At 48.5% G+C, this 288,358-nt stretch overlaps 1 protein-coding gene across 3 annotated transcripts; it reads right to left on the reverse strand.

The window, feature by feature from the left end:
• Window positions 1-64,197: 64,197 nt before the first annotated feature.
• On the reverse strand, window positions 64,198-202,270 carry OXNAD1 (oxidoreductase NAD binding domain containing 1). 3 transcript variants are annotated; one of them, XM_069648903.1, is made up of 8 exons: window positions 202,110-202,270; window positions 158,574-158,685; window positions 158,157-158,223; window positions 136,484-136,590; window positions 113,344-113,485; window positions 112,067-112,309; window positions 65,200-65,308; window positions 64,198-64,654 (listed from the first exon to the last, which is right to left on the reverse strand). In XM_069648903.1, exons 2-8 carry the CDS (start codon window positions 158,657-158,659, stop codon window positions 64,497-64,499), a joined length of 912 nt encoding a protein of 303 aa, XP_069505004.1. In that variant the 5' UTR covers window positions 158,660-158,685; window positions 202,110-202,270; the 3' UTR covers window positions 64,198-64,496. The 3 variants fall into 3 exon arrangements, with proteins under 3 accessions (XP_069505004.1, XP_069505005.1, XP_069505003.1); XM_069648904.1 differs by lacking the exon at window positions 202,110-202,270 and adding an exon at window positions 201,731-201,861; XM_069648902.1 differs by lacking the exons at window positions 158,157-158,223; window positions 158,574-158,685; window positions 202,110-202,270 and adding an exon at window positions 155,683-155,796.
• Between the last annotated feature and the right edge of the window lie 86,088 nt (window positions 202,271-288,358).

Genomic DNA, 288,358 nt, shown 5'->3' on the forward strand with positions numbered 1-288,358 from the left:
GCTAAAGAAGAAACCCCACCAGTCAAGCGCTAAAGTAGAGGAAACCCTGCAAAGTCAACTGGTAAAGTGGAGGAAACTGTTCCAGCTAAAGTAGATGAAAACCCCCAGCCAATCACTAAAGTAGAGGAAACGCGCCCCAGCCAACCACAGAGGTAGAGGAAACAGCAGCCAAGCACTAAAGAAGAGGAAACACCCGCAGCCAAGCGCTCAAGTAGATCAAACAACCCCAGCGAAGCACAAAAGTCGGGGAAAACCCCCTGCCAAGCGCTAAATTAGACGAAACACACCCAGCCAAGCGCTAGAGTAGTGGAAACAACCTTAAGCCAAGTACCAAAGTAGAGAAAACACCCCTAGCTTAGCGCTAATGTGGAGGAAACACCCCCAGCCAAGTTCTAAAGCAGAGGAAACGCACACAGACAAGTTTTAAAGTAGAGGAATCACCAAGCCTAGCGCTAAAGAAGAGAACCCCCAAGCAAAGCGGTAAAGTAGATGAAACACCCCAAAACAAGCACTAAAGTAGATTAAACCCCCCAGTCAACTGCTGAAATAGAGAAAACGTCCCCTCAGCCAAGTGCTTAAGAAGAAGAAACCCCCCAGTAAAGAACTAAAGTAGAGGAAGTCCCCCAGCCTAGCACTAAAGAGTAAACTCCCCGCAACCCCCGCTCCCACAAATTTTCTCCCCCAAAAATGTTGCCTATGGCGAGACAAACAACCATATGTACGGTGATATTTTTGGTGGGGATACTATGTAGGGATAGCGATCTGTGATAGTGAAATGCCGGGCGGGAGTGCAGAGGAAGTTGGCTGGCACTCAGAAGTACAACCAACGATGGGCAACAAGCAGAGAAGTGCCAGGGCACTGGGGTGGGGGGACTCCCGAGGGACTTTGAGGCACTGTGTTTGGAGAAGAAGTACATATGATGAGGGGGTGGACTGTTGGGTGAGGGGTGTTTTGATCTGGTAAAGGACTCACATTCTGGGGGGAATATCTCAAAGGAGTGTTAAGGTTTCACCAAAGAAGGTGGGTACCAGGTTGGGGGGTGGGGAGATGTCCTTGGCTTCCCTGGTGACCTGGATTATACCAGGGGTCTCTATTATTTCCAGGGAGTAGAGATTATCGCTGGGGGTAGTTTGAGGTTTTCTTTTTATTCTTGTATGGAAATGGTTTGTCGGAGTTGGGGAGTGGAGGGTGGGTGGCTGGTGTGGTAAGTAGTTCTAAGAAAGATGATTTGATGATAGGCTCAGGTGTTGGTACTTACAACAGAAAGGGTGATGGGTGACCACAGTACTGGAGTGCTGATGTTTGCATCCCTGAATGTAAAGGGGGTGAATTCCCCTACGAAGAAGTCACTGTTGATGAGGGAGTTTTCCAAAAGTAAGGTGTCTGTCCTAAGGGTTGAGGCAAGGGAGTCTCACAAACGTATTGGTCATCAGTGTTGCAAAAGAAGAGGGGGTGGGAATCATGGTAGTGAGGAACATCTTGTTAGAAGATGGGGTTACAAAGACAGATCGAGAAGGGAGACTCCTCATGGTCAAGGCGAGAATACAAAATTAGAAGATGATCCAAGTGTCATTGTACGCTCCGAATAAACAGCAGTTTGACTATATGAAAGGGACACTGGAGCATGTGCCGCAGAAGGTATCGCAATCATTGGGGGAGACTTAAAGAACCTAATAGGGACAGGTTGACTATGGATACTAGCCGGGATGACTCGGAGGGAACAGAACTCCCCACTTTAAATAATACTTAAAAGATTATTTTTGGTGTAAAGCCTGTAGGCAGCTTTACCAAGGTGACGGGGGATGCAACCATTCCTCTTGTGTGCGCAGGACCTACGTGAGAATTGACTACATCATAGTGGAAGGAAAGAAGTACATTTTGAAGGAAGCCGACACAGTTCCGGTATGATGGTCAGACCATGACATGGTGAGTTAAAATAGAGCTTGAGATCCCAGGACCGGAGTAAAACAAGGTGACCATGCAATGATACGTTATTTCAGGACAAGGTGTTTAAGGAAGAGTTAGTTGATGACTGAGATACAGCAATTTGTTAACAGTTAATGATACTGGAGAAGGCAGGTCAGAAGTGGTGTTGGAAACATCCAAATCCACTATGAGGGGGCTCCTCACAGAGGTGCCATCCAATGGAGTTTACAGGGACCAGCTGCAGAGAGGTGAGAGATCTTGACAAAAGGTACAGAGAAGGATTGGGGGATAATGTGGAGATCTTAACGAATATTCACTGTGGAAGAAAAGCACTACGGGAACACGACCTTAGAAGTGTCTATCAAGACTTGAAAACCTTCAAGCAATAGTATTATGGAAGGGGAAAAGGGCAGGATCATTGTTGGCAAATAAACTCAGGACCCTTAGATTAGTGAGGCAGGTAGGTGTGCCAATTGAGAGATGGCGAGGGAATGAAGTAGGCCGGAGGAGGTGGCAGAGTGTTTTGCCCGCTGTTATAGGACACTCTACACCTACCTTGAAAGTGCAGAACTTCCCAGGCTGAGAGTAGAGCAGGTCTGGGGTCTGTAGAAGGACATTACACTGCAAGGGATTACGGGTGCAATTTGAGGCCAGAAGGTGGGAAAAGCGCAGAGGGAAGATGATGTCTCGGCTGGATTTTACAAGATTTACAGTGATGTCTTTGCATCATTTATGGTTCAAATATTTTAACTACATTAAAATGGGTAGTGATCCGCTGCCATCCTTCACAAAGGTGATTATAATGGCGATTCCAAAGGAGAGGACGGATGGAGTGCTATGCTCTTCTCATAGACCAATCTCCCTACTGAAAATTGACGTGAAGATTCTTACAAGAGTCCTAGCATCCAGATTGGCGGATTCCTCCCGGAATTGGTTTATGGAGACCATGTGGGCTTTGTGTGCGGTAGACAGGGGGCGGACAACCTGAGAAAGACTCTGAATCTTCTTGTGCTACCTGAGGAGGACCGTGCCGACTTCACGGTTGCGGTGCTGGATACAGAGAAAGCATTCAACAAACGGGGTCAACTGGCCCTTCCTGAAATATACCTTGCTGCGCTTTGGTTTTGGGTTAACCGGATCTCGTGAGTGACCAAACTGTATTCCACTCCTATGGCTAAGGTGGCAGTGAATTACATTATCTTTGCAGAAATTCCATTAGAGCAAGGTGCTAGACTGGGAGGCCCTCCGACACCCTTTCTTTATACATTAGTACTGTAGTTAGACTTTCAAATAACAATGCGATAAGAGGGTTCACTTGAAGAGGGGAGGCCGAAATCCACTCCTGCTCCCCCATCCCCCAGACGCATGAACAGGAAGAAGAGCAGAAAGGATAAGGAACACACTCGCCATTCTGCAACAATCCCACGTGCATCCATGGGTGACAGAATACTGAGAGATACCCACTCCACCGACCTTTCATCCCAAAAAGCAACACAAGCCTTGCTCAGAGTGGATGAAGAGCCTCTGGGTGCTGTCAGAGACACTTCAAGTGACAGTCTTGACTAACCCGCTATGAAGCCATGCATCATGCCATTAGGGCCCTCATGACATAGCCACGTTAGACATGAAGGACACGTGCCATTCGCACACTGAACCGCTCACACAAGTGATTATATGAAGAACATGGATGCGCAGTTCAGTAGTTTGAAGACAGAAACACACACGTACTTTCATTCCTTTTATTATTTTGTCACTTACATACAGGAAACCGCAAGAGATGCTTACATGCGAATAACTCCATGGAAATGTAGAAGTGTTTGGACGACCTCACAGCGCTATAACTAATTAATTCATGCATTGTAAAATGGCACAGTAGAAGACATGTCTGGCTTCAGGAAAATTACAGCCAAGTACACTTGTCTCAGTAAAGTTAGGAGGCACTGGGACTCCGCGAACAATAGAAATGCACCTCGCAAATCCAGCCTCTCAGCCAAGTTCTTGTGCTGAGATAAGATTCCCCACATTGACCGGCAGTAAACTCTGGCAGACAAACATAATTAAATCTTAAGTAAAATATGAGTAATTCAGAGCTGGAAAGGCCCGGGTTTTGAAGCAGCACACGTGGTTCAGCAGAACTGACAGCAAGCCAAGATTTGTTTCTGGGAACAAAGGACAATTTCACAAAGCCCAGACATGGTTTGAAACACAGTGTAACAAAAAGGCCTGCATGTCACATTAGAAGCAGGTGCACTCAGACACAGTGGTGGTTCACACATAATTATGATGCAGAAAAGAAACGTTTATTCTTTCTCCTTGGAAAAGTACATGTCAAGCTGAGACCAAATTATGTCTCAGGCCTGGGGCATCAGCTCTAAACCAATGAGAAGACATTCACACTGCAAAATTGTAGAAACTAGATAATTGGGGAACAGCCAGACCAACCCCTGACACTGTAGGACCAATGAAAATAATTTCTATAAGAGAACTATATGTGGCCAATCACTCAGCACCCAATCACAGGGTGAGATAGGTTTCTGGGAACTCGCCTAAACTGTGATGTCAGCAAGACACTGTTGCCTTAGAAGAGAGCCTGCAGCCAAGCTCTCATGGACCTTTCTTCCGTGCACAGATCCCTATGTGTTTTTGGCCAAAATAAACCACAGTTTGAACTTGTTGTTTGTTTGGGCCTCTGTTCTTTTTTGTCAAAGAGAATGTGTTGTGCCTTCCATGAGTTCTGGATCCATGGACTTCCAGTAGCCCTATCCTACCTGGGGGTTCTCACTTATCCAACACACTGTTCAAGGTCAAGAATATAAGTGGGCTTTGTTTGCTGATGATGGTTATATATGATAAAATCCAGTGCAATCCTTACCTCATTTGCTCACAGAGATTGAGGAGTATGGGAAACATTCCGAGTTTTAGGTGAATGAGTCAAAATCTACTGTTTTACCAATGGGTAACCTATCCATGGGAACGGAGTGCTATGTTGGTGCGGCAGGCTTAGTTGCGGCGGAAAAGGGTATTCAGTATTTGGGGATTACATGTACCAAGGGCCTTAATGAGATCTTTTCTGAGAACTATGAAGGGCTGTGGCTCACGGTCAAAAAGGGCATGGAAAGGTGGCATAGAAGAATGCTACCCTGGGTTGCATGTCTGAACACTGTAAAAATGAACATATTCCCCAAAGCCTATTTATCTCTTCCACATGTTGCTGGTAGTAGCGTTGCTTATCTTCCTGTGTGATATCAAAAGAGAAGTACAGCAGTTTTTATAGGGTAAGGCGAAACACAGGATTAGTTACGCAATCTTACTGCTACCCAAAGACAAGGGATGTGTGAATTACCCGGACTTTGAGTCATACTACAAGACAGCACAACTATTTGTATGGTTGATTACTTGGACCCAGCATCTGAAAAGCGGTATTGCACACAATTAAAATTGCAGATTAGCCATGGGTACCACAGAATAATTTGGGACCATCCTGTACTGGCAGAATTGTGGGATTTGTGGCTGGAAAGGGCAGATACCAGGTGGTTTTCTATGTGTCCCTCGTCGTTGAGTTGTATATGAGCACCCCACCCCCATTAGAAATGGCGTAGTTTACCAGGATAGGTTCCAGGGTTGATATGAGCAGGACAATTATGGACACAAGGGGAATTTCTCCCTCTTGCTCACTTGCAAGAGCTATTGAACATAGGGCCACTGTCAGTCTTTCAATATCTACAACTGAAGGGGTGATGCAGACCAGTAAATAGGGAGGATAACTTGTGGAGAACCCAACGCCCTTCTCTTTGAACAAGCCTTGATAACTACTAGGATGTTAGGGGGAGGATCTCATAGCTCTGAGTTACTAGGGGCAGCAGTCCCCCAAGAGCCTCTGAAGGTCCGTGAACACTGGCAGAAGGACCTAGGATGAGACATTGATGAGAGGCTTTGGAGGAAGATGTGTAGAGGGGTGACCCAGAACGTCCATAGCATCCCAATACCAGTTGCATGCATTGCAACTCAAACACTGGTGGCAATACACTCCGGCAAAGCTTTCCCGCATGTACCCAGGCACCAGCTATCTCTGTTGGTGTGGATGTAAGGGGGAAGGCTCTATTGGCACATGTGGTGGGCCTGTGGGAAGGTACAAACATACTGGGGTGAGGTGCTGTCCAGGTTAAAGGACCATAACCATATAGACCGGGTGCTAGACCCATGGTTGGTTCTCTTTGGGTTAGATGGCGTTGAGGGATTGCTGGAACCCTTGAATTATATGACTCAAAACCAGCAGCCACACTTAAGCACTTAGTGTGGCTGCTGGTGCGCAAGGGCAAGGGGGGGCACAAAAGGGCATGCGATTTGTTCCCAATGGAGAAGTTGACCTATTTACTTAGGGAACTGCCATGTAATATTGACTTGGAGTGTTTTCCCTTTCTGCCGAGTCAGGATGGAGCTATGGTATGAAGGACAAGGCAGGGAGCTCATGTGGAATCTGCACCAAAGACTGGTAATTTCCATGCAGGGGGGGGCAGCACTTTGGGAGAGGATTAGACAGCTTAACTCGTGGGAGGATAGGGGGGTCCCTTTTATGAATCATGTTTGAGACACAGTTTAACAGAGTTAAGGTTCACTGTATTATGTTTTTCACAAAGCCATTCATCCTCTAGACTAGACCATTTGCCATTGGATGACATAATGAAGTTGTTTTGTGTTCAATTGTCCTCCCTTTCATAAAAGCCTGTACCTCTGTTGACATAACCGGAACCCCATTATCAGGCAGTATTTCTAGCGGGTAAGCCTCTTTGTTGAACACATCTTCCATAAACCTCACTATCTTTTTGGTGGTAACAGCTACTTCTACAATATCCCACTCCACCCATTTGGATGTGTAGTCCAACAATACAATGATATAGATTTTCTGAGCCTGTAAAGTTTCATAGTGTCCCGTGATGTCTATGGCTAATTTGGTCTAGACTGAATGTGGCACTTCAACTGGCTTGAAAGGCGTAAAATTCACCTTTTTTCCTTTGTCGCTAACAGCACATGCTGTGCACTCTTTAACTAACTCTTCCATCTCATACCACATGCCAGGCCACCAGTAGTTCTCTCTCACCCTCCTTTTTGTGCCTCAATATCACTGGTGGAATAATACGATCCCCTCTATAGACACACATGGCATCACTTGAAATTTCATTTCTTATCTGGATGTACATCTCAATAAACCAATTGACTTCCTACCAATCACTTTGAATGGCTTGTCTCAAATATTCTTGCTCAGAATCTTCAGTCACTGCTTTAGTCTGCTTTAGTTATGCTTGGATTTATGTGTGCAATAATACACTCTGCACTATGTTCATCATAAAACCCCTCATAGCCCTCATTGTGTTAATCACAATCCCAAGGTAATCTCGAAAAGCAGTCTGCTACAATGTCCTGGAGTGTATTTCACACTTACATTATACTGCATAATATCCAAAATCCACCTCCTGATCCGGGGCGACACCAGATGGAGTTTAGTACATGAATCAATGGTTTATGATTTGTTCTCAACTCAATTGGCAAACCCCAAATGAGGCTCCTAAAGTGTTCTAATATCCACCTCACCCCCAATGCCCCTCTTTCAATAGTGGGATAGGTTATTTCTGCTCCTCTTAGTATTCTTGATGCAAATGCAATCGGTACTGTTCTGCCCTCCTGAACTTGCTCTAGGACACCCCCCAATCCAATGTTACTGGTGTCCACTGAAATTATATTTCGAGCATTGCAATCAAACATCTTTAACGTCAGTGCTTTATTCACACAAATCTTTATTTGTTCAAACTCATGCTTGCAGTCATCCGACCATGTAAATCTTGCAGATTTCTTCATTTGTTCTCTCATATTGCTTGTTTTATCTGTGTAGTGCGATATACATTTCGAATAGTATTCAGTTAATCCTAAAACACGTCTTAGCTGATCTTTATTTGTTGGTTCAGGAATATTCAAGATGGTGTGTACAATATTTTTCTTTGTTTAATCATTTCAGCATTTATACGGTGCCCTAACGATGTTACTTCATCCTTTTTAATCTTGCATTCCTCGATTTTCAATGTCATTCCTTTCTCTTGTATTACTTGCAGCACTCCTAATAATTTTGCATTTTGCACTTCTGTCAATTCTGATATCAAGATGTCATCTTGAAAATAGTAGACACCCTTTAAACCACCAAACAGTTGGTGCATTAACCTTTGAAATACGGCCGCTGCTGACGCTAAACCAAACAGCATCGTTTTGTACCTGAAAGCCCCTAACGGTGTAACAAATGAGGGCAGATGTCTCAATTCCTCATTCAACATAACTTGATGGTAAACTGAAGATAAATCCAGGGCTGTGAAAAATGTTGCTTGTTTCATTGTTGTTAACATTTCACCGATGTTAGGTAAAGGGTGTCTGTCTACCCAAACGTTTGCGTTCAATTCTCTTAAGTCCACACACATTCTAATGGAATCATCGGGTTTGCGTACAATCCCAATCGGGGAAAGCCACTCTGAACTTTCAATTGGTTCAATTATGTTTTGTTCACACAGCCTTGTAAGCTCCTTCTGTAATGCCTTCATCATACCTATAGGGATATTCCTTACTTTATGTGTAACTGGCTTGTCACCCTTTTTTAATATGATCTTGTGCTTGAATCCTTTTAGTACACCAGTGGTTTCATTGAACACTCTAGGAAAACTCTTTGCTAGCTTCTCACCCCTGTCACAACTATCTTCGGATATGCTCAAAATGGGGACATTCTCTCCAGAATGTATACGGATTTGTAATGCAGCTTGCTCCCACCAGCCTACGACAGATGAGCCATTGACTGCAACATACAGCTTGCAGTATGTTTTTCTTTCTTTGAACCATAGATGTACCAAAGTATATCCAACGATGTTAATGGGAGTCTTGCCGTATCCCGTGGCCCTCACTCTTGTTACTTGAAAATCTTCTTGCTACCCTTTCAATTTGTTTATATAAGTCTCTACATCTACCATGGTATATGGTTATCCTGTATCGACCATGATTTGTAATGACACTCCATGTATTTGCATGGGCACCCAAGATCCTACATTGTTTTCACCTGATGTGAGAGTTAGGATCTGAACCTCCTCCTCTAACTCATCTGTGATTGATAGTAAACTGCTAGGACCTCCAATTTCTTCCAATGCTTTGATACATGGGTTATTTATAAAACGACTTCCTTCATTCTGTGTTCTGCTGGTAGAATATGACACAAATCTTCCCCTGCCTCTGACATTCCAACAAACTTTGCCAAAATGCCATGTATAACCACACTTATCACATTCAGCGGAATTTGCTGGACATTCTTTCTCTAAATTAATGTGTCTGCTCCTACCACATTTTTAGCATCAACCTTGACTTTGTATTTTGTTGGCAGGTTCCCTCTCCCTCCTGGAGTTTGGTTTGAAGTTGCTCATCGTTATTTTCTTTACTAACGCTATAAGTGTCTCCTCATTGTTCTCTTCTATTTCCTCCTGAACACATTTGATTTCTTTATTCTCTACTTTACTCTGCATTTCTCTCATACATTTTTCACCTAGTTCCATCGTTCTGGCTATCTCAATCGCCTGTTCCAAAGTCGGGTCCTTTGCCTGCAACAACCTCTGTTGAATGCGGGGATCTGCAACATGCAATACTAATTGATCCCTCAGGTACTCATCAGGTAATCCTGTAAATCTGCATGTCAAAATTAGACATCTCAGCACAGCAATGTATGTGTCTACACTTTCTTCCTTGTTCTGGCGTCTGGAGAAGAAATGGTACCTCTCAAGGACAAGGTTGGTCTTGTTTCCAAAGTGCTTGGACAGTTTGGCTAGGGCACTTTCATATTTCCTATTGCCGCTTGCAGTAGATGAATCTCCTGATCCACCTTCTATATCTATCTGGTCTGGCAGCGTGGGGAATATTCGAAAGAGCCTGCACAACTTCACAATTGAACAAGGTAGCTTCTTTCAAATCATCATTAAATTTGGCACCACCTATTGCTCTTAGGTACACCTGGAATCTGTCTATCCGTAGCTCACACGTACTGATAGGGTTACCCGGGTTTGAGAGAAATTGAACAGGTGCTGGAAAGTTTTGCTTGGTGAGAGGTCACACTGTAAAGTCCTTCTTGCAATGTCTTTGAAATCTTTGTTTTATACATATTAGCAGGCTGAGAATTTTTTATGTTCTTCTCTATAGTACATTCAAAACACGGCTATATTTCTATTCGTAATTGCTTTTGCTGCTATTCATTGCAGAACTCTGAATAATTGCTCATACCATCTCTTGCAGATTGATGCATATTTCTTTCTTTCGCATCTGTTTTTTTCTTCATTTGTTTCCAGAACTCTGGATCATTGCTTCCATTTATTCACCTTCACACAGTTCTTGTATGTGTATCACAACTATACTATTTGGTTGTTGTATTAAGTTTCCTGAGATATGGATCTTGTTACAAAAAAACGAACCGTCTTCTTCATTACACTCTAATATTGTCGTGCAAACAACACCAGAACTTAAATGTCCTTATTATGCTTGTGTGCTGCCTCTCAAATCTCTTTAATCTGTTCCTATGCCATTGAGTCCGGTTGCCATGACAACACTTGACTTGTTTGCAAAATGGCCACACGTAAAGGACATTTCTTGAGGTTCTTTCCTTTAAACTGCTGTTGTCTGCGCCCGATCACAGCTTTCATAAAATGCAGTAAGTGCCATTTGAACTCTTTCATCAATAAGCATTTAAATCTCGTACAGTACCTTCCCAGAATCTTTGTTACTGCACTTAATTTGCCAAACGATCGCTGTCCGCTTCATTTGCTTCCTTGTACTCGGAAACCCTTCCTTTTGATCTGGAAACACACATAGGTTGGTAGATTCACCATTATAGTTCCCTTGCTGGGGACTCTCTTCCTCTCTGCCTCGCAGCAAACACTCCTGGTCGCCAATTTGTCATAAATGAAAAGTTGCAGACACAACTTTGTTATTTCATATTCAAAGTATTTATTCAAGTGAGAGTCCCCAAGTGGGTACACCCTCTGATCATCTCAACTCTGTACTCGTATAGTTCTGGAATTATGGGGTTCCAGAACTATACCGACCTCAACAACATCGCATTACATCATAGTTGAGATGAGGTACTATCAACATAACAGTGGGCAGGGGACTTATTGAGGTTTTGGATTACAATGCTGGAATGTTTGGTGGGGGAGTATTAGGGGGCTGTAGTCCAACTTCCAAATGCATGAGGTCAGTGACTGTACTATAAGTGATGTTTAATGAAAAAAACAATCAAATTGGATTTAAAAAAAAGAAAAGAAAAACATTGCTATGGCTTTAATTAAGTGCTGCCGTGACAGCTGGAATACGGCTATGCTGACTCAAGTAGCAGGCATTGTGAGGTCACAAATGAAGCATAATCAAAGATTACAGAACAGTAGTGGCGTCATTTTCTTATTACAGCTCAGTGGTGATGTCCCAACTAGACTGTAATAGGGAAATTATTTACAGAATATGGGTATTGCAGGCTGCCATCTATTATGTATTCATGCTCACAAACAGAAACAATCTCTTCTTTGGGGGTAGGTGATTCTGACCTTTCCAGTGCCCCCCAGTGCTGAGTGGAGCTGCAGGTAAGTGTCCCCATGTGGGCAGTTTTCCTTTTGCTCTTTTTTCTCCTCTGTTTTCCTGCTCCTGTGCCGTCTTTCCCCTTGTGTTGTGGTCCCATGCCTTCCCCACACCCACCTCCAACCCTAACTCTTGCCAATCGGCTGCTGGTCCCCCCATGTGACTGTAATGGGCCTTTATTACCAACTTCCCTGGGAAGCCCAGGCAGCCATCGGGTAGGGGCCAAGGGCAATGGGCAGCTCCCTGTTAAGGATACCAATCAGGCGTCACACACTGGACCAGGACACTTGGTTTTAGCCTGGGATGTGGTGCTCAATAGGAATGTTTTTTCTTTAATTTCAATAAATTCAAATTGAGCCGATACCCACCCGTCTCACACCCCCTTTTACAAATACCCCCGGTCATAATGGACCAGGAACCAGGCCGGTTGGTGAAAAATATAAAATTTATTTTGAAAATTCACAAAAAAACCACACAGATGTTAATATTGGCCAGCAATCACCATTGGGGTGATAATTACAATGGGAATGGAGGCAATGCATTTGGTTAACCTTCTAGTAGAACATATCCAAAGCACAATTGCATAGGAGCACTTTTGAATTAGGATAGATAGGACCCAAGTTAAGGTTTTCCCCTGCAATGTTCCCCAACCCACAAATAATCGAATTCTGAAGGGATAGAAATAAGCAACATGTAGTCAGGGATAAGAGACAGAAAAAAGGAATCAAACCATTAAACCCTTGCCAAAGGCCTGAAATGACACTCAGATTTTGATAAATAATTAATTATATGTGTGTTTAAATAATGCTATGCATATGTTTTATCACAGTATCAGGGATGTTATAGCACTAACAACCATCAGGCAAAGTATCACAGAAGCATACAGTTCACAAATCAAGTTAAAATTGAAAACCCAGTGCAGCCAAATCACATGTTGGAAAGTTGCTTTTTTACACAGAAGCAGTTTTAAATGCAAAAACGTTTTTTAAAAAAATGGGTGAAAAACACTGAATTGGAATGCAGTTTTTGGGTAGGGTAATATAGATGGACAGCACAGGGACAATATAGCGGTGAAAGGAGGAGTATAGGTGGTGAATTGAGAGAGATTTAGAAGGTAGAATGAGGTTCGTTTTAAGGAAAATATAACAGTGAAAAAGAGAAAATCGGTTTTAAAATGAAAGGCAAATTTTACTTAAATTAGATTTTATGGCTAAGAAAAGAAGAACACCACCCGGGAATATCAAAGTTATGCTGCATTTGTACCCCTTCACGCAGTGTACCCCCTTTCTTTAGGGAAAATGAATTTATTTCATCAAAATATTGCTGACATGATCTATGAAGGACAGAATTAATAGAGAAATGACACTGGTACTTAGAAAGTCAAGGACATGGTGCACAGTTTTAACAAGGTACCAGTGTAAGATATGATTGCTTAGAAAATAGGATAAAGGCAAAAGGGTCAAGATAAGGTAGGCTATGTGTTTCTATGTGGTGGGGATTTATACTCACAGTCCACGCTTAAGTCTAGGGATTTTGGACACTCAACAGGTTCTGGTCACAAAAGATTCTGGTCACCAAATGCAGACTCTCCTGGCAAAAGACAGCTGGGCAAGGTCTGGCCGCTGGATGCTAAGGGTCAGCGGGCATGCAGGTCGTGGCAAGAAGCCGGTCTGGTTTCAGGATGCTTAAGGTACCACAGATTTCAAAGGCAGGATGTCAGATTTATGATGCGAGTTTTACAATGCTCAAAACCTCCCACAGTTACTTTAGCTAAAATCCAGTTTTTCCACAAATGGTACATTTATACAGTTGAAGCATCATTGCAAATTACATAAGCAGGTTCCATATTGTATGTGGAGCATAGCAGTCCAATCCTCACAATGGTAGGACCTTGCTTCACCCTTTTACCAGTTTTACGCCCTTTTCAGTGAGACTTATATTACTTACAATTCTACAACTTTACACATGTATATAGATTATTAGACATCTCGTTCTTAAATTGTACAATGGCACCATGTACCCTTTACTCAGAATATCCACTTCTTTGCCATTTATATTCCCAACATGGCAGTGGCTACCATGTCTTAAATGAAAACCCACAAAATTACATTAAAGCTGTTCATTTTTTAAATGTCTGCAAAGTCCAGTTGCAAAGATGAAAATCTTACAAGTTCTATTTATAAAATAGTCTTTGGAAACAAATATTCAGTATTGTTCCCCATATACGGGCATAGCTTCCAAGTTACCCCCTCAATCCAGGGTTGTCACAGAGATTTCCTTTGAAGCTTCCTGTAGAAGTCGCACATCCGTGTCCTGAAAGTTCCATTGTAGGAAGGCACAGCCCAGACCCAAGAATGATTAGTATGTGAAGTTTCTTTGTCCTGGTCAGTCAAAGTTTTCCAACCTAGCAATTATCACTTTTGTGTCATCGGAGTTTACGGTGGCTCCATTTGGGGGAAGCCTTAGCTCTGACCAACAGGAAAAAAACCTGTTTGTGTAGCTTGCAAAAACCAGCACATACAGTTTAACAGTTTTATTTTCTTTTATATTGTCCTGGATCAAAACAAACCTGCTGGATAAAACACCCCCTATATATTCTACAGCAGCAAACCCCTTTATATTGCTAGGCACAGACAAGTTTTTGTTCAACATCGCACTTTTTAAAAACAGGCATTTATTTATGGTTTGCAAAAGACCATTTCTCCATGTGTAAATGTTGCTGGGATTTCTCTTCCATCTACTTCCCAATGTTGTTCTGTAGCTGTAGCCAGCTTATTTTACACAACAGTCTGTACAAGGCAAAGGTCTCCTGAAATTGACATGTGCACAGAGCTATGATTTCTTTTGCAGTGTTTATTTTTGACACTTTGTGGCACAAAGTCAGACGCTTTTCTGTATGGCTGAAGGAAAGCTTTTGTTATTTTCCCAGCCTTGTTCTGACACAGCCTGACATTCAGGGGTCAAGCTTTCTTCTGCTGAAGCACCGCGGCGATAAGAATGGGCATGGCAGGGCCTTATTAATAACAGTAGTTTGATGAGAAATCAGAGGAAAAGAGCATCAAAACAGCACCAGTTTTAACTGGAAATATTTCCCTTTTTCAAATGGGAACTTTGGCTTGCAGCAAAGCAGCGCTGCTTTTTCACTACCTTTCTTTGGTACATGGCAGAACATCACGGCAGGCTTTGCCAGTGTGCCCCCTGGTTTCATCCTGCCCCATATGTGCTTGGCAAGATGGTGCAGCTATCTTTTTGTTGTTGCAAAATGCAGTTTCACCATGAGGCAATGGTGCTCACAGGAGCCAGCGCAGCTTCTGCTGAAGTGCAACTTTGTTATGGATGAGAGTACTGCTGAGTGGGTCAAAGAAGCCCACATCCCAACTGAGCAGATCCACTCTGTGTTTGCCCATGTTCGCTAAGATGCCTGCCACAGAAGACCTACAGTGACTGATAAGTTAAGTCTGTGTGGGATATGTAGGATTATTTAGCATGTTTTTGGAGTGCAGCACCAATGCATGAGATCAATGTATTGCTATAATGCGGTACAAGCAATTGCACCATTTTTATTTTCTACTGAAATGCCTCTGTTGCAGGAGACACATTAGAGGATTAATGAACTAATATAATTAACAGTACTAACATCATAATGTGTTCTCCAGTGCAAAATGAGGTGGAAAAAAACAGGCTCTGAAAGTCATTTTAAACGTGCACTTGGATTCATTTTTTTTTCTCTGTTCACTGTGTTAGCTGGATGCGAAATCTGCATGCCAGGAAATGAGTAGATACAGTTTCTAAACCGTATACGTCAAGCCATTGTTGAAAGAGGAGGATAGATTGTGTATTTTGATTGGTGACACGTCACCTTAAGGGCTGTAACAGGTTTCCTGAAGAATCTCGGGGAGAGAGAAGGGCAGTGGACATTTTACACAGCTCCAGGGAAGACCTGGCTGGAGTTTCTATGGGGTTTCCTGATTGAGAGGTACCGTCCCAGTCCATTGCTGACTTTCCCAGGCTGAAGATTCCAGTCAGTAAGCACCGGCTTGAGAGACCGCAGATCAGAACTGCATGTCCTCGCTGGGGTGCTTTGAAGGAACGCATTGAGCCATTTAAAGAAAGCGACCAGTCTGGGGAGTTTGCGTGCTAAACAGCTACAACTCGCTGGTAATTATCTTGTATGAAAGTGAGGGTGCGGTATGTGCATGAGACCTATTTTAATCAGGCAGCGTAGCGATAGCTTTTCACTGTGTTCAAATGACACATTTTAATGTTGCCAGCTGAAGGCAAAACAATGTAATTTTTTCTCTCTTGTGCAAATATGAAATGTAATTTGTAGTGTTCTTGCATTTTGTCTTTCTCATGTTTTTATTTCAGAAGAGGATTGTCTCACGAATGGTAATGTATCATTGTAAAATGAAATTGTGATAACACAGTCTGCCTAAGAGTATTCTTGTTTCGGTTTCATTTGGTGTCTAAAAAAAAAAATATTATGCCATAGAGGGAATAATGCTTAAAGCGCCAAGTTTCTATGCAGATAAAGTAATGTTATGAGCAATTATAAATAGCTGTGTGCGTCGTTCCACTCAGTGTATATATGTGTGTGTGATTTCTGAGTGGAACATAATGAAATAGTTTGCTGGACGTATACGAGTCAGCAGAAAGAGAGGCCTCTGGAAATAGCTTCACTAATGTAAATAAATTAGTGATTACACCACATGTTATTGTGAATACTTTATGGAAGCATAGCTCACTGGGGTAGATAAATCAGTGATAACAGCCATAAGTGGCATTCCATATGAAAATGTGTTGTTCTTGAATAATGTAGAAGCCTGAGGCCTCTAGAGATCACAAGAACAGTCTAAACAAAAGAAAGGGGTTTTGTATGTTGGGGCCACAAATAAAACAAAGAAATTATGCTCATCACTATATCAGAACGAAATGCATACCAACTAAATGTATCTGTACTGAAATAATATAATGCATATCCACTATATTACTATAATACCAAACCCAATCTGAATGCAAGGAGTGATTATTGCTAAATTACTTTATTTTTGGCGGTAAGAAAATACTGCTAGACCCCAAATCTACACAAAATACCCTACAGCAGTGAGTACAGCCATTACTGTACTCCAGTAAAACCCCACTACTCTTATTGCCTAATATCGTACACCACATGCATCTAGCCTTATTGTGTAGCCACATTTCGCCTCTATCCTGAAATATATCGCACTTAGCTGGATTGTGGGGTGTGGGAAATGTATCACACTTGGATGGATTGTGGGGTGTGGGAAATGTATTGCACTTGGGTGGATTGTTGGGAGTGGGCAATGTATTGCCCTTGGGTGGATTGTGGGGGTGGGAGATGTATCTCACTTAGGTGAATTGTTGAGAGTGAGAAATGTATCGCATTTATGTGGATTGTTGTGGGTGGGAAATGTATTGCACTTGGGTGGATTGTGGGGGTGGGAGATGTTTCTCACTTAGGTGAATTGTTGAGTGAGAAATTTATCGCATTTATGTGGATTGTTGTGGGTGGGAAATGTATTGCACTTGGGTGGATTGTTGAGAGTGGGAAATGTATTGCACTTAGGTGAATTGTTGAGAGTGGGAAATGTATCACACAAGTGGATTATGGTGGGGGCAATGTATTGCACTTTGGTGGATTGGGATTGTTAGGGTGGGAAATGTGTTGCTCCTAACTAACCATACTAAAGACTCACCATTCTAAATACTCACCGTCAAACTCTGAACTAAACACAACCATACCTTTACCGCACACGCTTCACAACACCCAACAGGAACCCAAACCATGCACAGTCATACTTCAACACTACATGACAGCTACCAACCAAAAACACATCAATGCTCAGTGACCGGTTTCTCCGAACTCTTGCTCTTCTCCCTCTCAATCCCACTAACAAGCCCAACCCTCCTTCCATTGCAGATCCGTCAGAGCACCACGAGGCAATGCAAGTGGCAACAGTGTGTGATTCAAGATCCATTAACATTAACACCCCTGTTTTGTTTCTGTCACCTTGATCGAAGGCCACACCAGACTTGCTTACCCTTTTTCTTGATGTCGGCAACTTCACTGCCACCATCTCATCCAGTCTACCTTTTGTTTCCTTCTTTATTCGCAGCTCCCATCCCGCAGTGTGCAATACAAAGTCACTGATGCAGTGTGTGTGTATTGAAAGCTATTAGCTTTGAGTATAGTTAAAATAAACATCAGTAATGTTGGTCCAAACAGTTGACATTTGGGCTTTGAAAAGGTGGTGAGGAATTTAACGTCCCTACCAAAATGTGATTGTTTCTGTCACCTTGATCGAAGGCCACACCAGACTTGCTTACCCTTTTTCTTGATGTCGGCAACTTCACTGCCACCATCTCATCCAGTCTACCTTTTGTTTCCTTCTTTATTCGCAGCTCCCATCCCGCAGTGTGCAATACAAAGTCACTGATGCAGTGTGTGTGTATTGAAAGCTATTAGCTTTGCGTATAGTTAAAATAAACTTCAGTAATGTTGGTCCAAACAGTTGACATTTGGGCTTTGAAAAGGTGGTGAGGAATTTAACTTCCCTACCAAAATGTGATTAATGCAAGAGAAAAAAGAAAAGTGAAAAACACATCTTAAACCAACGAGCCAGTCCCTTTTTAATCATCGCAGATGTGTGCCGTTTAAAGTTGATAGATTATATTATTACTTAATTTTCTTCAGATAGCCAAGTGCTTACTTGCTGCACATAATTAACATTAGCACACTGGGAGGGGGTGGTAGCCAATCAGGGAGCTCGGAACACAGGCTGTATTCACTGGTATAAGCCCACGTTGCAAACATCCATAGTTCTGTGTGCCACTCATTCTTTGTCTCCCCTGCTTCCCCCTCTACACCATGTCACCTTTGGCACCCACAAAAAAGCACATTTTTGGTGCCAAAGGCTGAAGCAAACTACAAAAATGAAAAACTCACCTTTGTTCCTGCGACACGCCGTTTCCATGCCTGCTTTTGGTGCTAATAACATCGATTTTATTTCTCTTGCCTGCTTGGATATAGTTTGCATGTGTCCCATTTACATTTTTTAGACTGCAATGTATGGGAGTTAATTCTGAAGTGCATGCCTCTTTGTGACGCAACCACAAATCAGGAACACGGATCTGAACAGATTAGGCTTTCAAGAGGTGAACTCTTGAGCTGTCCCGTTTTCCCAAGAGCTGTATTATTCCTAAGCCTGATGAATGATCTATATATCGCAAAAGCCTGTGAATGCATGACTTTGTTAGCCCAAGGGTATAGCTGAACATTGTCCCAGAGTATCCAGCATCCCCATTAAAGTTCCCCATTGTCCTCAGCCTCCTGCATACTTGTCCCAGTCCCTCCTTCACATGGCTCCAGTAAGTCCTTCCCATACGTGGCCCATCACAGTCCTTTACCCATATGTGGCCCCATTACAGTGCCTCTTCCTATTCCTTATCCCTCTTCCTTGTACTAGTTCCTCTTCCCAGATCATCTTCCTTCTCTCAGAGTAAGGCAAGACCTTTGGACAACCAGACAATAAAAAACAGTCCTCTAAGGGAAAAGGCTTGTTGCACCTCTTTGTAAGGAAAACAAGATTTATTTTGAATACAAAAAGGAAATAGGTAACAGAAGGTCCAGTTGAACCAAACTCACACAGGGCTGTGTTAGTTCAAAGCAGGTACAAGGTTTTTAAGGAAAGAAATTCTCACTGATATAAACAATATACAGTGTTAATCCCCCACCATCATTGGCTCCCACCTATCTACATACTACCAGTCCCTTGACCGACTGGCCACATCCTAATCTATCCCTACCCTCTAACACGTGGTCCCCCTATTCAGTCACCTTGGTTCCCAGCTACTGGATTGGTGAGTTAACTGGGATGTTGCCCGCCCCATCGGCCTAATCACCTGGTGTGCACCTGGTCATTAGGATGTGCTCAGTGGATAACTCCGGGCTATATATGTGCATATATGCAACATGACAGCCCAATCTTCTTGCACATGCCCCTTGGCATGGGTGTCAATAAGTTAAAGCAGTACCTATTCTGTAGGGTCATCAGCTGTATGGCACACAGCCCACTTTTTATTGAATTCAGACCCTGCTTTTTATCATTTGCCAAATAATAGTGCGCTTCTCTTGATACCAGACACGTGGGTGCCCCAGCTGGACTAGATTTGTTGGCATCACCTCTTGCTCCTCTTATCTCAAATTTAAGAATGTTCTTCTCCATGCTCCCCCCAGCCCCCTGATCAGTTGCCCACACCCAGTCCACCTCCTAGCGCTCGCGAGGACCACATTAGTTCGTCAAATTCTAATGGATTTCTGTACTCTGTTTTCCAGCTGTCTGGCAGTTCAAATAGGATGGCCATTGTTCTGGGTGGTGGTAGTGCCCTAAATCTAGACCAAGCCTTTCGACAGCTTGAAACCTCTAACCTGGCTGCCATGGTTTTATCCTTCAGAACAGGTGCAGCCCTGCTCTTGCCATTCACATTCCATTCCGGTCTCGCAGGCCTGCAGCCTGATACAATTAACCCATTATCTGTTTGGCACAAATTCAATTATTCACGGCTTCACTACAAGGGCTTAGGAAAGGGAAAATGGTTTGAACTCTTCATTGTGTCTCACTGCTACACCTCCAACAGAGAATCCAAAATGCTAAGCCTCGCATCCAATATGGCGATGCTTCAGTATTTCCCGCACCCAGGCCCTGTGTCTACATCACCATCGTTACACATTATAAGTCACTACTGCTACACAATATCACCCGTTCTGTATATCTGGGCCTACCTACACTTCTATGACTACTGTAAAACAAATACATTTGTTATTCCCATTGGCACTCTCCACCCCCTGCAGCCATGCACCTTCACTTTCACATGCGCTAATAGATTTTTCTAAGCCTGAATTATATGCGCTGTTTGGGAGAATCTTGGTGCAACATCGAAGAACCATATGGCACATGCAGAATATTACTAGCATGAGCAACACGATAGGGACCAATATCTTCACTGCTATTGCTAGCCAAGTTGGGGCCCAGGAGAACATGACATTGAACCAGTCCTTAGCTTCCACTCCTGCTTCTGTCTCCATGCTGGTCTTCAACTTGTTTAGGGCCCTTGCTATGTGGGACAAGGACCCATTGTCTACATCATTTGGGGGCTATATATGTGCATATATGCAACATGACAGCCCAATCTTCTTGCACATGCCCCTTGGCATGGGTGTCAATAAGTTAAAGCAGTACCTATTCTGCAGGGTCATCAGCTGTATGGCACACAGCCCACTTTTTATTGAATTCAGACCCTGCTTTTTATCATTTGCCAACTGGATCATTTCCCACTGCACTATCTGCAACCACTTAGCAATGGCTGCAGCCTGGATACCTGGCCCTAGAAGAGAGGCAAAGAACATCTCTGTCTTCTTATAGAGGTGGCATTTGTCTGCAATTGATTTCAGCAGTTTGGAGGATTCTTTGGACAGGTAGTTTGATCATTTTTGTCATCTTCTTCTTATTGAGCGTTTCTTTCTTTTTACTTGGAGGTTGGGGTGGCTCTGCTCTGGGTGTGTTTGCTAGAGACAAGTGTGCATCAGGAACCACTAAGACAGCTGAGATCATGGTAGTTAGTGAGCAGGTACCACTCCATGATGGCCGGAGATGCATGTATGCTTGCTGGTCGCACACCCAGAAAATGTCCATAAGAACAGCTGTTCCTTTGTTGAGATCAGGAATGAACAATGTCTTGTTGCACTTGCTGTTGGTCCCTGCACGAATGGTTACATTTCCTCAAAAAACAAATTCATTCTGCAGTTGCTTGTAGCTTCTCTGGAGTCTCTTTTGCTTCCATCCACATTCGTTTTGACACATATGTTCCCCATATGGCAAGACAGCTCTTGTTCACCTTCCAGGTTACATCTACATCAAACCCTGCCAGCCCCCTTGTGGCACAGCTTACTACTGCCACCTCCCATCTATTGGCCACAAACACTCCTTCCATATTTAGCAATGGGCATGTCTTGCACCGTGGGTAATTTTCTTTCTTTGCACATTTTGCATCATTTCTGCTCATCAGTATGATCTGTACTACTTGCCCTTGTAACATGCTTCACACCCTTCCCATTGCCAAGTGACTAAACACTGCACTTCCACAGGTGGCATTTCTTGGGGTACTAACATATCGGGTGCCCCGATGCATGAGATGTGAGAGCAGACATAACAGCTTCCATTTGACCTCTCCTTCCCCACTGAGTGCATGTGGCTATACCATAGATTACTGAACTCTAGAGGGTGCATGTCAGTCGTTGTATCAAACAGCACCCCTTTCAATTGGTCATACTCCCTCTCTTCTTCAATCCCCGTCTAATGCGCCATTTTCTGATCCAGGTTCTGTTATTCGAGTTCTTTTCATGTTAACCACATCATTTTGCATAAGATTGTTTTCAAAAATATTCTCTGCACACCATGTACACCCCCTTTATATGTCCCAACCATATAACACGACCCAAAGAATATATGAAAAATCCTACCACAAAACCTAAACATATATACAATATAGATATTTTTACACGTTGCTTCTGCAACACCTGTAGGGGGTGAGAAGAATGAGACAACCATGCAGTCAGTGATCACCATCTTTTTCATACTTAAGCATTAAAACAAACATATTATACCACTGAATGGAGACGGTCCTAAAAGGAAAACACATCCTGTACTAAAAACACTGTCTGCAAGACGTCTCCTTAAGTTCCGGAAGCTCCTCAAGACCCTCCTTTTATCCTCCTCCTTCACTCTCCCGCTCCCCTGTGAACACCTATTTCTGCCTCAAATGACTGGATGCCTGGTTCCCTCTGAATAATATAGAGCCCCACTCCCAGTCCACCCTCCCCTTCCCTGCACTTGCCTGCATTCCCTGGCCCGTTGGCCTCCCCCTAGCACTTGCACCTTGCCTCTCCATCCTTTCCCTTCTCACCTGGGCACTTTGTTTTTGCGCAAACCTTCACCCTGCCTCCCTCACACTTCTTGTTCTGCTCTTGCATGATCCGAATGTCATAAGGCCTAGTATGACCGTTATTGTACCTTTCTCCCTTGCTCTCCCCACGCTTTTTGTCATGTGCCGCCTTGAAACACCATTTGTTGTGTAGGCACCTTACAAATATCCAAAAGATAAATAAAATGCTGATAATCGTACCTAAACAGGTATATCTTTATTCTGAAAATCACTGGTTATTCTGATACTTGCTGCAAGTCTGGCAAAGGGGGAGCTGTATGAGGTGCCTTCCATATATCAGAAAGGTGAACCCAATGCCATGCCTCCTCTACCTTCACAGCGAACAAAGTCACAGACGACTGTAAAAGGGCCATTAAACCTCAGTTCACTTCAACACTATAAACATTTCAGATGTAAATGGTGTCTATGAAATAGTTGCAGGGGTGGTAAGCTTTTACAATGTTGGGCACTGTACCATCCCCCAGTTCTTCTCTTTTTGGTGCAATCTGTTGAGAGAGAACGTAAATACCCTGTAAACTCCCAAAATAGTTGCAGCCCTGTGAGCATCAGATACACTACATATAGGTGAAACAGGCATGTGCAATCTTGTGAGGTGAGAGGTGATGGTCGTTGCAGGGTTGCGTTCTCAAACTGAACAGGGCCAGGGGCAAACAGCGGGCCCAGTTCTTTTTGAGGGTGACATGATTTAGATTACTTCCCCTTGAGAAGTGCATTAATTCGCTCAACACGCTTGAGTGTGGTAAATGGAACACATCTTGTGCCTAATGCCTAACAGTGCTATCTCCTTAAATAACTCATGAAGAAGTGGGTGCCATTATCAGATTTCAGAACTTTGCACACTCCCCAGCATGGGAACACTTCTCGTACTAGAATTGTGGCCACTGATTTAGCATCTGCATGTGCACAGGGGGCTGCCTCAAACCACCGGGAGAACAAGCACACAATAACAATAGGATACCTATGGGTATTTCACTGCTCACCCATATCATCAAAGTCAATGTGGAGCTCGTGGAACAGTCCACTGGGGCGGGTTAAAGTGCCATCTAGTGTCTTCAATATTTATCCTGTTATACAGGTGACATGTCGGGCAATTGGCAACAAAAACATTCAGTATTTCCTGCAGGTTTGGTACAAATCAGTCCTCCTGAATGTCTGTGGCTATATGCTGCTTAGACATATGTGATGGATGATGCAGCTGCTCAAAGGGGACTAATTAGTACTAGCTCTCGGGGCATTACTACTTTGCCTGTGATGACCTGTCTCCATATAAGATTGATAGAAGATTGCATACAACCCCTCTTTTGTCTAAACTCTCTCTTATTGGGGGTGCCTGTCCCATCAGTTTGATTATTTGGATAATTGATAATGCAGTGTATGTGACCTCTAATTGCACTTGTAAAGTTGCTACTTATGGGTAGGTCGCAATGTCTGGCACTGGGAGATACGCTGCTATTTCATCTGCTGCCTCGTTACAAAGGGAAATTGGGTCTATATTCTCAGTAAGGGCAGTGCACATGACCACTGCGACAATGGTAGGCTAGGACATAGCATATATCAACCTCTCCTAGGGCCGCATGTTGCACTGAAGACCCATCAACCCTCCAAAACCCCCTCCTCTTCCAGCAGGATAATCCCGAGGGTACAGTGGTGGTGACATAAGCTGAATCCGAATATATGGTCACTCGGCACCTCTGGGACGCCTCTGGCAATTCAAATAGAGCAATAGGCTCTGCATCCTGGTCAGAGTAATGCATGGGCAATCTTTTCTGAACCAATACCTCATGCTCTCCATCCACCATGTGGACCATTGCCGCACCACTATGCCTCTTGCCCATCTCCTGGTCAATGGGCGCTTAACCATCAATGAAAAAGAAACCCCCCCCCACCCCATCAAGAGCACAGTCCTTTGACTTGGGTATGTCATCCTCAGGGCCCTCATAGGTAACAGTCATGCACTTCATCCTCCTCAGTAATTGTTTCAGTGACAAACGAGGTTGGGGGAACAGTCTTACTCCTCACAATGTGGATGGACTGGCTTGATAAAATCAATGTTTATGCTGATATCTTCTGTGTAGTCAGTGTGGATTTGGACCTCTCAAGAATTGCAAAAACTGCATGTTCCACATATGTTACTGAGCAACCCATTGTAATCGTGACAGATTTCTCAATGGAAAAGGCTGCAGCTGTCAGAGCCTGCACACATGGGAACTGATCCTGCATCATTGAGTCTAACATTCCACTGTAGTATGCTAAGGGATAGTGGCCCATGGTACTTTTCTGTGTCAATACTGTTGTCATCATCTGTCCATCTGAATGGGGAAACAAATACAATTCCTCTGTGTACTCGGGGGCTGCGAAAACTGGGGCATTACTGATAACCTCCTTGAGCTCGTGGAAGCGGACAGTCATCTCATCCATCCATGTAATGGGATTCTTTGATTTTTGTGCCTCTTTCAGTCCTTGTAATAATATTCTCATGTATGTTGTGGAGTAAAATATCCATACAGTAATTGCACAACCCCAAGAACTTTTGCATGTCTTTAACTATCACTGGTTGCGGGTTGCTGCACGCTCGGGTGTAACTCTCTTGCCGTCAACAGAAATCAGTTGTCAACCTGAAAATCAACCCAGGAAAGACAGAAATCATGATCATATCCAAAGACCAAGAGAACGAAACCACCATCCCATGGCCCACAGAAATGGGAAACGCACCAACACCATCGAAGGTAGTAAAAAATCTGGGAGTCCTAATGGACAACACTCTTCTGTTGCATTTATTTGTGGTTCCAGGGTTAAAGAAATACTTTTTACTCCTCCACACGGCAAGAAGAATTCTACCTTTCCTCTCCTTCACGCACAAAACACTCACTATCGTCGCCCTAATCATGTCAAAAATCGACTATGCAAACAGCCTCTACCTCGGAATACCAGAATACCTCCTGAAGAAACTGCAACAGATCCAAAATGCAGCAGCAAGACTACTCCTCAAACTATCCAGAAGAGACCACATCACTCCAGCCCTAAAAACACTACACTGGCTCACAGTAAAACATCGCATCACCTTCAAAACAATGTGCATAACGCATAGAGCAATCAGCGGACAAGGAGCAGAATTCCTACAAAAGAAAATAACAGTCTACAAACAAAAGAGACCCCTACGATCAAGCAACGAAATCCGCCTGGAACTCAAACCATACCTTAAGAAAAAAAGTGGAGGCACCTCCTTCTACCACTTAGCCGCAAAAACCTGGAACATCCCAAAAGAAATAAACACTGATGATCACCTAAAATTCAGGAAACCACTAAAAACCTGGCTCTTCAACACCACAGACTAAATCTGGAAACCAAAACCGGAAAAATGGATGACTAAACCCGGAAAGGAGATGGACATCCCCGACCCGAGAGGGTAACTCCCATGGAACCTGGACGGGTGACACCGGACAGACTGGAACACAGGCGGCACGCACGGAGACCGAGTCAACTACCCCAGACAATCCCACCAACACTTCGCCAAGCCCTTAGTTACCGCCAAGTACCACAGTGGTATGGAATTGTCGAGATATTGGCAATCACCACACTACCTGAGAGGTTGACAGTGGCAGATGCACTGGCCACAGGAGTATGAAAGGAAGGATAAGGAGAGCTATGAGAGAGCATGTTAGAGGTGGGGGCCAGAGGAGTAAGGAACCTTATATGCCAGTCGGACCCAGATCAGGACAGAGCCGCATCAGGGGAGACCACGCAAGCCAAGCTCCTCAATTCGGAATAGAGACGCAAACTAACCAACCCTACTAACAATTTCCCTTTCTGCATACACCTCTCAAAATCCAAACCAAACACAACCAAACCTACAGCACAACAAACCGCACAAACTTCACTACACTGCAACAACAAAACAAAAACACACATAGTCTTGCACAACAGTACACGACGACTACCGGCCGCAACCACCCCAGGGCCCAGCCAACGGACCCACTGGGCTGGGGCTGCCAACAGCACACCACTGCTCTCTTGCACTTTTCCTGCTTCCTCCCACTAACTCAACCTTCCCTCTTTCAGAACCGCCAGAGCGCCAGGGGACCACTCCGGTGGTGATAGAGCATGGTACAAATGTCCTTTAACATTAATAGAATATGAAAAGGAAGTCAAAGAAATAGGTAAGAAATTCTTGGATCGAGGATACACCAAAGAAGAAGTGTTTGCAGCAGAAACACGTACAGCCACTCAAAACAGGGAAGATCTACTGAAAATGAAAACCAAGAAAGACAATGCACCTCCACCAGTGTTCGTGTCTAAATATTCGAGATAAAGCAATCATATCAAAACCACCATTAAAGAACACTGGAACACAGTGACATGTGACCAACGAGTCGAACATTTATTCAAAGACATTCCCACATTTGCCTACCAACGGAGCCATAATCTCAAGGATAAACTTGTCAACACCAAACCAGCACAAAAAAAGAAGATCACAAATCGAATTGGTACTTTTCCCTGCTTGAGTTGCAGTAATTGTGGCTACATTATGAAAGGCGAATCGCTTAAACATTTCTACACAGGAGAAACAATTAAATTAAAAAGTTTTGCTACATGCAATTCCCACAACGTGATATACACTATAAAGTGCCCTTGTGGCTTATATTATGTTGGACAAACACTGAGGATGGAAGAAACTAGATGGAATGAACACATGTCCTGTATACGAAACAACAACAAAAATCCGGCTGTGGCCAGACACTGGGATGACAAGAAACATAACCTGGCCCAGATTCGATTTGTCATTCTGGAAGTAGTAGAAAAAAAGATCTTCACAAACATTTCCAAAAAATAAATGGACCAACGTGAAACCTTTTGGATTGACCGTCTTAGTTCTCTTATACCAAAGGGGCTTAACGAGGAGATTAACTATATGTGTTTTTTATAAAATTCATGCAGCCATAACTGTTAAATCCTAAAATATTCTTATTGATTTAATTAGGCAATTTGCATCTTTGCACATTGCGCCATAGACTGTTTTCTTTCAATTCAGATTGCAGCCATACCACGAAAAATTGTTTAGATCTTATTTGTTGACATTTTGCGATTTTCACATTTGTGCTTTTCGACTTAGACCCATTGTCTTCGGTACAAGCCTTTAGAGTATTTACAATTGTTTACCTTTGAAGAGCTGTCTGTAGACACAGGAAGTTTGTTTTATATAACCTCTCCGATCCTTCACCCCACGAGAGGTTTGTATAGCACCAGGCATTTAATGCTCAAGTACAATATAGGAACACATACAATCATTGTTACATTATGTGAGTAGAGCGAATTGAATCTGAATAAGCTTTGACAGCTCAACTGTCATTTACCCTACCTTAGCGACTAAAGCAACACAGGGTTGCCATGGGGACATCGCCACCCCAGGGTGCACACCCGGGGGTGGGGCACGAGGCATACGTGCTCCGGCTTCCCAGCTGGACCACGGCGCCTCGCACCCATCTCCATGGCGACACTTAAATGCAGCTCTCAAGCCTGTGCAAGCACGCATCTCTGCGGCTCGCAGACCAGCAGTCCTACTCGAACGAGAGGTGAGCACTGGCGTTTTAGCGCCGGTTTACTTAATGTATCAGATACATAGAGTGAGATTAGCTAAGGGTATGTTTGTTTTCCCAGCAGGGACAGTATTGTTACATGCGTTCTTATGCGCATTTGCAAATTAGAATTACAAGCGGCAGCATTGCCATATGCGTTTAAATACGCATTCGAAAATCAGAATTTCATGCGATCAGGTAGGACAAATCTATGTTCCTTAAATCCTGAGATCACGGAGTACAATACATTGGAACTAAATCGTACATTCTTGTTTGGTTTCTTCTTTTTTTCAACTTTTGGACAAACCGTTGGACATCACAATTAATGGTATGTGTTAACCTGCTGATGTATTATATATGTTTTGTTGTTGACAATTATGTTCTTTATAATGTACATCTCATTTAAACTAGAATAGCTTTATTATGTGAAAAATAGCCAATGTACATCCCTGATGAAGGTTTTTTCCAAAATGCATTGGCAATATGTACACCGATGGCATATTAAGATGATCGCTCAACATAGTATATTGAGAATAAGTGCACATTTTTTCTAGTACGGAAATGTGAATAAAACATTCCTAGCTGTAACCACACTGACTCAACAAGTGTTTAAACAGATTAAACAAGTGGAGTACAAACACTTTGGGCAAAGATATTTTCTTTGAAGTTTTCAGCCCCTAGGAATGGGGGCCAACTGAGAAGCGCCAGTTATAATAAGGTGAAGCAGCCTTATTTTTTGTTCTGTGCTACTTTAACATTGACATAAATATAGCACTGCCTGTTGACAGTACTGCATTTTGGCCCTGTCCATCTTGTATCCTTGGTCTGCTAACAGGTTCAATAGTGTGATGGAGTGCTCTCTACACTGCTGTTGGCTCGCACTACACACCAATAAATCGTCAACATATTGAATTATGATACTGGGTACTTGTATGTTCTCTAGGTCAGTGTGGAGTATCCTATTAAAAATATTGGTGGACTCACAGCAACGAACTGGCTACAACTATCTACAGCAAACCAACAGATGTGAACAGCAAACCAACAGATGTGAACAACAAACCTACAGATATGAACAACACATTACACTATGCTAGCTTCCATCTACAACATTTGAAAGATTACCTACTACTCAGTCAATACCCAAGGATCAGAAGGATACTCTCGGGTGAGACTCTTTATGAGGAAGATACACGGGTTGTGACAGATTCAACCAAAGAGGCTATCCTGAACAAACATTGGATAAGGCTAATCAAAAATGTGACACACACAAGAAAGGTTCTCCTTGGACCTAAACAACATAAAGACCTCCTCATTAATACATCTAAATACATTTTTCCAAACAAAGTGCACAAATCTCATGCTTAATGAAAAAGAATTGGAAAATTCTGCAACTTGATACTCAACTAGGCAAACTCTTTCCAAGACCTCCCATGATGGCATACACAAGAGGGAGAACCTTCAGGGACACCCTAATAAAAGCAGAGAGTATATCCACCTCAAGACAGCTATTTTTATCAAAACCCATTAAAGGCACATTTCCGCACGAATTTCATCAGTTGCAATAATATCCAGAAAGGCAAACATGTCAGACACCCATGAACAGGATGTAAAGTGAAATTTAAACATTTTGCGACTTGCGACGTGAGGAATGTCATATACGGCCTAATCTGCCCTTGTGGAAAATATGTTGGACAGATCATAATGAAAATCAAAGACCGAATCACTGAACACAACTCCAATATCCGTACGAACAATCAGAAATCCCAAGTAGCAAGACATTTTGCGGCAAGGAAACCTAATATCACAACTATGCTCACCACCCGGAGGAGGTAATTTTAATGAGCTATTATCCAAATGAGAGATGTACTGATTCACAAATTGGACTCACTGGACCCCGCAGGAATGAATGAGGAATTCTCTTCAGCACAATTCCTATAATTGCTTAAACACTTAGACCCATACAAGACAGATGAATGATCGTCTATTGGATGACAGCGTGAAGGACTATTTTAGCACTGTATCTACATATATTAGGGAGCAGGGTATAATCTCTAATAAGACCTCATACAAAAGGGCTATTGCCAAACCATTGTACATACAACTTTCTTAGATAACACGACTACAATGCAATTGTCTGAAGAATTGTAATTGTGACAGAATTTAATTGTGAATCATGCAACATACTTTTTAGCTTTGTAGAGATTTAAGGAACAAAGTGATACAAAGTGCCATGACTTATCAATAGTACCTTTGATGAATATTACTGATGCATTAACCAAGAGATGGGATGATATTTGTACCTAGTGCTGAGCTATTAATCAACAAAGATTTGAATCGTGAAACCTAGATTGCATAAAATGAATACTGAGGAGCCACATCCAGCTTAGGTTACTTTTCAGCACTAGACATATATGTTACCTGCACAACTATTCTAACATCAGATTGAGTTAAATTGTCTCTGTGAAAAGTGTCTCTTTTGATATGTGGTTTGAATGTACAAATAACATTAGAATGTAAATATGGATATCTGTTTCTATTCAGCCCTAGATTAATGGGCTTGACCAACAGAATTAGATGGATACAGATCCACATCGATTTAGACAAACAGGACAGTAGACCAACATGCATGGAACGTACCATGGAAACAGTCTATATATCATTTAGTGTTGCCCAGTTTACCTTATGTCCACATCGTTTTTGGATGTTAGTGTGTTGAAAATCAGGACCCTCCTGAACTTAAATTCTCTCATAAGAGGTATGCATTGTGTTATATTCCCCAGATAAGATCTAGTGCAATCAATGATCTATCAGAAACACCACAAACTGAGCATTCTTCTTATTTGTTGAACGGATACTGAACTTATTTGAGAGAGAGATCAAGAAACTGAGTTGAGAGATTGATCTCATCTTCAGCCCCAAGAGAGTTTATCTTGTGGACTTAGCCACCATCAGAGTGAGCCAGGTGAATAGGAACAGAATACCATGTGAAGATACCAGTAAAATACTGTTTACACCTGGAAATGTGTGAATTAGATGACATTGATTATCCGATTACTTACTCCATAGATAATTGAAGCACTCTTGAAGATTCATAATATTGAAATTTCGCTTCTGATGAAGGGAATACCCGAAGCGCGTTCATCTTGTTTATTTGCTGTTTTTACCCTTATGAATTAAATTTAATTTTTGCTAATTATATTTCCATAAGTGATGATTTAGCTTTTGACGCGGCATTATTTTTGACTGATTATTATCCATATTAATGGTGCGCAGGGGACGGCAGTGTCCATGACTTAAGGACCCTTTGTTGATTCTTGCCTACCATTAATTGCAAGGACCTGGACATTTTATGCGAATACTTGGATTTTCATGGCAATGCCTAGCATCTGATTAGAGTGCACTGCCATTTGATGGCAAAACGTGACATATCATTTGAGTGTCTGGAATTTGATGGGAAGGCCTGGTATGGAAGGCGTATATGGGCATTTTGTGCGGGTAGCTGACTCACGATAACACCCTGCTGCTTTATTACAAAACCTAGTATAGATTTTCAGTACCTGAGCCTATTCTGTTAATCTGCTTTTCTACTGCCCTAAATCACCGCCGCAATAGTTTTAGAGTACCTAGGCTTGCCTGCGGAGTGGTGTGCTGCTCCGCCGAACAGGGTATCCAGACCTTAGTCTGTACTGCAATAGTTTCAGAGTACCTAGGCTTGTCTGTGGAGTGGTGCGCTGCTTCGCTGAACAGGGTATCCAGACCTTAGTCTGTACTGCAATAGTTTCAGAGTACCTAGGCTTGTCTGTGGAGTGGTGCGCTGCTTCGCTGAACAGGGTATCCAGACCTTAGTCTGTACTGCAATAGTTTCAGAGTACCTAGGCTTGTCTGTGGAGTGGTGCGCTGCTTCGCTGAACAGGGTATCCAGACCTTAGTCTGTACTGCAATAGTTTCAGAGTACCTAGGCTTGTCTGTGGAGTGGTGCGCTGCTTCGCTGAACAGTGCATCCACACATTAGTCTGCACCGCAATAGTTTTAGAGTACCTAGGCTTGTCTGTGGAGTGGTGCGCTGCTTCGCTGAACAGGGTATCCAGACCTTAGTCTGTACTGCAATAGTTTCAGAGTACCTAGGCTTGTCTGTGGAGTGGTGCGCTGCTTCGCTGAACAGTGCATCCACACATTAGTCTGCACCGCAATAGTTTTAGAGTACCTAGGCTTGTCTGTGGAGTGGTGCGCTGCTTCGCTGAACAGTGCATCCACACATTAGTCTGCACCGCAATAGTTTCAAAGTACCTAGGCTTGCCTGTGGAGTGGAGTGGTGTGCTGCTCCGCCGAACAGGGTACCCAGACCCAGTCTGCAGAAGGGAAGAAAGGGTGCAAAAGGAGGATAAGAGGTGATGGCAATGTTTGCCATATGATGTGTACATCTTGCATTTGAGGGCGCGATCAGGCATGTGACCAGAGTGCAAGGTATAACACTACATGCAATGCGATGCAAGTACCTGCCTTTTGATGCCAATATCTTCTTGCATGTGACGCGAGAACCTGTCATTTAGAGGGCCTAACCCAGCACGACTACTTGACATTTGCCGGCAGCCAAAGAGATGTGATGTGTTTCTGGGCATTCGACTGAAATAACTGACATCCCCGAAAACGATCTCGCTGCTAAATAATAAATAAAACAACCGGTTGACTTTGCCAATGGTTGTTTACACATGTACATCACATCGTGGTAGATAGAAAGGTAAGAATAATGTACTATTACACAGGGACGATGTTTGCCAGTCATTTCCATAGTACTAACTGCCCGGCAGTGGCAGATTGAAATTGGTGCACGTACCTGGCATATGATAGCAGTGCCTGGCAAATGCTTATCTAATTCTTATGCACAAGTCAAAACTGTTGGCTTTTCTAATGCTTGTTTTTAACAGGACTTCAGTGAAGGACATGCATACTACTTATAAACCAAGTGGCTAAAGGCAGATCTAGCAAAGACATTTTTATTACACCAGTAGCACGTTTACAGCACCAATCCGCCATTAACCAGCCATGGGCATTATTTGATTTAGTGTGCTACTTGTCCACTTCTTCCTGTGCTCGGTCAGAGATCACTCCTTCACAGGGTTTGTGATTCCTTGTTTGAGTTTTTTTATCCAAAGAATTGTATACATACGAGAAAATTGCGTGTTGAAGTTTGAAGACAGGCAGGTATGTCTCCATTCCTTCAGCTGACCTTTTAGTGGGGTCATGGTCTATCTTTTTCCTTCCTTTCCCGCAGAGGATATAGTGGCTGTCACTAATAAATTGAAGTCAGCATCGGGTCCATGTGTTAAAATCGCAGTAAAATTGGCCGTGGACACAAAATATAGCCGCCGCAATCCATGTAAAGGATGCGGGGGACAACCCCACAACCCCCGTACCCATTATACCATTTAAGGGAGCGGGGGACACCCCCACAAACCCTGCTCCCCTTAAATGGTGTAATGGGATACACCTTTAACGGGTCAAACCACAGCATTTTTGCTGCGTTTTTTGTACAGCCACATGTTTGCCGTGATTTTATCAGCATCTTGTCTCGATCCTATTCCCCTAGCTATTCTGAAAGATGGGATGCCTGTTATTGCCCTTTGGGTAGTACAGGCAGTTCATTCCTGTTATACAGGAATTATTCCTGCTGAGCTAAAGCATGCGCTGGTAAACCCTCTTTTTAAAAAACCCTCTTTGGAGCCTTCTATTCTTTCTAATGGTTAGCCCCATTTCACTTTTGCCTTTTCTTATGTAGTTGCCAAGAGTCTTTGATTTCTCCTTTGCCTAGTTCTTTTCTTGAATCCACTCATTTTTCTGACTTCTTTCAATCAGGCTTCCGGCCCGGCCGGGCACGGAGAGTGGATTAGTCTCTGTGGTCGACGACCTAGCGGGTCTTGCGGATCAGGCTGGAGTGTGGACACAGATGCTGTTCGATCTCTCCGCTGCCTTTGGTATGGTCGACCACTCCACATTGCTTGGTCGCTTAGTCAGTGCAGGTCTATCTGGACGGGTGATTTCATGGTTTAAATCTTTTCTATCGGACCGTGCCCAATCTATTTTTCTCTCCCCTTTTTACTCTAAATCAGTGCCTCTGTCTTGCGGAGTCCCTCAAGGCTCAGCCTTGTCCCCTATTTTATTTAACATCTATATGCAGCCCTTGGTTGGGCTCATCCACTCCCATGGCCTCTGATACTACTCCCATGCTGCTGACACCCAAATCACTGCACGACTGGATTTGTCCCAGCAGAACACTGCGTCTCAGCCACGGGGGTGCTTGGAGGTTGTGGGGTGTTGGATGAGCAACAACTGGCTTAAGTTAAACACGGGCAAGACAGAGGTACCGGTTATGGGCTCTTCTGCTCTTTCTTCCTTGTGGTCTGCAGACTTTTGGCTATCAGCCCTTGGGCTGTTGTCTATTCCACTACCGGTGGTAAAGGATCTGGCTGTCAAATGATTGGCGTCATTGTCAATGGAAGTTAAGGTAGCCTCTGTCAAAGTGTACACTTTAAATTGAGAACACTACGTAAGGTCTTGCCTTACATTCCCTTTCAATTCCATGCTCTGGTTGTTGCCTCTCTAGTTATGAGTGGAGGGGACTACTGCAACTCACTTTGCCTAGCCGAGCCTGTATACCCGATTTGTCGACTCTAACTCTTGCAGAATGCTACAGCAAGAGTTGTGGCACATACTCCCCTTGACGCACACATTTCTCCCATCGTGCGTCAGTTTCACTGGCTCACGGTTGATAAACAGGTCCAATTTAAATCTTTGTGCATTGTTCACCGTACCTTCTACAAGACCGGGCCGAGTCGTTCTCTAACTTCAAGTGCCTCGCGTTTGACGGGCTTGTGTAGGAGGCCACACCTTTTCTGTGGCGTCGGCCAAGCTATGGCATTCTCTCCCTGTGGTTCTACGTGCCACCGAAAATCATGTTTTGTTCTGCCACTCCTTGAAAACCATCCTTTTTTTTTATTTCCTTCAAGCTATCTGCCTGTGGGCTTTTTGGTGAATGTTGTGCTTAATAAATGTTATTAACATAACAGAAGATCAGTTTGAAAAAACGCTCCATCTCATCCCGACATGCTCCTAGGTGACTCTGGACTGCTCTGTGAAAATCTTTCCATTTGTTATTTTCCGTCAAGCTGATCGCTAGCGCCATCGATAGATCTGCAGCGGACGCGGCAGCAACGGTTTCAATGGATATGGCGGGCGGTAGTGCGTTGGCAGTGACGTAACTTATGTATTCCGCATCGCCCTGTCTTGGAGTGTGGTTGCCTGCTGGGTGTCTGGAGAGATAATCTGCGGGTTGTGCTCACCCCCCGGTCGATGGATGATGTCGAAGTCATATTCTTGTAGGCGGATGCCACATCTTTCAATCCTGGGGGGCATTTTCGTGTGAGGATTTCCAAACAGTGATAACAAGGCTTGATGATCCGTTAATTAGTGTGAACTTTTTGCCAATGATGAAATTATGGAAATGTTTGCACGCCCAGACGGCTGCGAGACTTTCTTTTTCCGACTGAGAATATGCCGATTCCGGTGGAGCTAGAGCTCTGCTGGCGTATGCCACAATGTGCCTCGGGTGAGTGTCTTGGCCACTGGTCTGCGCCAGAATTGCACCTAGGCTTACCGGACTTACGTCTACCACTATCTCGGTTTTCCATTCCGGGTCGAAGTATGCCAGCTTTCTTGCCTCCGTCAGAGTGTGTTTGATGGTATTGAATGCCGCCTGACACTCCTCAGACCATATGAACGGAGTATCCTTTTGGAGCAAACGCCCGAGTGGTTCAGTGATGGAAGCAAAATGCTGGATGTACCGAGCACAGTATCCCGCCATCCCTAGAAATTACCTGACATCGGCGATCTGGGAAGGCTTGTCAAGGTGGAAAATGGTGGATACTTTGTCCGGGTCCGGAATCATGCCATCTGCTGAGAATATATGGCCAAAGAACTTGAGCTGCATTTTGCTGAAACGACACTTGTCAATATTGAGGGTCAGTCCTGCATCCTGTACTGCACGGCATGCTGCACGGAGCGCTTCGTTGCGTTCACTGTGAGACTTTCCAAAAACCAAAATGTCGTCGCTGTAATTAAGAGTTCCTTTGATGGGATGTACGACTTGTCGAATTGTTTCCTGAAAGATTTCGGCTGCCGAAGAGATACCGAAATTTAGCCTCTTGTAGCGGAATAATCCGTCATGCGATGCAAATGTGGTAATTGGCCGTGACTCGGGGTGAAGTACCAACTGATGGTACCCTGGATTTAAGTCCAATTTGGAGAAAAGGACAGCTTTGTTTAGTTGGACTATCATGTCCTCAATCTTGGGTCCAGGGTGTCGCTCCCGTTGTATGGTGGTGTTGGCCACTCGCATGTCTACACATAATCTCAGGCGTCCCCCTTCTTTTGGGACAACTACAAGAGGGGATACCCACGGGGTCGGTCCTGTGGCAGGCTCAGTAATGTCATCTCGGAGTAACTGGTTTAGTTCTTTGGACACTGCCTCCTGTAGGTGAAATTCTACCCTACGTGGGTGTTGTGGAACCCGTTGAAATGCCGCGTCTATGTGTAGCTTTATTGGTGGGCCCTTCAGCTTTCCTAGACCCTGACACAGTTGCAGAAATTCTTGGACAATGTCATCCTTGGTGATGGCTTCGGTGTCACGAGACGTCACAGCTCGAACCTGATCTTGCCGTGTGACTTGACCATTCGATGATCTGACGACATCTCCCTCACGAACTAGAATGTTGATTAGTCCTAGACAAAATGCCGTTTTGTAACTCAGCAGGCATTGACCCTTAGTGGGGCTTCTGATGACATGGATCACGGTATTGGTGGTTTTGTCAGCAAACATTAGTCTTCTTTTGAACGATCCGATACTCTGCAGCGGAGTGTCCGCCCCCCCATTGGTAGATTTTGGACATTGACGAGTTAAGTGTTGGTTTATGGCCGAGTGTTAGGAATTCCTTTTCCCCCATGACATTTACTGTCGCTCCAGAGTCAATCAGAAAACAGAATAGTTTGTCGCAAATATCTATGGCTATTCTAGGTGCTTCCTGGGCTTCCTGTTCATCCATTATGAGATTGACAAACTCATGTGCATGTGGGTCATATGCGTCGTCATAGACATGGTCTCTCGGAAATTCAGCGAACGACTCGCGGTGTGCCACTGGCGGTCCATCATATTCATCAATTATTTGTGCAATTTGTCCCTGTGGCATGTATTCCTAACGGTCATCTTCTGGGTATGCTTCCTCTACCACGCGCACGTATCTCCTTGGACTCTGTTGGTAGAACCGTGACTGTTGAGGTGGGCTTGTGTAAAACCTTTGAGCTGGCCTGACTTGTGAGCTGGCTGTTCCACGTGGGGTGGGAAATGGCTTTCCTTCCCTGCATACAGATTGAAAGCGGCCTTCCCTACCGCAGTCGCCACACTTTTGAGAGAGAGCTGGGCAGGATCCTGCGTGCGGAAATGCCATTCCACACCTGTAGCATTGTCTCTGCATGCGTGGGGTCAACGTGTTACTTGGATTGATGTTTTTATTTCCAGCGTGAATCGCAGCTATCGTGTCGTTTTTGACGTGTTTCCCAGTGGCGTTGCTGGCTATGTGCATAGCTTGCATTTCCACCCTTTTGAGTATACGTGCCATTTCACTCACTTCTTCGATCGTGACGGGTTTCTTTAGAAGTTGTTTCTGTAGTGTCGCCGATCCACAGCCCTCAATTACCCTGAGTCAAAGTGCTTCATCAAGCGAAAATGCGTCAGACTGGCAATGTGCACCTTTGACGCAGAGTCTTGTGAGGAATTCATCCACTGTTTCATCACTGCGCTGTGAGCACTGGTTGAAAACTTATTGGAGACGATTACGAGGCGTTTGTTCAGGGCCGCTATGAGGGCATCAAAGTCAGCCATTTCCATTGGTGGAATGGTTTTGATTCATGTTTTTATCTCTCCCCCTGATGTGTTTATGAACATGCTGCGTAAGCGAGGGGAGTTTTCTTCCCCTGCGGGTTCAATGAAGTTATTAATGTCTAACCACTCCACCCACCTTGCTCCTTTGTCCGCTTGTGGCGTCATGGAATACGGGGGTGGCATGCGCCATGCTGTGGATCTCGCGATTGTTGGCGCTGGTGGGGGTTGTGAGCTGGATGTTGCCTGGGCAGCCATTGTACTCATGGTGGTGGCAGGACGGGACCACACTGGCGAGTGGGGTGCTGAGGGTCGTCTACCGAGCAGGTTTGCTCCTGTCCAAATTAGTACTCGGACGAGCAAGGAGGTCGCAGCAGAATGAGGATAAGTAATGTGAGAGGGGAAGAATTTTTTTTTTTTTCCACAATAGCTGGCTGGCACTGGATATAGTGTGGGTGCCTCGTGGTGGCACTCCCACTGATGGATGGCAGTGAGCGCTGTATCTTTCCAGCCTCAGGACATGTGGTTGCAGCGGGAACCGCAGGGATGAAAAGCACTGCGGGATCGCGTGTGCGAAGGAGGAGAGGATGAGGGCGGCGCTTCTCCGGTTGCGCACCCTCTCCAGCAGCGGGGATCCGCTCGTTGGTGGGATCACCGAAGGAGGACCGCTGGCGTAATGGAGAGTCCTCGTCGCCAAATGTTGGGGGTTTCAAAGCCCTAAATGATACGCGGGACACCAGCGGAAGGAAATCACAACTCTTTATTCATAGTACAACTGGAAGTGCCTCCGTGTAACGCTCACTTGACTCCCACGGAGGCGCTGGTCTGGTCTGGGTTGCTGTGGCCTCTTCAAGCGTGATGCGCAGAATTCGGACCACCGATTGAACAGGACCCCCAAATCTTGCTTGTCTGGCCCGTAGGAATATCCTTCTTATGGTTTGGAAGGATGAACTCTCCTTCCTGCTTCTGATGCAGGGGCGCGCGCTCGTCCAGTTACTTCACTGGTTTTCAGAATGGCGCTGGCAAATCCACTTGACTTTACTGAGCGATACGCCGTAAGTAGGAAGATGCAAAAGTTCAAGTGTGAGCTGCCTTTTATGTTGTCTTTTTCTGTCCTTTATTTCAGGTGCAGAACAAAAGCGATGCGTTGAGGGGTTAAATTGCCGGAGTAAAATCAGGTGAGTCAGTGATGAGGGCGACCCCTCTAAATGTCTTTATAATTCCCCAGTAATGTCTTTTGTCCTTTCCCCATAGGGGCCGGGGTGCGGTACCTGCCAGAGATGTGGCGCCGACCCGAGATGTGGAATGGCTCACCAAGAATAGCCGGTAAGTAATATGGCTGAAAATCCAGCTTTCCTTTTGTGTTCCCTGGCTCACCTTTTGTCTCTTCTTATCTCCCTTAGGTGCGGTGCAGAGATGTGGCGACCGGCACAGAGAGCCGCAATGGAGCCGGGCGGCGTCTCGGGAACAGGTGAGTGAAGCGCAGCGCTGCAGCGAGCAACGCGGTGCTTTTAAATGGGAGTCTTCCTTCAGGAATGCTGGCGTGACAATTCCGGATTCAGGTAAGAAGATTGAAATAGTTCTTGGTTTTCACCTTTCTCTTCTCTTATTCCCTTACAGGTGTTCCAGGTTCGAGGCGGGCGTGGCTGGAGTCCAGGTGCAGCAGCAGATACGGTGAGCCTTCAGCTGCTGGGATGCAGAACAACGCGAAGCACGTGTGGCTGTCCGGGTGTGGCTTAAATAGCCTTGGAAGAAGTTCCAGGTGAGTATTCTTCCACAGCCCCACCCAACTAACAAAATAGTTCCTTCAGAAAAATAGTCCCTCCTAAGCCTCATTTGGCTTGGTTCTTCATGCAGCATGGTCTGCATCAGGTGAGTGTGCAGCATGGTCTGCTTCAGGTAAGTGCACCAAACACTTCCCTTTATGAGCCTGGCGCCTATGGCGCCAGGACTGATGTCCAACATGAGCCTGGCGCCAACGGCGCCAGGACAGAGTCCAAAGAGCCCCTATAAAGGGCCGCTGGGCTTTTACCCGGGGACGTGATGCCTGCTCCCGGGGGTGCTGGGTCTGGCCTGGTGCTCCGGGGGTAGGCATCATGACACTCCCCGGTAAACTTCCTTCCCCCCCCACGTCACATCCACCTGTGACGTTCACATTACGAGTGAGATGCCTTAAAGGGCACTCACCCGCGACAGGCACTTCGAGCGAAAAGTTTGATGGTAAGGGTTGATAAAAAGCGAGCTCAAAAAGATCCCAGGAGGCTGTGTTTTGGGCAGGAAGTGGGTGGGAATGGCCATGGCGATTAGCATGGTCACGGACAGTCAATGGTTGGGTTAGTAACCAAACACCTATAGCACTGTACCCCTCCTCATTTGGCATCTCTTTCTAGTTATAATCCAATGCATTCCTTCTGGTTTATTGGGGACAGTATAGCGCCATCTCATAGCTAAAACTAAAAATGCACTCGACAAGCTGTACTAAACCCAGGCTGTTGGTCTAGCTTTTACCCAGACTCGTCTGTTACTGGCCCTGGCACCCCCCCCTCTTTTTACATAGCTGCTTGCCCCACCCATGTTTCCATTTTGTCTGCTCCTGAATTAGCACCTGTTTTTCTATTGGTTCTGTCTGGGCAGGAGCTTTGTGTTGTATGGGTTTTTCCACTGGGGTGTGATGAAGCCACGGTTTAGTAGAAGGCGATGGTCCGTGCATTGTATCCAATGATCGCATGTTAGACAATTAACATAATGCTTTGCATTTAATCAGTGACTTCCAATGGGCACCAAAATTAAAACTTTCTGAATATGTGACAAACTGAACCTCTGGACCTGTGACATTAATCCAGAGTATTCCTTTTTGTAACACAATGGGAGGAGGAATATTTCAGAATGAATCAGCCGCCACTGCATACACCAACAAGTTAATCTACAGCTGCAAACCCTACTGGTCGACTAAATTATTTTGCATTTTTAAAGCGTTCACACAGCCCACGGGCATCGAGGCGCTGTTACAGGAATTGTTTGTTTTTTAGTTGCGTAATTGTTTTTTTTTGTCTTAGTTATGTATTTATAACGCGATTAAACACAGAGGTTTCTAAGCGCGGACCTGGGGATCGAACCTGTGTTGCTTCGTGTCGTCTAACTTCCAAGGCCACACGTTGCCGGGACTAACAGTTGTCTAACTCTCGCCAGAGCCTTAGCTTTGTCAAAAATTGACTATTGCAACACACTCTTCTTAGGCTCCTCTGAACTTAACCTCAATAGGCTACATGTCCTTCAAAATAATTGAGAGCAGCACTCGGCCTTCCCAGAACCTGCCACATTTCTACTCTCCGACGCGAGGCCAATTGGCTCTCAGTCCGTGATAGAATTATTCTCCGCACCTTGGCAATTACACACAAATTTCTTGCCAACACAGCTCCCAAATACTTATCAGATAAATTCTGTAAGCACCAAACATCTCGCACCACCAGATCCACCCGCTCATCTTCTTGCAGTACCCAGATTCCACCTAAAAACTGCGGGAGGAGCCAGCTTCCCAGTCTAAGCAGCCAAATGTTGCAACTCTATGCCTCTTCCCTTCAGACAAGAACCATCCTTCCTCACATTCAAAAAGGGAGAAAAAAAAACTCGTTGATCAACAAACCTTTACAATAAGACTCCATTCATCTGCTTTTGCTGCCACCCCGGTGCTTCCAACATATGTTATCCCAATCCCTTGCACTTATCTGCAAATGTTATTTACTGTCATCAGACCATCTGTAACCTCTGGTCCTCTAAACTGTCATTTTGATTCTGCATCTCTATGTATGTAACTTTTAAGCTTTTTCAGCGCCCAGTTACCCCAGGGTTAGGTGTGCGCTATAAATAATAAACAAATGCAACAAAAAAAAATACAAAATTTAACACAGCAGCACCGGTTTTGTACAAAACTCTGAATATTGTTAACATTTTGATTGCATTGACGGAAGAATATGTAACCCCATCCCACCAAGTAGGTATGAGCAGTTTAGAGGATGTTTTTTTTTTGCATTCTAGAATTTGCAGGTCTGTGTATGGTGAAAAAAAACTACAAGTCCCAGAATGCAAAGAAAAGCGATGGATGACCTCTTCACACTTCACATGGGCTACTTGAGATCTCGGAGACATGGAACTACACTTGAATTTTGATTTAGTATGTGTGGATGCTCCAGAAAAGGGACGAATTACCAGCCAAACTAGCTTATGTCATGTCCTCTAAAGCCCCTTTGACGTTGTGTCCAAACCCCTTAATCTGGGTGCCTGAGGGGGCGGGGGTGGGGGGGGGGGTGGGGAGTGGAGGGGGTGGAGGGGGTGGAGAATGGCCTGCATACACCTGGGCTGGCTCTCCAGTCTTTAGTCGGTTTTGAACTAAAACTCCCCATCAGTCCAAGACAGCATAGTCCAAAACACCTGCAGGGAGGCAAGTGGCAAACCTCTGATCTTGCCTTCAAGATTGTACCATGGGAACAAGGCTGCACCTGGCATAGGGGCAGCATCTGGTCATACGAGGTTACATATAGCCCATATATCAGCTACCAACAGAGGGACCTCAAACTCACCTATACTCACAGAAAGGAAATTCTCGGTTGAACCAAAACCAATAACTCCATAGGACCTCTCCTTTTTACCCTCAATCACTCTACCTTGATTAATAATGCTAAAAAAACATCTCGGTTCATACGCTTTCCTAAACTCGATAATCATCCCTCAATCCCCCTGCCCATTTCCATTGTCAAGCTCCGTAGTGGATCGACACCTCTTCGGTTTAATTTTCAAAACATGAATCATGTGACGCAATACTACAGTGACAATCCTTCCATCTTCATTGTTCACTGCCAGTACGCCTTACATGTTTTGACCACTGTGCAGACTTCTTCAGGAGGTCTTGAGACATAAGTGAAATAGACTGGATTTACTCATTCCCATGCATGTAGCAGGTCTAGTCCTGCTTAGGACCATGCCTGGTATGGTCTAGGATCCTGGAGAGAATGCTTAAGAGTTCAGTATCCTCTGGTGGTAAATTGGATGGTCTTTTGGGTGAGCCTCACACTAAGATGCTGATGGACCTCTAATCTTTAATTCAATTTTTTGCTTTTCTTATTTTCTCACTTTTTTCAAAAATGTGTCTTTATTGATTTTTGTTTTACAGCCAGCCCCTTACCCTGCCATCTCCCCCATCCTCTCTCGCCTTCCCTGGATCCACTGAGGCTCAATTGAAATTCAATTGCTCACAAGTTGCACGCAATACACTAACAAAAAAAGGGCAGCCTGGCCATATGAGTCAGTATACAACCTAACATGACAGTACATGGCCATATGTGGCTGCACTTTAAATGTCATGCAAGTAATTTGGCAGGTAAGCCTATAGTTAGCATATAGCAACAGCGCCTAAAAATGTAGTCTATACGTTGCATACGGGGGCAGTACCTGGCAACAGGATGCAGCGTATAGCATATCAGAACATGGGAAAACGAGACTGGAGTATGTATATAATGACAGTGCATGGTCATGCGAGGGTGCGTCTGGCATACGGTGGCTGTACCAGCAATGTGAGGCGAAGCCATGCATAAGGGAGCGTGCCGAGTTGCATATCATGGCAGTATGTGTTCATATCAGGCTTCACAGTGTCTCGGGTGGCATTGCATGGACATATATGTCATATTAGGCTCTAAATGGCTGCGTCTGGTCTTATATGGCTGTGCTCAGCACTTAATGGCAGAACTTAGACTTCGGCAGCACCTGGGCATTCTGAGACTGCATTAAGCATAGGATGACAGTAGCGGGCATATGGCGGCATAACGGGCTTTCATTGGATCAAACTGAGCACTGAAGACTGTACGGAATATGAAAACTAAGCCCTCGGTCTATGGCGATTCTGCTGGGTATACCCTGGCATATCGTGACAGCACCAATGGCACATCAAGTCAGCATCCTAATTAATATATTGCTAGGAACTAAAGACAACTTTTGTCTGCTTTACTATCTATATTCTGCTCGACATGGGTGACTAGCAGGGACTGGGCCAAACCTACTTACCTTTGCATTGGCTGAAATGCACACACGCATTCTATAACTGACACCATTTCCTATACCTGGACTGGGCGTTCAAACTACAGCGCATTGAGACCATACCGATGGTGAAAGGCGCTATGCAAATGACAATTACATTACATCGTAGGTTTGCAAGTGCTTGATGTCATCCAAGTTGAAGGTCATGGGATGTCACTTACTGTGAGGTCATCAAGCATGTATTGCCACTTCTGCTACCCCTGGCATGTTGGTGAATCAAGGCTCCTGGTTCCCATTCGTGCCACTTGCTGCAGGCGTGATTCCCGCAGAGACAGGCTTCGTTCTCATGTTTTGATGGCCTCCTAAGTGGGACTTGGTGGAGGGTACAGCACTGCAGGCCAGAAAAAAGTTCCTCCATCGCGAGATCCTATGGAACGTTGAGAGGCGTGAAAAAGTGGATATTGGCCGGCTCAGTGTGTGGTGAAAAAGATGAGGACGGGCCAGCCGGGCGTGCCTGTTACGCACACATCTCAGCAGCAGCCCCTCAACTCGCCAAGCTTTCTTACTAGGGCTGAAAAGTATCGGTGATTCAATGTATAAGAATGGAGGGGAACGTAAAAAAAAAAAATGAACATTTTCAGTAAAATGAAAGCTCCCGTGCAGACTACCTCACGTCTGCCCCTGCTGAAAAGCAGCACTTTGTAAACAGCACTTTTCCCCTCCATAGAATCGTTCCATGCAGCCTGGTCACCAGAGACTCCCGCACATCTGCCGCTGCTGAAAAGCAGCACTATTGCCCCACATGCTCGTCCAGCCATGACGCTGGGGCGTTTCAGTCTTTTCAGCTGAAATGAGCCCCTGAGTAGCTGGCCCATGTTGACAGTAACATACTCCTTTAATTCATGACAATAAATGGGTGCTTTGCTGTGCGCATGTCAACGGCCTTCACTTCCCTCTTCTAGTGACCAGCAACGGTGTGATCACCTCGCTGCCTTCCTTTGTGTCCGTTATAATGACCAACAGGTGCCCAAGACTTTTTTGGCAGCTGCAGGCCAGGGGGCCCACAAAGTGTTAAACTGCGCCCCCACCTGCCCCGGCACATCTTCAGCCTGGCCTGGACTCATCTGTGCATGGTTTGTGCCTGATGTGTGAACAGGTGTTGAATGAGTTTCAGGGGTGTCGAAAACGCACAGATCGCAAGATAAGCCGTAAAGAAAGGCATCCGTCACGGAAAGACATTATGGATCTTGAACATTATAGCCGTGACCCGAGCATGAACACGAGGAGTCATGGCGCGGGGTCCCTTTTCACGCCCACTCCATCTTCGATGACTTTTCCTTCCACGCTCCTTCTCGCTCATACCAGGCCTATTCTTGGCCCGCCAGATTTCCGCACACGTGGGCGCCCTGCCAGCCCTAGCTCCGTTCTTCTAACACCTGCTGGCTAGCCGTTAGATTAGCTCGGGTGCTTCGGTCAGTTCCAGAAACCTACAAATGTTCCAACCACGCTGCGCGCGCGCACGCACGCACGCACCACGCTGGCCAGGCAGGGCAACACCATGCGCCTATTGCCTGTAAGGACTCCTGCTGAGTCGAGTGGAAAGAGACCAAAGGGCCCCCTGCACCCGAACCACAACTTCGGTGCAATCCTTACTCCGAGTTCACCCTGGAGCAAGGTCCCCAACCAAAGACCCATCCCCCAAATCCTAACCAATTCCACTCTTCCAAGACTGGAGCAAGAGACTGAATGTAAGGAGCCCGACCAAAGCGCCATCCCCAAATCCTAACCAATTCCACTCTGCCAAGACTGAATCAAAGGGAGACTCACTGCAAGGACACCGACCAAAGTGCTATCTCCAAATCCTAACCAATTCCACTCTGCCAAGACTGAATCAAAGGGAGACTCACTGCAAGGACACCGACCAAAGCGCTATCTCCAAATCCTAACCAATTCCACTCTGCCAAGACTGGATCAAAGGGAGACTGACTGCAAGGACCCCGACCAAAGCACCATCCCCAAATCCTAACCAATTCCACTCTGCCAAGACTGGATCAAAGGGAGACTCACTGCAAGGACACCGACCAAAGCACTATCCCCAAATCCTAGCCAATTCCACTCTGCCAAGACTGGAGCAAGAGAGACTGAACGCAAGCACCCCAAACAAAGCGCTATCCCCAAATCCTAGCCAATTCCACTCTGCCAAGAATGGAGCAAGAGAATGAATGCAAGGACCCCAACCAAAGCGTTATCCCAAATCCTACTATAGGTGGAAGCGGGGACACAGAATTAATTGCTGGTGTTTGAGTTCAGTACATTATGATCAAGCCCCAAGAAAGGCCAGGAGAAAGTCCAAGAGAAGTCAGAAAAAGAAATGCAAAATGACTCAAAGCTTAGGTGGAATTTACCTGCTGTGGAAGAAGAAGAAATCAATAAGGTAATGTTTTAGGCTAAAAAACAGAATTAAAGAAGATCAGATTTGAGCATCCACTAAAAAAAAATAAAAAAAAAAAGTAGAATCTGGTCTAAATAATTTATAAGTGATAAATCAGAGTCAGAAGTCTCATACCAAGTATTTAAGATTTATTCAGGTGATGGGGTGAAGACCCCAGTAAAAAGAATGGATCAAAATTAACAGAATAATGCAATTTCAAATGTTAAAGTTGGCAAAGATCTGCCGGGAGAGTCCGGTTTGGGGAGGTGAGAACTAAAAAAAATAAACAAGTGTCATCTAAAACGCAGACGATTGAAAGAAAAGAAGGAAGAACTTAACCCATGTTTAATGGAAAGGTAACCACACAAGTACAAACCCAGACTGAAGGGAAGAATACAGTCAATGAGGAGTGTGAGGCAGAAAGTCTATGCAAAAGAGGAATACACTTCCGGTGGGTAATTGGGAGCAGATATTTTATTGCAGGAAGAACAAGTCCCCAGGACTGAGTAAATCATTGGCTGTAATACAAGAAGTAGTAAGAATGTACAGTGCAATACTTGTCTGGGACTAAATCAATACAACAGGGGGAAAGAAAAGAGTTCCAAGAAGAACAAGCAACTAGAGCTAATAATGTGTTGAAAAGAGCCATCACTGAACCCATAATCCGGAGTGAAGGAACTTGGTCAATCTTCAGACCATCATGATGTGAGGAAGGAATCAGTGTTTGCGCTGTCGAAGTTATGTATTGAAGGAAAAATCCATACAGAAGATAGTTTGGTTTTAAATGCAGCAACAATTCTGAAACCAGAGATACCAGATCTCTACCTGTTCTCATCACAGGACATAGAATACATACATTTCCTTTACAATGAGTATACAAAAGTAGCAGATATCGGTTGGAAATCTCATCTGGGGGAAATAGCATTGTTGGGGGCTAAAAAACTACAAAAAAAAAGAATTGAGAATTAGGATTGAAAAGACCCAAAAGACCTGATTTCAATAAGAGCCGTATTTGAGAAATACCCTCCTAAAGAGGCAAGGAGTAACTATAAAGAACAGACTCTTCCGCATCTAGAGAAATCAAAACTAAATATGGATGGAGGGCCACGCCTCCAGAATGTTTCTACACCATGGGCCTTGTTACCAGAAATCCTCACCCAAGTCCCCCACAAGTTAATGGAGGTGAAACCGCCTCTCTAGTGAATGGTGAAATAGGGATGCCGAGTTGGAATATGCAGGGTTTTAGAAGTTTTACTAACAGTGCAACATGTAAAGATATATTTGGGAATATCAACCTGATAGCATTACAAGAAACGTGGTTGCTGACAGGTGTAACTATCAATGGTTTTTCAATCATTGATCAGCCGGCAGCCAGAGGTAATGGAGGTAGACCTTCAGGTGGGTTGTGGGCAGCAGTAAATTTACGGAAAGGAACGATGGATCCGATGCAAAATCAATCCGGTTATCCTGGCTGCCAGGTTGCACTGCATTAGAGGGGGAAATGAATGGAATAATAGCTTGGATTTAGTCTGTTTAGTTTATTTGTAAAGCGCAACCGGGTGCATATTCTTAGATACAGGTTACAATATATACAGTATGCACACACAGGCGCATAGTCTATTGGAACTCTGCAAATTCCACCATGCCTCTTATCACAGTTGTCTACAGTTTTATTAGAGGCCAGGTGTCTAGACAAAGATGTAAGAATAATCATAGTGGGGGAATCAAATTCACACTGTCTTCACAGCCACAACAAACTGCAGGAGACAATGGGAAGCGAAGGAGGACTTGTATACAGGACTGGGATCGGCAAATAGCTAATGGAAATGTTAAAGGGGACTTCAATCTAGCCCCAACAAGGAAGAATGGTGTGTCTAAATCAGTCATTGACTACCTAGTATTGTCAAGTGATAGATTTCATTGATGTATACAAATGGAAATCAAAGAAACGGACAAAAGTGACCATAATATGCTAACCACAAAGCTTGCTTCAACAGGTATTGAGGTGGCGGAAAGAATTGGGCAGCAATTGGAAGTGAATCATGGGTGGCGGGGAGGGGGGTAACAGGATCCTAAAATGTAGGGCACGTGGGTCACAATTAAATAAAAATCTAAATGATCTACTTTCAGGTATGGCGGGTCAATCGACTAGAATCAGTTTGTACCCAAGAAATCTTTCTAAATGTAATAATGGATCAGGATAAACCGATATTTATGAGTTATAAAGGTAGATCTACTCAGACATGGCTTTGAGGACATATGGCACAAAGAAGGAATTGTGAAAAAATATCAGAATATTAAGAAATTAAGGTAAAGTGTAATCGGAATTTATACAACTAAAGAAAAAGGTTGAAGTCAGATTATCCAAACTGGGTAAGAGGGTCGAAATATCTGAGGGATCAAAACGATAGGGACTTTATGCTCAATACCTTGGTCAGTAATAACGCTAGACATTTTTGCTCACTTATAAATAAGAACCAATAAACTTAAGTAGAATTGCTGTAATTCAGTGTCAGAAGGGGACTGGATAAAGCACTTCCAAGACCTTTATAAAATTCCAAGATATGGTGAGAAGCAGATGGATTGTAGTCAGTGGTCACTACAACTGACTAGAGAAGGTATAATGAAACTTGAAGTGACAGACTTCTAAAGCTGCAGGACACAATGGACTCACTAATAACCTACTCAAGTCAGATATGGTTTTGTGGTCCCAAATTATGTTGATACTCTTAGGGAACATGCTCTCTAGTAGAAGCTATCCAGCCAGTTGGAAATTAGCAATCATTATTCCAATCTATAAGAAGGGCAATCGGCAGATCCGGAGAACTAATCGCCCAATTGCTCTATGGGATTTGGCTAGCAAGGTAGTCACAAGTATCATCCTTAGAGAGCTACAGGGATGGAGAAAAAAGAATGGGATCCTCTGTAGGTAACATATTGGGTTTAGGAAGGGTAGGGCTACCTCGCTGAACAGACCGGTAATATAATGAGGGGGGAAGGCCTCAACAGGTCATTCACCTCTATGTCGCCTCAGTAGACCTATCAAAGGTTTTCAATAAAGTAAATGGAGGTCGTCTCTGGTGCAAACAGAGATTGGGGCATACCACCAGGCCTCCTCTCAATAACATCTCCATAAGCAGTCACATGTAGTTGCGTTTAGATGGGGAAGGACATTTAACAATATCATTACCAAGGGCGAGATGGGTGTGCATTCTTGAACCCTGCCTCTTTAACCTCTACTTCGCAGACTTGAATAATGCTCTGGAATATCGAGCCTTGGCAAGTCCTAAGGTTAGTGTCCACAAGGTTTGTTGGATCGCATACGTGGATGACATCCTACAGTTGGACTATACTTCCACGAGGCCTACAGCACCAACTCTTGGGTTTGGAAATATGCAGAGAAGGCTTATCAACCTAACAAAGTCTAGTATAACTTGCTTTTAGCAGATGCTTGAAAAAAACAATAGGATATATTTTATTTGTATCGGGCTCATACACATTTTTCAGAGCGCGACGAGGCAAGTGAGGAGAACAAGATAGGACAAAAAAAAAACAATCTTACTAGGCCCAGAAACATTGAGAACGTCAAAGTGCAGGGGAGAGGGAAGGGGAAAAGTGCAAGGGAGAGGTGGAAAGTGCTGAGCAAGGGATTAAAAACAACTGGTTGTGCAGCCAGCATGGTGGCAAGGGCAAGGTTTAAAGCACAGAAAAGGGGTGACCGATAAGTGCAGGTAAGGGGACTGTAGGGTTACAGATACAGACCCAAGTGCAAGGTTTGCCAGGAGGCAGTGCAGGTGTGTTCCTGAGTGGGCAGGGATGGTTCTCCTCAAGTTTCAGAGAGGCAGGGTGGCTGTTCCAGAGGAGGCCCTCACTCGTTGTTTGGAGAAGCGACTGATCCCGAGGGAGTTTGAGGTGGAGGAGCGAAGAGCTTGAGTGGGAAGGTATTTATGGAGGGAGAGTTTAAGGTATTTCGGACCCAGGCCCCGAAAACCTTGTGGACAATGCAGAGGGTCTTGAATTTAACCTGTGCAGCCTCTGGGAGTCAATTAAGAGATTTTAGGGCTTGAGAGATACGATCACAGGGCTTGAGGCTAGGGACAAGTCTCAGTCCTGTTCTGGATGAGTTGCAGAGGGCGTAGAGTGGAAGCAGGCAGATTTAGAAAGAGGCTGTTGCAATAGTCCAGCCTAGAGAGAACCATAGCACTAGAGACAGTAAGCTTCTGGGGGAATGAGAGGAAAGGAAGAATACCTCTGAGGAGGTGCAGTTAGTAGTTTGACTTCTTAGATATGTCAGAGACGTGAGGAGAAAAGGAGAGTGTGGAGTCAAAGATAACCTTCTTAGCCTCATAAGTGGGAGCAGGAAAAAGGAGGCCGACCAGAGAGTGACAGGAAAGGAGGGTGCAGGTGTGCCGATGAGGAGAATCTCTGTCTTACTGGCATTAAGGAATACAGACAGATGAGGGCGGGAGAGGTGTGGCGGAGGAAAGCCTGAAAACGAGCTGAGTGTCATCCGCATAGCACTGAAAGTTGGCACAGAGCAGCAATGCAGTGAGCAAGCATTTACAGGTTTTGGTTGAACAGCCAGTGAGAGGTTAGATCCCTAAGGAACACCACAAGTAGAGTGAGGTGGAGGAAAGGAAGGACCCAAGTTGGACCTGGGAGGGTTGATCAGAGAGGAAAGAGGTCAGCCAGGCCGGGGCCTGATCAGCGATACCCAGGTTATCACGGAGAAAGGTTGGAGAGCAGGTCTTCATGGATGTTCAAGAGAGCAGTTTCCCTGCTTCTGGCAGCTCTGAAGCCAGACTGATGGTCATGAAGACCACCAACAGAGTTGGTGTGAAGATTAAGCTGAGAGATGTCCAGCTTTCCCAAGCATTTGCCCAGGAAAGGAGTGATAGACATCGGGCGATAATTACCTGGGCACGATGGGTCTGCTGTGGGTTTTCTGAGAAGAGGTTGCACAAGCGATTGCTTCAGAGGGGAAGGGAAGGGAAGGCTCCAGATGCAAAGGAATGATTACAGAAGTCGGCCAGAGCTGTAACAAGGGTGTCAATGTAGTCCTTGATGGTTCTGGACAAACAGGGAAGAACCTGTTTTGACAAGACCTTCATAGATCAGACTCATCGGGGGAGAACAGAGGAAAAGATGAGAAGGAGGGAGGAGAGGCAGCAGGCCAGAGGTTTCAGAGAGAGAAGAGGGAAATGGGGGGAGGATGAGAGGGTGGACAGGATGTCCTGTTTTTTTTTTTTAGATTAAATGAGAGGCAAGGGCCTTGCAAAGGGCCTGGGAAGAGACAGGAGAGGTAGAGCCTGCAGCAGGGTTGGCCAGCTCCTTCCAGATTTTAAAGAGTTCGGCAGAGTTGTTATATGCCGCAGAGAGACAGGCTTGGATATGGGCTCTCTTCTTAGTGCAGACAAAGAGCTGGTAATGCATTTGGAGCAGGCGGCAGGCCAGTTTGTCAGAGGATGCACAAGAAGGCCGCCATTTCCCCTCAGCCACCCTACAATTGCATTTAAGGGTAACTAGATCAGAATCGTACCAAGAGTTGCACTTGGCTTTGGGATTCAAGCGGATCCTCATAACATCAAGAGTATCATAGATAGATGAGTAGAGCGTGGAAAGGGCTGTGTCAGGATGTGAGCCAGGTGGAGGAGGGGGAGAAAAAGTGGTAGTGAAAGCCTCAATTGACACACGCTTCAGGGGTCAGATGCCCGAGAAGGTAAGTGGAAGTATTGGAGTTAGCTTGGCCTGAGGGGTAGCGAGAGAGATTTGGGGTGGGGATGGGGGAAGGAAGAGGAGAGAGTAATCACTCCAGGAGAGAGGCATGCTCAGAGTGATAGAGAGGGGGAGGTCTGAAGAGATCAGAGCATCCAGAGGGTGTCCATTCATTTGGTCGAATGAAAACTGGTCCAATGACATTTGGTCGACGCAATTTGGTCGAAAACCAAATGGTCGAATTTTTTTTTATTTATATATTTATTTTTCGGGTTTTTAGTTTTTTAAAAAAAGGGGTTTTTAGAGAAAAAAAAAAAAGGTGGTGGGGGGGGGACCCCCGCAAAAAAATAAAAAAAAGGGGTGAAAATAAAAATAAAAAAAAATTCGACCATTTGGTTTTCGACCAAATTGGTTCGACCATTTGTTTGGTCGACCAATTTTTTTCGACCAAATGTCTGGTAACCCATCCAGAGTGTGTCCTGCAGAGTGAGTCGGGCCAGAGAGGAGAACGTTGCAGAGGTTGCGAAAGAGTCCAGATGAGGGACAGGAAGCATCCAGATGGATGTTGAAGTCTCTAAGGAGGAGGAGTTGAGTGGTTGAGGTCAGGAGGGAGGAGGAGAGGTCCGTCCACTCCGAGAGGAAGGAGGAGAACTGACAAGGTGGCTGATAGATAGCCATGGTAAGAGTGGCCAGGAGAGAGAGAAAAGGCATTCAAAAGAGTAGAACCTGCATAGGAATGACAGAGGCAGGAATTCAGTCCGGGAAGAGCAAGGCTTGGACGCGGAGAGGATCTTGTAGCAGTCAGGGAGAAGAGTGTCAAAGCTTGTGACAGAGCTGGCCCTGAACCATGTCTCGGTGAGACAGAGAAAATCAAGGTCAAGTTCTTCCAGGAGGCAGCATATGTCAGAGGAGTGTTTGACAGCTGAGCGAGAATTGAGATTGGCAATATAGAGAAGGTTGCGATCCTTGAAGGACTTCCGGGGAGAGGTACAAATCAGAAGGTATGGCCTGCGGAGGTGTAGAAGTAACCTGAGGGGGTCAGAAGAGGAAGGAGGAAAGGGCAAAGTAGCCAAGGAGGAGGCAGAGGAGGGGAGACAAGGAAGCCGAAGAAGGAAGAGACGAGAGAGCAGGAGAAGAAAGGAAATTGCTGAGGCGTGGTAAGCGTCTGTCAAAGAGGAGATGGGTGGCCTGAGGACCTTGGACCATCACTGTGCCATTAAGGTATACATTAATAATGACCTTAGAGGAGTGGAAGGGGTCCAGGAGTGCCTCCCAACGGGTGCCACGATTAATGGGTGAGAAAGGAGAGAGCACAGAACATATGACGAGTCCAAAGGTCCTGCGAAGGAAGGACAAAGAGGATGTCGGTGAGGGTCTGTCTGGAGGAAGCACTGGAGTAGGTGTCAGCAAAAGGGAGAGGCAATTGGCCTCTAACCAATATTTTGGTTAGAGGCCAAGATATCCTTTTTTGAACTTCTTCCTGCCAGACTCCGTGAGAAGGGTAGGATAGTCAATGGAGAAATAGTTAGAATAAATGGGAGAGACAGTGCAGTAGGTGTCGTGGGGGGAAGGAAAAAGAGGGTAGCAGGAGGGTGGGAGTAGACAAGATGTGGGGGGAAAAAAGCAGGAAGGGGTAGCACAGGGTAGTCACTGGGCACAGCCAACTTCAAGAAAGCAACAAATGGTAAAAGCAGCGAACGTCAAGTAAGTAGCGGATGGTGCCAGCAGCTGAGTTCAGAACGGTTTATAGTGATTTAGACAGCCATAGTTTTGAATGGCAAAGTTTCAACAAATGGGTCAAAAAAATACATATATTCTTTTTAATGGGGGGGTCCCCCTGACCCCTGTTTTTTTACCCCTTAACACCCATTTTAGTAAAAAAAAAAAAAAAAAAAAAAAAAAAAAAGAGAAATGCATTTTTGTCAAAACCTTTGGCATTCAAAACTATTTTTTTGAAACAATGCCTGGATACCGTTCAGAACAGCCTCAGATGTTACTAACGGCTAAGTGCAAAACAGCAGCAAGTGTTAACGCACAGGCCATGAGCGTGGGAAAAGGGTGAGCTGGGGTGAGGGTGGAAAAATTCAGGGGTGTAGAATAATGAGATAGGGTTGACCAGCAGCGGACAGGGAGCAGACATGGGCTTAGGTAAGAGGGCCTTCTGTGAGGGGGGCCGGCGAAAGCCTGCCAGACCCCAATTGGATGATAAGTACAAGGAGTTGCCCAATGCCTGAACACTCCAGCAGGCACTCAGGCAAAGACTAAAGATTAAGAAAAGTTGGCGGCTGACTGAATTGCCACGAGACAGCAATGGGCAATCCCCACCAGTGCTGAAAAAACAGCTTCTTGACCCTCACAAGGAAGTTTGAGCAAGGAGGGCTGCGAGAGTGTGCAAAAAGGTACAAAGAAGGTGGCTAAATTAAAATGAGCACCTCCAAATTCGTTTTGTTTTTTTTTGTTTCTTTTCCTGTTCACACACGTGTAAACATAAGGAGGATATTCTGGGGATCGCGGAGATAAAATCCTACCTCAGATCGATGATGTTGAAGAGCAGCACAGCCTCTGGCGTGCGCTCAAGCAAACTGATGGAGCCGGTGCACAAAATGGTTTCTAAATGGAGAAACTAGAAATAACTTATGATATCAAATATTTTGGATTTATGTTAAACTCCAACCCGAAAATAGCACTAGTTGAGGATAGACTCATTGAGAAAATCAACAAGATGAGTTGTCAAATGAAAAGCCTGATGAAGATTCTGCCGGTTTTTCTCGAATAGCCCCAATTACATTTTATATGGGTATTCTGACACTGATCTATGGTATGGATATAGAACAGGCATGGCAGTTGGATTGGGTACAACTTTAGGGGATATTATGGAAAAAACTGCTCTCCCCCAGTCGCTGCCAATGGCCTCTCTGAGGTATGAACTCGGAAGGAGCTCACTGATTGTTTACCTAGAGTGGATATTGGTTCAGCTATATGGAACCATACAGCTCCCTCCGGGATACACGTTATATATGAAAATGTTTATGTGATGTTTAAGGAGGGCTCCAGTAGTTATCGGGGAGCCTTACAAAAGGAGGTGTCATTAATACTAATGTAATGTGAAAAAAAACGTGAAAATCTGTTGGAGAATCCAATTGGTGTTAAAAAAGCGTTGTTTAGAGCGGATTGGATCAAGACGATTGATGCTGTACATGCATATCATTTACATAGCATTTGGAGAGGAAAGGGCAGAGTGTTTTTGGAGAGAGTGAAGGTAAGATGTCAGAGGGGAGGCGGAGTTACTAAGCGAGAGGAAGAAACAATTTGTTTTTGTGAATGTCGAGAGCGAATATGAGCGACAGGTTGCTTGCGAGGAAGAAGGTTTCTGGTAAGAGTGAGACTGTAGGCGAGGAGAGAACATCCGAGGGAGTCTTGAGAAACTACTGTGGACGGTGAGGAGAAACAAAGGAGAGCGGGAGAGAGAACAGAGGGAGAGTGGATGAAGAGAAGAACAGAATATTTGTAGTGTACTGTGGGAGAAGATGCACATAGGTTTGGGTCAGAGTGAGGATACCTAAAAACTCTTGGGGGGGGAGGGGAGTCAGCGAGAGAAGCCCACAGGCTTTAGGCATCCCATAGCAATAGTTGACAGTAGGACAACCATTGCCGTAGAGACCCGTCATTTCAGGGAACATCCCAACAGGGGGGCTGGGGCAAGGGTGGCGGGATAACCCACAAGATTGAGCTGTGGCTTTAGGGTACATCTGAGAGCTCTCTAGACTAAACAGAGAGATTGTATTATTCATTTAATAAAGTACACAAACGGCCATCCTGTTGTATCCAGAGTAATTTCTTCATCACCGAAGTCATTGTGGCATCCAGGAAGGGAGGAGTTGCAGGTACAGGTGGATGTGTGAACGGGGCTGCTTCCACACATGGGGCACGAGCTATAAAACCTCGATCACAGCTCTCTGGTCGTAGCTCCCTGTTAACCTGCCACCACGGATGCTAAACTAGTGTAGACCGAGCGAAACAGTAGGAAGGAGGCGATTCTCCTATGAAGGAAGATGGGATATAGCCCAGAGGCGCTCATGGCTCTAGAGTGCCCATCGAATATTATTGGATCCACTCAAGGCTTCTAAGCAGGAGGGGTAATGGTTCTGCATTTATCCCAACACTGCAGCAGCAAGAGGCCTCTTGGATACTATTTGGTGACTGCCCAGATGTGTTAGGAGTCCAACATGCAGGTAATTTGTTTAATCCGGTTCGTCTTACATTAGTGCCGGTACAAGGGCGGAATGAATGCCCTTTGACACACAGCAGAACTGTCTAAATGGAGTACCAATTTAAGAGTTAATTCTTAGTTGTTATAAGGGTAGGTGAATGGATTTTTCCCATTCAAGGCAACGTGGCATTTCTATGAAGTTTGCTACAGACACAGTGAAGGGAGAAGAGGGACTAAAAGCAGAACCTCCATCTTAGACCAGCCCATGATCTCATCAGTGTACGACCCACCATTGCAAGGTTTGGGAACATATGTGATTACTTTGAAACAAAGAACAACTTCATACATGAACAGCGGGTAACGGCAGCATCATACATCTAGTGCAGGTGCCGGAAAAGAGTTGTGGGCTCTTTGCAGCTCTACAAAAAGCAGTCTGAAGGGGATAGCCTGGATGCGAGATGGAACAAGTTACTTACCTGTAACTGTTGTTCTCCAGCATGGGTCTGGCATGGATTCACATGCTCATGAATATTCCCCGTCGTCAGGCTGGGAATCCTCGGTAAAGAAAAAACCAGTATCAGTTTCGTTTCTGATCTGTCTTTCGTAGTAATAACCAATCACTGGTCTCTGCGTCATACTGACCACAGCCAATGACTGCCCTCTACCTAAGCACCGCCTCTGGCAGCCATCTTCAGATTTGGAAGCACGTGAAGTGGCAGTATGACCAAGTGAAGAGCCGCAGAGGGGTAGGCGGGAGGGTTCGCATGTGAATCCATGCCAGACCCATGCTGGAGAACAACAGTTACAGGTAAGTAACTTGTTCCTTCTCCAGCATGGGGTCTGGCATGGATTCACATGCTCATGAATAAAGAATACATAGCAGTACACACATGCACAACCACGGGAGGTGGCAAAGGCTCAACATTAAGCATCACATCAACTCAACATTAAGCATCTTACCTCCTCACCAGGCTCACCTCAGGCGAACAGGTTGCGCAGCACTGCTTGGCCGACCCTGGACTCCTCCCTGGAATCCCGGTCGACGCAGTAGAATTTCGTGAAGGTGTGCGTCGACCTCCACGTAGCAGCCCTGCATATGTCCAGCAGGGGCACACCAGATAGGAACGCCGTGGTAGCTGCGATCGCTCTGGTGGAATGGGCTCTCGGACGGCCAGGCAGCGGTCGGTTTGCCAACCGGTGACAGTACATGATACAGCCGGAGAGCCATCTGGAGATGGAAGCCTTCGAGAGAGCCTTCCCCTGATTGACAGGTCCAAAGTTCACAAAGAGTTGTGACGTCTTCCGAAAACCTTTCGTGCGGTCCACGTAGAACTTCAGCGCTCTAGCTACATCCAGCGAGTGCAAAGTCCTCTCAGCCGGCGACGAAGGCGACGGGAAGAACACAGGTAACACCAAGGGTTCGTTGAGATGAAAGTCCGACGGTACCTTGGGCATGAAGGAGGGGTGCGTCCTGAGCACTACCCTCGTGTCGTGGAAAGTCAAGTACGGGGCCTTGCAGGAAAGGGCCTGGATCTCTCCCACTCGTCGTGCGGAGGTGATGGCCACGAGAAAAGCTGTTTTCCACGATAGAAACTTCAACGGGGCCGAGTGCAGAGGCTCGAACGGAGGTCCCATGAGCTTGGTCAGCACCACGTTGAGCTCCCACGCCGGGGCCGGAGCCTTCACCGGCGGGAACGATCTGAACAGTCCCTTCATGAACTCTTTCACCAGACGATGAGACCACAAGGACGTCCGGCCCGTGGTTCTGGTGTATCGGGAGATCGCAGCAAGATGAATCTTGATGGACGCGTGTGCCAGACCAGCTTTGGCCAGCGTCAGCAGGTACGGCAGTACTTGGGGAGCCGTAATCCGTAGAGGGTTAATCTTCTGTGCGTGGCACCAGACAGAGAACCTCTTCCATTTGTGTCCGTAGCATTTAAGAGTCGAGGACGCCCTGGCCTTTGCAAGAACCTCTCTGCAATCGGCCGGTATGTCGTATCCTCCAAACTCTAGCGCTGCAGGAGCCAGGCCTGCAAGTTCAGCGACTTCGGGTCGTGGTGGAGGATGGCGCCTCCTTCCCTGGAGAGTAGATCCGCGTCCGCCGGCAGCTTGATTGGCGGGGACGCCGACAAGTCCAGAAGGTCCGGGAACCATATCTGCCTCGGCCACGCAGGTGCGACGAGGATCATCCTGCACCGTGACCTCTTGAGCTGGTTGACGAGCCGGATTAGCAGAGGCAAGGGAGGGAACGCGTAGAGGAACAGGCCCTCCCAGGGGAACGAGAAAGCATCGCCCATGCTCCTCGTCTGGGGAAACCTGCTGGCGAACCTCCGGCACTTGGTGTTCGTCGCCGTCGCGAACAGGTCGATCTGGGGTGTGCCCCACCGTCGGAAGAGGCGATCCACCAGATCCTGCCGTAGTTCCCACTCGTGGCACGAGCGCAGCTCCCTGCTGAGTGAGTCGGCGATGGTGTTTTTTATCCCTGCCAGATGAAACGGCACCAGAAGAATCCCTTGGGCGACGGCCCAATGCCACAGGTCCTGCGCCTCCTTGGACAGCGCTGGGGACCTGGTTCCGCCCTGTTTCCTGATGTAAAACATGGTGGTGGTGTTGTCGGTGAAGATCCTCACCACCTTGCCCTTGAGGGACGGAAGGAAGGACCTGAGGGCCCAAAACACTGCACGGAGCTCCAGGACGTTGATATGCAGGGACTTCTCCGTCGGGAGCCAGAGTCCCCTTGCGTGCAGATTTTCGGTGTGCGCTCCCCACCCTTCTAGGGAGGCATCCGTGGTCACAGTCACCTGGTGGGCTGGGGTCTGGAAGTCCATGCCTGCCGTCAGATGCGCGCGGGTGCCCCACCACCGTATCGCTCGTCGGAAACTCTCGTCGAGCTTGATCCTTTCCTCGAAGCTGCCCGTCGTCTGGATCCAGCGCGCATCCAGGAATTCTTGCAACGGGCGCATCCGGAGCCTGCACATGGGAATGAGGTAGATGCAGGAAGACATCATCCCGAGGAGGGACTTGATGGACCTCACCTTGGCCGCGTCGGCCACCAACATCCGTTGCACCTTGCCCAAGATGGTCCTGGTCCTCTCCTCCGACGGGGAGGCCAGAAGGGACACTGTCGAGCCTCGCTCCCAGAAACAGTGCGACTTGCGCGGGCACCAGGTGGGATTTGGCGTAGTTCACGGAGAATCCCAGGTCCGTGAGGAGTTGGACGTGAATCCCCTCGCGGCGCAGCTGCGCCGCCACCGGTGCGAGGCACTTGGTGAAAACCCTGGGTGCCGACCGTAGTCCGAAGGGAAGGGCTTTGAACTGGTAATGACGCCCTTGGACCACGAATCTGAGGAATTTTCGGTGCCCCTTTAGGATGGGAATGTGGAAGTAGGCATCCTCCAAGTCCAACGACGATAGGAAGTCTCCTTCCTCCAGCTGACCCAGGACGTGCTGGAGGGTGACCATCCGGAACTTCTGCGCCTTGATGAACTTGTTCAGGCGTCGCAGGTCCAGGATGGGGCGCCATCCTCCCGTCTTCTTCTTCACGAGGAAGTATCGCGAGTAGACTCCGGAGCCCCGAAGCCTCTTTGGGACGAGTTCGATGGCGCCCTTTCTGAGCATCGCCTTTACCTCCAGGAGAAGTTGAGGGACGTGAAGTTCTTTCCTGGCCACGGGGGGGACGCGCGGGCACCTTCTTTGAAACTCGAGCGCGTGGCCCCGGGCCAGGGCGTCCAGCACCCAACGGTCGGTGGAGATGGACTCCCACACGCTGACGAAGCCCGCCAGCCGGCCTCCCACCGGGGTGCTTCGGTGGGGGCCCGACCCCACGGCCGGTTCAATCCTGCTTGGACGCGGCCTTGCCGCCTTGGCCTCCTTGGCGACGACGGCGGGGTCCGCCAGACTTGCCTCGTCCTCTGTAGGCCTCTTGCGACGACGAGCGGGCCGCTTGACGGTAGGAAGCGAAACCGCCGCCGGAACCTTTGGAGGCGCCCTTGCCTCCGCCGCTCCGAAAGGGCGTCCGCCGTTGCTGCAGTACTCCAAGGGCCCGGGCCGTCTCAGTATCCGCCTTGATGGCCTGAAGGGAATCGTCCACTGTCTTCCCAAACAGGTTGTTCCCGTCGAAGGGCATGTCCAGGACCCTGGTCTGGACGTCCTGCCGAAAGTCCGTAGCCTTGAGCCATCCACGACGTCGAAGGCAAACGCCGTTGCCCAGCTGGCGGAACCCAGTGTCGGCGATGTCCGTCGCCACGGTGATGGCGTGGTCCGAGGCCACCTCACCTTCCTGCAGGATCTCAAGGGCCTCCGCCCTCTTGTCGTCCGGCAGAAAATCCAGCAGGGGAGCTATCTTGTACCAGAGTTCCCTGTCGTAGCGGGCCACGATAGCCAAGGCGTTGGCCGCTTTAATCGTCGTCAGGGCAGAGTTGGAAAAGCTCGGATGCCCTGGCGATCATTGAGTGGAACGATCCAATCTCGTCGGGAGGAGAAGCCCTGGTGGGAGGCGACGACGGAAAATCCTCGTCGTATGCCTCGTCGTCCGTACCCGTCGCTGCCGTGTCAGTCCCCGTATCATCCCCTCGGGTGGACGGGGAGGAGGGCTGGACGGGGCGCGACGGTTGAAAAGGAGGCGGTGGATGGATCCTTCTTTTCTTGGTAGGGGGAACACCAGAAGGTCCCGGTTCTGGATCCCCCGACGGGAGAGGTTCCTCCGTCGGTAACGGTAGTCTCGTCCTTATCTCGGAGCATAAGGACTGTATAGCCAACAAAATGGCCGCTGAGTTGTCTTGCGGCGCTGGCAGAGGGGAATCCGACGGGCGAGCAGGGGCCCCGTCGGTATCCTCGACGATGTCGTCGTCGTCACCTGCGTCGGGGCCCATTCCGACGGGCTGGTCTTGTTCCACGCCTAGGCCGTGGCTTAAGACCTCGATCAGCTCCTCTTCTGAGGTTGAGGCCGAATCTACGACGACGCCCTGCCCCCCCTTCTTCTTCCCCACGGAGGGTTTCACGGGGGTCCTATCGATGGGCACAAAAGAAGACTCCCTCCGAGGAGGCAGGGAGATTCTAGGCCCCGAGGCCGCCACCACTGGTGCAGCCTCCACAGGCTGGGCCAGGGCCGCCGCGACCGTTTCGATAGAGGGCTTGGTCGAATGGATCAAGGCCTTCACCACCTTAGGTGCGCTCACCGCCTTATCCTTGAGGGAGGGGGCACTGCCACGCTCCTCCTCTGCCTTAGAGCTCGACCGGGGCCTCTCCAGGAGCTTCGCCGGGTGCTCGGCCTTCCTCTTACCCGACCCAGAGCGTTGGCTCGTGGTTGATGGTGCCGGGGAGGGTGCGCCCTGCCTGGCGCCCGTAGAGCCCGACCGTTCGGCGCTCCCGGTGCCAGCGGACTCGCGGTGCTTGGCCTTATGTTGGGCCCCCGTCGCCGGGGCGCCCTCAAAGGTCTTAGAAGACCGCTCAGATTTCTTCTTCTTCTCGCCAGACGGGCTCTTACCCTCCAGCCAGCTGGCGAGACGTTGATGGCGGTCCTTCATGGTCCGTTCCGACATGTTGCCGCAAAACGCACAGTCCTTCTCCACGTGCGTCTTGTCCCCATGAAGGCAGTAAAGGCAGAAAGAGTGTTCGTCCTCCTTGAAGACGTTCTGCAGCTGGCATCCAGGGCAGGCCCTGAACAGCTTTCCGGGCGTCGAGCTTCCCTTCTCCTGGGCCATCTCCGAGACCGGGCCTGAGAAGCTTCTGGAGTCCTCCGAAGTGTAGCTCGACGAATCTTCACCCTTGAGGGGCACAGATGAATCCGACACGGGTCCCCGTTGATCGGATGTAGGATCGGTGGAGCTTGAGGCTCTTTTGACCGAAAGAATCGAAGTTTTTGTGAAAAAAGCGCGAAAAAATAGCACTAACGCTCGAGAGCAATAGCACGAGGATCCCAACACATGAACGTGCGGTAAAAATCTGAAGATGGCTGCCAGAGGCGGTGCTTAGGTAGAGGGCAGTCATTGGCTGTGGTCAGTATGACGCAGAGACCAGTGATTGGTTATTACTACGAAAGACAGATCAGAAACGAAACTGATACTGGTTTTTTCTTTACCGAGGATTCCCAGCCTGACGACGGGGAATATTCATGAGCATGTGAATCCATGCCAGACCCCATGCTGGAGAAGTGGCATGCCTGCAGACGGAGCAAATGGAACTCAAGCCATGGGCAGACACAGTGATACATGGCCAGCAAACGGACTACTTCTATGCACAGGCTGAATGGGAGACTTTTCTTTGAGTCCCATCCGTTACTTCAGGTGCTTGCGGCTGATTTACCAAAAAGGTAGGCATTCTCCTTTAAGACGCCCTTCTAGTATCGCGTGCTTTCAGAACAGTCCAATTCCTACCCACAAGCCTCTCCAAAACCATAGACCACATCTGCAGCCGTCAACATATTTGACAATGGCCATTTCTAAGAACCAACAGAGAAGATGGCAGGTGCCAACCACCAACTCTAAACTAGTTCCAAGACTTCCAGACCAACTGTCATTTATCTGCTCTCCCTCTCCCTCTCCGAATCCCCACAATATCCTAACAAACCAAATCCAATTCTGTCTCACTTCATATCTGTTGAGGTAGTCATTTAATGGCTCTCAAAAATGGAAAACTGGATGCACCAAACCACTTTAAAACTCAATGGAGGAAAACCAGAGATATGTCAACTAGGACACACAAACACACACACACACACACCTGCCGAAGAAACAAAACGGTCTACTCTCCCTACAATGCTCTCCAGCTCAGTGCTCACAATAACAGGTCAAGAAACATCTATGAGATTTGGGTTTATACAAGCCCTCACATATCTTTATTCCATAAATTAAGCCACCTCCCTCCTCTACCCCTCCGCAAAATAACAAAATACCTTTAAACTGCACCAGGCTTTCAAATTCACTCAAAGCACCCTTTCAAACCAGAATTCAGTGATCCTCCCACTCTATAGGGGCCAAGGATCACTCAATCTGCTAACCTCCTCCCTCCTAGGAGTCAGGAATCTGCCAAGGAGCTCCAGCAGTGATCCCACCAGATTCACCTTTCAGGATATTCTTAAGTTAGCTTTTCATTCACGACCCACGCGATCCAATACTTTGTGGTAATGACTCTCAGGAGCGCCAGCCCATCGGAACTATTGAGTTTGCGATTACGTGGACACCGCTTAAAGACAAAGGGCGGATGCAGATCGGTTGTGGAAAGGTGAACGAAAATGCATTAGGAATGAAGCAACTATTTATTAAAAATTCCCACACAAGAACTAAAGTTCTTACAAACATACAATGGTGGCAGCCACACGTTATGCATATTAGTGTTAATTATGCCACACAATGGACCCTTTCAAAAGCCAGGGAAAGTGAGAAAAATATATGAAAGGTCTAGATCTTGCTGTAAAGGATCAAGCCTGCCGCACGGCAAAACGCATTGGGAGGGCGCAAAGCGTGAGCAGCGCTGGAAGTGGCAGGAAAATGGGGGAAGTTCTGGGACTGTAATGGGCACTCCACACCAGTACTTTGAAGCAACTTTGTAAAAGTCCAAATGAATAAATAAAATAAAGCACTAGATCATGCGCCAGTGTTAGAGCAAAGCACCTACAACTGTATGTGGCCTTGCCCCATTAGTGTGGCCACACCTCCAAGGATGGACACATGGCCACAACCACGATTGTCTTTAGGCACAAAAGCAGTAATGAAAATCAGATGCAGTCAGTCACCTTTAAATACCAATATTTTATAGAAATTCCAAGGTTCCATTATTGTATTCAAAGCACAGTCAACAGTGGAGTGTGTGTACATAGGAAGAGCAAGTTCAATTCCCTTCAATTCCCTGGGCCTGTGCATTCCTGCATGTATGCAGAATATTCTCCTGCAGCATGATCAGCATCCTCCGCACCATCGCGCAGTCTGCTGAGCACAGACATGCTGCCCGCGATGCTACAGTGCGGACGTTGGGCTCCACTCCATCCTCAGAGTCTACTTTTCCCATTCCACTTTCAGCTGTGGGATTGGCTACCACCATTTCTCAAAACGGATTCGCTCCCTGGGCACCCGCATGCCCTCAAGCTGCCCGCAGACTGCCTCAATCATGGGGGGCGGGCCGCAGATGTAATAGAGGTTATTCGTGTCATGCACAGAGGTAGCAAGGTCCTTTTCTGAGATTCTGCCCTCTGTAAAGAAAAGAAAGGTTCCGTTATACCATGCGATGCTGCATCTTCTTCAGTGAAAGGGGACGCTACAAGAGACGGTAGCGCAGTCTTAATGTCTTTCTTCAGAAACATCTACAGGGGCATTTCATGTTCTTGCAATGGGTCCCGTGTCAGAGAAATGAAAAAGGCACAGAAAGCTTGAAGTGGGGTATCCCACAAAAGCAAGGGCCACACCTGGAACTTAGTCACTGGTAAGATGGGATAAAAGGAGGGAGTGGTGGGGGAGGTGACAGTGCTACAAAGTTGTGTCTCACTAGACGGGGCATTGGAAACACCTCATAGAATAAGGACAGTGACACGTCCAGAGAATTGAGCTGAATGAAGACTACCAGATACAATCCCCCATTCCCACCTTTGAAAATCAGGCTGAGATTCCTGCTGTCCCAGAAAGGACCACGGATCCAATAGCTCCTCTAGGAAAGCAGTCCAGACAGACACCCCACAGCCCCCATTAATTCCCAGCCCCCGGAGTCGAACTGGTGGTTTACGAGAAGACATGGACTCACCAGTGACATAGGGCTGTAGTTCTGTGCACACCTGTGCGTTCTGCTGCGTGACGTGGAAGCTGCAGGCGATCTTCCCAGGAAACTGGCCCATCAACTCGAGGATCTTTTTCTGAAACAGGACACAGACTTGGTAAGACCACAGCATGAACACATTCAGAAGTTTGGTGCACAACCCAAGAATCGAATCTGCGCTGCCCTGGAATCAAATAGCAAATCGTGGAGGTGCGCTGGTGGTTTGGGACAGGAAGAGCGGGGGAAGAATGGAGGAGACTGACATCTCAATCAGGCCTGTACTATAAATAATAGCAGTAATATTATGGTTATGATGGACTATTTATACACTGCAGACCCCAGAGGTGCACCTTGACACCTGTACGCATGGTTAGCTTCACCCAACCAATTGAAACCAACTCGATTCATTTCTGAGCCATGTTCGGCATGCACATGTCTCGGTGACCCTCCTATTACACACACATGTCCACCACAGGCTGCTAGCTCACCAAGCTCCCCAGCAATGTATACAGGCCGCCTCCAACCAAGAAATAATGCTTTACTCACTCATTGTCTAGAACATCTGCAGATACGGATGTCCAACATGAAGTAAACGTGCACAGGGCTTTTCAACTGTGAGACGAACTTAGCAAAGTACTCACTTTAATTAAAACCATGTAGACTTAAGAAAGCCTGCCGTCTCTTAAATCAGTGCCTTTATTAATGCCCTGTTAAAGCAGATCTATGCGTCATGCACAGGCGACAGAGGAGGTGCGCCAGGTCCATGTACTCTGCACACGTGCCTGCTGCAACATTGTAGGGTCAACTTAGTCTCCAGCTTATGCACCCAGAGATCGGCTGAAATCGTTTCATGCTCGGATTAACATCCCACTGTTATGCCCACTGACAAACTAGTGGCAGCAATCTATGGCGGTCAAAGAGAAAGCACACCGGACTGCGGGCTCTTTGTCTGCAATCCTTCCTTACCCTGAGCTGCAGAGTTCTTTTGTCTCTGTGGTCTATTTAGGTACCCAATTGAATTCAAGATTCTGATAAGTGTGACTGGTGTGTAAATGGGGCAGCAAAGACCACATCATGCAGGAAGCTTGTGAGCGTTTTTGCAAGTAGCTGCTTAATGCAGCTCTGGAAATAAAACCCACTGTTGCTCGGGGGGGGGGGGGATCAGCATAGTTGCTGCTTGTGGACTTCAGTGCTCACAGGAAGAGCTTGTACGCAGTGCAGAGGCCTCACGACAGTAGGCTCAGGTGGTGAGACCACATGTTCCGCTTTCTTCCCCCACAACCTGCTTGTTTTGTCATCTCAGAAGAGCAGCTGTGAGAACTTATGAAGTAGGGTGCCAATCTCAGTATGCATGGTCTAGTCCGCGGGGCACAGCGAGGCCTGTGCCAGACTTGCTTCCTGACTAACCCAGACCTGGAATTGTCCTCTAGTTTGGTCCAAAGCATTGCAAGTGTGTAGCAATTGTGACGCCTGGACCTTTTGTAGCATCTTTGAAAGCTGGAGGACGACTGTTCCCGAGAGGTGCCACATGAAGGTGACTGGCTACCCTGGTTGTAACTGGAGGATCGCTGTGGGTCCTTCTGGTATTAAAAGCCCCTCTGTGGACAAAGGGTGTGTAGCAAAGCTGCCAGAGAGACTGAAGGTTATTCTTCTTTGGCACTCTTAAGGGCGTCCTCAACTGCCTTACCGAAAAGGGCATTGGGCTCAATGATCATATTAATAGTATGGCCTGCGTTACCAACTTAAATCCAGACTGCGATAGCCAGGCATGACATTTTATCAACGTGCCCTCAGCTATGATGTGGTCTGTGTTGTCTGCGGCATCCAAGTTGTTTTTTTAAGATGCAGTTAGCCACCTGCTTGCCCTCTGCTAATGTCTTTAGATGTGATTTTAGAGGCTCTGGAACAGCGTCAATTTGTTTTTCAAGCTTGTCCCTTTTGTGGCAGCTATATAACTAGTTAAAAGGGTGGTATTGTTGGCTAGTCTAGTTTGGTAGGCAGCTGTGAAAACTACCTTTCTGCCAAAGGTGTAGATTGTCTCGCTTTATTTATCAGACAGGGTCTCTGCGGAGGCCAGAGGTGTGCCCGTTCTTTCTTGTTGTGGTGACAATTAAGGAATCTGGTCGGTGTGGGCCGGCCTACACACCTTTTCAATACGGAGGTTGACGGCCCTGGTAAGGTTGGGTGTAAGGAGGGAGGGCTGTATGCAACTTCAGACGAACTGCGTGGCAGATTTCTTGTCGCCGCCGAGGATTACCTCCATGAAATGCTCGTCGAGCTGTGCCTCCTGGGTGTCAATTTTAAAATGCTGGGCGTCCTGAAAAGAAGTTCATTATATTGCAGCTGGTTATCAATTAATGAATCAGCTACTGGTTGATCCTAGTTATCTGGGGACTGGATGATGTAGATGTCCTCATCATAATATTGATCCTGGCCACACTGGTCTCCTTGGTCACCCTGGTAACTGGGGTCCTGCCCACGTGAGCGGTCCACAATATAGATGTCTTGAGAGGGGTCAAGAGCCAGCGGAGTGGGCCTGGCTGGAGGTACTAGGCTGAAAGGTGTCTACACGAGGCACCTTGGCAGGTGGTTCAGCCCTGGTTGCCCCTACTCCCTGTGGTAAGGCTTGGGGATTTCTAAATCAGGGAGTCTGTCCATAAAATCTACAAAACAGGACATTTTCCTTATCAAAGCATTCCACTCAGTTGATTTTGGGAAGACTAAGGGGGTATGAGTGTCCTGCAAGGTCGTGGGCTCCTTGAGACGTAGGAGATGGAGATTAGAGACCAAGGAAAACTGGGAACCCCGTGCATTTCTGAAAAGCGAACACCTGTGTGAAAGCACTGAGGTCTGACTTACGCGAAGCGGCCCAGAATGTATTTCCCACAATCCCCGACAAAGTGTGATATTTGGTGGGGAAAAACACAATGTTCACTTTGTCAGGGGTTCTGGGTAATAAATTCTGGGCCGTTTCGCGCAAGTCAGACCTCTGTGCATTCCCACGGGTGTCCTTTTTGGAAATGCATGGGGCTCCCAGTTTTCCTTGGTGGCTTGGACACCCTAGGCCAGTGGTCTTCAAACTTTTTTGGCCTGGGGCCTCCCCTGAGCAAAGTTTGGGCAGGCCGGGCCCCCCCAAAAGTGCCAGATGGACAGTATGTAGAAATCGCTATGAACTTTTGCGTGCCGTCACCGCACCCTACTCCCAGTACAGACCCTGGGCTCTCCCCACCCTAGTCCCACCACTATCCCAGTGCTACCGGCCATCCTGCTCCCACCACAGTCCCATAACACAAGCATACAAACATCCATAAACATTTAAATAAAAAAATAAATCGCCATAAATGTACCTTCTGCAAGGGCCTGCGTGTGGTTGCTAAAATGCTCGGCTTCAGGTTGCTCTGCCCATATGTGTGAGGAGGCGCAGGAGCACCCCCTCACACATACATACATGCAGTGCCCAGGCCAGCATTTCCAATGAGCTGTGGAAGGCTGGCGAAGCAAAACACCCCCAGCGTTGCATGGCTCAGTGATCATGTGCGGCTGGGGAAAGGAACTGTCAAAGGCAAACAGTGCTTCCCTTTGACAGTTCAGCCAGCCCAGGAGCACTCCCTCAGCTGTAAAAGCAGCTGAGGGAGTGCTCAGTGTTTCACTGGGCTGGCTCCTCAGCTCCTCCATAATGGGTGAGGTGGCCGGTGGGTGGACGCTCCCTCGCCCATTATGGATGAGCCGGAAGGCTTTGACTGGCCTATAGGGCAATAGGGCGATGACCGTACCAAAAATGCAAAAGGCTAGTGTAGGCCAGTCAAAATGGGCCACTTTTTTGGCCAATGTGGGCCAGTTTGAGGAGTTACTTCTCTATGCAGCTAGTAGTTTTGACCATTGTTGCTGAATAAATACTCTTTAAATATCACCATTTGTAAAACAACCCCTTGGGTACTATTCAAACAGTCTGACTAAAGGACTGAATATCCATTTGCAACTGCTGGCCATTTTTTCATTGGTGCCTAAGACCGTTTTATGGTCCAGTCTGACCATGTGAGCGGCCCCTTCCCATTTCCTCCAATCTAAAAAAATTAATACATTTTTTTTTTTTTAAATTATGTATTTTATTTTTTACATTTCATGCTGGGCTCAGGCACCCCCCCCCTGGGATGCGGCTGCGCCCCCCTGGGGGGGCACACCCCACAGTTTGAAGACCTCTGCCCTAGGCCCAAATCTGTATGGTGTGCACATGAGTCAAAATTGTACTGTGCGAAAAGAGTTGGGGTTACCTGTGTTTTCGGCTTTGCCCTTTGCACCCCTCACATGTGAGGTACCGTTTTCATCGGGACACATGTGGGAACACGGGAAGGTAGGCCATGTGTTGGCAGCGTGTTTCGGTGGTTGCGCCGGGTGAAATGTGCGGAAATTGGGGGTTTTTCGCCACATTTCAGACTTTGCCAGGGTTTCTGGGTAATACATTGTGGGCCGAATTGCGCAAGTCAGACCTCTGCGCATTCCCACAGGGGTCCTCATTTCGGAAATGCATGGGGTTCCCAGTTTTCCTTGGTGGCTTGGACACCCTAGGCCCATATATGTATGCTGTGCACTTGAACAGAATTCCACAAATTCTGCTGTTGGAAAAGACTTGGGGTTGGCTGCGTTTTCGGCTTTCCCCTTGGCGCCCAGGTAGCTGCAACCACACGTGAGGTACCATTTTCATCGGGACACCTGTGGAAACGTGGGAAGGTATGACATTGGTAGAGTTTGCGTGGTTTTCATAACGTTTCGACCCATTTGCTGGTGCCCTTTGTCACACAACCCTTTCATTTCCCAAATGTGCCCTACATTTAGTCGCTGCTTTAGGCACCACACACATTTGTAACCTGCACAAGTCACCTACCCTTGAAAAGGTCTGCCTGTGCTCTTTCAAAAAATGTATGCTTACCATTCCTCACCACATTTTTCCTGATTTACACATGCTAAGTATGTCTGTTCAGGCCACAAGCATAACACTCCTGTGTACCATGGCTCAGTGTTTGGCTTGTGGTATTGCTTGTTTTGTGAAACACTACAAAAAATGTGTGATTTCCTAACTGCGTCAGCAGAATGTAGCGCAGCATTTTTTTCCTCAAAATTCATAGAAGCCATTGCCGTACCAAGCAAACCATGTCCACCACATACTTCCATTTCCAGTCATTTTCCCGCTTCCCCCCCCCAAAACTATGGAATTTTCCCCTACCTAATTGTTGCTTGACCTGAGCAAATCACCCCTTCCTAAACTTGGAATTTTGTCTACTTTTCAGAAATGTATGCCTTTCTGCCCTCCAATTCGGCTTTCCTACCCTTTTCTTACATTCCGTCCACGCATGTCCAATTGCCAAAAATTGACAAAATCGCCTACCTCTCACAAAACGGTTGATAACCACATCAAAATAATTATTTTTCGTTTCCACTCAACCTGTTCTTGAAAGCCAGGAAATTGGGGAATTCAGCACAGCAAACCACTTGTTCCTAACTCTTATAAGGAAAAAACACAGGCTTCTTTGTACATCTTATTATTGGCATTCTTTGGAAAAACCCAACCTTTTTTCGCCGTTTTTGGTTATTTTCTCGCACCCTCCTACAGCAACCTAGGATTCCTGGGTGGCGTTACGACCGCCTACATGTGGGAAAAAAGCGGCCAAATTTGGCCGAGATCTCTCATGTAACAAATATGTTACAAGGCATTGAATGGCGACATACCGAAATCACCAAAAAAGGCCTTGGTACTGGGAGGGAAAACCCATGGCACTTAAAGGGTTAATCCCTCTTCTGCCTTTGACAGGGCCAACCATGCCATCCTGCACAACTGTCTCCACAATAACCTGTGCATCACCAATCAGACCCTGGCTTGGCCGACGTCTTTCCTCTCCGATCGACCCTCCCAGGTCCAATTTGGGTCCTTCCTCTCCTCCATCTCTACCTGTGGTGTTCCCCAGGGGTCCAACCTCTCTCCAGACTGTTCAACCAACATCTGGCACTTCTTGCCCACCGCATTGCTGCTCTCTGCCCCAAATTTCAGTGTTGTGCGGACAACACTTGGCTCATTTTCAGGCAACCTTCCACCACCTCTTCTCTCATCCCCGTCTGTCTGCTGTGCCGCCAATGATCTCTGCCTTAATGCTAATAAGGCAGATTCTCCTCATTGGCACACCTGCTCCCTCCTCTCCTGCCAGTCTCTGGCCAGCCTCCCCTGGCTCTCTTCCTGTTCCCACCTGTGGGGCAACAAACCTCTGGGTCATCTTCGACTCCATACTCCTCCTCTCCTCACATCTCTGACATCTAAGAAGTCATACTACCGGCTGCACCTCCTCGGAGGCATTCTTCCTTTCCTCTCCCTTCCCCAGAAGCTCACTGTCTCTAGAGCTCTGGTTCTCTCTAGGCTGGACTACTGCGACAGGTTTTTTCTAAATCTGCCTGCCTCTACTCTCCGCCCTCTGCAAATCATCCAAAACAGAACTGCAACACTTGTCCTCCACATCAAGCCCAGGGATCGTATCTCTCTAGAACTGAAATCTCTGCACTGGCTTCCAGTGGCAGCAGGATTAAGTTCAAAACCCTCTGCACTGTCCACAAGGCCTTCTGGGGCCGGGAACCTCAATACCTTCAACTCTCTTCCTAATTATCTTCCTTCTCAAGCTCTTCGCTCATCAGCCTCCAACTCCCTCAGGGTCAGTCACTTCAAGCAACGAGTTGATGGTAGATCTTTCTTCTGCTGGGGCCTACCTCTGAACAGCCTCCCTGCCTACCATCTCCGGTTCCGGAAGCACCTCAAGACCTTCCTCTTTGCTTCTGCTTTCTCTCCTCCCCCCTGCTGATCCCCTGGTTAAACTGAAATTGCACTGGTTACCTGGCTACAGTCTGATATCAGGCCCAGGTCCCCTCCCTGCCAGTTCCACACCTGCACTGTCCCCCTGGCAACCCTTGCACTCAGACGGTTTCTGTATCCCTACAGCCCCCCCCCCATCGGCACTTGACACCTGATGTCTGCACTTACCCTTGCAACACCTTTTATTTATTTTATTGTTTTCTATGTACTGCACTTCCTCCCTCCCCCTTTTCCTCTTTCCACCCTGCCCCTGCACGCGCGATCTCAACGTCACCTGGCCTAGTAAGATCGTTGTCCGTCTTCCCTCTGTCCCCCGCACCCTCCCTCGCTTGCCTTGTCGCGCCTTGAAACACTTGCCTATAGGCACGTTATAAATGCCATATCAGATTCACAAGCCTCAGAAATATAAATATTATACATTACTCACCATTATCATATTTCTGATGCTTGTATCTACTTAGATTCACATGCTATGCATAGGCCGACATCTAGGGGTGGAGTATTACATGATTTGTTTTCGAAACTCAAAAAAATGGATTTCAACTGGGCTCGTCAGTAATGCAATCCCCATGGTCCTTCACGCGTCAACGTCCCTAAGATCGTTTTATTCCGTCATCATAGCCTGACTTTTTATTGTGCATTTGCAAGGCACCTATACAACAAATGGGGTTTTGAGGCACCACAAAGCACAAAAAAAGGGCGGGGGGGAGACAAGTGAGAAAGATAACAAAACAAAAAAAAAAAAGTCCTACTAGGCCTTGTGACATCCGCATTGTGCAAGTGCAAGGAGAGAGGGCGCTAGAGGGCCGACCAAGATGGCCGCTCCCCTGTAAGCTCTCGGCTACCTCCCGCATGAATCCTGTTTAATCGCGGCAATCCTGAGGCGAATCATTAAATTCGCAAGAAACACACTACCCTAGCGCAGAACCTCCGGTGAGAATCGGGCCCTGCCGAAAATCCGGAGAGAATCGGGCTCGCCTTCCACGAGAAACCCACTGTGTGGTGCAGGCCACAGAACCGCGAACGGCGTGGGCCCCTGGAACACCAGCCCGCCTGGCCACAATCCTCCGTAGACGTACAGGAGCCACCTGTGAGACCTACCGAGACAGGCAACAGCGGGAATAGGACTCCGGAGAGCAGCACTGCAAGAATCTCTCGGGACGGGAGCGCCACCTCTCTGGCCCTGCGGAGCAGCTACACGCTCACAGCCAGCAGAAGGACGGTGTCGGAGTGAACAGAAGCACACAAAACAAGCAGGACGGCAAGTCTACGCTACGCTAGTAAGAAAGGGTCGCTCTGAGGCACCCCCGCCATCTTAGCCCATACCGACTTTCCGCACGGCTGGGTCTCAGCCCCTTGCGCGGCACACAGCGGTTAAATCTGAGACGAATTGAGACGAAGAATGATAGACTAAATCCCGGCAAGACTGCACTGCATCCCTACATTCGTGCACGCCTCGTCAGCGCCTTTTCTAAAACTCAAAAATCGGACGCTCCGACACCGCCGTCCACATCACAGGACTACCAACCGAACTGCGCCCATTCACCCGCCAAGATCAAGATGGGGAAGCCTGACAAGTCCCAGAAAAGACTCAATTTTGACGCGGGCCCAGCACCCAAAACGCCCAGGCCGGAACACCGCCCCCAATAATCCATCGGAGGTAGAGCAACTGCAACAGACATACATTAGGGAAATCCTGATGGAACTAAAAAGCCGGGGTAGGTGGCCTGGACAGCAAGATAGACTCGCTCTCGTCCAAGGTGGACCTGCTGCAACACCGTCTCGACAAACACAGTGACAGGCTCGACTCCGTCGAACAGAGTGTGTCAGATCTGGACGACGGCACATCAGCACTCAACTCCCGAGTCTCCACGCTTGAGGGCCAAATGAAAACCGTACTGGCCAAAAATTAGGAAAGTCGGAGTCAGAGAACAACAACTACCAAATAGAATGGAGGAGCACATCGAAAAGCTATGCACTGAGCTATTTGGTCCCGCAGTTCTGTCGCAAATATAAGACCTGCTCCGGGAGCTCCTGCCCGCCCGATCATCGCCAAGATCTTAAGCTACAAGGACAGGGACGCGATCCTGAGAATGGCAAGAGAAAAGGGCAAACTCCACATTGATGGGGACGACATCCAGTTTTACTCGGACTTCTCGCCGTCAGTCCAAGCCCAAGCCCAAAGGAGATCGTTCACCCATGTTAAAACACAGATTGCGCGCCAACTAAATCACGTACTCGATTCTCTTCCCGGCGAGGCTTCACATTCAACTTGAGGGAAATACCCACTTCTTCAACTCCCCCGATGAAGCCACACTGTTCCTAGACAGCCAGGGATATAAATCTGCAAACCAAATGTCCGGAGCCACGAACAGAGAAAGAGCAGGGAGAGTCCCGCCTTGATGAACACCCACGTCACTGATCCAAAGCAAGAAGGAAACAAGCCATCAGGTCAATCTTCGTAAACGGGAGGTTGGGGACTAAGCCGCGGAAGGCCACTTGCGCCCCGTGCACAGCACGCTTTGTGTCCTAGTTGGGGGAGTTCCAAACGGACGAGTTGGGGGTTGTCCGTGTAAGGAAAATTGTTTTATCGTTTTTGTTTGAAACGCGCGCCATGGCCTAACCGCAGGCCTCGTCCCGGGCCCCGCCGCCGCCCTTCGCACGCCCTCCCGCCTGATGCAGTTCCCATGCAATCCAGCCGCCCCAAGGCCCACCGCTTTCTCCGCAAATGGGCTCCATACAAAACATCCTCGTTCCAATTAAAAGTAGCAACTTGGAACATTAGAGGGGGCAACATCCCGGCCAAGACGCGAAAGATCCTGCAATTACTCGAGGTGGCGATGATTCAAGAGACCCACCTTTTACCTCAAGACGAACACCCGTGGGCCCGCGGCTGGGGATGCCACTGCTACTTCTCTTCATATTCATCCTAAGCCAGGGGAGTCGCAATACTTCACACTTTGCTGGGGTTTCGCTTGATCAAAACGGAAAGAGAACGATGGAAGGGCTCTTTTGGTTCGGGGCATGGTGGAGGTAGAGGAGGTGGTTTTCGTCAACTCCTATGCCCCCAACACAGACGGCGCAAACAACTTTGACTGGGTCCTGTCCCGCCTTGCGCAAGTGCAAAACGCTACCATAATCTGGGGAGGCGACCTGAATACTCATCTCAACCCACAGAAAAATAAATCACAGCCAACAACCGCGCACCCGTCCAAGGCCAGCCTACAAGTGCAGGAGATATGCAAAGCATTTGACCTATCAGATATATGGAGGATCCAGAATTGGGAACTCAGAGACTACACATACCACTCAAGTGTCCATAATACGAACTCCCGCATCGATTATCTGCTAGTCTCTGCACACAGCAACGGGCAATGGGGCAGCTGCCAAATACTCCCCAAAACCTTCTCGGACCACGCCACGGTATTACTCGAATGCTGCTTGCCGACTACCAGACCACGCCCCCCCAATGGCGTTTTGAACCCAGATCTCTTGCAGATCAAATATTTGCCACTGAACTAAGCGAGGAAATCAGCAACTTTCTTATAATTAACCATGGCACCGTCAACTCATCCTAAGCCAAGGGTGTCAGTGCTGTGGGAATCACTCAAATGCTATGTAAGGGGCATCTGTCTAGACAAAGAAAACGGAATCCTGAAACTTATCAGATGTGATCTAGGGACCAGCGAAGCACACCTGAAGGAACTGGAAAAGCAGCAAGCCGCTCACAACTCAGACCACATCCAGGCAATGTTGAAAGAAGAACTCCTCAACTTCAAAAACCTAGCTGAACGGGAGTTAAAATTTCTGGGCCACAATCATAGAATTAGACAATATGGCGAAGGCCAGAAGCCTGGGGCCCTTCTTGCTAGTCTTATAGCTGCAGACAGGAGGCCAACAAGGGTGGATGGTATCCGAACACCGCAGGGAAATATGCTGCACAAAGAAGAAGAAGACATAGTCGAAGTATTCAGGGCATTCTATCAAGATCAATACAGCGCCGGGCGCCCGGCAGATACCGAGGCAATCCGGAACTACCTCAACGACACAGAACTGTACTGGGTGGAAAGGGAACTCCGTGAGCCGCTGAACGATCCCATAACGCTGGATGAGATCCAAGAAGCCATTGAAAGCCTACCGCCATCCAAAGCCCTGGGGCCGGATGGGTTAACTGGTGAGTTTTATAAACACTTCGCCAACCCCTCATAGCCCCTCTTCTGCTAAATGTCTTCGAAGAAGCGATCGAATCTGGCATTCTCCCACAGACAGTAAGAGAACCCAACGTAATACTGCTACACAAAAAAGACAAACCACCCGAAGTTTGTAAATCCTATCGCCCCATATGATGAATTAATCTCGACAATAAAATCCTGGCAAAGATCCTCGCTAACAGACTTCTCCCGCTAATGCCTGCACTGGTACTCACTGACCAGGCAGGATTCGTACCTGGCCGAAACACTACATTCGGGATACATAGAATGTTCGGGGTTCTGGCAGCCCTCGACCCCGAACAGCAGGCGGTGGCGGTGCTGCTGGATGCCAAAAAGGCGTTCGACTCCGTTGAGTGGCCCTTTGTTTGCCGTGCTGCAACAGCTCGGACTTGGGAAACAGTTTATTAAGCTGGTTTCACTTCTCTACAATCAGCCCCTATCAGCAATCCCTCTTGGGTCAACTTGCTCGGCATATATTAATCTGCAACGCGGCACCAGGCAGGGATGCCCACTATCTGCCATGATATTCGCCCTTGTGATGGAGCCCTTAGCAGCGGGCCTCAGGGAACGCCAAATTCAAAGGGGGCTCAAAATAGGACCTCACCGTCTGATAATATCCCTCTATGCCGACGACATAGTCCTGTACATGCAAAACCCCAGCGAAAACCTTAACCTGATCATGCGAGAAAAAATAAAGTTTGGGCTGGTATCAAGGTTGAAAATCAATCTAAATCAATCGTTTTTCCCTTAAACACAAAACCAAAATAGTTCACGACGATTTCAACTTCCATTGGGAAAAAGCCCATGTCCGATACCTAGGAATCCGAATGTCCCTGAACCACCACGACATATTCAATTACGAAAGCACACTGAAATCATTAAGAGATGAGGTGAACAGGTGGAAAACTACCACTCACACTCTGGGGAAGAGCATCACTGGTAAAAATGGTAATTCTTCCAAACTCCTGCATCTATTCTCCAACATCCCCATCCTGTTGTCTGGGCGCTTCCTGGGTAATCTGAGAAGTCTAGTTCTAGACCTCATTTGGTCGGGCAAACCCACAAGGGTGGCATACTCGTCCCTCGTACTCCGTCACTAAAGGTGGCCTAGCTCTACCCGATTTAGAAAGGTACTACTGGGCAGCACAAGCCCAGTTCCTCAGTCACTGGTATAAGCGCCAGTTCGTAAGGCCACACGTACAGGTCGAACGGGCACTAGCCTCACCCAACCTACTAAGGGCCGTGATCATCTGCAAACAGGCTGTGCCACACACAACGCTGAACATAGTGCAATCTACTTACACAATATGGTGGAAAATGACCCAAAAGTACAAGATACAGTTTAGATACTCTCCTCTACTACCCGTTAAATTCATCCCCGGGATCCCACTCACCACTGAGAAAGTATATCTGAACTGGGCGGACAAATGCAAAATAAATACACTAGGTGACCTTTTCATACAAGATACCTTCATAACACTGCAGCAAGCGAAGGAGAAAGGTAGCACCTCCTCCCTTGATATTTTTATCTACTTCAGAGTGCGGTACACCCTTCAGGCCCTCATTCCATCGTTCCACAACAACCACCCGAGTTATCCAGGCACAGGGGGAGGGCAAATTGGTCTCATCTATCTACAAAGCCCTGCTCATGGACACTCTACCATCGAACCCCAAAACGAAAGCAAGATGGGAAACCACGCTACAAACACCCATTCTAGATGAAAACTGGGACTATATCTAACAGACTCAAAATGTGGCACTCAACTCCCGCTTCAAACAAACCCACTTCAACTTTCTGCACCAAACCTATTATACCCCCAAAAAAAGAAACAGACATCACCCCGGGTCAAACGCATCTTGTGACAGATGTGGGATCCCTGATGCTGACTTTTTGAACCTGGCGTGGCGCTGCCCAACAGTGACCAAATTCTGGTCAGATGTGCTTGATGAAACTGACGCAATAATCGGCGAGAGGGTGGAGCACTCACCACTAGTGGCACTCCTTGGGCGAACGAGACACCTGTCCCCGCACGTTAAACTGGCAAGCATGCTATTGGTACTGGCACGCAGAAGAGTGGCCATGGCTTGGGGACGTGGTACACCCCCCACACCAGCGAACTGGAGGAGAGACATCATATATTGCCAAGAAACAAACTGAATTTATAAAAACACTACCCCACCACGCAAGACCCCAGATATTGGGGGCCCGTACATCTCATTACTGCGCCTACCGAGCCTCCTGATCAGCCACCACAAACTACACCCGAGTAAAGCAAAAACAATAGAAGCTTGTTGTGAAATGGGATTAACGGGGGGTGGGGCGGCGGTCGTGGGGGGGCAACGGCGGCATGTTGGTAGCCTACTGTTTGGGCTTGTGTGTACACAAGTTTTACTAAAATGCAAAAATAACATTAAAAAAAAAGAATTGTGCAAGGAGGGGGGCGGTCAGCGCAAAGTGATGTGGAAGTGCAGGGTAAAGTGTGCATGAGACAAAAAGGGGTGGTGGAGAAGGAGGGGGGTCTCTAACAGGGATGTATTTAGGAAGTGAGTTGGATGTAGTGGGGTCACAGGCCCCAGAAAGCCTTGTAGGTAATGCAGAGGATCATGAACTTGATCCTTGCAGCAAACGGAAGCCAGCGGAGAGAATTTAGGGTTGGAGAGATGCAGTCCCTGGGCTTGAGGCCAAGGATAAATCTTGCAGGCCTTTTCTGGATTAGTTGAAGGGGACGAAGGGAGGATAAAGGAAGAATGAGGAAGAGGCTGTTGCAGTAGTCCAGCATATAGAGGACACGAGCTCTAGAGACAATGAGTTTCTGGGTAAGGGAGGAGGAAAGGAAGAATGCCCCTGAGGAAGGGAGAGACACAAACTGCTCAAAAGGAGAAACTGCACAATGCAAAACAAACTCCCCAGGCAGCCTAGCAGCAAGACAGTTGCAGACAAGTGAGAAGTGAGGAGCGCAGGACGTCCCAGTTTGCTGAAAACAGGACGAGTAGCTTGATGCATGGAGAGACTCCCCCCCCCCCCCCCCCCTCCCCACCCCTCCCAAATGTTAGAGGTCCCAGTGAAGGAAAGGGCTTGGCTGTCTGCGTGTCCCTGGAATGGCTTCATCAAGCTCACCATGACACTAGGGAACATTCAATCACCAATACTGAGAACATGACATGCTTTGTGCCCTTAAGCACTCTTCCCAGAAGCACAAGTCTATGGTTTTGGTCAAAAAGAAATCCCTTCAGTAACCATGACATTACAGAGGGAACCCCCAAATAAATCAAAGTTGGTTTGCAGGCTTTTCAAGGAGCCATTTCAAAATTGGCAAATTCAGATTTCTGGCATACAACCCACCACAAACAGTGTTGCTGCCCCTTTGGAGAGCAAGTCGAAAGGCTTTGCCATAGATATTTTCGTGGTAGGGCTTCAAAATGCCCAGGTAAAATTAATGAACTATAAAAGAAACTCCATGTATGGAAACCACCAGTTATCTAAAAGAATGAGCCATCACTCTCCCACCAAAAAGGACCTAGGTGATCCTTCCCCTGACCTAGAGGAATAACCGGTCTTATTTAAAAGATCAATGGCACTTCTTAATGAAAGGAAATCATTTTCACCAGGACAGAGTGTTGGGGTGGTCAGGAAGGGTCCCTGTGATTACGAGGGGTTCATGTTGCGCGCACTGTATTGCTAACTGGGGGGATCGCGGCAAGCTGAGCGCAATGTTGCAATTTCAGAGGTTAATCAAGTGTAGTTAATTATGGATGAGATATGTTACTTTAGTGTTCCTGTTGGTCTAGAAATTAACACAGATTAGCTTACATGCCTGCAGAAAGATAAAATGAAAGCATAAAGGTACAATAAAACAAATACATGGTTAATTCATGAATCTCGCAAATGAATCAGAAACGTGGTAGTCGAGCGCTGTTTTGCAAAGTGGGCTTTGAAATTAGTTCTGGTGGGATTTTAGGAGCCAGGGGATAGGTAAATACGTAACTTCATAACCTTTGCGGTTAGTACAACTGTAGAAAATATTAATGAGTTTTTATGGTCTAGATGTAATCGCCTGATGCCCGAGACAGAAGGGGTTTTGTTATTTATTTTGGTCAGTGCCTATGGCTTTTCAGGAGTTTCAATTGTGTGATGAAGTGGGAGTTTTGAAGATGTGAAAGTTTCAATGGAACAGTGACTTGGGGAATGAGATAGCATCACTAACTCAGAGAAATCATTCACCCAGCCATCCTCTTATCGCGGGGAATATGCCTGCGAGCCATGTGCAAATCAAGAGCTAGGGTTTAAACGGCTTAAAAAGGTTATTGCTAGTAATGAATTAGGTTTCAATATCAATGTTTAACCATGTGCTGACGTCATTACCTACTATAGATGAATCCTAAGGGGAGGTGTGTCCTGAATATGAGCTGAAGAGGACTATTCAAGATTAAACCGGGCAATGAAAACACAGGAATTGGGAAAAGATGCAAGTGCTTTGAAGAGAGTTTTGTCCAATCATGTTTGGGGGGTAGATTGCAATCAAGTATTTGGGAGTGTTTTAATGCTTGCAAAACTGTATAAGAAATGTGAACTGATGGGTTAGTTTGGTACTGCAACAACATCTAACTGCTCCCCTGAGAATTGTACAATAGACTTGCTTGATGTACAACCGTGTACATGATGGGCCTTTTTGGGTTAAGGTGATTAAAGGCCCATCCGCACAGAAGTGAAGGAAGGGTCTGAGGGGTGGAGTCCTGTGAAGACTCGAGCCTTGGCTTACAAAACTGCAGCCATTTACATCTTGAAAACAGTCAACCCCAAGAGCAGCAGATTACTTCAATTCCAGAAACGGCGAGTCGGGAGCAGAGGGCGAGTGTGGGTGCAGTGCTGGTTCTGCTAGGTCAACTCATTTTTTGTTTCGGATGCCTAGTGAGAGCTTGTTTTTCTACGTGCCTGCACTAATCTATATTATCTATGTCCTGCCATGTTTTAAAGTGCTACACAGTTAGGATTAACTATGCTACACTGTTGCGTTATGTTATGCTAAGGCATGCTATGTTTTAAGCTATAGAAACAGGTTGTTTAAAGGTCTTGTTCTGCTGAGTCAATGTGTTCCTTTCCCAAAGCTAAATGCAGGTTAACTAGAATCTACCTTTTGGGGGAGGGAGGAGAATATGATGTTGGTTTCCTTTTACACTAACTGGTAAAGTCATGTTATATTATGTTGAGGTTTCGTTTTGTTTTGCTTTATATGTCTAATTTGTAAGGGCCTCTGACGCAGCCACAAGACAGCAGGTAGCACCTTAAACAGGTCAAAAAACAGAAGACAGACCTGGAGATATATTATGTTAAATGGAGCATATGCCACTGTTACTGTTTTGCCCTAACATTCGGATGATGCCCTCTATTAAAAAAGACACAGTACTGAGCCCAGCATGAGAAGGCTAGTCAAGGTTGGATTATGTAAATGAACTCCCAATCAGCACCCATCCTCAGAGTAAGACTATTCCTGTCTCTCAACAATTTAACCATTACCTTAAAGGCCCTAGCAAGACTCTGGAACCTCCAGGGAGGCCTGACTGAGGCTTCCGCTCCCAAGGAAGCTGTTGTCGAAATTCGACCCTCACTTAAATGTGCCCATAGTTCCTTCCATCTTTCTCATCTATTCTACTTAGCTGTTTGGGCCATAGGGGAGTAAGTAGGGAGGATGTGCACGCTGTGTTTTCATGGGCATGGTTTCTACATGCCACAACAAAAAAAGTGCTGGAAGGTTTTGAATTGTTCTGAACCACTGGCACTGCTCTGGGCAACCTTCCACACCACACTTTTTATCCCATTTGCGCCATTGCAAAAGGGGTCCAGCCATATGCAAATGTCAGGTACTGCCATCAATGGTAGCAGCCAGTCTGAACTGCTAGGCCAAGTCCCCTCTGCATGGAAACACAAGCAACCCCAGACATGTTTCTGCCTCCTCAGTGAGGTGCAGGTTGGTTCCCTATGGCGCAGCGAACAAGGGACCCACATCTGGGCATACCCTCTCTCACGTAGGGAGACATGCCTTGGCTCGACATGGCACTGGAAGACTCCAATCTCTGACCAATGCTAAGCCATAGACAAGGGGTGTGCCCTTAAGCACTTTGCGCATTAGCCTAGGGTTTTGGTAACCACGAAGAACCCCCCACTCCCCAAAATGTGAGTATTCCACTCACTTTTCAGGGAGCTGTTTCAAACCTGGCAAATTCGGATTTCTGACACTTAAGCCCTCCCAAACGTTGCTGGCGCCTAGGGAAGTTGCATAGAAGGGCTTTGCTGTGTTTTCTTGGGAATGGCTTTCACATGCCCTGGCTCAGCATGCAGTGAATAAATTCCGGACATATCCTCTGGCGCTGCGAACCGCTCCAGCTCGCCCTCCTTTCAGTACCGCGCCCCATAGAATACAGTTTAGTCCCATGATAAATGTGGTCCAATTGTATAGATAGCTCCTCCATATTTCCTTCTCATGGCGTCCGGAGCATCTAGTTTATCCCTCGCCCCATCCAAACTATCTACCCGACTTTGCTCCTCCCTACCAATGCAACGCCTCTGCCGCTCTTACACACAAAAGCACTTACATGCCATAGACTATGGCAGGAGGTGCTATACAAATGCATGCATGGTCCAGCAAGCACTAGAGGCCTACCTTGGCCTTAAGAACTACAAATGCCAGGTTCCCTGTACAAGTATGCATACCTGTGTTCACTTAACCCAGAATAAGGTTGGGCTGCAGGGCCAGGGTGTGAGACAGACCGCACAAGGGTAGGAATGAGCCAATAAGTCCAACACCAGAGATGTTGGTCATACCGAGTGGTGGAGTCCAACAACCCATACCCTGCCACAAACTCTAATCTTGCTTCAACAGAGGCTGCAAGGCATGAACATACCACTGTAAAAGCACACAGCCTCAGTCTGTCAGTGCAGGTGTTTGGAATAGGAGCAAGATACTGGAAGGTGGGCACAGGGAGCAGGATCCTTCTTGGGTCCGTAGGACTAGAGGGGAGATCCAGAGCGCTGGGCCAGATTGGCACCAAACTGATCACAAAAAGGGTTGGAGCAGGAGCCCAATAATTCGAGAAAGGAGTACTGGATGAGTGAGAAGGGTAGATAAAACACAGCATAGGAGGGTGGTGCTCAAAAAGAGTGCAGAAGGTGCCCAGACCCTTGAAGATCTTAAGGAGGGAAGCAGTGTTGAGGAAGGTAGTACTCAGGGGATTAAAGGGAAAGAGGATGACAGGGTTGCAGTTGAAGAAAAGAAACAACAGTGGGGGTACATAGACCAGTGAGAAAGGAAGGAGGAGCAGGAGAAAGCCTGGGAATTATAGTGGCAGAAGAAAATTGAGAGGAGTAGGAGAGGCTAGATCACTAGGGATCAGGAGGCAATATAGTAGTTGGCCACGAGAGTCAATGCAGGCCCCTTTCTTGACCAAAGAACCCAACATCTATACTAAGGGCAACACACTAGCACTAAGGGCAACACACTAGCACAGATGGTGTAAAACCCAGAGAACGACCACAAAACATGTCACAACGTAGACATTTAAAGAAAGGGGCAAAATCCCTGAAAACCCAGAAAAGTGTTGGGACATCCCAAGAACCAGGAATAAGGATAACCCCTAAACTGGATAAAGGACTTGTTTTTGTGGCTAAATACTTTTTTGCTGTGTTACAATGCAGGAACCAGAAGCCGCACAAATCTGAAGAAAGTCTGTTTGAACTTTTGCTTCCCCTGGGCTCGCATTTGTTCTCATCCCCTGGAACTATTCAGACATATTGGTTGCACCTTTATTCGGACATTATTTTCTGCCCTTTTGGCAGCCAAGCTTCCCTATTAAACCTTATTTAACCTTACGTTTAAATGTGTGTGGCACTTTATGCTTACAAAAATGTTACACTGATTTACAGAGTGGAGGACCAGTGTACTTCCCCAACGGCCGACAGGATGTGGCTAAAAGACCAGATGATGGCAGGGGAGATGGAAACATGAACCTGGGAGGAGGACAGTAGAGCACAATATAGGAACAGAAAAGTGGAGGAAGTGCTACGTTTAGGGTGAGGGATAAGTGCTGTAAATCCTGCTGTCTATAGGACCGTTTGCAGAGTTCAACCCATTAAGGGAGGGGCGTGGGGTGGCCAGGTGACAGGCGGGATGAAGCCACAGAGCAGAGATGGGTGAGAGGGAGTATGGGGGAGTGGAGGGGAGACTACTCCCCTGAAAGGGACTGGGAAAGCCAGGGACAGAAGACTATTTGTGGATGCGGCCTGTCAGCCTGGAATCCGCAAGGACAGCCTTTAGACCCCCAAATGCTATAGGACACAATGTACAGCTCACACAGCAGAGAGTTTGTGCCAGTTCTCAGACAGGCCTGGTGCTCTCCTCCGAGATGGATCTGAAGCATGATCATTAGAACAGAAATCTAGCTTATTAATACCACCCAACGTAATCCTCCATTTGCATCCATGAAAATGTGTGCCTCCCACTTAGCATCCGGTTGATGAGATTACAGCACCACTGCACCTCCCCAAGGCACAAGGGGCTCAAAAGTTCCTCATCTGCTATCAAACGACAGGCATTAAAAATCTTAAGGTCGGGGAGGTTTGGACCAGTGATGCACGAGGACAGGTTGTTCTTATGGTCTCATTGAAGAGAAAGAAGCACAGAGAACAGAGCAAATAATCTCCCCAGTACAAAACTCATGGGTTCAAAGTAGAGGGTGTGTAGCATTGCTGGGCACTCTGGGGGTTGTGGGTTTAAGAGTTGGTAGATGGTCATCAGGAATGGGCCTGGCTGGTTGGTAATTCAACCATTCTTACTGGATTGGCGGAATGATGCAAGGACAACTGGACTCCAGATTCCTGCTGGCGGAGAATGCCATGCAAGATACTACTTCCCACAAAGACGGACACATGGCACCTCTTTTGTAAAGTTAGTTTCAAGGCAAAAGGACCTTCCAAACTTGAACAGTGCTGGTTATCCGTGGGGCTTTATTAGAGAGGCCTGGTAGATTTGCTTGAGCATTTCCCCTAATACCAACCCCCTTAACCCCCAATTTGCCAAAACATACCGTGACTGTGCAAGTCATCCGAACAGCTATACACATCTATGTTTATAATTAAGAGGGGGGGGGCTGGTTGCAGATGAGTTCACACAATTAGGGAAGTAAGAACAACAAAAGGGGCCCCCACTTTAGAAATACAAAAAGTAATCAGATGTGAAAGTATGTTTGTATTTCTTTATATTATGGGATGGGATATGGTACTTTATCTTCTTTCCATGGTGCTGGTTTATTTTGGGGGTTTGTATTGCAGGATGTGCTGACCAGCCACTTCCAGCCATGTACCAGAGGCTTAGGTGGAGAATAAGCGCGGGTGTTCTGGTGTCCAGTGATGTCACTTCTACTGGAGCCTTGTGGCCAATAGAAGTGTACCCTTTCTACCAGTGTCATAGTGATCTATGCATAAAACGGGAATGTCTTGCAGTTCTAACAAAGCGTCCACAAACACAATTACAGATATAAGAAAAACGCTAACCAAATGACAAACCTTTCTTTAAGTAAACAAAAGCTAGTTTGAATGACGCCAACTGGAGTTACTATCCTTATTGTGGCACAACAGGGATCAAACTTGTAAACACAGAATTGTACACTAGCCAAGAATCACACAGAAGGGTCTGAGAAATGGAACGGGTGCTAGATTTTGGATAAATGTCCATCTAGAGAGCAGTAGGCCTTTGATCACAATAGAAGTATTGATCCATATTGTGATTTTTTTTTTAAAAAGCCACCTTCACAGATGGGGCAGGAAATGCAAAGTTAGGTACAAAGTGTGGATATACACAAAACTCCTACACACATCACTTCTTGTTTGCATATTAGTCTTTACTCCTAGTTAGAATCAGAAGGGAATCCAAGAAGTGTTTGTAATAAGCCGTGAATGCCTCCCCTTGCTACGCAGCCTTTCTATATGCGTTTATATGCAAAAAGGTGCACTTGCTTGCAATTTGACAAAATGTGTTCAACAAATACAGCAAAACCATTTGCTACACTGGTTCTCCCGCACAGTCTACCCTAATCCACCCCCCAGAGATGTCTGAGGGCATAAATATAGTAGAAGCATGCTGTCAAAGGTTCAATGAGCCCCCCCCCAATCCTCCATTTGTGAGTATTTGCATTTCATCAAGTAATTCCCCAGAAGCCCTGCCCAAGACGCACAGTATGGAAGCAAGCATTAAAACCACTTTGCATGCATTTTGACATCGCTCTGCACGATCAAGAAAGCAGATGTCCCCCTTGAATGTGGCTGAACGAACCTTGCCTCCCCCAGGGACAGGCTCTTTGGCAAGCTCAGGTCACAGCAAGGCAGGGGCCAAAGCACCTGGAAACGGGTTCTTCGTTCACAGGATCCAAGTTACAGGTTTGGCCAGCAGCCCACCACAACTGAGTAGGTACTCTGAAGAACCCTGCCCTACTCCGAGACTAAAGCAGGGGCTTTTTCACCACTAGTTTTTGAAACCTCCCCTCCCAGTGGGAACATGAGATTCTGGGGAAAGGGGGTACCAGCGTCACAGAATGACTGAAGCAGAAGAACGTGCTATTTAGTGTGGTAAGGTAATAAAGGGATATTAGGTGAAGGGTGATGAATATCACAGACTCTCTCCAAAGTGATTGACAGTATGAACAAATCCGCAAAACAGCTTCATGGGCATTTGACAATGTTTGGGACAAACGGATGCATCGGTACAATGATTGTGGCATCACTGCATCTCCATGCAGAGGTAGAGCATCATCGGAGGCCGGGTAAGTAATCCAAACATGGAATTATTTAAATACAATTGATAAAAAATAGAGTCCATATAGGGGTATGAACGGAACGTCCCCTTCAACTGACTCCCTCTCTTCGTCAACTCAATCCATTCCAGAATCTCCACGCTCAAAGATACTACACATCCCCTTTCCTTTACACAACAGCTACTCAAGGGTCTTCTTGGCTTCAGACGGTTACGATTCTACATAATCACTCAAGTAGCTTGGTCTGAGGCCATCAGCTGTCTAGTTTATTTCAGACTTTAGTTGCTAAATTTGAGGAGTGATGTGCAGGTGGTGGGCACATGGTGTGGGGGCTGGGGAGGATCCGGGAGTTGGGTGAAAAGGTTCACGGTTCAATTCAGAATCAAGCTACTTAACATGATGTCCAAGGCAGGGGAAGAGTCCCTGATGGTTTGATAACTGTACCCAGCTCGATGGGGGTATGGGATAGGACGTATCGACTTGCGGTAGGGAAGGGTGGGCAGGGAGATGGTGGGAGGTGGGCGGAGGGACGGGAGTTCACGGTAGGGAAACCCATGCAACGGAATTCATGTGCTTCAGAGGTCATGCAGCTCATTGGGCACAATAGGAGTAACCGGCGAAGGGTAAAGAAGGGGAATGGTTGAGGTGGCGATTGGTACCCTGAACGCAAAGGGACTGAACTCTCAAAACACACAGTCCTTGAGAAGCAAACTGCTCCACAAACAGAAACTGCGGTCCTCTTCCTTCAAGAGACGCATTATCGGCAGGGGGCCGACTCACATATAAAAAGGTAAAGAGATTGGTAAGAACTTCTGGGCCTCTCACAAAATATCCAAGAAGGGACGGGTATACTGCTCGGTAAGTCCCTCCATTTGATGGAGATTCAGGTTAAGAGGATTCAGGGGGGAGGTTCATGCGTATCAAAAGACACATGAGGGAACACGGATTACACTTGCTACCCTGTACACACCCAATGTGGGGCAGGTGGCGTTCTTGAGCCAGGTGTTTAAGGGGATGACGGATGGGCGGAAGTTGCAATGTTGTTGGGGGGAGATTTCAACTTGATATTGGATCTCAAGTTGGACCGGTGGTCAGCGAAACAGACTGGTATGAAAGGGGCAACCAGGGATAACCTGGCCCCGAGGGACCTTCTGCAGGATCAATTTTGGACAGAAGCGCTGGCCGGGCCCAGGGTGTTTACACGTTTTTCTCTTCCCCGCATCAGACATATACAAGGATTGACCTCCTCCTGATCCCGAATGAGTGGGAGGTTGAGGTTGGAGTACCCAGGGTGGCGGTAATCTCGTGGTCCGATCATGAGCTTGTGGTGGTGAACTGGCGGCGCTTTAGGTGGAGGTGCAAAGACACTGTTGAGGGAATCTGGCATTTAGGGATTTTCTGGGAAGGGAGATACAGGCTTATTTTGAAACCAATGATAACAGGGATGGTATGCCTACGGTGTGGGAAGAAGCCAAGGCCACGTTTCGGGGACTGCTCATCCCGGAGAAGGCCCATAGGAAACACAAAAGGGGGCCGATTTAAAGGAAGCTCCGCGAGGAACTGAAAATGCTGTGCTCGCATCAGCGGGAGACAGGGAGGGCCTATTGGGCAAAATGAGGGATAAGAGGCAGGAACTGCATACGGTCCTGGTTCGGGAGGTTGTAAAGATGAGATACACCTGACAGAGCTACTATGAAAGGGGGAACAGGGGCTGGGGGCGACCCTCCTGGCAAATAGAGTGAGGTGTTGTAGGGTAGAAAAAAGGGTAGAGGGAGTTCAAGATACAGGGGGACGGGTGGAGGAATTGACATTGCGGCCTGCTTCGAAGACTTTTATAAAGGAGTTCTATGCTAGGCCGGCAGAGCAATCTGCTGAGAAAATCCCTAATCTTACAAGCGTGGAGAGCGATGCATTGGAAGAGGTGCTGGGGGCCATCCAAAGGCTCAAGATAGGAAAAGGCCTGGGAGACGATAGCTTTACAGCCAGTTTTTACAAGCAATATCAAGCCCCATTTGTGGCGCCCTTGGCCAAGCGGTTTAACTCAATAGTGGAGCAGGACACAATACCACGGAAATTGTTTAGGCCCTAATAGCAGTCATTTTGAAACCAGGGAAGGACCTAGCCAATTGTGCCTCATACAGGCCGATCTCCCTCCTTAATGTGGATGCCAAGATCTTTGCCAGAATCATGGCGAGGCATTTGGAACCTAACCTCCCCAGACTAATTCACCCGGACCAGATGGGTTTCATGTTATATAGGCAGCAGACAGCATGCAAAAAAAAAAAAAACCCTCCATGTCTTGAGCATGACAACGGCAACAGAGGAGGGGGTGCTCTTGCTATCCCTAGACACTGAGAACGCGTTCGACCGGGTGTGCTGGGCCTTCATGGGGGAGGTCTTCGCGTCCTAGGGATGGGCCCCAGGTTGATATCGGCCCTGTACTCTGACACCACAGCTAAGGTGGTGGTCAACTGGAATGAAGCGTGATCCTTTCCACTGCGGCGGGGCACACGTCAGGGGTGTCCTCTCTCCCCGTTGATCTAAGCGTTGGAGAGCCGTAGGGGGGGGGGGGGGGGGGGGGAGAGCATCGGTCAGGGACAAAGGAAATTAGAGGAGTCACGGTGGGCGGGGATGACCTTAAGGTCAGTCTTTTTGCAGATGACGCCTTGCTGTATGACACCAGGCCATCTCACTCGGGTTCCCCCTTTGCTGGAGAGCTTGGAGTATCACGGGAAGTTGGGGTTCAAAGTCAATCCTCGGTGGCATATGTGGCAGGGGGACTATCAGATAGGGAAAAATAATACATTGAGGGGCTTCCGTTTAAGATACATGGTGAAACTTTCCTATACCTGGGGGCCCAGGTAAAGCAGCATTTTGAGGATCTCTTCCCCAGCAATTTCATCCCCCTTTGGTCCGCCATAAAGTGAGAAATGGAGAGGTGGTCGGGTTCGGGGCTGTCCTGGATGGCGCAGTTAAGGTTTATAAAGATGGTGGTTCTCCCCAAATTCCTGTTCTTATTTCAGATGTTGCCCGTGCTCATATCTGCATCTTTTTTCTCTGGAGGTGAAGCGGACGATGAGCGGGGGCTAAACATAGGGTTACATATGCGACATTAACCCGGCCAAAGGAGGGAAGGGGTGGAGTGGGATTCTCTAATTTGGCAACTTATTACAAGCCGACCCAGCTCCGGGGGTCTTGGTGGATCACTTCAACCCACTGTCAGGGAAGCAATGGATGGAAATGGACAACGCAGTAATGGCCCAGGTCACATTAGATGAATGGTTGTGGGTTCCCAGAGGCCATATCCCGAATAGAGTACTGTTCCAGCCGATCCAAGAGGTCCTGTGGTCCATCTGGAGCGAGGAAGGGGACAAAAGGAGGCTCACAACATGGCAGTCACCTCTGAGCTGCATCTGGGCTCCCCCAGTTAGGCATGGGATCGAGGAACCATTAGCATTCCAACCCTGGTATGAGGCTGGGATTAGCAGGGCGGGACTAATGTGGGAAAGGGATGCCTTCATATCCCCGAGTGGACTGGCGGAGGCCCTGGGTCCAAGTTAACTGTCGCCCTTCCGTTTCTTACGATTGAAGGGGGCCCTTTCTGAGGGAAGGTGGGGGGTGGAAATCTCAGGAGGGACCAGACTAGCTTCGAACAAATGTTGATTACACAGAAGGATCTAGAGGATTGATAGCTGGACTATATAGCCTGCTTCTCCTGTCGATCCAGAGGGGACCCCCCCCCCTCTCTTTGAGAGTCAAATGGAGACATGATCTGGGCAGAGATATTGAGGATACCTTGTGGGCTCGGATGTGCAGGAGGGCACATCACTCCACAACATCACTTCAATATAGACGCCAAGCCCTGAAACTATTGCATAGATGGCATTATCCCCCAGCGACGATTGCCCGAAGGAGGGAGGGATACGACCCACATTGTTGGAAGTGCCATCAGGGAAAAAGGGGAGTACATTCACATGTGGTGGAGGTGCCCAACAGTCCACTCCTCCAGTCTATTCTTCATCCCACCGATCTAGAATATAGAATTCAGGGGAGAGGTTCTGCCGCTTTGTGTGCGAGTGTACCCAGAAGAAGCCACCCGATTAAAGAGGATGCGTCATCAGGTGTCCAAATCTGGAGGAGGCATTTAAAACTTTGGAGCTTTGGGGGCGGGTGCTCTCCCCTCGACCCCCTCTCCCCCCCAACAGTGAAATTCTATGTAATACCAGAAAAGGGAAAGAGGAGATCAGGATAAATGTGTACATATGTTGTCTTTAGATGTGGTGCCCTAAAAAAGATTTACAGATGGCCCTGTATTGTGTTCCTTCATGTTGCTGTAGTAAAATGAGTTCATATCGGCCAGGTTCAGAAACTATTGTAAGAAACAACAAAAGAAGCCATGCCCCCAATACTGACACTAATTGGTCATTGATGATCTTGATGTGTAAAATTATTAGGACATTTTAGTTTCCAAAGATTTAGAACAAACACTGTGTCGTATAAACACTCTGACACAATATGTGAGGAAAAGCAAGAAATTTGATTGTGGTTATAAAAAACTGCGAGATGTTAAATACATTTAAAACTTTCATACAAAAAATAGGAATAGCAAAGGAGGAAGGGAATGGTGAGAAGCAGTGAAAAGGAGAAAAAGGAACCAGTGAGAAAAGTTTCTATTATAAATTCTTTTTCAGAAAAAGTCAAGAAGAGAGTGGATGCAGTTAACAACAAACAGCTCCTCAAGGTTTAAGTGTTGACACGTACATTAATCAAATATTTAAAGGCACTTCATAAATGAAGATGTAAGTTCCTAAGCATTTACGAACTTAACACTTGTGGAACACAATCATAATTTCAAGTGGAGAACATACAAGGAAAAAAAATCAAATGTAGATTAATTTAATTAGTAGGAGGTAATTATTCATAACTCCTATGTCTTTAAGGATTCAAACTGTCCATTCTGATTATGAAACGATTTTCGAAGACAGAGAATCATTGGATCTGACTACGCGACATAAAAGGAAACCAATTTGAGCTGGGATGAAGATGTGGGAAAAGTTCAAAAAGACCCCAGCAGTGGTCAAGTTTCAGCAGCATTCAAATGTGAATGGCCGACTTCTCCAAGGAGTGGCTTGCAGGACCCGTGGGTAACGAAACTCCAATTTTCCACATGCATTTTTTTTTACCACTGCTTACGATATCCATTGTCCCTTCACCGATGGCCCTTGTCAAATCAGACAATTGGAGAATGACAGCATTCAATAATATATTTGCAAAGTCTTTTAAAAGTACCATTTCGAGAGGATGGTGTCACAAATTTGTGTCTTTGAGAAATGCGGTCAATAGTACGGAGCAAAAGCACAACCACATTATCCGTCCAATCACTGATTTTGCATGCGATTTGACTTCAAAGAGATCATCTTTTCCACTTATGAATTGGTACATTTCTAGTCAAGGTGTCACCTGTTGATTCTGAAGACAAATGGGCAGGCTCCTTCATGTACAGCACCTAGTGCAGTGGTTTCTAGTTGGTATGGCGGGTCTGTGGCATCAAGTGATGCATTACTGCATGTGCTGCATTTATCCTGGCATCTTCTCCCAAAGAATTGCCAATTTTCTTTTGCTCTTTGGGTTCCCTTCCTCCATTGCTCTCCATGATGGGTGGCGAGTCTGCCAGTCAGAACCATTGCAGCTGTAGTGTGGCTCTCAATGATCTTGGATGTATGGCTGGGACCTGCGGCGCAGCTTCACACTTCTCTTTTCTGACCGAATTGCATTAGGACGTTTGGAGAAAACCTTGTCTGGCTTTATGACCTTCTTAACAAGATGGACTGCCGCGCCCCATGGAGGTTAACATCTTGAGTAGGACACCAGCTTCATTAGGTCCTTTATATGTTATGTTGCGATGTACTGCTGAGCTGTAATGGAAAGATATCTGAAGAACAGAGTTCTTCAGGCGAATAGAACCCTACAGCATATGGTTGTTCTTGCAATGGTAATTCTACTCAATACAACGCCTCCCAAACTCCCACAAAGACCCGAAGAGCCTCACTCACCCACCACCAGAGTCTATGCCCAACTGTTCACCCATTCTACCATTGAGAGTTCGACAAGGACTACTGTGAAGCCGGTTGCATCTTTCGATTGGCTTCTCAGAACCCCTCAGAGTAGTTTCTGAAAATCCATCTTCGGGTATTTTCAAGCACTCTGGGTTAAGAGACTGCAACCCCCACACTTCTAAAAAAGGAGCCAAAGCAATCAGCCAAAAAGAGCACGACTACCTCGGTCTCTGCATGTCAGGCACTGTCACAGTGAATTCAGTGTCAGGCATGAACCTCCAGGCCAACTTTCCGACACATCAGTCCTTCATGCAGTGAATGTGTGTGGAGCTCTGCCGTACACAATCCATTCCACCACCACTACAATAGATTATCATGCATTCCACTGGCTTCAGAACAGGTGCAAACACGCCTGCGCCATCCATAGGCATCAAGCTGATCTACAGGGCTCGCAATACTGGTTTACATAAACAGCCTTTGGATTTCGCACATGGAGAGGGAAACCTGGTGTTGAAATTTCGGGTCAACATTTCGCCACATGGTCCTAGCCTCTATGTGGGAAACTTGATGAGAAGGGGGGTGAGAGCATCCAGGTCCTCAGAGGTGCAGGAGCACCGACCGCTGCAGGAGCAGTGGCGCCAGCATCCATGCTGCAATCGGCCGCTCAGGTAGGCACTTTGCCTTAAACCCCAACATCGAAATTTTCCCCAACTCTGAGATTGCCGTGTCAGCGCTGCACAATTTGTGGCATTTCAGGATAATATCCTGCCTGGCTTCGACTTGAGCCTCAAAGCCCCATTTTCGTTTTTATCTGCGTGCCACCATTGAAACCCTCGAGGTGAGCCAGTTCCAAGATGGCCGCCAGCACACTCACTTCCTCACCAGCATCCACCTGACTGAAGCGCCCATCCCCATTGGCCAGCCTCCATCTCATCAGGCCAATCGGGCGCCGGCAGGCGAACGCCTGCCCCTTCCCTAAGGATCTATTCCACAAGGCTCCAAGCCTGTCTGAAGCCTGTCTGCAGCCTGTCCGGAGGCGTCCGAGGCACAGGCCACGGCCTTTGCCCTTCGGGCATCCCCAGGAGCACAACAGCATCCACTCCACTCCTGCTGAAAGAACACACGCACGTGTTCCTCAAGACCCTCGGTCTACAATGCATCCGGCTGATGACTACCTTCCTCCTTGGGGAACCAGACCTGAATACCCACACGAGGTAACATTCAACATCAAGCCCCCTGCCACCCACATCTTTGCCAGCCACGCTCGCATACCCACCTAGCAACCTGCCTAAATAACACTCACCACGGCTGACCTGCACCCTCTAACATTCGCAGAACTTCATCTTCTAACTCCCACGCACGTGGCATGTGATCTTATTCCACCTAATGCATTGTACGGCTAGCGCACTTGCACTGCCCCAACCACCAGTAGTCCATGTCCTGTCTATCCTGAAGTAGGCAGCATCTTGCACCTAGTCTGTGCACTGCCCTAGATGCTGCTCAGCTCACAAGCAACATACCTAGTGCTGATTTTGCACTGCCTTAGCTAAAATCGAACCTGCCTACTGTCGATTTATTGTTGATGTATTGCCCTAGCTAAACACTGAACTGCATCTACCATGATACTTAGGGCGCCCCTCCTCTTATTGCTTCACTCTTGTCATCTGGAATAACAATCCTCACTCAGACATGCACACATCCGATACGGCCCACTCACCCTCCGCCACCCGACATTATGTCTCGCCTCAGCCCGGTCTCACAAACATTGCGCATGACGAATTCTGCACTGACACCCACCTCAGGCACCCAACACCTCACCACCGACCTCAACCCCTACCTCAATGACCCGGCCCTCTGGCTTGAACACTTTGCCAGCAAGCCCACGCCGAACCTACCATGCCCCTCTTCTCTCAGAAATAAAAGATTAGGCACCAGATTCCGCATATGCCCTATGCGCTGCAACCTTCCAAAGCAATCACGACACACACTCCTGTGCCTACCAGTAGCACCCAACATCAACAAAACCCCCTCTTCAGAGGTGAAACTGCCTGTCATCAAAGGCGCTCTTATCAACGCCAGATCCCCCCCCATGCCCACGCCTTAGACATAGCAGACCTTATAACATCGTCAGATCTGGACTTCATTGCCATAACCGAAAGTTGGCTACATGCCGCTTCTGGTCCGTCACTATCCCTTGCCATACCGCCCGGCTTCAGCATAATGCGAGGCGACCGTACCTCTGCTTCCCTCGCGAGAGGGGGTGGCCTTGCCATTATCCATAAAATCACTCTGGACCTAAGAGTAATGACCAATACCAAACTTGAGTCAGCTGAACTACTATCAGTCAAACTCACACTAACACCCAACCAAACAGCCACCATCCACTTAATCTACCGGCCCTCAGGCCCCGCACCGACCTTTGTTGGTGAACATCCATCCTCCTCCTTGATAACGCCAAAACTAATTCACAAATCATCATCCTTGGCGACCTCAACTTGGGACTTGGTGACCCCAATGATCCCGCTGCAATCAATTTGGAAAACGCTCTCGCCAATTCCGACTTCACCCTACACATCCTAGGGTCCACGCACTCCAAAGGCAGGACCCTTGACTGGTTAGCCAGTTCTAATTGCAACATCAACGTCCTAGCCACTACCCCTTGCCTTTGGTCAGACCACCACATTATCACCTTTAATATTAAAGCCTCCCCACGCATCCAGACCGTGATAGCACCTGCGCTCCCAACCAGAAACAAAAAGGACATAACCAAAGAGAAACACCTCCCTATACTACTCCCTACACTTAATGCAGCCACTGACGCCTGTAATGACCCAACTGTTTTAGCTGACATCTACAACTGTAGCATGCTGACAGCTATAGATAATATCGCCCCCATCAAACTGAGGAAGGCCAAACCACGTGCACATTTGAACTCCTGGTCCACCCCACAGCTAGAGCACTCCGTAAATCCAAACGCACCGCTGAAAACCGTTGGAAAAGCCACCCATCTGACGTGCATAAAGACGGCTTCTTCCTGGCCTCGCTTACATACAAAGCATCCATTATAGAAGCAAAAAAAGAATCCCTAAATAATCGCATTCTGCATGCTGACTCCAACTCTAAGGAACTATTTAAGATCCTAAAAGAGCTTGACACCCCCGTTACCCCCCCTGACACTTGCATTAAAGACAGCAAATGGTGCGCCAATATCCAGGCAGCATTACTAAATAAAATCACCATGCTTCAATCCAAAATTACAGCCAAACAAATTAACCTAAAATTGGACAATCACCCTCCAACCGCCGCAGGGGCCTTCTCCCCCGACATCCCAAACTGCAATCGATTTACCTTCTCACCGCTCACCAGTGCAGAGGTAGAAAACATCCTGAGGATCAAACCATCCAACTGCCAGGGCGACCCCTGCCCTGCCTCAATTATCAAGGAATCCGCCCACTATCTGGCCCCTTTCATCACAGCCTTCATCAACTCATCCTTTAAAACTGGTACCGTCCCCGACAACCTCAAGGACGCTTGATTCCCCCCCTGCTTAAAAAACCCTCCCTCGACCTCAGCATACCTACCAACTACCGGACAATCACCACTGTCCCATTCCTGTTAAATATCCTGGACCGTGCAGCATACCTGCAAATCTAAGAGCACTTGGAAGCCAACAATCTCCTAGGCCTCAGACAATCTGGCTTCCGTCCCAGACACGGAACTGAGACAGCTCTACTAGACTTAAAAACCCAGATCGAAGTGTTAAAGGACAATGTTACTTCTACTTGACCTCTCTGTGGCCTTCGATCTGGTCAATCACCAAATCCTATGCAAACATCTTCACTCAGCCGCCCACTTCTCACCATCAGCTACGGCCTGGATCAAATCCTTCTTGAGCAATAGATCTATGCGGGTCTTTTCTCAATCTGCAGCTGCAGATCCTTCCCCGATTCACTGCAGCGTCCCCCAGGGTTCTTGTGTGTCGCCAACGCTCTATAACGTATTTACAAAACCACTCTGATGTACTTGACCATCTGGGTGTCTCCTATACTAACTACGCGGACGACACCCAGATACTCATTCCTATCACTGGTGACTACGTGGCGGACACCAAGGCCCTGATGAGGTCTACCTGGCCATCCAAGCCTGGATGGCGCAACACCAGCTATGCCTCAACGATGACAAGACCGAACTCCTCATCTTGGGCACCACGGAACGTCTCAGCAAACTTGACCCATCCTACCGATCATTTATCATCGATGGCAACACCATCCATGTTTCGAAGGACACCAAAACTCTTGGCGTCTATCTTGACGCCACTATCACTAACCCGACAAACAAACGCAGTCAGATCCTCTTCAGCCTACACCTGCAAACTCATTACAGCCTGCAGGCCATTTCTGACTACACCCAACCCTGTCACCCTAGCCAGACCGCTCATCATGGCCAAAATTGACTATGGGAGCGCCCTCTATCTTGGAACGAGCCAAGAGAACTTAAACAAACTGCAAATTACCCAAAATAACGCTATTATAGCTGCCCTAAACATCCCTAGAAACCATCACATCTCAGAATCCAGATCCAACCTACACTGGCTACCGGTCAAACAGAGAATTTCACTGAAAGTCTTAGGCCTCACCCACAAATGCCTAGCTAACCAAGCCCCACCATATCTTTGCAGCCGGCTTTCCAGACACGCGCCTTCCCGCCCACAAAGAATGGCTCAGACCCACTGCCTAACCATTCCCAGGTTCAAACTCCAAAAGGCGGGTTGATCTAGCTTCCCCTAAGCTTTGGAATGCTCTCCATCTCACCATCCGTGCTGAAGAAAGCTTTAACGCCTTCGAATCTAAAACCAAATCCTGGCTCTTTAACCAGTCTTGATGCCCAGACCCACTTCGGCAAACGCTTGCCACAAGCTACGTCTGTATACATGTATATATTGCCTGTATGCCCTGATCACTATGTACTGTAAATTTGTTGATTTTATGTAACTGTTCGCTCATGTAACCATGTCTAATTTGCGCACGGATGCCTCCGGGCCTGATTGTGCGCAAATACAAAGTGGGTTACTATGCAGAAACAATATTTTACACATCAGAAGTAAGGTGTTTATGTAAACTTGTGGGAAAATGTAGGTCACACTTCGAGCAACAATCTAAACTGTAGGCAGGATTTTGTACAAACAAACGAGTGTCGTTCCCATAGGACACCCTCTGAACGCTCGGAGGTTGAAAAGAATGACCACTCTGCCAGATGAATGGTTGTAAACAGTGACTTTCGAAAAATTATTTCAGCTAACGTTTCTGGTGGATGTATTGAATTGTGGGGCACTGGAGGATTTGGGAAAATGTCATAGGAAGGCATTCCAGACTCCTACATAATCAGTGCAGTTAGGACAGAATTCGATTTTTGGGCTTCAGACCCCCTTTTAGGGAATGCCCAAGCTTTCTTATGGTTGTATGAGATCTTTGACTTTGTTTTTGTGAACAAAGGGACTTCTACTGAATTCCTGGTTGCCAACGTGGCTCCTACGACAGGAGTCTTTAACACCCAATTTGATCCCCAGAGTGATGCGAGTAGGGGCGTAACGGTTGTAATTTAGTTTTGGATGCAGAAGAGGCCCAGTAATTTTTAGGCCCTACTCTTGGCCTTGTTGGTTTGGACAATCCCTTTGTGTGGATCACAAGGCATGGCAAAAAAACAGTTGTGCCGGTTGCGATTTACATAGAGACAAGTCTTGCATCCTGTAGAGTTGTTTTAACAGGCCAAACCTGGTTTTCGGCCCCGGACAAGCCCAGCCCAGGGAGTGGATCTGGGTGGATGCCAATTGTTGCATCCGGCTAAATACGAAAATGTGCGTGCATCTGCTAGATGAAATTGGAAGACCAGCTTAGACCATCCCCGAGTAAATGTTTCATCTAGACAGCATGTATAGTCCTTAGATTCAGGCCTGAATTGTTAGATAGCCACGAAGCTTGGCCAGAGCCAATGACTGCCCTCTCCCTAAGCCCCTCCTATGGCAGACATTGTTAGGCAAGATTGTATGCAGTACTCTTTGGGCGCACTACAACAACTCGGACCTCCTGGCAATAGGAACCCAACCTTTGGTCGAAGTCTGTACTTCGCAGGTTGGTAGTGTGGTTGAGTAGCCAGGCTTATCTCAAGAGGGGTCAATGTGAGCTGTAGGAGAATTACACAGAGATTCACAGTGACATGTATTCAAATAAACTGTTATACACAAGGTTTGAGTAAACAATTATTAGTTTATTTACCAGTCAGTTATAATAAGCCTTCTTCAGAAGGGAGCAATAAAAAACAACAAACACACTCCAAAAATACACACTCTTAGTTATCTAAATCAGCAAATGCCCATTTGGGATGACACACAGGCACTACCTACACCCTCAGGTGACTTCAATAGCTAGGGTGCTGTTGGCATTAATATATTACTGTTGCATTTAGAATATTCTTGGGAGTAGTGTTAAAGAGAAGTGAGTTCAGAATAAAACAAGTATTCACACAATTATTCTTAAGTAGGTAAGTACTTTTAAAACAACGCCCCATTGCAAAGTTAGTTACCCCTTTCCTGGAAGGAAGGCAAAACACATAAGCAGAAGAGAAAAGAGTCATTCAAGGAGCCAGGCCATCCAATGTTAAGTTAGCAAAAGTCAAGGTGGGCCGACGCTCTTCTTGCAGGTAAGTAGAAAGTCTTTTCCAATGTTTAAAAAGTCTTTGTAGAATAGAAGCAATCAAAGTATGGCCACAAGCTGATTAGGCTTGTGAAGTAAAGAAGCCAACAGCAACTCTACACATGCAAGCAAGTCGCCAACGAGGACAAGTGGCTACACAACAAGAGCTTAAGTTCTCTTAGACTGAGCAGTACCTTTAGGTTGAAGAAAACATGCAGCAGATTACTTCTGTTCCTGTGCAGCTCTGCAGATCTCGCCGTTCCTGTGCCTCAGTTGTGGGGATAAGAGGGAGGACTTCTGGGACTAGTGCCCTGCGATGGGGTCATCACCGCTCGCAACCGGCAAACTTCAAACAAGTAGATGCTCTCTGTTTCAGCTCCTCGAGTCTACCGCAAATCGCAACACTGTGGATCCTGGCTGTCGAGATGGGCTTTCCTTGCTTTTGGTGTCACACACTCTGTTGAGAGGGCTCAGACCCGGTCAGTCCTGCTTCCTGGGAGTCCAGAGGATCTTCCTGGAGCTCTTGGCCACCTTAAAAGCAACGCACACAAACTGGTTTTCGTCTCCCTGGCTATCCGGTTCCAGCGACGGCAGTGGATACTCGACCAGCTTTGAGAGGATGTCCAGGTGGCTTACTTTGGGGTAAATTGGTCATTCCAACTCAAAAAGGGAGAAGCCTTCCTTGCAGGGGCTTCTCGGTCGATACGAGTTTGGAGTTTCAGCACAGCAGCAGGACTTCACTGGGCAAACCAACGGTCCAGGAGTTGCAGCAGGCATCCTCTTCAAGCTCTTCTTCCGATTCCTTCGTCCAGGGGTCGACTCTGCCTTCCAAGCCAAAACGCCTCACCTTTTATGCAGCTTGCTCCCATTCATCCCAGCATAGCTGTAAGTCACCCAGCAGGGTGGCTGTCCCTGCCGGACAGCCAGCCGGCCGATCACCTAAGAGTGCATTCCTGTTTCATAGGAGACCAAACACAGGGAGTTTCGGGCACCTCCCTTGCTTCCTGCCCCCGCCAGACACCTTGGAGCCAGAGGCGGGCTTCACTCGTGAATCCCGCCAAAGGCAAAATGAACAAAAGGGACCAAACCTGGTTTGGCGCGCAGAGTAAATCTCAAGAAGGACCTTTCCACAAAGAAATGGCGAAAAAAGACGACCATTTTGACAAAAATGGCACCCATGGGTGCTTTACCGTGGCTATGAACACAGCCCGCAGTAAAATCCCATAATGGTAGTAAAAAGTAAACCCCTGCCACCGGCCAATTAGTGAGTAAAGGGCAACATAAAAATGTTACATGAAGAAGCTAGACTAATGTGATACCAAGTAGCCCCTCCAGCACCCTATTGTAAGATAGTGTGTGTTGAGTCTAGAAAGTTACAAATGTAAATAAAGTCAATTTCACCTTACTGCTCTGCGAAACAGTAGTTTATCCCAGAGAAGGTATTTAAACCTTTGGGAAATTTGAAAGACTGCCCAGTGTCACTGCACGGAAGGTGCAGTGTGACCCAATGTAAAAGACGATGCCGATGGAGTTTGTCAGACTCGACATCCAAAAGAAGAAGAAAAAAATAAAAAATAAAAAAATATATATAAAACAAAAAAATCACATTCAAATACATGAGTGGGAAAAAGGGTCTCACTCTCCAGGTTAAAAAAAAAATCAAGTCCTCAAAATCCAGCAAAGTTGCTGGGGGTCTTTAAAGAGGGATGTAGCACATTTCTGAGAATTCTTCCTAACAGCCATCTTCAGATTTGGTAGCACTTAAAGTGGCAGTATGACCAAGAAGAGCCACAGAGGGGCAGAAGGAAGGGTTCGCATGCGAATCCAGACCAGACCCATGCTGGAGAACAATAGTTACAGGTAAGTAACGTGTTACTTCTCCAGCATGGGGTCTGGCATGGATTCACACGATCATGAATAAAGAATACATAGCAGTACAACATTACACAACCACGGGCGTTGGCAAGGCTCAACAGAAGCAATTACTCTCACCTCCAGAACAGGCTCACCTTCAAGCAAACAGGTTGCGTAGCACTGCTTGGCCAACCTTGGACTCCTCCCTGGAATCCCTGTTGACGCAGTAGAATCTTGTGAAGGTGTGCGTAGACTTCCACGTAGCAGCCCTGCAAATACCCAGCAGGGGCACACCAGACAGGAACGCCTTTGTCGCAGCCATCACTCTGGTGGAATGGGTCCCCGGACAGCGGTGCAGCGTTCGGTTTGCCAACCAATGACAGTGCGTGATACAGCCCGAGAGCTAGCTGGAGAGGGAAGCCTTGGACAAGGCCTTCCCATGGTTCACAGGACCAAATTTCACGAATAGTTGAGGAGTCGTCCGGAAACTTAGTGCATGCCACAAAGTTCAGAGCACAAGCCACATCCAGTGAGTGCAAAGTCTTTCAGCCAGTGACAAAGGTTTCGGAATGAATACAGGCTACACCAAAGGCTCGTTGAGGTGGAATTCCGACGGAACCTTTGGCATGAAGGAGGGTTGCGTCCACAGCACTGCCCTTGTGTCATGAAAAGTCAGATAAGGATGTTTGCATGATGGGGCCTGGATTTCACCTACCCTCCCGGCAGAGGTGATTTCCACGAGAGGAACTTGAGAGGGGCCTGATTCATAGGCTTGAAGAGGGTCCCCATGAGCCTAGTCAGTACCACGTTTAGTTCCCATGCCGGGGCAAGCGCTTTCACCAATGGAAACAAATGAAACCGTCCTTTGAGGAACTCCTTGACAAGACGGTGGGATCAAAGAAGACTGTCCTGGAGACCTGGTGCAGTGGGAGAGATCGACCAGACACCTTGACAGAGGCGTGCACCAGCCCTGCCTTGGCCAACGACAACAAGTACGAAGAATCTGTTGGGCTGTGACTCTGAGGGTTAATCTTCTGTGCGACCCGCACCACGTAGCAAAACGCTTCCATGGCCCTGGCAAGGACTTCCCTAGTCCGCTGGCAACTCGTACCCTCCGAGGTTTAGCATCCTGGGTCGTGATACAGGGTTGCCCCTCCTTCTCTGGTGAGCAGATTGGCGACCACTTGTAGCTTGACTGGAAGCGACGTTGAAAGGCTGAGAAGGTCTGGGTACCAAATCATGCCTCGGCCCGAATCTCCCACTTGTGACAAGAACGCAGCTCCCTGCTGAAGGAGTCGGCAATGGTATTCCTGACCCCCGCCAGGTAGAAAGGAATGAGGTACATTTCCTGGGCGACGGCCCAGTGCTACAAGTCCTGCCACATTGCTGTAGAGCGCTGGGATCTGGTTCCCCCCCCTGCTTCCTGATTTAGAACATTGTGGTGGTATTGTCAGTGAACACCCTCACCACCTTGCCCTTGAGACGAAACGCTGCCCGCAGCTCCATTGATGTGGAGATCCCTCTCCTCCGGCAGTCACAGGCCCCTGACGTGGAGAAGTCCGGTGTGGGCTCCCCAGCCCTCCAAGGAAGCGTCTGTGGAGATAGTCTCCTGACATGGAGGCCCTGGAAATCTGTGCCCCCCGGAGAGGTGTTAGCGCACACCCCACCTTACTGCTCGATGGAACTCCTAGTTGAGAGAAATCTTGTCTGCAAAGCTTCCGGAGACCTGAATCCATCAAGTGTCCAGGAATTCCTGAGGGGGTTGCATCCGCAACCTGTAGAGTCGGATCAGGTAATTGCACAACATCACACCTAGCAGCTACTTGATAGGCTGCACGGTGGCGGTCTTCAGTGTCAACAGCCGTTGCACCTTGCCTAGCAGAGCCACCATCCGTTCATCCGAGGGAGCCCCCAGGCAGGAGACCGTGTTAAGTAGCCCTCCAGGAACAGTGCGTTCTGCGATGGTATCAAGCAGGACTTTGGATAGTTGACGGAGAAACCCATATCTGTCAGCAGCCGGACTGTCCTCTCAGTTTGTTCGACGGCCAGTTCCCGTGACCTGGCTCAGATGAGCCAGTCGTCGAGGTACGGGTACACCTGTATCCATTAGAGACGCAGATGGACCGCCCCCAGTGCCAGGCACTTCGTAAACACTCTGGGCACGGACTTCAGCCCGAAGTGGAGGGCCTTGAATTGATAGTGCCGTCCCTGCACTACGAGGTGCAGGAATTTCCAATGCTTTTTGTGAATGGGGACATGGAAGTATGCATCCACCAGATCCAGCGATTTCAGGAAGTCCCCTTCCTCCAGTTGGCCAAGCACATGCTGCAACGGGACCATCCTGAATTTCTGGGACTCAAGGTATTTGTCGAAGTGCTTCAGGACTAGAGTGAGCCTCCATCCCCCGGTTGTCTTCTTTACCAAGCAGTATCTGGAGTCAGAGCCGCTTCTCTTACCATGGCCTGTGCTTACTGCAGGAGCCGAGGCATGTGCTGCTCCTGCCGGGCCACCAGCGACATTCGCGGACACTTTAGTTGGAATTCCAGAGTGTGTCTGTGGGCGAGATCATCCAGCACCCATCGGTCGGAGGATATCTTTTTCCACTCGCTGACTAAGCCCGCCAGCCGGCCTTCCACCGGAGTGCATGGGTGTGGGCCCGACATCCTGGCCGGTTCAATCGTGCATCAGGCCTGCGTGCGCCTTGGGAGAGACATTGGCCACCTCCACCGAAAGGCTTGGAACGGCGCCTGTAGGACTCCTGGGTCGTGGAACGAGGGGGCTGGCGGTACGAAGAGGATCTCCTGCGGAAGCCTTTGGAAGATCTGCTGGATTTCCCTCCAGAGGCGCGAAAGGATGGACGATGATGCTGAAGCGTGCCCATGGCACGGGCCGTCTTTGCGTTGGTCTTGATGGCCTGCAATGATTTGTTCACGCCTTCTACACAGAGGTTGTCCCCATCAAAGGGCATGTTCAACACCCTCGTCTGGACCTCCTGACGGAAGTTGGTAGCTTTCAACCAGCCACGCCGATTTAGCCATACACCGTTCCCCATCTGTTGGAAAACCCTGTGTCTGCGATGTCCAGGGCCAGAGTCCCAGCATGGTCCAATGCTACCTCGCCATCCTGGAGGATCTCCAGTGCCTTGACGCACTTGTCGTTGGGCAGAAACTCTAGCAGTGGGGCCATTTTACACCACGGCTCCCTGACATATCTGGCCAGGATTGCAAGCGCATTTTCTGCCTTGACTGTCGTTGCCGCCGAGTAGATCACCTTTCTACCCACGGCATCCAACTTCTTCCCTTCGCTGTCTGGAGGAGCGGAGGCTGAAGATGAGGGGTTAGATGACTTCTTTCTTGCTGCTGCCGACACCACATAGTCCGGGGAAGGCTGCAAACATAGGCACTTGGGTACATAGGCACTAGTTGCGGACTCCGGCACCCGGTACTTTTTCTCCAGCCTATCCTCTTCGCGGGGATGAGGTGGGGATTCTCATCAATGTCAGGCCTTTCGTCCCAAACGTCGTCCAGGAGAGGCACCGCCAGAATGGTCTCCCTCTTGGCCTCACGCCGTTGGTAAAGGAAACCTTCCTTCCTGGTCTCTTCTGGCATCAGCTGGAAGAGCTTAGACGCTCTGGCCACCATGGCATGGCTCGACCCCACTTCATCCGGGGGAGAAGCCCTCGGTAGCGGTGAAACACTTGTCATCCGTGTGGTCGTGTCCGTCCCAGTATCCCTATGGGGTGGGGGGAGGGCACGTGCAGAGGGGTAAAGCTGCGGTGTAGGGTGCCATCTCTTCTTTGCCGGGGCTGACCCGGTGTTGCCGGAGGAGTCATCGGCATCCTCTTCTGGATCTCGGACACCAGGGTGTGGAAGGTCAAAAGGATGTCCAGCGATACATCCCTCGGAGGTGTCTGGGGAGTAGGCTTGCTGGGCCCGGCACCCGCGTCATCGGCATTTCCGCCGCCGGCGTCGTGCCCAATGTCCTCAGGAACCGTGTGAACGGACACCATGTGTTCCTCATCGGAGGAAGAAATATCAGTGACCTGGAGCACGGTTGAGACCTCCCCGACTCCCCCTTTTTTGCATCCTGAGGGGGTCAGTCTGCGGCTTAGGGATGGCATCCTCTTCTCTGGTCTTTTCTCCACTGGCTTGGCTGAGGCCCCCCCACCTCAGGGTTAGGGATCCTCTAGGCACCCTGCCGGGGCACCCTGGACCGGGTCAGCCCCTTTCGCCTTCGAGAGGTCGGCCGCCACCAGCTCTATTGTCGAGGATGACTTCGCCCTGGGCCGCCTGGGCCTCCAAGGGTAGGTCAGACATCTTTCGCAGAGTGTTCTTCTCCAGCTCCTCCCTCAGGTTTCCTGGGTTAGCCGATTTCCTCTTCGAGGAGGAGCTGGACTGGAGATGGAGGCAGACGGTGAAGATGAGCGCGCCCTGGCCGTCGCTGGACCCGCTTGTGCAGCAACCCCGACAGGAACTGACTTGCGGTACTTCGCCTTTTCGAAGGGCACCCACGGATGGAGCAACCTCAAAGGATTTATAAGCCCGCTCCTCTGGCCAGACAGTCCTGGGTGAGGCATGCCCCTGCTTGCCACACGGGATATAGGCCTTAGTGTTGAGCCACGAGCGCAAACCTACTGTGATGATCCTCGACGTTTCACTTGGAAAACTCAAGGCAGATTTCACAATCCACTTCTTTGTGGTCCGGATGGAAACAGAGGCACTGGAGGTGTTTGTCCTCTACAAACACCTTTCTCAATCCACAGCTGGAGCAGAGCTTGAAGAGGGAGCCTCCCCATCCTTCGCCTCTGACATGGTCTGGCATGTGGTGTAGGCCCAAAGGCCTCCTGGAAACTTCCATGAAACTTTGACGATTCTTGCCCTTGAGGGGCGTTGAGACGCCGACCAACAGATCCCCGCTTGCCGGTCAAAGGAGCGAAAGAGTACATGGCTCAAGAACTTTTTATCGAAAAAAATCGCGCAAAACGTAGAAAAGCTCACGAGGCGAAACACAAGGCCTCCCAACACTTGAATGTGCGGTAACATTCTGAAGATGGCTGCCAAACGAGGGGCTTAGGGAGAGGGCAGTCATTGGCGGGGGAAGTATGACCCAGAGCTCAGTGATTGGTTTAGAAGGGAAAGACAGTTTATAAGTGAAAGTGAAACTGTTTTTTTCTTTTACCGAGGATTGCCGACCTGACAAGAAATATTCCTAAGCATGTGAATCCATGGCAGACACCATGCTGGAGGAGAGCCATTTATAACGCGCCTGTACACAAGTAATTCTAGACAAGAAAGGATAGCGAGAACAATCTTACTAGGTCTTGTGTCATTCATTTAGTGCAGGGGAGGTAGAGGAAAGATGCCAGGGAGGAGGGGATGGGGGGGTTAGTTTAGGGGTGCGGTCATGGCAACATTTGCTCTGAGTAAGTGCAGCCTGGGAAGTCATCTCAGGGCAGTGCAGGAGGAAGGGGACTGTAGGTTACAGAAACAACCCTTAAGTGCCCAGAGGCTCGGAGGCAGTGCAGGTGCTAGCAAGCCAGTGGGAGACTGGTCCCATTTAGTTCTAAGGGAAGCCAGGCAACTGTCAGTGCAGCAGACGGGTCAGTCAGCAAGGTAGAGAAAGCGGAAGTGAAAAGGAAGGTCTTGAGCTGCTTCCGGTACCAGAGATGGTTCCTGCTTGAGTTTGAGAGGGGCGGGGAGGCCATTCCAGAGGAAGGCCCCTGCAGACAGGAGGTGGGGGGAGGGGGCTTAAGAGATCTACACCCCACTCTATGCCTGGAGAAGTGTCTGACCATCAGAGAGTCAGAGGTAGCTAAGCGAAGGGCTCGAGAAGGAAGAAGTTTAGGAAGAGAGAGTTGGATGTAGTGCAGGCCTCTGCCCCAGAAAGCCTGGTTGGGCAGGGCGAGAGCAACAGATGTGGTTGTGGATGTTGTAAAGAAAAAGATGGATGCTCGAAAAAGCAAATGGGTGGAAAAAGTTAATGAGAAACATCCAAGAAAAATAACTGGTCGAGGTTGGAGATTGGGTGCGGATAAGGAAAGCAGTTATTTCTACAAAGGGGAGCCGCTCTACACAGAACCTGTTAAGAGTTACACGAGTGTTCAAAAATGCTGTGTGTGTAGAAAGTGGTCAAATTTGGAGTTTGTCCAGAGTTGCAAAGGTAAAAAGATAGAAGTTTTAGTATCTTTTTAATTGGTATATTTCTCACAATAAAGAAATTTATTTCATAGGAGAGGGGGGTGTGTTGTATAAAGGTTAAATGCATAAGTGTTTTGATTGTTGCTATGGTCACTGCTGCAGCTATGTTTATACTAGACATGCCACTGTCATTCCAGAATGGATTCCTGTCCACTATCCATTCTGGAATGATGTTACTTCATTATGTTTTTACTTGAGTTTAGTCAGTTATACCCTGGATGTTGCGGGTCTTATTGTATGCTACTCAATGTGAGACAAATAAACTGTCTTCTACATACCTTGTCTGATGGCTTCTTTTACAATTTAGAGATAAATGTCTCAAAGCAGTTATATAATCTTCAACAGATTCTCCTTCATGTTGGCATCTCATGCCAAAGTGATATCGCTCCAATACCGTGCTAGTTTTTGACTCAAAATGCTTATCAAGTTTGATCAGCGCCTGGTCAAAGTCATTAGGTCCCTCTTCCAAATCCAATTCAGCAACATCAGGCTTTGTGTCATATATCCTCTGACCTTCATAACCCAAAAAATGCATCAGCATTTCTACTTTACGTTCCACAGACATCCCATTTCCACATGTGGCTTTAACATAATGTAGAAAACCCTTCTTCCAAGGGGCCCACTTAATTTTTGGTGGACCTGGTGTGGGCATAAATACTTGTGGACCGGGAACTCCAGACAGGGCCACGTTTTCTGCCCCCGATATGCTGTGCAGCAACAGTAACTTTCACCAGAACTGAAAATGCAGTATTCAAACAGCTGAGCGTGTCCACAGTATGGATGATGCAGTACTTAACAAGGACCTTTCAATTGGTGAGACATTGTTAGGTTGGAAAGAGCAAAGGGGGATTGGGTAATAAAGTTGGATCCTAATTGTGAAGAACAGGTTCTCAATGTGGTTAACTCTTCTGAATCTAATAGTGACAAAACCAAATGTGAAATGGTAGGAAGGTACCCCGAAGTGGTCTGTAACTAAATGGGATGTCTCAAGGGGATGATACACAAAATTGTGATAAAAGAAGGGAGCAGTCCAGTTGTGTCAAAACTCAGACCGTTACCGCTGTCTATGCGGAAGGCTGTGCGCCATGATTTGGTAAAATTGGAGAAAGAGGGAATTATTGAGCCGGCTAGGCCAGTAGAATGGATATCCCCCGTGGTGGTGGTGGTGAAGAAAAGTAGTGGGCATTTGAGGCTATGCGTCGATTTAAGAGAGCTCAATCGGTGTGTTGTGGCGGACCGCCATCCTCTTCCAAATATGGGAGAATTCTTAAGTAGGATTGGGAGTGCAAAATATTTTGCAAAATTTGACATGGCGAGTGCTTATCATCAGATAGGTTTAGATGCTGAATCGCGCAAATTGACTGCTTTTATTACCCATGAGGGAATATATCAATTTAAGCGCATGCCATTTGGATTAGTATCAGCATCTTCGCTATTCCAAAAGGTTATGGACAAATTATTGAAGGATGTCTGTGGAGTGTGGTGCTTTCAGGACGATGTTCTGATATGTGGGAAAGATGAGAGTTATAAACAAGACTTAATCTGGTTCTTAAGATCTTTAAGGCAAGAGAGATAACTTTGCGTGGCGAAAAATGTGTTTTTATGACTCAAGCGGTTGATTATCTAGGTCATGAAATATCTGAGCAAGGACTCAAACCAAAAAGGAATTTGGTGGAGTCCATTTTGAAAACGCAATCACCAAAGAGTAAGGCCGAATTGAGATCATTTCTAGGTACTATTGAATTTTATCATCGGTTTGTTGAAAATGATGCTGATTCCATAACCCGTTTGAGGGGGTTGTTAAGTAAAGGTGTTGAATTTGAATGGAGCAATGAATGTGAAAAGGAATTTGAAGCGATGAAAAGAAAAATCGATATGGCAAAACCTTTATCGATGTTTGATACGAGAAAGAAAACCATTCTGGCTGTGGATGCTAGTGACACGGGAATAGGAGTGGTGATGTTGAATCCAGATGTTGATGGCACGGAGATGATTGCAATGCATGCATCCCGTATGTTAAGAGGCACGGAATTGAACTATTCCGTGTTGGAAAAAGAAGCTTTGGCGTGCTATTGGGGCATAGAAAAAATGAACTTTTGTCTGGGGTCAAGATTTTACCTTGAGAACAGACCACAGGCCACTTAAGGTGATTTTTGAAGATGAGGGCGAAAAGAAAATACAACAGTGTACATTGGGTCTCTCGGGTTCGCCAATTACCTTATAAGGAATCCCACAATTACTTCTAAAAAAGATTGATTAACCCAGCAGTGCCCACCCACACGCCCCTATACTTTCACCGACCTGGAATGAACCCATAACCATGATTAGCCCATGTCCTGTTAAAATGTTACATTAGGAATCAACTCCACCTAAACGGACTAAAATGGGTACGTGCATGGCGTTGGACTTTATTCTTAAGTCACCTTTCGTTTCATGGAGTTTCACCGGGGCTTAGCCCTTTACTTAGCACGTGTGATTTGTAAGTGATTTTAACAAATCACTCTTACCATAACACACAAATGCCTTAGCCTCTCTGCCCCCTCCTACCTATCCAAAACCATCCAGAAAGACACCTCCAAGGCCTAGAAGAACGCGCCACGCTAACCAGCTGCACATCAAAAGAGCCAAAGCAGGAGGTCTAGGCTTTGGAAAGCCCTGCACCACGCTCTCAGAGCCGAAACCTCCCTCATCACCTTCCGCAAAAGCCTCAAAACGACACTTCAACTAACACTCAACCTTACCTCAGACCCCTCACCTTATTGCGTTGACTGTAACCAAGTATGTTTAACCTTACAGACAGCGGGTTTTTTGTACTCTAGCATATCTAATGCATGTCTCTGTAAACTGTTATACTCCCTGTAACCAGATCCGTTCACTGTAACAGCGCCACGATGCCCAAGGGCTGATGTGCGCTATATAAATGTTAATAAATAAATAAATAAAAGTAATAAGCAACTGAACTGATCACTGGTCCATAGAATTGTATTTGGTAACCATCTCATTTTAGTTCCACCCAGTTCTTGCATTATAAGACTTCCTGGGCCCCAATCTTTGGTAGCCCTCTTGCCATTGCAGGATTGGGAGTGTTCATGTATCAGAACTCTGTCCTGGGCATTACTGTGATGTATTTTGCCACGTCTAGGGATACTTCTCCTCCTCACCTCTCATTGTGAATGAATACCCTTACTGGAGCCCAATTTAATTTTGCAGTGAACCCCAAGACATGCACTACCCAAAGTTACAATGAATAACCGTGAACAGAAGATGAAGGGGAAGGCGACAAAGACAGGTTTATATGTATGCCATTTTATTTTTTAAATACATGTGGAGCTAAAGCTCTCATCACACAGATTATAATGAAACCATTGATAAAATATAAAGTTTGCATATTTACTTATTGAATGGTTTTATAGTTTCTGGAACCATAAAGATGGCTGGATTTTTTTTAATGGGTATTCGGGATTACAAATGGACTAGTATTTGATGGAGAATCATTGAAATACAAGACGACATTTGATCAAGAAGTCAATTTGGATCTTTGCTGACAAGTGGCAAAAAACAGTTTATGCCTGTAACTTTGGAAATCCAATAATTAAATAAAAATTGCTACTTTTTTAAATAAATGGTCCATATAATAAATTATGATGGGGAACATATATGGCTTATTTGAGGACAGAAAATGCCTCTACATTTCCACTAGATGGCAGCACTGACCTTGCTTTTTTATTTTCAATTTAATGTGGGGACGTATGTGTAGCAAGGTCAGTGCTGCCATAGCAGGTGGACATTTTCGGACAACCCCCTAAAAGGTAACATTTTCAGGGAGGGGGGTACTTACTGTCACTTACCTCTTATAAATGATGTGATAGAGGATGGGTTTTTCCAGTGTACCTCTATCGTGTTATCTTTTAGGTTATACATTTTGACTACAACCTGTCCAATGCTCCGCCCTCATTCTTTGGCTAGAACCAGATCTTACCTTATGTATAGATGGTTTCACACCTCCGATAAGAGGTCTGTGCAAAAATGTCCCCAACAGATGTCAACATGCTTAACCAGATTACATTTCACATAGCAGGGCAATTTATGACTGATGCGAGTTGCAAAAATACATGGCATGCCTGAGAGGAGATGGCATGCATTCCACTGGCAGGGTACCCAGGAGATGTGCAAGGATGAGAGGGTAAGAATGGCTTACCTTAAATAACAATTCGCTGGTGTTCTTTGCGCTGTAATGCAGCTTTACTGAACCCATCTGGAAGCCGCTGCCGAGCCTCTCGCGACTGTGGTGAAGGTCGGCCACGTGTAGTAATATGGAAAATAAGGGGTTAATGCCAACGCCACCCGCGATGAGCAGCAGGTTCACAGGAGGGTCGCAAGACTGGGGGTCAAAGAAAAAGTCTCCACCGACGCGGAGCGCGACTTCAGAGTCCAGGGTGCACTGTGGGAAGAGAAGAGCGAGCAAGTCAGCGCCGAGAGGCAGCCGTCATGGGCATGGCTGCAGAGGCCAGGCCGACACTGGAGGGGGGAGAGAGAGTGGCAGACCGGGCGTAGCGGTGCCTACTGAGGCCACGTGTTGAGTAACTAGGCCTCCATTTCACTCTGCAAGAAGGTTGCTGACAGGCGATCTGGGCACAGGCTGGGTTCTTAAGTGAAACAGGCCAGCCTGAAAGCATATACTTGGCAGTGCCCTTTGTCTTTCTTGGGCATAGACTTCACATCTGGGAGCTCTACATCACTGGCGCCCTGACATAGCCTGGCTTGTGGCGGTAGGGCATGGTGTTGCCGTCGGCAGGGTAGTAGCTTGCCCCGAGAATGCCCTTCTATTGAGCCCTTCTCGTATCCTACCCCTAATTTATCGCGGGAGGGCCAGGCCAGTATGGTGGCTGCTCCTCTATCGCCCCCTACAGGGGTGGGAACAGAATATTACAGTTTATTGGAGGGGACTAAAGGCAGCAGATGCTCTGCAGTTACAGCGCCGCACAGTAGACGCTCTGCTTCGGTGAGCTGAGGCTGCAACACCCTGCAGCGAGGGCTCAGAGAAGGCAGTCACTACAGTGGAGGCAAACCCAAGGTTAGTACCCGGGGATGAAGGGCAGTCAGATTCTGGCCATTCAGGGGCCCAGGACAGGGGCAGGCACACTGCACTTACTGTTCATAAAAAGGGAGTGGTTGCCATCCTGTAGGGAGGTGCCAGGAAGTTTGGGGGAGGGGCAAAGAGGTTGAGTATGAGCACTGCAGTGGCTTCAGAGTCAAGGGAAGCAGCTGTCCGACAATTAAAATCAAGAAAAGGGTAAACGCCCTGCATTTAGGGAGACATGGGGATTCAGAAGGAGTGGGCATCCCCCAATACGCAACAGGGGAGGGCAAAAGACAACCATCAGAAAAGGGGGCAGCAGAGTGGATTCAGGGCCAGATAAAAGGGCAGGGCCCGTCTGGGATCATAGAGGGGCAGAGGGTTTTCCTTTGAGTTACCCGAGTGTGGATCCAATGAGCCGGGGGGTGTAAATTATGCTTTACTGCCAACTCCAGCGCCCCCTCTTCTTTCAGCATGGCAGGGCTCGAGCAAATGGAAAAACCACCAACTTTGGGAACGCCAGGAATAAAGAGGTCGACCCTTTGGGAAAGAACAAAAATATTATTTAACATAGAGGCCACAAGAAGTTGAAAGAAAAAAAATAAAATTTGTCAGAACAATGAGCAGGCCCATTCTGGAATAGCAGGCCCATTCAGGGGTGGCGAGGCGTGCACACGAGTCTGGGATCAACTAAGGAATTGTGGGTCCCTTTAGAGCATAACTGACCCACAAGACAGGGCTGCCCAGAAGTAAGGGGGGCCCTCTTAGACAGGGCGACTGTTCAGTTGCTCAGGTATGCTGTGCCCGCCAATTAGTGAGGCCAAGAAGTGAGGTAAAAACTGTTAACCAAATACCCAAGCATAAAAAAATAAAATAAAAATACACATTTGGCTTTGGAGTGGGCTAATGCATCCCTCCACTTTTGTATTGTATTATTTATTTGATATAGCGTCTATACACATGAAAGAGTTTCAAAGCGCTCAAGAACGGTGGGAACAAGGTGAAAAACAGTCGCTCAGAGCCCTTGAAACTGAGAAGATAATAGTCTGCACAGGCAGAGTAATTGCGAAAAATACATTTAACAGTTGAAACACAGCAAATAGGCCTCACAGCGATTCTGCAGTTTTACCAGTGCAATTAAGGGGAGAAGACAAGGGAGGACAGACAGAGGATCATCAGGCCCGATGCATTTGGGTGGTCAAGTGCATAGAAGGTCACAGGGAAGGGGTGAAGGGGGGAGTCAAGTGCACCCAGTCGGTGGAGACTGGGGTAAGTGCAGACAGAGCCACTCTCTTGGGCTATTCCAAGTGCAGTGAAGGTGGGTGGGAGTAGGGACCCAAGGCAAGCGTGAGAGGACTGGCGGGGGTACCCGGGAACAGTGAGACTCTGGTACACCAGGCGGCCAGTTAGCAAGCTGTAAGGAAGGGGTGGGAGAGAGCAGAGGGAGAGCGAAAGAAGGAGGGTCTTCAGGAGGTTCCGGAACTAAAGGTCAGGCGCACAGAAATGTACACAAGGGCGCATCATACAAGCTCCCCTTCTCAGCCCTTTTGAAATGATCCGCTATTGCACTCAATCCATTTCGACCAATCAAACATGGAAGGAATTTGATTTTAGCATAACAAAAAAATACATGTGGCTTTCTAAAAGACTACATGCATCATGTTCTGAAGGAGTTGGCACCCTAGGCAGTACAGACATAATGATGCAGAGTCCCTCACAATTTACGGCATGCAGCATTTGGATAACAAACAGCAAACAGCTGCTATGCCAGCCTAAATGACCTATCTCCAGTCGCACTACTTTTTTTTTCTTTTATTACTTTTCGGTTCGCAACAGAATCACATCTTTTATACACCTCTCTGATCTCACACTGCCATTCAGGGACTTTTACTACCTTGACTCGATTGTCTCCCTGCCTCCTCGTTGGCACCACTGAAGCCAATAAGTATTCAATTCTTCTGTAGACACGGAAATTAAAGCACAACACATAATCACCCAATGGGGGGGTGGAGGGTGAAAACTCTGCTTGGAGGTTTTGCCTCTAGAGTACTCTGGTGCACGGAGTCCAGATGCTTACTGGATGTGGAGACTACCACTTTCTGTAACAGCACAGGGAAGGGTATTGGCTGGCGAATCCCCCGCCATAACAACACTCAAGACAGTGTAGTTCAAAAGGGTTTGTTTTACAGCAGCATGAATGGGCACCTCTGCCTTGCTTAAGGATTGTAGTCCAGCCTCCTCTTGCCTGCGGCCAGATTATCTATCATTTACACCACTGCAAAACCTGTGCTAAGTGCAATAAGGAATGGAGTAAACGAGATTAGTATCAATTTGTAGTATCTGCCTACATTTCAAACGTAGTAGTAAAAAAAAAAAAAAAGAGAATAACAGTTGTAGTAATATGGGCTAGGGCAACATTCTGGATATGATCTTGAGGGGGCCTGGGCTCATCAATATGGATTCCAAGTTTGAATGAACCTACACTAGACCTTCCTAGGTAAGGAAATTGCAGAACTCGTGTGCGACAGAGCTGGCAGACTCAGCCACAACCTCAGCAAACACTGGACTGATGAGCAGCCTAGGGTGCATTTGGACGTCAACCCTTCCTTTGTCCCATCTCCTCAGTGTCATGTATTTGGCTTATTTTTGATGTTAGAAATATGTTTGAAACCGCTCCATTCAGCATTTGGAACAGCAGCAGGGGTATGACATGCAATACTTGCCATAATAGCATTTCTGAGGATTGTATCTGCTTGATTCACATGCTGTGCATTTAGTCCGGCACTAGTGGTAATCGCAGAGTATTGCATCTTGACTTTGAAGAATCGAAAGGGGGCCGTCGACATGGGCGTGCTTGGTAACACTATCCATGACGTGTAGTGTACCAAAAACCCCTCACGCGTCGAGGTCCCTCTGGTTGTGTTTTTCTGCCAAGAGGGAGCCTATGTGTGTGTGAGAGTGTGAGAGTGAGAGAAGCAAGATGTCCAGGTTTCTTCTACTCAGAGCGGGGAGGAAGGGTGAGCGCATGTGAATCTAAGCAGATACTTTAATCAGAAACGCTATTACGGTAAGTAATGCATGTCTTCTGAGGCTTGTCAATCTGCTTAGAAGAACAAGTTAGCAACTGGTAACATTCTTTCGACTGGATGTTCCTCCAACATATTCCACATCTTTGACATTTAATGTCCACAGATGTGCTACTTTCGGAAATTTTTCAGAAGATGGCGTCCTGCGTCGATGGCATCGGGTCGATGTCCCTCGAAGGCCTCCATCGAGGGTGCCGGCACTGATATTTTAAATGGGACGCACGGCGCCCGTAGCCTCAGTTTATGTTTTTTCCTCCATAAAGTGGGACCTGCTCGTACACAATGCCTGCTTGACTGCACATAGCCGTGAGGGAACGCAAGCTGCAATAGCATTGGAAATTCTCCAATGGGGCAGGCCGGGAGGGCGATGTGGAATACTTTGGAGGAACATCCAGTCGAAAGAACGTTACCAGTTGGTAAGTAACTTGTTCTTCGAATGGATTGTGTCCTCCAACTTATGTCACATCTTTGACAGAGTCCCAAAGCAGTACCAGACAGACAATGGAGGAGGGAGAAGAATTTAGAATACCCAATTAAATGGGAGAATAAAGAACCGCTTTACCAAAGGCCATGTCTTGACCATGGAGCGTATCCAGGGAGTAATGTTTGACAAAGGTGTGGATAGAAGCCCATGTAACTGAGTCACAAATATTCCCAATAGGAATTCCCCGCTGCGGGGCTGTGGAAGTAGCCACGCCCCTAGTGGAGTGAGCTCGCAACCCCTCAGGAGGGTCCTTGCCCGCCAATCTGTAACATTCAGTAATGAGGAGGATCATCCACCTGGACGAGGTCTGTTTGGTAACAGCCTAGCCCAATCGGTGTCCAGCGTATCCCACAAAGAGTTGATCGTCCACTCGGACCCTCGACATCTTAGAAATATAGCTCTCCTAGGGTCCAACCTATGGAGTCGCTCCTCTTCCTTACCAAGATGAGGAGGAGGAGGATAGAAAGCAGAAGTACCACTTTCTGGCTTAAATGAAACTAAGACACTACCTTAGGTAGAAAGGACGGACGTACCCTCAGTACAACCCTATCCTTGTGGAACACAGTAAAGGGTGGCTTAGATGAAAGTGCCTGCAACTCACTCTGCGAGCAGATGTAACTGCAACCAAGAAAACCGTCTTGAAAGACAACAGTCTCAAAGGACAAGAGTGTAAAGGCTCAAACGGAGCACCCATCAGGAATTTCAAGACCAAATTCAGATTCCATACCGGCACCTGAAACGGGGACGGTGGAAACACATTAGTGAGCCCTTCAAGAAATTGGGATTAGGAAATCAAAGGAATCTTAAAATAAGAACATTCTTCAGACGACAGACGATCGCTTGAAGATAGACGGCGCCGCCAGGTAACCTTTAATGGTACCTACTTTAAGACCCCTGTGGGCCAAAGAAAGCAAGAAAGACAGAACCATGGGAATGGAACATTGAAAAGGATCGACATTGTGTCCTCTGCACCAGTCGCAAAACTTACTCCAACGGTACAGGAATTTGGTTGCTGGTTGAAAGCAACACCTCCATCACGTCATCAAGGAGGTCCCAATCCTTATATCTCAACCTTTCAGAAACCAAGCACGAAGGTTGAGAGTTTTCACCTTTGGATGGAGAACCCGACCCCCCAGGGGTGGTGGGGGGGAGAGAGAAAAAGGGAGGAGGAAAAGAGAGAGGAGGAAAAGAGAGAGGAGGAAAAGAGAGGAGGAAAAGAGAGAGGAGGAAAAGAGAGAGGAGGAAAAGAGAGGAGGAAAAGAGAGGATGAAAAGAGAGGAGGAAGAGAGAAGGAAGAGAGAAAGAAAAAGATGAGAAAAAAGAGAAAAGAGAAAAAAAGAAGAGAAAGACTCATGAAATTCACTTGAGCATAATCTGGTTGCTTTGGGGTTCCCAACGGCGAAGATATCCAGAAGGTTTCCTGGGCCAACTCCCACTCGTGAGAGATCGTGCTCTGCCTGCTCAAAGCGTCCGCTGCCGCATTCTCCTCTCCAGCCTCCAGCCAGAAGAACTGCCGAGAGTGAAATTCCTTGCCAGATTGCCCAGAATCAGAGCTGCATTGCTTCTCTGCACAACGAGAGTGACCCTACCCCCTCCCTTTTTTTTGAGGTAATGCATGGCCACTGTGTTGTCCGTCATGATCACAACACTCTTCCTCCGCACAGACGGCAGAAAAGCCTTCAGGGCCAGCCTGATGGCTCGCAGCGCTAACAGGTTGATGTGAAGTATGGACTCCGACGGAGCCCAATGACTGCTGGCGGTCAGATAGTCGGTGTGAGCTCCCCATCCTGTGAGGGAAGTATCCATCACTACAGTGACCTGCGGCCAAGGTTGTCAAAATGGCTACCCCTTCATCAGATTCACTTTGCTGGCCCACCACAGAAGATCCTGCGAGACCGAGAGTGGAACCTAAACAGGATCCGACATCTTGTTTGATAATTGGGACCACTGCATCTTGAGGACCCATTGCAGGGACCTCATCCGCAGTGTGGCCTCTGGCACCAGACAAATGCAGGATGCCATGAGGCCGAGCAACCTTAAGAATACGAAAGCCGGAAGACTCGGCATGTTGAAATTTGTCCACCATATGAACAATGTGATGAGCCCTCACCTTGGGAGGCTAACACTTTCCCAAGGACGTGTCCGACACGTGTCCGTCCGACACTGGAGCTGTTGAGGTGTCAGATGCGACTTCTCGAAATTGAGAGAGAAGCCCAGCTTGTGGAGGGAGTGGCAGGCGAGACTGAGCTGATCCAGAGCTTGCTCGGAAGAACATTCTCAGATCAGCCAGTCATCCAGGTAGGGGTAGACATGAATACCCCCCACCCCCTCGCTTGAGATACGCTGCCACCACCACCATTAGCTTGGTGAGCAAGTCCAAGATGGGTCTCAGACCCCAGTGTTTCTTTGGAATCCAAAAATATGGGGAACACCATCCCCTGTCCCTTCTATAGTGCGTTTCTCCAGCAGGGTCAAGATTTCCTGCACAAGGAGCAGATCTGGAAGCTTCAAAAGAGACTCGCCAATGGATTGTTGTGAAGCTGCTTTAGGAAGGGAAGGCAGTAGCCATGGACTATTGTCTCCAGAACCCACCCATCCCAAGTAATAGCTCGCCATTCTTCGAGATGCTGAGACAGTCTGCCCCCAAACAGCGAACCATGGAACATGGCCTCAAACGTTTTGGAGCGACTGTTGCAGCGCCTGAAGGCAATGAGGCTGCTGCTTGAGTGGCTTTGGCACCTCCATTTCCCCGACCACCATGGGTACTTTTTCATTGACCCCTTCGATTGGCGGCTCCTCTCGTCCTACCAAAAGAGTAGTAACGAAAGTAACCTCCCCTCCACTGTTTTCACCTAGGACGAAAAGGCAGAGGTTGACGCACTGCTGCACTCAAGGTTTAGCAGCAGCTTTGGAGGTCTGTAACCTCTCAAAGCTCTCGTCAGCACTGCTACCAAACAAATGAGAGCCATCAAAGGGCATGTTCACAAGACGGGCCTGTACATCCGAAGCAAAACCAGACTTCCGCAACCACGCAAACCTGCGTATAACGGTGTTCACAGCCATGGACCGGGCTAACGCTGTAGGCCGTGTTCAGCCCAGACTGAAGGGATTCACACATGCCATCCTTGCCATCCTGCACGAGAGCAAGGAGCCCATCCCTTTCTCCCCCCTCTGGAAGATGCTCAGCTGCTAGATAGACAATTCCGCAAAGTGTGTGAAAATCTTGTCAAGGCACAAGTGGAGTTGGCTGACTTCAGCGCCATACTACCTGCAGAAAACACCTTGCATGCTCAACCATTGAAGCGCTTGTCATCCCCATCAGGAGGGATGGTAGGGTACGCCGCCTGTCTTGAGGTGGCCAGAGCCGCCTGAACCGCCAAACTCTCCGGAGTGGGGTGAGTGGATAGGTAGCTGGGGTCGCTACTGGAAGGGTGGTATTTTCTAGTTAACAACTTGTTAACCGCCGCAAGAGACTCTGGGGTCTGCCAAGCAGCCGCCACCCTTTTTTGCACAGTCAAATGAAAAGGCAACACTGGGTCAGTGGACAGACCCAAAATATCAGTCAAGTCATCCTGAACAAACGCATCCGGAGGACTAGACCAACCAAGATACTCAGTAACCCTAGCCATCAGTATCCTACAAGAGGATACAGCATGAGGCCCAGCCTCAGGCCTGCCAAACTCCACCTCCGGAGATGTGTCTAAGCCACTGGCATCATGTAATGATTGAGGTAACTCTTCCAACTGACTGTCCCCGGAAAAGACAGAAGCCACATCAGGCTCAACAGGGTCAAACTCCAAATCTGATCTCTCCTCATCCTCAGAGATCATCCAGAGGAAGAAAGAACTCCTGCCTAGGGACAGAAGTGTGTCTGGATTCACAACAGGTTTCACATACTGGAATTTAGCCTTCCTTGGAGGATCCACAGTACCAGGGACCTCCATCAGCAAATGCCAGCAAATTGCCCCAAAAGGGTCGATGGCTCCGGCGTTGACAACAGCGCTGATGGCGCCGAGGGCTGGAGAGAAGGCAAAGCACCAACCTCTGATTCCGACGGACATGGCGCCGGAGTTGACGCAGACCTCGAGCCTTTACCAGATTTCTGCGGTTTCGCCGGGGACGGAGACCAAGACCTGGACATAGCACGTCTCTGGCGATCAACGTGAACCATGTCCGAACAGGACCTCGCCGGTTCCCGATGAGTATCGCGCTGAGGACCCGGAGGTGGGCGAGCATCGGACCAAGACCGTTCCCTGTCGGCTTCTTCCGAAGTCACAGACTGAACTGTGCCTTGGGATTGAAAAATCACCAGCATCTGCTCCCTGAAGGCCTCCCATTCCTCAGGAGTCGAAGATTTAGACGGACAAGCCACTTTCCTTGTGGCGCCATCATCCGACGAGGAAGGCGACCGGTGACGCCACTTCCGTGAGTGCCTAGATGAGGACGAGTGGCGGGAAGCACTCTGGGACCGAGATCCCCAGGACTCCTTCCGATGATGAGTCACCCCTCGGCAGTGGACAACCCTTTTGCAGCTTTTCGGGACTTACTGAGTTCAGTACCCCGACCTACCTGTAACTTCCCCTTACGCTCCGGCAAGGCCTTATGCTCGTTATGTAACCATGTCTAAGTTGCGCCCTGATGCCTCCGGGCCTGATGGAGCGTGTTACAAATAAAACAAATACAAATACAACTTAGCAGTCAGCAACTGGCATTTCGAACAGTCGTCAGTGTCATGTCTCTCACCCAGACACCACAAACAAATGCGGTGGGGGGTCCATAATCAACATCTTACTACAGTCCCGGCAAATCTTAAAGCCAGACCGCGGAGTCGGAGGGGTAAACGATGAAGACATATTCACGAAGAATACACGAGGCGCACAGAGTTCCCGAAGTAAACACGTTGGCAGAAAAAACAGCACCGAGACTACAGGCGCTGTGTGTCCTATTTATATCATCCGGTGACGTCGCCCTCGACGTAGGCCTTCGAAGGACATCGATCTGACGCAATCGACACAGAAAGCCCTCTGCTGAAAAATTTCCGGAGTAGCACAGCTGTGGACATTACGTGTCAAAGATATGGAATACGTTGGAGGGCACAATCCATTTGAATCGTATGCTGTGCATAGACTTGCAAGCAGTACCCAGAGATGATGGTGGGATGTGTGGAGGAAGTGATGTCTTAGTACCGCTTGTCCCACCTGAGAATCAGACCTAGAGCGAGTATCAAGGCAGTAGTGTTTTGTAAAAGGTGTGTACAGAACTCCAGGTTGCTGCTTTACAAATTGACTCAAGATGAACATTTGCAATGAATGCTATGGAAGCCCCAGTGCCCAGAGTAGAGTGTGCTCTAAGCTTGAAGAGCAGATCTCTTTGCAAGATTGTAGCAGTGTGATGCAGTTTACAATCCACGTTGAGATGGCTGATTTAGAGACAGAGTCCCCTTCCCTACCAGCTACGACTTAACGAAAAATGATTTTCCTTAGTGGTTTAGTTTTTTCCAGATAATATAGGACTGCTCTCTTCACATCCAGTGTGTGAAGACTTCTTTCTGCCATGTTAGTGGGTTTCTGGAAAAAGGTGGGAAGTTCTATTGTGCTACCAGTGGGATTACTTCCTGCAATGTTGTCATTCAGAACTTTTGTGGCTTAACAAACTTGTTCGCTGGGCGCAAGTCTAACACAGGGCTCATGGCGAGATCCTTTTTGGGTACAAGGAAGAACACTGAAGAAATACCCTGGTTTACCTGTAGAATGGGGATGACTTCTATTGTGCTCTTTTCTTGAAGGATCTCCACCTCTTGTAGCAGAGTTTTCAGGTGTTCTGGCGATACGCGTCTGGATGTTGGTGGTCGGTATGGAGGTGGTCGGCTGAACGCTATACAGTAACTGTGGGCGACGGTCTTGAGCACGCACTGGTCTGAAGTAACCCCTTCCTATGCATGAAGGAAAGAAATTATTTGTCCCCCGACCAGGGAGGCATGGGAGAGGACCCGGACTGGTGAGTCGGGGCCGGTGTTAGGGAGAATTCTCATTCAATGGCTAATTTCCCTTAGGTAGCGAGTCCCCCAGCAGCTTTGCTGGATTTCTGGAGTTATTTTTTTCCACTTGGTAAGAGTGTGAACTCTTCCCCACACTCTTACCCATGTTTTGCCATGTGTATTTCTTCTGTTTTTGTGATTGTGGACTCTGGAGTACACTACTTCAGTAGCCCACTTCTTTTGTGCGTTACACAGCACCTTCTGTGCAGTGACACGGGGTTGTCTTTTAGACTTCCCACCGACTCCATTTCTGGAGCCGATTACTGTCCCCCAGAAAAGAGTAAAGTTGCCATTAACTTTACCTAGTCACTTAACCACAGATCCAGTACACCCCATCTTACATGGAGTACTGGAAAGGGTTACTCGTTAGCCCTTTTTCTCTGTACCTCCTAGAGCCTTGTTTTGCTCTTTTAACATTTAGACTTGGCTAGTGGCAGTGATATCTACCCCAACTTTTCTACCGCGTTTATACTATATAAACGTGGTACTGTTTTAGGCTATTATATTAGCCTCGGACATAAACCCGCTTGACCAAATACTTTCTCTTTTGGCTCCGGTCGGGTTTATTCACCATTTCTTTTTGTTAAGTCCTTCTTGTGTTTTACTTTGCGCGGCAAACCAAGTTTGCCTCCTTTGTTCACTGTCTTTTGGCGGGCTTCTGCCAAGAAGCCCTCCTCTAGGCGCCTGGGTGTCTAGGTGGGCTGAATGTGAGGGACGGGGTGTAGTCACTCCCTGCACAGGATATCCTAGGAAACCCAAGTCGTACTTTGCCATGATTGGCTGAGGTGGTTGTCCGGGCTGGACAACCCCCCTGCTGCGTGATTGACAGCCAGGCTGTGTGAATGGGGGATTTTCGCATAAAAGGCAGGACTCTTGGGCTGGAACTCAGAGTCGCCACTGGAACTACAAGGAATCGAAGGGAAGCAGAGAAGAAGACGTCTGCTGCAGCTACCCCATCACGGTGAAGCCCTGCTGCAGTCCTGAGCCATCTACCCTTCACCGACCAGAGAAGATCCAGTCCGGAGTCTTCTTCCCTTGAGCCTGGTGGGGTCAACCAGCTCATCTTCCATAGCAAGAGGATCCTCTTCGTGGTCGAAATCGCTGCACACTGCTGTAGTGGTCCAGATAGCCACCTGAAGAGCCTCTCCCGTTTTAAAGGAGCGCACCTTTTATTCACCGTCGCTGCTGCTGGCCCCCTCCAGACATCCTCCTTCTCATCTCCACGACCGAAGCTCCAGGAACCGTGGGTCTGCAGGAAACTACCAGGAACAACTCCTGTGGCACCAGCATCTCCCTTGAATAAGGTACTGTGTTCCGCTTTGAGGAACTAGGGTGAATCCCTTTTCTCCTCTTCCAAGGCTTGTCCTCATCTTCCCTCCTTCTTATAAATTTTGCTTTCTCTGTTGACAATATCTAATTACGCCTGGCAATGTTGAATCTTGAACTGTCCGACTGTGATCCTCAACAACAGGAACCCGGTTCCACTTGACACTGACTCTGGCCTATTGACATTTCTGTCAACGAGCGTTCTCTGATTCGGTCTGCTCTCACAAAAGTATTGCCTATGATTTTTGCCCCCAACTCTCTCTGGTTAACTCAGGTGCCAAGTGTGTTTTTGCCCCGGTAATATTTCTTGCTGCGGATACACGTATCTTTAGTAAGACCGAACTGTCACTACTGTCAAAAAGTTAATCACATATATATTCCCGGTAACATCTTGTTTCACAACACCGGTCCGTTAAAACGTGGGGTACTTACCTCGAGTTATACTGTACCAAGTGAATTGGTTGTGTGTAGTGTATTTTTTGTGTGGTTTTGCATTTATAGAAGTGTTGTGTTTTATAACAGATGGTTTAAAAATATATGTACTTATAATTTTGACCTGGAAATTTGAGTCAGTGTTTGCTTGAGTCACAGTAATTGTGGTCCCTTTGTGTAATCTCTGCTACTGCTCATATGCTCTTGAGATAAGCCTGGCTGCTCCGCTACTGCTACCACTTTAACAGTAGTACAGGCTTGTACCAAAGGTGAACTTGTATTACCACATGTAGTCTTAATTGTGAGTAGTGGTCCCTAAGGGCACTGCACAGGATTCTGCCTAACAGCCGGGGAGCCTCTTGGGGTGGAGTTCCTACCCCTGCCTTTGCCTCTACGCTGACCCCTATGTTGGTATTGTCCACTGGCAGTTGCGTTCTGTCTGGAGGATCATGGTGCATTCCCAGTCCCATACTGGTTGTGGGTGGAACTCTGGGGATTGGGGCCGGGGCGAGGGTGGGCAGCACTGTGCAACTCGCAAAGGGACTGTACAAAGCAGGGGGAAAACACAATCCCACCGGCAAATGTGAAAGCGGGATGTACTCCATCAACTGTTCAAGTAAAGGTACAGGTACACTCTGATAAAGCTGTAAGCTATGAAGGAGAAAAACGACCCAATTCCCTTTGATGGCAACTCTACCGATCCCCAACTCAACATTTGTGGCAGACTCTCAACCTCTTGAGCTAACCTCATTCGAGATAAATACTCACGCCCATGTCAAAGAGCGCGATTGTGATGACATGAGAGGGGATAATACGAGAATACGCGGAAAAAGATCATTTGCAAAGAAACTGCGAAGTGGACTCCTTACCAAGCGATGCAGAGAAAATGTCGAACATAAGACATGCAAATCAAACTCAGGATTATGTAGCAAGCGACGCACCAAACACTGCTATGCATAAAGCTGACGTTGAACATCAAAGCCAGAAAACATTACCACATTTGATAAAAGGAGCTAATCAAAATATGAGCCTTGTAACACCAACATCATCAACTTTGCCAAGTCCATCAAGAGCGAACTTGTAAATCATAGCACCCAATAATCTTGGCAAAAACCCTGACAATAGAAAACAGAAGGATCAAGGTAAGCCCAGCCAAGTGGCTCTGCCCACAGTGGGATCGCTTGCCGTGGCGGAGAAACTGCCACGGGACATTTCTGAATTCCCTCTTCAGCTGGAGAATGATAGAGCAAACAAATTGAGGCAGACCCTGCAAGCTGACAGCGCGTGCAAGAAACCTCTGGTAGTCAATCGTTCAAACAAATGGAGAATGGAGAATGGACTCATACACTCCCCCCGGAATTAACTGTCCACAACCTACAAAAAGAGTTGAAAGAGCAAAAGCAGTGAATGTGTAGAATTCTACCTTGCAATCCAATGTGCTAACCAATATCAATCCTCAAACATCAACATTTTACAAAGAGTCAGTGGCAGACTCTTCTTTAACACAAAGAGAATACCCAACGGTGAAAAGACTTACTACCATTTGAACACAAGCTCACAAAAGCATAAAATCTCATTCGAAAAGGTCAACACAAAGTACATTCAACTAGAATGTCTGCCTTAACAATATCCTTGGCCCAATTCCTAAAAATGTTTGATAATATTAACGATAACTATAAAGATCAACCCAAGATGCACTCAAAGCTACTGTACATAGAATCTTTCATAGCCATGATTCAAGATAAATTAAAAGGCAGATTCTGAGATAGTTAACGTGACCCAAAAGATGCTGTTAGATCAATTAAAAACAAATGGAGAAGAAAAGAGATTACTGGGTGAGGAGGCGCGAGATGCTTTAAGTTTACTAAAAATTAGCAGGAAAACGACTAAGGAGCCATGCAATACCCTCATTACAAATACAGCATCTAGTATAAACGGGCACAATCCAAATTTAGCTTGCATAGAAACAAGCAGCCAAACAGAGAACCGGTACACACAGAAAACACAGTAACAACTTTGACTTTGCCTTAAACGCACCAAGCAATTATACAACAAAAGCTAGACCAACCTGGAAAAGAGATAAGTCCACGTCAATAAATGAGTGATTTTATCGGCATTCCTTCAACATCTGCAGAAGGAGAAGGACAAGTAGGAAACCCCATAGATCTAAGATTACCAAGTGTAGAGATAGCAAATATCATGAGTGGCAACTTCCGACTCTTCCAACGAAGAAAAAAAACAAAACATAAAAACAGCAATTCAGAAAAAAAAACATAAATAAGGGGAACTATCTGAAGTCAAATATAGTTTCTTTGCAACTTGAAGTTTTACTCACCAGAATCAGGAGAGACCATCACGACAAAATGAGACTGTAGCAAAAACTCACAAACTAAATGAAAACCCATCAAAGGGACAAACTGAAAATAGACAAACTGGTGACTATTATAACACCTCTGAAGAAGACATGATGAATATGACAACACATGAGGAAGAACCCTCAGAGATGAGCATAAAGAACGATATCCTCAAAATGTGCTAATTTCAAACGTGTCGGATACTCTTGGGCAAAGGGACAATATAGACTCAATGGATAGACAGGATGTGTGTGAAAAAAGTAACTTCTTTGACGCAACACAACTCGTTACTCACCTTATCCGAAAAAAAGATACAAAAATAACAAATAGTTTAAGAATCGATCACACACAAAGGCATAGAGGAAAATAATTGGAAGTCTATGAGAATTCTCCAACGTAAGTAAAATACGCCCTAAACAGACAGAAAAAGACCCAGTTCAAGTTGTCAATTGATTCTGGTGCGTGTACCATCAATGAATGATGGTCTTATTCTGAACCAACACAACGTACTAGGATTGCTCCACTATATTCTGAAACTTTGTGCAATCGACTGATGACATCACAATAGTAGAATTCATGGAAGAGCAACAAGGAGAGCGACTTAGACTACACATTCAATCAAAAATGATTTTCAACCTGCTACTCGAAGCCTCACAGTTTATATTGCCTATGGCCTTCGATATCATTGAATGCACAACCGAAGCGGAAAATAAAAGGAAGCCCAAACATACAGACAGTGGAAAACGAATATCTGAGCAAGTGAGAATCTAATTATGGAATAAAAAGACCTAAATTTAAATCGAGAACCCTCGATGGAGCATGGCCAAATAATTGAAAAAACAGAAGCGATTCACCACGTACAATGTGGAAGACTTCACAAATCTCCAATATATAAAAGAAGAATTTGTAACGATCACGTTCAATTGTACGAAGGACACAGATCGACGAATGAAGAAAAGTCAGAAATGCCCAAACATTCAGGACAAAACTCAGAATTGGTTAGCAGAGTCATTGACAATTGACAACCACAAATAATACCAAGAATGAGAAAAGACAACTATAATTGGGTCATGAACACCAGGGGATTTATCCACCTATGTGCTAAAGATTAATGTAATTTAAAATGATTCCACATCTTATGCTTACAAAAAACATGTACAAACAAAACGCCAACAACGGATGGCTTCAGTATTTACACGAACCCAGCAATAAGGGGGGGGGGGGAGAGACCAATGACAGGCCTATTGACACTTAGAGACAGAACCATGTGACCGACTCAAAATCCAAGTCCTTGCATACAAATAAGTGTCTTGGACACTGATAACTAAGAAAGAAACTGACAATTCACTCATTTTAATTGACATTTACTGGCAGCACAAAGCAGTTGGATCATCTAGATTTGTAGATCAAATGACGAATACAAAGTGTCAATGGAGAATTCAACCTTCATCTTATGTGTGACCTGAAGATCAACTACTTAGATTCCGATCTTAGAGTAGAGAAAACTACCAATAAAACCTCTTTGGACAAAGGCAATGTTTCTAAGATATGGATGGAATAACTAGAAGAGCGAAAGATCAGAATCCTAAATGTTCAGATCCCAGGGGATACTCTAGCGAAGGCAACGTGGCGAAGGGGGACACCAAAAATACACACTTTTTCTGTTTCAGAAAACGCAAATCAAAAAATATCACTACACGTAATCCCAATGAATAGAGGCAAGCAGAAACAGACTGCACTTGCACCCTATGAACGTAGGCTCGCTGAATAATAAATAACAGGCAATGGGAAATTAAACAGTTGGAGTAGAATATTCATTGTTGTTGTAGTAGGAGTATACGGAAATACAGCAAGGACAGCGAAGGATTGAATTCAAACCGCGACACATCCACGACATAAAAATATTGTTACAAAAAAGGGCTAAGCAGAAAGCGATATGCCATACCATGAAACTCCCAATGGTCGAAGGAGCTACACAGCGGAAAAAGATCAACAAAATAAAACGGGCTCATCTCCCACAAGGGCATAACACAATAACGTGATGGTGAAGCCATGCTGAAAGTACTAAAAACTCAATTTTGGCAGTTACTAAACCATATGAATAACCCACAACAAGCACTAAAAAGCAACATAGTGCCAGAAGATGTTTGGGTGCGATATATGACGATCTATATGGAAAAAAAGAAAAAACCCAAGATCTAGACTTGCCCGTCGGAAACAAATGGAGCATCGAATTTTACAGAGATGATATTCTCTTATTGATCAACAAAGCCAGCAATTCGAGAGCACCGGGTCCTGATGGATTGAGCAACCAGATGCTGTAGGCTGCCCCAGAAGATGGGACAATTTTTGCGTGGCCTTGTTCACAGAGATAATCGAAAGAAAAGAAGTCCCAAAGTCGTGCAAAACATCAATTGTGATTCCAGTATTTAAGAAAGGAGAAAGATCAAACCCAAGAAATGATCAACCAATAGCGTTATTGGACGTAGTTGGAAATTATTTGCCTCCTTACTATTGATGCACATGAGATGTTGGGTACCAAAATGATCCAACTATGACTGTCGGCAGACAGGTTTTGTTAAAGGAGTCTGCTGCGAACTAAATTTGCTGTTTATCAACCTGTTAAAAAAAACAGGTCAATCCATGACGGAAATAAAGTCTCTGGTTTTCATAGACCTGGCTCCTGCTTTTGATAGCATTGATAGAGAATTACTTTGGGCTAAATTGAAAAAATTGAATTGTCCAATGAGCCCTTTGTCAGCCATCAAAGCTCTACATTCAGGAACAGCGGTAAAAATACGACTGAATCAAAGTGGCCCACTGTCAAGGAAATCAAGACCTACAGAGGTGTCAAACAGGGATGTCCCTTAGCATCTCTGTTATTCAATCTCTATCAGATCTTAGTGAGGCAAATGAAAAGTCCAACTCTTTGCCCCCAAAAAATGAACGGCAAACCTTTAGGCTGAATGCTTTACGCAGACAACCTAATTATTCTGGACCAAACTCCCATCGGTCTACAAAGAAAATTAGTTCCTTTCAACAGTTTTTTTTAGTATTGTCTCCAAATTAACATTGCAAAATCTGAAATATTAATCTTACAGAATTTAAAAGGAAGAAAACAACGAAGCTTCTGCTGGCGACTGTGAAAAGAAGTGCTGAACCAGATGACAAAATATATTGGAACGTGCATAAACTCAAGCGTAAACAATGGCCCATAGGTTGAAACCATTAACTCTAAAAGCAAAAACCTTACAGCATACAGCAGTATAATCCACAGGAAAAACAGAACATTTTCTCTTGCACCAATAGTGGGCTTCTATAGACAAAAAGTGGTTCCAACACTTCTACTCTTCAGAGCTGCGTGTGCCCTGGGTTGTTCGTGGAAATTCTTGACAACATTAGAAGGCAACTTCTGGAGAAAAATACTACACTTACCGAGATCAGTTTCTACAATCATCATATCATTGTAATTAGGCTTACCTTCAATGTAAAGTGAGTTTGTTAGCTCTATACAGGAAAATTATCATGGAATCAACACCAAACCAGTTTAAAATACTGCAAACAGAAAGTAAGCATAGCAAGGAACTGATCCTGAAAAAATTGATTGACCAATGTATTAAAATCTCAGAAGACATAGGATGCTCTGCTCAAGTACTAAAAGCAGTAAAAAAAAGAAAATCTATGGAAGCAAGATTGGACAGTTGAACAAAAGCAGAAATACAGGTTACTTGGATACTTGAGTAAAGAGGTAAAATCGCCAAGCACACTTCCCCAAATACTGGAGTCCGAATCATCAAAACATTAATCAGATGTCATCTAAACCCATTTAGCACGAAAGAAGTATTAAAGAGTAGGAAATTAATAAAGTAGATTGTGCTGTAACACCGTTGAAACATTACAGCACTTAATGCTATACTGTCCCACATTGAGAAACTTAAGGACACAGTTCTTAGGGGACTTCATATTAGAGACCACTACTAAATGTGGAGGAATGTGAGAACTTGTTTGCTCAGGACAAAATCAAAAACTCATTTTCGCCATAACCAAATTCGCAGTGGACATTTATTAAATAATTGATAAGGACTCCTAGGGGAAAACTCCAAAACAAGCTTGGAGTAATACTGAAAGGTTGGAACATGAAAATTGTAAAAATAAACTAATGCAATAAACAAAAAAATAATAAGATGCATTACTAAATTTTAATGGTGTCCCCCTTCTAAAAAGTAATACATGTCAGTAATGTTTTAGTATTCTTAATTGAAGGAGTGTAAAAGCTCACCAATAGGTTTTACCTACCTTGAATAACATGGGGGTCTTCTTAAAGTCGAATTGGATTTTGCTCCCACTGATCTGCTTTATACAGACCTAAAACAGTCTAGAACTTATGTGTCTTATGAGTTGCTTGAAGCCCCTCTTAAAAGTATATGGTTACTTACCTTGGATATCTGATGCCCTTCCCATCTTGTAACACTGGGTTGTGCTTCCCTTGAAACTGCTTAGAGCATTCCCAAAATAACCATGGGGTCAATTAATTACCTTGCACTGTGTCTTCCTTAAAAGTATAAGATGGGTTTACTTTCCCTAATTTGCTTAGTGCAATCTTAAAATAGTTATTGAGTGTTCATACTTCCCATTGGGTAGCTTAAGGACCCTCGAGACAGTATAGTTGATTTACAAGCTGTGAATGAAGTTCTAAAAAGTAATGCTGCCAGGAGTATACTTGTAACAGGGTTGGTTATGTGATTTCTTAATGAGCGTCACTGCATGACTGACGGGGTCAACAGCCCTTGAAATACGGACTGCATTCTTAATGTTTATCTAACCTGGTTTTATGCCCCAAGAATAGTAGATTACTATCCTGAATGTATACTCTTACGGTTGTCTCACCTGAACTTGCTTCTTCCTCTAAATAAAGTTATAACTTGGTTTGCATACCATAGGTATTGAGTTGGTTTTGATTATTCTGTATATGAGGTACTTACTAGCCGAGATTTATCTTGGTCTACAAGTATTTAAATAAACCCTTTATTTTTACAATACATAGTTTTTCAGTGTTTCTTTGGACCATATGTATTCTACAATTTCTTTGTAACAAGCTAAAGCCTTCTCTCCCTCCTAAAATAAACCTGGCTGCTCTGTCCATGCTACCACATTTTCAGGTAGTACCGCCTTTATATTAACAGTGGAGCTTATGTGCTGCTTCAGATGTATTTTTTTATGAATCCCTTAGTTGGACTTTAGAAAGACTGTCATAACAATCTGCTACACAGCATGCAGAAGAAATATCACTAGGCATTTTCAGAAACAAGACAGCAGAACCGGCTTGTGAAGAACCCTGGGCCCAACTTAAATTGTATATTTGTTTAGGGTAAGTTTATTGCAATACATGTTTTTGGGATACAAGTCCCATTCCATGTTGGTCCTCTGAGGATATTCCTCCATCAGAAAGAGTGTTTATGTTTTTTTATTCTTTAGGATGCCCACGGCGCAAGTCTCTAGAAGCATTTACATTCTCCAACACTAGACCGAACGCAGTGATCAAAAGTAAACCAGACCGGCCACATTAATGTACTACTTAATCCATCTGGTCCATTGGACACTTGGTTTCTCTGTGTGCCACCATTGGGATATTACCCACAAGTGTAGCCCCAAACAGTGAAGGGGGAGCTCAGCGATCACAAATGAGGTCTGACCTTTCCTTAAACCCAGGTTCACAGTACCTTTGCTTGCTGTGGACCGCTACCAGTCTTGAAGCTAGGATGGGGCTTCAAGACATTTGCAACCTACTCATATGCATTTGGAAGGTTGGTACTGCCAGGCTGCTTTTGGTCAACACACAGTGTTGTTATTCAAGCCGATGGCAGTTATCACCTGTATTGGAGATGGTTTCTATCCTGGGTTGCATTTGTAAAGTTCCAAATTTACCATTTTGGTGCCCTCTTGGCATTAACATCAACGAATACAAAACCCTTTAAACTTACCTTTAATAGCTGGTGGCAGTGAAACTTTTTCCTAATTCGGTCCGCCTTTACCATGGGAGGTTTTCACAGCTGTGGTAAAGGCACCCAAGGGTGCCCCATTTTACCAAAATGGCAGAGTTTTCTTCGCCTTTTTAGTGTTCCTTGTCCTTTCTTGTTCCTTCCCCTGACCACCAGGGTAGGAAAATCCTGTGTGTCAATTTTGTCTTCGGTGGGAATCGGGAGGATTCCCAGCCCAGGCTCCTGAGTGTCTTCCAGCCCGATGCGAGTATCCAGTTCAAACTGGGAGGCTGCCTATCCTGAAATGATTGGCTGGATTCCTGCATAAAAGTGTGATCCTGGAAGCTGAAGCGGTAGTCGACACTGGAACCAAATCTGAAGAGGAAGATGAAGAAAACGACAATTTCCAGCGACCGGAGAGCCTGCTGTGTAACCGGAGCCAGCGGTTACCCATCGTCCCAATTAGCCTGGTTACTCCGAAAACTACGGCCCGAGCCTGGTGAGATCCACTGGACTCAAGGATACCTGCCTTTTAAGACATACCACGTTGTGCTGTGACCTTACATGGCTGCAATACCCCAATATCCTGGGATCGCAAGCCTAAGGCAGACATATTCTAAACAGACTATACAGCAAGTTCGGGGAAGCAAGACCCAGTTGTCAAACGTATACACCTATTCTCTGCAAGAAATAGTGAAGCCAACAGCATTACTTTTTGGGAAAGAGGCACAACCAATTCACAGGTGAGTAAATTAACCAATATATACTTTTCAGAATGGCAAAACACATTCAAGGTAAGAACTTTTGTAACTGTTCACTCAGAGGCACAGTTACCAACCAACACATTTACATTTAAGTAAACATTTGGACAATTGTTCTCTTTTCTAGGCAACAGGCACAATCCTTAGAAAGTCTTTCCCTCATTCTTGGAGCATGAGGTGGCAGAAGGGGGGTTGAGGGTGGGGTGGAGGGGGCTAGATCCAATAGACTGGAATGCACAGAAGTAGCAAATGTCAGAGTCACTAAGGAATACTATTCAAACAAGTAGGGATTTCACTTTAGAGTTAGTTGAGGGTCCCTGGACTTCAGAGAAGACACCCTAGGAGGATTCCAGCAGGGGGGCTGGGTCAACTGGATGAGAGGACTCCCAATCACAAGTACACACAAAAGCTTTACAGAAATCACACTGGCTTAAGGTAAGTTAATACCAAGCCAGCACAGTACCTTAGCACAGAAGAAAAGTACCAGACAGAAAACTTCAGGATCTGCAGCCAAAAACCTGCTCACTGAATTCCTTGTAATGAAGACTGAAAGCAGCACCCTGGAAGGAGTTTTGAAGCAAGGATCAACAGGGAAGGCTCCAGGCAAGGGTTTTTTCACGGCTGGATGCGGTTCTGTGGTTTTGGCGCCCTTTTCAAAAGCTTGCTGACTGAATATCGCTGGTCGGATTCTCGTCGTTTGCAAGATCCAGCACTCTGGCGAGTGGACTTATCAGACTTTATTCATGTCTCTGGAGGTCCAGCAGGATGCCCACAAAGTTTCAGCAAGATTCAGAATGGATCGAGGTATTGCAGCCCCGCAAAGTCACAGCTCGTCGTGGGATGGCTCAAATTACAGGTCTTCTTAAGACTGATTGATCCCACCAGTCTAAGGGTCAGAGTCACCATCTTCGGGTCTCCTCTGTCACATGGAAGAAGGGGTCAGCACAGCACCGGTTACACAGCAGGCATCTTCAGTCACTGGAATCAGCTACAGGCGTCTTTTCTTCCTCATCGGATTCAGCTCCAATGGTCGACCTGTTTTCAGCTTCCAGAATCAGGCCATTTATCCAGGAGCCCACCAATCAGCACTCAAGCTACATTCAGACTTTGGGGTGCTACTGTCTTTCAGGACATCCAGCCTCCCAGTTGGAATTTATTCCAGGCAAGCAAAGGGGTGCAGCATTTCGGACTCCTCCCTCATTTCCAGTCTTCAAAAACACTCTGGAGCCTTGGCATGCTTCCCGAGGGATTCTCGCTGAAATCAAGTCAAACCTCCCACACCCAAGACGGCAGCAGGACCAAAAAAGGGCAAACACACAAGAAATGGAAAGCACACAAGAAATGTTGACTAAAGAAGAAGCCACAATTTTGGGTCAACAGTGACTTCTGTGCATTAACACGGCTGGGCCGACAGCCTGCGAGTAAAAACAAAATCACAACTGCCACCAGCCATAAATGAATGCTTTTAACTGTAACAGAAATGTTACAGGGGCAGTCAGAAAGGGTACAGTGTAACACCTCAGTGTGGTGTGCTGATCTCACAAAATAAAATGTAGAGAGGATAACAAAAATATGCTCTCTATACTTGAGAACATGTGTTCTGCAAGGTAAGTCAAGAACTGTAACAGAAATGTAACAGAACCAGTGATAAAGGGGATACTATGTACCTCCTCATAAGGTAGGGTGTGCTGATCTCACAATGGGGATTGTGAAAGGATAAAAAGTATCCTTATACCCTAGGAACATTAGTTCACACAAGGACCCCAAGAGAAAATATGGCTACATGGAATCCATCTCCACTGTCAAATCGTACTAGGAACACCTAGTAGCTTGAGGTGGGTGACGGTCAGGGCACGTCAGAAATGTTCCAAGGGAAACAAATAGTAGCAGTGAATCCCTAATCGCATGGGGCCCAAAGTAGCGGTAGACCTCAGTGTGCACCTGGCAAAATGGAAGACCCAAGGACCCAAGTAGAGGAGAAATTGCTGATGTAAGCACATGAACTGAAATGTGGCCACAAGAACACATAGTACCAACAGGGCAGTCACATAATGGACCGGGCAGGCTCAGAACATAAGCTAGTGCCCAGTGGTCATCTGTACTAATAGTCAGTGCAGAAGTGTGCCAACCAGAGTGCGATAGGGCAGGCTTGAAATAGAGGCCAAGTGAGCACCCAGTATATCACTAATGGTTAGAGGCGGAGAGACAGGTTAAGGCCTGCCACCTTTTTCCTTGCTGTGTGATGTTCAACTGAGCAACTTCTTCAAACTTGCTGGTTAAGGTGGCATGCACAGTGTTGTGCCCAGTTCTGAATGCCAGAGTGCCCCTGCTTCCTCTTAGTCTGCTGGGCAGCCTAGTTTAAGAAATTAGGACCACGCTGCTAAAGGTCTACCTATAGCTGATGTTCATAGAGTGTGCCTGGTACAGATAGCCATGTTCAGATCGTAAAAGTTTCACAGATTTTCTACCCGTCAGCCGCTCCACACATTGCTCCAAGTGTTTTAACCCCCTCCTAAGACATGCCTCACTGCCAGTCTTGAGAGGCTAATGGGCAGATAAGGATGTTCCTAGAGGGGGAGGTCTACACTAAATATGATCCTGGCACTGCCAATTTAGTAAATTGTCCTTTGCATCTGGGACAATGCAAAAGAGGCCCAAGCAGAGTAAAACCTGCACAGATCCAATTCTACGTAACATGACAGATTTCATCCGAGCTCGAGAGGTCACAGCTTGGAGCAAATGGCTCCGCCCTCCCTAAAAGGGTGGGATGTCCAATAGCTTTTGATCCATCTAGAAAAGTAGACGGGGCTATCCCTGAAGTCTTCAAAGTATAGAATGAGACAACCTGCCAAGTCCACATTGTACAATGCAGAGCTTGAGAGAAATATGGGTAGGAAAGCTGAAATGTTCCCCATTTGGAATCAGATTTTATTTTTATATAGTTTTGCCAGCTCATTTCAAAAGAGAAGCCAGTAAAAGTAAAACACAAAATGCAGCAAGCTAACGACAAGTGATGTAGGACTTCCCCAAGGAAAGCCAGCTCACAAGCTCATGGTGGTAGCAATACAACGGCATCTTACCACTGTCCCGCCTTGAAGGTAAATTCGCTGTTGCCGACGGCCAGCCTGACTCGCTTCACCGCCTCAGTCTCTGCACTCAACCCACAGACTTTGGCAGGGGAAATGATCTGGATTGGGAGAGAAAGGGCCAATATTAGAGACAAAAGCACAACAGCGGTATGATTTAACATACTCCTCTCCCCACAAGCGCACTTCACGATTACAATGTTCCAGCTTGCACTGGAATTTTGGATATATGTTATGCTTCGGTGGGTAGTGGTACACAAAACCTGAAAAAGTAGTGGGTCATGGGGCAGTATGCAGGCACTTGAGAGGCTACAAGCTCCATGTGTGGGAAATGAATGGGACACAAAGTCACTGGCTAGAATCATTCACTTGCAGCATCTGAAAACAAGCACTGGCCATTCCAACAGTTTGGGCTTTTGCATAGGCATGGGAAAGGATCTCGCCAGGCACTGAGGTAGTGGCATTAACTGGCCATCAATGGCAGTGACTGCAAAATGGTTGAATAGCAGTGCCTGCCAAATGCCCAATACCTATACAAAAGTATAAACTGTTTGATTTTCCAATGCTTTATTTTTTTTTTTTTTAATGTCTTCAGTGAAGAACAGTTTTAGTGCTTATAAAATCGACTGGCTGAAGGCGGACCTGGTTAAGACATTACACCAGTAGCACATTTAGTTATGAATTAAGACATTAACTCTCACAACACTGCTTTGAAAAAAAACACTGTCAGCACTTCGCGCACAAAGTTTGTGGTAATTCTTGATGAAAGGAAGCATAAAGATTCCAGCAGGATGCGTTTTGTAGGCGGGCGGAGGGGAGGGCAGAAGTACGCGAGAATGGTCCTAGGCATTAGCACGGCCATGGGCAGTCAATGGGTGGGTAAATTTCCAGAGAACACATACGAGGGTTGTGCCCCTCCTCGTATGCAATTTCTCCATAGCTGTATTCTAATGCAACAATTGGCTTATAGGGGACTGATGAGCACCACCCAATAGGAGCCCCTGGTCCTTGTTGTAGTTCAAATGATGTGAGCCAATGGTTTTGCAAGATGATAAGACTAGGTTTGGCTATATCTAAAGAAATAATGATTTACAGACAACCAGAATAAGAGAAGGGAGGGACAAGGTGTCCTTTCACATTAGAAGTGTCCTTCGTGGAATATACTGAAACTGAGAATGGCATACTCGCTTGGCGGAAGTGGAGCAAGGTTGTGCCCACCTGCTAATCTTTTCTGGCATTGTCTTTTGATCCTAGGGCATCGCTTCCCCAGGTGCCTGAAGCGGGGGCCAGACAAACGCAAAGGCAATTTCATTTTGATGCTGAGGTAGAGAAAGAAAAGGGCAAATCCAAATAAACCAAACTAAAATAAATTGCCAAACACAGAAGCTCTTACCCAGGGGTTCCTTCTCCAATGGGCAGAAAAAGAATATGAAAGTGAAACTAATCTGTAAAATGTGAACTGGCAGAACTGTGTATGTCACAAAGGCGTGGCTGTGCATGCATTAAAAAGGAACTGCAGCCTTCCAACGAAAGCGGATTGTTGTTATAAATGCATTTAACTAGAATGGGGTTTTCGGAGATAGTCAGCCTGCCATTAGGAATATTCTAAAGTACGCGCATCTGTAAATGACTTTATGCTGGCGATATGACTAGTCTCATTTGGTCCTTTTCAGAACGAGAAATCACAACCGACTCAACCATTCCAATCCCCACCGTCATCTCAATGTAAACAAGTCTGCATCCCTCTCGCACACAATGCCAACCCACAGAACCTCTGCGCCCTCACTCATCGCAAAACACACGTGAAAACGCTCACTCCACAGTACTACACGCGACAGACTGACCATGAATCTCATCACCACTCACAATTCAGATGCACCATCACAGAGGCATGGCTCACGCCAACCTCCACAAACATCCCGGATATCCACATCCCCATAGGCTGCAGCATCCAACACAAGGTCCCAAAGGAAACACGGGGGCAGGGCTCCTTATTCTCTGCAAGACCTGATGGGCATGCAACCTCCAGGAGCACACGATACCCACATTCATGGAACTCCTTACTCCCCACACTTAGACAGCCACCTTCCACCTGATCACCGAACACCCCAGCCCTACAGTGCTTCCTCTACAGAATCACAGACGTCATCTCAAAAGTATCCATCAAGAGCACAACCAACATCGTACTGGAGACCTGAACCTGCTTGAAAGCCAAGCAGCCAAGAAAACAGGACACCCTACTCCAAGCAAAAGATGGGGAGAAACACCACCTCTCCACTACCTTTGGCTCGACAGAGCACACAGCCATTCTGCTCCACCATACACCTTTCCACCACCATTGCCAAACCAACCACACCACCAACTCCTTCAAGATCTCCCTATGGACACAATGGAAGGCAACCTCAACACCTAGGTCTCCACATCAGACTACCTTGATGTGGGAAATATTTACCCACTCAGCAGTACTCCCCCCCCCCCCCCCGCGCCCCCAAATCACCAAGCTGCATTTCAGCAGAAACAGCAAAATGGCGGTGCTGGCTCCTGTGAGCACCATTGCACTCAAACTGCGTTTTGCAGCTACAAAAGGATGGCTGCACTGTTTTGCCAAGCACCATTGGGCAAGATGGAACAGAGCACCCCGTGAAAGGCTACTAGGGTGTGTTCTTGTTTGTCTTAAAAAAAATGGAGTGAAAAAGCAGCGCTGTTTTGCTGCAAGCCAAAAAATTCCCTTTGAAAAAGGGAATATTTCACCTTTAAAATTATGCCGCTCTGATGCCATTTGTCCCTGTTCTTCATCATACTACCTTTATCAAAAACACCCTGTCATTCCCAGCCATATTCACATTGTGCTCCACCAGAAAGGAGCCTTATTCCTGAAAGACAGGCTGTGCCAGCCAAACCTGAGAAGATCAACAAAAGCTTTCCTTCAGCTACACGGGAAACGCTTAAAATGTTGCTACAAAATGTCAAAAATCACTGCTTGAAAAGGAAATCATAGCTTTATGTGCACATGTCAAACTCATGAAGACTTTTGCTGCCTTGTACAGACTGTTGTGTAAAATAAGCTGGCTACAGCTCCTGAACAATATTGGAAAGTAGATGGAAGAGAAATCCCAGCAACATTTACCAAGTGTCAAAATGGGCTTGTGCAAACCAGAAAACAAACAAAATTCCCGTTTTAAAAAGTACAATGTTGAATGAAAGCTTGTCCGTGCCTAGCAATGTAAAGGGGTTTGTTGCTGGGGAAACCTATATGGGCTGTTTTATTCAACAGGCTTGTTTTGATTCAGGACAAAAGAAAAGAAAAAGAAAACTGTTATAACTGCCTGGGTTGGATTTTGCTGGGATTGGAACACTTTTCTGCATGCTGAAAAGCTTATTTTCAATTGTCAAGACAAACAATTGGCCCCGATTTCAAAAGAACAGTGTGGACCGTCGAAACATGTGTCATCTTAAAGGGCAATTTCACAAAAAATACATTATCTACTATTCCATAATTGAGTCAAGCCTCATTTGTGTGGTTGCTTTTGGCGCATAAGCAGAACTAAGTGTAACCCAAACAAGAATATTTTTCCAAAAACAGAGTGGAGGAACCACAATTACTCTGTTGTTATCAGCCTCACGCGGCAGACAAAACTCGCAAGTAAAAAGAAGGGCGCTGAGGTCCAAAATTTAGTGTCCACTGGAAGAGGTTCCTCATTATTAGGCTGTTACCCCAAAAGGGAACCACCATAAACTTCCAGGACACAAAAGTGATAACTGCTAGGTTGGAAAACTTTGACCAAGACAAAGAAACTTCACATACTAATCAGACTTGGGTCTGGGCTGAGCCATTTTACAATGGAACTTCTAGGACACGGATGTGCGAAGTGAAAAATCACACCTACTTGTGACTACTACAGTCAGCTTCAAAAGGAAATCTATGACAACCCTGGATTGAGGGGGTAGCTTGGAAGCTATGCCCGTATATGGGAAACAATACTCAACATTAGTTTCCAAAGACTATTTTATAAATAAAACTTGTAAGAGTTTTATCTTTGCCACAGGCCTTTGCAAAAATTTGAAAAGTTAACAGTTTAAATGTGATTTTATGGGCTTTCATTTAAGACGTCAGACTTCACTGACACATGGGGAATAGAAATGGCAGAGAATTGGGTATTATAAGGAAAGTATCCATGATACCATTGCACATTTTAATGCTTACATGCCTAATGATAACACCCATGTATAAAGTTATAGAATTTTAAGTGATGTAATTCTCACTGAGAAGCGTTAAAAACTGGTAGAAGGGCGAAACAAGGTCCCACAACCGCGAGGATTGTACTGCTACGCTCTAACCAATCACATGGGCAGATTACATATTGTAGGTAAAGTGCCACAAATGTATAAATGTGTAAAATAGGTTATGACTGATTTTTGGCAAAAAAAAAAAAAAGACTGGGATGCTTTTTACCTCATAAAATGCAACCTCAAACTGGGACTACTCGAGGAGGCAACCAACATTGATTGTTCTATCTGCTTCTTGGAGGTAGCCCTAGCTCAGTCCCGCCCACCAATAAATCTGTGATGTCACCATGCTGTGGTTGACTGAGCTCCACACACTCTCCTGTATCTCCAGTGCCTGCGTTCCTGATCTCCCACATTCATCCTGCCAGACCACAGATTCCACTACAAGAATGATCAGATGTCACTGCCAGGCCAAAGCATACCTGACTCTACTCCAGCAAAGGCCTTAATTAAGAAAATCCCACTAAAATCCCATTAAAAAGGGGAAAGGCTGTGGTACCTTAGTATCCCGAGACCAGACTGGCTTGTCCACTACCTGTGCCATCCAGTGACCCGAATTGTCCAACTGTACTTGCCATCCGGTGACCAGACCTTTGCCCAGATGTCTTTTGCCAGCTGTCTTTTACCTAGTGACCCAAGCGGTGCAGTGACCAGAACCCCGTTAACTGTTCCAAAACCCAAGCATGGACTAAGAGTATCCCACATCCCATAGTCTAACCCATCTTGACCCTTTGTCTTTCCTAAAGAAACCCTATCCATATCCTAATAACTTGTCCAACTGTCAGAATTCTCTGTGCCTCTTGCCCTCGATCTCCAAGCGTTAGCGCCCCTTCTCTTCATTTCTGTCTTGCAGAGATCATAAGTCATTAGCGATATTGTGTTTAAATAAATTTATTTTCCCTAAAGAAAAGGGGTACACTGCGTGAAGGGTTGCAACTGCAGTGCAACATATTCACGGGTGGTGTTCCTCTTTTCATACGCATTAAATCTAGTTTAAGTAAAATTTGTCTCATTTTAAAACCGATTCTCTTTTTCACTGCTATATTTTCCTAAAAACAAACGTCACTCTACCTTCCAAATCTCTCTCAATTCACCAGATAGAGGCCTATTTTTACCTCTATATTGTCCCTGTGTTATATATCTATCCCCCAGCCAAAAAACTGCATTGAGAATTCAAGTATTTCAGCCGTTTTTCCGCAAATTCGTTTGTGTCATTTTAAATGGAAATTGAGAAAATTGCAACTTTTCAACGCGTCATTCGGCTGCAGCATGTTCTAATTTTCCGCTAATTGTATGCTTCTTGTGGATCCGTTGCTTTGTGATTGCTAGGGTTTATGCATTACTGTTGTCGTGAGAAGTCATTTGTCTCAAAGGTTTAACCGCACATTCATTTTTATTTGTCAATTTCCGAGTGTCATTTCATGCTAACAAAGGGTTTAAAATCAGTTTTTCCCCCCTCTTATTTTGTGAGGGAAGGTTGTGAAAACATTGAGGTAAACCTTAACTTGGGTGCTATCTATCCGAATTCAAAAAGTGCTCCTATTAAATTGTGCTTTGGATATGTCCTACTAGAAGGTTAACCAGGTGCATTGCAATTATCACCCCAATGGTGATTGCTGCCCAATATTAAAATGTGCCCGATTTTTGTGAATTCTAAGAATAAATATTGCATTTCACCACCAGGCCTGGTTCATGGCCCATTGTAACCTGGGATATTTGTAAAAGGGGGTGCGAGACGGGTCGGGTATCAGCACAATTGAAATTAAAGAAAAAAAAACATTGCTATGGAGCACCACGTACCAGGCTAAGACCAAGTGTCCTGGTCCAGTGTTTGACACCCGATTGGTATCCTTAACATTGAGATTGTCAACATCCTGGTCAGTGCATTTTTACCACAATCTGAAACCACCAACACCCACATCATTCCACTCTAAAAACATCGGTCCCTCACCCCTTATTACAGAAAACCATTGACAGCAAGCGCGATGGTCTGGAGAAAGGAAAAAAAAAAAAAAAAAGAAAAACAGAAACATCAAAAAGACCATACTGCAATCCACTGACAAATGCAATAACACAGAGAAAATAAAAAAAACTCTCAGTTCCAGATACACCAGAGATGGCCAGCCACATCAGCCTGCAACATATCCGGATGGACCAAATTGAGAATAAGTACTCCACAGGATGTGACCTAGACCCAAATTCCCCAAACCCACCACTTACAAAGACAACATCCTCCTCTCCTCCATAGTGCAGGTCAGGGGAAGCACCCGCACCACTTCACAGCATCAATCATACAAACATCCCTCGCACTAGGCACCTTCCCAGATGCACTGAAAACAAGACAGGTCCTAAAGAGTGGAATTCCGAAGGAGCTACTCGCACCAAAGACCACCTAGGTTCTAGTCTACAGCGTTTAATTCCACTAGTCTCTACACCACAAAAGAATATTTTCAAAGAATATTAAAACAGGATCTCTTCTCTTTTAAGTGAGGGATTGGAAAGAGAAAAGACAGAGCCAATCAGTGTTTCTCTACACACCCCATTTAGAAACAGGTCCTTTCATTTTGGGGTATACCTGTAATCCTACGTTAAGTGCCAGGAGAGAGGTTTTTGAGAATCTCCCAACAAATAGAGAAATCAAGTCCAACAAATCGATTAACAATAGCAGAAAAATGACCTCTGGCAGACAGGTTTATTTTCCATCCATTGCTCCTTACTCATGAGTGGGTCTCTAAGATCAGTGAAATAAAGGATTATCCTTGCTTTTTAGAAATAAAATATCTGTTCCTGGTTAAGTGTTTGATGTGTAGTCTAAAATATAAAAGAAAGGTTTGAATGGTGAAAGTCCTATTCTACCTCTAAAAAAACGAACTCCTACTCTACTAATACCTAAACCATCCCTCATCTATTTACTAACAGCTGCTGCTCATAATGTGGATAAAATCCAATTACTTCTTGTACCAACTAATTCCCCAGCAAGTCTTTTCACTCAGTATAGAGTCCCTCTGGGCAGGACTAATGCAGCTGATGTGCACTGAAATTGTATTTTATTCGTTATTTAAACAGCGCTTATTGCCCCATTTTTATGGCCTCAGAGTGCTTTGTGGTTGAACACACTCCATGACTGCAGTTCATGTGTAGGAGGTTGTAGTGACCTAGCATCTGGCAGGATGAGCTGTGTATGTATGAGTGAAGTGGAGCTTGGAATGTGGTGAGGAGCCTGGAACCAGGTGTTCACTGGTGTTCCATGGGATGATGGTTAGAGAGGCAGACAGAGTGGTTCCTGTGTCCTGCCCGATAACGTATGCCACTCTAAGAGACTACAGCGGTTCCAAGAGCTCGAATTAGAAGATGCTTGTGTGCATGTTGCGGTACGTCAGGGGGTTGTTCAATACAACTAGCGGCTGGCGCTGAGCAGTGTCTTGCAAGCACTTGTATAACAGAGCTTTATTCCAGACTTCTCTAGGTGGCTACCGCTGAGAGACTCTTCTGAGCGTGTGGGAGGTGTGTCTTGCCAGTGCTAGGGACTCTTTTTGCAGCTATGCTCTTGCCCAAACTCTCCAGAAGAGAAGCCCGCTGGAGCAGAGAAGAATATCCCACTGCTAACCAGATAATAGAGTGCAGAATATTTTCAGGAGAATAGGGTTCTCCTGCAGAAGCAACAAAAGCCCTCTAGCGTAGCGCTAAAAGTCTTTACTTTCACGTGGCGATTGAGGGGCAAAGCCCCCACCTTGGCAATACACAGCTCTCCAACGAGTAGAACAGGAATGTGCCCCACAGTGACGAGTCTTGATCGTAAGTCCCCTCTTCAGGAAATGGCCCACTGTAGGCCTAAAAGCAAAGAGTTAAAGTAACTCTTTGCTTTTAAGGGACTTAATCTCAGCTCCAAAAAAACAAAAAATATGCAGTTCTAGAACACGCATTAGTGTTCTAAACTGCAAGGACTTCAGAACCCCAGGATAGCCGGTAAGATAGCTCAGCGAATTGAGCGCTCGTTGCTGCGATCTGAGCGTGATAATGCAGGTCGCAGGTTCGAATCCTGGCAAGGCCAACTCAGCATTTCATCCGTCCGAGGTTGATAAATAAATACCAATTTCAGTTGGGTGATATTGTATGTAAATATGTAGTCTGTAAAGCGCTTTGGATTAAGGCGCTATATAAATAACACATCATTATTCCAGGTTCTCCCATCTACCTTGAAGTGGGGGGCGGGTTTGGAGGCCTGGCTTCCTACATAGTAAGAGTATTAAAAAGAAAAACAGACTAGAATTGGACTTTATTTAACACTCAATGTACCAAACCACAGCCACCAAAAAAAACTCTTACCAATGGCCCTTGTGCGCAAAGCACCCCCTCCATCTTATTGCCTACAAATCATACCTCAACACCACTGGGGCTAAACACTCTGGTGCGGACACCTCCCCAGCTGCAGAAACCTACACTAGACTGGGACATCCTGGCCAACAGTCACCCAAACATGCATCCTCCATCCCACAGCAAAGTGACCGAGAAGGCAGTCGCCCGTAATTTGCACGAAAGCAACTTTAGCACAATCAGCCATAAGCAAATCAAAGCCTGCCACCATCCAAATCCTAGACAAAGTGGATCCCTGCTTACTCATCCAACTCGTCCTCCCTGGCGCCCTCAATACAGTCTACCATGAAGCCCTCATCAACATGCTCGCCACACGAATAAGCTTCGACAGAACAGGGATGCAGTACGTTAAGTCTGCAACAGAGAAACTCGCCCAGATGGGGCACAAGAGATACCAACACTGCACAGTCAATTGCATTTTTTCACAAGACTCCACTGTGCCCAGTCATCTACAACCACTATGTTCAACGTTCGGGGAGCGCCTCGATAACACATTCATGAGAATACACCCAACACGCCGATGAAGCATAGCTTTAACCAAACTCAGATGTATCAACGACATCCAAGGGATAAAGCACTGCCGGTTCCTTGTCCAAGCCTGTATGTCAAGCACCCAACTGAAGCTCAACAAGGAAAAGACCGAATGAATTCTCCCAGGAAACCCCCTCACACAGGACCAATTCCAGAATTGACAGACTAATATGATGCTAGACAGCTTCAAGCCTCAACTCCCGCCAAAAACAAAATCCTGCTGCTTTACCATCCACTGCGATTTCACATTCAAAAACGTACATCGCCCAGAAGGCCTAAACGTCTTCTGCAGTCAAGCCTTTCATCCTCGCTCCGGGTTTTGGTTGTCCAAGCCCTGATCATCTCATACTAAGAAAATGTGATCACATCACGCACATTACTGTGAAGGAGCTGAATTGGTTTATCTTAAAGCTAGCAATAGGGCCAGATCAGTGGTCACATCCAAAACACCACTCTACCTGGCTTAGAAACTCACCATCTTCAGAGGTAAACAAGCCACCAGAGGCCATGGCATTGCCAACTAACAAAGAACAAGATGGAAAAAAACGCATGCCAACGAGCTTCTGAAGCAAAAGCGCTAATTCACAAAGCGAACATGATTATTATTTTAAACATACACACGGTTGCGTTCCTCCTTTCTCCCGAATGGAAAACGTGTGCATAGCGCAGGACATACAAGCACAATTATTGCAGAAGCGTTCCAAGACCAACATGTGTCTGGGTTTGCTGATGGGAACCGACGATCATTGTTTTCCAACATTAAGACAAAATGCTATTTCACTTTTGCTGCAGAAGATGGAGTATTGATTACACCTCATAGCTGTGCAAAGTTCCCAAGAATAAAATTGCAGCCCTTAGGCTGGCCTGTTGTCCGTCCGGCTTCATGTGGCTCGCCCGCGGCCAAGATATTCTCCCCTGGCAGATGGGAGGGGCAAACGGGGAGAGGATGGCTTTTTAAATGGCGGCTGCTCTGTACATTTGCAGGCGCTCTCAACGAAGGCTGTTGCAAGAGCTGGTTCTTGATGGTTAGATACAAATATGATCAGGTACCGAAGGTAAAGGAGAGTGGAAGAGAACCAAGAAATGAACACGTGTCACCGTCTATTTACTCCTTATATACGGCTGGGGGAAGAAGCCCATGTGGTCATAAGCCAAATATACAGGTTAGCTTAGTAAATCTTGTGGCGAGCTTGAGGCAATGCTACACATCACACTTAACAGTAGCGCAACAGAACTTTATTTAGTGTCAGCTGAATTGCGGTTGGGAAAACGTCAAAGGGAACAAGGGGGCGTGGGTGAGAAAAAAAAATAAAAAAATAAAACTAACGTGGGACTTCGATAACCCATCCTGGCACTGTTTTATATAGAAGTAAGAGGTTTTGGAATTCTGATTCTCCTAATACATCAGCAAAGTAATACCTAGTTGTTCGCTTCCTGGGATTCTCTAACCTTCGAAAGAAAGTTCCAAAGGTTTGGCCAACATAAATGATACACCTACAGTATTTCAGCGCCTTCAGTGACCTTTTTCTGAAACATGAGACCAATTTCTAAAGATAGCAATGACATTCCAAAACCTACCCATTAAAGTCAGGTCCTGTTCTAAAGTGACAAAATCGAGGTTTTGCTCTGGAGAGGTTCTTGTAGCAGGTACAGTCTGGTCTCTTCTCCACGCCTATGTGCCTTCACTTGGTGTAATCCAGGCCTCAGTTTTCTCTCAGTCAGGCTTTTCCCTCAGCTTGGCAACATTCACTCAGAGGCGTTCCTGGCTCTTGGCCTGTTCCTATCTGGGCCTTGGGTTTTTCAGGGTTCACAAAACCTGTCCTTCGTGGACCTTGGGTTTCTGAAATTCAGACCAGTCCCCCTCCCGTACCCTCCACATCCCCATCGCCATCGCCTCACGGACCTTTGGTTTCAGGATTCACAACAAGTCCCTCCTGAACCTTCAGCTGATCACAATCACCAGTCACTTCAGGACCTTGGGTGTCTCAAGATTGTTCCGGGAGGATAGCTCCGCGGCAACGTGCGTGCCTTGGAAGCAAGACGACACGAAGCAACACAGGTTTGATCCCCGAGTCTGCACTTAGAGACCTCTGGTTGTTTAAGCGCATTATAAATATGCAACTAAAACAAAAAAACATCACACATTTTTTAAAAAATATTCTGTAACAGCGCCTCGATGCCCGCGGGCTGTTTGTGCGCTTTAAACATTTTTAAAATAAATAAAATACATACATTCATACTAGGTCCCTCCTGGACCTTGGATGTCTCAGGATTCATACTAGATTCCATCCGGATCTTGGATGTCTCGGATTCATACTAGATTCCATCCGGACCTTGGATGTCTCAGGATTCATACTAGGTCCCTCTTAAATCACCACCACCGCACCCGTTCATTCCCAGTCCTTTTCAGACAGCAAATATAGGACAGGGGGCTTAATCCTTCCCACGGGAGTGGGGTCGGGTCCCCCGCCCCCCAAATCACTGGTGTAAAAGCTTTGGTTCTAGCGTGTCAATTCCCCAAAGGACAAGAGGGTTAGCGGCAATGGCGTTGGTGACAAGGGTCCAGTTGGGAATATAGAAAGAGAGAGGAGGGTGGGTAAGAGTGGTCCAGCCGGGTAATTTGTTATTCAAACATGCCATCCTCTCTCCTTCAATGCATACCCCCCCCCCACAACACACGGTTGTATGTCATTTTTTCAGAACCTTTTCAGAGAATAATTTTATGTCCAAAAAAAATATAGAATGTTTTATTATTTTATTTGATGGTCTCCCCATCTCCCTCTCCCCCATCCCACCCAGTTCCAAACAAATCCGTTTTACAGCTGTACTATTAAGCCTAAAACAATCCCAGTGAAACAACATGCATAGACCAATCGCATTCTGGTAGTGCTTGATACCAGGACAGGGAGTTTTTGCCGTAGCAGGTTTGGTCGTGGTAGAAATCATCGCATTTTTTAACCACAAATTCTGCCGGAAATATATGTGGGGGCGTGGGTTTAGGTGAATAATTAATGTAGGGTGGTTAAGGGGGGGGGGGGGGTAGAGAGGGGTCGCCTACACAATATATTTGCGACAAAATCGTCCAGTTAAAAAAAAAATTACAAAATAATAAAATCAACTCTTCGATTCATTCTACTGCAATTAAATACATTTGATTAATAAAAATCAAATTCAAGTCACATAGAACTCTTAATCCCCACAGCATGCAGTTTTTTGCACCCCTACTGTTTGTCACCCGCCATTAGCACCTTGAACCTCTTATGGGATATGCCAAAGACCCAAGCCACCACAATTAATCACACACAGCCATGCCCGCAGAGATCTAACATCAATCAATCTAATATCCAAAAGACAAAATTGGAGCAGAGTTGGGAAGTAAGTCTTGTACCACTGGGAACAGCTCATCAACGCAGCTACTGGGTTATGCGACGGTTTGAGAATGGGATTTAGGTACCAAGCAAGTAATTTAAATAAACTAAAGAAAAGGGGTGTCAGCGAGGTAGCTCAGTGAACTATGACACTAGTCCATTGCCTGCAGGGCAGATTCAAGTTTCCTTGGAAGGCTTTTGCCCTCCATCCAGGAACAGTATTCCAGAGCAGCGTATCTTTTGATAAAGTAGGGGGCGTGGCTATCTGGCCATGGAATAGGACGTGCCTCGTGAGGAGCTCCTGATGATCCGACTTTATTTTTGCTAAAGTTACCCGCTGAAACTGTAACGAGCGCCTAGAACTTTGGGGATCAGGCGTCGGAAGCTGCACGCTAAGTGGAGTTCGTGGGAGAAGTTCATGATCCCATGGAATCGTGAGATATATACGTTTTTGTTGGTACGGCTGTGTGGCCGCTTTGGCGCCAAGATGGCGGCTAACAAAGGAGAGGCCTCCGAGGAGAAACGAAACTGATTCCCCAGAACTGCGAGACATGGCTGCGGATGATTGCCTGGAGTACAACAGGGAAATATGGAAAAGTGTTCGAGATAGCACCGTGAGAGTGCCCGGCCTGGCGTACGCTAATGGAGCCTTGGCGATCTGACTGGAGGAGGAGATAACATTGGATACTTGGGCGACAAGGCCTACGGAAGTTGAATGAGGAGTGGGAGGCCATAGCCCACCCGTAAGACAATTCGAAGTGCCATCTTGAATGTGAGTTAGGAGACCTGGGAGCCAGACTATTGTCGGACCAAGGACAGTGCAGCAGCTGCACCAAGACGGAGCCATACAGGAGTGGAGGGCAGCGCCATGTCGGCGAAAGGGTTGAGAGTCAAGTCGAAAACGCAGCGGACCCCCTCAACATCGGTGCAGAGCATGGTCGTGACTCCCGTGGAAGACGCCCCCGAAGGGGATAAGCACCAGATCCTGGAGGCTATAACGGGACTGAGTGCTAAATGGGACTTGGCAATGGCGGACCTACGCACGGCTCTGGAGAACAAGATTGATGCTCTGGGTACAGAACTCACCTGTTACGTCAAGATGTCAGGGCACTTGCAGAAAGAACCAGTGGTCTGGAAAGTGGGGTAAAGATTAATACAGACGTTAGCACGAACAATGCAAAGGAGATTCATGTCTTAAAACAACAGGTTGCCCACCTGGAAAATCGTGTGGAAGAGGCAGAAGGAAGGGCGAGGAGGAACAACATCCGTGTGGTTCGTCTGCCAGAGGGGGAAGAAGGCCAAGACCCCACAAACTATGTGGAAAACATGATCCTACAAGGGATCGGAGCAGGGAACCTTTCACAAGGATTCACGGTGGAGCGGGCGCATCGCGCCCTAATGAGGAAACGCCGGCCGATCATCGCGAGGATCCTGAATTACAGGGATAGAGAAAAGATCCTCGAATATTTTCGTAAGGGCGGTACGATAGAGAGAGCATCCACCAACATCACAGCATACCCAGACTATACGATAATAGTGCAAAGGCAGAGGTATAGTTACGTCGCCGTCAAAAGAAGGCGGAGGGCAGCGGGAGTCAAATATATGCTGCTGTATCCGGCACCATTGAAGGTGCTACATAAGAACAAAGCGCTATTTTTTGATACCCCGGAGGATGTTGTCACATGGCTGCACCTGCAGGGTTGCCCGGAACAAGAAGCGGATCGTGATCGGCAGGAGCATACCGAATGAAGATTTCGTAATACGGACATTGTGAGGGTGAGTGGGAGGAGGATCCTGATTGTACAGAGAAATTGTAACTGGCTGACCTTTGAGCACAATCCGAGCCTGGTGCTCGATATGGACTGGAATATAGTGAGTGTAACTGTAATTGGTAACTGTCTAGCATCTGTATGCCTAATATTTCTTAAAAGGAGCAACAGAACGTGGACGACCTACCCCGATAGATTATTAGTTTTTGCGGCCATTAGGGCGGCTTTACCCTACTGAGCCCCGAGTAGAAGCTTGTGCTAGGCAGGGCTAGATGTGGGGGTGCCTGAGATCCAGGAATGGAGCTGGGCAACAGTTGGGGAGGGTGTTGTTGGGGAAGGGATGGGTGGGAAGAAGGTGGGGGGATGGGCAGTTGAGTGTGTATGTGGTTATGGGAAGTTTAAGTTTTGTTTTGAGCCTATTTGGAGGAATCAGCATGTTGCACTTGCGGTGCATAAGGGGGCGGAATCGGCGGAAGATCGGGGGGGGGTGCTTACCAATGACTTATGAGAGACCTCAGGATAATAACGTGGAACGTCAGGGGCCTTAACAGTTATTTGAAAAGAAATAAAATCATGATGTATCTGAAAAGGCAGAAAATAGATATTGCACTACTACAGGAGACGTACTTGACGCGAGAGAAGTAAAGTGGAGAGGGACTGTGGTGGGCTCGCCATACTCTGCATACGCCTGGGGTGTGTTAATCTGGGTGGCACCGCATGTCCTGTTCCAATCGATACAAAAGGTAGTTGAAACTGATCGAAGGATGGCTATATTGCGAGGGCTGGTGGAGAGCAGGGAGGTATGCATAGTAAACACGTATGCCCCCAACCAAAACACAGCAGCATATTTCAGAGCTCTGTGTACCAACCTTAGTATGTATATAGGGAGCGCGGTGATCTGGGGTGGGGACTTTAATTGTGTGTTGAATCCTGTGGTGGACAGATCTGATGGCGGGGTGGGTAAACCTAGCCCGGCGGCGAGAGCGTTGCAGACACTGCGAATTGATTTTGGCTTTACAGATGCGTGGAGGATGAAACATCCTACTGAGAGGCAATACTCGCACTATTCAGCCTCGCATCAACTGCACACTAGACTTGATTATGTCTTTGCTACAGCAGATTCGATGTCTGAGATTACTCAAATCTAACATAAGGCTAGGGTCCTCTCAGATCACTCGCCCCTGATCCGCGGATGGCAATATTGCCCCCCGAGGGCGAGGATCCCTACATGGCGCCTCCGAGCAGAGGCGCTTAAAGATCCAGTGTTTAGGGAAGATATAAGGGAAGAGATTACTAACTTCTTTGAGGAGAATACTGGGAGTGTTGATTCCGCTGGCACATTATGGGAAGCTTTTAAGGTGGTGATGCGGGGGGCGGCCATTGCTAAGTCAAGAGGGTTACAGGGTGGGGTCTTGGCTGACCTACAGAGGACGGAAACTGAGCTAGAAACAGCATTGAAGAGCGGTGACGTAGACACGGAGCCGGTATTCCAACTACAGCAACAATGTGCAGGGCATTGGGAAAGACTCTGCAATCTCAATTATAGGAAATATGTTGAGGCAGCACGCGGGGGGGGAGATAAGACGGGCCGCCTTTTGGCTTGGCTATACAAAAGTGAGACCCCTAGGCCTCCGATTAGGACCATTATTAGGGAGGACGGGGATGAGGTGGCCACGCAAGTGGGGGTTAATAAAGAATTTGCGGATTATTACAGAGTGCTGTACGGAGATGATGAGACGGGTGACCAACGCAAGATAATTGAAACGTTAGAAGACATAGGGCTGCCCAAGATAAGTGAAGAGGAGAGGGAGGAGCTAGATGAGCCAATCACGTTAGAGGAGTTAGAGGCGGTTGTGAAGCAGTTGCCTACCTGTAAGACCCCAGGAGCAGATGGGTTCCCCAGCGAATTCTATAAAGTATACAGAGAGGAAATTCTCCCCACAATGCTGGACATGCTCAATGAAGCGTTTGAGATAGGACGGTTGCCTGAGTCGCTCAGAGAGGCGATCATAATACCGCTGCCCAAGCCCAATAAACCGGAGCATGGATGTGGTTCCTACAGGCCTTTGTCGATGCTAAATCAGAACAGCAAGATTCTAACGGCTGTCCTGGCAAATCGATTGCAGAAAGTGATTGGTAGACCGATACATCCTGATCAAACGAGTTATGTCGCGAATAGGAATATAACACACAACCATAGGCGACTTCACCGGGTGGTTGAATGGGGTAGCAGGAATGAAGGTGAGATGGCGATAGTGTCTCTAGATGCAGTTAAAGCTTTTGATTCGGTCAAGTGGTCATGGCTATTGGCTGCCTTGGAAGGGTATGGAATGGGGCCGGGCTATATCAGTTGGGCTAAGATGTTGTATAGTGACCCGCTTGCCAGGGTCCGAACTGGAGCGGTGATATCCGAGAGATGGCAACTTGGTAGAGGCACCAGACAAGGGTGCCCCTGGTCCCCGATGCTTTACATTTTAGCCCTGGAGCCTCTGGCAATATGCCTTAGGGCACAGTATGATGCGATAAGCATTGAGGTAGGAGGGGAACGACGCTTGATATCCTTGTACGCAGATGATTTGTTACTGTACTTGCAATACCCAGAAGAAAATCTCCTATACATACTTGAAGTGATGGAAAGGTATGCAGAGTTGTCGGGCATATCGGTGAACCCCCAAAAGTCTGTCATATTCCCGCTAGGTAACTATAAGGGGACCCCTGTAGATAGACTACCGGTGCTACAGGTACCATGGGCAACTAGCTCTTTTCGTTACCTGGGCGTAGATGTATATCACACGGTGGAAGAAGAACAGACATAATACAGAAGTAGCCGTCGAGAAAATTAGGACAGCATGCAGTTCTGGGCAAAGCTGCCCTTGGCGATGATGGGGTAGGGGGCTATGCTCAAGATGGTAGTTCTGCCCAGGCTCCTGCATTACTTTAGTAATATCCCATACATGACACCCAAGAGGTTTTTCAGTAAATTGAACAGCATGTGTAGGGACTTCCTGTGGCATGGTACCCGAAATAGAGTGGCGTTTTGGAAATTGCAGAACTTTTATGAAAACGGAGGTATCAGACTGCCTCATTTTGAGGTTTACTATTTGGCGGGACAGCTACAGTATGTGGCTAAGTGGCTCTCCGATGAAGTGACCCCTGAGCACAGGGTGCTTGGACAGGACTGCGCCCCGTTTTATTTGAAAGAAATGATTTGGCTGCCTGAAACCGAAATGAGGGGGCGTCCTGCGATGTTGAGGTTTGGGTGGAAAATTTGGCGTAGGGCTTGTCGTTTGATGGAAGTCCCATGCCGGTGCCTCCCGCAGATACCGCTGGTTGCTTTGACAGGAGGGGATAATCAGCTGAGGGTGATTATTAGGACCTACTGGGAATCGGTGGGGCTGGTAACGCTAGGCGATGTTTGGCAAGAGGGGTCCATTAAGGAGTTTATAGAACTCAACGAAGCGGCGGGGCTACATACGGGCCAATATGTCACGTACATTAGATTGGTGCGGATGATTAGGAACACCTGGCCAGAGACAGTGTTGATAGAAGAACCAGATACAGTTTTGGGAGCAATATATGATATATCCGAAGGAGGACATGAGATCGAGACTTTATAAGATGGTGAAGCCTAAGAATTGACACATCTGAGACTGGACTGGGAGGCGGAAGTGGAGGCCCCAATGGAGGATGGGGTGTGGGAGCGTGCCCTGGGCTATCACAAAAAAGTGTCTAGAAATGCCAGATTAAAAACAAATACAGCTGTATGTAAAGCATAGGGCATACATGACCCCCTTGAGGATATCGAAGTTCCGAAACACTGGAAGACAAGCGTGTTCTAAATGTAACCTAGAAAACGCCGACATGGTACATATTTTTTGGTCGTGCCCGACCATTGGGTGATTTTGGGGAGAAGTGGCGCAGAAACTGGCTGATAAGGGGGTTACTCTTGGTATAGACACGGCCTGGGCCTGCTTACTGGGCGGGTTCCCTAGGCCACGGAAACTCAAGCATATTGAGAAACTGAGAAATCTAGCGTATGTTCTTGCAAAACGTAGGATTGCCATGGGGTGGAAGAAATGCCACAAGCCTAAGGTGGATGTGTGGTGGAAGGACTTTCAGAAATGGGCAGAAGCTGAAACGGTGGCATGGCAAGAAGCGAGTAGCCTGGCTGGAGAAGGGGAGGCGGGCACCTTGTTGGCTTGGAAATCGCTAATAGCAGAATTGTTTGGAGTAATATCAGATCCAACAGACTCCGAAGAGAACGAAACCCGGCCGCATGTGCCAGACATTGAATGAGATTGACAAATAGGCTCATGGGGGAGGGAGGGGTTGTGGGAGCAGCGATTAAGATAAATTGATGTGTAATGGAACCATTATGATTATGCTGCTTGTTTGGTTTGTGTTGTTTTGTTTGCATAAAATCAATAAAAGAAATTAAAAAAAAACACATCTTTTGAAAAAGTAGAGGAAGGTTATACTCTGAAGTTCCAGAACACTTCCTTTAGCAATGGTGTCAGGGAGGTCATTAGAGGAGAAAAGCATTTCAGATGCCCATGGTAGAACATCTGATAAAGGACACAACCACACCAGAGTTTGCCCATAGGACCACACAGGACCTTTTAGGAGTCAACCAATCCAAAGCTCGCCCACAAAAAGCGCGCCATTACCTTGAGAAGCAATAAGCACCCCATAATTCGGCCATGGTAACACTATTACCATTAGAGGGGGCACCATTCCAGATCCAACTCATGGGAGCACACCATTATCTTTCAAGGAGACAACTGTACAGCTTACTAACTTGAGCACAGCATCATCCTGAGAAGAGACAATCACTCTAGCACTCAGACGTGCAAGTACAACATACCTTTAGAGGAGACAGCCAGTCCAGGCCTGCCCATGAGAGTACACCATCACCTTTATAAGAGCTAATCACTGCGGCACTCCCCCCATCGGAGAACAGCATGCCTTTAAAGGAGAGAACCACAGGACACACTATTACTTTACTGGAGGCAACAACTCCACAGCCAACCATGGAAGTATGGCTTAGTCTTTAACGGAGACAGCCACTCCAGAGCGTTTTCCCCACGGGAGCACACAATTATCTTCACAGGAGACAACTACAACTCTGCTCACTAACTGGAGCACTCCATTGCCTTGAGAAGAGTATGCCGGTACAACATACCTTTAGAGGCAACAATCAGTCAAGGCCTGCCTATAGGAGTACACCATCACCTTTACAAGAGGTAATCTGTCCAGCACTCCGCATCCGATAACACCATGCTTTTCACTTTCTTCTAGAACAACAGTTTACACACTGCAGTTTAGCCAAGTCTGTAAATAAAATATTTAACAATGAAGACACTTCAACACTAAAAAATAAGCTGCATTCAATATACCAACTCAGTTTTTCCATTTACTTTACTCACTGGTAAAATGTAACTTTTTACTGCGCCACCATAACATGTATTGCTATTACCACTATGTGCCAACAGCCTCATATCTCTGGAGGGGTCATTAGCACGTGAGAATGACCGCTACCCAACTTGTAGTCTGAGGCGAAACTTGGTGGCGGGTCATTCTCCCACAATAAGGGTCCCCTCCCTCATTATAGAAGGCTATAATCTTTAGAGGACACAACCACTCCAGGGCTTGTCCAAGGGCGCATGCCATTACCGTCTGACGAGACAATCCCTGCAGGAGAGTACGCAATACCTAGGGGGACAACCTATCCACACCTCACCCATGGAAGCACGCTGTTCTCTTTAGGCGATCAGTCACCCCAGAACTTGTCCATGGAACAACAGCATTACCTTAAGAGGAGACAACCACTCCAGAGCTGGCCCACAAGTAACTCCCAATAACATTTATGGAAGAGAACCACACCAGAGCTACCCAATGGGAGCACACCATTTCCTCTCAGGGAGACAACCACTCCAGAGGTGGCACACAGGAGCACACCATTACCTTTACAGGAGACCTTTACTCCTGCAATAGCACATGGGAGCCCATCATTACCTTTTAAGGAGACTATTACCACTGCAATGGTGCATGGGAGCCCACCATTACCTTTAGAGGAGAACTTTCCTCCAGAGATGGCTCATATTGCACACCATTACCTTTAGGAGAGACCTGTGCTCCAGAGATGGCACATGGGAGCACACCATTACCTTTAGAGGAGACCTTCACTGCAGAGATGGCACATGGGAGCCCACCATTACCTTTAGGAGAGACCTGTGCTCCAGAGACGGCACATGGGAGCCCACCATTACCTTTAGGAGAGACCTGTGCTCCAGAGATGGCACACGGGAGCACATTACCTTTAGATGAGACCTTTACTCCAGAGAAGGCACATGGGAGCCCACCATTAACTTTAGGAGAGACCTGTGCTCCAGAGATGGCACATGGGAGCATACCGTTACCTTTACTCCAGGGATGGCACATGGGAGCCCACCATTACCTTTACAGGAGACCTTTACCACTGCAATGGTGCATGGGAGCCCACCATTACCTTTAGGAGAGACCTGTGCTCCAGAGATGGCACATGGGAGCCCACCATTACCTTTAGGAGAGACCTGTGCTCCAGAGATGGCACATGGGAGCCCACCATTACCTTTAGGAGACCTGTGCTCCAGAGATGGCACATGGGAGCCCACCATTACCTTTAGGAGACCTGTGCTCCAGAGATGGCACCTGGGAGCCCACCATTACCTTTAGGAGATACCTTTGCTCCAGCGATGGCACATGGGAGCCCCCCCCATTACCTTTAGGAGAGACCTGTGCTCCAAAGATGGCACATGGGAGCCCACCATTACCTTTAGGGGAGACCTGTGCTCCAGAGACGGCACATGGGAGCCCACCATTACCTTTAGGGGAGACCTGTGCTCCAGAGACGGCACATGGGAGCCCACCATTACCTTTAGGGGAGACCTGTGCTCCAGAGACGGCACATGGGAGCCCACCATTACCTTTAGGGGAGACCTGTGCTCCAGAGACGGCACATGGGAGCCCACCATTACCTTTAGGAGAGACCTGTGCTCCAGAGACGGCACATGGGAGCCCACCATTACCTTTAGAGGAGACCTTCATTGCAGAGATGGCACATGGGAGCCCACCATTACCTTTAGAGGAGACCTTCATTGCAGAGATGGCACACGGGAGCACATTACCTTTAGAGGAGACCTTCACTCCAGAGATGGCACATGGGAGCCACCATTCCCTTTAGAGGAGACTTCCTCTCCACTGCTCCCCAGGAGCATACTAGTGCTAAGAGGAGAAAGACCTTCCAGGTCAGGGGTAATGCAACATTTTGATTTAAGACGGTGCATTGAATTCACTCACCTCCTGCCGAAAATTAGAAGCAGTCCTTTCCAGGTGATCTGTATTCCTCTGCGATGTCATGGTTCTCCTAATACAAACAGACAAGTTCAAAGGTCACTGCAGGCACTGGCTACAACAAGCCAAAGGTCGTTTATAGATAATCCCTTTAACTCGCCCCTCGGAAAGAATCTCCCCCACCCAAATGACCCCCGCCCAGTGGAGCAGTGACCGGTCCTTCCAGAGTACGAGAGGCCGGTCTGATCGGGATACTAACAGGAGACCCCGTTCTGGAACCCAGCCACGGGCGGGGCGCCCCGACCCTCTCCCTCCGCGGAGCCGCGGAACTCACTGGCATCCCTGGGGCGCATGGGCTCCTCTTATCGAGTGACGGGAAAGCTGTCGGCACATCACTTTGGAAGTCAGGGGCGAGAGACCTACCTATTGATGTTGCAGGGGCACAAAGCAGGTGTCGGGCGAGAGAACCTTCCAGCGGCCCCACTCAGGACTCGGGCAGCCAGAGCCATGGTGCCCCTAACAAAGCGACGCCTTCCTGCAAGGGAACAGATAAAAACAGCACATTAAAGTCAGCTCCGGCTTTCAAATCCCAGCGCCCGCCGTACATCCGGTGTGCGCTTGGGCACATCGGGGACCAGAGCAGTTCTTTGACATGTTCAATCCCCTCTCCAGCCCCCTTACAGGTATCAGAAAGATCAAGGCAGATTTATAAAAGAAATCACAGGGGCAGGCAGAAAGAACCGTGTGTAGGGCCTTCAATTGTCCGCCCCATGCTGAGACACAGCAATAGAACAACCTGGACGCCAAGTTTTCGTTTACCATAAGGAACGCCAGGACACTTTAATTGCCTGGGAAACGTCATTCTATTTTTGAGGCTGGAGTGTTTGTTGCCTGTGCTAAAAGACTGGTCTTGCCAGCACCCAGTTATGAACGTTATTCTTTGCTCATATGCTGCGTATAGTGGCTTTATACTGTGCCACGGCCCGTGGTATCCGGAACTTAATCCGCTTAGAGTGGATCGGAAGGCGGAAATGGATGCCGGGGGGATAGGAGGGGGGGGGGGGGGTGTTGTGGTAGAGAAGGTTTTGAGATAGACCGGCTGCGGGTCAGCGCCGTTAGTTGGGACGTGCTTCTGCAGAAGGGAAGAGGCAGTGGCCTGCGTTTCCAAGGCAGATGCACACAATGTAATGTTGGATGCATAAGGGTGCGCATAAGAGTGGGTTTGGGCAATCGGGGCAGTTTGGGTGGCTATGCATGCTACCACAGAATATTAATTCTGGAACTGCCAAGAGTGACTTAATCAAGAATAGCCTGGGTATACAAAAATAAAAAGGTGCAGCGTAAGGTAATGGAGAGGGACAGCTAAAAATGGAAAAAAGCCAGACACCTTGAGGTCAAAAAGGTGATTACATGACTCCGTTCCAGGGTTCCAGGTCATGTAATGCTCGGCTTTACTTTAGTCCACATGGAGAGTAGGCTTGCAGAGTAGCGGAATACACAGCAATGCACAGACATCTAGTGAGAGAAAAGTATAGGCAGAGCTACTATGCAGGACCTGTTCATTTGTCTAGGTGAAAGGAGGGAGGAGGCGGTTGTCCAAACTGCGCAGGTAGGGGGAAGCTGTAACCACCCAGGTTGTCAAGTTCACCCGTGAACCCCCCCCCCCCCCCCCCCGAGTTAATGGTTACATATACTGTACCACTGGTTTGTTTCAGGTTTGTAAATATGCTTCTTATGTACTGTTTTTCTGTAAAGCGCTTTGGAGTAAAGTGCTATATAAACTCAACAAACATACAGCGAGTCTGGCACCCTTCCGTTACGTCACGTCACCATGATTTCACTGTTATCATAAGGCTAGGACATGCGTTGTTGCTCGGACGGCGCTCAGCCACTGCACAGGACTGGGGAGAGGGGCAGGAGAGCAATGCTTCAGGTGGCCAAGCAACACTAAACACCAGCGTGCAGGGGCCAATCAGCCAAAGAGGAGAGAGTAGGCATGAAAAGTGCAAGCTCCCAGCCTGCTCCGTTGAGCTTTCAGAAAACCAATACAGGCTACTACACTTTAATTACCTGCACGCCAACCTAGAAGCGACAACTTTGTGCCATGTCTGTAAGGGCACAGGGCGCTGCACATCACACTCTCAAAGCGGTGCCACATCACAATTGGCTTCTTTTCGCACATGTTCAAAATGCTACATTTGCTCACGACCCTACACAGAACCCCTCTGCGTGCATGCATTCCACCCCAAGGAGGAGTGTCCAATCACAGCAGACGTGGTCTGCCTAGAACAAGCAGGACCACCACATAGCTGCAATTCAATCTAGCCTATACTTAAAACAAGAAGTGAGCGGGGAGGGGGTCAAGAACAGAGCTTCCTATGGGCACCCACCTCAAGAGACGCACCAAAACAGCAATTATCTGCTACGGAACTCGCGTGGGTACCTAAAGGGCATTCGAGAGCCCCCCATGGGTGGAAATAGGACAGGCAGCTGGTGATCTCTGAGCGGTACAGACACAGCACTACTCTGGACCATGGCACGGTAAGGACTTCCATGTTGGAATGGGATGCTGTGTACCTTGCCTGTTTGTGCCAAGGGTCTGTAGGCCCCAGAGATAATCGAAGCTGTGGCACAGGGGGCGTGGAAGCCTCACCGGTCCCAGCTCACGTTCATGCTCTGTAGTGAGGCTGTGCCTCCAACTAGAAATGGTGCTGTATAAATAGAGATTAAAAAAACCTAGTGTCAGAATATAGAATCAAAAGGGATCAAGATATGAAGTGCTCAGGCATGCGCCATCCCACTTCTGCAGCTCAATATCAAATCTTAAGTGGGTGACGTCACTTCCTGTTTTCAATGGAAGATCTTCCAGACTTGGTTCTCTCATGCACAGGGGTGGCCTGGCTTATAGGGAACTCTGGACATTTCCTGGTAGGCATCTGCACTGGGCCTCTTGCGTGGTAACCTATTTTATTTTCAAATGTTCCTATAGGAAAATGGTGGGCTTGCTGAACATGGGTAATATGGGGCTACTTAGAAAAGGATTTCCAGGGCCTCTTTTGGTTGCCAGTCCACCCCTGCGAGGCATGCACCTAGTGTACCCTCATTGCCATCATGTACATGCCAAGGGTATGTTATTCTGCGCCGAACCACCACCATATACGTTTGAAAGCGCCGATTCCACGTCCGAGGGAAGACTGTGCCGCAGACGTCAGTCCGCTGGGAAGAATAGCGTTAAGGATAGCGAAGTAGCAGGCAGTGAAAGGCCTTTGCAGGCGTGGGGCGAGGCGGAGGCTCGGCAGGGATAAGTGCTTGCATTAGTATGGAAGCGTGCCCGCCCTTTATATATAAATCCCATGTTAATTTCGCAAACTCAACAGGAACACCCTTGCCCCATGACAAAGCAGCCATGCAACGTGGGTTTATGTGCATACGTCACACAAAGTTATATGCCATGAACATTGGCTTAGCAAGAAGCCCGGTCCGTGACAGTCGTTCCACTGCAGCGCACAAAGGTTGCAGAGGTGTGAAATGCGCACTTCTAACCTCTCCGCAATAAATGATGCAGGATTAGTGGACGCCCTTGAGGTTTAGGGGGTGCTGCAAGAACCAAGCACGTGCCACCCTGCAGGATAGAATACCCAATAGTTATGTTACCGTACATGGGCATGTGTGCACTGCCAATGCCACCAGCGAACACTACGAGACTCTGAAGAGGTTCGGGCTGGGGCAGAGCCAGTCTCGCGAGGCTTACCACAGACTGGAGCACAATGACAATGAGTCACAGGCCAGACCACTGAAAGGAGAGATGGGGTGAAGCTGCATCGGCCACACCGCAGGATCGCCCCGCGGGTCTGCAGCAGAGCTGTTCCCATGCCATGCTCGCCTCTGGAGGCCCTCGGATGGGCAGTCAGTCTCCGAGCGAGCTCTATGTGGTGGCAGCATCTGTGCGGCAAAGGTACACCAGATCGGGACGTGTGGTGGTTATCAGCCCAAGGGTGACGTCACGCCGGTCGGATACTCGAGGGCATCGTGGGAAAATGCATGCCATGAGTGAGCTATACGACAAGCAACTGCCGTGTGCAAAAAGTATGGTCACTTTTGGAGTACCTCAAGGCAAGCGCCTACTTCTCCGAGTTGGCGCTTGCCAGGCCACTGTAGGGTGACCGACCGGACGTCTCAGTTTTACCGCGGTGTCCCGACACTTTTTAAAGTTTAAAAAACCCCGTCCCGGTATTTGGGGGTCGAGTGGATGGCATCCCGCTATGGAACAATAGACATTGGACCTGCTACTACCCCTCTTCCAACTCACTACGAACCCCCTACCCCATACCTTCTTCCCTTCCTCTAGGACCTAGGTCATCTCGCCTCCAAACAACGTCCTGCGCCCAGTGTTGCCAGGTCAGAAGGAAAAAATAAGCTGAATGCCCCTGCAAAACAAGCTCAGACCCACCCAAATAAGCTGAAAAAACAAGTGCACCTCTAAAAACAATGGATAAGTCTCAAAAGCTGAAAAACAACACTCAAGCAAAGAATACAAACATATGTTAGAAAAATAACAATTTTAATAAATGCTTTTTGTTCTAACTATTAGTGTCGATTTGAAATTTCTTGTATGTGTGTGACTTTTAAAAGCAGATAATTTGCTTTTTTTGATCCTTGGCTGCTCTGGTCCTCGATTCTTCGCTCACCTCTGGTCCTTGTCTCTCTTGCATACCTGCCAAGCAGCCCCATGGCCTTCATGACACTGAGCCAGTCCAGGCATTTCCTGTTAAATGCGATGACTTGTATTTTTGTTTTTCCCCCATTAGAAGTATGGGACTACAAGGCCCAGCATTTCAAGTGAAAATTCAGGACTGGCTCATAGCATCAAGCGTGACATGGGCACCCACCTCACTTGGCAGAGATTCCCGAGAGTTGCTCTTCTTTTCTGTCGCCCCTCTTGTCCTGGACTTCCTTGCGAGTCACCCCTTCTGGTCTTGGGCAACCTGGTTGATCACTATCCTCTGGTTCTTGGTTCATAATGTTCCATCACCCCCCTGGTCATTGTCTCCCTCATGAGTTGCTCCTCTAGTAAATCACTCCTTACATTTTGGAGGTCATCATAAAATAAACGGGTGGTTACCGAGGATAAGAATAGCCATGCAGAATATTTACCATGCGTCCGCTTGTACCCTCCAAGTGAACTAGCCAGGTGCTATGGCAGGACAGGTGTAAGGACTCAGTCAGCTGGTTCACGCTAGAGTTGCCCTGTCAATGTACTGAGCAAGATACACATGGGGCACTAATGAACTGCAGTCCTACTTCTAGATCAGTGTCGGGCCAGGGTTTTCATTCTGAAATTCCAGTCTCCCTAGTTACCACCCAGTATGGGGCACATAACTGGTAAATGTCACCATTTATTACCACCCAAGCAACACGCCAAAAAAAGGGCACGCACAGAGGGAGCAGCTGCTTCTTTAACAAAACAAAATTACAAACGATTTACAGCATTAAGTGGCAAATAGTTTGCCGAGCCCCCTATTCAACTACCATTGGGCACAACACAGCAAGAGAGGGACGGGAGTGAGGATGGTGCCAGAAGGGCACAAAGCAATGTTGGGGAAGAAGGGCGCGTAGTGGGTGGCTGAGAGGGACATGAGGGAGTTCTGAGCGCCTGTAGGGGTGACAGCAAGTTACATGTAATGTTAGTGTTAATGTTGGTTCTTACATTGCGCACCAATGCCAGTTGCATAATCTCTAGGCGTTCTCGCAGATCTGTAATGAAAGGTGGGTGGGTAGTAGGATTGAGTGGAAAGATAACTGATGGCAGCTTCAGTTCAGAGGCACCGTTCACCAAGCATAGGTGCAATTTTCGGGGGTTGGCCGTATGTTCTGTTGTGCAAGGTTTTGTGTAGTTTGTGTTGTTGTGAAGTAGGTGCGGGTAGTGGTGCTGTAGAGGTCTGGTTGTGTCAAGTTCAGAGTTTGCAAGGTGTCTGCAGAAGAATGTTAATAACGATTCTTCGACGAAGGTCCTTGAAATCCATTCAAGCGATACACAACTCGCCCCCCTTTAGTCTACCCAAGTTCTCGACATCTTCCATCCTCAGCATCCATACTGGTTCACCACCACTCCCCCCACACTGGCTATCAAGCCAATTTTGTTTTGCATACTCCTTCCCCCACCTTGAAACTCCATCCAAATGAGTCATCTCGCCACCTCAAGTTCACTTCATCTCGCTATATCACCTTTGGTATTCGTGATCTTGGTTTCCCCCTTGGTTACGTTTTCTGGATTTTGCCTCATCGGATGCGATTGCTAAGCGTCTACAGGGTTCGTTAGGCTGTCAGATATAGTATCAGCCCCATTTCTGGCTGGTTGGTGCGTTCACTGGTTTCTTAGTGAGGTGTGCCTAGGCTGAGAGTCCCTCTCCTGAAATTTCCCTCCCCCGGTTTCCCTTGAGCTTCCTTCCCTAGCCTAATCTTAGCAGGCCTACCAGCTTCTCCTGTTCATTAGTTTCTCATTAGGGGCTAGGGAGGGCATCTGTTTAGATCTCTTTTTCCAGTCCAATCCCTCATTTCGTTCCTGGGTTATTTTGGGCTGCTTCTCTTTTTCCAGTACTAGGTCTGTTACAAGGTGTGCAGGCACGGTTTAGTCGGTTTCATTGTGTTTGGATCTGAAGAGCCAGGTTTTAAGAAGTTTTCTGAATTTTGTATTGTCCTCCATGGTGCAGAATTCCTTGGGAAAGGCATTTCCATAGTTTTCCGGCTAGGCATGAGAACACTGATCCAACCAGTTTTTTTTCGTGCATTGTTGGGTTCTAGGCACATGTCGTCGCAGGAGCTTAGTGTTCTGGTGGGTTTGTAGATGGAGTTTCTTTTGAATAAATTCAGCTCTAAGACCGTCTATCGCTTTGTGTATGTACATGAAGGCAGGAAGATGGAAGCAAGTAGGAGAGGTACTGGCAGCTAAAAACGTCAGTTCATAGCCAGCTGATTGGCTTGCACATCTCCTCCTGGTGCTCAGGTTATACATGGAGTAATACCATGAGTTGAGGCATGTTTGAAGAATAGTATAATAATAATAATTAGGCATTTATATAGCGCTACGAACCCTCAGGTATCTGAGCGCTGCTTATTATTACCCAGGGTGTGTGGTGCTCATTTATCGACCTCGGAAGGATGAAAGGCTGAGTTTGGCCCTGCCGGGATTCGACCCTGCGTTAACAGGCTCTGCACGGATGTCAAAGCGAGCGCTCTACTCGCTGTGCCACTTGACCGGCTAACTGGATTACTTTTAGAAACCTGCAATTTTGGCAGATCAGGTACATGGAAACAAAACGGTTGTAACTTGGGATTTCACCACACATTTTCTAAGCTCTAGTTTTGTTAATTGGCTTTTATGGTGTGCACATCACCACACAGGGATCTTAAAGCACCAAGCCGTGTCTGTGTAGAGGCGACGTGTGACCACCAAAGTGACAGCAATACTGTGGTCTGGAGTGAAAATTCCGATTTAACACATCCGTTCCAGAAAGTCATACTTCTATTAAAAGACACAGAGGTGAAGGATTATGAAATTCTATTAAAGACACAGAGGTGAAGGATTATGCTTCATCCTTAAATTTACTTCTCAAGCAGCAATGAAATAAACAACAATACAACCAATAAAGATAAAGACTAAATGTCTCACTTGTTTCGAGTCCCAGTATTATTGGTTCCCGACAACCACGTGTCCAAATATGTCCAATCCACAGTCCGGTCTCCTCGAACACTAACTCCCTTGAAAAAACCCCTCTCTTTTGCAGATCCCAACATGCGCCCCAACCAGTAGATGCAGATTTCATAGAAGATTCTCTGACCTTCAGCTTCCAGCCGGATTGTTCTCCACGATAGTACGTAGTATGACAAAAATTCACATTTCAGTGAACCGAATCAAGAGTGTGGGAATCATGTCATTAATATTACACCATGTCCTTACGATATACATAATACAGAATTTACATTCATAGATCAACACGATTGCAAGGGTGGGATAATCCTTAACCTCTGTCTTTAATAGAATTATGAATTTCCAGAACGAATGTGTTGAAAATTCTGTCAAGACCGAAGGCTCGGATTATGCTTGTTCAGAGCTTACTTAACCTCAACGTGGCCATCTTTTCAATTGGTTTGAAATAAAATGTCTTGAAAGTAGACTCATTTGACCAATCTCCTGATCTCATGATATCTTCCAATCTGGCCCATACATTGAAAGCCTTCGTGGCCATTTCTCCCCTCACTAAGTGAGCACCATAACAATGTACATTGATAACGGCCCGACTCCTCACATCTTAGCCACCTAGCTAGCGTCAATGGTGACACTGCGCCATATGGCTTGCACAAGGCCATCAGTAGCTGCTATTCCCCCTATTGGTCATGTAATCTCCTCATATGGTGATAAGCATCTGGTCAGGCATCAGGGATTCATCGTAAGCTATTGATCTTATGCCAGTTTTCCTCCTCCTCGATAGAAGGAACGTCACACCGTTCGGTGATAAAGATTTCCTAGTCACTTCTAGAGCTCGGACTTCTGATACTCTTGCACGATAGTAGGCATAAGAGCATAGCGAGTTTAGCAGATAATGCTTTCCTAGACAGATCTGCATTTTCTGGCCACACTAGAAACATTCAACACTGTGTCTACGTCCCACAGCTGAGTGTATTTCTCTTTGGAAGGTCTAGTCATTCTTATCCCTTTTAATAATCTGCATATCAAAAGGGTGCTCTCCTATGGGAACCCCTTAAAACTTGGGATGGCCTGCCAATATCGCAGAGCGGGCTGTATTAATGGTCCTATACACATTCCCCCTGCACTGCCGCCTGTGCTAGATAGTTGACTATGTGAACTACAGCTGTTCCATCGGGATGAACGTCCCTTTCCACGCACCAACTACACCAATTCGTCCATGCAGACTTGTATGCTCTGTGTCCCTGGTGCCCAAGATTTGTTGATGAGCTCAGTTTCGCTAGATAAACACGGCCTAATCCAAGATCTCCTGAAATCGCACAGGCGAGCCTGTCTGCACCATTGGGCAGCTGTCCCCTCCGGGGTCTTGCATGATAAGATTCGTGCCTGGTTAGCGCTACTGGGTTGCAGTGTGCCAAGTCGAGTACACTAGGAATCCAGGCCTGACCTGTCCAATCCGGCGCGATCAGAATCAGAGAGGCTTTCTGCCTCCTCACCTGAGCTAATGTTCTCGCAATCATAGGTAATGGGGAGGGGGGTTTGGAGGGAACTCGTATCATGTTTCCTGACCCCACGATTGAAGGAAGGCATCTGTTGCTTCTGCCTCCGGGTTCATCCTCCAAGTGAAGAACCAAGGTAGTTGGTTGTTCAACTTCAATGCTAACAGGTCGATCTGGCACAGATCCCATCGAATCATCAGTTCTTGGAACACTTCGTCCAGCTTCCAGTCGCTGGCATCCCTGAGGAATCTGGAGTTGCAATCGGCTACCTTGTTCAATCGTCCCAGCAGGTATTCTGCCGTCACCGATACACGCCTCTGCAGACAGGGGCCAGAACAACAATTTCCGCAAACATTCTGGACTTTGCTTTGCGCCCCCAATCTGTTCATGTACCTGACCGCCGATACATTGTCCATTTTGGGTAGCACGCAACATTAAGCCCATCATCGTACTGCAAAGGACCCTGCCAATAGTTCTGGACAACTGATGTGCGGGGGGGGGGGTGTTTACTGATCTGACCACCTGCCGCCCCCCCCACCCCCTGTCGACAAGTCCCTGCAACAGGCTCACCAGCCCCATCTACTGGCATCAGATTTTATTATCAGGTCAGCCAAAAATGGTTCTCCCGTTCCATGCATCCATGTGTTGGGGCCACCATTCCATCTCCTCTCTCTTCTCAGGAAACTGGGACACACTGTTCATATGAAGAGCCCCCCCCCCCCCTCAGATACTAGATCTTCAGTCTCTGGAGTGCTCTGTAATTTAGCGTACCCGGAAATATAGCCTGAATTCAAGAGGCTAGACGGCCCACCAGTGTGGCAATTTCTCATAATGATACCTCTCTTAGACAGTGTCTGTCTGATCCGTTTCTTGACTTCAGCTATCGGCAAACTGAGTGAACCCCAGGTCGAATCTATCATGAATCCCAGCAATTCCAAGGGTTGTTCTGGATGAACACTGGATTTCTCCCAGTTGATCAGAAACCCCAGATTCAGGAGTAATTCCAGAGCGATGTTGACCTGCACTTGAGCATTTTCTTGCCATGGCATATTATGCATAAGTCCCCCTGGTATGATATGAATACCCTGCTCTCTCAGGTAAGTCACTAAGGGTTTCATCAGCATGTTGAAACATGGAGCCGATGCAACAGAATTCCCATGTCACCTTCCCACAGAAAAGCCTCAGGAATTTCTAGCGTTCCTCTGCAAAGGGTACCGTCAAATACGCATCCTTGATGGTCTATCCGGGTCATCCAATCCCACTGTAGCAATATGTCCCTGAGTAGATGTATTCCCTCCATTTTGAAGTGCCTGTACACCACAAATTTGTTCAGGCCTCTCAGGTTGAGGATTGGTCTAAACTTGGGTTACCTTCGATTAGGAATACATTGCTTATGAAGCCTACTGAAGCCTCCGATACTTGCACTATGGTCGCCTTGCACACTAGTTTTCTCATTTTTACCTCTAGTAACTGTTGGTCTTCTATGCATAAAACTGATTTGGTATAATGTGAAAGTCTATGTGAAAGCCTCGTACTGTGTCCTAAACTCAAATATCTTTGGATATAGAAAGCCAAGCGTCTACATGATTTGCCAATCTCCCTCCTACAGCAGAACGTTCTGTGCTTAACATGCGCTTGATTCACTCGTCCTCACCCGAGTTATTCTGTTGGCGGTCTCCTGCCCCTTCATTAGGAGGGGAAGAAGGGGTTTAGTTTTCGATCTTGTTCCCTCCATTGTGTTCTCTCGCGAAAGGACCTGTTGTAGTGGCATCGGCTGGAAGAGCGGGCCCTGCCTCTTCCAGCTCTCCTGAAAATGTGTGCCAAATACCCTATTCAATGGGGCTTGCGCTTTTTCGAGGGCTGCATACGAGTTGGAAAACCTGGTCAGTTTCTTAATAAAAAAGGCATCTCCGAATAATTTCCATTTTGCGGTTGCTGTAGACTCAGAGGCCGCCAGTTTGCTAAGCATGGGAACCATCTTCACTAACAGCGACCTCCTCCTTTTGGTAGTAATCGCGTAGTTGGCATTTCCAAGCATGCAAATGACCTTTCGTGCCCATCCGGTTAAAATCACCAGATCACCAGTTTCTCCCGGGACTCTTCTGTCATCTGGAGTATTTTTGTGAGGGGACACTATGTCCAACATCTTGTCTTGGCAGGAACACCAAGACCGCCTAGTCTTTCCTCACATCCTTCACATATTTCCTCATGAAGGTGACCATCTTCTTGCCGATGTGTCAGCTATTTATTCGAGGAGGAATGGTCTTGTGCATGGAGCCCTTTATTTTACTCCTGACCTCCTTCGCCATATGTGCCCTAAGGCGTATCTAGTCCGCCACCTTCTTAGGAGGCTTCCACTGAGGATCAGGGCTGGATTGGAGCCTCTGGGTCAAAATCGTCACCCCCTTCGACATCTTCCTCGTCAACCTTTCCTTTCTTTGGAGCTTTCTTGTGCCCCTCAGCCAAAGAGAAAATCAACAATACTTCCTCCTAAGAGGACTCTTGCCAGTCATCATCCTCGTTGCCTGAGCTATTAGATGACTCATTATGCCACCTGCTATTTTTCACCCTAGATCTCACCTTCTTACCTTTGTCACTCTTCCTCTTCTGTGGCGTGGCTGGGGGGGGAGGAGCGGTCTGTTTGTGGGCTGCTTTTCTTCCCACTTTACCTCTCCTGTGCCCAATACCCTTCATTGCTTCCATTCCTTGGGACAACTTCAACCAGTCCTCCATCAGTCATGTGCTATGACCTATTACCTATTGCACCCATGGCCTTCTGTATTTGTGCAACCTCTCTTTTGGCTCACCTGAGCTTTGCTATCATCACTGGTGATGCTCATCTCTAGGTATTGGGGAGTCTTGGGCCTGTTCCCGTCAAATGGGCGAGTCCAGCTGCCGATATTTCAGCCACCAGGTTTTTCAGGGGATTAGGGAATCGCTCTTCCTTCAGAACGTTTCAGGAAAAATATGCAACTCTTTAAAATGCAGTAGCGGTAATCCGCTGTGATGTCTCCCGTCAGTTGACTCGCTCTCCAACAGACACACAAGTGTGGGACGGAGCGCCAGAACAACGGATTCTGTCGCGCTCCGACAATATCCGTGACTAATGTGTCGCTTGTCAGTAACTACGGTTGCCAGAGGAATAGGCAGACCGAAAAAACAAATTTCTCCTAAGCAGAATGTTCCGTAATGCTCCCTGCTGAGCTCTGTCCCCCAGCACGCGGGCGCGAAATCCAATAATCAAATAATCGTGCCACAAATAGCAATCTATGAATGAAATAGCCACTTAACTGGCAGTTCCAGCAGCAAGAAAGAGGGGTTTTCAAGGGAGTTCCAGTGTTTATGAGGAGACGTGACTGGATTGGACATATTTGGATACATGGTTGCCAAGAACCAATAATACTTGGACTACTAAAGACGTGAAACAAGTGGGACGTGTAGTCTTTATCTTTGTTATTGGTTTTGATAGTGTTTATTTCATTGCTCTTCGAGTAAAGTTAAGGGTAAAGCATTATCCGAGCCTTCAGTCTTGACATAGAATGAAAATGCAGCCAAGGAGAGGGGGAAAGGGAATGATAATGATAAATCACATAAATCAACTTCACAAATAAATCAAAGTATGTGGAAGGAATAGGATTATAGTTTTAATCCCTCCCAGCCCCCCAACAAAAATGGAATCCTAAAAGTACTAAATTGCAAATTAATGTGAGCCTGAAATCTTCTCCTGGTTTGGAAATGTGTTTTCCAGTCAAAGGCACACACCCGAATAACACACCCGAATAACACACACCCGAAGACGGTGTGCATGCAGTCACCTGTTTGCAGTCATTGTTTGGCACAGGCACGCATCTTGCTTGTAAATAGACGAGAAGAAACTTCAATAAGCTCCACAAAAGAAGTGCCATTTACTACCAATGGCATAGTCTGTGGAGGGGAGGGGGCATGTCGGCTGATCCAGAAGAGCCTAACCCCTGGGTGCAAAGTTGTGGTTAAAAGGAGGGTTTTCTGCCATGGTCTGCAAACAACTAAATGTTTCCACAGGAAGATCTTTAGGGTGTTTCCTGAAGTATGGGTTGCACTGATGCAACCTCGTTGCTCCACTGCTTATCACCCAGGATAACAGTATTTGTGGATCACTCTTTAACCTTTTAACAATAAGCAACGCTTTGCTGGATGCAGGTCCAAGGAGGGGGCAATAGAGGATTGCTGTCACTAGTTTCCACTATGCTGCTTGCAAACGGAGTGCTTCTAAGGCTAGGTAATGTGCTTCTTTATCTTTCCTTCAGACGTCATCTGGCCACCTGGTTTTGAAGCCTTTGCCGCGGGAACGGCTATGTGCAGGATGTATTTAGTGCTTGGAGTTCAATAACGGGAGCCCCTTTCTGTTCAGCTGATTTCCATGCTCATAAGAGATGGCAAGGAAATGTCTCTGGAAACAGAAATCAACTGTGGCGTTTCACCCTGTAAGTGTAGGAGGAATGTGGAGAACCCGACAAATTATTACACTGCCATCTCATAACCATTCAGACCGAGTCAGCTTCCCCTCATCCAGCAACAGGCGTCTTCTAGGCATTGAAAGATGTGCCAGATGCTTGGTCCATCGCCCATTCGGAATCGGATCCAATACTGTCTGAGCATATCTGGAACAGATGATGACGCGACTCAAGGATACGAGAAAATGTCAAAAAATAAGAGTGCATCGCAAGCATTTGAGCGGCCTCTCTTCTCAGGAGAGATAAGTTAGTAATTCCATAAGGAGTTCGGCTTATTAATAACTACGGAGGAGCCTCTGACTCAGTCAAACAAGAAGATTAATCTAGGTCCTAAGGAGGAAAACACTCCAAAAAGGTTGAACAAGAAAAAGAATTGTGCATGAAAGGCTTCCAGTGATCACCTGTGCGTTGGCCGACCGTGGATTCCACAGTTCAGACTTAAGAAGCTGGAAGTGATATGGGGTGGACCCTTGCAAAGTACTAGCATTTTTGAAAACATATCAAATGTTAGGACAAGAAGGAGCATCTACTCAGTATGGATTAATCCCTCTGATGGACTCCCTAAAACAAGGTGCATGAAGGTAACGCACAACAGTCTTGATTGGGTCCAATAGAACGAAGGCCTGTGAACCTCAAAATGCATGTTTTTTCAAATGTATTAACCCTTCTCAGGATTCCTTCTCTGAGGTTAATCACCTCAAGACATTGTTGGAGGAAGACTGATTAGACCTACAGACGGCCTTATTTCATCAAACACCACAATGTTTTTTGGAATCCACGATCCGGGGTATGCCCAAATCTCTAACCTGCCTAGTTGGTACCAACCACAAACAGGTAACTGGTACTTCCGACATGCATCCATCAACATCCGAAGCATCAACTAACACACCCTGCCCTCCTTTCTTACAGAGGCGTGTGCAGCGAGGCCAACATTATTGGCAGCAGAGCGCTCTACAGGACATTTACCCCATTACTGTCCTTTAGGAGAGAACATTCTAGTTTGGAGACCAAGAAGCTCCAGTTTTCACTAGCTTTGCTTTTCCTCATTTTATGAAGCCACTCTGCTCATACGTTTCAGAGGGGAGTTCGCACCGGCCACCCTCTTTCCCACCAACAGGTAACTTTGTTGGCATATTTTTATATTGGGAGGGAGCCTTGCTGTCTTAATGTGCCAGGATACAGAAACTACTTAAAAATGCTTTGCACAAACTTTTAGAAACACTTTTTAAAAACATGTTATTCGTGAGGAAAACTCATGAGAAAACATAGCGTTTTAAATGTAAAGACCAGATCAGAGCTAAGCATTTGCAGCCACAGGCACTTTATAGCAAGAGAAGAGAGCATAACAGGAGAAGAGCATACTTGGTGAATAATCGTTGGGCTAGATACACGCCATTGCAAACACACATGTACCAGGCTGGTTTCAAGCAGCACATTCTAAATTTACCAGCTCCTGATAAAGGCTGCTTTGCCGAGACTTCTGCGTCATTTTTTATTCATATACAGAGCAGCTGGCCGTGAGAAAAATGTTTAGTGCTCACTTCACTGGCAAAGCCGTGCACTGCTGGTGCTGACCCACAATGCCCTGCAACATCTGCACCAGGAGAAACAGGCCTCCAGTCTCCATTTACGTGCTTTTACAGCACGTCGTTCACGGTTAGGTAACTATACTACACTGCGCACGCGCCCAATTAAACATTACATGGTCAGTGGCAGTACACCAACAACTAAATGGCGCCTCTGCACTTTAAATAATACATGGGCTGCTGGGGAGAAGTGGGGACCCATTTCAAGAGCTAATAGCACCGCCTGGTAGGTCAGAGCTGGGTCTGGGGAACAAACAGCAAGTACACAGAGCACTGCAATGCCAACTTCCACCTAAATCACAAACTAAAACTTTGTGTCCATTATATGAGCCATTACCTCCATGTCCACTCTTCCTCGTCCCAGTACTTACTTCATGAGGCACCCGCCTCCGACACAGGACCTTCTTCTATTTCTTTAAATCCCTATAACTCCTCCCCCACATCCATGTCACTCAGTTTAAATTTTTCCTGCCTCCGGCAGGTTGGACTTTTTCTTCCCGGTGCGGGGCACCAGGGAGCACCGATTGCTGGCCCCCTGGGGGGGGCTGTGTGGCGGGGCCCTCGGCTCCCTCAGGTGCGGCACTGCTCCTGGGCCCCCTGCGGGGCTTGGGGTCACAGTTGAGCTGGATTGCCTCGCTCGGTTCTTTGCTGGGCTCCGGACCGCAGCGTGAGCATTGTGTCCCGGGTCCTGCACGGCCCGGGGGAAGGTAAGGAGAGGGGAGGACTGGGCTTGGTGTTTTTCCCCTCTCCTCCTGTTTTGGCCATCTTGATTCGACATGGCTCTGTCTCATTGGGACCTTTTCCCCTTTGATGCTTTGGTATACCTCATGAAGTAAGTACTGGGACGAGGAAGAGTGGACGTGGAGGTAATGCTCTGATTACTTACCGGTAATCTTCATTACTCCTAGTCCTACTCTTCCTCGTCACAGTACTGACGACCCTCACCCTCCCTGCAGGGAAGGTCCCATGCTCCGGCTTGGTAATATGAAACTGAGTGACATGGATGTGGGGGAGGAGTTATAGGGATTTAAAGAAATAGAAGAAGGTCCTGTGTCGGAGGCGGGCGCCTCATGAAGTAAGTACTGTGACGAGGAAGAGTAGGACTAGGAGTAATGAAGATTACCAGTAAGTAATCAGAGCATTATTCTTTAAACACCCTTATAGATGTGTCTTATTCTCTATTATACACGTTCCCAAACAGAATTAATTTCACACATGTCCACTGGCACCATACAAACATACCCATCTAGTGGTCCAGTTGAGGTTTTTCTGATAAACAAGAAACAAACAGGAGCCAAAAACCTCCCAGCAATTTTGATCCCTGCCACAAAATGTATTGCACCAGCCTCCAAACTACAGATAAGCTAAATACCAGAAACGTTCACGCCTTAACAGTAGGCAAATACAACATAAACTGTATCTGGACTTTGCATCTAATGCCTTTCCATCGAACGCATTTGCATCAAATCCTGTTATTTTAATAAATGGTTAATGTTTGGGGGGGTTTAAAAGGGTAAAACATTTTTTTTTAAATGCATTCAATGCAAATTCGATGCAAAGACCATAAACCAACATAAACAAGCATTGGCAACGCCAATCGTTTTAGCGTTTACTGCGGTTATTTGGATTTATAGGTACATGGGTGCAAGGAGGATGTGATATGGGGTGCGGGTGTGCAATAGAATACGAAGAAAGGAGAAGAGAGCAAGGGAGGAAAGGATTGATAGAGGGTGCCATTGACTATAAACAAGAGGAAATATCAGCAACAAATGGTCAGAGTGAGAGGGTAAGAAATAAAGTGAGCGCGTTAGAGGAAGGATGAGAGGGGTGGGTCTGGGTGGAGAGAGTGGGTGTTGGGTGCGTGTAGAGAGTGCTGGTAGGGTGGGTTAGAGAATGGGTGGGTGGTTGAGGAAGGAATGGTATGAACAGTAAGACAGACACAAGTGACCACAGTTAAAGGGCGTTTATTGAACTTTAAGAAAAAGGTTTGAAAAACGCCCATCTAATCCTAAATCTAAAGATGGGAGCAAGCTACGACCATGAAGAAATAATAACGCAGTCCTAGTGGTGTCTTGCCAAAATAAAAAGGCCTATACTAAAAAAAAAAAATAAAAAAAAACAGAAACACTTTTGCCAATCATTACCTCCAATTACAAATAGTGTGGGAAACAGTGTTATGTAAAATAAAGTGTTCAAGAAATGATAAGTCAGGATATTCAGGCCATTGGCCTCCCTTGCCCATGTTTTAGCATGGGACAAGGTGATACACTAACGCTTAGCACAGTCTATGGCTCATCTAGCAAGAGGGTGCAGTTCAAACATTAGCATCAGGGCCTTCTGTTTCTAAGTCTCTTCTTTCAGAGGGCCAGATGCGACAGACAAACATTACGTTATTTTCCTCTAAGGATTTCACACAGACTCAGTTTCTCAAGTGATTCACTATTCACCACGGATCCCCCTCAGCCAGGCTCAGATCCTCTTTAACATAATGCTCGTAGGTTTTGCATATATCCAATTTATGTATCCAATTTCATGGTTCACCTCGGACCCCCTTTCGCCGGGCTCAGATCCGTTTCAGCACAATGTTCATTCAATCAGTCTCCCTCCGCCGGGCTTGGACCAATTTTACTTCATCACAAACGTGCTTTATCCAAAAGCTCTCTGCTGATCTCCCTCGTTCGGGCCAGGACCAACTAAATCTACTTTCTTAACTCTAGATCGATTGAGCACCGGATTTATCTGGACCAGTTTCAGGACCACTTCGATTCACAATCCTTTGTCACTCTTTCACTTTTACCACCTCTCAGTTGGATACCTTACAGACCTTCGAATGAGCATGCACAGTGTCCGTTTTAGGTATTGTATCTTGGTTTAAAAGTTCAATCACTCATCTGTTGTCCAATTTTACTTGTGTCGGTTATCACATGCGCTTCATACACTTTCGCTTCAGCGTTCACCATACAGTGTTGCAGCTTGTAATCTTGGCTTCAACACAGACGGTCTGATATCGGCGTCACCAACTCACCAGCTGTGTTAATTTCCCTGGCGTTGCTTTGTTGTAGGAGCAAGGACAGTACCACAGCAGCAGTCACGCCTTGATTATCGGTGCAGGAGAACCCCAGCTACCTGTGAGACAGTGCAGGATTCTTCACCCTGGTTTCCTGGTCTTACGCTTTATATTCTCAGGTTTCGTTAAAGCAACGGTTCCTCATCGAAAAGGTCGTACTTCCCTCCATGCGATCCCCGTCTGTTTTGCAGTCTTTCGCCTTGTGTTAAACTGCCATCTTGGAACTGCTGCTTAGTATGCATCCGTGCTTCGCCTTTTATCCGTGTGGGGAAAGGTAATGAAGTCAGGTGTGTGTGTGTGTGTGTGTGTGTGCGATTGTCACTAATTGCCTGACCCTGCCTATCGTATTGGGACATGTCAGGCATACGGCTTGGGTGTTAGCCCGTTCTCTCTCATAGCGAGCTGTCTGTGAGAAAGTATTAGTGTTGAGAAGGGGCAAGGGAAGGGTATTGGGGTGGTTTGGGGGGAGTTCCTAAGTATCCTACTCAGTAGGATGGGATAAAGGTGTTACAGGGAAGGGGATATGGCGTCTCGCCATCCAGTGTCCCACGCAGACCCCTCACCCAGGTGATCCTCCCGCACCGGTCCACCCAGGAACTGGATCCAAAAGCAATGGTCATGTCATGTCCACCTGGATGACAGATCCTGGGGACTAGCGGGTGAGACACCTTCAGGTTTCTCCCAGTGTGGGTTGCCTGGGTGCTTGGGGAAAGAAAGTGGGGGTAGGGTCAGAGACCGGCATGTTATCAAGAGATGACACAGATAACAAACGTAACAGTTTTGAAAACCTTTATTAAAATATTAATTATAATAGGTGTAACGCCTAATTTACTCTATAGCTTTGGAGATTGCCCTACCTAAAGAAACGTCTAAGTCCGTAAGTTGAATTCAAAAGTCTATGTCAAAACCTAGGTTGGTCCTCAAGTCTAATATAGACATTTAGAGTTGGGATGTTCCAACTTAAATAGTGGTCAACATAGTGTTCGCCCAGTTGCCTGAAGGTTTGCCTGCACTACACAAATAAAGAAAAAAAATAAATAAATGAATAATGTCCGGAGCAGGCTCTAGGCCCCCCCAACCCCCAATCACAAATTCTGGATAAAGTTCCAACTACAAAGTTCAAAAAGGTACTTAGGGTTTTCTTCCACAAAAGCTTAAACGCTTTCACCAAAACAATTTTTCAAAGGAGCTCAGGGTTTCCCTTCCCCTAACTTCAAGCATTGATTCTCAAGACACCACTGTTCAGTTTTATTGTATCTCAAAGTTGCTTTCACACTTCTTGTTGGGGTGTCCTGGTATAGGAGCAGGCCGCACAGCCTGCCTTTTATAGGTCACGCGACCAGTGGCCCTTACTCAGCTTTCTACCACTTTGGCGATTTACAGGATTTCGCCAGTTATCAAATTAAGGGTTTGCCTTTCTTGATACTTCCTTGGTTCTCCTTTCTATACTGTCCTTGCCAGAATTTCAGTTACAGCTTTATTTTGCCTGATTGGCCTTTTGCTCACACTTCACTGGCTCCCCATGGGTTGCTCGTTCATCGCTTTCACTCCCTTATTCACAATATTCTTGTTTCGTGATACTTCACAATCTCCTTTGTTACTCAGAGTCATTTGAACACGCATCACTTAATCGTGACCACTCCGACACAACATTTCTGATAAATCCAATTAAAGTATTGCATTTGCCTTAATTCGTTCTTTTACTCCACACTGACGCGGTCGAGAACTTGCAGACTGCACGCGACCATTCCGCTACAATGTAATACTCACTTTCATATGCGCGCCGGGTTTCCTTGCATTCTCTTGAAACTCATCCACTGCAACATACTTTTCTTCAGTTTCCTCAATGAGATGCTTTCTGGGATTTGAGGTCACTCCTGCCCCTCAGATATCCCTGGATGGTTAGTGCTATTTAGGGGAACAGGCAGTTCTTAGCCACGACAAAGGGACCAGTACATATCACGGTACCCTTCTCCCACCTTCTTTGGCTCCTTGGAGACACGGCTCCATCTCCACGCAATAACAGCTTCTCTCACTCAGCCGTCCTTCAGAGTCTCAGCTTCCCGGGGGGCTAAAGTGGCTCTCCTGCTGTTCTCGCCTCGCACCAGCTTCTCGCCCCCTCCTCCCTCGCTCTCCTTGGTGTTTGTGAACTCCACCTTTAATACAACTGTGGGCCTCTAACAGGCTGCAGGTGTGCAGTCTCAGGCTCAATTGCCAGACCAAAAATAATCCAATTAATAGGACATACCTGACCTTCAGCCCTGTAGTCTTCAAAACCTCTCTTCTTCATCCCAGTACTATAGTGGTGTTTCCTATAGGAAGAATGTACTGTTCTTTGGGGCATCTTCTTCACAATACTTTGGATCACTTGAGGGGGGACATTAGGATATGAACAACAATATCCTACAAAGACTGAGGGTGGGCTGGATAAGTTAATGTCAGGAAAAGGGGGATACTGTGTCTTGCCTTCAGATACACACCCCAATCCCCAAAGACCTTCCACCCAGGTGATCCTCCTTTGCAAGTCCACCCCCCTCCCTCCTAAGGTTGGGAACCAAAAGTGATGTCCCTTCCGTGGTCACCTGAACAGAAGATCCCTGGTGGAGTAGATATGCAAGTGTACCTTCAGGTTTCTCATAGGTGGGGTTAGAGGGTGGATGTTGGGGCTCAGGTGGGTTAGAGAGGGGGTGGGGGATTGGGGAAAGAAAGTGGGGGTAGTGTGAGCTAGGGTGTGGGTAGGGAGAGTGGTTTTAGGGTGTGGGTAGAGAGTAGGGTAAGGTTGCATGGGTGGAGTTGGAGCGCAGGAAGGTAGCATGGGGTAGAGAAAGTGGAGGTATGGTGGGTGGGGTAAGAGAATGGGGATACAGAGGGTGGAGGTAGAGGATGGTGGGAGTCAAGAGAAGAGGAAGAGAGGGTGGAGGTGGTGGGGCTTGAGTCACAGTAGGGTGGGTGGAGGTTGGGGGAGTTCGAGAGAGTCGAGGTAGAGTGGGAGGGGCACAAAGAGTAGGGGTAGGGTGGGGTAGAGGTTGGGTGGGTGTGGGTAGAGAGTGGAAGTAGGGTGGGGTAGAGAGGGTGAGCTTAGAGAGTTGGGCATGGTGGGGTAAAGAGTGGGAGGGTAAGGGTAGAGTTAGTGATGGTTGGGGACAAAAACCATGAACAATGGTGACTCAGAAGAACTTTCAAAAGTAACCCAAACAAAACCCAAAGCACAGGTAAGGGGGATTGGGTGGGTGTAGCTAATCAGCTTCAGGAGGACAAAAAAAAACATCATCATATATGACTAAACAATATTCCATTTGTCCATGAAAAATAGCCCAAAATGAAATCACTGCATGGCAGGGAAACGGAAAGCAAGCACACTTCCCATTGGGCAGTACAGCGGGAGTTTGGAAAAAGATTAGCAATTTGGTAGTTTCATGCCAGGGCATTGCCAGTTGCTAAGCCACGGATATGCTCAGTTGAGAATCTCCTTAAAGTATTGCATGATTTGCTTGAGAGGGTGCTCTGGGTTACCCACACCCGAGATATACTGGCAAGTCTTTCTACCAGGGCAAATAGCTCGTTCTTGACACACTCCTAATCTGAGGGGTTTTGGCTCCAGAGAATCTTTGATATCGTCTAAGTACTATGGACTCTTGCAACACCCCCAGAAGAGATGAAAAAAATCCACCTTGTTTTATATTTGGATTACGTGTGTTTTGTTTTAGGTCTTGAGGATTTTTTTTATAACTTAATTCTCATTACAAATAATTCTGTTCCGCGAATTGTGTTATCGGCAGCCACACATTTTACTTGATTAATTTAGAATTTAATTGATTTACTTTCTAACGGTTTGCTGGAGTTATTTAGGTGTTGCAACTATGAAAAACATTTTTTGAACCGTATTCATTCCACCAAATTCAAGCTACCCATGTTTAAAATAAAATGTTCAACACCCTTACGCTCTACGGCCCAGCCACATCCTCAGCACAACCGCATCAAAAGCTCACCACATTCACACCACAGACCACAGAATCCACATTCCACGATATCCATACCAAAATCACATCATAACCGTCTACAGCCACAGCTAAACCCCAGCTATGTCCAAACCTCATCTCAATATATCAATATGTTTTCAGAAAAATAAATAACTACTTGACCAAGTCCACATCACAATTACATCCTTGTGCCAACCACAGCTCGACCAAGTCCAACTCACCATCACAACCACATCACTGTCACAACCACATCTACTTTGCCACCACATCAAAAGCGCATCGCAATCTCAACTACATCTTTCAAAACACATCCCAAACATAATCCCATCACAGGCATATCGCAACAACACCCAAATCAAGACATCACCCCAAACACATACTATTTCCAGCCACAACTACAAAATTGCAGAATTGTGATATACAGGAACCAGCGTGCAAAAGGTTCCCTTGCCACTAGCCATTGGCTAATTATATTTGCCCCTTGGCAAGTACGAAATGGTGTGCTCTAGTATGTATACAATTGAGGTGGCAAGTGGCTTTTATGGTTGGCTAGTAGCTTGCAACCTGAATTTTTGCATCCTGCAAGAACAATTACATTACATGCAAACCCCAGCCACACACTCATCACAATCACAACCTCATCCCGGACTACCGCATCTGCCACAACAGTAGAACAACCACATCAAACATATCCACATCAACCAGATGTGCATCATAAAACTATGGCACACTGCAATACATAAAAGGTTGTTTTCCATAACTAAAGTAGTAACAAGGTTTACTAGAGCTGGGGTTTGTAGGTTAGACTGCCATAGGAGGGGCAGCAATTTCTTTTATAGATCTAGCTAGTGCATAGGTCTGCAACTAAGCTTTTTTTAATTTTTTTTATTTTTTTTTAACTGACGTCCATTATTCTCCAAGTCCTTGAGGGTCAGTCACTTTTCCAAGCAACGAGCTGTGAGCAGATCTCTCCCTTCGGAACAGCCTCCCTGCCTCTCTGAACTTGAGCAGAACCATCTCAAGACGACTTCTTTGCTTCTGCCTTCGCTCTTCCTCTTCCATGCTGATCTCGTGTCTGATATTGCACTGGTTACCTGGCTACCCTCTGAACCATGGGCCCATGTCCCTGACCTTCCAGTTGCACACCTGGCAACCCTGCACTTGGGGCTGTATCTGCAACCGCAGAGTCCCCCTACCTGCACTGCCACCTGCTGTCTGCACTTCTTGTTGTTCGATGTTTTGATCCTAGGTCTTCCACTGCACCTCCTCCCCTTCCCCCAGAACCTTTCCTCTGTCCTCTCCCCTGCACTTGTGCAAGCACAAGGTCAATGGGCCTAGTAAGATAGTCGTCGTCGTCTTGTCCCACCTTTTGTTCCCCTGCCCCGTTGCACCTTGAAACACTTGTGCATAGGTGCGCTATAAATAAAATAGCGCATATCATTGACAATTCTGTCTAGGGCTGGTGGGAGTAGTCCAAAATATCTGCAGAGCCAAAGGCTGCAAACAAATGTTCTGGTGAGAGCTTTAGCGAGCAGCCTTAGCTGTCTGCCAAAACTCTTGAAGATACATATTATAGGAGGCAATGTTCCGTGAATCAGCGAGGAAGAAAGTGCACCCAGGTGATGGCATGTTACAACAGCAGCCAGTTTGGAAGAGGTAGCGAAACTGTACGTAGATTATTTTCTGAATGTTGCTTTAAAAAGAGCTTGTTTGGGTTCCATCTTGCTTTGTACATTGGTGTACATTCCGCCTTTGTGCTGCATTAGATTGATTATTTTTCTCATTTAAGATGTACATATACCATTGCTAATAGTCATAGTAAAAACTTTTTTTTTTAAATTTAAAAGTACCGTGAATGGCGTTTTCTTTTTCTCCCCCTACACGTTTAAACAATTGCTTGCACATTTCTTAGGAATTTAGGGCCTATATAAAAAGTAATGATGATATAGCAACTGTTAGTGAGATCATTATTGTGCTTCTTCCCCTCTCCTAGGGAGAGCCCCCCCCCAGCATTTTTTGCTGTACTTCTGGACCCTTTTCTTGCAATCATAAAATGAGTGGAACCTTTTTCTTGTGGGCTCTGTCTTTTGAAATTCTATTCTTTGTATTCACCTGTACTCTGGTGTCTTGACTGCTCCATACCTCTTAAAGGCATTTGTGGTGTTCTACTGCAGCACACAGCTCCTTATGGGCAGTGTTGCTGGGGACCCATGGGTCCTCTTTTAAGATTGTTTTTCAATATCCTTAAGTAGCTACAGTTCTTGAGGATAGAGACACACTTGGTGTCTCTACCAAAACTATTATGGTCTGAGACACGGCACACCACCCTCAGTGGAGTGCCAAAGGGATACCTAGTATCCCACTTCTCTCTGCTTCTATGACTTTTTAGTCACTTAAACAATCGCCTAGTTATGGCTCGAGGCAGTGGACAGGTTCTACCCACTATTATACCACAACTGTCCATAGCCACAGCAGTGCACAATAGGGGCACCCAAGGACCAACTTGGGGTATCCTTTTTTCACCATTAGTAGCATGCTTGTTCTTTGTTAGCCCTTCCTCTACCATTCTGGGAGGGGTGGGGGAGATCTGTGTGTGCGTTTTGCCTTTGGCAGGCACCAATATGAACCCCCACCTAGGCTCCAGAGTGTCTGGGCAGCCAGGAAGTAGGGGTGGGGGGAGGAGGGGGGGGGGTGATCCACCCCCTGTCCTTTGTCTGCAAGAGTGCCCGAATAGGTCCAGCTCCTACAGGGGGTCTGGCTGTCCTGATTGGACAGCCAAAAGCCCCTTTCAGTAAAACGCTGAGAGATTAGAGGTGTGTGTTCTGGAGCTGTATAAAAAGGTGAGGCTTCTGGGGTGTAAAGCAAGTCGACCACAGGAAACAGAGGTAACTGAAGAAGATGACCATAGACGCCCGCAGACCCTTTGCAAGCCCGTCAAGCGAAAACTGCAGTCCTGACCCCATTTTCTATGCAACAGAACAGCACCAAAGAGGACAACTCCAGGTGGCAACAACCAGTCCCAAGACGGACTTGGAAACAAGCCATCTCCCGAGATCCTAGAAGCTTCCAGAGCTGCAGAACCCCAATACCAGGAGACCTGCTGCCCATTTCAAGTGCATCTTCGTGGAAAGGCTGAAACTGTAAGGACACTCCAGAGACCCAATCCAACTCGCCCAGAAACCCACACCCCCCCCACCGGAGCGTGGGGCTACAGGAAGCGAAGATGAATGACCGGGCAATCCGTGTCCTTTATTGGTGCTGCTGCAAAGGCGCCAAAACCACAGAGTGAACCAAGAAGTTACTGAAAGTCATGCTAAAGATCCTCCCTCGAGACTGTTGCTGAGAGATACAGTCCATTGTTATGCCTTTCGTCATCAGACCAAGGAATCCAGAGGTCGAGCCAAGAGCTGCCACATCGTGAAGAAGCCAACACAAACACATTCTTTAAACCAAAATGTACTGTGGGGAAAAAGGTATTGCTTACCCAATTCCATGAAGTAGCTCCAGAGCCTTGGAGTGCACGTAGAGGTGTCCAGGGAAACCCACTCTGACACAAGCCGCTGCTTGCGTCCCCTTCTCGAGTCCGTTTAGATCCCCTGTGTTAGTTGCCAACTTGCTGCTTCAATAACTTTAGACACTGGAAGAAATCCGCAAGAACTCTTCAAAATTTGCTGTTTGTCAAGGTTTCAAGCCCTCTCCGAACTGCCTCTAGCTATGGTTGTGTTTTGGGACTTCAAATACTTGCCATGTGAGGAAACCGTCTCTAGAACGTTTCACTAAGCTCATGTTGCACTAACCACTTATTTACCTCCCTAAAAGTCACTTTTCTATATGCGTTTGCAGTACAACCTGTTGAAAACCGCATGAGTGCGCAATAACCGATAATACGATAACATTGTGTTTTCCCCAAATGTTAAGATGGATTTCTGAACTCTGACCTGGTGGGAAGAGGTCCAGAAGGCCAGCATAGATGGTAACCTTCTGGACAAGCCAGACCAACCAAGGTAGCATTGGCGGCCGTCAAGACTAGGTCTCAGGAGGGGTGATAGTGATTGAAAGCCCACAATGAGCACACAGAGTAAACAACACTACAAATTACTCTTAATCAGGTGTATATCAAAAATACATATACATTTATTAAAGGCCTTTTAAATCAAACACAAAAGCAAATATCAGCAGTAATCACTAAACCAACACAACTCTACTATTAAACATATATACAGTTACCAATGGCCTAAAGGAATAGTGCACAGTAAGGCTCCAGAACCTGTGAAGAAAGGGAGCAAACAGTGCAAATATTATTTAGGCTGTCCTTCACTTATCAAACCCTAACAAAGAGGCAACCCAGTCCCTATGATGAGTGAAGCCTTGTGCTCATAAGTACTTTCGGTGCTGATGCAGGCGATCGTGCGGATGAGCCAAAAACGGGGTCTCTTTCAGGGGCTGAAGCAGGTCAAAAAGCTGGGTGAGGTAGTGAAGAATACATTCCCACTATTTGAGGAGAGTCTCCCCATGAAGGCAGAACAGGATCCAAGATTTGGTAATAGCTTGGTAGCACAGGCTACCTCGTTAAAAAAATAAAAGAAGTGGCCATCAGGGGACACTCGTGCGTAAAAATTGTTGGATGCGCCAGGGGCTACCGGTACTCACCGACCCTCAGTGCACTGCGGACCAAAATTCAGCAGTCAAATCCTGCAGGCTTTCAGGGGCAGCATTCCAGGGAGGATTGATTCTGCGGCGATTTCTCCTCTCCTGATGAAGGGATCAGGCCAATTCCCCTACAGTAGGTCTGAGGGCAGGGGGGTAAGGGGGGGGGGGGCACAATAGCAAGGCACCCACAAAGTTTGTCACCACAGAAGGGCGACACAGTGACTGCGTGAAACTCGGCGGGAGAGTGCCTTATACCCAGAGCTTACAGTCTCCAAATGCTCAAGTGTCAACTTGAGACAGAAGCGGTTCGAGGGCAAAGGTCCGGTGCAATCTGGTCAGCTCACTGGCCAGTCCAGGAACATTTCCGAAAAGGTTTGCTCAGAGGTTAATTTAGAGGTGCCGAGAATGGTTAGTTACACTATTCCAGTGGTTCAAAGCACCTTTTCAGACCCAAGTACGTTCAGGAATAGGGGGTCCAGCAGGACGACAGAGGCCTCAGGGTGCCAAACCTTCCAGCGGGTCACCAGCGTTTCCTCGGCTCCACTTCTTGGTTTCAGAATACTTGGCTCCTATCACAAGTTCGGTGAGAACTCAAGAGATCGACCTGCTGTGATGCTGGAAATGCATCGGAGAGCCAGGGCCTCCGTATCCTTGTCCTTTACTGCTTTTTATCATGTGTTATGTCGTGTTTTCCGCGCAGTTCATGTGGGACTCCTGGCGGTGCAGCTCTCTTTTGGTTTGCTGTACAGACTCATGGGATACCCTTATGGCACCCATGGTTGAGGGTACAACCCTGTTCCCCAAGTGTATGTTTTTGGGCACCTGTGGGTGGCCCACAGAGCAGGGTATCGGCTTGTGGCAGCTCCATGCTGAATTTGACGGGTGGTCCGTGTATACTCTATTTTGGGATACCCAGGCCCTACCATTGGAATCAGTTGATTCCCGATAGGAAACAAGATGGCCCCTGTGGCCTCTTGCTTTCTATTGCCTGTTACCTTGTTTTTCCAAAGTCCTGGGAAGCTCTGACTCTGTCCGTACCCCCTGACCGGCTGTTGGTGTAAGTTCCATATGGTGTTGTTGTGAAGTCCAGGCCAGACTAGCTGGAGTCTTCCCAGTGACTGTATGTTGTGGGTACACCCTGTGGGTGGGACCTGGGTGAATGGAGTGTGCGACCAATATGCACTTCTTGTTGTGGATGTCTGTTTTCTGGTGTTTGACACAATGACTGAGACAGCCCTGCCCGAAGCTGGTATAAATGCAGCGTGGAGTGTTGAATGGTGGGGTACTTGCCCCAATACACATAACTTGTTGCAAGTGTCTGGAGAGAAGTGACTGGCCTGAATGCACTATGCACCCGATTGGATGCCTGCCTGCATGAATGCCCTTCTGACCGATTGGTTGCCTTAGTGTGACCCAGCAAAATGAATGGGAGATCAACTAGTATATCTGGGGGCCTATCACTGCTAGAATTCGTGCTCAGAAGCTGAAGTCCAAACTACGAAGAGTAACTGGAGTGAAACTGAAGCTTAACCTTGAAGCCCTGCTGGAAGAGAAGTCTTGCTGCTACTCTACTTCATCAATCTGAAAGCTGCTGTGTTTCCAAGGAATGACCCAGAGAAGACCTGGCAAGGCGCCCTTTTCCTGAGCTACGAGGGACCATCGTGCACCAGCTGATCCCTGGTAGACAGACCTACGACAGGCTGCCGACCGGAGGTGGGGACTGCCATGGAATCCCAAAGAGAAGCCCCCGGACTGTTGTACGCCACTGTCGACGACCAGAGCCACTATGCACCCGTTGCCTAAGAACTTTCGATTCACGGAGGCGCTTGTCCGCACCGCCGCGCCCAGGAGCATACGTTGGTGGGTTTTCCAACACCCAATGACCACAGAGACGCCGATGACTCGACACCCTTGCTGGGCCACAGTTTTTCAAATGTTTTGCGGTCCAGAACTATCAATATCGAGGTGCCCCGCAAACCATTCCTTGCAGGACGTTTACGCTTCCCAGTTGACAAGCACCGCTAGGAACGAAGCTGCCACTTCACCGCCGTAGCTCACATGTGTTCATCGCCGGACGTTCGACGACCCGTGGCTCCTGCCTTAAAGGGAGTGCACTCAAGAAGGGCCGTCGATTTCCCCGACGAGGAACTGTACAACGCCAGGTACTATGGGGTTGCTGATCGTTTGGAAAGTCTCTTGTGAACAATATATAGACTAGGCTTGTGATGTATATCTTTATTCTACAGGTTGTGGGGGTGGGGGGGAATCTCCACACAGAACTGTCTAGGTCTCGGGGACAGTATTCTGCCAATTGTTCTAACCAACTGCTTTCCTCTTATATCTATTGTTGGTTTCCTTTACGAACTAATGTGTGACATTTAACCGTACAGTTGATGCACTTTAAAGAGATGTAATAGTAATTGTGCTACCACTTAGAACTGCATATTTGCCATTATAGATAACCGAGTACAAAGTGAGTTATCGTGATATTGTACATAACCTTGAATATTAATTATATAAAGACTGTTTTAACTAATACAGTTTGTGGACATTCCTTTGTGGGTGTTTGGGGACTACACTGTACTTAAGAACCAGCCTGCATCACCTCCTGAGAAGCTAGGCCTCGATTGCTCGACCACGTACCAATAATAGAGAATCTTGGCTGGGGTCCTCTGTGCCTCTCCTCTACCATATAGCGAGCAGAAGTACAGACATCCCCCCCTCCAGTCTTTACACCTGGCATGGGTATAAGGGGCCTTCTCATCCAGAATCTCCTTCGCGCCAAAACAAAGAGGACCCAATGAGAGATCAGCTCACATAAGGGCATCCCAGATGCGGACCAATCACAGACCACTGTGGTCCCAGTCATTCCCAGCACACCAGACATCCTGGCAACTATGATGTGTATTGGAACTAGACAGTCCAGCCCACATCCTGGAGACACAAACACGATATGCAGAAGCCAGCCAAAGGAATCTGCACAACCAAATAAGGGTTTTCCTGGGTCTGCTCGACCTGGGGAAGGCAAAGGGACATGGCCAAAGGACAGAACAAAGTACTTTGTGGAATGGCCATATTGGGGCCAAGTCACTGTCCTGGGCCAAATGCCATATGGACCACACCAAAGGGTTAAAGATATATGAAAAACAACAGATGCCACCAGCTCTGTCCAAGGCACATTTTTACTAATACTGAAAAATCCCTTAACCTTACAAACTAAAGGAAGACCACAGCGCACTATACCGTAAGGTACTTTGTGCACTGTTAACATGTTGTTAAAAACTAGCATCAAAGTAAAAGACTAAGGGAAACAAAGTCTCCCAGTACTGACTGTTATGGGGAAACTGACATGCCCTTAAAGACAAAGTGAGCGAAAACCCAGCGGGGTCCAGCATAAGGCTTGACCCCACTGGCAAAAGTCAGGCTAGGATGGTCAGACAACAGCAAAAAGTTGGAGTGTGAGGAGGGCTTCACAACTGGTGGGACATTAACACATAAATGGAAATCTTTCCCAATACCAACGTTGCTACAAATGTAATCTTGAATAAACACAAAAGCGTAAGTGCCCTTTGAAGTGTGTTATCTAGTATTCCCAAATGTTCAATAGTAAATGTCTGAAGTATTTAAATTGATTCTGGTGTGAATATATATTTCTTTTATATAAATATATGTGCAAGTGCTTCTTTGTTGTGCCCGTCTAGCTAAGATTCAGTGTACTTAGCTACAACTCACATCTTCCTCTTAAGATGAGCCTGACTGCTCTGGCACACTACCAGGTTGCTGAGCTAGTACAGACTGATACTAAGAGTTGGGGGTGGGGGGAGGATCTACAAACCACTGGATAGCTTACTAAAGTCTTACTGCCAGCAGGGCTTTAGGAAAAAAATAATAATATTATTATTATTATTATTATTATTAATTGCCCAACAGCAACACCATCACAAAACACAACGTCACCATAATTGCTACCATGGTTTCAACACAGAATTAGCGGGAGCTAAAACTAGCTCCTGGGTTTCGGGCATCGCCCATTATGCAGGAGCTACCTCTGGGGAACCAGGAGCGAGCGCACAGTGCATCGCAAATCTAACTTTCACATGAGATGCATACTAACCCTTTGTTCATTATGTATGATGATCCATTATATTTAAGTGTGTCCTAATAATTCTTTATTTCCATTCCATTAGCTGTTGAGTTTAAGCCAACCAGGCCCTCCTAGGGTAGGGGCAGGAAAAATGGTCAGGAATTTCGAACCCTGCTAGTGCCAACATACCTAATATTTACTTCTAAAGGAGACTGGGCTGGAGTATTGACGCTATATTTTTTCTAGACAGGTATGTTCCAGAACCATATGCTTCGGGTTTCCCAAATGCTTACGTTTGCTGTATCCGTCGCATGACTAACCCCAAGGAAGGGACTTCTTACGAGATTCACACCCTCCCTTAACCAATCATATCTACTTATATTTGGGTTCAACAAGACACTAATCCATTAAGAGAAGCACAATACTACATTTTCATCAAGTCGAATTCAAAGATAAATACCTATAGTCATAAATTATGCTCCACAGAGAGGAAGAGAAATGGCTCACTTCGTATACACTTCATTTGTTAGTTTGACTGCTAATTTCCAAAATCTTAATGTGGCAGAGCTACTGCGGTTCGAAATCGGGCTACTTTCCACATTTTGGTCCCTTCAGCTACTTTAACAAGTTAATTACATGGCCAAGTAATATAATCTTCTCACCATGTATACATAGACTCAGTTTCCGATGTCTCTTTCTTCTTGGGGCGCAGACCAAAGATTTAGTTTTTCCACATTAAAGTTCCATCGCCTTTTGGGTAACAGCTTAAAGAACTTACATATTTGTTTTCCAAGAATGATAGGGTTCCATCTACAAAGAGCAGTATGCATTGGAGTACAGCATAGCGGGAGGTGGCATATGAGAGGGGACACAAAGCTTGTAGGTGTCATTAGTATTATTTCCCGCCTATCGACTTCCCAGGGCCATGCTAATCCCTATGGTTATTCCTACCCACTTTCGACTCTTCCCCCCCCCCCCCCAAAGAAACCATACTGCCATCTCAAGCCAAAAAAATATCACTTATTTCAAGCAGCCTTCTGAGAGTTATGGCATAACTGGAGCTGTAAACACATTGGCGCAATAAGAATGTCTTCAGCAGGTCTGCCTACAGCCACTTGAATTATAAGCAGTATGCGTGTATTTCACCAAAGACATGGGGGGGCATTGGCAAAGCCAACATTTTTGGTTTGTGTATCGGCATTTAAAATTGCCATTGTATTCACAGGCACGCACGCCATTTTGCAACATCATTCATGGCCAGTTAGTGCCATTACTGTAGTGTCTGGCAAATCCAGGCCCATAGAAAAGCCAAAACTGTTGGCCTTGCCAATGATTGATTGTATAGTGGAATTACTTCAGCAGTAAGCCAAGATAACGACACATTCAGTAACTCACATCTAAACAATAGAGGAAAGTAAGGTACCCAAATACACTTCTTTAAATATATGGGATTTGCCACATCAGTGTTAGTCGACCATAACTTGCATAGTGGGCATTGAAACAGGTGCTCTCATGCTCCTCCAGAACCATCAAGGACAACATGGTCTCCCTTGCTCCAGCGCTGGCCGATTTCTGCAATCAGTCCTTTACCACTGGAGCTATCCTATCACTCCTCAGGCACTCCCCTTGGGCACCCTCTCCTAAAAATAAAAATTTAAACAAATTTTTTTTTGCCAACCCCTTCCTGCCCGGCAAACTACATCCCTATCTCCACTACCCCCTTACTAGGCAAACTCTTTGAGAAGCTGGCCATTTCACAGCTTATCCACCACACTGAATCTGTTGGTTGTCTCCGCGACCACCAGTCTGGCGTCAGAGCTGCCAGGGGCACGGAAACTGCTTTCCTGAACACCCGTGAAGACTTGTTCTCTAATCTCGATTCCAGCTCTCCTTCCGTTCTCATCCTCCTTTACCTTTTCCCTTCCTTTGATACAGCCAATCACGCCACCCTAATAAATCGGCTCAGTGATAACCTTGGCAGCATGGACCTGGCCCTGGACTGGTTGACCTTCCTAGGTTCAACTGGGCCCTTTTCTCTCCACCATCGGTGCCCCTCAGGGCTCTATCCTCTCGCCTTGGCATTCAACATCTACCTAGCCCCACTACCCAATTTGATCTCTGCCTTCTCTCCTAACTTGGAAGTGTTACGCGGCTCTCTTTCATGCTTCCATCCTCCTCTGCCTTAATGCCAGTAAGACAAGAGATCCTGCTCACTGGGACCCCTGCTCCCGCTTTCCCTCCCACACTCTGTCTGCCCTACATGGGGCCCCTCTCCTCACCCTTGTGCGAGAAAAAACCTTAGTGTCATCTTTAACCCCTCTCTCTCCTCATATCACAGACCTTGCAAAGAAAGCCCACTCTCAGCTGCACCTCCCAGAGGCATTTTCCCGTTCCTCACTTTCCCCGAGAAACTCAATGTCTCCAGAGCTCTGGTCCTCTCCAGGCTGGACTACTGCAAAAGCTGCTTCCTCAATCTGGCTAACTCCTCCCTTCAACTAATCCAGAACAGAACTGTGAGACCTCTCCTTGGCCTTAAGCCCAGGGACCGCATCTCTCCAGCCCTAAACTCTCTCCACTGGCTCATGGTTGCTTCAAGGATCAAATGCACGACCCTCTGCTTCACCCTCTCTCTCAAGCACTGCCTTGTGCACGCCCTGCCCAAAAAGCCTTCTGATGACCCATCCAACCTGGAAAACCATCGCCCAATCTCGATTATTCCTATCCTGAGCAAACTCCTGCAGAAATTGGTTATCTCCCAGCTACCGCTCCAACACAATCCGTTGGGTGTCTCCATGACCATCAGTCTGGCTTCAGAGCAGTCAGAGGCACAGAAAACTGCTCTCCTGAACACCCGTGAAGATTTGCTCTCTAGCCTTGACTTTAACTCCCCCTCTGTCCTCATCCTTCTCGACCCTTCTGCTTTTGACACAGTGAACCACAACATCCTGATCACCAGTCTCTGAGATAACCTGGGCATCACAGATCAGGCGTGGCTATCATCTTTCCTTTTGAACAGACCTTCCCAGGTTGAACTTGGATCCTTCCTCTCCTACATCACACTCTCATCATGGGGTGTTCCCCAGGGATCTAGCCCCCTGCCCTTGTTTTTCAATGTCTATCTGGGGATCTTCGTCTGCTGGACTACCTTTTCCTCTAACTTTCACTGTTATGCAGATGACACGCAGCTCTTTTTCAGGTTACCCTCAGCCTCCTCCTCGTTCATCCCGACTGTATTTCCACTATTCAGGCATGGTGTGTCTGTAATGATCTCTGCCTTAATGCCAGTAAGGCAGAGATGCTTCTCATTGGGACCGCTGTTCCTGCTTCCCCTCTGGCCGGCCTCCCTTGGCCCTGTGCCCTCACCCTCTTGTGAGGCAAAAAACCTTGAGGTCATCTTCGACTCCACTCTCTCCACACATCACGGACATCTCCAAAAACTGCACCTGCTCAAAAGGTATTCTACCTTTTCTCTCCTTCCCCAGAAGCTCATATTGCAACAGCCTCTTTCTCAATCTACCCAACTCCATCCTCCGCCCTCTGCAACTCATCCAAAACAGGATAGCAAGACTTATCCTTGGCCTCAAGCTCGGGGACTGCATCTCACCGGCTCTGAAATCCCTCCACTGGCTCCCGGTGGCTGCCAGATTAGGTTCAAGAACTTTTGCTTCATCCACAAGGCCTTCTGAGGGCCATTTCTCCAACGCTCTCTTCCCAAGTACCTTCCTTCCAGATGCCCTCAGGTCGACTACTTCAAATTCTCTGTAGGTGATTCGCTTCTCCAAGCAGAGAGCAGAGGCTGGGTGGTAGATCTCTTTCTTCTGCAGGTTCTCCCTCTGGAATGACCTACCTGCCACCCTTTGCGTAGACCCGGACCTCCTAATGTTCTGGAAGCTCAAGACCTTCCATTTCTCCTCTTCTCCCCTGCTAACCTTTCCCTGCCTCCTTTTCTCTCAGCCTTCCCTCTGCCAACCTTCCCTTCCTCCTGCTCAGTTATGTGACTGGCTGCCTGGTGCTCCTGAGTCATATAGGACACCTGTCCCCTCAGCCCCCTGCACTTGCCTTCTGCCCTCCCTTCACTTCCACCTAGCCTTCCTTGCACTTTTGAGGCATGTCCCTTTGGAGGCCCTGCCTTCCTTGCACTTAAACACTTGTGTATAAACGCATTATAAATAACCTATCAATCAATCCAAAAGGCTTTCTGGGCCCTGGGACCACTCTACATCCAACTCTCTCCCTAAATACCTCCCTGCTCGAACCCTTTGGTCGTCTAACTCTAAGCCGATCAGATACTCTTCAAAGCAGAGAGTGGGGTGGGGAGGTCGATCTCTCCTCTGCAGGCCTCCCTGCCCCACTCAGACTTCAGCCGGATCTCCTTAAGGTCTAAAAGCTTCTCAAGACTTTCCTTTTCTCTTCTTCCTTCCCTTGCTAATGTCCCCGTCTGCCTCTTGAATTGCTACCCGGTTCCTTCAGAGTATTTAAAGGCACCATGCTCCCCCAATCCAGTCTACCCCTGCACTTCGTCTTCCCCGACAACCCCTCCGCCCACCTCAACATGCACTTGCCCTTCCGACCTCCTCTCACGCCCCACACTGGTCTGTCTGAGGCAAAACCCTTGTAGCCCTTCCAACCCCTTACCTTAGCTTGCAGACCTTCCTTCCCCTGGCTCTGTCCACCTGGTCTCCCTGGCAGTCACTTTTTCTATTGGGCCTTTCTAACCTGACCAGCACCCCCGCTGCACTTGCATGATCCTAATGTCACTAGGCCTAGTAGGATCGTTTTTGTTTTGTCCTCCTTTTTATCCCCACCCTCTTGTCTTTTTGTGCCTTGAAACAAATTGTGAATAGGCGCATTATAACCCACAGTGCTTTGAGATAATACCAATGGTACACAGGCGCTATACAAATGCCCAATAACATATAGCCTAGGTTGACTTTCTGTATCTAGCCTAACCTTGCATCAGCCTATATCACTAAGGCAGACACTGGCTGCATTTAGCCAATCTGTGTAAAGTAGCCATATTTTGGACTCAGCCCATTGTGTAAGGTAGCCTTATTTTTGTCAGTCAGCCGTATCCTACATTTAGCCCAACTGTGCAAATGAGCCATTTTCTGCATCAAACATAATTCTGCAAGGCAGCCGTATTTTTGCATGCAGCCCATTTGCATACCTCTCGAGCCTCTAACCTAGTTCTCAACCAAGCCAAATAATTTCAAAGCCAGGGAAGCTGTCCAATGCATCAGGCACCAGAAGCTCAGACCCCCACCCCCATCCCTCATATCACCCCACCAGTCCCCCATCCCACTTCAGATTGCCCATTCCTCTTCCCACTCTGAGACCTCCGACAGTCCCACCCCTCCTCCCTTCTCCCACCACCATCCCAAGCCAGTCCACCTCCCTCCACCCCCCGCTCCTGGGCCAACCCCTCCCCCGCCTTTATCGCCCTGCCCAAACCCCACCTGTCCTACACGCAACCTTCCCATCCCTCAGTACAGCACACACAGCCTTGGCCAAAGCTCCCCTTCAGCTGATGCCCCCCACCAGCTGGCACCCCCTCACCGACCCACCAGCCCTTTCTTCCACAGCTACCCCACCCTCCTCCACAATCTTCCCCCCTCCCTACCTCTCTGTTTCCACCTCCTTCCCCTCTCCTACTGCACCCTCCCCTTGCTACCCAATCCTCTCCATTCTCTCTCCCTCCCCCCTGATAAAACCCTCGCCCTAGTTTCACTCACCACTCCACCCTTGCCCTCACCACCATTCCCTCCATCTCTCACGGCCCAATCGCCACCACCTAGGCATTCAGCCTTCGCTTCATTAAGCATAGCCCGCTCAGCCTTGGTCTGCAGATTCTGGAGTTTTGGCCCTCACCCACACCATTGGCAGACCCCCACTCAAAAAACGGCCCAGGGGCAGAAGACCTACTCACAGCTGCCACTAACCGCACTCCTCCCTCCCCTTCTAACCCCTTTCTACAACACACCGACTCAGTCCCCCATTGACCAACCCTGTCCATCCTCTCCGCCTCGCCCCTCTTTCTCCCTCCCCCTCTTCTTACCCGACCCATGGCAAATCCCTCCTTATCCTCACCCAACCCCTGCTGAGAACATTATGCACCCCACCCCTGCTCAACGACAGGTCACCATAAAAAAAAATTTTTTTGACCTCCTCTCCAACGAAAACGCAGTCATCTTTTTCATCACTGAAACCTGGTTCTCCAATGACGTCCTCTACTCTGCACGCAAGGCCGTCACAATCCAGGCTTTTCCCTGATCACCCACTCCCTTTCCGCAACACACTGACCTACTCCCCCCCCCCTTGCTCAACCCTCCCATCTAATCCCCTCTTTCTCCCTCCCCCTCTTCTTACCCAAATCGCAGCATCTCCATCCTTATTCTCACCCCACCCCTGCTGAGGACATAGCCCCCCCCCCCCACACTCGCTATTGCATATTCATCAACGCCAGATCAGTCTCCAGAAACAAACATGTGTTGCCCTCATCTCCGATGAAAACACAAACATCCGTTTCATCGCTGAAACCTGGTACTCAGACAACGTCCCCCTCTGCACACAAGGCCTCCCCCCCCCCCCCCCCCCCCCAAGTGTACTCCCCGAACACCCACAGCACAGCCAGGGGTATAGACATCCTCCACAAACCTCACCTCACACTGTTACAGGTCGAGAAACAACCCTGCAATCATGACTGCAAATCCATGTTCGTAAGATTCCAATCCTCTCCTTTCTCCGCAAGCTTCCTCCTCCTTTACAGAACCCCCGGGTATGACGAAACCTTTGGAGACTCCCTGAGTGACTTTGTATCGGACATACTGCTTTCTCACCCGACTCTCGATGTTTTTGGGGATCTAAATATCTGGTTCAACACCCCCTTAATCTGACAACTCGAATCAGGCCCCAACCACATTGCAGGTGACATATTAGATGTAGTGTTCAGCTTGTCCAACCTCATATCCCCTATCCCCTCATCTGGACTGATCACTCTGCTTCTCAGCTCTGACATCCACGACCCCTTGCCCTCTCCACCTCCTGCCCCCCACCCTTCCCGGATCCCGCTCTGGCACAAGGAAGCCATCTGCCCTGATCTTTCCTCCACCCTACTCTCCTCCATGCCCAATCTCTCCTTCCAGCGAGTAACCCCCTGCCCCAGACTTTTCAAACTTGGTTGTGTTTTGCATTTAACTTTCAAAGTCAAACTCACAGTGTGTTTTGCATTTTGCAGCTGTTTTTCCTCGTGCAGACTCGATTTGCCCTTTGCTTACATTGAATTACTTCTCTATAACCTACTGGCCCAGTGACTGTTCCATACCACTGTACTTGCATACTGTTCCTGCTGCTACTCTCTCTGCTCACTCGTGGCGCTTTCCGTTTCTCCCATCTACTCCAACTGCTTATCTATCAACTATCCTTCCATTCTCACTAAGCCTGGTAGTAAGAAGTTTAAAAAGGATATCTTGGCCGCCAACCCGGGTCTCCCCATCGCCGATACCTATTCCAGCGCTTCTTCCAGACAGACCCTCACCTACATCCTCTTTGCCGTTCCTTCGCCAGATCTATGGACCCTTATGATCTCTGTGCTCTGTCCTGTCTCCTCTCCCATTAATGGTGGCACCCGCCGGGAAGTTCTCATGGCTTCCTTCGACTCCTCCAGAGTCATCATTAATGTCTACCAAAATGGCACTGTCATGGTGCAAGGCCCTCAGGCCAATCTCCTCCTCTTTCATAGGCGCTTCCCTCAACTTCCTTTCATCTCCTGCTGTCCCCTGCTCCCCTACCTTGGCTACCTTGCCCTCTCTTCCCTCCTCTTCTGCCCCACCTCGGGCTTCTTCCTCACCTCCGAAGGGCATACCTTCGATTTTTACCACTCCCTGGAAGGCCTTTAAGGCTAGCAACCTTCTTCATCTTCCCACTCTCAATTACTCATCTGACATCTGCCACCTCTTGGGAGAACTCGACCTTGCTGTCCTTGGTCTTACCAAACCATGGTTCACGGCCAGCTCTGTCACAAGTGTTGATAACTATCCTCCCTGATGGCTACATGCAGCTTGGGGGTCGGGGGGTATAACCCTGATCTTTCCTGAGTGGATTCCCGCCTCCATCATTCCCACGCAAACATACTCCTCTTTCGAATGCCTTGTCTGCAGGATCTTCTCTCCCACAGCCACTCTCTCACTCTCTTACTGTTGCTACTCTCCATCGGCCCCCTGGTGAGATCTCATTTCTCTCTGTGTGGGCGGACCTCTCCTCCTCACTCCTGGCCTCACCAACTCCTCTTTCTTGGTGAACCTCAATATCTATCTTGGTGCTCCCTGTTCCTCGTCTGTGTTCTTTTGGGACCTCTGTGATTCCCTCTCCCTTTCCATCCTCCCCTCTGGCCCGACCCTCTCTGCAGGACACACACTCGAGGTCTTGATCTCCACTGTCTCCAACATCTCTCCCATCACTCCTCCCTCCTGGAGCGTTCCCTCCCTCCTCTCATCTCATCTCTCCCTCTCTTCCCCCCCCAGGCCAAGCCTACCCCAACACTGCCAACTACCTTCTAAGACATCTGTCCCATGAAGCGTGATTCAGTTGAGGCTTTCGCTGCCACCTTCTCTCCCCCAACTCCACCTCTGGCTGACTTGCATCCTGACACTGCCCTTTCTATGCTCTACTCTTCTATCTCTGATGCTCTTGACCCTGTCATGAGGATCTGCTAGAAGCTCAAAGCCAAATGCAATTCCTGGTATGACTCTGACCTTGCTACACTTAGTAAACGTAAGGGAGCTGAAAGGAAACAAGGGCCTCTTGTTCATCCTCTGACAAACTGGCCTGTCGCCTGCTCCAAAAAAGGCAATACAGACTCTCCGTCCATACTAAGAAGAGAGCCCACATCCAAGACTGTCTCTGCAGCATCTAACGACTCGGCTGAACTCTTTAAAATCTGCAAGGAGCTGGCCAACCCTGCTGCAGTCTCTACCTCTCCTGTTGCTTCCCAGGCCCTTTGCACAGCCCTTTCCTCCCACTTAAGCTCTAAAACCCATGATATTCTGTTCAACCTCTCATCCCCTCCCCTTCTGCCCCTCCCCTCCCTTCTGTGAACTCTGGTGCTCCAACAGCCACTACCCCACCTTCTTTCTCGTTCTTTCCTCCCCTGACGAGGTCTCTAGACAAGTCTGATCTATGAAATCCTTGTCAAAACAGGTTTTTCCTTGCTCTTCCAAAACCATCAAGGACCATATGGACAGCCTCACTCCTACCCTGGCTGATTTCTGCAACCTCTCCTTTGCCTCAGGAGTCTTCCCTTTCCCCATGAAACCCTCCCTTGTGCACCCTCTTCTCAAAAAACCCACAGCCGACTCTTCTTGCCCAGCTATCGCCCAATCTCCATCACCCCTTTTCTAGGCAAACTCCTTGAAAAGCTGGCCAGTTCACAGTTTAACCTTGACTCTGATTCGGTTGGTGGTCTTCATGACCATCAATCTGGCTTTAGAGCTACCAGAAGCACAGAAACTGCTCTCCTGAACATCCTTGAATATCTGCTCTCCAATCTGGACTCTAAAATCCCCTCTGTCCTCATCCTACTCGATCTCTCTTCTGCCTTCGACACGGTCAACCATACCATCCTGCTCAACCGTCTCCGTGACCTTAACAACCTGGATATCAACGATCAGGCTCTGGCCTGGCTGAACTTTTTCCTTTCTGATCGACCCTCCCAGTTCCAACGTGGGTCCTTCCTTTCATCTATCTCCGCGTCTACCTGCGGTGTTCTCCAGGGGTCCAACCTTTCACCCTGGCCTTTTAACCAATACCTGGCAACTCTCGCTTATCGCATCGCCATTTTCTGCTCCCACTTTCAGTGTTATGCTGATGACAGTCCACTCATTTACAGGCTTCCCTCTGCCATCGCCTCTCCTTCTCTCATCTCCGATTGCCTATCTGCCATTCAGGATTGATGTGCTGCCAACGATCTCTGCCTGAATGCTAGCAAGACGGAGATCCTCCTCATCGGCACACCCTTACCCTCCTCTCACTCTTTGGCCGGCCTCGCTTGGCCCTCCTCCTACCCCTACCTGCGAGGATAAGAACCTCTGGGTCATCTTTGACTCCACGCTTTCCTTCTCTGCCCACATCTCCGGCGTCTCTAAAAAGTCAAACTTCCTACTGCACCTCCTTAGAGGTATTCTGCCTTTCCTCTCCTTCCACAGAAGCTCACTGTCTCTGAAGCCCTGGTTCTCTCTAGGCTGGACTATTGTAACAGCCCCTTTCAAAACCTACCTGCTTCTACTCTCTGCCCTTTGCAACTTATCCAGAACAGGACTGCAAGACTTGTCCTTGACCTCAAGCCCTGGGATCATATCTCTCCAGCCCTGAAATCTCGCCACTGGCTCCCTGTGGCTGCAAGGATTAAATTAAAATTTCTTTGCATTGTCCACAAGGCTTTCTGGGGCATGGGTCCAATATAAATTCTGCTGTCTCCTCGTAAACACCTTCCCTCTCGAGCCCTTCGTGCCTCTACCTCCAACTCCATCAGGGTCATGTTTCTCAAAGAAGCGAGCTGAGGGTAGATATTTGTCTTTGGCTGGGGTCTTCCTCTGGAACAGCCTCCCTGCCACTCTGAAACTTGAGGAAAACCATCTCCAGTTCCTGAAGCACCTCAAGACCTTCCTCTTTGTTTCTGCCTTAGTCCCTCCTCTCCCCTGCTGATCTACTCGCTCTTGGCACCATGCACCTGGCCTTCCTTGTGACTCTCCACCCTCCCCCCCAATGCCCTACTCAGCTACTAGCCTCTTCTTTCCCTTCAACCGCCTTGCTCTGCCATCCGCGTGGACGCCAAGTACACATGAAGGACTCAGGTAGTCACTCCAGCAACTTGCACCTGGAACGAACCCTGACAGTGTGTGCCAGGTATTGCAACCATATGGGCTTGAGGGGGGTGGGGGCAATGCATCACACTAAAAATATCTAGGAATGGCAATGTCACTCTCAAAAGAAACCTCTCAGAGGGCGAGTATTATGCATTCATCAAGCACTTAGATTGCCTGTGAAACGCAGCACTGCTCCTTGTAGATAGATGTGACCCAGGAAATAGCATTGTTGTTTGTAAAGCTAACCCTTTTCTCCTCTAACACAGTGCACCGTCACAACTTAGCAGAAGGCACGGTATCACTCCACACAGATAACTCAAACACTACTGCAAATCACCTCTGCCATAAGAATTAAGCTACTTGTATCAAGAATTCCAACTGTAGCTTTCCACATTACTATAGCCTTGATCACAATCACCCATCCCTTTAGTTCACAGTATTCCTGTGCTGCACCCATAGACACTCCATTCAGCCATGGATGACTACTAGGGACTTGGCCACCTTTGCATAACTTTAATGGCCGAAATGCACACCATCCCAAACCCAACCAATATTTCTAGTCTACGGTCTCTCTCAGGGCGTTCAAACAAAAATGCATTAGGATCATAATTAGGGTGAAAGGCGCTATAACAAATGACAAAATGAATAAATGGATATTACTTTGCCTGCCATTGTCACACTCATCGATCCACCTTTATGCAGCAACCACTTATTCATCCACCCACCCTTCTACATTACCCATGCATCCATACACCGGTAGAATATTCATTCATGCACCCACTCAGCCAGTAACTCATCAACATATACACCCACACCTCCATCAAACCATATTCACTCACCATCCTTCCAAGATAATCGTCCATTCATATGCCCACCCATCCATATTTATCCACCGATACAATATTAATCCATGTACGCACTCATCCAACAAAGTTCAACCACTCACTCATCTGTCCACACAGCCAAACATAATCAACCATTCAATGATCCACATTAAACCACCCATTCACATATCTACCCATCAAACAATATTCATCTTCGTATCCATATCTCCACGCATTCTTCCACCCAGCTAAATATAGTCACAAACTTACCTATCCATCTTGGCCAATACATTCACACTCGCCAAAAAAAAAAAAATAATTTTCAACCACTCGCACTAATTTTATAACAAAAAAATAAATTATAAAAAAAAAAAATAATAATAATAAACCACACGTTTTGGCAATGTTTGTTTACACAGACTAGTGTGTGCTGTAGGAATAGAAGAAAGCCATAGGTACAGAGAACAGCCAACGCAAGAGATAGACATTAAATAAAAAGATCAGCACTTCAAACAAGCTGCCACTGGCATGCCGCGCAAACTTAGTATCGTGAGAGAACAGGTTTCAATTCATTAACAACATATGAGTTTTCCCTGCAACCGCAAGGATTAGCTTAATATAGACCTGGCCAGACCTTGCACGCCTCATTACAATAGGGCCAGAAATGTGTAAGCACTTGTCCCGCTGCCCATGTAATTACTACTTGCCAAAGCTTGGGTTAAGGGAGCAGTTTCAAGTTTCAGTGCAGATGAAACAGATCTGTACACGATCAATGATTTGACAGTGAAAATGTCAATCTCAAAAGAAACTCGAAGGTAGAAGGAAGGTCATACACTACACGTCAGCGACGGGTCTCCTCGCAGCAGTGCTCGAGTCTGCGGGGAGGACGGCGACGCTGAAGAACATTTCAGTTTCTCTCTGATTCGTCACGTGGCTTTTGACAGCAATGCATTCTGGGACTGCGGGAAACCCCCAATAAAGCAATTAGACTGAATTACCGGATTCCCGTGCGAGCCGACGTGTCACCTGATGGCTTAGCGCTACAGCAGAGTAGTGGTTTATATAACGCGCCGGACCAGTAAGAGGTGAACATGTTGCTTCAGAGAACGGTTGCAGCGCCCCCAGACCTTCGTTCATCATTGAAATCAAAAGCTGAAGCATACACACAAGTACTGTATTCAACACGCGCCAGTTACGGCTAAAGTAACCCACCTGGACTTAAATTCTAGTTGCCGCCGCAAAACTGTAAACCATTCAGGGGGGCTGCAGAGTTTAATGACAAAGAAAGTGCAAGATGTGCATGGCCCGGACCCCGGTCTTTGTCCAGAAAGGCAGTTTTTTCCACTTCCCATTCGAGAAACGGACCTTAGCAATGACCTGCCTTCCTCAGAATCATGTGACGTGCACGTTAACGTGCCGACGCCTGACGTAAGCACGTGCGCCTCAATTTACCTTCGGCCCGTCATCATTTCTTGAGCGGGAAAGCAAACATTTGGGCCGGCATCATGGCCGGCAGCATACTAGCACTGACATTCCTTCCACTTCCAAAAGCACCGTGGATAGCGACGTGAGAGAAGCAGTTTAACGCGACTTTGCGTAAACCACTTCATATTTTAGAATGTTTGGTACCGTGCAGAAGATTGGAATTTGTCAGTTGAGGCTTAGCTCTCAACCTTTCATAGCTCTTGGCTTGGGTGGGTGAAAACACCCGATTTTAAATTTGGCAGGTGAACGCCCATCAATTCTTATGGGCGTGCATCGAGCTTGGCTGGTGAGAGAGCTGCCTAAGTGGCTAGTGACCTTTGCCAAAAGCCTGTGAGTTGAGAGGTATGTTGAGGATGGGGGTTGTTATGTGTGCCATCCCAAGTGTATTGCTCTTTTAAGATGGGCCATGATGGCACAATCTGATTAAAGGAACCCCTGGACGCGCATGTCTCAGAACGGCTGCAGACTCCAACAACGGATCTGTTGACTCTGTCTCTCGTTTCAGGCCTGCATGCTCACACCATGTCACCACGGTCTCGCTGCACTGGCCTTCAGGCTCTCACCATGTGAACACGGTCCTGCAGGTCCTGGGTGGTCTGGGCCCCCGTGATCAGGCTGGTTCCCTGGATCCAGCCCAGGCACCCTCCATCTAGGATGCTCCTGGTATCCATGGTGTCCCCGGCACACAAGCCATGTCCACATAGCCTGACCCGCCCTGCAACCACTGTAAGTCCGGGTGACCCTGGCCATCCCAACAGGGTACTGGGTCCCCCAGCACCCGTGGGGCCAGCTGTGTGCCCACAGCCAGCCCCAGAAGAATGGCGATGAACTGTGATGAAGAAGGGAGTGAATGCTCGACACCTGGCTGTCTGCTTCACCCCGGCCGCAGCCCTCAGTCAATAGGGTGTTTGTGCGTGGAGGGGTGGTGACACAGCAGCCCCTGCGGCTTATGCTGCCAAAAATAAAATGCGGAGGAACTGGCATCCGCCGCCGGGGAGAAGAAATGTGCCCCAAGAAGAGTGATGACTCCAAGCGACCTCTGCCGTGGTATGGTGGGTGAGCGCAGTGTTGGCAGCAGCAACGCAATGAATAAAGAAATCTCACGTCGGAGAGAGGACGGTGAGTGGTTGGCCTGACCGCCACCCAGCAAGCAGCAGTATGTTGCCTGCGTTCGCTGCCCAAGCCCCCATTGAAATCCCAGCCCGCTGGGCAGTGATTAATGTATGCTCTGTACGGGCAATACGGGCCAGTGTCTGTAAGTACTGTGCTGTGCCAGCAGCTCCTGTATGATCCTAGCCCGCTGGCGGTGAAAAAATTGAAGCGCCCCATGGCGAGTAAGACTCGAGGAAAAGAAATGTAGCAACCCTCAAAGAAACATCCCAGGCCCGACCACCGGTGAATATGAGAATGCTCAGTCATCAGAGCTGCAGGAAAAGAAGGAGAGGCCCTGCTGTTTCCTGCGAGTCCCCGGGCCTCTGGCAGTGATTCTAGTAGTAAGAGAGCACATCGGAAGAAAGAAATGCAGTGCTCTGGGTCGGAGCAAAGATAGAAAGCTCCTGGGCCCGATCGGCGATGAAATGACCAGAAGCGCCAGCGCAGTGAAAACATCTTTATATGGCCATCTAACGACCCCGGGCCACGTGGTGAAGCACAGCAGCACTCCCGTGTCAGTGCAGACAGCAGTGGGAAGTGCATGTTTCTACGGCATACCGCCAGCCGTGAAAATAAAAGTGATCCGAATTCGGGCACTTTAACAGCGGAAAGAAGGTCGCTGGCAGCTGTGTGCTCCAATGTCAGAGCTGAAGTGTGCCCCACAATAAAGATCCCAGGCCCAACAGGCGTTAACAATAATAAAGTGCTCCATGTCGGAGCATGCACAATAAAACGCATATGCTCCCCAGTAGATTCGAGGCGCACCGAGTCCCATATGATGTGCTCCTGTCATCGAAACAATGGAAGGAAGACCCTGGGCCCATCAACAGTGATTTATAAAGCACTCTGTGTTGGTGCTGCCAAATGGGGAGGTGTGTGCCATAGCGAGCCAGAAACCATACGTGGCATAGACCATGCTGCAGCCACAGGTCTGTCAGCAACACACTGCTACCAGGGTTCTTGCCAACAGCCCCTGCCTGGTAGAGGGAGAAGTGTGGCTGGTGCTACTCCTGCAAGGATCCCCAGCACATGCATAATGCAGGAGCATCTGAGATTTGCAGCTCCCCGAGAGTGCCTGTGCGCCCTCGTTTGCCCGCTGTGTCCTGCCAGTGGCCCCTACCTAGGGCATTATAAGAAGTGTCCCAGACACCCTGTCGCCTGTGTCTGGCCAACCAACTTCTTGCTGCCCCACACCCGCCATCAAGAAGAAGTGCTATGAGCAAGTGAGAGTTGCAGCTCTATAAGTGTGTTTATGCGTCCTCCTGTGCCACTACAGTAAAGTGACACTCCTGCCTGGGGGAGCGTGGCTAAGAAGAGGGGGTGAGTAACATGCTGCCACACCATGCCCTGTCAACATCCAGCGGCAATCCCGCCTGGGGGAGCCTGAATGTGGCACAGCCTTAGACGCCCTGCTACCCGTGTCTCGCTGCCTGCACCAACAGCAAAGGACTGACTGAGCCTGAATGTGACGCAGCCTAGATGCCCTGCTACCCACATCTCGCTCCCTGCCCTAACATCAAGGGACTAAGCCAATGTGGCCCCTGAGGCTACCAGGTGCGGCTTTGCTGGCCTTTGAACTGTGCCATCAATGGACCTTGACCCTTAGTAGTGACTATCCTGAACAGACACTGATGCAAAGTGAACTGGTCTCCTGCAGTCCTACAAGTGCTCGAAGAAGACTCAGTATAAATGTGTTCAGATGCTGTGAGCCTGCATGTAAATTATATGCTTAAAGTGGTCCCAGTTAAATGGATGCAAAGCTGTGCTCCCCTAGTTTGTAGGCATGCTCTAAATGGAGCCAGCAGCTAACAATGCCTACTTTCCAACATTCTTTGGCCAAAAAGAGGTAGTATATTTTTAAGTTTCAAAAATAGTAATTAGGATAGTGATACATTGTAAGATCTTTGGCTCAATGACATAATATGCCATTTTGATTAGAGAAGGTTATTCCGAGCCTGGCAGTCCCTGCAGGAAAATGTCCGACCATAAATAAGCCAATCACCAGGAGAAACGGACATCCCCTATCCCTGTATTTCACCTGCGAATCAGCAAATATACTTGTAAATAGATGCATTGTTGTCTATTACAGATAACAGAAACAGCAACTATGAATGGAAATCAGAAAGTGATTACTGTACCCTTGAGTGGGAAGAAAATGATGTAAAGGATGTGTAAGGTTATACATTATTCCCTTATCACCCCTTCTTGGGTGACTCCACCTGCATGTATGGGCTCTTCAGTTACCTAATCTAAGGAACAAGCAAATAAATGTAACTATTTTTTTAAGGAAAAGATAGCTATAATTCAGAGGAATATAGCTACGGCCAAGGATCTAAAGCAAGAAGCAGAGTTGGTTGAAGAACAAATGGAGAAGAAGGGGGAGGAAGAAAGTTTCCACTTTCAGGAGGTGGACGAGGAAACGGGTCTTTCTCTGGTCTCACAACTGAAACCCACTAACGACATATGTCCAATGCCAGCATATACAGCTAAACGGCTGGCAATAAATATCACGCCCTTCATCACAAAATTTGTGAACAAATCATTACAGGAGGGGCAGGTCCCAAATGCCTTGAAAAAAGCATTGGTGAAACCCCTGCTAAAAAAAAAACAACCTGGACCCGGAAATGCTGAAAAATTACCGGCCAGTGGCTAATCTTATGTGGCCAACGAAAAGTTTGGAGAAGGTCGTCTGTAGTCAATTCCAGGCGTTTGTGGATAAGGAGAAGTTGTTAGACAGGTTACAATCAGGATTCCATCCAAAATATGGTACGGAGACAGCCCTCTTAGCAGTACACGACGATTTGTTGAAAGCGGCAGATAGCGGGGGTCCACGATGTTGTTGATGTTGGACCTCTCAGCAGCCTTTGACTTTGTGGACCAGCCTATTATGCTGCAACGTATTAAGCATGTGTGGAAAGCCTCAGAATTGGTAGTCAAATGGTTTCAGTCTTTCTTAAAAGACAGGACGCAAAGGGTTATACTGGAGGCCTTTCTCTCAGAAAGTGTGGAGTTGCACTGTGGAGTGCCGCACGGCTCATCCCTGTCGCTCCTAATTTTCAATCTATACCTTTGCCCAATATTTAATATATTCAAGAAGTACGGTTTGCAGTATCACTCATACACAGATGGCACCCAGATTTACATCGTGATTCAGAACATCGCTGATGTTTTTGAGAAGATCAATCAGTGTATGAGGGAGATTGAAGAGTGGATGATGCTCAATCATCTGCAGCTGAACTGAATACAACTAAAACATAGATCGCACTATTTGGCCCACAGAATAAAGTGCTGGCTGAGAGACAGAGACCCCCCTGATTTTAGGGGAACAACTTCACTACTCCAAAAAAAAGAAAGAATCTAGGATGTATCTGGCATGAGAATTTGGGTAGTACAACACAGTTTGGGGCGAAGGTGAAGACAGTTTTACATTCATTACGTCTTCTAAGGAATGTGCTTCCTTTATTCCAATAGTATATGGCAGTAGTGCTGGGGGCAATGTTCAACCCCCACCGACTACTGCAACAGTCTCCTTGCAGGTATCCCAACCAAACAGATTGCTAGATTGCAAAGGTCGCAGAACGCTGCAGTTACAGTGGTTGGTCACCTCAAGAAATGGGACCACGTCTCCACAATCCAGAGATCCCTCCACTGGCTTATGGTGGAGGACAGAATCAAGTTGAAGGTAGCCTGCTTGGTCTATAAGTGTCTTAAGGGGCTTGTCCCGGACTATCTCGCAGATAAAATCAAGCCTTACTGCCCAACCAGAAAGTTCTGCTCTGGTAACAAACCTCTAATTTGTGTCCCAAGGTCCAACTGCGTCTTCAGAGGAGATAGAAGATTTGAAGTATTTGGACCTAGAATCTGGAACCAACTTCAACTGGAGATTAGAACAAGTAAGACCCTGGACATGTTAAAGAGGTTGAAAACCTTCTTATTCAGATAAATCTTAATGCAACTAGCGTCAAATTTCTGTCTTTTCATGCTCAGTTCCCTTTTAGTTATCATCTGCACCCGAATATGGTTTATGGTGCGCATTCGAAATTCCTCAAAATCAAATCCCATGCCAGTCTAGAGCCACACTTCGGGGAACTTTCAGGAAAACTGTTATTTACTTGCAATTGTTGCAAAGATTAAATAAATCATTTGAGATATCCTAGAGGGCTTCTAAGAAGGGCCACTTTGACCCAAAAAATGGTCCCAAACAAGCATTTTGTGTTTTTGGTTAAGCCATGGGCCTATTGCCTTATAGGCCAGTCTGAGCCTGCAGTGGTGCATGGAGTTTAGCTGCCAAATTTATCACGAGGTAGGCAGCCAGAGCCAGTATGAAGCTTTACACTGGCCATAACTTTAATGTGAGCACTGCAAAACGCATATTAAAAGCCCCAGAACGAAAATTATGACTTTTTTTGCCATGCTTTGTGGACTGGAAACATGGGGCAGTTACTGGACCCTCTCCCCCCGGAGGCTCGAGGCCTCTTTGTTTGTTAAGGCGAAAGGCCCCAATGCTGTCCCCGATTGCTGGGCTGGGTGTTAGCAAGTGGCTGCGCTGGCATTTGTTCGGGTGGAAGAAATATTATTTTCACTCCATAGCGGGTGCTGAGGGGCCCTGTCGATTCTCAAGCCTCCCCCCCCAGAGTGAGTGTGCATTGTTGTGGGTAGGTAATGAGTTGCTTTTTGCCTATTTTGTAGGAATTGGTCTGCAGTGTAGAGGACACTGGCGTAACAGGGTCCCCGCGACCACATGTTCTGGAAGGGGGCCCCGCTTGAAGTATAAAAAATAAAAATGTTGGCAAATATTTTTTTGGTTTTTTTACATTTTCTTTTTTAATTCACTTTGCATTTCTAAAGAAATGATTTCTGTAACAGAAATAATTTCTTTATGAAGGCAGAGTGAATACTAAAAGTCCATTGGCTACCCCCACCCCATGACATGAAGACCCTAGGCTGGAGGCCTCCATGTCATGGGGTGGGGGAAGCCCTATGACTTCAAAAATAAATAGTTTATTTTTGAAGTCACTCTGCCTTCATAAAGAAATTATTTCCGTTATGGTTCAGTCCTTAACGGAAATAATTCCTTTATGAAGTCAGAGTGACTTCAAAAGAAACAATGGGCCTCATTACGAGCATGGCGGTAGCCGTGCCTGCATGGCAGGTACGGCTACCGCCATTCTCGCTACCGGCACCGCCTCCCACGATTGGGCAATAACTGGCCCATTACGAGTTGAATGGGCCGGTAATTGCCCATTCGCAGGTGGCGGTATTGCCGGGCTCCCGATCCCCATTCTGCCCAATCAATGGTGCCGGCGCAATTACGAGTTATGCTCGAGGGTGCCGCACAGACCGCCAGGTGAGACCTGGCGGGCTGTCAGGGACCCAGGAGCAGAACTCGTAATGCGGCGGGGCAGTATGAATGGTGCTGGTGCCTTACCGGCACCGTTCATACCATCACCACCAGGGTCCTAATGAGGCCCAATGTATTTTTGAAGTATTATGGCTCCCCTCAACCCATGACGTGTGCGTGTGTCAGTGAATGGTGAAAGAGTGTACACAAATGTATGGGTGGCTGGGTATGCATGTGTGCGTGTACGGTGAAAGGATGCACACTTAAATGTATGGGTGGCTGCCTGGGTGTGCCTGTAAGGTGAAAGTGTCCACACTTAAATGTATATATGACTGTCTGTGTGAGTGTATGGTGAAAGGGTGCACACTTAAATGTATGGTTAGGTGCCTGGGTGTGTGTGCCCGTGTGGTGAAAGGTTGCACACTTAAATGTACGGGTGGCTGCCTGGGTGTGCCTGTATGGTGAAGGGGTGCACACTCAAATGTATGGGTATGTGCCTGGGTGTGTGTGCCTGTGTGGTGAAAGGGTGCACACTTAAATGTATGGGTGGCTGCCTGGGTGTGCCTGTATGGTGAAAGAGTGCACTCTTAAATATATGGATGGCTGGGTGTGCGTGTGTATATATAATGAATGGTGTATGTGCTTGTATTCAGGGGCGGGCGCAACAAAACCTACATTTCAGGGCATTTTATAAGCAAACTTATTTGTGTGGGGGCATCTAACTTCTTTACGCATTTTAATGAGACTATTCTAGTGCAGCTTCAAAGTTACAAGCAGTTAACTCTCTCCTTTTGGTCTGAAAGCACCCACTTATAGGCTGCTGTGAGAATGACTGGTCTCCTGTTTCAGCTCTACCCTTCCAATCACTCCCCTGGCATGCACGTAGCTGTCATGATGCCCGCTCCCAGGGAGCCGGTTCAAGCCCTGCGTCCCCGAAAGCGGACATCCAGTCCCCAAGGAAGGACCCAGCAACCCCATATAGGGGCCCTTTGGACAGTGTCCTGGCGCCTATGGCGCCAGGCTCATAAAAGACATCAGTCCTGGCGCCTTAGGCGCCAGGCTCATTATGGGAGTGCTTGGGTGCACTTACCTGATGCAGACCATGCTGCAGGATCTCGGCCTCCTTGAGGCCTGAAAGGAACTACTTTACCTGTGGGACTAATTTACCATCCGGGCGTGGTCGGGGAAGGATGCATACTTGATTGGAGGAAGGATACATACCTGGAACTTCTTCCAAGGCTATTTAAACCCCACCCGAACAGCCACATGTGCTTCGCGTTGTTCTGCATCTAGCAGCTGGACGCTCACCCTGTCTGCTCCTGCATCCTGACTTCTGCCATGCCTGCCAGCATCCTGGATCACCTGCAAAGGAAGAGAAGAAGAGGACAGAAGAAGGAAAAGTCCTTACCTACTAAATCCGCATCCCGGAGACATCTCGCCGACAATCCTGAAAAGGAAGACTTTAATTTAAAAGCTCATCGCGTCGATCGCTGCAGCGCCGCATTCCACTCACCTTTACAGGGCGCCTCCATGTTCAGCAGCGATCATCCGGATTCGTAGTCACGCCCCAGCGCCTAGGGTGAAAAAGACCAGAACAAAAGGTGAGAGAGAGAAGGGAATAAGGAAAGCTAAATCTCCATGTTAAGACTTACCTGTTGATTCATTCCCTCTTCATTTCGGGTCCGCGCCGCATCCTGGCATTTCCGGACCACGGCCCCTAAGGGGAAAAAGAGACATCAGCGTTAATGAGCGAATGAAAAGACATTACCAAAAAACGCTCATTAAAGACTTACCTGATTTCTACAAGGATTTCACCTCTCATCTCGGGTCGGTGCCTGTTCCCCGGCATTCCGTACCCCGCCCCCTTTGGGGAAAAAGACACTAGCATTAGTACTTTAATGCATGGACACAAGGGGAACCTCTTATCAAAAAAACTTACCTGGAAGCCAAGCAAGTTTGGTTCTCACCAATCCGAAAATCCAGTGAAGTAACTGGATACCAACGCGCCCCTGCATCAGAAGCAGGATGGAGAGCTCATCCTTCCAGACCCTAAGGTGAGACGCTACGAGAAATCACAGAAGGGTTTCGAGGAGGGTGAGAGGGGAAAGTGGGAGGCCAATTGCATTACCACGCAGGCAGTTAATCCCCTTTTTTCGCCTACAGAAGGATACTTCTGCGAGCCAGGCAAGCCAGATTTGGGAGCCCGGTCCAGTCCGTCTTCCGAACCCTGCGCATCACCTTAGAAGAGGTCACAGCAGCGCGAACCAGGCCAGCGCCTCCGTGGGAGTCAGGTGAGCGTAACAGTACTAAACCCACATCACAATTCCCATAGCTTAAAAAATGTGGCATTTGAATGTAGGTACTAACAGTGAAATGCTGTACATTAGTGATTGCTGGGACGGGCCCTTGTTAATGGAATGCTGGAATCAAGGTTAGAGAGCAGATCTTCGCAGGTGTTCAGGAGAGTAGTTTCCATGCCTCTGGTAGCTCTTAAGCCAGGCTGATGGTCATGGAGACAACCAACAGATTCAGGGTGGAGAGTAAGCTGGCAGTTGGCCAGCTTTTCCAAGAATTTGGGAGAGGGGAAAGTTCCAGTGGCAAAAGAATGATTACAGAAATCGGCCAAGGCTGGATCAAGGGTGTCAATGTGGTCCTTGATGGTTCTGGAGGAGCAGGTGAGCATCTGTTTCAATGATACTTCCATAGATGGGACTTGTCTAGAAACCTTGTCAGGTATTAGAGAGAAAGAGGAGGAAGGAGGAGGAGAGGGAGAGATGGCCAAAGGGGGCAGAGAGAGGAAGAGGGAGAGGAAGAGGAGATAGTGGATAGGATGTCCTGAGTTTTAGGGGAGAAGCGAGAGGCTAAAGCCGTACAGAGGGCCTGTTGAGGGAACAGAAGAGGTAGAAACCGCAACAGGATTGGCCAGTTCCTGGCAGATTTTAAAGAGTTTAGCTGTGTTGTTAGAGGCCGCAGAGACGCAACCTTGAATGTGTGCTCTCTTCTTGATGAGTCTTATTGCTTCGACTGGCATTTTGGTGCAACCAGTGTAGGTATGTCTTAATGTGGCCTGACATGCTTAACTGTAATGTTATTATGTGTCTACATTGGGCAGCCAGTTGGACATGTTTTCATTGTGGCATGGCATTTTTAAAAGCAAAGCATTAATGTTCATGTGCACTGTTGGTGACTTGCATGTTTTGGATTGCTGTTACCCTACAAAACAATAGCAAACACTGTGGCTTTTTAGTCAATTTTTCTCAGAAAGTGTGCTGTATATTGCATTAAAACAGATATTTATATCTTTCTCCTAGTGTAGTGTGTGGCATACCCCTTCAGCAACACGTTTGTGCGTATTGCGCAAGCGTGGTAATATAGGGCGGGCCAGAATGTGGCGCGACTCGTGATTTGTTGCCGAGTTGGGGGGGGCCCTCAGCATGGCTTGCAGGGGGGGCCCCCAGAGCTTGTGTTACGCCACTGGTAGAGGAAGATTAGGCAGAGAGGACCTTCCCACTGTGACTTGATAACAACGGGCCTGAGAGGAAAGCAAAGCCTAGCCCAACTTTTTATTCTAAAAATATCTTTTTAATGTAGATTATTCAAAGGTCTTCTGCAAGCAGGATGTGTTATTGGTGCAGGTGGCTGCGCTGGGAATACATTTTCTCCTGCCTGTTTGGGTGGGAGAAATATCAATACCAGCCACTTGCTTGCACTCAGCCCCGCACTAAAAGCACTGCCGGTGCTGGCAGAAAGCCTTCTAAATATTCTTTCAATCACAATTTAAAGAATATTAGAATGCTTTCTGAGCAGGCTGTGTTAAAATTGCAGGGCTATGTGCATTTGGTGGGCACAATATTTTTCCCAGAGCTTTTTGCTAGCATGCAACTTTGCACTGATAAAGCCTGCAGAAGGCTAAATCATTTGTTCTTTCCTGTTGCTGCCGCACAGATAACAAAGGCCCAGCGATTACTGCAGTAAACCTGTCAGCAGCAACTACAACTTGCAATAATAGATTTGTGATCATGGGATGTTAGCGCTTGAATCATAATTGTGCTTGGAAGCAAGAGGAAACGGGAGACCATTTAGCATTAAAGATGTCAAGAGTCCCACATTGTGTAAATAAGTTAGCTACCTTAAACACTACATTTGCACAATAAGTGACTCAAAGCTATTTCTTTTTAAAGCTGAGTTCATCCATCAGATCAAACATGGTTTTGCATTCTGAGATGTGTAGTCTTCGGTCCAGGGTGGTGCAAATACTCCAAGGAGGTTGCTTTGGGTGTACTTTGCAAATAAACAAGACCATTGTGGCTTTTGTTTAACCCAAAACAAATGTATACTAATTAGAGCTTGGAAGTTTGTGGCAGGTAAGTTAAATTGCTGGCAATTCTGTCCTCACTGCTTAACCAAAGCATGTAATCCTGGGCAAATCATTTGATCCACCCAACCATACCAGTGCTCGCGAGAACAGAAATGTGCATTTTATCCATTGGCAATGTCAGTGGCCTCAGCATTACAAATAAAGGGTGCATCAGCCCCTTTTACTCCCTTAAAAAAGGCAAATACACCCAACAAAAAATGTGGGCCCCTGCTTTCACCCCCACAGCTCCATGTATATTATGTTTGGACCAGTAATGCAAGTAGCACCACAGGAAGAAACTAGGTTTATATCTGCCTGATCAGAAGCAAGCCGTAGCTTTGTCTTTGCATGAATAACCATGTGCAAAGCAATATTATTACTAAGACAATTTCATTTTCCAGTAAAAAAATGTTTTCTCTCTTATAAAATACTGTCATTTGTAATTTGAATTACATTTTTACCCTTAAAAAGTCATTTTACACCAGACTTTAATAAATAGGGAGTAAAATAACTCCCACTTTCAAATATCTGGAGCACTGGGTGGCCTAGATGGGCATTACATTGCACAATTTCCTGCCAACATGCCACTCAGTACTTCCCACAATGCAGTGGAGTCACAAAATGCACCTATGACCCTGTTCAGAGAACAGATTTCTGATCTCTTGGGCACCCGGTTCATTTTTTTAAATTGGAATTAAGAGGTTTCTGGGACGGCTGCATGCCCTATTTAGATAATTTATTTTGATCTTTTAGATCATCTGAGTTTTGTCTGACTTCCAATAAGCTAGACCATGGATGATTACACTTGCTGGCCCTGTTATTGTCTCACACATGAGAATTTCTGGCACTAACTGGCTGGTGCAGCATTAGGGCCTCACCAACACATGCATACCAAGACACTGAAATATGGCCTTCTACTGTGCTTTTGGTGCTGTAGAATGAGAACTAATTATTTTGGTTCCCAAGTTGTTGCCCCCAGTTTGTCACAAACATCTTGTAGCTGCTGTCTTGATCTTGAGCAGTTGACACTGTGATGCAGTCAACTGATGGACCTTTAATGTTTAATTGTTTTCAGTTAGTCATGGTCACCTCAAAACCACATGCTGTGAAATTGGCCACAGAGGTGGGCTGGCAAAGAAAATAAGACCCAGGCAAAACCTGGCTAGACATTTATGAAGAGGAAGACGCTGTGTGTGCAATATGTAAACTTTGTACCGAGTTTCAAACAGATTTGCGTTATATGAGGAATTTCAGAGCCTCATTGTTTTCTGGGATCAGTGGCTCGTAACTGAAAGTAGACGCACTCTACAAGCACCTGGAAACAGAGCAGCACAGAAAAGCCAAAAAAATCAAGAAATTTGGAAAGCAACGCTGTGCTGTGGACCTTTATCGCCACACTCCAATTGGTAAGTTAGTGAAGATTTTTCCTAGGGCTGTGCTTAGTTTAAGCAATTGCAAGCTGCTTTTGACAGTCATTGATTTTATGATTTTTAATTTGTTAAAACAGGGAGAGCTTTGGCTACAGCAGAGGATCAGCATAGACTTGCTGTGGGCAAGCTAATGGATATCCTTTATACAATGTCAAAGGAGGACGTTCCTATTAAAATGTTTTCAGCACTGACTGAGCAGGAGAAGCATCATGGTGTTGACCTGGGCTCCAAGTACACTAATGCTGTAACAGGACGAGAGCTTACAATTTGTATTGGACCACTACCTTGAGGAAGAACTATTTAATGTTCTCAAAACTGCTGATGCTTTTTCTGTTTTAATGGATGGTAGCACAGATAGCGGTGCAATAGTGAAGGAGTTGGTGTACGTTATATACGTAAACCCACAAAGTGGTGAAGTGCAGGTTTCTTTTCTCAAAATAAAATCAGTTAGTGATGATCGCAGTGAGAGATTGAAAAAACTTCCATTGGAAGTCCTAAATGAAACAGGACTCTCCTTAAGGAAGATGGTGAAACAGCTGGTCCCCTTGGTGTGAAACTAGGTCTTGCTGCACTGCGCAGACAAGACATTAAATGGCTGGTGTCTGTCCATTGTTTTTCTTACCGTTTTGAATTGGCTGTGAAGGATGCACAGGATAAGACTTACTTCAGTGATGTGTCCGATATATTAATGCAATATTTTATTTGTATAAAAAAAGCCCCCAAAGATTGCGTAAATTGCGTGCTCTGGGATTAGCCATGGAACAGTCTGTTCAGAAACCAAGGAAAGCTCATGGGACCCGTTGGGTGCAACATAAATTACTTGCTACTCAGGCCCTGAATAAGACTTTCCCTGTTTGTGCACATTTAGAAAGTATGGCAGCTTATCCAAGCCATGACCAGGCAAAAGCCAAGGGAGTATTGCAGCTTTTAACACGGTTGCAGATGGTATGCCATCTGCTTTGCTTTGAGCAGATGCTGCAACCCCTTGCTAGATTTTCCCTTGTACTTCAGAAGGAAGTGATTGAAATGCCAGAACTCATTAACTCTATTTCTACTTTAAAAATGACTCTGTAAACCTTAAGGGGAAAGACTCCCTTGGTACAAAGTGAGCTTACAACAAATTATTGTCTGGAACCTGCAAGTCAGTTTCCTATCGTGGGGTCCAACTAACGCATGTGAGGGCTCAAGTTCTGAACAGTTTCAAGCAACAGTGTACAAAATATGTCACAAACATTGACAAATCATGTGAAGATAGTTTGTCTTTTACTGAGGACAGTATTTACAACTGTGCAAAAGTGTTAGACACAAGATTATGGCCATCAGAGTTAAACGAGTTGGAAAAAGGAATAGGACGAAATGTCTGAATAAAAATTACTGACCTCACCAAAAGACCTATAACACGCACCACTAAAAGTTCTAACTTCCAAAAGTTCAAACTTCTCGTGGTATGTGTTTAGGTGTTTTGGTGGGGTCGGAATGGGGCCGCGTGGGTGTCCCCCGCAACACCCCACGCACTACAGTGAGCAGGGGTTGCGGGAGACACACCACCCAGCACCCACCAGAACAAAGAAAAAAAAAGCCATGGGCTGTGGCGATGTCCCCAGCAACACCCCGCTCACTATACTATGCAGTATAGTGGCCGGAGGTTGCAGGGGACACCCCTGCAGCGCACCCGAGCAAATGTAAAAAAAAAGAAAAGAAAAGGACCCTGCAGCGCCAGTTCCCGATCATGGAAGTGAAAGGGAACCGGCGCTGCAGGGACACAGCGCGTCTGAAGGAAAGTTAAGTAGGGGGTGAGGGCATTTTGGGGGTCTGAGTGAGGGTGTGTGTGAGTGTGTGTGCTTGAATCTGTGATTTGTAATGGAAATGTTTGCATGGGAAATGTACCAACATTTTGTATTGCGTACATTTCTCATGCGAACATTTCCATCGCGGGTAATTTACCCACAGACAAATCATGTAGATCCTTGGAAAAAAATGGAAATAATTAAATTGTTAGAGTGGCAGCACCTCTGATTTAATTGTTGACTGCAGTTTTTCAGTAGCAAGTCCTGTAACAATTCTATCTGAGTGGCAAGAGTTTAAAGTATTTGCCCAGAACAACCTTTGTTAACTGCCACCAAAAGAGATCTGGGTGACACTGGCAACCCTCTATAGCACCTCATATCCCCAGCTTGTGAAGCTCATAAACAGCTTGAGGGGTTTCACTGTGTCCAATGCAGTTGTCGAACGCTGTTTTCCTGCATGAACAAAGTTAAGACTGACTGGAGGGCATGCCTATCAGAAGAGACAGTTGAAACACTCAATTGTATTAAGGAGCAGGGCCCTTCTCCTGCAGAGTTCAAATCCAAAAAGGCTATAGATTTATTTTTTTGCATGAAACCTAGACGTCCTGGTGTTGCCGATGATGACTTAAGACCTACCTCTTGCAAAAAGAACAGATGCACACCAAGCATGTCTCAAGACACAGATTCTTAGTCCTACACATTTATTTTAAAAAAATCCCAATTTTAAACCAAGTAAAGTTACTTGTGACTGTTTATGCTAAACACTTGCTATATGTAAAATAGAAATTGCACATGCGCACACTATTGAGACTTTATTGATGTCTTGTTAACAATATGAAGGACACAGCACTTGCTGCAACACTGACTGCCTGACCCAGCCACACAACCTTGAACAGAAGGTTTTTTTTAGAGCTTTATTTGTAAGGCCATTCATGCAGCAAACCTTTACATTTTACAGACATTGCACTGATGTTATACTCCAGAGGTACATAGAAAACATTTCTGCATTCTTGCTAATTTTACATCTTGGGGTACAACTAATTCTGGTGACATTCAATAGTAGTACAAAATTGCTAATCAAATAAGTTAATTTGCTAATCAAAACAATTTTCATTAGCAAATTCTGCTAATCAATTTTTGAAAACTAATTTATACCTTGGGAAGCCACCACGCAGCAGCAGTTGGTATTTCCTCGCAGTACACAGCCAGAAGCCTAACACCGGCCATGCGAGAAAGCAGTGTATCAAAGTCTCCAGAAATCTACACTCCATTCAGGAAAAGAGGCCTTATTAATGAGGTTCCCACCAGCTCACCAGAGATATTAAGATTTAAAAGACCCATTAGAAGGCCTTATGGAACAGGGACCCCAGTTCCTCACCAACTCTTCCACTCTCCTTGCCAGATATGCTTCTGGAAATGGGGACAGGGCTTACAAGCCCTGTTTGAAGCCTCCCTAAACACTCCCGCTGCAGCTCCCCCTCTAGCCAGGTAAGTGATTGGACAGGGTGAGTGGCCAATCCTGGGAGGGGTGGGGTATTTAAGGAGGTGTGCGAGTGTGTGGGTTAGTTGGGTGAGGACAGGAGATGGAGGACGATGTCCAAGAGACCAGCAGAGGCGAGAGCGACTGGAGTGTGGTAGCTTTTGTTAAGGAGGAGGAGGTCTGTAGAGTATTTGTATGAGAGAGAGGACAGTGTGAGTATTAGAGGTAGAATAGGTGTAGTGGGGGAGTGGGAAAGTAGTAGGAGCGGAGGTAGCAGTAGTAGTTGGGAGTAAAGGTAGTAGGTGGCGGGAGTATCGAGGGAAGAATACAAGTGGTAGTCAGTGGTACATGGGTGAGCAGGGCCCCCTATCCCTGGGTTCTTTAGCAGCGAGAAGGGTGTACAGGGCACAATATCCCTGAGAGTCTTGGAGCAGTACAGGTAGTAGAGCGGTAGTGGTAGTAGGGAAATAGGAACAGTAGTAGAGCGGGAAGAGCGACAGTGAGTGGGAGGTGATATTGGCATTGAGTTACATAGAATTTATAACAAGGGGAATAGTAAGAGGTGGGGAAGTAGAGTGAGAAGAAGGAGGGAAAAGGAACAAAGATAGAGGGTTAGTTGGAAGTAAAGATCGAAAAGAATAGCAGTGGGAAAAGAAGTAAGATTGAAGGGTGGAGGTGGAAAGGCAGAGTGAGACATTGAAGGGAGAGTAACATGATGGGTGGAGAATAGAATTAAGGGATCAGTACAGAAAAGGATCAAGCTTGAGAGGTTGTGAAAGGAGTGTGCTTGACGCTGGGTGAAAGAAGGCACCATTCCCTATTCCCAGAGACTAACCAACGATAGGAGAGGTAAAGCTAAATGTTCCCTAGGGAGTCAGGTAGCCATCATCATAGGGCAAACACCTGAAGTGATATCATATGATAAGTCATTTATAACGCGCCTGTACACAAGTGTTTCAAGGCGCGATAGTGTAGAGAAGAAGAAAGACAGATAGGTGTTACTGATCGGTAGTGACTAGCAGCCCAGTAGGGCCGTCTGGGGCTGAGAGGTGTGTCCCAGGCCCACTGAAGTTGAGAGAGAAAAGGGACGGCTCTAGCGCCAATCATCCTTAGTCCCTTAGACCCCAAAGAACCCAGAACAGACGCAGCCATTCCGACCATTAAGTTTTCAAATAAACACCCTTGGACTTGTAATGAAGGTGCTGATTCAGCGCCAGACGGGGACGCAATTACCAATTGTGGGAATAACAGTGATATGTTGGGACACTTACTAGGGGGGGATACAAGGGGACGCCAGGGAACTGTAGTAGTCACCAAGGTCCATGCATGGAGGTGAGCAAGGGAGGGACTCTCTCTCTCTCTCTCTCTCTCTCTCTCTCGCTCTCTCTCTCTATATATATATAGAGAGAGAGAGCGAGAGAGAGAGAGAGAGAGAGAGATACACCACAATATAAATACTGGGAAACCTGCCATGATAAGGCGAGGGTGGTGAAGCTACAGGTAAGCTCACTTCACAGGGATATCACAGGTGGGCCTCACATCACAGACCAACTTCAAATACATGGCCTGTGCACTGCGGCTGAGGGAAGGGGGAAGCTGACTCCAGGCTGCTCGTCTTCAACAGACTACAGTCGATCGGAACAGCACCCAGTGATGTACTCAAGGTCGGCAAGCGAGTCCCACAGCACTTTGTGGGAGCTTGGGAATGCGGCCTAACACAAAAGGCATTTGCAAGGCACCAAGGCAGGTTCAAACTGTCCCACGGCCAGCAGGTATGGGAACGAGGATGTGGAATGGAGGAGCGCTCCGAGAAGAGCCAATCAGATGGTTAGTATTGGCGTGCCTGAAAAGTGTCCACAATAGTGTTTATCGAAATTACTTTCTGGAAGGTGCCAACTTCCCACTAGTTCAGGGTGTCTTGTGTTCCTTCCTTTCCAGTGTGGACCAATGGCAGTTGAATAAAGCCCCAGAGGTCAGGACACTTTTGTTATTAATTGCAAACTGTTTGTGGGATGGAGCAGGAAGCAATGTGGCGCCACACGGGGAGGAGATGGGCTGAAAGGTGGTAGATCTGTTTGTTCCAATCATGTCTACCTAAAGTATGCCCTGCTACAGTGGTGTGACGTAGTCCACCCGGGTAGCTTCTTGCGAACCGAGAAGTTGCAAAGCTTGAACTGCAACTGTATCTAACTGAGCAAACATTGTATTAAAGGTATAAAACACCTGTTCGCTGTGAGCCAGTTCGTCAGCTCTCATTAACCAGTTTTGTTCCACTGTGCTGTTGGATTTGTGTTCACCCAGCTGTAATATCCAGCGTTACTTCTTGCCCGGTGTGCGCTCCTTTTTTGGACTACTACTGGTAACTTATTAATTGCACATTCTAGAGGATCCCTGATACAGACTTTTCATAAGAGTCAGCGTGGTTATTTGTGACCGGACGCCCCTTCACACTGTTAACATGGAGGCTTCCGTGCCCCGTGTGATGGCCTCTTGTTCTTCCACATTCCATTTGCTTCTAGTTTATGGGCCTCCAGTCCATGACTCACGTTTTGGTCTGTCATTTCTTGAAACAGTCACAGATTTGAGACTTAAAATTTGAGACTCTTATAGTCATAGGGGATTTTAATTTCCATCCTAATAACTCCAGCGGATCACCTGGTTTCCTTGCTGATATTGGTCTATTCCAGTGTGTTGTGGACCCCACCCACTCTTTGGGAAATACTAGACCTTATGTTTTCCCCACTTCCTTTGGTCTCACTTTATCCCTATCTACCAGTTATTTGGTCTGACCATGTCGTAATTCCCCTTACTGTTAATTTGTCTTCCTCACCTCTGGCGCACGCCCTCCTTCACAGCATTGGCGTAATATTGTAGGCACAGATATCTCAGCTGGTATCACCAATGCATTTTTTACTTGGCATGTACTGTGACTTTACGACTCTCTCCTTAGCCATGGTTACTGCTGCAAATCCCTTGGCCCCTCTTACAGCATCTATACCTCGCGTTCGACCGTCAGAGCCTTGGTTCTCTGCCAAGCTCTGTCTAACTTGGAAGCATGCCGAGCGGAAGTGGGGTATATCCTTTTGCCCTATAACACGCCTTGCATTTCGCAAAGCTACTTCCTCTTATCAGCATGCGGTTGTGCAAGCCAAATGCTCCCATTTTGCTTCCTGTGTGGAATTTGTAAATTACCCCAAGGAACTTATTAAGTTAGTTCAGTCCCTTTCGTCCCTCCCTTCAAATAATCAGGTGATTCCCTTGCAAAGGGTGTGTGATTCTCTTTCCTCATTCTTTGACGATATAATTGTTATCATCAGACAGAAGATCACCTGTCATCTAGCTACTCCGGTTCTGACGACTGACCCTACTATTCATCTGCAACCTTTCCACTCCTGGTCTGTATTTCCAGTCTTTTATGACTTAGAAATCACTAGAGCCACTCTTAGTATACAATCCGCCTCTCCTACAGACCCTATCCCACTCGGCATACTTAAAACCATCGTTCCTGCTATTGCACCTCTAGACTCTGCAGCGGTTAATCTGTCTTTCTCCAATGCTTATATCCTAGCTTCACTTAAGCATGCTCTGATTATGCCCCTTCTAAAAAGAAAAACGAACGTTGATCCTTCTACTTCTTCTGATTTTCGTCCTATTTCACTGCTTGTCTTTCCTATGAAACTTTTGGAAGCTTTAGTTGCTCCTCTTTTTTGCTGTTTTCTTGAAGACTCTGGATTTCTTGACCGCTTCCAGTCTGGTTTTCGGCTCGGCCAGGGTACAGAGTCAGTCCTGGTGTATGCAGTGGATGATTTGGCCCAGATTGTGGATGAGGGCAGCATTGGAGCCCTGATCCTGCGGAACCTTTATGCTGCAATTGACACCGTGGACCATGGCATCCGCTTGGAGAGACTCGCTTTGGCAGGTATCTCCGGCCCGGTCATGGATTGGTTTAGGTACTTTCTCGCTGATTCTTTCTCTTTCTCTCTCCATTCACTTCTTCTCCTAGGCCCCTCACTTGTGGTGTTCCTCAGGGCTCAGCTTTCTCTCCTCTTTAATGTCTATATCTAACCTCCGGTTCAACTGATTCTCTCTCTTGGTATTCAGTGTTACTCATATGTGGATGACACTCCGATCTTGGTGCAGCTTGATCTTTCTGCTAACCTGTGTCATTCCTGTTTGTCTGCCATCCATCACTGGATGGGAAACAACTGGCTTTGCCTTCATGGTGGTCAAACAGAGGTCTTAATCGTCGGGTCTTGTTCTGAGACTTCAGTTTGGGTGATGGCCTGTCGACCTCAGCTCTCGGCAGTGGTGAAGATCCTGGGTGTGAAGCTTTCTGCTTCCCTATCTATGCAGGCCTAGGGGCTCCATGTGATAATGTCCCCGCAAAAATGTCGCCATGCAAGAATGGTGCCTTTTTTTTGCTGCAACATTATCATATGGAACCTGCAGGGGACACCCCCGAAACCCCTAATTCTTTTTAAAAGGAGCGGGGACACACACGCAACCGCTCTCCCATTTACCCCATATATTGTCTCCATATATAATGTGACCTATGCCGTTTCCCGGCGACTATATGTATGGCGACATTAAATATGGGGACAATATTACCTGATAACGGCCCAGGCTAGTGCAGTATGCCAGGGCATCCACTTTGAACTGTGCATTTTGCATAAAGTCTTCCCTACCTCCCCCTCTCCACTTCATCCCCTGGTTGTATCTCCTTTGATGTTAGGATCCCTGGATTACTGCAAGTCTCTCTTCCTTGTGCAACCTGTTTTCCTTCTTCATCGACTACAGATTCTGCAGCCAGATTGGCTACCAGTGCTGCCCGCTACTTCTCTGCTTCTCCTTTCTTGTCTACTCTGCACTGGTTGCCTGTGGCTAAACGGATCAAGTGTAAGGCACTGTGTATTGTCCATCAAGCATTTTACAAAATGGAACCCAAATATCTCCATCAAAAATGTAGCCAATACTTCCTGCCCCATCCTTCGCATTCCTCCACGGCTTTGCGTATCCTAGTTCAGCATTTAAAGTACTCTCGGGTGGCGGATTGCTCCTGTTCAGTAGCGGCCGCCCAGTTGTGGAACTTTACTCCGCTCTATATTTGTGAGATGGATGACCATCTCTCCTTTCGGTGGGCCCTGAAAACCTTGTTTGCAGTTTGAGTCCAGCCTGTGTTTTTTAGTAGTTTTCTCTATAGTTTTACCTCCTTAGCACCATGCTGGCCAGGCTGGTGTGAGCTGCGAAATAGAGTGGATTTAACATAATATAACATATCATTTAACCCATTGCATTTTCAGTTCGGTTTGTATGGTCTAAGATGTTAATTGCATTAATCTTATTGGTAGTATTTTTGTTTAAGTCTGCTATTTAACAAATACAAAATTGCAAGAGTATTGTTTTTTTCTGGGGCGGGGGAGAAAGTGTACGCCGGGAGGATAGCTCAGTGGTAACGTGCTCGCCTTAGAAGCAAGATGACACGAAGCAACACAGGTTCAATCCCCAGGTGCGCGCTTAGAAACCTCTCGGTATTTAAGCACGTTATAAATATGCAACTAAGACAACAACAAACAAAAACAATCTGTAACAGCTCCTCGATGCCCTCGGGCTGTGTGAGCTCTTTAAAAATGCAAATAAATAAATAAAAATATATGTATATATTTAATTTACCAGATTCGGGTCAGAAATATATTTTTGTGACAGGTACTTGTTGTTTATTTTCCCTGTTGGGTTATCCAGCATTGGGTTCATAGGAATGTTTAAGACTATCCATGCATACCCCGAATTACATTTGGTTTTTGGACTACAGCAAAGTTTTGTGTAGTTCGATATTGTTCATGTTTGGGTGATAAAAGCCGGCAATTGTTAGGTTTTGATTACCCACTGCAATGCTAGGAATCGCCCCTCTGCCTCGTACCTCGAGCTTTGGTTTTTGGATTCTGGTATTCAAGTGCATTGTCTAAGAGTTGCAACTGCCTTATTTTAGGCTGCCATTTTGGACACTAAATTGTCTCTCCAAGGTGTATGGTTTTCTTGAAGAATAACTAAATCCACTCCAGGATCCGATATTTTGCAGAAACCTTTTCGTCTTTTATTCTGAAATTCATGGCGTTTCATAACTCCCTTGTGCCATCTCCTGAACCTTGCACCGCCCTTTTCGTTCCCCGTCGCTCTCTTTTGTCTAAGAGCGTCTAGTAGCTTTAATTGTATTCCCTTTTTTGGCATGACCAAAATGAGTTCGGTTGGATTTTTCAAGCTTGAAAATAATAATTAGCATAATAATAAGATCCCAGGGAATAACATCACGTGACCTTTGCCTAGGCGACATGGCATGGCATTTTGATGTCAAGTCAAATGTAATTCCCATACCAACGTCTTTTGTCTGTTTCCAACTCAGTATTTTAAACGCACACTCGGTATTCCACGGATCATGTAGCTTTACGTCCAAAGTAACCTCTCCCTAGTTGTCCTTTTACATGCCCTTAAATCTGTAGGACACTTTAATAAAATCCTTGGGAAGTTAGACTACTCAAAAAGTACTAGCTTGCTGCCTAACACTTTTGGGATGGCAAATATGCATGGACAAGTTTCTTATCAGTCATACTAGCCACACATAGAGGAAGGCAGCCAGCCGAGGAGCTCAGATCCTTAACAGCTACTTCAAAAACGCCATTGAGTTAGAGTCACAGGGGGCTCTCCAAAGTTTGGAATCCCTTTTCAAACGAATCAGAGTGTTTGCCTGGTCATTGACACTGAAATGGGTGTTACTCCTGCCCAATATAATGGCGCTTCTTTTTTATCAACCTATCAACCTCAAACGGATAAAAGGAGAAGACTACATCAACGGGATTCAAACCTGTGCCCTACAGGAAGCACACCAGGATCCCCGCAGCAAGGCTCAACCTACTGAGTTACCTTAGCATGGAATAGCACAGTGCGAACCTGGGGACTAAGTGGGGTTTGTGGTGTCCATATTAAGAAGGCCAAACAGGAGGGGCAGTGGCGCTCTCAGGTGGAACAGGCCATGGATTTAAAAGGACCCAGGTCCGAGCCTGGGCGATCGGTCTAATGCTGGCCCAGTTACCTGTGCCAGGTATGCAGTGCCTGTCTCTAACGGCAGCCTGGAGCCTGCTCGTGTCGATGCATACTGAGGGGAGGATGGTGGCTAGCGAGAGATGACAGCTGCTGGTTCTTTTTTCAAGCCACTTCGTCAAATATATCTGCGGCATCCCAGAAATGAACTCCCGGGCATGCAAAACAGACGACTTCAATACTGTTCCATCTGCCTTATTAATTCTTAACCGCCTAATGGAGTCGCTGATGGCATCGTTTCGGGGAAAAGACATTTGTAAATGAGTGTGTTTGACGCAAGGTTCAGGGTCATAACATCTCATTAAGGAGAGCACGAATGGAACAATGTGTCTGAGGACTCTCCAGAAGGAACATGTTGAGCAGAGAGTCTGCAGCACAGACAACAGCGAAGCACTTACAACAGGATGCGTCCGCCTCAGCCAATATGGTCTTTGTGAACATCACTCATCGCATGAGGTATCTGGTTATCTATAGCGCACACAGGGCAGAGGATGCGATCATGCCTCATTTAGATTAAAAAAAAAGAACAAGCAATTGCGTTTGGCTGTCACTTCAAGTGCGCCTGAAATGCCCCAAAACACTTCGGGGCCAATTCATAGAATTCGGCGCACAAGTGGCGCACGCGGCTGGCGCACAGTGTGCGCGTGCGGTAGTCTGCGCCAGCCGCGTGCGCCGAAACACATTCAGGCGCACAGCGTATTCATGGATTCCAACATCCACAACCAGCCATGGCGCAGAGTGGCGCAGCGACCCTGCAGCAGCGTCAGTTACGCCCCCAAGAACGCCCCTTGCGCAGGGAAAAGCCATCAAAATCCCCAATCCAGCGCAAAGGGCAGCAGCAAACGCAGAGCGGGGAGCGTGTATTTCGGGGGTGTGCGAGAAATTCTACCCGCGATTGGCCTGGGTACGTGTATTACAGGGGTGCGCGAGAAAATCTACACGCGATTGGGCTGGGTACGTGGATTTCAGGGGTGCGCGAGAAATTCTACACGCGATTGGCCTGGGTACGTGTATTACAGGGGTGCGCGAGAAATTCTACACGCGATTGGGCTGGGTACGTGGATTTCAGGGGTGCGCGAGAAATTCTACACGCGATTGGGCTGGGTACGTGGATTTCAGGGGTGCGCGAGAAATTCTACACGCGATTGGCCTGGGTACGTGGATTTCAGGGGTGCGCGAGAAATACTACACGCGATTGGCCTGTGTACGTGGATTTCAGGGGTGCGCGAGAAATTCTACACGCGATTGGGCTGGGTACGTGGATTTCAGGGGTGCGCGAGAAATTCTACACGCGATTGGGCTGGGTACGTGGATTTCAGGGGTGCGCGAGAAAATCTACACGGGATTGGGCTGGGTACGTGGATTTCAGGGGTGCGCGAGAAATTCTACACGCGATTGGCCTGGGTACGTGGATTTCAGGGGTGCGCGAGAAAATCTACACGCGATTGGGCTGGGTACGTGGATTTCAGGGGTGCGCGAGAAATTCTACACGCGATTGGCCTGGGTACGTGTATTACAGGGGGGCGCGAGAAATTCTACACGCGATTGGGCTGGGTACGTGGATTTCAGGGGTGCGCGAGAAATTCTACACGCGATTGGGCTGGGTACATGGATTTCAGGGGTGCGCGAGAAATTCTACACGCGATTGGGCTGGGTACGTGGATTTCAGGGGTGCGCGAGAAATTCTACACGCGATTGGCCTGGGTACGTGGATTTCAGGGGTGCGCGAGAAATACTACACGCGATTGGCCTGTGTACGTGGATTTCAGGGGTGCGCGAGAAATTCTACACGCGATTGGGCTGGGTACGTGGATTTCAGGGGTGCGCGAGAAATTCTACACGCGATTGGCCTGGGTACGTGGATTTCAGGGGTGCGCGAGAAAATCTACACGCGATTGGGCTGGGTACGTGGATTTCAGGGGTGCGCGAGAAATTCTACACGCGATTGGCCTGGGTACGTGTATTACAGGGGTGCGCGAGAAAATCTACACGCGATTGGGCTGGGTACGTGGATTTCAGGGGTGCGCGAGAAATTCTACACGCGATTGGCCTGGGTACGTGTATTACAGGGGTGCGCGAGAAATTCTACACGCGATTGGGCTGGGTACGTGGATTTCAGGGGTGCGCGAGAAATTCTACACGCGATTGGCCTGGGTACGTGGATTTCAGGGGTGCGCGAGAAATTCTACACGCGATTGGCCTGGGTACGTGAATTTCAGGGGTGCGCGAGAAATCCTACACGAGATTGGCCTGGGTACGTGAATTTCAGGGGTGTGCGAGAAATTCTACACGCGATTGGCCTGGGTACGTGTATTACAGGGGGGCGCGAGAAATTCTACACGCGATTGGGCTGGGTACGTGGATTTCAGGGGTGCGCGAGAAATTCTACACGCGATTGGGCTGGGTACATGGATTTCAGGGGTGCGCGAGAAATTCTACACGCGATTGGGCTGGGTACGTGGATTTCAGGGGTGCGCGAGAAATTCTACACGCGATTGGCCTGGGTACGTGGATTTCAGGGGTGCGCGAGAAATACTACACGCGATTGGCCTGTGTACGTGGATTTCAGGGGTGCGCGAGAAATTCTACACGCGATTGGGCTGGGTACGTGGATTTCAGGGGTGCGCGAGAAATTCTACACGCGATTGGCCTGGGTACGTGGATTTCAGGGGTGCGCGAGAAAATCTACACGCGATTGGGCTGGGTACGTGGATTTCAGGGGTGCGCGAGAAATTCTACACGCGATTGGCCTGGGTACGTGTATTACAGGGGTGCGCGAGAAAATCTACACGCGATTGGGCTGGGTACGTGGATTTCAGGGGTGCGCGAGAAATTCTACACGCGATTGGCCTGGGTACGTGTATTACAGGGGTGCGCGAGAAATTCTACACGCGATTGGGCTGGGTACGTGGATTTCAGGGGTGCGCGAGAAATTCTACACGCGATTGGCCTGGGTACGTGGATTTCAGGGGTGCGCGAGAAATTCTACACGCGATTGGCCTGGGTACGTGAATTTCAGGGGTGCGCGAGAAATCCTACACGAGATTGAGCCTGTGCGAGTGGGGCAGTGTATTACGGAGGTGTGCGGGAAGTTGAAGAGGTGAATTGCCAGTGTGGGTCCTCCCAGGCCTCCCCTCTACCCCCTCCACGACCTCTGCAGGCAGCCCACACCACAGGGGACTACCCTGCACCCCTGGTCATGTCCCGCAGGCAGCCCATCCACCATGGGCATGCCCCCCAGCCAAGCCACATGTCCCCTTGCACCCCCACCCCCCAGCAGGCCCCCACCCATGTCTCCCAGCACCCCCACCCCTCCAGTCACCAGGGGCAGCCTCCACAAGGCCCCCACCCATGTCTCCCACCACCCCCACCCCTCCAGTCACCAGGGGCAGCCTCCACCAGGCCCCCACTCATGTCCCCCTGTGCCCCCACCCCCCAGCACTGTGGGGCACCTGCCAGCAGGCCCCCAACCATGTCCCCTTGCACCCCCACCCCCCAGCAGGCCCCCACTCATGTCTCCCAGCACCCCCACCCCTCCAGTCACCAGGGGCAGCCTCCACAAGGCCCCCACCCATGTCTCCCACCACCCCCACCCCTCCAGTCACCAGGGGCAGCCTCCACCAGGCCCCCACCCATGTCTCCCAGCACCCCCACCCCCCCAGTCACCAGGGGAAGCCTCCACCAGGCCCCCACCCATGTCTCCCACCACCCCCACCCCTCCAGTCACCAGGGGCAGCCTCCACCAGGCCCCCACCCATGTCTCACACCACCCCCACCCCTCCAGTCACGAGGGGCAGCCTCCACAAGGCCCCCACCCATGTCTCCCACCACCCCCACCCCTCCAGTCACCAGGGGCAGCCTCCACCAGGCCCCCAACCATGTCCCACTCATGTCCCCTTGCACCCCCACCCCCCAGCAGGCCCCCACTCATGTCCCCTTGCACCCCCACCCCCCAGCACTGTGGGGCACCTGCCACCAGGCCCCCAACCATGTCCCCTTGCACCCCCACCCCCCAGCAGGCCCCCACTCATGTCCCCTTGCACCCCCACCCCCCAGCACTGTGGGGCACCTGCCACCAGGCCCCCAACCATGTCCCCTTGCACCCCCACCCCCCAGCAGGCCCCCACTCATGTCCCCTTGCACCCCCACCCCCCAGCACTGTGGGGCACCTGCCACCAGGCCCCCAACCATGTCCCACTCATGTCCCCTTGCACCCCCACCAGGCCCCCACTCATGTCCCCCTGCACCCCCACCCCCCAGCACTGTGGGGCACCTGCCAGCAGGCCCCCAACCATGTCCCCTTGCACCCCCACCCCCCAGCAGGCCCCCACTCATGTCCCCCTGCACCCCCACCCCCCAGCACTGTGGGGCACCTGCCAGCAGGCCCCCAACCATGTCCCACTCATGTCCCCTTGCACCCCCACCCCCCAGCAGGCCCCCACTCATGTCCCCCTGCACCCCCACCCCCCAGCACTGTGGGGCACCTGCCAGCAGGCCCCCAACCATGTCCCCTTGCACCCCCACCCCCCAGCAGGCCCCCACTCATGTCCCCCTGCACCCCCACCCCCCAGCACTGTGGGGCACCTGCCACCAGGCCCCCAACCATGTCCCCCTGCACCCCCACCCCCCAGCACTGTGGGGCACCTGCCAGCAGGCCCCCAACCATGTCCCCTTGCACCCCCACCCCCCAGCAGGCCCCCACTCATGTCCCCCTGCACCCCCACCCCTCCAGTCACCAGGGGCAGCCTCCACCAGGCCCCCACCCATGTCTCCCACCACCCCCACCCCTCCAGTCACCAGGGGCAGCCTCCACCAGGCCCCCACCCATGTCTCCCACCACCCCCACCCCTCCAGTCACCAGGGGCAGCCTCCACCAGGCCCCCAACCATGTCTCCCACCACCCCCACCCCCCAGCAGGCCCCCACTCATGTCCCCTTGCACCCCCACCCCCCAGCACTGTGGGGCACCTGCCAGCAGGCCCCCAACCATGTCCCACTCATGTCCCCTTGCACCCCCACCCCCCAGCACTGTGGGGCACCTGCCACCAGGCCCCCAACCATGTCCCCCTGCACCCCCACCCCCCAGCACTGTGGGGCACCTGCCAGCAGGCCCCCAACCATTTTCCCTTGCACCCCCACCCCCCAGCAGGCCCCCACTCATGTCCCCCTGCACCCCCACCCCCCAGCACTGTGGGGCACCTGCCACCAGGCCCCCAACCATGTCCCCCTGCACCCCCACCCCCCAGCACTGTGGGGCACCTGCCAGCAGGCCCCCAACCATGTCCCCTTGCACCCCCACCCCCCAGCAGGCCCCCACTCATGCCCCCCTGCACCCCCACCCCCCAGCACTGTGGGGCACCTGCCAGCAGGCCCCCAACCATGTCCCACTCATGTCCCCTTGCACCCCCACCCCCCAGCAGGCCCCCACTCATGTCCCCCTGCACCCCCACCCCCCAGCACTGTGGGGCACCTGCCAGCAGGCCCCCAACCATGTCCCCTTGCACCCCCCACCCCCCAGCAGGCCCCCACTCATGTCCCCTTGCACCCCCACCCCCCAGCACTGTGGGGCACCTGCCACCAGGCCCCCAACCATGTCCCACTCATGTCCCCTTGCACCCCCACCCCCCAGCAGGCCCCCACTCATGTCCCCCTGCACCCCCACCCCCCAGCACTGTGGGGCACCTGCCAGCAGGCCCCCAACCATGTCCCCTTGCACCCCCACCCCCCAGCAGGCCCCCACTCATGTCCCCCTGCACCCCCACCCCCCAGCACTGTGGGGCACCTGCCAGCAGGCCCCCAACCATGTCCCACTCATGTCCCCTTGCACCCCCACCCCCCAGCAGGCCCCCACTCATGTCCCCCTGCACCCCCACCCCCCAGCACTGTGGGGCACCTGCCAGCAGGCCCCCAACCATGTCCCCTTGCACCCCCACCCCCCAGCAGGCCCCCACTCATGTCCCCCTGCACCCCCACCCCCCAGCACTGTGGGGCACCTGCCACCAGGCCCCCAACCATGTCCCCCTGCACCCCCACCCCCCAGCACTGTGGGGCACCTGCCAGCAGGCCCCCAACCATGTCCCCTTGCACCCCCACCCCCCAGCAGGCCCCCACTCATGTCCCCCTGCACCCCCACCGCTCCAGTCACCAGGGGCAGCCTCCACCAGGCCCCCACCCATGTCTCCCACCACCCCCACCCCTCCAGTCACCAGGGGCAGCCTCCACCAGGCCCCCACCCATGTCTCCCACCACCCCCACCCCTCCAGTCACCAGGGGCAGCCTCCACCAGGCCCCCAACCATGTCTCCCACCACCCCCACCCCCCAGCAGGCCCCCACTCATGTCCCCTTGCACCCCCACCCCCCAGCACTGTGGGGCACCTGCCAGCAGGCCCCCAACCATGTCCCACTCATGTCCCCTTGCACCCCCACCCCCCAGCACTGTGGGGCACCTGCCACCAGGCCCCCAACCATGTCCCCCTGCACCCCCACCCCCAGCACTGTGGGGCACCTGCCAGCAGGCCCCCAACCATGTCCCCTTGCACCCCCACCCCCCAGCAGGCCCCCACTCATGTCCCCCTGCACCCCCACCCCCCAGCACTGTGGGGCACCTGCCAGCAGGCCCCCAACCATGTCCCCTTGCACCCCCACCCCCCAGCAGGCCCCCACTCATGTCCCCCTGCACCCCCACCCCCCAGCACTGTGGGGCACCTGCCAGCAGGCCCCCAACCATGTCCCACTCATGTCCCCTTGCACCCCCACCCCCCAGCAGGCCCCCACTCATGTCCCCCTGCACCCCCACCCCCCAGCACTGTGGGGCACCTGCCAGCAGGCCCCCAACCATGTCCCCTTGCACCCCCACCCCCCAGCAGGCCCCCACTCATGTCCCCCTGCACCCCCACCCCCCAGCACTGTGGGGCACCTGCCAGCAGGCCCCCAACCATGTCCCACTCATGTCCCCTTGCACCCCCACCCCCCAGCAGGCCCCCACTCATGTCCCCCTGCACCCCCACCCCCCAGCACTGTGGGGCACCTGCCAGCAGGCCCCCAACCATGTCCCACTCATGTCCCCTTGCACCCCCACCCCCCAGCAGTGCAGGGGCAGCCTCCACCAGGCCCCCACCCATGTCCAACTCATGTTCCCCACCCAACATGTCATCACAATCCAGAACCCTGGTCTCTATGGTCAGCCCCCAAATGCAAAACACCCACCCGAGTATTGCATCCACCCACTCATAATTTGCAATCACATCACAGAACACCAATTGGAAGTTCCGAAACAAACACATGTCCCTCACATACACCCAATGGGTGTCAGTGAATCTCAAAACACATAACATGAAATGCATGAAAACAATGAGATACCACACATTGAAGTTCAACAAAAAAATAATGTATTAAAGGAAACATGAATAGAATCAAAAATGAAGAAACAGAAATGTGAATGTAAAAAAATGAAAAGAAGCATGTCCGTTCAAAATAAAAAAAATAAAAATATATTGAAATACAAAGTAATGTTGTACAAAGTCAATGTCCACAAAACAAAATCCAATGGGAAATAAAAATAAAAGCCATTGATCCATGGAGAATGTTAAAAAAGAAAGTATGTACAAGTCTACAACTATGTACAATGCAAGAAGCCAGGGTCCATTATCCCAACAAAATAAAGGAAACCTATCTAACTACACTAACTAATAAAAAAAATATATACAAAAATGTGGCCAATGTCCAAAAGGTCCAAATGAAACAAAAACAAAAATGAAACCTAACACTACCTACATAACTATGTACAAGGGCAGCGGGCTAGTTCCACGGCTCACTTCTGGATGTGCCGGGCCAGGGCATCATCGAACTCCTCCTCAATGTCCCGGAGGCGGTCCTCCTCCATGGCCCCGAGGGTCCGCAGGGCCGTCGACGTGTCCACCTCCAAACCCCTGCGGATTGCCTCGAGGCACTCGGCCCGCCTCAGGGCCCTCTGCATGGAGTTCTCCGCCCTGACCATTGAGAGCCGTGCCTCTTCCGCCCGCTGCCGCTCCGCATCTATGGCGTGGCCCAACCGCTGCCACACGGAAGACACTTTTTGTCCTGGGTCCTCCTGCCCTCCGGCCGATGCCTGCCCCTCCGATGTCGAAGGCCCCGAGCCTTCATGGCTCCCACCATGGTGCTGCTGCTGCTGTGCCTCTGCCCCTGCACTGCCTCCTGCTGCCTGCACATCCTCCGCCGGCTGGGGTGCAGTCGTTGACGTGGCCACCCCTGCTGGACGTCCGACTCCCGACTGTGGCAGGGATGCCTCCTCCACCAGCCTGGCCGCACCGTCAGAGGCAGCTCCACAGGGCACCCAGGTGACTGATGGGTGGGAAGATGGCACAGAGGACGACTGGCGCGTAGGGGGTCCAGCTGAGGAGGGGGTCGTGGCAAGCCCCATCAGACGGAGGAATCCGGCCTGGGTGACCTGTCCCAGCAGGCTGACGTGGTCAACGAGCCATTCGAGATGACGTGCAGTCTCTTCATGAAAAGACTGCAGGTCACCTCGCATGGCCCGTTGACGCAACGCCACACCAGCCAGGACAGGCTCAACCCGGGCCTGGATAGCCACGTCCGCAGGCAGAGGAAGGCCAGTTGACGTCAGCTCATCCCCTGCCTGAAAACTGGTCTGGACATAGGCATCCCTGCTGGTGCAAGATGATGCAGGGACAGGATCAGGGACAGGATTGCACACAGGCACCTCCGCGGCGGCCTGTGCTGCCTCCTGTCCCTGGTCCTGCACTGCACCACTAGCACCAGTGGGATCCCCACCCCCAGACCCCGTCTCTGGTGCTTGCACGGCCTCCTCCTCCACCAAACCCCCCACCAACCTGGATGACTCTGTGCCATCTTCCCCCGTTGGGCCCTGTGGGGTCCCAGCTGCCCCTTCTGCTGCCGAGGAGTCCAACTGCAACCTCCGCCTCTTGGACCTCCCCCCGGCAGCTGCGGCCTGGGACGCGGCACCGGACTCCTCACTCCCCGACGAGATGACAACATGGGAGAGGAGCCGGGCCTTGCGTCTCCGGCTGGCGGTGGGATCCCCGCTGCTGTGCTCCACAGCACCTTCTCCGCCCTCTTCATCAGTTGACGCTGCAGACAGGGAGAAACAAAACACACGCATCAGGGCAATGTACAATGGACACATACACACATGACAGTTGTACATGAGTGGCATTGGCAAACCTCAGACATGTCATCACGATCCCCAACACACAGGTCATTACAACTCGCACACACGAGCCATACCACAGCCATATCGCAACTGCCAACACCATCCATACACATACAACAGCATGAGCAGCCAAAGGTGAGCCAGACATCACATGCAACACAGGAAGTGCACCACACATGTACACACACCACCACACTTGCATGCATGTGTACACCTCTGCCAAGTGTCGCAGTGTTCAGACGGGCATCCATGTCACATCTGCCCATCAGGCTTCCACATACCGCTGTCACATGCATCCATGTTGCATCACTGTTGCACCCTTGTCAAATACACACATGCACATGTACACAGCGCTGATACATGCAGCTGAAAACAACATACATGCGTGACATCACGGACATGTCTACTCACATACACATTCATACAAACTTGTGTGCCCACACAACTGCATTTGGCATGCAAGCCCACACACACAGGCACCATCCATGTCTCACACATTACAGCCCTCGCATGTGTCAGCCCCACGGACCTGTACACCCGCACCCATACTCGACCCCATACAAACAGATGTGCAACCTGCACACTACTGAACAATCACCACACGCACTGCTCACAATCAGGATGCATGTACACTCACCGCTCGACTCCAGACGGGTCTGCCTCTCAAGGACCTGGACGTGGAGCGCTGGGGATATGTGTTCCAGGACCCCCATCTGTTCTTCCGACAAGTGGCCCCGGCGCCCCTTGGCATCCGCTGCCTTCAAGAGGCGCCGGGCCTTGTTCAGGGTCCTGGACCTGAAGTCCTCCCAGCGCTTCTTGACATGTTGGAAGTCGCGGACTGCCACCCCCTCCGCGTTGATGGCAGTCACGATGTCAGTCCAGATCCGAGTCCGTCCTTCCTTGTCGGCGCGGGAACTTCCGAAGAGGGCATCATACTGCCCCAGGACTTGCTCCACCAGGACACCAACTTCGGTGGCACTGAAGCTGGTGCCCCTCTGCCTCTCTGGCCGGGGGTTGTCAGTGGTCACAGATGGAGTTTGCCCCGACATGACAACCCCAGAGGCAGGAGTGGGTGGGCAACTGGGTCCTGGGGCTGGGCTGTGGAGCGATGGAATCCCAGTCGGGAGTCTTTGGTTCCAGCAGGGGTGGTCACACCAACAGCACCCCTGGCTGATGTGCAGGCAGCAAATGGCAGGGCACGTGGGCAGCAGGCAGTCAGGCAGCAGCAGATGGCAGGTGGGAGCGTGCTCGGGGCTCTGGGGGGCAGTAGTTCGGCCTTCTGGGCAGGAGCGTGGTCTTCCGTGTGCTTACGCGTGGCCAGCTTGATACGGAGTGATTTGGCACGTGAAAATTCTGCACGTCAGCGTGTAATTCGAGGAAAGGCCCTTAGCGCGTAAGCGCGTCTGCACGCATACGCATTTTCATTGGACCAAAGGCCCTCAGCGCGTGAGCGCGTCTGTGACGTGACGTGCGAGGGAGTATCCCTCATTGCACGTGATGACAGAACACACGTGGATTTCAGCCAATCGCGTGTGAAAGTTCACGGCACCCCGGAACACACGTACCCAGGCCAATGGCGTCACGTACCCAGGCCAGTGGAACTACCCGCGCACCCCGAAACACACGTACCCAGGCCAATGGCGTGTGGAACTACCCGCGCACCCCGAAACACACGTACCCAGGCCAATGGCGTGTGGAACTACCCGCGCACCCCGAAACACACGTACCCAGGCCAATGGCGTGTGGAACTACCCGCGCACCCCGAAACACACGTACCCAGGCCAATGGCGTGTGGAACTACCCGCGCACCCCGAAACACACGTACCCAGGCCAATGGCGTGTGGAACTACCCGCGCACCCCAAAACACACGTACCCAGGCCAATCGCGTGTACGCTCGCTCCCCTCCGATCACACGCGATGACACCCGAATACGGGAAACCAACGAGTCCGCCCACACGGAGGCGTCCCGCGCCCGCGCACAGCATAAAAGTGCGCGCAAACAACAAACGCGTATATACAGCGACGATGAATGCCCCATTTGTTGCTGCACTGATTGTGGGACACCGCAGGAGGAGGAGAATAGCCAGGGCACGCATTTTTGCACCACGGACAAGCCTTTTTGGGATGCCTGACGACCAGGTCTACGGCAGGTATAGGTTTCCACCCCATATCATCCTAGACCTGGTCAGGGAGTGGGAAGATGACCTCACATCCCCCACCCTTTGCTCCCAAGCATTGAGCTCCTTGGAGAAGCTGCTCAATGTCTTGCATTTTTTGGCCACTGGGTCGTTTCAGCGGACCACTGCCATAGTGGGGGGGGTCTCACAGGCCACGCAGTCACGCTGCCTACACCAGGTACTGGCAATCATGACAGCGCGCCCCTCAGTCCGCAGGCACATATACATGCCCAGAACACCCGCAGAAAGGCAGGCCGTTGTCCTGGATTTTTTCAGGGTGGCACACTTCCCCAAAGTGGTCGGTGCCATAGATTGCACCCATGTGGCCCTACGTCCACCTAGGGCCACTGAGCACATCTACCGAAACCGCAAGCACTGGCATTCCATCAATGTACAGGTGGTATGCGATGCAAAGGGAATCATCACCTCTGTCTATGCAAACTACCCTGGCTCCACCCATGACAGTTTCATATACAGAATGTCCGCCCTGAGCCGGGCCCTGGAAGCTGGGCAGCATGGCGACACATGGCTCCTAGGTCAGTACAAATGCCCTTGCACATGCATGCAAGTCACACACAGACAAATATCCCAACCCTAATAATCTCAATTATTATCACCTCCCCAGGGGACAGTGCCTACCCTCTGAGCAACCACATGATGACGCCAATCCGGAACCCCACCACACCACCCCAGGTAAGATACAACGCCGCCCATATTGCAACCAGGGGCATAGTGGAGCGCACATTCGGAGTGCTCAAGTCACGTTTCCGCTCCCTTGACCGCTCTGGTGGGCAACTACTCTATGCACCACCAGTAGTGTGCAGGATCATTGTGGCAGCATGTGTCCTGCACAATGTTGCAACACGGCAGGGCGTCCCGGTGGACATGGTGGTGCCCCCACATCCCCAACCACAGGTACAGGCGCTGCCCATGGGAGGGGACAGGGCACGTGGCGAGGAAGCCCGGACCGAGCTTGTGGCCACATTTTTCACCTAAACTCCCACCCCTGCGGAGTGCACACAGGCCTGGCACATACGAGGTGACAATCGATGATGACAAAGTGACAGTCAACTGTCACAACCCTACCACCCTGAGATAGTTGCCATGGAAGTGCCACATCGTCTGCATCCCTAGCTACTTAAACACAAGCTATCCTGTGCAACCAAAATGCACACAAATGACATGTGACATGACATGGGCCATACACAAGTATTCCAAGGCCCAATGAGGCAGGGGGGGGGAACAAGGGAACACAGAGAACGGTACTACTAGGCCAGGTGTCATTGAGATTGTGCAAGTGCAGGGGTAGGGGGAAGGGAAAAGTGCAAGGGGAAGGGTGGGGGGGAGTCCAGTACAGGGGAAGTAGGCCAAAAGAATAATACATAGGTCGCCTGGTGGCAACTGCAAAGATAAGTGCAGACAAGTGCTGGGAAGGGAGGGCTGTAGGGATAGAGAGACAGTACTGCAGTGCAGGGGTTGCCAGGGTGGCAGTGCAAGTGGACAGTGGCTGGGCCAGGGACCGAGGTTGGTGAGAGTGTCCCAGTAGCAGCTCCTGTGCAGTTCCAGTGAAGAATTCTGCAAGGGAGAGGCAGAGAGTAAGCAGAATTAAAGAGGAAGGTCTTGAGGTGCTTCCAGAACTGGAGATGGTTCCCCTCAAGTTCAAGTCAGCCAGGAAGTCTGTTCCAGGGGGAGGGCCCTGCTGCGGAGAGAAACATACCCCCAGCTAGTTGCTCTGAGAAGCGGATGACCTGGACATGCAAGGTGTGCATCACACACACCTGCAAAACAGGCCATGGCCATCACTGTCATGTCACTCAAACCCTCCCAAACATCAACATGACATGGCAAGCAATACCCATACACTGACGCAGTAACAATAAGGTACACATTGCCATGTCCTAAATGTACAGTGGCATCGGACAATGATGCCTGACCCGGAATCAGATGAAATGACAGACCAACAAAATGTCCCACCCAAAATAAGTCGTTTCCAAATGCATTGCAACAGTCGTAGACGTAACATCACAATGAATGCCTGTCTATATGCACATTATGCATTGCAAAATCAACACTGCAGCTCATGTGTGCAGTGTCCCACTCCTGCATCACACTGCTCAGCGCACAGCACAGTGAACAGCCATTGCGTGTGATGCACACCCTGAGCATCACATCTAAGTGACAGACTACATCAAACATCAAATTTTTGGCATGTACTGGAACCATAATCGGTCACAGAACATGTGCTGCCGGGACACAGTGGGCACCAGAAGGCAAACAGTGTACACGTGGATATGCAAGGGTGGGAGTACATGGAGTACATCCGAGTGCAAGTGTGTGGTTCTGCAGGGACATGCACTCCACATATGCATTTGCACTCAAGTGACCATCAGTGTTCCCTACACATCACATGTGAACATCCACCATGTGTACACCCCAGCATGTCAAACCACAACTATCCCCTCGCACCTGAAAGGAAAACACAACACATGAACAGGCATTGATCAGCAGAACACAACATGTACATAGGACAACAACATTACAATGTCAGAGTTCCCATCACACTGCAGGGCAATGCAACTATCAACAACAACCCCCCCCTCCCGCGCAAATGACCATGACCCGCTGAACAACTGCACCTGGGTCATGGAGCCTCCAACCCTCATTTCCACCTGGCCACAGGATCACCTTTACCCTTCGTGTCCATCTCCCACCTTGTGTGTAAAAAGATGCCTGAACCCTCAGAATCCACACTCATTTACAAAATCACAAAATCCAAGGCATGAAAACGAACCCAAACACCCTCCAGTAGATGACTTGACGTAGCAGTACCTCACAAACGCCAAGTACTACCACAATGATGCAACAACCAAGGTAGCACAGCAGAACAATGTCACGACAGGATGTGAGACATGTGTGGTACATGACATAGGATGATGCACAATGAATGGATGTGTACTGTCACAGGTCCCCTGTACAGGCGCGGGAGTCTCATGAAACAACCACCCACACCATGTCCCGGGTGCCTGCAAGGTCAAACTCACACAGGCCCCTGAGATCATGGTGGGGAATGAGGTTCAGGGATATGCAGTCGGGACAGGTGTAGACACACTGGATGACTGGAATGAGTGGCAGGTGAGGGGAGGAGGAATGACACATGAAACTAGGGAATGCACAAAAATGTACAACCTGCATGAACACATACACAATCCAAACAAACTTGGACATCATTGTCACGACATTCTGCAGTCCAGGCTCAGGAGTGGTACGAACCAACCACCCCCTCTAGGGTTTTGGCGCCTGCAAGTTCGGGGCTTACACAGGCATCCGCAACCCCAGTGGGGAAAGAGGGTCAGGGAACGTTGCTTGGATAGGCACGGGAAGCAGGAACACCGGGTAGAGGGTACAGGTTTCATAATTGCATAGGATCACGGGTGATTAGGGAAAAAAACATACCAAATAGGACCACACATACATCCATGCATCAGTACACTCCCCAGCAAGCCTATGCAGGGCAGTTTGTAAGGAAAACAACAAGACACTTAGCTCTGGTTTTGAGTGCTGGCCTCCTGCCTGCGCACTCTCAGGGCCGGTTACAGGAGCACTCCAATGCTGCAAAGAGAGACACAGTCAACAACCTGTATGTGCCAATTACACAAAAACACAACACAAAACATGCCCCATAGCAACAAACTACTCTACAAACAGACAATCAGTGCTCGATGCTTCGTACCCATATATAACATCACCCCTGTGACGGGTCATACACAGTCAATGCAGTGAGTCAGGCGCTGGTGGGTGCGTGGCAAATGGAACACCAATGTGTCACAATTCACACAACATGCAATGTTCCCTGGGTAAGCAGACAGACCCATATGGCAAGCGATGACTACAGAGCAAGTTGCGTACCACCATGACCAAAACAAAGTTGGCAGTGCATTTATCATGAAGTACGTGGAATAGACATGCACTGCACCCAAGTATGTCCCTTGCTGTATGTCCCTGTGAGCTGCCCCTTTCCATGTCTCTGAAGGCTACATGGTTGATACAAGTGCCTCAATGAACCTTGGTGTACCGCAGGGTATGTGCCACTGCCCCTGCATGTGTCCCAGACAACCCTACTATCAACAGCCATCAGTCCACAAACACATGTGAGCTGCATTGTGTGCTTCAACACCAATATTCGTCTAAGCTCACCCTCAGTGCTGTGACTAAGCCTGCATGTGCAACTCGCCTGGTGCAAGCTTTGCTGTGTCGTGGCCCCCCTGTGATGCTCACCTTGCCTGGAGTTCCTTGGAACATGTCAGCAGTTCTAGGATGTGGGTCTGCAATCACTGTGGCTCTGCTCGTGCACACATGTGCATGTGGGCACCAACAAACGGGTCAGGCATTCCGTCGTCCAATGGGCCATGTCTGCTGCCAAAGGTGCTCTGGTGCCTCATCCCCCTGCAGAAAGTGCATGGAACAAATGATTAATGCATCGAAGTGATCTGTGTGTGTCTCATCAGGCATCTCATTACTTGACCATGTCAGAGAGTCACATCACAAATCACACCATCAGTCCGTCTTTGACTTCCAAAGTGTGGAACACTATCTACAGCATGAATTGCAACAGGCACGTGTACAGGAAAGAAATGAGACATAATACACAATGCATAGCAATCAATGTCCACATTAATCATGACACACCCCATCTAGCAAAAGCTGAACAGTGGACATTTACACCTAAATCATCCCCACTAGGGGTGTCAACACAAGTCACAAAGCACCAGACATGCCACAGATATGACAGTCCAAAGCCCTTGTGTAAAATTCTGTAACACCGAACCATCTTTGCGAGCCCATGGATAAGGGAGGCAGGAGTGGCATATGTGAGTCAAGGAACCCAAGCAGCAAACACATACACAAGACAACCATGAAGGGCCCAGCTGGAACAGACAGTGGATGCCTTCAAAAACCACAAGGCACCGCACTGTCACATGAAAGCACAATAGACTACAAATTTTAAACTAACTCAACTATTAACTAATTACACTAACTATGGAAAACCTACATTACCTATTTAAACTAACTATCAAACAGAAACTTAACTAACTAAACTAAACGAAAAATCAAAAATGGCCACATACGACCCGGGGGGGAGGGGAGGCACCCAGGAGGGGGGGGGGGGTACAGGGTGCTGCTCAACATCCACATGCGATGATGCCGAGCCAAAAAAAAATACCTCCATGGGCTCAACGCCTGCACAGCACGACCTATGTGGGAGATAGATGGTCGTCCGAGTCTGGCTCATCCTGGTAAGGAGGACGTGGCACAGTAGCCTGGCCACGCCTAGCCGCAGCTTGCCCCTCGTCGGCAGCAAGTCTGCCGGACAGGTGAGCCTGGTTCTGTGTGGCGATGTTACATAGGTCTGCATGCAGAACCTCACGTGATACACGTGCTTCCTCTTGCAAGGTAGCACGTGTAACACGGAGTTCCTCCTGCAAGGCCTGGCTGGACAACCGCTGCACCTCCCGGCAAGCCTGTAGCTCAGCCGAGATGGTGCGCTCAAGCTGTGCAAACCTCTCCTCTGCCTGCTGCCTCTGGGACATCATAAGGACACCCAGAGTGGATCTGAGGGAGGCATACTCCTCCCTCAGGGCATCCATGTGCGCCTCTGCGTGAGCAGCAATTGCTTGACGCAGAGACGACATTTCAGCCTGGCGTGCCCTGTCTGAGGCCGCCATGCCCAGCCTGAGCGAGCGGGCCGTGGACCGTGCCGCCTGCTGCTGGAGAAGCACCTGCCTAGCAGGGGGGAGCACAGATCGGGCCACACGCTCCATGCTGTCAGCGATGTTCTCCATTGCTGCCCCCTGCCGTTCGGAATTGGCAGTCATGTCTTGCTCCCACTCAGTATACAGCGGTTGCGCGCGGCGACCGCGTTGCCGGGCTTGACCCCTGCGGGACCCAAGGACCGGAGGTCCTCGCTGTGTTGGCACCGCCTGCGGCTGCACGACTACATGCCCCCGTCGACGTGATGTCCCAGGCACATCAGTGACTGGTGTGGAGGGTGACCCTGCGTCCCGATCCACCACGGGCGGAGGAACCAAGACTGTCTGATCCCTCAGTGCAGGTGTCGCAGACAGAGGAGTGTCCACATCAGAATCACTCACCCCTGACACATGGACTTGATGGTCATCCAACTCAACATGGACGTCAGAGTCGTCATCAAGGCTGGACTCATAGGTAGCCAGAGACAGGATGGACTGCAGCACTTGGGGGTTTTCGTGGCCTACCACCCCACGACCCCCACTAGTGCCGGGTTGATGTGGTCTTACCAACCCTGTGTCTTGCGTGACAACACCATCCTCTGCATCCATTGCGTCATCACCTGAAAAATAGAGAGGAAAAGGTAACTACACATGTCAGAAGCACACAACACACACACACACCGACAGCAAAGGCATCCGGCAGACATGTGACACACAACATATGACCTGGCATGCATGCTGGGTCTACTTAGAATAGCCACTGTGATCAGACCTGTTGAAAGGTGGCAGTTTGCATGGAAGTGGGTCTATGCAGTGCTGAAAATGTGTACGCCACTCACTACCTACATGTACAAGCACTCCATGGTGTGTGCCAGGAAATGTGAAGGCAGTGCAATGTCAAATTCAGACATCACGTGCATTGTGTATTCAATGTGTACCATGTCTAGCAGCCAAGCACCCCTCCACCCCAGTACCAAAGCAGGGATGCCTAGCATGGTATCAAAAGGCTGCCCATACACCTGTGTATTGACAAGCAGTGTTGACTGGCATCAACAGCTTAATGTGAATCAAATTACAACACTGCTAATGATGCTGGGACAGTGGGCAGGACACATGATGGAAGATCCGGAGGCCAGCCACGTGTGAAGAAGACACGACAAGAGTTGGACAGAGTCATTGGCCATTGAACAGGCTGAGGCCTGTGAGCCACACAGATTGTCATTGCCTAAACATGTGTGCAACGCAGGACTGAGCCACAGTTGACATGGGGAGGCCGATGATATGGCAGGCAATGTATGTAACCAAGGACTCATATTACAGTGCTCATCCAGTCAAGGACACATAGGGGCATGCGTGCAATGCACATGGAGCATGAATGGGCACTCATGTCCCTGCGGGACATCTGACCCATGCACAGTACAAGTGGGATACCCTGCATCGAGTACTAAGGCTGTACCACACGGCATATGTCTGGCAGTTTCTAAGCTGGAAGTTAGCATCTACACAGGACACATGAACAAGAAACTACACATTGGCAAGAATGTAGCAGACCAGTGCAAAGGTGGAACTGGGGTGCAGAGTGGCGGAGGAGGGGCAAGGGAGCATGCCCACATGGAGTCCCGCATGCAGGCAGAGGAGACATGCATGACGGTAGCATTGCATTACTTACACCTCAGAACCATGTACACGTCACATGTAGCAGCAATCATGCACAACACATCCCACAAGTGAAACACACACGTCCTCAACAACTACGCTTTAACACTCACTGGACTGGGCATCAAAGTCCAGCATCTCTCCCACACCTTCGACCAATTCTGGTGGTATGAACTACGCAACGAGAGCCTCATGCGGAGTGAGTTCTTCCTCCTCTGGTGCAGGCCCACCGCCAGTCACCAGAGTCAAGTTGTAATTTGAGGCACGCTTAGCCTTAGTGCTGCGCTTGATGTCATTCCAGCGCTTTTTGCACTCCTGCGCTGTGCGCACCTCATGGCCGAATGAACTGACATGTTCCGCAACATGCTTCCAGTGGGTGTCACGTTGGGCAGCCGTAGTCTGACTATTGGCACCCACTAGCATGTTACGGCTGTGTCCCCGCACGTAGTCCACGAGGAAGTCCAGTTCCTGCTTACAGAAAGGCTTCTTCCTCGACGTGCAGGAGGTCGTGGCTGTGTGTGGGGTCCCAGCCTGTGCTGCAGGTGCAACCTTCCTCCTCTTGGACTGTGGCGCAGACCCTGGCTGGCTAATGCCGCCCTGACCAGTATGGCCAGTGGGTTCGGTGGATTGAGCCGAGGGAGTGGCAGGTGGAGGGATGACCAAAGGCCTGACTTGTGTCAGTGGCAGCTGGGTGCCCACTAATGGACCCTGCGCAGCAACATCAGCTGTGGCAGGGTCATTGACCGCAACGGTCCTGGTTGGCAGACTCACAACCGGGGTGCTGTTGGGTGCATCTGCCCCTGCACTTGCCAACACCCGGCTGTTCGGGGCAGCAGATGACATGACTGCCCCAGGGACACGTGTCTTGGTCTGAGCAGCCCGGCGTGCCCCTATGGTGTCCCCCCTGGCCTGTTGGAGATCTACCAAGGGCTCTTCAAGTGCCAACGCAGCCTGCGCTGGCAGACCCTGAGCCTGGGTGGCGGTGTCCACAGCTGCACCTGCAGCTACCGCTACCCTTGGGCCCGTGGCAGTCGATGGAACGGACTGCTGGGTCATACGGGTGCCAGTGCCAGATGCAGGAGCTGCATCCCCCGGAACCACAGGGGGTGGTGGCATGGCTGCACCGACACATGGCACAACATTGTGCTCAAGTGGCGCACCCCTGCCTCTTCCCCCTCTGTGGCTGCCCTGGACACCCTGGAGTCCCCCTACTCCCTGGTCACCACGGCCACGTCCCCGACCACGCCCGCCACGAGGAGTACGCCCAGCTGAGGCGCCCCTCACCTTTGGTGGCCTCCCAACCATGGCACAGATGTAATAGTGCTGGCGTGGTGCCAATGGGAGGTGTACACCACAATTGTCCTGGGCAATTGGGGTGAAGGGGGTGGGAAGCAAGATGTTAACAGCCCCCCTGCACCTGCAAGGCTGTATGTGACCCCGGTGATGTGGTGACGGGTCACGCAACGCTCAGGCACCCCAAAACTGCAGTAAAACCGTGCACGCAACCCTGCAGCCTACGTGCGTGGATTTGACCTCCCGCAGTACGCGGTGGCACCCAGTAACACGAATAACGCGTACACGTGGGACACGCAGGCTACGATGACATCGAAAATGGGTGCAATACACAGGGGCACCCGCAGTGGGAAAAGGAGCGTTTGCGACTCACCGTCTGACTAGCGCGATGCAGAAAAACACGCGTAGCCAATACCCCCGCCAAAAGAAGAGATACGTCCTTGAGAGCTGTGAAGTAGATGGCGCGCGAAACAACTGGAAGCAGCAACACACGTCGGTCTCCACGGAAGGCACGTACAGCGAACTGCTGGGCCCGCTCACCTTTAACCCGTGCTGAGGGAAACGCACGCGCGCGTCACGTCACATGCGGACGTGCAGTTTTTCATGCGCGAATACGCGCATTACACGCGGACGTGCAGTTTTCCACACGCGATTAGCCTGGGTACGTGTGTTCCGGGGTGGCGTGAACTTTCACACGCGATTGATTGTAATCCACGTGTGTTCTGTCATCACGTGCAATGAGGGATACACCCTCGCACGACACGTCACAGACGCGCTCACGCGCTGAGGGCCTTTGGTCCAATGAAAATGCGTATGCGTACAGACGCGCTTACGCGCTACGGGCCTTTCCTCGAATTACACGCTGACGTGCAGATTTTTCACGTGCCAAATCACTCCGTATCAAGCTGGCCACGAATACACACGGAAGACCACGCTCCTGCCCAGTAGGCCGAATCACTGCCCCCCAGTGCCCCGAGCAGCCTCCCACGTGCCATCTGCTGCTGCCTGCCTGCCTGCCTGCCTGCTGCCACCGTGCCCTGCCATTTGGTGCCTGCACATCAGCCATCTGCAGGGGTCCAGTTGCTGTGTCGACCCCTGCTGGAACAGTAGACTCCCGACTGGGATACCATCGCTCCACAGCCCAGCCCCAGGACCCAGTTGCCCACCCACGCCTGCCTCGGGGGTCGCCATGTCGGGGCATGCACCATCTGAGACCAGTGGCGACCCCCAGTCAGAGAGGCAGAGGGCCACCAGCTTCAGTGAGAAGGAAGTTGGTGTCCTGGTGGAGCATGTCCTGGGGCATTATGATGCCCTCTTCGGAAGACCACGCGCCAACAAGGAAGGACGGGAGAGGATCTGGGACGATGTAGTGGTTGCCATCAACGCGGAGGGGGTGGCAACCCGCGACATCAAGCACATCAAGAAGCGCTGGGAGGACTTGAGGTCCAGGACCCTCAATAAGGCCCGGCGCCTCGCGGAGGGGGGCCGGGCACGCCTGAGTGACATCCAGATGAGGGTCCTGGAACGCGTAGACCCAGCGCTCCACGCCCAGATCCTTCGGAGGCAGACCCATCTGGAGTTGGCCGGTAAGTGGCCAAGCATTACTGTGTGAGACAGGGCATGTTGCAGTGTGCTGGTTGTCTGATACCTGCCTGTATGTGTGACATAGGCCATGTACGTATGTGTGTGTGCAGGGACATCATGGTCAGGCATGTGAGTACAGTGATGTGTGAACCACATGGTTGGTGCATGTGTTCTATTGCAACATGGGGGGCTCTGTGCGGAATGGACACATGGAAGCATGGCAGTCTCTGTTCCTGGACATGGGTGGGGGTGAGGGATGGGTGCTGGTCCCATATACACGTATGGTGCCCATGTGTGTGTGTCTGAACTGCGTGTCTGTGACTTGTAACTGCCATGGATGCATGACACATGTCTGTGACAATGTTCAGATTCACTGATGCAGCCTAGTCATCCTTGTATCCACTGCGTCTGTGGTGTACGAGGCCAGATGGATGGAACTACGGTGAGGTGTGTGCATGTGATGGCAAGACCCATGATGCATGTGAGTCTAAAACCAACATTGTATGAATCATGAGTCCCTTGGTCATGTATGCCAATGTCCATGGCATGCGCCATGCCTGTTACTGTATGTGTTTTGCCTGCACTGACCCATGTGTTGTGGCGGGACATGATGGAAGTGATGTATGACAGTGCCACTCATCTGCTGTTGCTTCCTGTCTAGGGGACCATTGTACAGTGCCCTGATGCTTGTGTTCTATGTCTCCCTCTACACAGTGGCAAGTGAAGAAGAGGGCGGAGAAGGCGCTGTGGAGCAGAGCGGTGGGGATGCCACCACGGCTGCAGTGGAAGGGGTGGGTGAGCCCCCACAGGGGCTTGCACCGGCGGAAGACGGCGTGGAGACATCCAGGTTGGTGGTTTCCACAGAGGGGGAGGAGGCCGCTACTGAGCCACACATGGGGCCTGGTGGGGGCATCCCCGCTGGTGCAAGTGGTGCAGTCCAGGGGCAGGAGGCAGCACAGGTCGCCGTGGAGGTGCCTGTGCATGTCACTGTCCCTGACACTATGACTGCACCACCATGCACCAGCAGGGATGCCCCATCCCAGGCCCGTCCGCAGGTAGGGGAGATGTCCATGTCATCTGACACTCCTCTACCTGCGGACGAGGGGACCCCTGGCCGTGTGGAGAGGGTCCTGATTGGTGTCGCGTTGCGCACGGCTGGCATTCGTGATGAGGTGCATGCGTCCCGGGAGGAGCATGCACATCATCACGAAGAGCACCGTGCGTACGTGAACCATTTGGGAGCCGCCATGGTCGGGGGTTTCCTACATGTGTGTGGCCTTCTGGCGACCCTCTCCTCCTCTGTGGAGGCTATGCGCCAGTCGTGCTCCATGCCGTCTTCCGGCCCAGATGCCACCAGGGCCCCCTGTGGACCTGCCCCGACCAACGCAGCCAGCTCGGTGGGGACCCCATCCCTGCCACAGTCGGGAGTCGAAGGTCCAGCAGGGGTGGACACACCAGCAACTGTCCCCCTGCAGATGGAGGATGTGCCGGCATCATCTGGCAGGGCACGTGCACGACGGCATCGGTGGATTCCATCAGCCTGGATGCCGTCGTGCTGGCAGAGGCAGTGGCATCGGAGGCAGCAGCAGGCTCGACGTGGGAGGCATCATGGCTCGGGGCCATCAAGATCAGAGGGGCAGGCATCGGCCGGAGGGCAGGGGAACCCTGGGATGGCAGTGTCTTCCGTGTGGGAACAGTTGGTCCAGCGGATAGGTGCGGAGCGGCAGCGGGCGGAAGAGGAGCGGCTCACCATGGTCAGGGCGGAGTTCTCCATGCGTCGGGCGTTGAGGCGGGCTGAGTGCCTCGAGGAAGCTCGCAGGGAGTTTGAGGTGGACACGGGGTTGTCCCTGCGAGACCTCGGGGCCAGGACAGAGTCCCGCCTCCGGGACATCGACATGGAGTTCGAGGATGCCCTGGCCGGCAACATCACAGAGTGAGCCGCAGGACTTGCCCGCTGCCATTGTATATAGTTCTTTAGTTAGTTAGTGTTAGGTTTCCTTTATTTTTTAAGTTTTTTTTGGACCGCTCGGACAATGGCCACTTTTCTGTATATATTTTTATTATTAGTTAGTAGTAGTAGGTTTAATTTATGGTGTTGGGCTCATGGACCCTGGGATATTCTTGTACATAGTTTGATGTTTGGAAAACATTTGTTGGATTTATATTTGTGTTCACCATGAGGCAATGGTTTTTCCTTATTTTTCCCCCCATTATTTTGCTTTGGACTACATTATTTTTTGGATTCCTTTGTTTTTTGATTTTTTCTATTTGTTCTCGGACATGGACCATTTGTTTTGTCATCCCCATTGTTGTGTGTTTTATTTCTTTACTTCATTTTCATCTTTAATACATATATTTATTACTTACATTTGTGGTATTTTCTCATTGGTTTCATGCATGTCATGATATGGGTTTTGACATTCACTTGCACCCATTGTGTATGTGTGTGTGAGGGACATGTGTTCATTTACATACTTGCCATTGGGGTTGTATCATGTAATTGCATCTACTATGTGGGTGGATGCAATCCTTGCCTGGGTGTTTGTGCTGGGTATGCTGCCCATTACTGCCATGATTGTGTTTCGTCAGGACCTGGGGGCAGGGGGACATGAGTGGGGGCCTGCTGGGGGGTGGGGGTGGTGGGAGACATGGTTGGGGGCCTGGTGGAGGCTGCCCCTGGTGACTGGAGGGGTGGGGGTGGTGGGAGACATGGGTGAGGGCCTGGTGGAGGCTGCCCCTGGTGACTGGAGGGGTGGGGGTGGTGGGAGACATGGGTGGGGGCCTGGTGGAGGCTGCCCCTGGTGACTGGAGGGGTGGGGGTGGTGGGAGACATAGGTGGGGGCCTGGTGGAGGCTGCCCCTGGTGACTGGAGGGGTGGGGGTGGTGGGAGACATGGGTGGGGGCCTGGTGGAGGCTGCCCCTGGTGACTGGAGGGGTGGGGGTGGTGGGAGACATGGGTGGGGTCCTGCTGGCGGGTGCCCCACAGTGCTGGGTGGTGGGGGTGCAAGGGGACATGAGTGGGGGCCTGCTGGGGGGTGGGGGTGCAAGGGGACATGGTTGGGGGCCTGCTGGCAGGTGCCCCACAGTGCTGGGGGGTGGGGGCACAGGGGGACATGAGTGGGGGCCTGGTGGAGGCTGCCCCTGGTGACTGGAGGGGTGGGGGTGGTGGGAGACATGGTTGGGGGCCTGCTGGCAGGTGCCCCACAGTGCTGGGGGGTGGGGGTGCAAGGGGACATGAGTGGGGGCCTGCTGGGGGGTGGGGGTGCAAGGGGACATGGTTGGGGGCCTGCTGGCAGGTGCCCCACAGTGCTGGGGGGTGGGGGTGCAGGGGGACATGGTTGGGGGCCTGGTGGCAGGTGCCCCACAGTGCTGGGGGGTGGGGGTGCAAGGGGACATGAGTGGGACATGGTTGGGGGCCTGCTGGCAGGTGCCCCACAGTGCTGGGGGGTGGGGGTGCAAGGGGACATGAGTGGGGGCCTGCTGGGGGGTGGGGGTGGTGGGAGACATGGTTGGGGGCCTGGTGGAGGCTGCCCCTGGTGACTGGAGGGGTGGGGGTGGTGGGAGACATGGGTGGGGGCCTGGTGGAGGCTGCCCCTGGTGACTGGAGGGGTGGGGGTGGTGGGAGACATGGGTGGGGGCCTGGTGGAGGCTGCCCCTGGTGACTGGAGGGGTGGGGGTGGTGGGAGACATGGTTGGGGGCCTGCTGGCAGGTGCCCCACAGTGCTGGGGGTGGGGGTGCAGGGGGACATGAGTGGGGGCCTGCTGGGGGGTGGGGGTGGTGGGAGACATGGTTGGGGGCCTGGTGGAGGCTGCCCCTGGTGACTGGAGGGGTGGGGGTGGTGGGAGACATGGGTGAGGGCCTGGTGGAGGCTGCCCCTGGTGACTGGAGGGGTGGGGGTGGTGGGAGACATGGGTGGGGGCCTGGTGGAGGCTGCCCCTGGTGACTGGAGGGGTGGGGGTGGTGGGAGACATGGGTGAGGGCCTGGTGGAGGCTGCCCCTGGTGACTGGAGGGGTGGGGGTGGTGGGAGACATGGGTGGGGGCCTGGTGGAGGCTGCCCCTGGTGACTGGAGGGGTGGGGGTGGTGGGAGACATGGGTGGGGGCCTGGTGGAGGCTGCCCCTGGTGACTGGAGGGGTGGGGGTGGTGGGAGACATGGTTGGGGGCCTGGTGGAGGCTGCCCCTGGTGACTGGAGGGGTGGGGGTGGTGGGAGACATGGGTGGGGGCCTGGTGGAGGCTGCCCCTGGTGACTGGAGGGGTGGGGGTGGTGGGAGACATGGTTGGGGGCCTGCTGGCAGGTGCCCCACAGTGCTGGGGGGTGGGGGTGCAGGGGGACATGAGTGGGGGCCTGCTGGGGGGTGGGGGTGGTGGGAGACATGGTTGGGGGCCTGGTGGAGGCTGCCCCTGGTGACTGGAGGGGTGGGGTGGTGGGAGACATGGGTGGGGGCCTGGTGGAGGCTGCCCCTGGTGACTGGAGGGGTGGGGGTGGTGGGAGACATGGGTGGGGGCCTGCTGGCAGGTGCCCCACAGTGCTGGGTGGTGGGGGTGCAAGGGGACATGAGTGGGGGCCTGCTGGGGGGTGGGGGTGCAAGGGGACATGGTTGGGGGCCTGCTGGCAGGTGCCCCACAGTGCTGGGGGGTGGGGGCACAGGGGGACATGAGTGGGGGCCTGGTGGAGGCTGCCCCTGGTGACTGTAGGGGTGGGGGTGGTGGGAGACATGGTTGGGGGCCTGCTGGCAGGTGCCCCACAGTGCTGGGGGGTGGGGGTGCAAGGGGACATGAGTGGGGGCCTGCTGGGGGGTGGGGGTGCAAGGGGACATGGTTGGGGGCCTGCTGGCAGGTGCCCCACAGTGCTGGGGGGTGGGGGTGCAGGGGGACATGGTTGGGGGCCTGGTGGCAGGTGCCCCACAGTGCTGGGGGGTGGGGGTGCAAGGGGACATGAGTGGGACATGGTTGGGGGCCTGCTGGCAGGTGCCCCACAGTGCTGGGGGGTGGGGGTGCAAGGGGACATGAGTGGGGGCCTGCTGGGGGGTGGGGGTGGTGGGAGACATGGTTGGGGGCCTGGTGGAGGCTGCCCCTGGTGACTGGAGGGGTGGGGGTGGTGGGAGACATGGGTGGGGGCCTGGTGCAGGCTGCCCCTGGTGACTGGAGGGGTGGGGGTGGTGGGAGACATGGGTGGGGGCCTGGTGGAGGCTGCCCCTGGTGACTGGAGGGGTGGGGGTGGTGGGAGACATGGTTGGGGGCCTGCTGGCAGGTGCCCCACAGTGCTGGGGGGTGGGGGTGCAAGGGGACATGAGTGGGGGCCTGCTGGGCGGTGGGGGTGCAAGGGGACATGGTTGGGGGCCTGCTGGCAGGTGCCCCACAGTGCTGGGGGGTGGGGTGCAAGGGGACATGAGTGGGGGCCTGCTGGGGGGTGGGGGTGCAAGGGGACATGGTTGGGGGCCTGCTGGCAGGTGCCCCACAGTGCTGGGGGGTGGGGGTGCAGGGGGACATGGTTGGGGGCCTGGTGGCAGGTGCCCCACAGTGCTGGGGGGTGGGGGTGCAAGGGGACATGAGTGGGACATGGTTGGGGGCCTGCTGGCAGGTGCCCCACAGTGCTGGGGGGTGGGGGTGCAAGGGGACATGAGTGGGGGCCTGCTGGGGGGTGGGGGTGGTGGGAGACATGGTTGGGGGCCTGGTGGAGGCTGCCCCTGGTGACTGGAGGGGTGGGGGTGGTGGGAGACATGGGTGGGGGCCTGGTGGAGGCTGCCCCTGGTGACTGGAGGGGTGGGGGTGGTGGGAGACATGGGTGGGGGCCTGGTGGAGGCTGCCCCTGGTGACTGGAGGGGTGGGGGTGGTGGGAGACATGGTTGGGGGCCTGCTGGCAGGTGCCCCACAGTGCTGGGGGTTGGGGTGCAGGGGGACATGAGTGGGGGCCTGCTGGGGGGTGGGGGTGCAAGGGGACATGAGTGGGACATGGTTGGGGGCCTGCTGGCAGGTGCCCCACAGTGCTGGGGGGTGGGGGTGCAGGGGAACATGAGTGGGGGCCTGCTGGGGGGTGGGGGTGCAAGGGGACATGGTTGGGGGCCTGCTGGCAGGTGCCCCACAGTGCTGGGGGGTGGGGGTGCAGGGGGACATGGTTGGGGGCCTGGTGGCAGGTGCCCCACAGTGCTGGGGGGTGGGGGTGCAGGGGGACATGAGTGGGGCCTGCTGGGGGGTGGGGGTGCAAGGGGACATGGTTGGGGGCCTGCTGGCAGGTGCCCCACAGTGCTGGGGGGTGGGGGTGCAGGGGGACATGGTTGGGGGCCTGGTGGCAGGTGCCCCACAGTGCTGGGGGGTGGGGGTGCAAGGGGACATGAGTGGGACATGGTTGGGGGCCTGCTGGCAGGTGCCCCACAGTGCTGGGGGGTGGGGGTGCAAGGGGACATGAGTGGGGGCCTGCTGGGGGGTGGGGGTGGTGGGAGACATGGTTGGGGGCCTGGTGGAGGCTGCCCCTGGTGACTGGAGGGGTGGGGGTGGTGGGAGACATGGGTGGGGGCCTGGTGGAGGCTGCCCCTGGTGACTGGAGGGGTGGGGGTGGTGGGAGACATGGGTGGGGGCCTGGTGGAGGCTGCCCCTGGTGACTGGAGGGGTGGGGGTGGTGGGAGACATGGTTGGGGGCCTGCTGGCAGGTGCCCCACAGTGCTGGGGGGTGGGGGTGCAGGGGGACATGATTGGGGGCCTGCTGGGGGGTGGGGGTGGTGGGAGACATGGTTGGGGGCCTGGTGGAGGCTGCCCCTGGTGACTGGAGGGGTGGGGGTGGTGGGAGACATGGGTGGGGGCCTGGTGGAGGCTGCCCCTGGTGACTGGAGGGGTGGGGGTGGTGGGAGACATGGGTGGGGGCCTGCTGGCAGGTGCCCCACAGTGCTGGGTGGTGGGGGTGCAAGGGGACATGAGTGGGGGCCTGCTGGGGGGTGGGGGTGCAAGGGGACATGGTTGGGGGCCTGCTGGCAGGTGCCCCACAGTGCTGGGGGGTGGGGGCACAGGGGGACATGAGTGGGGGCCTGGTGGAGGCTGCCCCTGGTGACTGGAGGGGTGGGGGTGGTGGGAGACATGGTTGGGGGCCTGCTGGCAGGTGCCCCACAGTGCTGGGGGGTGGGGGTGCAAGGGGACATGAGTGGGGGCCTGCTGGGGGGTGGGGGTGCAAGGGGACATGGTTGGGGGTCTGCTGGCAGGTGCCCCACAGTGCTGGGGGGTGGGGGTGCAAGGGGACATGAGTGGGGGCCTGCTGGGGGGTGGGGGTGGTGGGAGACATGGTTGGGGGCCTGCTGGCAGGTGCCCCACAGTGCTGGGGGGTGGGGGTGCAAGGGGACATGTGGCTTGGCTGGGGGGCATGCCCATGGTGGATGGGCTGCCTGCGGGACATGACCAGGGGTGCAGGGTAGTCCCCTGTGGTGTGGCTTGCCTGCAGAGGTCGTGGAGGGGGTAGAGGGGAGACCTGGGAGGACCCACACTGGCAATTCACCTCTTCAACTTCCCGCACACCCACGTAATACACTGCCCCACTCGCACAGGCCCAATCGCGTGTAGGATTTCTCGCGCACCCCTGTAATACACGTACCCAGGCCAATCGCGTGTAGATTTTCTCGCGCACCCCTGAAATCCACGTACCCAGGCCAATCGCGTGTAGCATTTCTCGCGCACCCCTGAAATCCACGTACCCAGGCCAATCGTGTGTAGATTTTCTCGCGCACCCCTGAAATCCACGTACCCAGGCCAATCGCGTGTAGATTTTCTCGCGCACCCCTGTAATACACGTACCCAGGCCAATCGCGTGTAGAATTTCTCGCGCACCCCTGAAATCCACGTACCCAGGCCAATCGCGTGTAGCATTTCTCGCGCACCCCTGTAATACACGTACCCAGGCCAATCGCGTGTAGATTTTCTCGCGCACCCCTGAAATCCACGTACCCAGGCCAATCGCGTGTAGATTTTCTCGCGCACCCCTGTAATACACGTACCCAGGCCAATCGCGTGTAGATTTTCTCGCGCACCCCTGTAATACACGTACCCAGGCCAATCGCGTGTAGAATTTCTCGCGCACCCCTGAAATCCACGTACCCGCTCAATCGCGTATTTAACTTCCCGCGCGCCACTTTTTTGATGCGCTGGGACTCTACCGCCTGCCTTCGTGTGGCGGCCGTGTTTCAGCTTGTGCGTGTCTTTGGCTGTGCGTGGCTTTGCCCTATTCGATTCCATGAATACGTGTGGTTCGAGTGCGTGTGGGCGTTCCGTCTGCTTCCCTGCAGTACATCCCCAGTTACGCCCTTATTTTCGCGTGTTGTTCCCCATTCCGCGCGTTACGCCCCATGTCCCGCCCACTTTCTGGTGTGTGCGCTGCGGTTGTGCGCTTTCACTGTGCGCGTCGCGCACGCCTTTCACGATGTTGCAGTGACGTGTGCGCCATTCACGGGTTTGGCGCACATCCCGAGGAAGACACGCGCAGGGACTTCCATGAATCGCACGCGTGCGCGTGCGCCTCTTTTTTTCCGCTTGCGCCTGCTTGCGCCTGCTTGCGCCTGCTTGCGCGTAGATTTTCGGCGCACGTTTGTTCCATGAATCGGCCCCTTCATGTCAAAGTACATAACATAAATCAGACAGTGCTCTTAAAACACAAAATCCATCCCCGGGAAAATAGGAATCACTCAGGCCAAGTGCTCACAGCTTTGGTCTCTGTGGAGGCGGTCTAGAGTGTCACGGGTGCAGAGGTCGAAGTCGGTGTCGAGATTGGGTCTGGTTCGAGGTGGTTCGCAGATCCCGAACCAGGCAGTTTACATGATTCGCCAGATGCAGAGGACAGACAGGTAACCCTGGGCAACAACCAGTGCAACTCCCATGACAAAAGACAACCCCAGGACACTGCAGATGCATTGAGGCGGTGAGGTGACCCCTGTCAAGGCCAGACAAGCTTTGTTTTTGGGGGTGCAACAGATGCTCCAGAAATGGTCCCTCTTCATGGAAGAGAGCAGGTGCTGCAGGGCACAAAGTTCTTGGGCCAAAAGACGAGGATCTACCAAGTGTCGGGATTCTAGGAGACACCCTATCCGGAACAGCATCTTGGTGCTCCTGCAGTGGATGGTCAGCCCCCGGGATACTCCATGGACACTTGCGCAGTCCACCGTTGGCAGGATAGCAGTGCAGGACAAAAGACTGGTTAGCCGCACCAGTGAACGGTGAGGAAGTTCTTCCGTGATCACTGAAGATGGTGCAGAGGATCCCTGTTGGCGGGAATGGCAATGCTTATTCCCTCAGCAGCAGTCCTTCAGCTCTTCTCACAAGTATCGTCTTTCTTCGGAATCATGGTTCCATAGGGCAACGTAAAGAATTACTCCAGACCCTCTCTCCTTATCCAAAATCTGGGTTTGGGGCTACCCCAGCGCCCCAATGGATAGGATCTGCACCATTCAAACAGGTAATGGCTGCCCAGTTATGAACAGTCTGCTGCCTCGCAGCTACCCAGCAACAGATGTCCCCTGGCTGTACGGTCCAAATCCCAGTTTCAACCAGGTCCAGTCCCACAAATCACTGACCCGGACGCCCAGGGTGGATCGCACAAAAGTGCATTTCCTTACATCCGAGTTTCCGGCCATAGAAGGAAGATGGACACAAATCAAGAGGACAGGACATGTACCATGAGTATATGATACTCAGTGGCGTCGCTAGGGGGAGGCCCTGGGGGGTCCAGGCTCCCCCCTGTAAAACTCTGTGCCCCCTCTTGTGCCCCCCTACCTAAGACGAGCAGTGACCATGTTCTCCCCCTACATTTGTCTGTGCCCCCCTACTTTTGTCTTTGGCCCGCTCTGTGCCCCTCCTATATTTGATTCCTGGCGACGCCACTGATGATACTGAAAATGGGATTATCACAGTAAAAAAGATAATAACCACCAGGAAGAAAATAAAACATGGTTATCAGCCACCTGCCTTTCCTGTGCACATGTGAAAGGTAACACACATGGTGCTAGGAAACACAGTGTTTCAGTGGCTGGTCCATAAGGGCGGCAGAGGCATAGCCCTGCCGGCCAGGCACTCCTCCTTGATCAACTGGATTCATTCCTAGCACTGGGCTTTCTGGTAAAGTATGTCCTCTGTGCATCATGTTTTAGGTTGAGGGGTGCTTTGTGGAGCAGCCACTTCCACACATGCATAATTTGTTGTGCAGGCAAGTGGCAATCACTTTCTAACATGAGGAAATGAGTCTCGGTGGGCGACCATTCTCTGTGCCCGATAGGATTTTGGCTCGGCCCCCTGCGCAAGTTTCTCACAGGCTTGGGCAGAGTTATGGCTGCCCGCCCAACCTCAGTCTGCGAGAAGCATGGGCAGGGGTGGGTACAGATAAGCACCCGCCCCCCTCTTTCAGGTCCGTCCTGTAACAACCCATCCCTACAGCTCCTGACCCATCACGGCAAAGACTCTGTGAAACCAGACCTACTGTGACAAGTCCACACAAACCAAGAAGGAATCCAACCCATACTACACACTCAACCCGAGAAGATATGAAGTTCAAGCCTTGGTATCCAAAAATCACAGCTGATGGATAAAATCTATCAGCAAGAAGAAGGACGAGGCACACCAGCCCTACTGTGACAAGTCCACACAGACCAAGAAGGAAACCAACCCACGACTACACACTCAACCCGACAAGATATGAGGCTCAAGCCTCGGTATCCAAAAATCACCACTGATGGATAAATCTATCAGCAAGAAGAAGGACGAGGCACACCGGCCCTACTGTGACAAGTCCTCACAGAGCAAGTAGGAAACCAACCCATGCCTTCACACACAACCCGAGAAGATATGAAGTTCAAGTCTTGGTATCCAAAAATCACAGCTGATGGATAAAATCTATCAGCAAGAAGAAGGACGAGGCACACCAGCCCTACTGTGACAAGTCCGCACAGAGCAAGTAGGAAACCAACCCATGCCTTCACACACAACCCGAGAAGATATGAAGTTCAAGTCTTGGTATCCAAAAATCACAGCTGATGGATAAAATCTATCAGCAAGAAGAAGGACGAGGCACACCAGCCCTACTGTGACAAGTCCACACAGACCAAGAAGGAAACCAACCCACAACTACACACTCAACCCAAGAAGAATTGAGGCTCAAGCCTCGGTATCCAAAAATCACAGCTGATGGATAAAATCTATCAGCAAGAAGAAGACAGCCAGCCAGAGTCCTGGTGAAACAGCTGCATGAGGCTTCAGCAACAACATGTGCACCTCATCGCGCCCAATTCAGCGGAAGTAGGAATACTGGGAGTTGGGACTGCCGCAGATTTCGTAGTGAGCACCAAAAAGCTTCCTTTCATGTTGAATGTGGCTTGCTGGACCGGCCGAGGGAGCACAATTTGTCTTGAAGCGGAGGCGGTTTCCACACGAACAAGAAGCTGACTCTGTGGTGCTGGAGAGGCAATACACTGTGGAGTAGTGTATGTATGAACTTCAAACTGCCGTTTTTTGAAATAATTACTAACCAAGCAAACATTCATTTTGATGAAGTCGCTGAAGTGAATACTCTTTATCGGAGAAGGATGACCCCTGCCTGTTTTTAAACTACCCAAACATGATTCCGTTTGAAGTGTTGCATTATGCATGTGTTTAATATGCAATGTGGTAGAGACCTCTTTATGGAAAATAGGTAGTTTGAGCCTCGAGTTTCAAAATTAACAAGCATGAGCTATTCCAACAATTTTGTGTAGGCTTGAGCCAGGCATTTGGCAGACACTGCTGTAGTGGTATTACCTGGCCATCGATGGTAGCAGCTGAAAAATGGTGCGGGTATCTAGGCAAATGTCTGATACTTATACACAAGGCAAAACGGTCAGCTTTGCCAATGCTTGTTTTTAACAGGACTTCAGTGAAGGACATACATCATTCTTATAAATGGAGCGGCTGAAGGCAGACCTGATTGGGACATTTAATACACCTATAGCATGATTACCGCTCCAGTTAAGTCATTAACTCTCAGAAGACTGCTTTGAAAAATACTGGCAGGCACTTCAAGCACCAAGTTTGATGGTAAGGCATTTCATAAGGGTATGAAACATTACTCGTAAAATTTCCCATAAATGCCAAAACTACTATTAATTTAATAGTAATTTATAGAGCACCTAACCCCAACAACCACCCAGAGACTGAAATTCCGTTGCTATTAGCTCCACTAATAAAACCTAGCTCGAAATACATCATCCTGGGCGACCTTAACGTAGGTTTCAATGACAGCCAAGATGCCAAAGCAGAATCACTGCACTCCGCCCTGAAGGACATGGGTTTCAGCCAATTAGTTAATGCACCCACACATATCAAAGGCAGGACTCTTGATTGGATCCTCTCCCTTAATACCCCCGTAACCATTGAGGTCATCTCCCCTCTTATTTGGACCGATCACCATAACATTGTATTTACAATCAATCCCTCCGAACCCATACAAAAGAAACCTAAAACTATGATTACCTATGAAACTAGAAATGCCCGCAAACTCACGCCAGAAAACTTCACGCCTCCCCTTTCAAAAATCCTAGCTTCTACCTCAATCACCAGTGACAACCCCTGTCTCCTAGCAGACATATATCACAACTGCCTCACTACAACCATTAATGCTATAGCACCGCTCACCACCAAGGCAAAACGCACAGACAAGCGATCTAGCTTCTGGTTCAATGATGATCTTATCGCCCTCAGAAGAACCAAACGTGCGTATGAACATGCCTATAGAAAGCATCCTACTGCAGAGGCAGAAAAAGCCTACCAAGAAATAAACAAAACCTATAAAACAGCTACTATTACCTACAAATCTAATGCGTATAATAATAGGATCAGCAATGCCACTTCAGATACCAAGGAATTATTTGCCATTCTAAAAGAATTGGAAAACCCCACTCCAGCCATAAACCCAACCATCCCCAGCAAGGAATGGTGCACCACTATACAAGACGCACTAACAGCCAAAATTGAACTACTCCAAATAAAAATCACATCCAAAAAACAATCACTAGCCAACAAACCTGCCCTCCTTAACCTAAATCGACCACATCAGGAATTCACCAGCGCCCCATTCCATTTCACACCAGTATCCCAAAATGTAGTGTTTGACACCATCGCCAAACTTAAAGCCTCCAATTGCAAAGGCGATTCTGTCCCCGCATCAGTAGTCAAATCCTGCGCTCACACCCTCACCCCCATTATCACCAACTTCGTCAACGCATCTTTCAATACTAACCTAGTACCAGCTAGCATTAAAGAAGCCTGGGTCACCCCTCTCCTGAAAAAACCCACCCTAGACCCCACTGTGACCACTAATTACAGGCCAATAACAACTGTCCCATTTCTCCTCAAAATATTGGATAAATTAGCATACAACCAAGTCCAAACTCACCTCGAACAAAACCACCTCCTTGGCACGAGGCAATCAGGCTTCCGCCCCAACCATAGCACAGAAACGGCGCTCCTTGACCTAAAAATCCAGATGGATACCATCAGAGACTCAGGGAAACTCTGCATCCTCCTCCTACTCGATCTCTCCGCAGCGTTTGATTTAGTAGACCATAATAAACTGTGCGCCACACTAGCGAAAGACTTCAACTTCTCCACCGAAGCTACTACCTGGATCAAATCCTTTCTTGCTGACCGCACCTCCAGGGTCGCCATAGGTAAACAAGCCGCCAACCCCATCATAGTACCCATTGGTGTCCCCCAAGGTTCCTGTCTCTCACCAACATTATACAATGCATACACCAAACTCCTCTTCTCAGCGCTAGACGACATGGGTGTCATCTACACCAACTTTGCAGATGACACCCAGATCCTCATCCCTTTATCGGGAGACTACACTCAAGACACCGACACTATCAACAAAATATATGCCATAATCCAAAATTGGATGGCACTAAATAGTCTCTGTCTCAACGATGAGAAGACTGAGATTCTCATTGTGGGCTCCCAATCCAAAATAGAAGCATTACATCCTGATTACTCATCCATCAACATTGATGGCACAAACATATCAGTACTCAAACAAGTGAAAACACTAGGTGTCTACCTTGATGCCAACCTCACCATGACCAAGCACATCAACGCCCTCTCTTCCTCTACATCCTACACCGCAAAACTTATTGCTCTCAGTCGCCAATTCTTGACACCCACCAATTGTATCACGCTGGCAAGAGCTTTAATCTTATCCAGGCTCGACTACTGCAACGTACTCTACCTGGGTACCTCAAAAGCCAATCTAAACAAACTACAGCTCAGCCAAAATAAAGCCCTTCGGGCGGCCCTTGGAATAGGAAGTCAGATCATATCTCAAATATTAGAAGAAACCATCACTGGCTCCCCATCAAAGCCAGGGTCACATTCAAAGCTCTGTGCGTCACATTCAAATGCATCCATTCATGTGTCCCCATCTACCTCAACCACGCCATCACCAGAAAAGTATCTAAGAGGCCCCTCAGATCTAACAGTCAATTACTCCTAGCCATCCCCCGCTACAAGACAACCAAGGCAGGAGGCAATAGTTTCCAATACCTCGCACCCACATATTGGAACACTCTTCCCCTCCCCATCAAAAACGAGCAAACATTCTCAGGTTTCAAGAAATCCCTGAAAACGTGGCTATTTAACCAAGACTAAAAAATCCCCCTCCATGCTTCAGGAAATATCAGTGTACTGAAACCCTGCATTTAATGTCTTCGTGTATGATTATTTTTGTATTCACTTGCACTGCGCCCGATTGGCAAAGTCCAAGAAATGTTTTAACCAAGCTGTCTGTAACATCGCCGTGGTACCCAAGGGTTTGGGCGAGTAATAAATGCAAATAAATAAAATAAATAAATAAATAAGGCTTTGGCTTAAAGAGATCCCAGGAATATGTGTTTTGGGCAGGACCTAAAAATATAAAGCACATCAAATATAATGAACAAATGCAGAAAGCTGGTGGAGCGCATTCCGGAGAATGAGCAAATGTCACATCCTTATACAAACAGATCTGAATGTGTGGACTCATACAGGAGCATCCAATTTGTAGAATGTCTTTCGAACATTGCACACCAGTGGAGACAAGTCCAACTTCTGGCCCTTTCACCCTTTGCAATTGTAATGGCCCCCAATAACTTAATAGGATTTCTTAAGGGATCATTTGGGGTTTCGGCTCCTCATCTGGGAGTCTTGATTTGTTCAGCTGTGCAGCAGGCCTATAAACCTATTTTGTGATAATCTGCAGGTGATTGCTCCCTCTGTTACTTTATATGGTCGACCCCAGTCTATTTACGTTTTTTTCATTTCCTTAACAGGTAGATTGGATGGTAGGTTCTTCTTCCCGCTTTGCCTCAGTGGTAGATGGTTCATCGGCTTCTCCAAAGCCTAAGCTACCTCTCTGTTTCTTCTGGTTCACTTTCTTCAAAATGGGGAAATAGAACCCTTCCAAGAATTCCCTGTGCAATTTTGTACCCGCAATGTAATTCAAATGGAGTTTTGCCATGATTCTGTAGGCGAATCTTTATATCTCCCCAGAAGTTGTGACCTATGACGCCAGGTAGGACATCCAGACTGAACTTACAGGCCAGGCCAGATTTTGAAGCCAATCTTATATAACACCCTGCAGGGGGTATTAGGACTCATTGGAATCGATTGGATTGGAATCATTCCTCTTTTCCCTGGAGGGATAGTAGCGTCTCTGCTGCTACAGATATGAAAGCCTATGGATTCTTTCGTGGCAATAGAGGGATCTGAGGCTTTATGACTACGTTTCTGGAATTTTAGGGTATCCCAATTAGTCTCAATTGATCTGAATCCCACTTCTGACACCACTTGTAAGGAAGGCATGGTATCAAACAGTAAGACAGACACAAGTGACCACAGTTCAAGGGTGTTTATTGAACTTCAATTGGGTTTGAAAAACGCCTATCTAATCCTAAATCTAAAGATGGGAACAAGCTACGAACATCAAATAATAATAAAGCTGTCCTAGTGGTGTCTTGTCAAAATAAAAGGGCCTATGCTAATAAACCTATTGCCAATCCTTAATTATAAATACAAGTGGTGGGTGAAACAATGTTGTAGAAAAGAAAAGTGTTCAAGAAATTATATGTCAGGATAATTAAGCCGTTAGCTTCCCTTCCCAACGTTTTCAGCATGGGACAAGGCAGCACATTCAAGCTTAGCACATACTCTGGCTTTTCTAGCATGAGAATTCAGTTCAACATCTCAGTATCGGGGCCTTCTGTGCCAAAGTCTCTTTGCCATTCAAAGTCTCTTACTTCAGAGGGCCTGATGCGACAAACATTCAAAGTACCTTTCTCCTCAGGATTCTCATAAGCACAACTTCTCTGGTGATTCACTTTTCACCCTGGGTCCCCCTCTGCCGGGCTCATACCCAATTTAGCACAACAATTTCAATTAGTCTCCCTCTGCGCTCAGACCATTTTATCTTGTTTTTCCAAACTTGCTTTACTGTATCAAAATCGCAAGGATTTTTCATGGCCCGTCGCATGACCACTTCGATTAACAATTCCTTTGTAACTCTTTTTGCATTTCACTTTTGCCACTTTTCAGCTGGATACCTTACAGAGACCTTCGATTGAGCACACGCGCGGTGCTGGACCACTCTGTCAAAAGTAATGTATCTTTTCCTTTCAAAGTCCAAACACTCATTAGCAGTTCAACTTTACTCGCGTCTTTTATCACATGCATTTTAAAAATGTTCGTTCCAGCGCTCGCCATACAATGTTGCTGCTTGCAACCTTGGCTTCAACACAGACCAGTCTTTTATCAGTCTCCCCAACACACCAGCTGTGTTGATTTCATGGATGCTGCTTTGTTATTGGACCCAAGGGCAATACCACGGCGACTGCTGCTTCTCCCCACCTTGATTAGTGAAGTGGAAGGGCCCCGGGTATCTCCGAAACACAATGCAGGATTCTTCAGCCTGGTTTCCTGGTCTTACGCTTTCTACTTTCGAGGGGTCTTGAAAGTAACGGTACCTTGTCGAAAAGGTCAAGGAAATTTCTCTCCTTGCGATCCCCTCCTGTTTTACGGTCTTTCTTCTCTCGTTCAGCTGCCGTCTCGAAAAAGCAGTTTCCGCGTGTGCTTTACCTCGCTCAGAGTGTACGCTGGTGCTCTGCCTTTTATCCATGTGGGGAAGTATAATGGAAGACAGGTGTGAATAATTGTCAGTAATTGCCTGACCTCGCCTGACCAATACATTGGGACATGTCAGGTACACAGTTCGGGTGTTAGTCAGTTTTCTCCCATAGCAGGCTGTCTGTGTGAAAGTGTTTGCGTTGTAAAGGAGGCGGGGGGGTTAGAGTTCCTAAGTATCCTACCTGATAGGATGGGGTAAAGGTGTTACAGGGAAAGGGATACTGTGTATCACCATCCGGTGTCCCACTCCCACTCCCCGAAGACCCCTTACCCAGGTGATCCTCCCGCACTGGTCCACCACCAGGAACTGTATCCAAAAGAAATGGCCGTGTCCTAGCCACCTGGATGACAGATCCTCTGGAACTAGTGGGTGAGACACCTTCTGATTTCTCACAGCTGACACTCCCATGGGTGGTGGAGGCTGGGCTGACACTGTCAGGTGTGGTGGTGGATGGGCTGACACTGCCTTGGATGGTGGTGGCTGGGCGCCTCCTGCCATTCCCACTGGTGGCTATGCTGATCTCGATGCACTGCCATGCTGCCTGCTGTGGTTTTTAGTGTGTCTGGCCTGCGCAGGTGTGGTGCCTCTCCTGGTGGGTGCATGTGATGGCCCTGCCTCGTCGCTGCCCGTGGAGTGGGCAAGATGTGCTGTCAGCTGTTTGCCACACATGTCCTCAGTCATGCATTCTACACATCCCATGAAGTGTGGGCCACAGTTTTGTTGGTCACACGTGTCTCATGTGGGTCATGTTGCTTAGGTGGATGTTCCTGCTGGGGTGGGGTTCATGGATGGGGGGTACATGCAGGATGTGTGCAATGTGCATGCGTCTGTGTCTATCAGGGTGGTACAGAAATGAAAGGGTGGACAGTGAGTTGCATGCCATGGGTCAGGCCACTTGGCTTGCCAATTGCTCTGCGCCCTGATGATGGAGGCATGCAAAGGAGGGGGGAGCTGCACATGTGCATGCACTTGTACTTACTGCTTTCTCCTTGTGTCCCCGCTCCAGCGTCAGGGCCTCTGATGCCCTCAATCCCCTCCATGTGCAGGATGCTGCTCAGGTGCTCCTCCCACGGCATGAGTCATAGGGGCTCCACGGTGCCTCGGCCTGTAGTTGCTTTGTAATTGCTGAGGCGGACCTTGGACTTGAGGTCGTCCTACCTCTTGCGGAAATCCTTTCTCGTCCGGGGGGGGTGGTGGTGACACCCGTGACGGCCACCACCTCACCGCATATGGCGCTCTTCCTCTGGCAGCTTGTTTTGTGCTGCCTTGCTCCAAACAGTACCTCAGCATAGTGCAGCACAGTATCCACCAGGGCTGTCAGTTCAGCATCTGCAAACTTAGGTTTTGGTTAGCGTAGGTCCTTGTCTGGGTTGCTGTGCACCCGGGAAATGTTTTTGTGGTGATTCGGGGCCTGGATGGCTGTGGATTGAGGTTGATTCTGGTTTTTGTAATGGCTGGTGTACTTCCAGTTTCCGCAGCATTTCGGGTTCCGGCGCCGTTATTACTGCCATTACGGTGTTATTGCCATTTTTAGGGCGGATCAGGTAAGGACGCCTTTTCTTGTCCGCTAAGGCTGGATGTTTTCTCCATTCATCCGTTGATACCGGCAATCCGGTATTGCCGCCTCCGCCATTGGTTTGTGCACACGCCCCTCTACTCATAGTTCGGCAGGGTTTCAAAAGACCCTGCACCACCCTCTTGAGTTGGGAAAGTGGAGCTTCCTAATTGGAGCTAAGGACTGTGATGCCCAGTAAGTAGGCCATGCAGAATTCTCCAAGCCCATTCAGCACATGGTTCACCAACCTCTGGAAAGTGGCTGGTGCATTTGTTAACCCAAATGCATTACCCAGAACTGTTAAATGCCCTATGTGGTAGAGAATGCTGTTTCCTCTTTGGAACTTTCAGTCAGGGATATTTGTCAACATCCCCCCATGGTATCTAATGTGCTTTGGTACTTGGCAGCACCTAGCCTATCCATCAACTCATCTGACCGTGAAATGGGATGAGCATCTGTCATGGTGATAGCATAACGAGCTCTGAAGACCACACAGTAGCTTAGATTCTGAGAATCTGCTTTGGGAAACAGTACCACAGGACAGGACCAATGACCTGCAGAGTACTCAGTTGCCGTTAGGTGCAACATTTTGTTGACCTAACCTTATCCAACATTCTACAGCTCCTACTCTTTCTAGGTACACTGTCTCCAATATAAATGTTGTGCTGCCGCCACTTTGCTCAACCCGGGCTAAGTGAAACGAGAGGAGCAAACTGCCTAAGCAAATACATGCACTCCTGCTGCTGCTCTAAGGTCAGTTGAGGGGAGAGCCTTATTCCATCAATAGAGTGACCAAAAGGGCTTCTTTGGACCAAGTATGAAAGAGTTTCATTCTTTTTCTTCCCTATCTGAAACCAAAAGTAGGGCTCCTGTTTCAAATCTTGGGATGAAAGCCTTTCAAATATTTATGTGAAAGACTCTTAGAAGCTCTTTGGGACTGCCCAGGTTCAATAAATAGTTAATATCGCTGAGTTTTACAACCATTCTGTAAGAACCAGCGCATCTTGCAGGGCTCTGGGCATTATAGGTTCCATGATCAGTGCCTCCTGTCCTGGATGAAAATCAACCAACAAGGACTTCTGGTCATTTCAGGGCTTGACTCCCTGCAAATTGACATTTGCTTCAGCTAGTACCAGCCCCATCCCTTTTTGTAAGGCCTAGCACACAGTCAACAACATCTGTGGTTTATGAAGAGAAGTTGGTTTCCAAGATTTCCTGCATCAGGACCAAAGCTCCTCTGACTGCATGACCAAAGAGGAGTACAAAGAGGCTGACGGCAGCACCCTCTGGAGGCGCTTTCCACGATCAAATCCTGGTTAGAGGAGATGCGACTTCTCCCGTAGAGGTTATTTTAAAGCACCCATCATGCTCTGAAAGGACTGGTGGAATCTTTCAACATTCCCATTTATCTGTGGATGGTATGGAGTGGAAAGGTTATAGGAGACGCCTGACTCCTTCCACATAGCGTGCATATAGTTGGACATAAAGTTGGTGCACCTATCAGACGCAGCCTCCTTCAGGATTCCAATTTGGGCAGAAATACCTACTAGGGCCTTAGCCAATGATTCCTCCTATTGGGGTAGAAATACCCATTAGGGCCTTAGCCACTGACTTTGTAGTCACTGTGTAAGAGGGATGCCCACTGGATACCTGTTGGTAGGGTCAATAGAAGAATAAAACAGTTCTCTGAAATGGTAAGAGGGTCACCAGGACAAACAATATCAAATCCTACCTTCACCAAATGACTCCCTATAACAGGGAGAGGTACCAGAGGGGCCTGGATCTTTGACTGATGTATCTTTTAACCAGTCTTACCAGATAGCAGGCAAGTGGCACAATGTCTACAATGGCCTATTGGCACACCTATCTTCAGCCAATAGAAATACAAGGATAACCTCTTGTTGCTCTTCTTAATTTCAATTCGACCTGCTAAGGCTACATCCTGACCCAATTGCTGGAGAAGGGGCCTCTCACACTGGGGCTTCACTCAACTCCTATGGTCATCAGCTGTGGACTCTTTGGGTTGACTATAAAGCATTCCATCTTCCCAATTGATCCAATGCTTCATAGAGGGCTCACCCTCCAAATGTGAAAAGGCCTGCATTTTCAGTCCTTCAAGGGAGGGGTACACACTTTGACCTATACCAAGTTCTGCCCTAGAGGGTCCACCCTCTGCAAGTAAACGTTACCTGTCTGGATGGTCTCTGTGGTTCAGGTCTTCAGAAGGAATGCCCACCTCCTCTTCGTCTCTGTCGGGAGTATGAATGGGAGTAGGACCAGGCACATCAACTATGGGTGGAGGTGTTGTACTGCTAGAGGCCTTCTCCTTTTGACTTTGGTGTCCCCTTTGCCTAAAGTTTTGCTTTACATTTGCCTAATGCAGCAGCCTGTTTCATTTGAAGCCTTTTTCTGGGGGATCTGTATCTCCAACAAGACCTTAAAGTCATCCTCTAACAGCACCCTCTCTGGATGTTGCTTCTGAATACTCAGTGAAGGTTACATCCACCCCATTTACTGAGAGAGCTACATGCATTACTGGTAATGTGTAGGGAGGCCCATTTGCCAGTTTTAAAGATCTGGGAAGAATCCTGGCAAACTGCTCTGTGTCTCCCAAAGTGGAATCTACCACTGTCCTGCTGGCCCCCGTGTCTCTGAGGCCAGTGGAATCACAGCCATAAGACTTTGCATTCTCCCGGATATAGGCCGGAATATCAGCAAACTTGTTTTTTTTTCCAGACCGAAGAGACCCTGGCATAACTTCAGCTCTGACACCCATGGGCACATGCATAGAACAGAAGGGTGCCTCTGTGAGAATGCTTCCCTCTTTCTGAGAAAATGCTAGTGTCACAGAGTTGGCCCCCATGGTTTTACCCATACATCTGTGATTCCCCTTCAAATAGTATGTTGCTTCACAAATCATGCAAATGCCAAATGATTAGAAAATTGTGCCAGACTCTTGTTTAGCGCCAGGAAATCCACTGCCCTTACCATGGGCGCCCTGTCTCTTAACCCCGTATGGTTTTGGCGGGACTTCTTGAACCTTTTGTCACTACCACAACCCTCTCCTTACCCTTTGACTTTTTCCCCCTCCTCATGTTTCTGGTAGGCCCCCTTGTCCTTGTGAGTTACTACACGGGACATCCACAAGTCAGCATCTACTGCCAACACCTTCATGTCTAACTGCTCGGAGTCAGCCAAGCACCCCTTTAATTCTGGGGGGCATGATCTAAACCCCCTCAGGGACGCCCTAGACTGTCGCTATACTATCCAGTTGTTAGTAACTCTGCCCGATTGTCTCCTTTTTATCACGTCCACGATGCTCTCCCTCTCACTATCTGATGTTCTTCTCTCACTACTCTCTTTCCAACTACACCCACCACTCACTCCTTCTATTCCCTATGTCTTCTCCCACCATCCCTCCAATGTCTTGTATAACGTGGACGGGCTCCTCTTGTAGTCACCCCAATATTACAAGCAAAGTACACTTGGGCTCTCAGAAACTCCCAGCCACAAGGACGGGAGACTCAGGCATGGGGCAAAGTGACTGTTGTTTATTAGCACATAAACATAACGGGCATCACACCATAAAAACAAAGTTTGTCTAGAGCTCTCAACTTCTAAGCATGTGTCACCCATGTTTATCCCCGAGTGACATCACAATTCTAAAGTTCAACCCACAAAACTAATGGACATTTTTATAGGTCGGTTTGGGCATGGTTACATATATGGACCCCATATGTTAAAGTTCTAATTGGCTTGCCATATCCAAGGGCTCCTCCTAGGACCACGTCTATTGCACCCATCTACAACGTTGCAGGGTCGCCGAGACACCATTGGCCCGTGCAACAAATTATATCCCCACAAAAAAAGTGAATTTGGATTGGGCAGAATGTGTCCTCCCATCCCTGGCACCAAGTTAGACAGTTCTCAGACTGACTGTACCTTTCCAAGGCAATGAGAAAGAACATGGAGGTGCAAAGCGCCCTCTAATGTTGCTATTCTCTGATCACCCAGGCCTGGGAGAGTGCTGTTCGTGAACGAGCTGTAGGCAACACTTGTAACTTCTTTTCTCTGGTTCTCTGGGAACAGTCTTCTCTGTCTAGGTCACATGTGTCGGGACTATGACATGAAACCCTCTCGTCTGTAATTATGAGGATGTTAGTCTGAATTTCTGTAGGTGGCTCACTATCTTGGAATCTTGGTAGCTGGAATTTTCCTGCCTCCACTTCGTCCTTGGCTCGGTGTCCTGTTTCTGCTCGCCTTGAGCTGCAGTGATAATGTCAGCTTGTCTGTGTTTCCCGAGTTTTCGCCTTCCTTCCTTGTTTGTCTCAGAGGTCTATAGTTTCCATAGCGTCTGTTATGGCTTCTTTATGTTAGTGGCAGTCAAGCATTTGCAAGCTAAATATATGCATACTTTGCATCTTGCGGTTTCCGCTTTCAGTGAATGATATGTTTGGTTATGTTAGGGGCATTTATAGCACACGCATTCACCCAAGGGCATCTTGGCTCGAGGATTTCAAGGTTGTAACCAGCAGCTAAAAAAAGAAGGTTTTCATGGCCCGCCTAAAGAGGAGATGATTTTCCGTCCCCCTCACAGTTTAGAGGCTGTGAAAGAAAAGTCTCGACCTCCACTCGGGACAGTGAGATTGTAGGAATGGCCAAAAGGTTTGCCTCGCTACAGCAGAGCAGTCGGGCTGGGACATAACGATGAAATGTGTCCGACATATATTCAGCCACTTGTCCAGACAACGCCCGATGGACCAGACAGAGTAACTTAAATGTAATTCTCTGGGCTATTGGAAGCCAGTGCCGAGCCCGTAGCACAGGACTGATATGAGCTCAACAGGGAGCATTTGTGGCCACTCGTGCTGACAAATTTTGCAGTAGTTGTAACCGATGGATTGAGGCCAAAGGTTGGGCCAGGTGCAGCGCATTGCCGTAGTCTATTTGACTAGTGATCAATGAGGCTACTGGCCTCAGATACTGCAGAAGAAAGGGAAGCACCTTCCGAAGAATTAATATGTAGATTTATATATGTGCACTCGTCTTCTACCTACATGGGTCATAAGCATGTGCTTTGAGTCTATGTGTAATAAACTTATGCATGTTTGTGTAGATTCATGAATGGATGAATATGTACTTCATGTATAAGTGTGGCTATGTCCTGATGTCAGTGATGAGATCATTGATACTCTTACGTCCCGTCCCCTTTCTTCCATACTGTATGGGTGTCCCTTCCAAGGGACGGGAGACGGAACCTTTTTCACCAGAAAAAACCTTCCTCCCCTTTAAATTTAGAGGCGCGCAGGGGTGCGGCCCAGGGAGCATGCGCTGCCCTGGCTCCACCCTCCAGCCCCACACCCCAGCCCCCTTTTTGGCGTTGACAGGAACGGGCCGAATTCACCAGCGCTCCTGGGTTTGGTTTCGGCCATGTAATTCCCCGCGCAGATACTTCGTCTCTTGTCTTCTTCTTTCTTTTTGTCTTTTTGTCATTTAGGTACTTGTTCCTCAGGCATCACGCTCCTCCCCAGCGCATGTCGACTTCCACAGGGTTCAGCAGGTGACCAGCCTGCAACGGGCTATTCTCAACTTCAGACCCCCACGCCCTCTGCGTACGTTGCCTGGGCACAGACCACGGTTGGCAAGCTTGTTCAGCGTGTGGCTCACTGTCCTCGAAAGCGCTGAAGAACAGACTCGCCAGGTATTAGGCAGAATCCTGTGCAGTTCCCTTGGGGAGCACTGCAAGAAGATTAAGACTACAGGAGTAAGCAGTAAACCCAATTGGTAGCAGTCTGCACCACCCAGATGTACCTGGTAGCTGTGGCTGAGCAGTCAGACCTCTCTCAAGATGAGTAGGGCAGTATTCAGAGGATACTTAATAGGGCTAAAAACACAGTAGAGCAAGCAAACACTGACCAAAGCTTGGTATCAAAAGTATATAATTATTTATTTACAACACACTTTAGGAAATACACTAAGCACTATAAATCAAAGCAAGTTCAAACACAATCAGAAAAGTATACACACCTCCCTTAGTAATTATTAGACAAGTCTAAGTCAAAACACCACTATTTATGAAAACAGATGTGAGCAGTAACTTAGATGGCACTCCAATAATTAAGTTAAAGGGAGAGAAAAAGGCAGGGCATGAAAATAAAACAGTTCCCAACACTTTTATAAGACCACAGCAAGTTAGGGAAGGCAGAATCTACTGTAGAGCCAAAGTTCATAGGCCAGGCCTACTTTAAATGGAGCAAGGCAAAATGTGCCCAAGATCACACAGTTTAAAAAGCACTCAAGTCTTTGTAGAAATGTTCAAAGGAGGTTGGTTTGATATGAAAGATAAAGTTAGAAGGTCTGGGGGCCAACCCAGTTGGAAAGACAAGGATTTAAGGGTCACCTTTAGCAATCCGCAGAAAGGGAGGCCAGGTGGAACACAGTACCTTAAAGAGTGAGGAAGCTCCAGCGGTGGCAGTAGTTACTGGCAGCGGGTGCAGTTCGTGGTTTCGACCAGGGGAAGAGAAGATCTCGTCGAGGAGGAAACTTGGAGTCGTTGCACTGCCCAGGGGAGAGACCAGCCGCGGAGTTCGTTCGGTTAAAAGGAGCGTTCCTTTAATTCGCGGTCACAGTGGTGAAGCTTGGCTATCTGGCCGCCGGGGTGCTTGGCACTGGCGATTCGACCAAGGGACGTCCTGGAAGGCGAATGGCGAACTGGTTGTCCCCACAAGCTCAAAGGGAGAAGACTCTTACAGCAGAAGATCTTCTCTTGTCGTCGGGAAAGTGGTGAGGTCGTTGCAGCAGGGCTCCACCGGTGGTGTCATTGTTGCAGATGGCTCAGCTCTCCCCTCTTCGGATTTCTTAGGTCCTGTGGTGACTTCTGAAGTTCCAGTCCCCAAAGCCCTGCTTTCATGCAGAACAACCACCATTCAACAGCCTAGCTGTCACTCATACATGCGGCTCACCACTGGGCCAATAAGAACAGAGTGCGACTTGGGTTGCTAAGGCAACGCAGTCCAGGGTGCCAATTCCCCCACCCACACATCCTGTGGAACCCAGACAGAGAGGCACCAGTTGGAGGGCTTTTGTGGAGAAGCCCGCCAAAAAGTGGAACAAAGGGCCCAACCTTGTTTGGAGTTACAGAGATGGACACAAACGCCATTTTTGAAAAGAGTTCTGGCGAAAAGACCCAACCAGTGATTTTATATTAAATAAATAAACCGGCGGTATCTTTAACATTGCACCAAAAAGTGGTGCGTTTAAAACCAATGGGAAATTCCCATAGGAAATATTCCGGTGGAATATTTCGCGTGGTAACCACTGCCACCAGCCAGAAACTTGACAAGGGGGGACTGGACAGTGCCCCCTTGGAAACAGACCCAGGGGCAATCTAATTAACCCCTTCCAGTACTTCCACAATATGATGGTTTGTACTGGTTCTGTTCACAATTTTGGACACAATGGTGACTTTACATGCCCTGGGAGACAGTAGTCAGTCCCAGGGTATGGAGTCTATGTTTGGGAGTCATGTTTGGGAGTCACTGTGACACCCCTGTGTTACTGCTCTAAGGGTGCTGTGTAACACATACACTAAAACAGATGATACCCTATGGAGTAAAAGACCCCATAGCCCATAAGCACACAATAAGTCAAAGACATACCTCAAATCATGCCTAAGAGTGGGAGTTAAAGAGTCTCACTCTTAGCAGGGTAAAAAAACAAACCCCAAAAATCCAGCAAAGCTGCTGGGGGACTCACTAGGTTTGGGAAATTAGCCTTATAAGAGAATTCTCCCTAACACCAGGTGGAGGGTGCTCTTCCAGAAGTCGCCTCCAGAGGACCTCAAGAACTTCATGAAACATCAAGCCAGGCCCAAAGTAGGGCCGATATTCTCCATCCCACCCCGCAAGGGAAACCCCTTCCCAGGGATTCTCCTGCGCAGGAGGGATCGGTCAGTTCCTTCTACCAGCGCTTGCACCGAGTCTGCTTCAGCTACCGGCCTTCGGGCCGAGGGATCCTCAGATCCTCCCGGTGACAGTGTTGTGGGACCCGAAGGTTCTTTTACCGGGTCTTCGCCCGAGGGGCTCTGCCCTTGTACCAGCACCATGGCCGAGGGGCTATGCCCTAACGTCGGAAATTCTTCCGAGGGGGCGTCTAAACGCAGCTCTACCGACCCACCGGGCCTAGACTCGAGGAGCAGGATAGGCCTTGTGATCCACAAGCAAGAGTCTTGGAGTAGGCTGGGCCCAGCGGGCAGGCAGCTCGACAAAATGGCCGTCGCGCCAGACAGAGGCTCTCGTTCATCGCCATTCCAGGAATTCGGTGAAGAACGAATGTCAAGGTGGGACTGGCCTCAACCAGGTACGTGGCCTACAGTCTACACCTCTTAAGCGCAGGGCAACTTTCCTTTGCGTCCATATGGACAGGATTTGCAGCGGCCTCAGCAGCCTCCCGCTACCCCGTCAGTACCCCCTGCCACTACTTCAGTCAGTGAGGAGGTTTTCTTCGAGAGGTTCCTCGGCCTCATGAAGTCACCTCGGATGGGTGTTATCCTCAAGGACGCCATCAGGGAAGTCATTCCCGTCATGCTAGTGGCACCACAGACTAACTCCATCGGGCCCCTTGGCCCCGGTGCAACTGCCTCCTCCAGCTCCACAGCCAACTCTGCAACCTCCGCCGCCTCTTCAGCCTCCGGCCGCAGTCCCTGTACCCCAGCCTCCGGCGCCATCTACTCCTCCTCCTCCACAGGATCCTCCAGATCCGCAGGATACGGATGAGGAGGAGGATCTGGACACGCCATCCTCAGCCAGGGCCTTCCACGAACGTCTTGCTGGTCCGTTGAGTACCTGGGCCTACCCCAATCTGAAGTGGAGCAGCCGGCAGAGGGGTTCTGGCGGAAGTCCTCAGACGACGCCCCTCTGCGAAATCAGCATTCCTATGCAGGCCGATGTAGTCTCCCTGGCCAAGAAGGGTTGGCTCAAACCTCACTCAGTCCAGCCGTTCAATTAACGCCTGGACGCCAAGTACAGGCAGATGGAGGGGGATACACTCTTGCTTTCGGCCCATCCTCAGCCACACTCCTCAGTGATCGCTGCGGCATCACTATACTCCAAGCCCCAGTCGTCCTCAGCCTCTTCCTCTGCGGCACTGCTAGGCAAGGAGGAGAAGATCTTGGAGGCGTATGGCAAGAAACTCTATTCCAAAGCCTCTTACATCTTTGTCAAGCCAACGCCGATGCCATGGTGGCAGCCGCCAACCAAAGATTATGTCGGGAAATTGCGGACTTCCTCCCGGAACTCCCCACCCAGAGCCAATCACGCTTTAAGGTGGGGCTAGCCGAGGCCAAGTTGGTGGCACAGGACCTCCTGGAATCCACAGTGGCCCATATTGATACCTCAGGCCGTGCCATCTGTATTGCCACTGACATGAGAAGGACAGCCTGACTCCGGGTGACAAAATTCAACCCGGATGTCCAGGAACGCATATTAGATCTACTGTTCGAGGGGGGGGGACTCTTACACTCCTCTACGGAGGAAGAGCTGGACAAGAAGAAAAACAGCTCACAAACAGCTAAGTCTTTATCCATCCTTACAAGACCACGCCCAAATCGTACACTCAATCTCAGCAGCACTCAGAAAGGGCTCGTACATAGGGAGGGTTCCGCAGCGCAAGCAACAAAAAGGAAGGGGGTGGGTTATGGGCTTTTTCCAGTCCCCCTCCACAGCGACAGCCTCTGAGGGAAAGAAGGCATGACACGCCCCTTTGGGTCCAAAAGTCTCCGGTGGGGGGCAGGCTTGCTCTCCATGCACATTTCTAGTGCCAGAATTTCGTGGACCCCTGGATCCTATCCGTAGTATCCATGGGGTACCGCCTTCATATCCCAGCCTCTCCTCCCTCCTCCCCTACACTCCCACAGGTTGGGACAGCAACTGTTTTGGCGGAGATCCGGTCGCTTGTAGAGAGCTAGGCAGTGGAGGACGTTCCAGCCTCCCAGCGAGGCTTTGGCTTTTACTCCAGGATTTTCGCCATTCAGAAAAAGAACCAGGCGGGCCTGAGAGTTGTGCTGGACCTTTCCACCCTCAACCTCTCCTTACCCCTGCAGAAATTCAAGATGGTTACGCCAGCTTTTATAGCGGAGACATTGGACAAGGGAGACTGGATGTGCTCCCTGGATCTGAAGGGCGCGTACCTACACGTTCTGATTTGGCAGCCCCATCGTTCTTTCCTACGGTCCAGGATTATGGGCTGCCATTATCAATACAAGGTCCTCCCTTTTGGCCTCAACTCGGCCCCCAGGGTCTTTACCAGACTCATGAATGTGGTGGCGGCCCTCCTCAGAACGCAGGGCCTCTACATCTACCCATACCTCGTGTTAGGCAGAATTCTGGGCAGTGCCCTTAGGGACCACTACACAAGATTAAGACTACAGGTGGTAGTACAGTTTCACCTTTGGGACAAGCCTGTACTACACAGTTAGAGTGGTAGCAGTAGCGGAGCAGCCAGACGTATCTCAAGAGCAAATGAGCAGTAGTAGAGATTACACAAAGGACTACAATTCCTGTGACTCAAGCAAACACTGACTCAAGGTTTCTGGTTAAAAAATATACGTACATTTATTTTTAAACCATCTGTTCATAAAACACTTCACTTCTATTAAATTAAAACCACATTTCAAATATACTACACACAACAAATTCCCCTTGTGCAGTTCAATTCAAGGTAAGTACATTGGATTAGACAGAGTGGTGTTGTGAAACAAAGACGTTACCGTGGGTTACTACGCGATCACCTTTTGACAGTAATGACAGTTTGGTCTTACTAAAGAAAGGCGCACCCGCAACAAGAAATGTTACAGAGGTCAAACACACTTAGCACATGAATAAAAATAGGGGATAAAAATCATAGGCAATACTTTGTCAAGGCAGGATAGAATCAGAGGATACTTTCTAAAACATAGATAAAAGTCAATAGACCTGCGCCAGTGTCAATGGGACAGGGGTCCTGTTGTTGAGGATCACAAGGTTAGAACAGTTCACGATTCGAGAATGGCAGGAGTACTTAGATATTGTCAAAAGGGAGGCAAACGTTATAAGAGGGAAGGAAGATAAGGACAAGCCTTTGGTGAGGAGAAAAGGGTTCACCCTAGTTCCTCGAAGTCGGACACAGTACCTTATTCGTTCGAAGAAAAGCTGGTGCCACGGCAGTTGTTCCTGGTAGTTCTTGCAGACTCACAGTTCCTGGAGCGTCAGTCATGGGGACAAGAAGGAGGACGTCTGGAGCGAATTGCACTGCAGGGATGAGGCCAGCAGCATCAAAGCAAAAGTGAATAAAAGGTGTGCTCCTTTAAAACAGGAGAGGCTCTTCAGATGGCTGTACGGACCACTACAGCTGTGTGCAGCGATTTCGACCAGGAAGAGGATCCTCTGGCTGAAGAAGGTGAGCTGGTTGATCCCACTAGGCTCAAGGGAAGAAGACTCCGGACTGGATCTTCTCTTGTTGTTGAAGGGTAGATAGCTCAGGACTGCAGCAGGGCTTCACCGGGACTCGGGAGTTGCAGCAGCTGTCTTCTTCTCCGCTTCTCTTCAGTTCCCTGCTGTTCCAGTGGCGACTCTGACATCCAGCCCAAGAGTCCTGCCTTTGATGCGGAAATCCCCCATTCACACAGCCTGGCTGTCAATCACTCAGCAGGGGGGTTGTCCGGACAACCACCTCAGCCAATCAAGAAAAGTGTGACTTGGGTCTCCAAGGAGACCCTGTGCAGGAGGTGACTACACCCCTCCCTCACATTCAGCCCACCTAGACACCCAGACGCCAAAGGAGGGCTTCTGGACAGAAGCCTGCCAAAGGTTGGCGAACAAAGAAGACAAACCTGGTTTGCCGCGCAAAGTAAAACATAAGAAGGATTTTAACAAAAAGAAATGGTGATAAAACCCGACCGGAGCCAAATGAAAAAGTATTTGGTCAAGCGGGTTTAAGTTCGAGGCTAATACAATAGCCTAAAACAGTACCACAATTATATTATATAATCCCGGTAGAAAAGATAGGGTAGGTACCACTGCCACCAGCCAAGTCTTAGTGTTAAGGGAGTTAAACAAAGCTCCAAGAGGTGCATACAAAAAGGAGTAGGAATTAACACCTTCCAGTACTCCATGTAAGATGGGGTGTACTGGGTCCGCAGTTTAAATGACTACATAAAGTAAATGGCAACTTTATCTGTTTCTGGGAGACAGTAGTCAGCCCCAGAAAAATTGAGTCAGTGGGAAGTCTTAGAGACAACCCTGTGTCGCTACACTGAAGATGCTGTTTAACGCACACAAAAAGTGGGGCTCATGGAGTGGTGTGGCTCCAGAGCCCAAGATCACACAAAACAGTAGAAATACACATGGCAAAACACATGTAAGAGTGGGAAAAGGGTTCACACTCTTACCAGGTGGAAAACATAAACCCCAGAAATCCAGCAAAGCTGCTGAGGGGCTCACTAGGTAAGGGAAATTAGCCATAAATGAGAATTCTCCCTAACACCTCGACGACTGGCTTGTCAGGGGTCATCAGGGCTACATCACCGGAAGCGGTCCAACACTCTTCTCATGCCCTTATGAACACACTGTACAATATGAGCTTCTCGCTCAATCTCAAGAAGTCGCAGCTGCAGCCCACGCAGAATCTGACATTCTTGGCCCTTATATGGGACACGTGCTTCGAGAAGGTCTTCCCTTCGGAGGACAAACTCGGCCATCAGGAGGGCCACCTCCCATTTCCTCAGCAGAGATGTGACCTTGGCTTGGTGGTAGCAACATCTCCTGGGTTTTCTGGCAGCGGTCCTATTAGCTGTTCCGCACATGAGACTAAGGAGGAGAAGGATTCCGCTGCACTTTGCGGCCTCATGGAACCAGGAACGGGGCTCTCAATCCGAGATGATCAACGTTCCTCAATCTCTCCACCCGGACCTCACATGGTGGTCCAGAGACTGCAACCTGCGGAGGGGCAAGCCCTTCCGGCCGCCCACTTATCAGGCCACCATCACCACGGATTCCTCGCTCGAGGGCTGGAGAGCCACCCTGGATGACCCCTCAGTTCACAGAGCCTGGGCTCGACAGGAACAGGAATACCACATCAATTGGTTAGAGCTGAACGCCATCTGGCTGGCACTCAGGGCATTCCTACCACTTCTCAAGGGAAAGGTTGTTCTCATCCAGACAGGCAACTCGACCAGCATGTACTACGTCAACAAGCAGGGAGGCACCAGATCCCCTCCTCTTTGCAGACTGGCGATCAGCATGTGGGAGTGGGCCCTGGAAAATGACATTTACCTCACGGCAGTCCACCTTCCGGGGGGAATCCAACCTGGAAGCAGACAGGCTCAACAGGCTGGGAGCGGACAATTACGAGTGGCAGCTAAACTACCTCGTTATTCAGGAGATCTTGAACAGGTGGGGTCACCCCCAGGTGAATCTCTTTGCCACCTGTCACAACAAGAGGTATCCCCGGTTTGTGTCCTGGCAAGGGCAGGGCCCCGACTCTCTGGGCGACGCATTTCACCAACAGTGGACCAGCATGAAAGCCTACGCCTTTTCGTCCACTCCCCTGATTCACAGGGTAATTTGCAAAATCAATGAGTCTCGCCAACTCCTCATCATCCTAATAGCTCCATGGTGGCCGGCCAGGCCATGGTTTTCGGAGCTGCTCAGTCTCTCGGAAGTGCCCCCAATTCAACTTCCGACGGGCCCAGCACATCTTCTGGCACAGCAGGGGAGTCATACACCCTGCACCGGGGAGGCTAGCCCTTGCAGCGTGGTACCTGAGCAGGTAACGCTTCGGCACCTTAGCCTCTCACAGGCCAATCTGGAGATCATACAAGGCACCAGGAGCAAAGCTACCAGGGCCCAGTACAAAAGCAAATGGACCAGATTCTGCCACTGGGCAGACTCCAAGGGAATCGACCCCCTGGCGTGCACCTTGGATGCCATGCTCTCCTTTTCGGCGCACCTCGCCCATTCAGGCCACCTGCCGCACATACCTTGCAGCCATTGGGGCTTACAGAAACTGAGAGGAGGGCATTTTTTCCTCTTCCAACTCTATTGTCAAGAAACATATGATGGGACTCGCAAGGCTCTACCCGCCCGTCAAAAGACCGCACCCTGTATGGGACCTTAACATAGTCTTGGGTGCACTGGCGCACAAGCCGTTCGAGCCAATGGTGTCCGTGGACATCAGGCTGGTCACCATCAAGACGGCCTTACTAGTCGGCCTTACTTTGGCTCTTAGAGTCAGCTAAATCCAGGCGCTGGTCGTCTCTGAACCATATACCACCTTTCACAAGGACAAGGTAGTCCTGCGGACGCACCCAGCATTTCTGCCCAAGTTTCTGTCTGCTTTCCACTTGAATGAGGAAATATTCCTTCCGACGTTTTTTCCGATCCCAAGGACGAAGCACAGAGAGTGCTGCACTGCCTGGATGTCAGGCGTGCCCTGAAATTCTACTTGGACAGGACCAACGGCTTCCGCAAATCAGACACTCTTTTTGTCACTTTCGGAGGCTCAAGACCAGGCTATCAGGCCTCTAAGGCTTCCCTATCCCTCTGGATGGTCTCTACCATCAAAGAAGCGTATGAGGGCCAGCACAAGCCGCTCCCGGCCAACATGCATGCCCACGCAGTCAGGGCCAAGGCAATGGCCATCGCATTCCAGCGTCATGTCCCTTGGTAAGTCATAAGCAGGGCGGCCACATGGGCCTCACCCTCGGCTTTCTGCAAGCGTTACTGTGTGGATGCCAGCTCTAGATCTGATGCGGCTTTCAGACAAGCAGTTCTCAGGAACCTATTTGCTTAGGGAGGTTCTCCACTCCACCCTGGGACTACAATCAATTGTAATCACCCGTACAGTATGGAGGAAAGGGGACCAGACGTAAGAGTAGTTATAAGTTACTCACCTTAGTAACTAATGTACTCTTAGTCCATAGTCCCCTTTCCTCCATATGTCCCACCAACCTCCCCCCTAAGAATACTGGTGTCATTGGGCAATGTTAAATCTATTGTTGACGCATCAATGGGGACTGAGGTGTGGCGCCGGAGGGCAGAGTCAGGCCAGCGATTGCTCCCTGGGCAGCACCCCTGCGCGCCTCTAAATTTAAAGGGGAAGAAGTTTTTTCTGGTGAAAAAGGTTCCTTCTCCCATGCCTTGGAAGGGACGCCCATACAGTATGGAGAAAGGGGGCTATGGACTAAGAGTATGTTAGTCACTACGGTGAGTAACTTATAATTTCCTGGTTTTCCAGTCAGTCGACCTGATCGACTGATATCATTTCGATGTCCCCCAAGTCATCGATTGGGTATGGTCTGAATGGTTGTCGGAGTATCGTTTTTCACCCCTGTGATGCATCGATGCATGTGGTGATGGGCCCAAGAGTGAGGCACATCTGCCATTTCTTTGTCGCTATGTTGAGAGTCGTGTGGGGGCATGAGGGTAAGATTTTGTCCCCCCCCTCTACAATCCCCTCTCTGGTCAATGAATCGGCCACACTACCTACACAAATCTCTCTGCTCAGCTGCAGTTTTGGGAACCAAACTTTCATTATTCCTCTGAGATGTCCATAGTACTTCGCATGATCGTCTATGCTCCAGGTGACATAATGCAATTTCCATCAGGTACACTAAACATATTTTCCCCAATAGTCACGGGTGTTGTATGGGTACTCGAACATTGCTCCTGTTGGGAACAGGGGACACTGCATCAGTTGTGTTCTTAATGCATTTCAGGTTTTTGTCTTCCTATCATCTTCAGTCTCTACGTCAATTAACACCTTTGTCCCTAAGGTCTTCTTGGTTGTTTTTCTACACTGTGCTATGATTGTTCTGATGACACAGAGTGTTGGCAACACTAGTATTAATGCTGCTGTCAAGACCTTCAGTCCACTGGCCACCCATGTTGGTATCCATGAGAATATGTATGATAGCCACCCTTCATCCTTCCCAATGTGCTTTGCTACTGCTTCCATCTTTGTATGTACTACAAAAAGTCTGGTAATTGCTTCTGACAGAGTGCCATTATCTTCATCGTTTGCAGGTAGAATGTACAGCAAGATGACCCAATTTTGGCGCAAATGCCTTCCTCCATGGCTGTGAGGAGGTCCAGAACATATCTGTTCTGTAAGGCCATTATCCTCACCGACCTCAGCTCTTCCTTGATTATGTTGAACCCTTGTTAAACTGCCATTGCTAATGTGGAGGCATATATATCTGCAAGGCTGTTGGGGTCATTGGATAGTGGGGGTTGGAGCTTGGGAATGCCCAGGTCTGGTAGAAGGTGCTCTTTGGTGCCCCCCAGTTAAAAAACACCATCGCCCCCTCACACCACAGAGAGCAAAACCAGTGAGACACTCAAACTGTTGGCTCACCCCAGACCTACTCGAACACTGGAACAAAAAAAGGCAGGCACTATCCACTTGGCAAGACAACCCCTCTGACTCTACAAGACTGGAGTTCTCTAAGACCTCCAAAGCCGATAAACAAGCGTTTATCTTGGCCAAATCCACCTCCTTCAACTCAAGAATTACCAACGCCAAGTCAGACACCAGAGAGATCTTCTCCATTTTCAAAGAACTTGAAACTCCTGTCACCCTCCCCCTCCCCTCACAGCTCTTCACTAAAGATGAAGCCTAGTGCACCAACATCCGTGGCCTGATCACACCCCATCTCATCACACTCTCAGCCCCTGTGGTAAATCCACAGGCACATGCAATCCCTCTGTACCATTTCAAAGAGATCTCAGAACTAGAAGTACGTGCAATCCTAAAAAACCTGAAACCCTCCAAGTGCAAAGGGGACACCTGCCCACCCCCGATCATCAAGAACTGCTCAGATGCACCAACACCCTTCATCGCCAATTTCATAAAGGCCTCCTTCAACTCAAGAGTGGTACCCTCCAGCCTCAAAGAAGCATGGATACATCCCTTCCTCAAAAAACCCTTCCTGGACCCCTTGGTTCCCAGTAACTACAGGCCCATAACGACAGTCCCATTCCTACTGAACATTTTAGATAGACCCGCTTATATGCAGGTTCAACACTTCCTTGCAACCCACCATAAACTTGATCTACACCAATCCGGTTTCCTCCATGGCACCGAATCAGCGCTGCCTTCGATCTAGTCGACATAAAATCCTTTGCCACCTCCTCTTCACTGCGGCCCACTTCTCGCCTGAAGCGACAAAATGGATTGCCTCTTTCCTCAAAGGTAGAGACATGAAAGTGTTCACGGAACAGGCTAGTATTGCCCCCACCCCTATCCTATGCGGGGTCTCGCAAGGATCTTGCATCTTTCCCACACTTTATTACATATTTACCAGACAGCTCTTCGATGCAATCGGCATAGCCTACACCAACTACGCTGACGTCCTCCCCCTTTCTGGCAACTACACATAAGACTCTAAGATCCTCAACACAGTATATTCCACTATCCAAACCTGGATGGCAGCTAACTGGCTCTGCCTAAATGGGGAAAAATCTGAAATCCTGCTGGTTGGCCCCCCCACAGTACTAAAAAAAGGTTATGACAAATACAAAGCCTTCGACATAGACAACATCCAAATACCTGGATCCTCCTCTGTCAAGACCCTTGGGGTTTACCTTGATGTCACGCTCTCACTGTCTCGCCAAGTTAACTCAATAGCCTCCTCTGCAGCCTACACGACCAAATTACTGAACCCAGCCAAACCCTTCCTGATCACTGACAGCTGCCTCACCACAGCCAGGGCAATCATAGGATCAAGGCTGGATAACTGCAGGGTCCTCTTTGCTGGCACCTCTGCCAAAAACCTCCAGAAGCTGCAAGTCATCCAAAACACTGCGCTACGAGCTGCCCGTACCATAACCAAAAGAGAACACATATCTGCAGCCAGGAGAGCAGCCACTGGCCGCCCATCAAAGAGCACGTCCTATTCAAAACCCTTGTTATCACCCATAAATGCCTCTCCAACACAGCTCCCCTTTATCCTTCCCAAAAGCTCACGTGAGCCTCCTCCTCCAGACCCTTAAGAACGCAATACGCCCACCACCTCAGACAACCCATAGTTAGGCGTGCAAAAGCCGTAGGGGCAAGCTTTCCCTTAATTGCAGCTAAACAGTGGAACTCCCTGCCACCTACCCTCAGAACAGAACCACCCACTGGGCCTTCCGCAAAGCTCTAAAAACCCTGCTGTCCAGCTAACCCACACCCACACTGAGCCTTACCTTGCACCTGGACCGACTCTAACTGCATATCTACAACTGTATTCATCCATGTGTTGCAACAGCGCTGCAATGCCCTCGGGCTGTTGTGCACTTTATAAATGAAATAAATAAATAATCTGGGCTCTATTACAAATTGTGGGAATGCTTCAGCTAAGATGTGAAAGTTATATGGTAAATAGCGGCACCGTGAGGAACCACTATTTCAAAAGTGAAATGAAATATGAAAGATATAATATGATCATATACTAAAATGTCAATCGGAATAGTCTTGCCAGCGAATCAGGTTGTGGGAACAGCGACTATATAGTGAGTTGATTTCCAGCCTCCTGCCCCGACTCCCCCAGTGACCATGCTGTCTCCTGTGGTCAATGCCCCATCCCCCTTCACCGGCTGTGCCCTGCCCACCTACATCATAACCCCACTTTCCTGGTCACTGCTGCCCCTGCACACCACACCATCACAGACGTAGAAAAGGCACAGTGGGGTTTTTTCTGTTTCCTTGGCGGGCATTTTTGTTTGTAGGATTTTTAAAGGGAAATCAGCTCACGTGAGATGGGCAAAGCCGGTTTCCCATAAAGAAAAATGAAATAATGCACTAGTTTCCACCCGGGAACAAAAAGCTCAGGGTGCTTATAGGGCTGCTTACCTCAGTGGGGGGTGGTCTCCATGGCGACCTGCCAGCCGTGGCACTGCAGTTGTATTTATTTTATTATAGAGCACTTTGGCCAAAGCGCTGTAACAAAATGAATACAACCGTACAATACAAATGAAAATGATGGCAACATCAACAGTGAAAAGCTCAAGAGAACGAAGGCTATGGACCCATCTTGCTGGAGCCTGAACTGCTCAGGCTGGCAGGCCAGTCTCCCCTAAGCCCACCACAGACCTCAGTAGCTAATGCTGCAATGGAACTCATGCAGCTGGTCTGATTCCAACATGAAGCAGTTTCAGTCCCATTCATTGGTGTAGCTTGTGCTTACACTTGTGCATTTCTTCGATTTCAAAGTATTCACACATTTGGCAGATAATGGAACCCTTGTAGCCCTGCTAAGCTTCTGAGAAAACATTACACGACTTCTGCCAACATAGCAACACGCTGATAAACGTGAAAGGCTGGTAGAGGTGTGGCAGAACAGTCACACATGAACGTAGCATGTAAAACATGGGCTATTTTCATCCAGCATTTGTATCCCTGAATGGAATACCCGAATCCGCCCTGGTTCTGACATGATGCAGCACCGTGCTGTTAAATGTATTTCCTTTATTTGTAATACTTGTAGAAGAGCATTTAGTCAATTTCTAATCGTTCCCAATGTCGTCAGATAAGAGAACTGGGGGCAGGGAAGTAAAGTGATTTGTCCATGGTTGAAAATTGTGGTCAACTAGGGAGGATTAAAACCGAGGAATGTTGAAACCACAGTCGCCAACATAGTCACTAGACTACATTTCCTTCAGAGCATACGACTGGTGGACTAAGAGAAGGCAAGAGATTTCTGAAATATGAATACCCTTGAATGGCTGAGAGGGCTGGGGTAGAGTCAGCCTCAAACATAGGCGTTCTCCATATAGAGAAAATAAGAGATTTCCTTACACGCGTGTCTGTCTGAAATGCTTGTCAGGCTGGGACAGAGTCAGTTGAGTGCGTGTCCCACTGCTGTGGAAACAGAGCAACAAGCAGAGTGCCAGTGCTCCCCAGGGGTGGACTGGGAACCAAAAGAATAATAATTCCAGAGTGGCCCCATAGTACATATTTTCAGCAAGACAAACCCTTTTCTTATAGGACAATTTGGAAATACTGCACAAAAGAGGCCTGGGGTGCAGAGGCCAACCGGGAAATCTCCAGAGTTCCTTATTGGCCAGTCCACCCCTGTCCAGGGTGCAGAGGCCTACCAGGAAATCTCCAGAGTTCCCTATAGGCCAGCCCATCCCCCTGCCCAGGGTGCAGAGGCCTACCGGGAAATCTCCAGAGTTCCCTATAGCAGTCCACCCCTGTCCAGGGTGCAGAGGCCTACCAGGAAATCTCCAGAGTTCCGTATAGGCCAGTCCAGCCCTGGTGCTCCCATGGTGTAATTCCTAGCACGTGCTTCTATTATGAGAGAGCTTGGTATGCCAGGGTGGGGGGAGGGGGGTGTGCATGATGTTGCATTCTTTTCTTGCTCCCCCCATCTCTATTAGACTGGAGTAGGATAGTAACATGGCATCTATGCTGTCCCATAGCCCCACCCAGCTCCTGGCAGATTGAATGGGCACCTGGGCATTTGGTGGCCAATACCTGGCAAATGATGGAAGCCTCCACAAATGGTGGCATTAGCCGTCATACGATGTGAGAGCCTAGGCAAACGATAGCATTGCCAGGCAAACGTTGTGAGTCAATCTACATTTCCTGGCAACACCTAGCTCATAGATGAGTACCCGAAGACAGAATTGCAATTCCTAGCAAATGACGAGAGTGCCTGGCTAAAGGATGCCAACCTCCTGCGAATGCTGTGAGTACTTGTCGATATGATGCCAGTACTTGACAAATGGTCTGCATAACATGGCAATAGCTATCCATCACAAACCGCTCAGATAGTGCCAGGTGGTTGCCAATGCCTGGAATATGATATTAATAAAATACCTTGGCAAATGATTGGAATATCTGGAAAATGTTGTGAGTTGCTGGGAACCTGAAAGGTAAACACGGGCAAATGGTTCAAGTAATTGCCATCATTCAGTAAGGTACTGTGATACAGTCAATGGTGCAAGGCTGGGAGTTTTGCTGGAAGGGACTCTGGGGGCTGGCGTAAGCGACCCGCTCCGTGATACTGACCTGACAGTGATCGAACAAACCTGGATGGAACAGGTCAGTTCGATCAGGGATGCTTGTTAGTAGGCTGTCAGAAGAAGGGACAATGTCACTGTTTGACTCTTGGCTCAAACTCCAGGTAACTCCCTCCCGCCTGTCCAGGAACCTGATGTGGTTGTGGGGACAAGCGGAAAACTCAACAAGTTTGGCGGTCAGATGGGAGGCAATACCAATGGCGGGAGAAAGAGCGATTAATCCTAAGTGAATGTTTCCAGTGAGCAGGGCCTGAGCTGAGGTCCTTGGCAAAGCAGAGGATTTGAGGCATAGGGTTGATGCAGGACTCCCTATGGACAACTGGCTACTGGGACAAAGTACTGGGGCTGATAACCTCTTCCCACTTAGGACAACATTTATGGCCGAGTAAGAGGGTCAGAGTGGTGAAAGTACCGCAGAGAAGAAAAGGATGCTCAACACAGGTAAAGGGGGAACCAAGATCATCTGGGGTAGGAATCTTCCCAATGGAACTGTCTTAACAAATGAAATACTCTGACATAGGCAGGGTGTATACCTGTCCTAAAGAAGGCGGATACATAGAATATAGCCGCCGAAACGGTCGACAGAAGGATCCTTTTGGTTTGGGGTGATGACCCAAACCCCCGATACCCACCAAAAGCGAGTTGTGGACTCGGAAGAATAACATCACAAATGATATTTTAATGAGTGACAAAATCATTATTGTTACGTGAAGAAAAACTTAATTGCCACCAATTAAGTAATTTTTATTAATAGGACACACCACTGAGCAGGCGGTACGAATAAACACATAATCGACCTACTTAGAGCGTGCACTTCCTTTTCGTATTTTTAGGAAAGCACTAGAGAGGGTAGGGTCAGCCTCTTGCATGTCCCCCCTCCCTAGATAGGCGTTGCGCTAGCGCTCCCTATGGACATTTACTTCTACATCTAAGGGGAAGTAAGAGGCTACATACAGGGAAATCTAGTTAGCTATAGGGCCTGTGGGTAAGTAGAACCTGGAGTCACAGTGGTAGGTACCCCAAGCATCTGGGAGTGGACAGGGGGCTAGTGGCAGCCACACAGGAAGATAGAAGGGCAGGTGCCGAGGGACTTGGGCCAGTGGCGTGCCATGGGACCCAGCAGGCCTGAAAGGAGCAGGAAGCAAGAAACTCAATAGGGAACAGCATCCAGGGTGGAGCACTGGAGTGGGTTGTCATTGGACCTGGTGGGCATACCCCCACGCACCCCAGCCCTGACAAGGATCCATGTTTGAGCCTTGGTATAACACCTGTGTTTTAAACTAACTGAAGTCTTTTCATTTGGAACTTATTTGGGTCACAAGTCATTTGTTGATGTCTCTGCCTGTGATTTCAGGCTGTTGTGTTCATACTAAGGCAATAGCCTGGCAAAGCCTATCACATGCAAGTACCTGAGCATGTTGTGGCGGGGCAGGGGGAGGGGAGCAGCTGTGCTACATGAATCGAGAGTATGTCTTTTGCTCAGGAGTAATCCGGCTTTGAAGCCTCTCACGACTCCTGGCTGTCTGACGGTAGGTGGAAAAAGTGCACTGGGGAAGAAAGGTAAATTCAGTTCCACTCACTATGCTAGGCACAGACAGGTCGTATGGACAGGAAAGAGGGGTGGAAGTACGGGCACTCTTAAATGAGGGCGGTTTTCCAACTGTGGCTGCTCCTGGAACAGTGCCCTCGCCCGGGCTTCTTGAAAGTTCTGGAGGCTGGCTAGTGCTTTATGTGGTTGGTTGTAGCGCTTATAGATCAAGGGTTTGTGTCAGGCAACCCACAATTCCCCTCTAGAGGCACCGGCGATGGAGGTCAGGCTCGCAGCATTCAGGGCGCGGCACCCCACTCTCACAGTGGTCCTTCTTCAGCCATGCAGGCCACTTCCCCAATATTTCTGCTTGGGGTGTGGGAGGAGACCCCGAGGTCAAAGCAGTTCCCCTTG

Source organism: Ambystoma mexicanum, chromosome 2q, assembly GCF_040938575.1.
Source record: "Ambystoma mexicanum isolate Mex_15411 chromosome 2q, UKY_AmexF1_1, whole genome shotgun sequence".
NCBI classification, from domain to species: domain Eukaryota; kingdom Metazoa; phylum Chordata; class Amphibia; order Caudata; family Ambystomatidae; genus Ambystoma; species Ambystoma mexicanum.

Excerpts from the sequence above, each read along its gene's own strand:
- OXNAD1 (XM_069648903.1), bottom strand. The coding sequence starts at position 158,659 with ATGGCTCTGGCTGCCCGAGTCCTGAGTGGGGCCGCTGGAAGGTTCTCT. Across the intron at positions 113,486-136,483 it reads ACCTTCAAGGCGGGACAGTG|GGTCGACCTCTTTATTCCTG; the intron begins GTAAGATGCCGT and ends TCTTTCCCAAAG. Across the intron at positions 112,310-113,343 it reads CTCATTGGATCCACACTCGG|TGCACCCTGGACTCTGAAGT; the intron begins GTAACTCAAAGG and ends CTCTTCCCACAG.